The 225,745-nt window shown below is 44.5% G+C and overlaps 2 protein-coding genes across 9 annotated transcripts; one reads left to right on the top strand and one right to left on the bottom strand.

Annotated features, from left to right (window-relative positions):
• Positions 1-42,074: 42,074 nt before the first annotated feature.
• Positions 42,075-155,607, bottom strand: HOOK3 (hook microtubule tethering protein 3). Its single transcript, XM_008172652.3, is given in 23 exon segments — positions 42,075-43,049; positions 52,653-52,724; positions 52,994-53,098; positions 57,345-57,445; positions 60,151-60,233; positions 65,918-65,952; positions 70,314-70,401; positions 76,913-77,053; positions 84,177-84,246; positions 84,949-85,036; positions 87,353-87,463; positions 92,767-92,968; positions 94,168-94,308; positions 100,779-100,942; positions 101,787-101,870; positions 103,792-103,854; positions 110,177-110,244; positions 111,790-111,922; positions 115,500-115,550; positions 127,209-127,281; positions 137,320-137,405; positions 155,381-155,442; positions 155,445-155,607. Coding segments are annotated over 23 exon segments (2,310 nt in total). The 5' UTR covers positions 155,593-155,607; the 3' UTR covers positions 42,075-42,908.
• On the top strand, positions 155,304-203,250 carry RNF170 (ring finger protein 170). 8 transcript variants are annotated; one of them, XM_065549819.1, is made up of 9 exons: positions 155,608-155,678; positions 162,099-162,156; positions 175,653-175,796; positions 178,288-178,485; positions 184,207-184,282; positions 185,622-185,730; positions 194,639-194,712; positions 199,583-199,687; positions 201,627-203,250. In XM_065549819.1, the coding sequence occupies exons 6-9, from the start codon at positions 185,661-185,663 to the stop codon at positions 201,894-201,896; spliced, it is 519 nt and encodes a 172-aa protein (XP_065405891.1). In that variant the 5' UTR covers positions 155,608-155,678; positions 162,099-162,156; positions 175,653-175,796; positions 178,288-178,485; positions 184,207-184,282; positions 185,622-185,660; the 3' UTR covers positions 201,897-203,250. The 8 variants fall into 8 exon arrangements, with proteins under 8 accessions (XP_042715088.1, XP_065405890.1, XP_065405889.1 ...); XM_065549821.1 differs by lacking the exon at positions 178,288-178,485 and adding an exon at positions 181,666-181,714 and having other exon boundaries at positions 155,612-155,678; XM_065549816.1 differs by lacking the exon at positions 178,288-178,485 and adding an exon at positions 161,114-161,213 and having other exon boundaries at positions 155,615-155,678.
• Positions 203,251-225,745: the final 22,495 nt, after the last annotated feature.

Raw genomic sequence — 225,745 nt, 5'->3', positions numbered from 1 at the left:
AAGTCAGAGCATTGCCTTTTGGTCTGGCCATAGTTCCTGTTGTTTTTGCCAAGGCAAGGTGTCTCAGGCCCTACAGAGGAAGGACCAGTTTATCTATACGTATCTCAGCAACTGGGTAAATGGAGGAAACTGCTGACTTTGGATGAGGTTTGGTCCTTCTTGGAATCACATGGCTGGGTCGTAAACCAACCCAACGTTCATTCTCCTGCTCTTAGGAACTAATCAACGCAGTGATTTCTGCATCAAGACCATAATTTCTATCTCAGTCCCACCCCTTTCTGAGTTGTGCCTGAGCAGTAACTTTTCTATCACAGTAAGGATTTCTAAAGGTTTATTGAGCAGGCCAAATACGTATGGGTCCTGTCACAGTATGGTTGTAGCATGGGAGATATGGGTTGTAGACTCAGAAACAGTGAAGGGAGGAAGCCAGGAAAGAAGACAAGAGGGGCTTGTAAGTTTAAAAAAGACTCTAAATTTACAAGATACTGGAATAGTCACACATAGAATTACAGAGATTTGTTTATTGGGACACTGCAACTATCTACTCCAGTAGACACAGGCAGGACTGAAGGTTCTGCTAACCCCCAACAATATCCAAAACAACACTGAGAGAAGGATATAGCACCATCTATTGGTGAAGGTGCTCACTACTTGAATCATTACAACTTTTCTCCCCTCTAATTAAATTAGCATTTAAAACAGTAACTCCTAGGAACCCAGGCAGTCTGCCACCCACTTAGGTTTGTGTGTGCATCTGCCTGCCCAAGTCTATAGTCAGGCATGAACCCCATGCTCATAGTTGGATCCAGATTATCAGAGCACAGAAATCATGTCCTTAAGGTCAAGCTTCTGTGTTGCGGACAGACTGTCTGATGAAGACAGCAGTGTGTTGAGGTCCTGAGAACAACCTGGCAATTCCTCCTCTACAACTGGTCTCCCATGATGAAACACAAGTCCCTGGTGAGGTACCTCCCAATCGTCTTCTGCTGCATCCCTCAGGAATAGCTGTTGAGCATCCTCAGTGGCTGCCCTCCCCTTTCTTTCCATGAGTCTGTCCACCAATTCTTGATGCGCTGCAATGGGGCGAGCGCTTACCATTTGTAGCAACAAGGATACATTGTTTAATCGCTGAATGAGATCCCACCAAAAAGCAGTAAGTTTGGGATTTCCCCCTCCCCCCGCTTTTTCTCATCGCAGAGCCACACCAGCTCTCCTTTCTGGATTTCCTTTCTTCCTCCTCTGATTGCACAGGTGCATTCCGCTCTTGGGGTCCGTGTGCCCCATCAAAAACGTCTTGCCTCAGCAGCACCCATCCAGGTGGCTCACGCACCCTCCACTGTTGCATTACACTGCAGGTATAAAGGACAAAGCTGCCCTTGTACCCCCCCTTATTCCTTCTTACCACCCAGGCTGGCATTGGCACTACTTTGGCAATATGTCTCAGCCTTCGGATCAATAGTTTCGTGTCTCATTGTAATTATGAAGTTTCTAGTTTAAAAAAAAAATAAATCTGTTTTTCTGTTCCCCGTTTGGGGAGCTTGTGCCAGGGTCTGCCCCAGTCTCTGGGCTTCAAGTCCTCTGCATCTGCCACAAAACACAGGCCTGTCAGCAACCTGCAGGGCTCTTGTCTTAAGTGCCTGGGGGGGAGACACTTAAAGGACTGGTGCCAAGTTTGTTAGGACTTTAAGCCTAGAACAAAGGACAGGGGAGCTAGGCCGAAGTTCCTGCTCAGGGAAGTGGCACAGAGCCTACCCTAGGCAACAGCCCAGTCTGAGTCAATACCACAGGCTGCAGCTTCAGTCAGAAGCTCACCTCCGAGACTGTCTGAGTCCCAGCACTCGTCTCCTTCATCTGTGCCCAGGAAGTGGCATGAGGCTTCCAAAGGGGCACCAAGCCCAGGAAGATCTCCACCCCCCAAGCTGGCTAAGCAGGGAGGAAAGGAGCCGGGCAGAGGGCGTTCCGGTTTGAAGCATGGCGCCTTCTCCAAGTTTGTGGCACTAGCGGAAGTGTTGACTCCGGTGCTGCTACCGTCTCTGTCAAATCCAGAGCCAGAAACAGCATCCTCAACGGCAGCAGCACTGCGGCAAGCGGAGATGATCTCAGTGCCAACTACACCAGAGGTGTTTGCTGTGGTGAGAGACCTTCTAAGCCTGTTGGTACCGGTGTCTCCAGCGATACAGGAAATAGCTCTTCCGGTGCCATCAGATTGCCCAGCACTGACTCTGTTGGTGCAGCCTCCTGTCCTGTACCACTCTTACAAGTCAGCCTACTCATCAGTACCCTTGGGGGCTAGCAGGGAGCTAGCAACGATAGCATTTCTTCAGCCGTCAGGATCTCGGCACCAGTCTCTGGCACCGACAGGATCGGCCCCTCCATGGTCGGTGGAAGGAGAGGCCTCTTCAGTTTCTCAGGTGGGATCAGACATCTCCCAGCCTCAGAGCAAAACTCGTCCCGCCCTAGACCCTACCACCCTGGGTACCCTCAGGCCTCTGCCTCAGGGCTTGCGGTGGGAATGGGGCCAGGAGGCCCTTGGGGCCTGGTCCTTTATTGGTGGCCTTTTTGGAACCCCTGTGGATTCCCCTAACTGCCAGGTCATCCCCACATCCTTCTTACTCAGTCTCCTCATCCAGATGAGGTGAAAGGTAGCACTGAGTCAAACCTGCTTCTGTGGTGGGTACTGGGCCCAGTCCCGAGCCACTGGCAATGGTTCCCAAAGAGCCTGCGTAGCAGCCTGAGGAAGAGACATCCTGAGTTTTCATCCTCATCCTCTCCAGGTAAGACAGTGTCTTCTGGGATAACATCATCCCCAGCTGACGGCTATAAGGCATAGCAGGAGCTACTGAAGAGTGTGGCTTTGGACCTGGGCATTCAGGTTTGAGGAGGTGAGGGAGCCCTCTCACCTCATTAATATTTTACCTACAGCAGATTCATCTAGACAGGCTCTGCCAATCAATGAGGCGATTTTGGAGCCTATAACATCTCTTTGGCAGACCCCATCATTGTGGCCTCCCACCTCAAAGCTTGCAGAGCGCAAATATTATGCGCCCTCACAGGGGTTTGGCTACCCGTACTCCCATCCTCATCCAGCGTCACCAGTGCTTGCGGAGGCTAATGAGAGCTAGGGGGCCTCAAGCTACCACCCCGCGAATCCAAAGGTGAAAAGAAGCTGGCTTTATTTGGTAGAAACCTTTAGTTGACTGGACGGTTGCAACTTAGAATTGCCAACCAACAGGCCTTGTTGGGGTGCTATGGTTTTAACTGGTGGGTTTCTATGGGGAAAGTTGAAGATCTGATGCCTGAGAATGCGAGGCAGAAGTTCTCACTAGTGATTGAGGGCAGGTTAGCGGGGAGGACTTCAGGTGCAGGTGGGGCTAGCCGCTGCAGATGCACATTTAGTCTCTATGGGAAGGTGCTCTTGGCCACAGTCTTCTGGTTTACCCCATGAAGTCCAGCAAACTACTCTGGATTTGCCCTTTGAAGGTGCTTCGCTGCTCGCAGAGGAAACCGATACCAAACTCCATGGCCTCAAGGACTCAGGGGCAAACTTTGAAGTCTTTGGGCTTGTATCCCAGTATAAGGCTACAGCTCCTCATCAGGACCTGTCCGGAAAGAAGAGCAGGGGGTTTAGGAATCCGTCTGCCCCTCCTTCAACTTCTGCATCAGCTCCTGGCCCTTCTAGACACTCAGTAGCAGGCAGCGCTAAGCAGACATTTTGACGGCTCAGTTGAGGATGTCATGACGGTTTTCACACTTCCAGATCCCATTTCACCTATTTTTGCAAACTCTCTCCCCCACTTCCCCAGTGGGGAATTCCACTGGAATTACTTCAGACCAACGGGTCTTCAGCATTGTGGAAGCAGGCTACAGCCTCTGCTCCTACTTCCCACCCTCCCCATCCCTCTTCAGTGACCGTCTCATGAGAAGCTCCTCCTCAAGGAGGTTCAATCTCTCCTTCTGATGGGTGCCACTCAGGAGGTTCCACAAGGTCTCAGAGGGATGGGGGTTTTATTCCCAGTCCTGAAAATGAAGGGTGGGAGCAGGTCTCAGCCCACTCTTGGGATTGCATCTTCTCAACAAGCATTTAAAAAAGACAGTTTTGCATGGTCACCCTAGCTTCTATTATCCCCTCCCTTTATCCTGGAGACTGGTCAGCCAGTTTATAGGGGCAGTACTGGACTGGTCTCAAGCGAGAGCTTTCCTTCCAGACTTGAGGTTTCAGACAGTTTGTGCCATTATTACAGATCTCAAGTCTCACCCCATCACAAAACTGTTTGAGGCTGCTGGGGCATATGGTCTTGTGCACATAACATGGTCCAAATATGCCAAACTGTGCTTCAAAAGTCTTCAGAGTTGGCTAGCCGCAGTTTACTCACTGAGCCGTCATCTCAACTTGGTAATGAGGATGCCCTCTCGGGTCCTTGCCTCCCTCCAGACAGTGTGTGCAGGGGTGTCCCTGTTGACTGTCCTCAACTGACCCTCACGTTAGTGATGGATGCATCTGCTTTCAGCTGTGGGGGGCCAACTCAGTGCTCTTCCGACTCAGGGACGATGTTCTTCAGGAAACCTGTCTTTACGTATTGATGTCAGAGAACTGAAAGCTATCAGGCTAGCATGTCAGGTGTTTCTTCTGCAGGTTCAGGGGAAGAGCCTGTTCTCACAGTACAGTGGCAATGTTTTACCTCAACAGGCAGGGAGGAGCCCAATCTTCCCTGCTCTGCCAAATGGCAACTCAACTTTGGGAGTTCTGCATTGCCAGCTTGGTAGCCCTCAAGCATCTCGCCTCCTGGGGATGCAGAATGATCTTGCAGATCACCTCAGTAGGTAATTTATGAATCACCACAAGTGGTCTCTTTGCTCAGATGTGGCCAGACTCATCGTCCAAGGGTGGGGGTCTCCCCAAATTGACCTGTTTGGCACAAGAACCAACAAAAAATGTCAGCAATTCTGTTCCCTGCAAGGTTGCAGCCCAGAGTCCCTGACAGATGCAGTCTTGCTTCCCTGGTCGAACAGGCTCCTCTATGCTTTCCCAGCAATCCGACTTAGTCACAGAGTATTGCTGAAGATCAGGTGGAAACAGGATAGTCACATTCGTAGCCCAGTGTGGGCCCGCCAACACTGGTTCTCCAGTCTCCTAGCTTGGTTAATGAAACCTCCAATTTTGCTTCCATTGGACCCGGACCTAATTGCCCAAGACCATGGTCACCTGCATCACCCACAAGCTCTTCATTTAACTATACTTCATGGCTAGACAATAGAGACGAGTCTTGTTCGAAAGAGGTGCAGAATGTCCTGCTAAATGGTAGCAAGTCATGTACTAGAGCTACTCACCTTGCTCAGTGAAGAGATTTTTCTATCTGGTCGCTCCATTCTAGGGTTTTGCCATCCTGTTCCTTGATCCAACACGTTCTAGAATCACTCTTGCACGTGAAATGCCAAGGGTTGACCATGAGTCCAGTCGAGATGCACGGAGTGGCTATTTCTGCCTTTCACCCGAAGGTGGATGATTGGTCTGTTTTGCTAAGGTTTCTCAAAGGCCTGAACAAATTGTATCCTCAGGTGCATGATCCTTTTCCCTTGTGGGACCTGACCTCAGTGCTATCAAGCCCAGCCCACGCAGCTGTGACTGCCTTGTCATCCCGTGACCTGGGCTGGGCGAGGCCCTGGCTTGGATTAGGACGGCTTCCTCAGGCAGGTGCTGGGGAGCTGCCAAGTAGGCACTGCTCATTAGCTGACACACTGAGCCCCATTCCTGCCTCCCCGCAGTCCTTTCCTGCTGCAGCCTTTGCCCCCATCTCCCTCCAGCTTGCACCAGCTGCTCTGCTCTTGTGCAGAGGGTGAAGGAGCGCCGAGTGCCGGCCTGGCCCATTCCCCCAGCACGCCCACCCCTGCCAGCTGGGGGTGAGAATGAAGCGACCATGCCCCTCCCACCCCCCAAGCGTGTCTCCTCACTGGGAGAAGGGAGTGAAGGATCCTCCCTCTGCTCCCCCAGGAAGAGGTGAATGTGCCCCAGCTCCCTATAGCTCCCTGCCCCATTATCTGGAACAGGGCAGGGCAGACTTTGCCCCCATCCCTGTCCAGCTTGACCCCCCCCCCCCGTTTCCTAGGGGGAAAGGCAGCCTCAGCACCTCACCTCAGTACCTGAGGGGAGCGACCATCCCTCCAGGGCCCTCCTGACTCCATTCCCAACTCTCTGGGGACAATCACTCCCCTGCCCACTGCCTGGGACAAGGACGGGATGTTTCCCCTGCCCCACTTTATTTGTCTCCTAAGGTGAAGGCTAAAGACGGGGTCTCTCTCTGTTCCTTACAGCCCCAAAGGCACATCTTTGTCTTACACGTCAGGCTCGGGGGCAGTGCCATGTTAATTTTCTGTTGCTGCATCAGGACAGCCACCCCCCCCACCCCCAGTTTAGCTCAATGGCTTTGCTTACTGCTGAGGTAAACTGAGGTAACCCCACTTTCTTCTTCGAGTGATTGTTCACGTCCATTATACATTAGGTGTGTGCGCGCCGCGTGCACGGACGTTGGAAACTTTTTCTCTCAGCGGCTCCCGTCGGGCCGGCAGGGACCCCACCTCCCGCCAGAGCGGCGCCCCGCTCTAGCGTGTATATATATCCCTGCGGGCCCAACCCTCCCTCAGTTCCTTCTTACCGTCTGTGACGGCGTTGGAACAACTCTGTCTCTCGCTTGAGAGTGTCGCTTAGTGTTAGTGGTGTTACTCTTAGCAGTTATCAGTTCTCAGTAGCTAGTGTTAATCTTAGCAGTTATCAGTTCTTTTAGTAGTAGTTAAGCTCCTTTGTGTTAGGTGTTTGGTAGATCCCGACACCAGCCCTGGGTGGCGGGGCATGCCGCACGCCCAAGGCTTCAAGGCTTGTGCCACGTGCCGCAAGCCTATGCCGATAAGCGATCCCCACGACTCGTGTCTCCGTTGCCTGGGGGAAGCGCACCAAAAAGAGCGCTGCAAGCTCTGTAAGGCCTTCAAGCCCAGGACTAAGAAAGAGAGAGACTTTTGCCTTAAGCAGTTGCTCATGGAGGCTGCATTACAGCCCTCTTCTTTGGCACAGCAGGCCACGGCACCGTCAACTTCAGTGCAGAGTGCCCCGGCATTGGTTCGTGATCCGGCACCGGCGGGGCACCCTAAGCCTATGGCACCGACACAGCAGGACCGCCCCCCCGCACTGGTCATCTTCGCCAGCAAAATCGAAGGGCCAACCCAAGGCCCGAGGACGCTCCCCACATAAGAGGGCAGCGCCTGCGAAGACCTCGAGTGCGCCTAAGGGCGTGGCGACCCCAGGACAGATCCCGGTGCCAGTGGCTCCGGTGCCGAAAGGCCCGTCGAGCCCCGGGATAGGCACATCGAGTGAGGAGGAAGGACTGGAGGAGCTTTTGGAACAGCCCTCCACCCCGGACATGTTTGAGGCAGCAAAGGACCTCATCGTATTGTCCGCTGAGGGCCCCCTCCAAGCCAAGGACAATCCGCCGAGACTGCCATCCAGAGACAAGCCGGCAATGGTGCGCCCATCACGGTCACCATTTCGGCACCATTCACGGCGCCGATCCCGGTCGAGCTCCACCTCGGTGGACTCCCGGCTACCCTCGGCGCAGAGGGCCACACAGCTGTCGGGCCCGAATAAGCGCCCGGCACCGACCCAGCAGTCCTACTCAAGTAGGCACCGGGACGTGTCAGCCACGCGATCCCCGAGACCAACCACTCGCAGTCGTTCCCGGTCCCGAGGTCACCGGTACCGGTCTAGGTCCAGGTCGGCAAGACGCTACTCCCGGTCACGGAGGCACTACTCTCCGACCCCGGGCCGGTACTGTCCCACGGCACCACCGTGGCCATCCAGGTCACGGTCCGTGGTTTTGGACGCGGACTCGGGCCACTCCAGCAGATTTGCCCACAGGGCACCATCTGGTAGGGAACACAAAGCCACTTGGCACCCACAGTGGGGCCAGCTAGGACAATGGCCATTCTGGACCCCTTGGGCCTACCACCAGCAAGACCCCTCGCCCAGGACCTTGAGATCTGGCCCCTCGGGACACCGGTCCCACTCCCCGCAGGGGCGCCCCTCCTCGCGCAAGTAGGCCACTGTCTCCAGACCACCGGAGCAAGAAAGAAGCTACTCGGCACCGAGCCCGGCACCGTCTCAGATACGACAGACCCCAGAGGAGCGCCCAGTCGGTGAGGAGTTGCAGGAAGAGGAGGACGCTCAGAAGGCCCTAACCTCTTCCTCCTAACCAGATGAAGCTGTGGCAGGCACGATGGTGTCCGGCCCTCCTCCAATTGACCATCGGGTGCACCAGAAACTGCTCCGCCAAGTAGCCATCAATCTGGGATTGCAGGCGGAGGAGACGGTAGAGCAGGAGGACCCCATGGTTGATATCCTAAGCCTGGAAGGCCCCTCCAGGATCGCGCTCCCACTCATAAAAACTGTACAATCTAACTATAAGACAGTATGGCAAACACCGGCCTCCAGTGCACCAACCGCGAAAGGAGTAGAGAGGAAGTACTTCGCCCCCTCCAAAGGGTTCTACTTCCTCTTTTCGCACCCAACACCCTGTTCGCTGGTCATCTCGGCGGTCAACGAATGGCCAGCAAGCCCCAGGCCCCAAGGCCAAGGAGGCTAGGTGCTTGGACTTATTTGGTAGGAAGGTCTACTCGCCTGGGGGTCTCCAGTTGAGGATCGCTAACCAACAAGCGATTCTGAACAGACACAATTTCAATTCTTGGGCATCAGTCTCCAAGTTTAAGGACTCCCTGCCCCAGGGTTCACAACCCAAGTTCGCTGCCTTAGTGGATGTGGAAGCAGAGACGAAGGGAAGGCAGTAGCCAAGACCTCTCTGCAGGCCTCGCTTGACTCCGCGGACGCAGCTGCTAGGACAATCGCGTCAGGTGTGGTGATGAGGCACTCGGCATGGCTACAGGCTTCCGGCTTTCCCCCAGAGGTGCAAAACACCCTTTAAGACCTCCCGTTCGAAGGGTCAGGCTTGTTCTCAGACCAGACGGATGCCAGATTACATAGCCTCAAAGACTCTCGAGCAACCCTCAAGTAATTGGGTATGCACACCCCAGTGACTCAGAGGAAACCCTTTAAGCCCCAGCCACTGCAGAGGCAGTACCATCCTCGTCCTAGACAGGAACCGTACCGCAGAAGGGGCCGGGACAACAGGCGTAGACGGAACAACACGCCTAACCAGGGCCAAAGCCAAGGCCAAGGCAAGCCGCAGCTGGGAAATAAGCAAGGGTTTTGAAACTGCGATCGAGGACAACGTACCGACCCTTATACCGGATCCTCCCCTATGTTTCAGGGACCACTTGTCCCATTTCTACCGTGCTTGGTCCCATATAACATCGGACCGCTGGGTCCTTCGCACGGTGGAGGCGGGATACAACCTTCAGTTCTCCTCGCCCCCTCCCTCCCACCCCCCATCCCTCTTCAGGGACCCCTCTCATGAGCAACTCCTTATGCAGGAGGTGTTGGGCCCTCCTCGAAGTAGGAGCGGTGGAAGAGGTCCCTTTGGACCTAAGAGGGAAAGGGTTTTACTCCAGATATTTCCTTATTCCCAGAGCAAAAGGGGGCCTCCGTCCTATTTTGCACCTACACAAACGAAACAAATTTTTGGTCAAGGCACGTTTTTGTATGGTCTCCCTTGGCGCTATTATCCCATCCCTGGATCCGGGGGATTGGTACGCTGCCCTCAATATGAAAGATGCGTACTTTCACATCGCCATCCACCCGGCCCACCGGCAGTTCCTGCGTTTCACCATCAACCAACACCATTTCCAGTTCGCGGTCTTACCCTTCGGCCTAACAACGGCCTCGCGAGTGTTCACGAAATGCATGTCTGTGGTGGCAGCCTTTCTTCGAAAAAGGAAGATGCGGGTATACCCGTACTTGGACGACTGGCTCCTCGCAGGCAGGTCGGAGGACGAGGTCCGCTCCCATGTGGCGCTGGCATTACAGGTGTTCCGCAAGCTCGGCCTACTGCTCAATGTACCCAAGTCCTCACTGATCCCCACGCAGAGACTGGATTTCATAGGAGCAGTCCTGGACTCGGTGGTGGCACGGGCAAGTCTTCCAGTTTCCAGGTTCCTGGCCATTCAAAAGGTCGTAAGCTCCATCCAACAGTTTCCCACGACCACAGCCAGATGCTGTATGCAACTCTTGGGGCACATGGCGGCTTGCACACACGTAGTCAGACATGCCCCCCTGAGACTCAGACCCCGTTACAACTGTGGCTAGCCCAAACGTATCGCCCCAACAGAGACCCCTTGGACCCAGTAGTGACAATCCCAGCTCGGGTGTCGAACTCCCTCCGCTGGTGGCTCGATCAGCAGCAAGTTTGCGAAGGGGTCCCTTTCGCCACACCACAACCCACCCTGACGGTAGTGACAGATGCGTCAGACCTGGTCTGGGGGGCGCACCTAGGGGACCTGCGGACCCAGGGCTTATGGTCCAGGGAAGAAAGGTTACTCCACATCAATCTGAAGGAGGTAAGGGCAGTTCGCCTCGCCTGCCAGACCTTTCACGCTACCATAGAAGGACACAGCGTGTCAGCTCTGACGGACAACACTACCGCCATGTTCTACATAAACAAGCAGGGCGGGTCCCGGTCTTCTCTCCTCTGTCACGAGGCGCTCCTCCTATGGGACTTCTGTATAGCCCATTCAGTCCAACTACTGGCAGCGTATCTCCCAGGGGTCCAAAACGGGTTAGCAGACCACCTCAGCCGGTCGTACCACATGCACGAATGGATGCTGAGAGAGGATGTCCTGCATTCAGTCTTCCAGAGGTGGGGGTTTCCCCAGGTGGATCTCTTCACCACCAAGGACAACAGCCAATGCCCTCAGTTTTGTTCATTCCAGAACCTCAGCCCGGGCTCATTGGCAGATGCCTTCGCGATTCCGTGGGGCGGGAGCCTGAGGTATGCCTTCTCTCCATTCCCGCTCATCCACAGGGTCCTGCTCAAGTCCCGCAGGGACAAGGCGACAGTCATCCTCATCGCACCGGCGTGGCCACGCCAGCATTGGTTCACGACCCTGCTGGAACTGTCATTGACTGCTCTGATTACCCATAACAACACATCTCGAAGAACAACAGTTACAGAAGGTGACTGACAAGCTTACCATGGGAGGAGGGTAGGAGCCAAGGAACAATTGATTGAAGCACAGCCCTGCCGACCACTGCGTCCTCTCTGGTCTGGTGATGGATTGCGTAATGGGCTGTGAACGTATGTACCGATGACCAGGTGGCCGCTTTACAGATTTCCTGGAGTGGAACCTGCGCCAAGAAAGCCGCCGAGGATGCTTGGGCCCTAGTCGAGTGAGCCCGGATCTCCGGGGCTGGTACGTTGGCAAGCTCATAGCATGTTCCTTGATTCCTACCCTCTTCCAATGGTAAGCTTGTCAGTCACCTAATGTGTAATGGACGTGAACAATCACTCGAAGAAGAAAAAACGGTTACCTATGTTCTGTAACTGTTCTTCAAGATGTGTTGTTCACGTCCATTACTCTCCCCACCCTCCTTCCCCTCTGTCGGAGTCTCCAGCAAGAAGGAACTGAGGGAGGGTCGGGCCCGCAGGGATATATATACGCTAGAGCGGGGCGCTGCTCTGGCGGGAGGGGGGGTCCCTGCCGGCCCGACGGGAGCCACTGAGGGAGGGAAAAAGTTTCCGACATCCGTGCACACGGCGCGCGCACGCCTAATGTGTAATGGCCGTGAACAACACATCTCGAAGAACAACAGTTACAGAAGGTAGGTAACCGTTTTTTCCTTTGTCTAGGACACACTGGTTTATTACCTTTGCCTGGGCGTACAGAGGGAATTCAGACCTTTGCATATAATGCTAACGTGTATTTTACACTGATATTAATAACCAGCATGTTATTTAGCTTTCATATGGTACCTGATGGAGGTATCTTTTGAATAAACATTTTTGCAGTAGTGTATGAGGTGTGAATACAAGGGTGGCTAGGGTCACACCTCCTCCCATACAAAACTGCAGGATTAGCCACTGGCTAGTCAGAACCTTCCTTACTGCACAGGGCATTGGCCACAATATTTTCTTTCCCTTTAATATGTACAGTCACCATGTCCTGTTCTTGGAGTATGATGCTCAAGTGAAGCGGTTTAGAATTAGTACCCTTGGTTTTGTGTAACCGGACTTTAATAGAGAACATTGTTTGTAGTGGTGGTGTTGCCATGTGGGTCCTAGGATATTAGAGAGACAAGGTGGGTGAGGGGATTCTCTTATTGGACCCACTTTGGTTGGGGAAAGAGCTCGAAATCTTGTCTCTTTCCCCAACAGAAGTTGGGCCAATGAAGGATATTACCTCACCCACCTTGTCTCTCTAATGGAGAGGGGTCAGTCAGTAAAAAAAGATGGGGCCTCCGTTGCTTGATAGTCCAAGTTATAGCATAAAACTTACTATGGCCGAGTTATTCTGTGCAGTGGGTGTCAGGTTCTCGCTTAGGAACAGAACGGGGTGCTGCTTCTTGCATTCCCCTGCTTGCATCAATACTTGCTCCTAAGCCAGTGTCTGATGCATCAGAACAAAGTTCCGACATTTTGTTAAAGGTGGAGTAGGTAACTCACCACATCAGTGTGATACGTAGCTTGGTTGTATCTAGGGTGACCATCTGTCCTGTTTTTAAAGCCCTTTTGCAGGTGTCCAGCCTTTTTCTTCTGTATCTTCTTCCTCCCTCCCGATTAGTACTGGCGGGTCCCCGTGGAGGCTGGCTGGATCCCTGCTCGCCAGCTGCCGACCCACCAGCAGTGATCGGGGGGCCTGTGGCCAACAATGGGGTAGGTGCGCAAGGCTCATGGTGAGAAGGAAGCTGCAGCGTGCGGGGCCGTGTCGCTCCCCGGTCAGCGCAGCCCCAAGCGCATGCTGGCTCTCAGCTAGCAGGGCCCAGCCCCCTGTCCTGTTTGCGGCCAGCAGCTGGTGAGCTACCCCCTGTCCACACACAGCTTTTCGCTACCCCCTCCCTGCAGCCCGAGCTACCTCCTGTCTGCCCACAGAACCTGGCTACCCCCTCCCTGCACCCAGAGCTACATCCTGGCTGCACCCTGAGCTACCCCCTGCCCACACACAGCCTTTTGCTACCCCCTCCCTGCACCCCGAGCTACACCCTGAGCTACCTCCTGCCCACACACAGCCTTTCGCTACCCCCTCCCTGCACCCCGAGCTACCCTCTGCCTGCACACAGAACCTGGCTACCCCCTGCCTGCACCCAGAGCTACCCACTGCCCACACACAGAACCTAACCACTCCCTCCCTGCACCCAGAGCTGCACACAGCCCCTCCCTGCCCCGAGCTACCCCCTGCCAGCACGCCCCCAGCTACCCCCTGCCTGCACCCAGAGCTACCCACTGCCCACACACAGAACCTAACCACTCCCTCCCTGCACCCAGAGCTGCACACAGCCCCTCCCTGCTCCCTGAGCTACCCCCTGCCAGCACCCCCCCAGCTACCCCCTGCCTGCACACAGCCCAAAGCTAGCTCACATTGTTCGTAACTGTCTGCAAACAGCAGCTGACGGTCTTCTGATTGACTTGGAGTCCTTTGCGGTGAAAGTTTATAAATACTGTCACACTGACACCGTTTGTGTCGAAGAACGGAAAGACTTCTGCCGATTTGTTGACCTTGAGCATTTGAAATGGCCAGAGTGCAGCAGCAGCACACGATTCCTTTCTCTTGGGCCAGCGCTCAACAGACCGTTGTTGATTTTTGATGGGCTCAAGGCATATTTTCTCTCTCAAGACAAATGCTCAACACTGTTGAAGAAAGTCTTCAATGACCCTTGCACGAAACTGGGGCTTGCTTTTGCTAGTAAATAAACAGCCACCTTTCAGAAGACGGTAGACACAAAAGAGAAAAACGACTCATCGGTGACAGAATTTGTGCTGTATGTTTGTACCCTTCAAGGGAATTGAGCGGAAAGGCTCAGAGGAAGATTTGTCACGTCACACACAAAGCTCCTGTTGCAGGCTTTGGTTGAGGGTGGGGAAATGAAGGAACAGGAATTTTACAACGCAGTTGAGAATTTTTACTCAACATCTCTGAAGTAGTTGGAGCACTGGAAACCTGCCCGGAGAAGCTTGAGTGGGCCCTGTTGAGAAGCATGCCAGTGGGGAATAATATACCAAGCAGCCTTCCCACACGAGAATTCCCACCCAAAGTTTGATAGACGAAAATCATCTTTTTGATGAATGGGCAAATGCAAAACCAATGATATCCCGTCACATGTCTGACTGGAACACTCAGAAAGCCCCTGTTTCGGAAAGGCGGCGGAACGTTTTTCAAGAGATGGCCAATAAGGCGGGAGCATACTCAGATCTGGCATAGGCAGTTGAGTTCGTTTTGTGTTTGCCAGGCACCACAGCCCCTGTTGAACGGGTCTTTTCAGTAACCAACACAGTTTGGTCACCTGAAAAATCATGTCTGTGTTTCTACCACGAAGGCTAGTTTATTTATGCGAGTGAATTTTGACCTGGACTGAATTGCGTTCTGTGACAAGCTGCTGAAAAACAAGCGGCCCCTTCGAAAAATTGCTTCAAGCGACAAATAGTCCACAAGAAGCATTGCGCAGTGGAGGACAAGAAGATGAGGACAGGGCAGGCACTTCTAAAGAGCAGTAACCACTTAATTGTAAGCACGTACATATCATTTTTACTTATTATTAATGCTATAATAACCCAGTATTTCTTTTTAACGAGGGCTCAGTCAACTTGATGTTAATTTGAACGTTTGTACTACATAGTTCTGAGCAATTGCCATTGAACTCGCTTGAATATGAGTAGTTCAGCCTAGGGAAATATGGTCGCCCTATTTGTTTTGTTGTATAAAAGAGAAATCCGAGGCGGGACACCTTTGTCCAGCCGAGGAGCAGCAGAAAGTCCTGCTGCTAACTGAGCTGGGCCTTGCCCCGGGGCATGAATGTGTTCGTAGACCCGTAGCTCCTGTGGGATGCTGCTGTTGGCAGTTGGCTTGTGTGGGGATGCTTCAGTCTCGTTCGCTCCACTACAGCTGGTACTGGGTCTTGAGGGCAATAAACTTGGCCGAGTGCCTTTGCCACTGAACCGAGCCTCTGGTCTTTCTGGGTAGTGCTATCGAGGGCCGCTGCACCAGCCATCGGCGCAGGGCTGAGACAGCACACAGAGAGAACACACGTGCATGCTGACTGACCACGGCATTTTGTAAAGGCTAGGAATGGAGAACTCAAAAGGGGCGATGTAATGGAATGCTAAACTAGTATATTGTTCAGCCACTACATGGTGCTGTGGGTGACATACCTTACTCACGCTCACCAGAGCCGTGCCTGGCAGTGCATTCAGAGTCCCTGATGAAATCCAGGGGTCTCCTCACCTTTCTTCCATTCCCGTACAGGAGATCAAATGGGGCAAATTTGTGGATTCTTAGGGAAGCTTCCTATAAACAAACAATAGATAGGATAACATTTCACTCCGGCGACATGCCCTCTAGTTTGTATAAATTCCCAGCATAGATTTCAGTGCCCCATTGAACTTATCAACCAAAGTGGTTGTCTCTGAGTGATATGGGGCAGCCGTCAGCTGTTTTACATCCCACATCCTCTACAGGACCCTGAGTAACTAGGACAGGAAATGTGACCTATGATCTGACAGAAGCTTCTTAGGAAAACCTACTCAGCTGAAAATAGTGAAAAGGGCTTTTGACACTGTATCAGTTTCTCTGTTAGAGCAACTGCTTCTGGATAGCTAGTGGCATAATCCACCACCACTAAAATATAGGTCTTTCGCCTCTGGGTTGGCTGGGTCATAGTGCCCACACTAGTCATTGCCACCCTAATAAACACCTCCTTGATTGCAGGTAAGAGGCGTAGGGAAGCTTTGTGACACCCTACTGGCCTCTTCTGCGTCTGAGGAAGTCGCAATAGCTGCATTCTGACTATCTGGCCAATGAAGAGCCCTTTTTAATCTTTCCTAAGTCCTCTGCGTCCCCAGGTCACCTGCAAAAGGACAATCATGGGCTGACATCATTACAATGCTTACCAGGCACAACCAGCAGCTTGTAAGGCTGTCTAGGACTTTTATTTTTCCCCATAGGAGCTTCTCTTTTCATCCTTCTCCCCTCTTCAAAAACAAAAAACCTTCCCCCGTTTCCTCTCTCTGGTGTCCACCGAAGCTATGGCCCTTTATGCTTCCTAGGGTAGGGTGTGCTCTCTGTTCTTCTGCAAATTCCTGCCTGCTCTCAGCTCGGATAGTTGCTTCCTCCACTGAGTGTTGCCCCCTCCCCTTTCATCCCTGGAGAGGCACCGTCTCCCTCTAAGCACAGCCGGGGATGTCCCCTCCCCTCGGTCCTCACGATTCCCTCCTGGGACCACAGAGTACTATTCCCTTTGACTACGTCACATTCCGGGCTGCAATCCAGACCAGCGAGGGACTCTGTCACCATCTTCCCTGCAACCTTGGGAGCCTCACAATGACTTGGTGCTGTAGCTCCCAACCTGCCTGCCAGTGTGCAGGTTACACCCGGAGTGTCTGTATGCTGGGCAGCAGCTCTGACTCCACCAGCCTGACTACAGCCCCGCTCTGGCTTCCGCCAGCCTTGGTTACTATGTGCAGGGTGACGCCAGCACACTCCCAGTCCCTAAAACCATCTGCCCTCCAATGTCCAGCTCTCTCCAGGATAGTTCAGAGAAATAATGTGTTTTGTTTGTTCCTTTAAAGACACAAAAACACAACAAAGCCTAACTTAACTGGGGGCAAATACACCCTGCTCTTTAAACACAGCACAGAGTTGGTTTGTGGTAAAAATGAAACAAATGTATTAACAAAATAGATGTAGGATTAAAGGTGAGTTCAAGTATAAGGAATGAAGGAAATAGCTACAAGTAAAACAAAATATGCTTCTAAAAGTAAATCTAGCAAGATGTTCAAGATGGTTTTTCTCACCAGTTCTTCTTCTTCCCAGCCTGGCTGACTTTCCCTCAGTCAGCACCTTCCACAGAAGTACAAGGTGCTGGCTTCCCTTGTCGTCTTAGGTGGAAGATCTTTGCCGAAGAAGGTTTCTTACCCATAATTAGATTTCAGTCTCTGGTCTCAGGTGCATGGAGCGCATGTGCACCCCTCAGTGAAATTCTCATATAGCCCCGGGCTCAAAGAACTCCCAGTTTTGCACTGTCCAGGAAAGGGCTAGGCAGTGGATTTAGCATGGAGGTGACATTCTCAGGTGCAGACAATGTCAGGAGGAACAGAATAGGCTGCAGTACTTACTGTCGTCGTCGATCCCTCAAGGCCGAGGATGGTTTTCACAGGTTTTATTTTTCATGGGTCCTTTGGTGACTGAAGAGTCTGATCCTTGAGCCACAGGCTTGTTGGCAGACATTGCAGGTGGTGTTGGAAGACAGGGTTGGGCCGTGATTGCTGCGTGACCGTCGTCTTTCCTTTCTTTTCTGGTGTTTTTCTGCGACCAGGGCAAAGCGATTTTCCTCAGAAGTGGAGGTTCCCTCTGACAAGTCTTCTCCAGTTACCCCTATCCTGGGCTGCTGTCTTCCAGTGTGCGGTGTCATAGGATCATAGAATCATAGAAGATCAGGGTTGGAAGAGACCTCAGGAGGTCATTTAGTCCAATCCCGATGCCACATCTCTTGATGTTTATCTTGAGGGTGTCTTTAAAGTGTTTCTTTTGCCTCCTTGTTTCCTTTCTCCTTTGGTGAGTTGGGCAGACAGCAGTTGTTTTGGTAAGCTCACATCAGGTGTGCGCACACAATGCCCACTCCACCTCAGCTGGGGCTGATAATCAGGGCCTCAGCACTGAAGATGTTGAGGACACTGACATTAGTGCGATGATCCTCCCACTTTATGTTGATGATCTTCTGAAGGAAGTGCTGGTGCTGGAGTTCCAGGTTTTTCAGGTGTTTTCTGTAGATCACCCAAGTCTCACAGCCATAGAGGAGAGTGGGATTACCACCGCTTTGTAAACTAAAAGTTTAGTAGGTATTCTCATGTTGTGATTGTTGAACACCTGGCGAGACAGTCAGCCAAAGGCAAAACTAGCACAGCGAATTCTGTGCTGAATCTTGACGTCTATGTCTGCCCCCTGTAAGACATGGCTGCCAAGATACGCAAAGAATTCTACATTTTCCAGTTCTTCTTTGTCGATATAGATCATCCTTGCTGAGTCTGATGATTGACCAGGGACTGGCTGGTGGAGAACTTGTGTTTTGCCGATGTTCAGTGTTAGCCCTAGGCTTTTGTAAGCTTCAGAGAAACAATTAAGGGTTGTTTGAAGATCCTCCCTTGAATCATAGAATCATAGACTATCAGGGTTGGAAGGGACCTCAGGAGGTCATCTAGTCCAACCCCCTGCTCAAAGCAGGACCAATCCCCAACTAAATCAACCCAGCCAAGGCTTTGTCAAGCCTGACCTTAAAAACATCTAAGGAGGAGATTCCACCACCTCCCTAGGTAACCCATTCCAGTGCTTCACCACCCTCCCAGTGAAAATTTTTTCCTAATATCCAACCTAAACCTCCCACACTGCAACTTGAGACCATTATTCCTTGTTCTGTCATCTGCCACCACTGAGAACAGTCTAGCTTCATTCTCTTTGGAACCTCCTTTCAGGTAGTTGAAAGCAGCTATCAAATCCCCCCTCATTTGTCTCTTCTGCAGACTAAACAATCCCAGTTCCCTCAGCCTCTCCTCATAAGTCATGTGCCCCACCCCCTAATAATTTTTGTTGCCCTCCGCTGGACTCTTTCCAATTTTTCCACATCCTTCTTGTAGTGCAGGGCCCAAAACTGGACACAGTACTCCATATGAGGCCTCACCAATGCTGAATAGAGGGGAATGATCACGTCCCTTGATCTGCTGGCAATGCTCCTACTTATACAGCCCAAAATGCCATTAGCCTTCTTGGCAACAAGGGCACACTGTTGACTAATATCCAGCTTCTCGTCCACTGTAACCCCTAGGTCCTTTTCTGCAGAACTGCTGCCTAGCCATTCGGTCCCTAGTCTGTAGCAGTGAATGGGATTCTTCCGTCCTAAGTGCGGAACTCTGCCCTTGTCCTTGTTGAACCTCATCAGATTTCTTTTGACCCAATCCTCTTATTTGTCTTGATCCCTCTGTATCCTATCCCTACCCTCCAGCATATCTACCGCTCCTCCCAGTTTAGTGTAATCTGTAAACTTGCTGAGGGTGCAATCCACGCCATCCTCCAGATCATTAATGAAAATATTGAACAGAACCGGCCCCAGGACCGACCCTTGGGGCACTCCGCTTGATACCGGCTGCCAACTAGACATGGAGCCATTGATCACTACCCACTGAGCCTGACGAGCTAGCCAGCTTTCTATCCATCTTATTGTGTTGTAGATGGCTATTATCTTTGAAAACTCATGGTGATTCATCCAGCCCATACTTCTTTAACTTGCTGGCAAGAATATTGTGGGAACCGTATCAAAAGCTTTGCTAAAGTCAAGAAATAACACGTCCACTGCTTTCCCTTTATCCACAGAGCCAGTTATCTCATCATAGAAGGCAATTAGGTTAGTCAGGCATGACTTGCCCTTGGTGAATCCATGCTGACTGTTCCTGATCACTTTCCTCTCCTCTAAGTGCTTCAAAATTGATTCCTTGAGGACCTGCTCCATGATTTTTCCAGGGACTGAGGTGAGGCTGACTGGCCTGTAGTTCCGCAGATCCTCCTCCTTCCCTTTTTTTTAAAGATGGGCACTACATTAGCCTTTTTCCAGTCGTCTGGGACCTCCCCTGATCGCCATGAGTTTTCAAAGATAATGGCCAACTATAACACAATCATCTGCATACTGTCGTTCGGTTATTGTGCCGATATTACGTTAGTTCTGGCATGGAGTGCATGAGTGGGGTACTTACAGAATTCCATTCACGAACCTCTAGTGCCATTCGTGTGACTTCCGGAATGCATGTGTATTGGAGCTAGGCCCTGCAAGTCCCAAGCAACTTTATCGCCATTTAGGCCCCATTGTGAAACCCTGTTGCCAGTATAATTATGAATCAAGCAATGAATACCTCCCAAATGAATTCCAGGTGAGCTGCATTTATGCCTCTGGGCTAACGGGTGAGTCAGATGAACAGGCAAAGGTCTGGAAGAGTGACAGACAATAGAAGGACTTAAGGGCACATTTCTACCTTCGTGTAAGTGCTAATTTGCACTTGAAACATGTTTGATTGCAGCCAGCCCATTGACTGGTGGGAGCGGTGCTGCTCTGCATTGTATCGTGAGACACCCAGGTTCAAGTCTCCTTTGCGGTCCGTAGTTCTCTGAGCTGGAAGGAGCGGAGAGGGCCATGGAAGCAATGCAATCACCTTCAGGTACTGTTGGGTAGTTCTTAGTCTTAGGCTACGAGTGGGAGAAATGAATACCTCCCCCACTACTGGCAGCCACCCTGCGTCCCTCTGGTCCGTGGGATTTAGCTCCTCACACAACTCTTCCTGGTTACAAAATGGAAGTGTAGTGTTGTGTCTAACCTGGGCCAATAGCTACACAACAGCAATGCAACAGTACTAATACAGAGCACAGTATTCTTACCTCAGCCATGGGTAGCCGCAGCCCGAGGGAGGCTCGGATTGTCAGCACGGCGTACCCTTCTGGTGCCTTCAGCCTCACAGAGCCTCTCATCCCAGCCTGGCGCCTTCAAAACTCAACTGCAGCAGATGCAGCTGTTTCCGAGCGGCGATTCTGATGTGACTCAAGGCCAGTTCTGAGGTCATCGCATGACACAGCCTGTTGCTATAACAACCTCTCACACACACTTGCTAATGCTCACAGCACACAACTACTTACAGAAGTGCCTCCAGCTTGAAACTAACTTTCAATGGAGTATTTTCAAACTGTCACGCGTGTGCAATACATTTTGGGGGGGGGGGGAATATTTTTAGAAACTATTTTGGTGGAAAATAGTTGTCAACAAACACGTTTCAAAAAATTAAATGTATGAAAACACAGGGAAAATACTTTTAACTGGGAGAAATTTAGCTCCTTTAAAAATAATCTTCTTGCTGGAACATAATTCATATTTAGTATAAGCACATTTACTAAAGCCTCTTTGTAGCAAGCTTTGAAATGCTGTGAGCAGCTTTAGGGCTTTTTGAGGGCAGAGACTTGCTACCATTCATCTATTACACACATCCTGTGCTGTATAAATAATATATTTCTCGTGTGTGTGTCTTGTGGGACCCACCTGTTTCCAGGGATTCCTTTCACTGCAGCTTTCTTCCGCTTGGGGCGAGGCACGCCTGAGCGAGGCTTGTTTTGTGGTAGTGACTTGCACTTGATGGAGCTGGGGTGGGGCGGAAAGGGGTTTGAGGCTGGAGCACAAGGCATTGTGGGAAATGTAGCATTTTGCTGAAACAAGGCTTAGAGGGGGCCAGATTCAGGTCTCAGTTACCCCACTGTAAAACTGCAGTAAGTCCATTGACAGCAGTAGCGTTACTACTATTACAGCTGCACCAGTGCAGAACTTGGAACTAGAGCTTAAGACAGGATGTTCCCCAGAACTAGAGATGTGCTTTTCCCCTCGTGTTTGCTGATGGACAATGCACTGCGACAGCCAGGAGTGATCATGCTGTCACTTACCGTCTGATTTCATTGGTTTGTGAGTCGTTCTGTTCCTGAAAACTAGAGATTGGCTTAAGAGCCCTGAAGCATGAGGCTTAATATCCCTTCCACAACTTTATGGTTAATAATAATAGATATGCTTGTTATCCATATAACAGTCCAATTGCTTTTTTGTAACTTGCTAAGTTCTTGGGTTCAATGCACTCCTGTGGCAATGAGTTCCACAGTTTCATTACACACTATGTAAAACAATCCTTTTATTGGTTTTGAATTTCCCCATCTTGGAATTTCAGTGTTCTTGTGTTATGAGACAGGGAGCAAAGACATTCCCGATCTGTATTCTCTAGAGAGCACCCGGCACTACCGCATCTGAGCACCTCCCAGTCATTGACGGGGTTTAGCCTCACAACAATCTGGGACTATCCCCATGGTACAGACAGGTAATTTCAGCACCGAGTAGATTAAGCGACTTGCCCGAGGTCACACAGGATGTCTGTGGCTGAACCGAGTCTCAATCCTGTGCCCTACCATCTTTCCTCCCCTTAATGAAAAGGACCTAGGGGTTACAGTGGACGAGAAGCTGGATACAAGTCAGCAGTGTGCCCTTGTTGCCAAGAAGGCTAATGGCATATTAGGCTGCATTAGTAGGAGCATTGCCAGCAGATCGAGGGAAGTGATTATTCCCCTCTATTTGGCACTGGTGGGGCCACACCTGGAGTATTGAGTTCAGTTTTGGGTCCCCCACTACAGAAAGGATGTGGACAAATTGGAGAGAGTCCAGCGGAGGGCAACAAAAATGTTCAGGGGGCTGGGGGAACTGGGCTTATTTAGTCTGCAGAAGAGAAGAGTGAGGGGGGATTTGATAGCAGCCTTCAACTACCTGAAGGGGGGTTCCAAAGAGGATGGAGCTCGGCTGTTCTCAGTAGTGGCAGATGACAGAACAAGGAATAATGGTCTCAAGTTGCAGTGGGGGAGGTTTAGGTTAAATATTAGGAAACACTATTTCACTAGCAGGGTGGTGAAGCACTGGAATGGGTTCCCTAGGGAGGTGGTGGATTCGCCATCCTTAGAGGTTTTTAAGGCTCCGCTGGGATGATTTAGTTGGGGTTGGACTAGATCACCTCCTGAGGTCTCTTCCAACCCTAATCTTTATGATTCTATGAATTCAGAGGACTTCAATTGCTTGACTGGGCAGCTACCTAAAGCATTTGCAGATTTCAAGTGCATGCTTGCTGATGTGGTTAAAAAAAGATGTGGCCGCCCTTTATACCTGAAGCTCAACAGGAGGGTGAAAGTCCACCAGCTTGTGCATACGTGTTAGAATAGAGAGATTCAGGCCTGCCTGTAAAGGCCTATACTCTAAGAACTTAGGTGTATTTTTATCACTTGGCTAGTTACAGGGGTATAAGAACAAAGAATCAAAATCACAGTCTGCCTGTGTCTGGGCCTTGTCTCACTAGGAGAGTCTGAGGCCTTGTTCTTAGGCTAAGGCCTTTGGCGAGGCAGCCATAAACTGGGAAGCGACCGGTCACATCCTCACATCCCAAACCCGTCACACTGGAATAAGGTGGTGTCAGGCTGTTAGGAAGCCAATCCTGTCCTGATAGTGCCCATCACCAGCAGAGAAAGAAACAGATCTTAAGATGGTTGAAGAAAACGTAGTTTGATAGCATCTGTCTGGCAAGAAATCACTTATCAGTGGTTGTGAAACCCTCATTTCTGTATGTTTTATCTTTATGGCCCCCACTTTTCTAGTGTCCATCTGTCTGGTTCTCTAATTGTTTCTGTCTGCTGCATAATTAATTTTGCTAGGTGTAAGTTAATTAGGGTAGTGGGATATAATTGGTTAGATAATCATGTTACAATATGTTAGGATTGGTTAGTTAAATTTCTGTAAAATGATTGATTGGTTAAGGTATAGCTGAGACTATTACTATATAAACGGGGGTCAAACAGGAAGTGGGGGGCAGAGAAATTGGAATCATGCTTACTTTGGGGGGGTGAACGGGGACCAGGGACACGGAGTAAATGCTCTGTGGCATCAGAGCCGGGAAGGGGGACGCGGGGTAAACGCTCGGCGGCATCAGAGCCGGGAAGGGGGACGCGGGGTAAACGCTCTGTGGTGTCGGAGCTGGGAAGGGGGAACGCAGGGTAAATGCTCTGTGGCGTCAGAGCTGGGAAGGGGGAACGCAGGGTAAATGCTCGGCGGTGTCAGAGCCGGGAAGGGGGACACGGGGTAAACGCTCTGTGGTGTCGGAGCCGGGAAGGGAACAGATAAGCCCGACTGGAGTGAAGGGCTTCGGAATATGCTTGCTTGGAAACTAACCCCAATAAATATTGCATTGTTTGCGCTTCAGACTTTTGGTGCCTGTGTGACAAGAACCAGGGAAAGCCCTCTAACATCTTGGTGCCGTGACTCGGATGCATCACACTGGACAGGTAAGTAGCAGCCAGGTAGGGTGACCAGACAGCAAATGTGAAAAATCAGGATGGGTGTAGGGGGTAATAGGAGCCTATATAAGAAAAAGACCCAAAATCGGGACTGTCCCTACAACATCGGGACATCTGGTCACCCTACAGCCAGGTAAGTCCCCCTCCCCAACTGTCCACGCAGCTGCTTGGAGGGAGTATGGTAGTCTCTCATGATGGTAGTTGCGGGCCCTTGCAAGCTGGGGTAATGGGCATTTTGGATAAGTGCATACGGAAGAACCAGGGCCCATTCCAGGTACGGGGGTGCAGTGTTCGGGGACCCAGAGGGGTGGGGGCTGGCTGAGGAGCCCACCCTCCTTGGTAAATGGGTAGCGGAAGGAGATCTGTGCCCATAGGGACAGGATGCCTTCCAGGGCAGGAGGCACTCAAGTCCACTGGTAAGAGGTTTGAAGTAAAGGCAGCATTTTGGGAAGCTGCCAGTAATCTTTCAAGATTGGTGCTACTCCAGCGAAGGCTACCGGAGGATTGTAAATTAAAGTTAGGGGTGGTTAAAAATGATTTGGCACAACAGGGTTTGGAGTCAAAAGCAGAGTTAACAGACCAGCTTAAGAGACAGGAACTGGGACTTGGTCCTAGGGGAGTGGAGGGAAAAAAGTTTCAAAGTGTAAAACAGCAGGTTTGTGGGAGTGGGTACCAACCCCCACTTCTCCCAGAGCCAGAATACAACCTGGGGGGAAGGGTTCCCAACTGATTACACTTAGGGAGCCCTACCCTTTGCTCAGAGCTAACAATATCCTTTTTTCCTCCTCCTAACAGACTAACACGGCTACCCCTCGGAAAAGGGTCACTTCAGGGGATTTTTCAATGTACATTTGGGGATTGTTTTGAATATTCTTTTAACTTTACTGGGACATTTTCCCCCCGTCCCTCCCCGCCCATGTTATGGTTCTCAGATTTTTCCAAGCTACCTTCATCCTTTTGTTGGTGACACTTTCAAAAACAGATGCTAATCGGTGATAGTGTTAATGTTTTAATAGAAGGGAGGTGGTTGAAAGGTTAAAGTGACGGACTTGGTGGTCTTTGGATAGTTTGCATTTACAAATTAAGCTTCCGTAATGTAAATGGGTGTGACACATCTCACCGGATAATGGAGGTGTATGCTAGGAGGAGAATGCACCATAGAGCGCTGCAGGCCCTGAGTCTCTAGGAACAGGCTGATTTATGAAGATGTTTGTGCTGCAATTATTAATAGGAGACAAGAAACAGAAGCCTTGCAGTTCCACTTGTCTTGGTTTGATTGTTGTCACCTGAACTCTGAGGCGAATTGTTGGATCTTCACGCAAACCAGTAGGATGAACTTTCTAGGCTAGTTTGGTGATGGTGCTGGAATATTTTTCACCTTTAAGGGAAACTTTTAAGGAATATTTCTAGTTTTCTTTTTAATTTAAAAAAAATTGTTGGGCTACTGTAGACCACTGACAGTCCTTTCTCAATCTTGGGAACTTTCTTGGGTTGGTCACTTTTCAGATACATTTTGGACATTTCTGGTAGAATTTTACGACTGTTTCTAGATAACGGGATATTTTTGGAGGTGCTTCAGGGGACATTTTTTAGTTCTTTCTAAAATGCTTTGAAAAGGATCCCAAAACCAATCACCAAAGAAATGGCCAGAGAAGGTTCCAGTCCTGTTGGACCATTTCAGAATGTTCTTCCATTTTGCAGGAGCAATTTCAGTCATAAATCTGGAAATACACAGGACCCATACCAGGTCACAGTTAAGCACCCAAGTAACAAGCCATTCAATTAAATTAAATGATAACATTATCACAAGTGTTCGGAGGGGAGACTTAATATTTTTGGGACAAGGACCAGGTCGTCTTACATTCTCTGGGAAGGATTTAGCACATTTTCAGGTAATAATATTCAGATCTTTTCAAACACTTTGATTGGGGGGCATGTCAAGACTTTTTTTGGACACTACTGGGACTTCTCTCAGGGTTCGTTTGAGGCCAACATCCAGACCTTTTGGAACAACTCTGAGCTAGGGTTTCTTCTTGTGTCAGAGTCCATTTCTAAAGTAAGTTTGGATATTTGTGATTTTTGAGGACCTTTTTGGCCTTGTCTTGAGCACATAGGGAACATTCAGACATTTTTCATACATCGCTGCACAAATTTGGAACTATTTCCTGGCCTTTCTAGGACATCTTAACAGCCAAATTGACATTTCTGGAGTACACTAAGGACATTTTTAGAACTTTATTTTATGGGCCTTTGCTTGGAAATTTGTCACTTTGGAACTTTTTGTCCCTTCCCTGGAAACACTGGCTATTAGCCAATCTTCTTTGATTCTTCAGAGACATCAAAATACATCATTTCTTCCATTATATTGTTGCCCAGAATTTGTTTGTTACTCCAATCCCTGTTGCAGTCTAAATTTTGGTAATTTCTTCACTACCTCAACTTTCTCTTCTGGCCTCTTCCTCAACCATCCCAACCCCTCATCTCTCTCTCGAGCATCTGCACTGACATCTACTTTCCACGTTACATTCAAGCTCGTGTTCACTTTCAATTCATTCCATACATACTTAGACTTTTGACCTCATCTCCAGGCCTCTCCCTGCCTCCTTTAGCTCGCTCCTGACTTTGTGCTTTCTTCCATAAGCCCCATTTGGTTAAGCCATATTAATGTACACTAAGCCCCCTTTCTTTTCCTCCTAGCCAATATTTCTGAAAATCTACCTGTTGAGTGAAGCATTCGAACTATGACTAATGACCCTGACCTCACTGTTCTGTAATTTTACTGTGCAGTCTTTAGGGCGTGGACTTCTTACCCAAAGTTCACCTTTTGTACAGAACTCAGACACCCTGTGCAAATATGGTATGTGCTTCTGGAGGGTGGCAGGAAGGTCCCTGTGTGGTGGGATGTAGGGCCAGCTCTGAGACCCTGTAATGAGTAGGCCTTAAAGTTTTAATTGAATTGTATTTAATAATCTCAATCAAAAATATATGACACTACTAGCTTCTTGTTACAAAGGACAGTTGCAGACTTAACAAATCCACAATTTTAACAGAAACCTCACTCTGTGCACTTTCTCTAATACAGTAACAGACGAGAAAAACAAGATATTCCATTTTATATAAGCCTTTATTTACAACTTGTTTAACAACTGTACACTTTTTTGTAGCCTTGGAAGCATTATTGTATTTGACTGGGAAAAACATTATTAAAATGTTTGAATTCTTCTGACCATTATCTTGTATTTTTGTCTATATACAAATATGTATATTAATGCCACTACCATAACAATCTGGTAGTTACAGGATAAGAATTCATAGGTGAACTGAAAAGGAAAATTAATGCTTTGACACTCTAGAAATCCATTCTCTGACAGAAAATATATTATTGGCAATTTCACAAACAGTTATTTTGATAACTTGTCAACACAAATTAGGACAGTCAAACAAGCTGCCACTGAGAAAATAAAATAGTCTCTTATGCAGCACACATCAAGTTAGTACATTAGAAACATGCTTGGGATCACCCTCTGGAAGAGAGATGCTAGGATAACTTAGTTAAAAGAAAGACAGCACATTTACTTGAGGTTACTAGCTATCTGACATTTCTCTACTGCACTGAGTAGACTCAAACAGTTATGTCAAGCTAAAAACTTTTCAGGAAGATACAAATGCCTTGGCTTCAGAACAGCTTGAATAGTAAACTACTAATCTACACAGCCAGGCTGGGGGTGTGGAGAACAAATCCAATACACCCAGAGCCACCACTCCAGAAGTCTCAATGTCTAATCCCTCAACAGTCAAATGGCATTGCCAGCCCAAAACTACCAACTCTGGAGACATCGATATCCAGCATGGGTTGGGGAAGACATCACCAGCTGCACTACAGAGTTGGAAAACGCAGCTCAAAGCCACTCATCCAGTTCCCAACAAGGAGAGAAGGCATGTTTATACAGTACCTCCTAGCAAGGGATCGATGGTTATTAAGGCTGAAATGTCACATACCAGGCCCAAGGGGCTCTTCGCTGTGCATTGTTCAAAAATTGCCTGGCCCACCCCAATCAGATCCTAAGGCCTGAACATTCCTCTGTGTGGGACAACTGAGACACACTTCTGATGCCACCCACATCCTGAGCTCCCTTGGGTGGTGAAATCTGTAACTGCGCTGCCCCAGCAGGCTGGGGGGCTGTTAGCGATGAGCCCCCACCTCTCAGATGGCAGTGATGAGGGCCCTTCGTCGTAGAGGATTGGGATCCCATAAAGCTGAAGAACCTCCTGCACGGCCCTCAAGAGAGGGAACGTGGAGGGATGAGTCACCCTGCCCTGCCCTCCCGCAGAGAGAGAGAATAAGGAACACAGTTTGGGATTCCATCCCAGTCCTTATTTTCTCTCCTACCTCCTGCAGAAACCTCAGTCCTCATCTCCCTTTGACCCCTGCAGAAGATTCAGTGATTCAGAAAGAGGGACAGTGGCAGTGAGCTACATGTTCCCTCCAGATCAGGTACAGATTCCCTCCAGGCTGATCAAAGCCGGTGTGTATCTGACTGGGCGGGCTGCCTGGGACTTGCACATGACAATTAGGGGCAAGGTGAGAGCCCAGGCCCTGGTGCTGAACAGAATGCTCCTTCCAGGTGCTGAGGAGGCTAGTGGGCCCCAATACTCCTCCAGCCCTGCCCCGCCGATCCCTGTACACTGATGTGAAAGGAGGGTGCCCAGAGCAGGCCTCTTTACCAAGCAAGGGATGGGACGCTCCTACCCAGCCTCCCACGTCCTTTGCAGGCACAAAGACAGGGTCAATTTGCCCCTAAGGCCCTGGTGCTTAAGTTTGCTCATAAGTAAAGTTAAGGATATGTGTAAGTTTCTGCAGGATTGAGAGCTAGGTGAGGAAGCGTGGGGTTGCTCAAGAACTGGACTTCTAATCAACCGAACGATGTACAGTACTAATGATTTCAGACGCTCTTGAGGCTTTATAGCGAATACTACGGCTTACACGGTCTCACCTTTGCCCCACACGTTAAAACGACAGGATCTATACAATAAACACATGAACTTAGAATACTATAAAACAGCATTTCCTCACGGCTTGTATCTTGCCAGTGCTGTCTGGCCGAGTACAAAACGAAAATACAGTGATACAAATGTGTGGATATTTAAGAATTTAAAATTTTAAATAAGCAGCTTTTTAAATTAGTCAATATAGGCAGCACCAAAGCATTTTGCGTTATACCGTCTACATACCGCAAATCCTATAGCAATACTTCCGAATACAAAGTAACAGGCATGCTAGTGCAATTGGAAATGAAATAACTAAACCGGGGATCAGAAAAAGACAACTAAAATAGTACAAGTAAAATATAAACAACCCAAATAAGCTGCATAATACTGTAAGTCAGCAAGTGTAGACTGCTTTATACTAGTTCTCTCCATTCATGTTCCTGTCTAGAATGGTTTAACATTTGTACACAGATAGGAAAAAAAACGTTACTGAAAGAAACTGACGACACAGCTAAATGTAACAGTCACAAACTGTGTATATACATATTAAAGTATGCAATGTTTGTAAATAAAATATTCCATGTTAGTTTGCCCAGGCTTGGAGCTTAGCAGATATACCTTGCTTATTTTTTAAGGAACATGGGTGGGTCAAACAACCATTCATAATCGGTTTTTCCTGCAAGAAAACTTTCCTGGCTTTACTTTAAATATTAAAAACCTGATTAAAGCAGAGCCTTTAAAGGGGGCAGGAGCTTTAACATATGAATGATCAGAAAGATACATTTATGACCTCATTAAGACTAGCTATTATCTAGCTTAGTAAATGGAAATGTAGCAGAAGGTTGTGTGTTAATAATCAGAATGAAGTAGTCAAAGGGGATAGACAAAGTAAAACGGAGTGCAGAAAGGGAACTGTGTCAATTCACCAAATACCCTCTCAGGAATTCTGAATACTGGCTTTTCCCCTGCCCCAGTCTCCTGGGGAGACTTTATTTTGCAGGGGAGGGAAAAGGTGCAAGAGGGAGATGGTAAAGCCACTCCCCAAGATGGCAAGCTTCTTTGCGAGTGGATCTCTCTCTTTGCAATCAGATGCCATGAGTCTTAAGTGGCAGAACTGGTTAAGTTTTGGGTTATGCAGTCTGGACAGAAAAGTCATGCACTGAACAGTCCCTGTTTGATAAATAATGCTGCAGGTCATGCAATCACATCACTGCAAATAAAACAAAAATAAAGAAGAAAGTTAAAAAGAAGCCAACATTTCATTACTGTTAAAAATGAAAACAGAACATGTATTTTCTCAGCAGTTTAGTAAAGCTGGGTCAAGTTATAGTTCAGCGAGGTCAAGGGGCTGCAACTGTTATTTTGTTAAGGTGACTAAAAGCATTCACAATATGTTTAATGTGCTCACAGCTGAATGGAGGAACAAAAGCTAGTCTTGGTTTAGACCAGCGCTATCCCCTGGGGTGGGGGGACTAGGAGGGAGGGGGGGTTGTCCCCAGCCTCCCCCAAGCTTTTTGCATTTGGTCAAAAATCCACAGGCTAGGGATGGCTGTGGCCTGGTCACTTTTCAGCAGCGGTCCTACGCTAGAACAGTCCGACTGCTGCCAGAGAGGTCCAGAGCATCACTCCAACTTTGTGGTGACAGCGCCATTGAAATGTGAGCAGGCGGCGACTGGGCCAAATGGTGCTGTGCCTGGCCCCTGGGGTGAGAGTTCCTTTACGGCGGAGCTCAGGGGAGTCTGTTGAGAAAGCCAGGCCTGGCAGCATAGGCTTATGCATGGTGTGGGTAAGAGAGAGGGGATACTCCGCAGCTGAAGAAGACCTGGGGTGGAGTGGGGTGGGGGGAAGAGACAAGCAGTGACAGGAACAGGGTCACTGCTGGGGCGGGGGGGAGGGAGCTGGAATTGCAACCCCCCCCCCCAAATATCGGAATTAGGCACCATTGGTTTAAAAGGGAGTCTTGTACAACTCCTAGTAACAGAGCAAGGCCCAGATCCTCAAAGGCATTTAGGCACCTAATTCAAATCAATAGAAGTGGAGCACCTAAATACCTTTGGGGATCTGCACCCAAGTGGCTCTACCCAACACCTTAGTGCAGAAAGCCTCGGCAGACACACGCCAAGCTCAAGGAATAGTTATGAAATTGGCCTCCACAAGTTTCACTCATTCTTGCTGCCTGTCAGCACAATCAGTAAAAAAAAAATTTTTTTTCCAGAAGTAGAAAAGTGCCTCTCTCACATCATATGTTTTAACCATTGAAAAAGGCAATGGAGTTATAATTTCCATTCTCATCTGTGGGAAATTCCACATAGTGTTACAAGATAAAAACACTGATGATTAAGCATTAGTTTTTGATTAGCTGCACCAAAGCAAGCCTGTGTTTGATGCCTAGCCAACACATCCCGTGTCACGTTCGTTTTACATTAACAAGCTTTAGCCATTTGATGTAAAATAAGTTTTTGATCAAAAGCAAATTTTAGACATTACTGCAGATATATGCAGAATAGGAGAGAGACTTGTTTCTAGTGTCCGCTCATTCTGATTTTCAATAATTCCAGCACAATGTAAACGGCAAATGCTCTCATCTGATAGAAGACATGCTCTGTGAATTTGTTTTTTTCCCTCTAAGAATTGCCCTGATCAGTAGCTGATTCTAATAATGCTTTTTGTGGCAGGAAAATCTGGACTGAATTTATTAGAGAAAATATTTTTATGACTAAACGTTAAGACATTTCTTTCAAAAGTTATAACTACAGCACAAGTCCTGTAGCTGATGATTTAATTCTGCGGAAACCAAAAGAATACAGTAACTCAGGTTTGCTGCACATAATACAAGTGTACTCGTTCAAATTTCTGTAACAAAATGACCTTACTGTGAGCCTCCCTTCTCACCTGTTTCCTCCTAACCAGAATACTTTTTATTTAGGAAAGTGAACACAACAGAGAGAACAGACTGTAACAAATCAAGTGAAATAAAATCAAGAATGCGTTAAATTAACACATTCAAAGCAGAATCCTGATAAAGTGTGTTTTGAATAACACATCCCTTGGATGAGGTGCATTGTTATCCACTCAAGCACTGCACACTGGGGTATGGATGATTGGAAATAATAAAATGAACAAATAATTTTAGTAATGCCATAAAAAGTTAAAATGTTAAAGCTGAGATCAGAGTTTGCTTCTTTAAATGGAAAATCCTGTTTTTTACTCTCATCAGAATGTGAGAATGCCAATCTGCTTGTACAACAGGACTAAGTGAAATATAAAGGTACACAGCTAATGGACATTAACAGAATGGAGACAACAATGTACTCTTCAAGGCGTTAGTGGGAGTCCTTCGGGAAAAAAGGGGTAAAGTCTGGCCAAGGACGCTACAGAATACACTATGGTCCTAGTGCCCTTCCGGCTAGAACAGTGCAGGTTTTATTACTAGACAAGGATCTGCTAACAACTTCTTCGAGGAAACATTTCAACAGCAGGGAATTTTTCAATCATTTTAACAGCAGTTTGGTTTTGCAGCATTGTTTTATAAGACCGGAGAAATCCAAAGATATAAGGGCAGATAATTAGGTGCTAGAATATGTCCTTGTTTCAGCTAGGAAGGAGCTATGATGATTTCCAGAAGTTGAGGACGAAGAGGTTACATACCTGTAACTGGAGGTTACGTCCAATGGGGTTGGGAAAGTTCTCATCAGGCCTTTCCAGAATCAAGTGGTTAGCGAGTGTGCAAAAACAGAGTTGCCCTCCATAAGGGGATGTGACACACTAACAGTCGCCAAGTGGACTTGCATGGAACTGAGGGACAGGCCCGATGTCTTTAAAAATAGGCTATAGTCTAGGATGAGTGGAATACCCATAGTTTTTGGTAGAATGCGGTGTCCAGGATGAGAAGCATTTCCAGTAGATTGGTAACATTTCCTAGTTGAGTTTTCTTTTATAAGAGAGAATGTCTCGCATGGCCGAGGAGCACACCCATTCTAGGGCTGACGACCATCCAAATACCATGCCCTGAGGTGAATTGTTAGTGGATTGGAGCGTCTGATCCTGACATTGCACTGACCCAAGAGCACAGGGAATATTGGGAGAGTAATGGGGGAGGGCGTGAGCGACAGGTGCAGGAGGTTGGGGAACCAAACTGCCTGGGCCAGAAAGGGGCGATCAGGATAACTGTTGCCCTGTCCTGTCGGTTCTTGAGTAACACTCGTGGCAGAAGTGGTAGCAGGAGGAAGGCATAGTTGAACTGGTATGACCAGGAAAGGAGAGCGTCACCCTGAGGGTTCCTCTGGAACAATATGTGGCACACTTCTTGTTGGCCTGGGAAGTGAACAGATTCCCCACTGCGTGAAAATGTTGTGAAGCACAGTGTCGTGAAGTTCCCACTCATGGTCGATTGTGAAGTGTCTGCTGAGGGAGTCTGTGAGCACATTTTGCATCCCCGAAAGGTAGGCTGCAGATAGGGTGATCTGATTCTTGATGCACCAGTTCCAGAGCTTGATTGCTTCTGTACACCGGGAGGCAGATCTCGCTCCCCCTTGTTGCTGATGTAGAAGACCACTGTAGTTTTGTCTGACATTATGAAGACATGGTGAAAGGGGATGAAAGGAAAAAGGGACTTGCACACCTTCTGTGCTGCCCGTAGTTCCAGGACATTGATGTGCATTCTGGACTCTCGAGATGTCCACATTCCCTGTGCTATGTAGAGATGCATCCGTAATGATCGTCTTGTCTGGTGGTGAGGGGAGAAAGGGGACCCCTACACATATGTGATGAGGATTTGTCCATCACAGGAGGGAAGACAGCACCTTGGTGGGAACGGTCAGCGTGAGGTTCATGGAACGGTGGCTTGGGGATCAAACCGACTGTAGCCATTCCTGAAGGCAATGAAGGCACAGTCTTGCAAATGGAGTGACATAGGCAGGGCCGGTGCTACTATTTAGGCAAACTAGGCGGTTACCTAGGGCGCCAAGATTTGGGGGCGCCAAAAAGCGGTGCCCCCAATTTTTTTTTACAGCGTTCCTACGCCCCCTCCCCAAGCACGCGGTCGCCGCTCCACTTCTCCCGCCTCCCAGGCTTGCGGCGTCAATCAGCTGTTTGGCGCCGCAAGCCTGGGAGGGGAGGAGAATTAGAGCGGGGGCGGCGTGCTCGGGGAGGAGGTGGAGCAGAGGCGAGCTGGGGTGGGGACCTGCCACATGGCTCCCCGGGGGGGGAGCTGCCGAGGGCGGGGGCACCTCAGGGCGGGGAGCTGCCACAGGTCTGGAGGGTGGGGAAGAAGAGGTGCAAGGTGGAAGTTTCATCTAGGGCGCTAAACTTCCTTGCACCGGCTCTGGACATAGGTGCACGAGGCCACGTGGCCAAGGAGGGACTGACATGTTTTGACCTTTACCCTAGGGTTGCTCGTGACATGAACTATGATATCATTCATGGTCTGGAACCTGTTTGTGGGCAACTACGCCTTTGTAGTGAGAATTCAAGGTTGCCCTGATGAAATTCAAAGATTGCATAGGGTAAGAAGAGATTTTTCGATATTCATGCTGACCCCGAGTGAGAGAAGGAGATTGACATAAAGGCTTCATGGCAAGATTTGACAGTGAAGCATCAGTCATCAACATAAGGGAAGACAAGGAGGCCATAACATCTGACGTGAGCTACTACCATGGACAAAACCTTGGTAAAGACTCTGGGGGTCGTGGCTATTCCAAAGGGTAGAACTCTGTATTGGAAATGGTCAGAGACCACCGAAAATCTGAGAAATCCTCTGTGCGCCGGATGGACTATTTACGGCTAAAATAATGTTATTTTTCAGAATGATGTCAGAGCTGAGGACAGTAAAGGTTGCAGTGTCAACCAGGAAGAATTGATGGCATACTCTCCCTTTTGGCTTCTGTGTCCCGTTGCAATTTCTCATCCATCACCCCTACACTACGCCTTTCCCAAGTATTTGCATGCAGCGAGTATGTGCTTTGGATATACACCTCTACCTCGATATAACGCTGTCCTCGGGAGCCAGAAAATCTTACCATGTTATAGGTGAAACCGCATTATATTGAACTTACTTTGATCCACCAGAGTGCGCAGCCCCGCCCCCCTGGAGCACTATTTACCGCGTTATATCTGAATTCGTGTTATATCAGGTGGCGTTATATCGAGGTAACGGTGTATTTTCTCCAGAATTATTAGGTTGCATGTTTCCATGTTGAATCCCATTTCATTATCTTCCTCGTTCCTACTTCTAATGGTGTTTCCTTCCTCACTGGTGTTTCCAACACTTCCCCACATGTGGTTCTCTACAAATGTATTAATAATACTTTGCATTTATATAGCTACTTCACTCTAAGGATCTTGAGATACTTGATCACTTTATTAATATTCTGCCTCACCACGTTCTTTACTTCCCATCCCAGATTCTCAAAGTTGATAAATAAAAGCAGGCACAACCCCAATCCCATTAAAACTCCACTGGACAGCCCCGGCCCTCATCCAGAAATACACTGATCCACTTCTCTTTGCTTACTAGCCCCTCAGTTTTAGGCTTAAAAAGTCAGTGCTCATACACAAGCCAATTAGAATTGTTTAGTTAAGAGTTCATGAACATCTATATAAAATGTTTTATTAAAGTCTAGTTAAACTAAATTGAAATTGTGTTGCTTTCCTTGCATCTAATAATATTGTAATTCCATAAATACATTATCTGATTTCTTTGTGATGATATCTTTTAAACCATGCTTGCTTATTGATCACGGAGCTACTATGATCTCAGCGCTTTGTTCTCTTAAAATTTATGCCATTAGGGGCATTCAAGTTACACTTGCAGGATAGCAATTGTCAGGCAAGAGCTTGCTTTCTTTTGTAAGATGAGTGCCACATTTAGTTTACTCATCTTTTCTATTACTATCTCCCTGTGTAATTATTTCTGTCACAGCAATTCAGATCTTTGGCATTTTTGTTCCCATGCCGTTTTAGAACAGTGACAGTGTAGGACAGGCTTTTAATAATGCTGATAAATTAGCAAGACATGGAAGCATAATGGCTGAATAATAAGCAGTTTCTGAACTGTGGGCAGCACGGATTCCTCCAGGGAGAGGTCACCTGAGCAGCTGTGCTGTTAAGGTTGGAAGTCGCTGCAATCTGTAAGTGCGTTTTCAATGGTGGCCCTAAAACTGGCACCACAAAAGCAAAGTTCATTGTCATGAGGATCCACAACTGGAAGTAAAGGCTGAAACTTTCACTTTTTTGAAGATGAAAACAGCCATTTCTCCCTAACTGTAACCTTCAAGCTTCTGTTCAAAAATTGTTCCCATGCCTAGCTGCAAAACATGCCAGCACCTAGCAGTAAATAAGGCTGCCACCAAATACAAATGATTTCCCGGTTGTCCCATCTCGTCCCCTATAAATAACACTTTCATTTTGTCTGGACAGTGCTTCAAGCAGCTGTCTCAAATCCACTTTGAAATCTGTGGCAACAGAACAGCACACAGAGAGAATTCCTGTTATCCCATGAGATGGGGGGTTACTTTAAATTGTGCTATCAATATATAGTACTTCAGGGTATGCCTCCTTTGTCAGGTCTCCAAGTGGCTTCACGTACACAATGAACAGCAGCAGAGAAAATTTCTAATTCTCCATTAGCACCTACCAATGCTCAGAACCACTTTAGAGCAACCCCATTCTCTCAGCTAGTCTCTTCAAATGGGTGGCACTGAGATCAGTGGCAAAATGCCCATACATTTCAAAAGGGTCAGCCTCTCACCCAGACTGTAGGGCATTTGTCATGAACTGTTTCTGATCCATCAGCTGTTTTTCATATCAAACAATTAGATTGCCTTGAATCCACTGTTAGGTGTTAATTTGATGTCCCGTAGGATCGTGCAGTTTGGGAAAAAATACATATTGCTTTTAGCAGAGTTTTCGAGGGCTTTCTAGTCTACTTTTATTTGTTAAAAGTCACCATCTGTCCAAATGAATGACTGGATAATTTTAAAAATGACTCTCATGTCTCAATCTCCAATGAAAACATTAAAGTCAAGAATGGAAAAACAAGAGAAACATTCAAATTCTCCACATTCAAATTCTCCACGTATGGTGCTGGTTGCAGAGTGACTCTCCAGAGATCTATTGTGTCAAATGGGAAAGATCTGAGGTTGGCATGGCTGAAAAAGACAATCTTACTCTCCTGGGAAAAAAGCCCTTTTCTAGAGTTTCTTGTTTAGTCACCTGTAACTCAAAACAAACTTATATCAGTGCCAGGAGTCCAGGTGTTCAGTATTCTACTTCATACGGTGCACAAATTGCAGTGAAAATCTTACAAAGAAAAACACACTGCTCCTTGGAGTTCTATACCTTGGAACAGATGCTTGTATCTTCCTTCTTTTTTCAGCTGAGGAAAAAAGTCCTCTTATTTTCACTTAGTATTGGCTGCAGAGTCACTAACAAGCTTCAATTGCCTTCCTGAGTTCCATACAGGGAAGAAATGTCAACTGCTCATGCTTGAGGAGTTCCACTGCCGAGGACCCACAAGATCCAACTAGGATCTGAAAGAAAACTGCTGAGAAGTCTTCCAATTCCCTGAAAGTGGCAGCCAGTGGCCTATATATTCCAACACTCGTTGCTTGTTTTAGGGGCTTAGTGTCATTAGTAGACATGAGGTCGAGGTGTTTCTGATTCAGTGAGGATTTGCCCCTTGAGATGTGATGGGCTCACATATCCAGGCACACCAGATTGTGCCAAACTGTATCTATTTTTAATGAGAAAAGACAGGTAGGCAGGAGAAGTGATTTGATTCCCAACAGTGAAGTGTGCTGGCAGAACTGTGCAGGGAAGTGGGCAAGAGTAAACTAGGATCGACTTGGCTCAAGCCATCATTAATCTAATTCCTCAGTCGAGTGACCATTAGATTCACCTTTTCAGTTTAAAGTGAAAAATCACATGCAAGATTCAGCCAGTGCAATAATTTTAAGGAAGGGTTGTTTTGCTATCAAGTGCAAGTGAGCTCATTTTAGATCTTGCTGAGAAGAGGCTTCACCAAGAGTAGTCTAGTTCTCTGAAACACTGTAGATCACGGCTCTCACCCTTTTTCCTTGTGATGCCCCCCATACATGCTATGAAAACTCCATGGCCCACCTGTGTCACAGTAACTGTTTTTCTGCATATAAAAGCCAGGTTTGGAATTAGGGGGCGAGCAGGGCAATTGCTTGGGGCCCCATGCCACAGGGTCTCCCACGAAACTACATTGCTCAGGCTTCAGCCCTGGGTGGCAGGGCTCAGGGCCCTGGTCTTAGGGGAGCAGGACTTTCTACCCTGGGCCCCAGTGAGTCTAATGCTGGCCCTGCTTGGGGGCCCAAGGGACCCCGGACCCCTGGTTGAGAACCACTGCTGTAGATGACACCATAGGTATGTGACTGCCTAAGTCCTCATATATAATAATTTTGGGGATACCTAATTATTTTAATGACAGACTTATTGTAAAACATAAAGGGCCAAATTCAATTCAATTTACACCCATGCAAACCTACTTGAAGTCAGATTTAAGTATTTGGCCCTATGAGTGCAAAAAGATTTTCCTCCCAATCCTCTCCAAGAGTAAAAGTAAAGAGAAAAATGCTCAATCAAAGGCATCAGATCCAGATGATGTTTTAAGTAGGTTTCACGGAAAGTGAAAAATTGGAAAGACACATTCAGGTTAGTCTTCCTCAGAGTCACCGTCTAAAGGGAGTGGTGAGAGAAAGTATCATCGAACTACTACAGCTATGCCAAAGCATCAAAGCCATTAAAAAAGAACCATTACAAATCAAGCAGGAAGCTGCCAAGTGGACAATCTGATGTAGAGTAATATGGGAAATGCGGAAATCATTTGAATGCATCTTAGCCGCTTGCACACACCACTCCATGTTAAGGAGATACTAGAAAGGGCAGGCAGAGTAGTTCTAAACAGGATTTTAAAAATTCACCTTTTGATACACTAATGAATGTGAAGTTGCTAATGGAACCCGTTGGAACAGAAAACCACTAGCAATTTTTGTTGAAGTGAATGTAGAAATAACTTTAGTCATCTGCTGGTGACACTAAAATTGCAAAGGATTCTCAATTGCTTAATATCAAGAAGGATACAGTGAAAAAATAATTGGCAATTTCCTATTTGTATTATTTTCATTTTAAAATGTTTATAAATGTGTATTTCTATCTGAGACTTCTCTTTTGTGCTACACTTTGGCTAAAAGTTAACTTTACAATCAGTTTCTTACTGTTTATACAGCACTTTGAAAAATGTAAAGCATTACTCAAGTGCTAAGTATTATTAGGAAAAAATTGGATTGTTAATATTCTTCTTCATTATGTATCTAGTATCACACGCATGGCACTTTACAAGGTTGAATCCATCGTGTCCTTGAATATAAAAGAAGTTAAGATCCAACCGCTTGACAGCACTGTAAAGTAGCAGTCTCAGTCTGGAATCTTGTGGACTTGCTTGTGCATTAGACCGTTTGCTTTTATTTTATTTAACACAAAGCTGACAGAAAGAAGGTGCCTGCCTGACATTGCCACAGTTGTTAGGAAGCCCTGAAAGGGCTCGTATGGACTGCTCAGCTCTTCTGCCATTATCAGTTAAAAATGCTGCTGCCAAGAAGGGCTGTTTACCTCTTGCAGGAATGCAAATTAGTTCTCCCATCAGGGAAGTAACGTTTTTAGGCAAGCAGGGCAGTACTGTATGTATACTTTATTTAGTACTAATTTATGGTATTAGAACAGGGGTTCTCAAACCGGGGGTCAGGACCCCTCAGGGGGTCATGAGGTTATTCCGGGGGGGGTGGGGTAACAAGCTGTTAGCCTCCACCCCAAACCCCACTTTGCCTCCAGCATTTATAATAGTGTTAAATATATAAAAAAGTGTTTTTAATGTATAAGGGGGAAGGGGGGGTCACACTCAGAGGTTTGCTATGTGAAAGGGGTTACCAGTACAAAAAGTTTGAGAGCCCCTGGATTAGAAATAGTGATGGCAGTTTTCATAGAAACTTGTAATTATCCACAACAGCAGCAAAATATAGGCTCAGTGTTAGTCTCTGCTGTTCCTATCTACACAGTGTCCTCTGTAAAAGCAGCATACAACTTAACAGGGAGGCACCTCAGATAGTGTCTGATCTTGTGGGGAAAGGAAGAGAAAGGCCAAAATAAAAAGAGAGCGGGCTCCAAAAAAAAAAAAAAAAAAAAAAAGGAGACCTAAGGAACGCGAGACAAAAACCCAATGGCAACAAAGAGGGGGAGAAGGAGCCAGAAAAAAGAGAGAAAAACAAAAAACAAAAGCAAGTTGTTTAATTTTAGGATGGAAATTGCATCTGAGTTTCTTCCGGATACACATCTAATTAACAGTAATCTTAAACTGACTTAGTAGCTTGGAGATGTAGCCTCCCCATTACAATTCTGGAATCCCCTTCATTCACAAGTGGATTTTTGGCAGATGGTGGTGCAAAGGAAGAGGCTGACAGACAAAAATAAAAATAAAGCCTTAAATATTCTTGGGTTCCTTCCTAGGGGCTGAAAAATGCTGCACATACTTATTCAAGGAGACTGACTAACTCTTGCTCCCTTACACACACAGTACACACAAGAAAGGTTCCTAACGTGACCTGTCTGAACTCCACAAAAGACATGTGTCTGAATAATCATATTGCTAGACGGTGCTTATGAAACTTGTCACTTTCTCAACAAAATACAGGAAGGCAAACATCGGTTTATGCCTGAACTACCTTTACATTGTTAGCTTTACACATACTACAGGAGATATTTTTCTTACCTAACCTAATTTTAGGCACAGTACAGTGGGCAGACAACAGCTATGCAGTCTTTTTAATCACTACTCTACATATATTTCTATGTCTTTGGAATAAAAGACAAATGCATTTTGCTCATGGACTTCAAAAGATGTTCTTTGTATTGCTGGGAAAATCAGGGTCAAGATAAATGCTTTCAACATATTTAATGGCCATTTTTAACATGGATTAGGTATGAACAGTTGGATGTGCTCTGGAATAAAACAGCACTTACAAATGTCACTGTCTTTGAATCCATGTGTACTGATCCTTCAGGATCCTTTGACCATTTTAAACCAAAAGGTTAGATTAAAATATACCTTGGGATGCTTAAAAAAGCCAACGTGAGCTACTTTTGAAGGGATTTATAGGAAGGAAAGTCCTGCATTGGGCAAGAGATTAAAATAATTTTACAAAATTTAAACTTAGAAACTAGATTGTATGCACACTATATTAGGAGCAAGATTTATGTTGAAGGTGATGTCACAAAACACACACACACACAGCTCCCCTACTAGTAAATCCGTAAAGGCTGATCCTATGAGATGCTAGGTGTTGAGCATCTTCAACTCTTCAAGAAGTTATTGGGAGTTTAGGGCATTCAGAACGCTCAGAAATACTCAGCACTTTGTTGGAGGATCTGTCCTAAATTAATATCAGAAGTGAGAACCACTCACTTGTCTTACCAGTCAAAGTGAAGATGCAGCGAAGATGCTACTTATAAATGGACAGGTATGTGTTAAAAGAATTAGTCTACAAACAGCCAGTTCTCAATAAAGTAAGCAACAAACTTGCCTAAGGGCATGGCTACCATTATACCTATGGAGATATACCTATCTATCTCACAGAACTGGAAGGGACCCTGAAGGGTCATAGAGTCCAGCCCCCTGCCTTCACTAGCAGGACCAAGTACTGATTTTTGCCCCAGATCCCTAAGTGGCCCCCTCAAGGATTGAACTCACAACCCTGGGTTTAGCAGGCCAATGCTCAAACCACTGAGCTATCCCTCCTCCCGCCCCCTCTGCCATTAGTAAGGCAATTGATATAATCATCCTCCTAATTAACATATTAAAAATAAGACTTTCAGTGGTTGATGACCATTTGAATACATTAACCTCAACAATATTCAGCTGGGCCTTGATCCTTGATGTATGGTTAGTCCATCATTACAAAGCTTTAAAATAAATGCCTTCTTTTAAACCAACGATGCTGTAAGCACATTAAAGCATTCCAAATAGTTCTTGATTTTTCTTTTTGGATATACTCAACCAACCAGAGTGGGGAGAACAATCTGAAACATTTCACCGGTGGCCGCAAACAATAGACGATACCAGTGGAGAAATAAAAGCAGATCTGAAGCCTTTTAAGAGAAAAAGAATGAAAGAATGGTCTCCAAATCATCCTACTTCCCTATTAAATGCCAAATGCCAAGAACAGGAGCAACCTCTACACATGAAAGGAGAAACTCATTTTTGTTCTGTAAACATTCCACAGCAGGTGTCACAGGATGTAGCTAGGTTAGCACCTATACTAATGTCTACGGTGGCGGTGTTCCCCCCCCCCCCCCCAGGAAATATGTTTTATAACAATTTTATGCAGCAATTTTGCATTTCCTATAAAGGATTTTCAGCAATTTTAAACACTGATTACTACATAGTAAAAAGGAGACTAATTCCCTTTCAATGAAGAGAGTTATAAAGGATAGTAACACGTAGGTACATGTATAGCATTTGTGACAGAAAATTTGTGTGTGCTACATACCTAATGTCTGACATAGGCTAAGAGATGATAACTTCATACAAATTTAAAAAACTCCATTATAATACAGCGCTCCTCTGGATGTTTTCAAAATTTTGGCACATTTAAAGAGAAAGAAAGATGACGACTCCAAAAAAAATAAGAATGAAGGGCATTAAAACAATGAGAAATCATAATAAAACCCCTTCCTGAAATGAGAAATAACAGTGGTAACAAGGAATAAAGATAGAGAAAGGATGCTAGTTGCATTTCCTGAAACGTCACGTGGAACAAAGTATGCCTGGATCACAGGGCTGATTCCTTTCTAAAGGCCAGGCTTCTCTACCTTGCTGTAGCTGGTTGGACATGCCCAGGGTAAGATCTCCTTGTGCTGGTGGCTTGCCTTTGTCTAGCCAGGAAGGACTGTCCGGAGCCTGTACTAGCCAGTCTATCTTCTGCAGCTTTTTTATGCAGAGTCATTCCCTATGAATAAAGACAAACTCATTAGTGAATATTAGTGCATACTACTCAACATGGTGTCCATTTACCACTTGTCTTTCCTTTGCGTTATCAGCACCATCTAACCTGTTTGGGTCTGACATTTTGCCAGAGAATTGTGTGAAAAATGTCTATTTTTGCAAGCGTAAAAAGGCTGCTTTACTTTCAAAGTTTGTAGTAACCACACAAAACGGTTTCAAGGAGAGTAAGTTATGCCCTCCCATACTTGAGCATGCTTTTCTGCATGCAGCCATACATTGCCTGGGCACTCTCTCTTTTTTTTTTTTAAGTTATTTTCAAATAAAATTAAAGTGCATCTCTCAACTTTTAGAAATGCATTTCTCCCACATGGAAATATCAGCAAATGATAAACGGCAGGAATTTGTTCTGAGAGAAAACACAGATATGTTTGCTGTTGATGGTTGCAGCAGGAGCTAATTGGCCATGCTGTCTCCTGACTGCTCATTGGCTGGGAGAGACGAAAAATGAAAATTCCTGACAGCAGGAGCTCAGACAGGCCGAACTGAGAGAAGCAGAAGACAGAGACACTGTCCCGGGCAGTGGAGAAGAACAGAGGCCTAACCTGGAAGGAAGAAGCAGCTGAAGCTATAGCCACCCGTCTGGACCTGCAGAATAACCAGCCAGCTGAACTAGCAGCATTCCCACTTGGGCCTTGTCTGTCCCAGCAAACCATCCCCGGGCAGACTCAGCTTAGACCAGCCGAAGAGTTCTTTTGCCAGTATGCTTTATGACAGTCCCTAAACAAAATAAACCATATCAGCAAAAGCACTTTTTTGCTGGTCTAACTGCATCTCCACTAGGTCTTCTGCTAGCATAGTTATGCTGGTTAGGAATCGGACTTTTTCACCCTCCCAACAGGCATAGCTATGCCAGCGAAACTTTAAAGTGTAGACAAGGCCTGAGAAACAAGGAGGCCTAAAGGGACCCGGTCATTTCAGAGAAAAAAGAGCAACAGAAACTTGTGAGTGGAACAGGAAAAAGAGCAATGTTATTTCCATGCTGCTGTGACTATATACAGCCCTTCAAAAATTCGTGACACACAAAATCTCTGGCACATGGAATTTACAAACCAACATATATGATATAACAGGCAACACTTTGAACACAAATGGGGAGGGGAGGTCTAGCAGTTTAAGTACAGGATTTGGAATCAGGGATTCCCGGGTTCTTCTTCGAGTGCTTGCTCATATCCATTCCATTAGGTGTGTGCGCGCCGCGTGCACGATCGTCGGAAGATTTTTACCCTAGCAACACCGGCGGGTCGGCTGTGGAGCCCCCTAGAGTGGCGCCTTCATGGCGCTGAATATATACCCCAGCCGACCCGGCGCCCCCTCAGTTCCTTCTTACCGCCCCTGACGGTCGTTGGAACTGTGGAGCGCTGCTTAGCTGTTCTCCACTCTCCCTAGCTTAGTTCGTTATTCGCAGTTATAGTTATAGTTATAGTCCTAGTGTTTATAGTTAAATAGTTCAGTAGTTTTAAGAGTTGTCTAGTTGTTATAATAGTTCAGGGGATTAAGGGGGTCGTCTCCCCCTTTCTCCCCCGGCCGCGGGGCCGGGCTCATGCCCAACGCTCCCGGCTTCAAGCTGTGCGCCTCCTGCGCTAAGCCTATGCCCACGAGCGACCCGCACGATTCCTGTCTGAAGTGCCTGGGAGAGTCCCATCAAACAGATAAGTGCAAGATCTGTAAGGCCTTCAGACCAAGGACCAAGAAGGAGCGGGACTTTCGGCTCCGGCAACTCCTGATGGAGGCGGCACTTAGTCCGGACGCTCCATCTACAAGTCAGGCCCCGGCACCTAGCGCCTCGGTGCGCAGTGCCCTGGCGGCACCGGCCATGACGACCACGCGAGTGGCGTCAGATGAGCCTTCCCGGCACCGGACCTCGTCGGCACCGCAAGCACAGCAAGTGCCTCGGCGCCGGTCATTATCCCCAGGGCATAAGAAAGCCCATAAGACGGGGACCTCCGTGCCGAAGACGCTGGCTCCCCCAGTGCCGGGGGTAGAGCCGCGTACGCCGGTGGAGCACCGGAAACAGGTGCCTCCAGCACCGTCGACTCCGGCGCCGAGGCCGTTGAGTCCGGTGCAGACGGCGTCTCCACCGAGGCCGGCGGTGATACAGTGCCTCCCGTCGACGCCAGAGACCTTCGCGGCGGCGAGAGACTTAATAGCTCTCACGGAGCCGGCACCGCCTCAACCACCGGCACCGACGGCACCGTTGCCTCGCCCGGTCCAGTCGAAGGGGAAACCTGCCTTGATGCGCCCTCCATCACAAGGGCTGGAACCTCGGCACCGATCCAGGTCCCGAAGCAGGTCCCCACGCCGCTCGCAGTCCCGGCACCGAATATCACCTCGGCACCGGTCGTACTCGCGGCCAAGATCTTCTTCGCGGCACCGCTCTACGTCTCGGCACCGCTATGATCGTCGGCACCGATCAACGTCGAGACGTAGTTCTCGGCACCGCTACGGTCGCCGCTCGACGTCGAGAGGCCGCTCCCGGTACTGGGCATACTCCAGGTCCTCGTCGAGGTCCAGATCCGACTCCCGGCACCGACGAGGTCATCGGCACCGGTCGCGGTCCCGGCACTGATCGCCGGCACCGCGTGGAGATAGATCATCTCCAGACCGGCACCGTGCGGCACCGCAGCCCACGGGAATCGTCTCGACGCTCTCGGCACCGCCATGGCCATCGAGATCGGGGTCTCGCTCCTCGGAGGACCTCTCGAGATCTGCATACCCCCCTCAGGGGCAAGCCGAGGAACAGGACTTGGGCCATTGGCAGAACATAACAGAGGACCATTCTCATGGCCCATCTCACTGGTCGTTTTGGACCCCGTGGGCGTACCATCGGGCGCAAGGGGCTCCAGTTGCTTCGACCTCTCGCTCCGGTCACTCTGTTAGAAGGGCCCCGGAGTCCACCATCTCTCGGCCTCCGCCAGGGGGCATGGAGGCTTCCGTGTCCGCACCACCTGACGCCCTGGACTCAAGCGCAGGTGATGCTCCGGCCCAGGAGCAGGGAGACCAGGACCCTCCCTTGGATCCTGTTCCACCGGAGGCATCTTCCTCTTCCTCTCCGGATGAGGCAGTGGCGGGCACATCGTGCACAGGTCCACCTCCAATAGATCTTCGGGCTCACCAAGATCTTCTGCGTCGGATGGCCCGTAATATGGACCTGCAGGCGGAGGAGATAGTGGAGGTGCACGACCCCATCGTGAATATCCTCGGAGCGGATGCCCCATCGAGGGTGGCGTTACCCCTGATCCGCACGATACAAGCCAATGTATCTACGATATGGCAGACTCCTGCCTCTATCCCACCCACAGCGAGAGGGGTGGAAAGGAAATACCTTGTCCCGTCTAAAGACTACGGGTACTTGTATACCCACCCCCAGCCGTGTTCACTGGTGGTGGCATCAGTGAACGCAAGGGAGCGCCACGGTCAGCAGGCCGCAGCGCCCAAATCGAAGGAGGCTAAGCGCCTCGATTTATTCGGCCGTAAAGTTTACTCAGCCGGAGGGCTGCAACTTAGAGCGGCTAATCAACAGGCGCTCTTGAGCCGCTATAGCTTTAACTCCTGGAACTCTATGGGGAAGTTCAAGGAGTTGGTTCCCCAAGAGTCCAGGGAGGAGTTTGGAGCCCTGGTGGAGGAGGGTAAGAAGGTGGCTCGGACCTCCTTACAGGCCTCCTTAGACATAGCGGACTCTGCTGCGAGAACCCTGGCCTCAGGTATCGCTATGCGGAGGATCTCCTGGCTCCAGGTTTCGGGTCTGCCTCAGGAACTGCAGCAAACCCTGCAGGATCTGCCCTTTGAAGGACAAGGGCTGTTTTCAGAAAAGACGGACTCTCGCCTGCAGAGCCTCAAGGACTCCAGGACGATCATGCGTTCCTTGGGGATGCATGTTGTGGGCCCTCAGCGTAGGCCATTTAGACCGCAGCCTCAGCGCTTCTACCCCCCCCCCCCCCCCGCCTCGTCAGAGACAGGACTCGACCCGGAGGCGAGGGCGAGGTGGTAGAAGAAGGTGGACCGGACCCCAACCTGGTCAGAACCAGGGGCCACCTAGACCACCTTCAGGCCCCAGGCAGAACTTTTGAAGGTGCGGTCGAGGACGGCGCCCCAGTCATCCCACAGGATCCAGCCCCATCCTTTCGGGATCGCCTTTCCCATTTCCACCGTGCCTGGTCCCTTATAACTTCGGACCGTTGGGTCCTTCGCATGGTGGACAGGGGATATGCTATCCAGTTTTCTTCAATCCCCCCCTCCTCCCCCCCTTCCCCGTCCCTCTTCAGGGACCCTTCTCACGAGCAACTTCTTATACAGGAAGTTTCCACGCTCCTTGCTATGGGGGCCATAGAGGAGGTTCCAGTGGAGTTAAGGGGCAGGGGATTCTATTCCCGTTACTTCCTCATTCCCAAGTCCAAAGGAGGTCTGCGACCCATCTTGGACTTGCGCGGACTCAACAAATTCGTAGTAAAGTTGAAGTTCCGCATGGTCTCTTTGGGGACCATTATCCCTTCCCTCGATCCTGGAGACTGGTTCGCCGCCCTCGACATGAAAGATGCATACTTTCACATCGCAATTTACCCGCCTCACAGACGCTTCCTGCGGTTCGTGGTAAGCAAGGTGCACTACCAATTTGCAGTCCTTCCCTTCGGCCTATCCTCGGCCCCAAGGGTCTTCACGAAATGTATGGCTGTCGTGGCAGCGTACCTTCGTCGGCAAGGGATACAGGTGTTCCCGTACCTAGACGACTGGCTGGTACGCGGTCGCACCAAAGAGCAAGTTCGAGCTCACGTCCACATAATAGTGCACACATTCAACAAGTTGGGCATCCTACTCAACAAGGACAAATCCACTCTAGAACCTACCCAGAGAATAGAATTCATCGGCGCAGTTCTAGACTCCAGGCGTGCACAAGCCATCCTGCCAGACAACCGCTTTTGCACCATCACGAGCCTCATTCAAGGGCTCAAGGCCTTCCCAACTACCACGGTGAGGTCGTGCCTTACCCTGCTGGGTCACATGGCTTCTTGCACGTACGTAACCAGGCATGCCAGACTTCGGCTTCGCCCACTCCAGACCTGGGTGTCATCAATATACCGCCCACATCGGGACAGCCTGAACATGGTGGTCACGGTCCCGAACTCGGTCCTGACCTCCCTCACCTGGTGGCTAGATCGCAATGTGGTTTGCGAGGGGATGCCGTTTCACGCCCCACAACCCTCTCTGCACCTGGTCACAGACGCTTCATCTCTGGGTTGGGGCGCCCATCTCAACGAACACCATACCCAGGGCCTGTGGACTGCACCTCAGCTAGCCCTGCACATCAATGTTCGGGAACTGATGGCGGTGCGCCTGGCGTGCCAGGCATTTCTCAACCTCCTACGTGGCCGCTGTGTGCTAGTTCTCATCGACAACACCACGGCCATGTTTTACATCAACAAGCAAGGAGGAGCACGTTCGTCAATTCTATGCCAAGAGGCCATGCGCCTGTGGGACTTCTGCATCGCCCACTCAATCCATCTCATGGCATCGTTCCTCCCTGGAGTCCAGAACACTCTGGCGGACCGACTCAGCAGGTCCTTTCAAACACACGAGTGGTCTATCCGTCCGGACATCATACATTCCGTTTTCCAGAAGTGGGGGTTTCCCCAGATAGACCTGTTTGCATCTCGAGACAACAGGAAGTGCCACGTGTTCTGCTCCCTGCAAGGTCGAGCTCCGGGCTCCCTCTCGGATGCGTTTCTCCTTCCCTGGAAAGACCACCTGTTTTACGCCTTCCCTCCGTTTCCTCTGGTTCACAAGGTACTGCTCAAATTGCGCAGAGACCAGGCACAGGTGATTCTGATCGCCCCAGCGTGGCCGAGACAACATTGGTACACCACGCTGTTGGAGCTCTCGGTTCGGACACCGATCCCGCTTCCATTATGCCCGGATCTCATCTCTCAGGACCACGGCCGCCTGCGTCACCCCGACCTGCAATCACTCCACCTCACGGCGTGGCTGCTCCATGGTTCACCCAGGCAGAGCAGCAGTGCTCGCACACTGTCCAACAGATTCTGCTGAGCAGTAGGAAGCCCTCAACACGGACCACATACTTGGCCAAGTGGAAGCGGTTCTCCTGGTGGTGCGAACAACGAGCCACGTCCCCGTTACAGGCACCTATTCCTCTCATATTGGAATATCTCCTCTCCCTAAAACAGCAAGGGTTGGCGATATCTTCCATTAGAGTTCACCTGGCCGCTATATCGGCCTTTCACCCAGGGGAACTCGCGTCTTCGGTATTCTCTAACCCGATGGTCGTTAGATTCCTCAAGGGCTTAGACCGGATGTACCCACAACAACGTCAGCCCGTTCCGACGTGGGACCTCAACCTGGTTCTCTCCAAGCTCACAGGTCCTCCATTCGAGCCACTGGCCACCTGTTCACTTCTGTACCTATCCTGGAAGACAGCCTTCCTCGTAGCCATCACCTCAGCAAGGCGCGTTTCTGAACTCAGGGCGCTTACATCCGAGCCCCCTTACACAGTTTTCCATAAGGATAAAGTGCAGCTCCGCCCACATCCTGCCTTTCTCCCTAAGGTGGTTTCTCCTTTTCATATCAACCAGGATATATTTCTCCCGGTCTTTCATCCTAAACCACATGCTACTCGCCAGGATCAACGTTTGCATTCTCTGGACGTACGCAGGGCCCTGGCCTTCTATATTGACTGCACAAGGCACTTTAGAAAGACGACGCAACTCTTCGTTGCAGTGGCCGACCGAATGAAAGGCTCACCGGTCTCCTCACAACGCCTATCCTCCTGGATTACGTCTTGCATCCGGACTTGCTACGACCTGGCAGGTGTCTCAGTACCACACCTCACCGCTCACTCCACGAGGGCCCAAGCTTCCTCGACGGCTTTCCTGGCGCAAGTTCCGATCCAGGACATTTGTAGAGCTGCGGTTTGGTCGTCAGTCCACACGTTTACAGAACACTATGCACTAGTGCAGCAGTCCAGGGACGATGCTGCCTTCGGATCAGCAGTTTTGCACACAGCAATGTCTCACTCCGACCCCACCACCTAAGTTGGGCTTGGGAGTCACCTAATGGAATGGATATGAGCAAGCACTCGAAGAAGAAAAGACGGTTACTCACCGTTGTAACTGTTGTTCATAGAATCATAGAATATCAGAGTTGGAAGGGACCTCAAGAGGTCATCTAGTCCAACCCCCTGTTCTTCGAGATGTGTTGCTCATATCCATTCCAAACCCGCCCCCCTTCCCCACTGTCGGAGTAGCCGGCAAGAAGGAACTGAGGGGGCGCCGGGTCGGCTGGGGTATATATTCAGCGCCATGAAGGCGCCACTCTAGGGGGCTCCACAGCCGACCCGCCGGTGTTGCTAGGGTAAAAATCTTCCGACGATCGTGCACGCGGCGCGCACACACCTAATGGAATGGATATGAGCAACACATCTCGAAGAACAACAGTTACAACGGTGAGTAACCATCTTTTCAACATCCAGCTGTCACTCACTTGCTGTGTGACTTGGGGCAAGTCAATATCTTTCTGTCTCCGACTCTAAAATGAGAATGGTAATTCCCTCCCTCAGAGGGGTTTTGTGAGGATTAATGGGATGATGTTTTTAAGAACATGAGAACGGCCATACTGGGTCACACCAAAGGTCCATCTACCCCAGCAACTTGTCTTCTGACAGTGACCAATGCCAGGTACCCCAGAGGGAATGAACAGAACAGGGAACCATCCAGTGATCCATCCCCTGTCATCCATTCCCAGCTTCTGGCAAACAGAGGCTAGGGACACCATCCCTGCCCATAGGGTGACCAGACAGCAAGTGTGAAAAATAGGGACAGAGGGTGGTGGGGGGTAATAGGAGCTTATATAAGAAAAAAAGACCAAAACATCAGGACTGTCCCTATAAAATCGGGACATCTGGTCACCCTCCCTGCCCATCCTGGCTCATAGTCATTGATGGACCTATCCTCCATGAACTTATCTAGTTCTTTTTTGAACCCTTTTATAGTCTTGGACGTCACAAATTGTAAATTGTTTTGAATGTGTGAAGTGCTATTCAAGTATGTTGTGAGAGGAGAACTCATTTGTTTATTCTTAACCATTGCTGCTGTATCTGAACTATTAACATCATACATATATAGGTAATTGTGAATGCTTGTATGACAGAGTTTTCAGGCTCATGTCACATAGAGGAGAAAATGCCTGTCACTACAACAGACTGAGCCTTCCCCCTCTAGTTTGTTGACTTTGATAATCTGAGGGCATTTGATGTACAGACCCTTTCACTGGTTTGCTGGTCAGCTGCACTGCTCTGGGGGGAGTTTATAGATTCATAGATTCTAGGACTGGAAGGGACCTTGAGAGGTCATCGAGTCCAGTTCACATGCACATTCTTCCCCAGGCCTGCAAATAGGGTATTGACAAGTCAGGGAACAAGGGAAGAGGCAGCAGGCAAGCATGGGCACAGAAAAGATGTGAAAGTGAGTGGGCTCGAGGATGTTTGGTGCTGTCACTCTCTACAAGAGCCTTCTGAATACTGCAGGCAAGCAGAAAAATCCTTAGAAGTATAAAGAGTGTTTACAAAACTATTTCAGACCACACTATTTAAAACGTGATCTGTTGGGGACTGGAAAAATACAAAATGATGCAATTTAAAAAAATTAAAGTGGTCATTGTCCCTTTAAATGTTAATTGGATGTTTAATCTCCAAGTGAGTAGGCATAACATTAGGAAATTGTGCAAAGTCATCTGAAATTGCTTTCCCATACCAAAGGTTCAAATGATCAAGCTAGGATGTGGTGGAGCACTGTTTCCTCTTTCCTATTAATGAACATAAGAGAGGGAGCATATTGGCCGTCAGGCATCTTAAGGGAAGGAACCTGGGAGGGATTCAAGCTCCATTTTGGGACACTGACATACCACAAGGGTCAGAAATTCCATCTGTCAGGAGGGTGGTTCTGAAGGGGCCATGGCCTCTATCATGGGTAACTCTGGTTCACTCAGGGTGCAAAGAGCTGGCAAACGCACGTGGCCCTACTTTATGCTGTACTTTGAGGATGTAAGTGGTGCATCAGCCTTGCGTTTTGTGCATGTTCCCTTGGATGTTCCTTTTATATACTTCGGGGACAGCTTCATGTATTGGAAGGAGGGAGTGTTGTTTTTACCTGTATAACCACCATTACTATACTCTGGTTAAATTCCCCCTTGGTTGTAAGCAACCAAGGAAGGAAACCCAGCTTGACTTTTATATTGTGAACTCATGTTTAACCTGATTTCTGTTATCAACATGATCTCTTTCAGCATTGTGTGTGTCTACTTTAAATTATGGCAAGCATAGCTAGAAGGTAAAGGTACATGGTTTATTTATTTATATTTTTTAGTGTTGACTTGTTTATAGATTACTGAGACAAATTCACCCATCTGTCTGTGCGCACACAGGGCAGTTTTTTTCCAAACAACTATATTGTAATTAAACGAAAAGGGCTCAGGATAAATGCCACACAAACAACACCAACAAAGACTGACAATTATAACCCTAATACAGTTTGGAGCATCTTACCATATTGTACCAGGCACTCACAATAAATTTCTCCTCCATCTCTCTTTGAGTCTTTGTTTTCTCATATTCTTTCTAGGAGGGGAGGGGGGGGGGGAACAAAAACAAATTTAAAGCTGTATGACAAGAATGGATAATATGTATTAGACAAACACTGTTTGAACCCCAAACGTCTGGATTCATAGATTCCAAGGCCAAAAGGGACCATTGTGATAATCTAGTCTGACCTCCTGTGTAACATAGGCCCGAGCACTTTCCCAAAACAATTCCTAGAGCATATCTAGCAAACATGGTAAAAATTTGGAAAACCTAGAACAACCAAGAGAAAATGTGCAGATGGTTACCTCTAATGAATGAAACATTCGGTCCCGTTCCTGCAGTTGATTTTTCAGAGCCTGAATCTCAGGAGCTGTGCCCTGGTTTTGTTTAGGATCTAAAGTACGGATAACCTGCAAGATGCAAACACAACAGTTCATTTAAGTGAATATCACAAAGCGATCTCACCAAATACATCTAGATAACATAAAAGGCACCAAGCGCCAAGGGATTATAACCATCCAGAATAGGTCTTAAGAAACATTAAAGTCCTTTAAAGTAGGTACTTGTGTTAAGTTTCTTAAAACCATCCCATACAGTTACCACACAATGTGAGAAGAACACACTATTCTAAGATGCAGTATCCTTTCATCCAATCACATCCACCCTGCTAGGTCAGTCAGTGGTGGTGAACATCCTGCCACTGCCTGACTTCACCATGTAGGGTGAGGTAAACTGAATCCCACTCAAGAGATGCCATAGCATCTGCTCTCTGCTGCTTCTTAAGGGACTCCATCAAAACAAAAATCTGCTGGTGGGAGAGAGAAAGCGCGAAGGCTTGATGTCTTGGACTCAAGAATATAGAGTCAGAGAGAACTAGTTCTTCTCCAGCTTCCAGTGTCAAAGAGTGAGGGTGAAGGTTATCCCTCCCTGAAGCCATTCTCCTCAGTGCTAAGGGATACATGCAGGAAACATTTCCCTCAACTTTCCACCCTGCACTCAAAGACTCCCTCTTACTGGAAAGAAATGGGGTAAGGTGACCATGACTCAGGGACTTGGAGCACCACTGTCAGTTTCTCCTGGTAGCTCTGCTGCAGCCGTTAGCAGAAATCCCAGGGGAGTGCCGGGGAGATGAAGAATCCCCATTAAGTTTGATGGGGAGATATCTATCTAGGTTCGTATGCGGCACCTACCACAGTAGCATTTGAACACCTATAAAAATTGAACTAAAGCAAGAGAGAGTCCAGCAAGTGGCCTAGATTTCTAATTCCATCCAAGAAAGTTGCTGGAAACTTTTTAACAGTAAACGTGTGTGGGTGTGTGCTCGTATGTACACAGCCACTTCACTTCCTCTTCCTATCTTCTACCTACTTCAGAACTCTGCACAGGTAATGAGGATGAAGTGATGTCGGACGCTGAAATGTCAACTAGAATATGCTGGAACAAAATCATCATTTAAGTTTTAATAAACCTCCTTTAATAGATGATATTGACGCAAGAGTCCTGAAGGAAATTAATAATGAAGTGGCTGAGCTACTAAGAGACTGTGTACTCAGTCATTAAATCTAGCCACTACTCCGGGTATAATCACTGTATCCATTTTTTAAAAAGGCTCTAGGGAAGGCTCATGGAAATATCAGTAAGCCACAAAAAAGCATAAATTAGCTGAAAAATAATTAAAGCTAGTGTTATATAAAACTCTGATTAACATGCTATGAACAGGACAAATCAGCACAGTTTATGCAAAGCGAAAAGCTTGCCTCTCTGACTTGTTAGAATGCTTTGAGAGAGTCAGTAACATAATGGACAAAGGAGAAGTGAAAAATATCATTTATTTGGACTTTCAAAAAGCCTTTGAAATCCTTCACAAGAGACTATTAAGTCACAAAAGAGGAGAGGTAAACTTCTGTCATGGACTAGAAACTCACTGATGGGTCCTAAATTAATTCTTCTCACTTAGGAGAAAGACCTAGGCATCATCACAAACAGCTCAATGAAAACATCTATCAGGGCATGCAAAAACACCAACAAGAGTTAGGGTGTATTCAGAATAGAAAAGAGAATAATAGTGAAAATACCATACTGCCATTATAACATAAGAACAGCCGTACCGGGTCAGACCAAAGGTCCAGCTAGCCCAGTATCCTGTCTACCGACAGTGGCCAATGCCAGGTGCCCCAGAGGGAGTGAACCTAACAGGCAATGATCAAGTGATCTCTCTCCTGCCATCCATCTCCATCCTCTGACAGACAGAGGCTAGGGACACCATTCCTTACCCGTCCTGGCTAATAGCCATTAATGGACTTAACCAACATGAATTTATCCAGTTCTCTTTTAAATGCTGTTATAGTCCTAGCCTTCACAACCTCCTCAGGTAAGGAGTTCCACAAGTTGACTGTGCGCTGCGTGAAGAACAACTTCCTTGTATTTGTTTTAAACCTGCTGCCTATTAATTTCATTTGGTGACCCCTTGTTCTTGTATTATGGGAATAAGTAAATAACTTTTCCTTATCCACTTTCTCCACATCACTCATGATTTTATATACCTCTATCATATCCCCCCTTAGTCTCCTCTTTTCCAAGCTGAAGAGTCCTAGCCTCTTTAATCTCTCCTCATATGGGACCCGTTCCAAACCCCTAATCATTTTAGTTGCCCTTTTCTGAACCTTTTCTAGTGTCAGTATATCTTTTTTTAGATGAGACCACATCTGTACGCAGTATTCGAGATGTGGGCGTACCATCAATTTATATAAGGGCAATAATATATTCTCTATCCCCTTTTTTATGATCCCTAACATCCTGTTTGCTTTTTTGACCGCCTCTGCACACCGCGCTGACATCTTCAGAGAACTATCCACGATGGCTCCAAGATCTTTTTCCTGACTTGCTGTAGCTAAATTAGCCCCCATCATATTGTATGTATAGTTGGGGTTATTTTTTCCAATGTGCATTACTTTACATTTATCCACATTAAATTTCATTTGCCCAATCACTTAGTTTTGTGAGATCTTTTTGAAGTTCTTCACAGTCTGCTTTGGTCTTAACTATCTTGAGCAGTTTAGTATCATCTGCAAACTTTGCCACCTCACTGTTTACCCCTTTCTCCAGATCATTTATAAATAAGTTGAATAGGATTGGTCTGAGCACTGACCCTTGGGGAACACCACTAGTTACTCCTCTCCATTCTGAGAATTTACCATTAATTCCTACCCTTTGTTCCCGGTCTTTTAACCAGTTCTCAATCCATGAAAGGACCTTCCCTTTTATCCCATGACAACTTAATTTACGTAAGAGCCTTTGGTGAGGGACCTTGTCAAAGGCTTTCTGGAAATCTAAGTACACTATGTCCACTGGATCCCCCTTGTCCACATGTTTGTTGACCCCTTCAAAGAACTCTAATAGATTAGTAAGACACGATTTCCCTTTACAGAAACCATGTTGACTATTGCTCAAGAGTTTATGTTTTTCTATGTGTCTGACAATTTTATTCTTAACTATTATAATATAATATAAAACTGATGGCATACCCACACCTTAACAAGGGGTGATGGCCGAGCGACTAAAGTGCTCAATTCCAAAACCAAAGGTTGTGGGCCCGAGTTTCGCTTGATCTCATTCTGAAGGGCTGCCTCCAGTTCACCCAGGTGCAAAATGGGTACCTGATCTATAGGATTAGGGAAGTAAAAGGCCACAGCAGTCCCTTGTGTACCGTTGGCTATGGAAACTGACATGTCTATAAAACTGTATCAGCCTGATGAGCCATCTGTGGCTTGAGGAAGACACTGATTTTTTTATATCAGTTTTGGACACCCCATCTTGAAAAGGATATAGCAAAATAGAAAAGGGGTAGAGAAGGGAAAAGAAGTGATTAGAAGCATGGGACAGCTTGCATATGAGGCTGTACTAAAAATCCTTCGTTTGGAGAAGAGAGAAATAAAAGGTGACACAATAAAGGGGGATATAAAGGAATCAATGGCATAGAGAATGCAGTTGGGTGCTCCTATTTACCCTCTCAAATCAAGAAGAAGGGGAGACCAAAGAAATTAAAATTGATACATTATTTTTTGACACTGTGCATATATAATTAACCCATAGAACTCACTGAGGCAAAGAGCTTAATAGAATAAGCTATTTCTATGAATAGTAAGAAAATCATCTCAATTATAACTGTCATAATAAACATTAAAAAGGGAAATTAACCCTTGTGCTTCAGACATAAACCAACTCACTGACTAGAGTTGGAAGGAACTATCCCCATGAGGCAGGTTATCACATAACTGTTATCTTACTAGGTGCCTCTTGGTGCTGGTCACTGTCAAGGGCAGAATACTGGTCTGGGTGAACCACTGGTGTAAATGAATATGGTGCTTCCAATGGGGGGTGGGGGGGTTGGTTGGTGTTTGTATAAAAGACAGATAGGTGAAGAGGGGCAGGGGGAAGTTGGTTTGTACAAACATGAATTTGAGGTAGAGGCTTCTGCAGGAAGAGAAACTTAATACTATGTAGCATATTGATATCAAACTGAAAACTACAACAAAACCCATTAATTACCTTCCTCTCCTGTGGTGATTAACATTGTTAGATCTGTTTTATTTATTTTCATTACCACGGAGAGTGGGTAAGCAACATAAACCTCAGCTCAGAGCACCCTGCACTTACACTCTTGGCCTTTTCCAAGTACTTTTTGTATCGTTCCTCCATTTGCTTCATTTCTTCCTCTTTTTTCCGTAAAGCTTCTTGCAATTCTTCAATTTTGAGTGCTTCATGTAGGGAGAAACACATTTAAAAAAAGTCATATTAAAAATAAACACTTTAATATTGTTTGTTTAAATATAAATTAAACCCATAGCTAGTACTTATTTTTTAGTGAAGGAGAACATAAGTCAGGATAGCAAAATGTTCTACTAATTCAGCAGACACAGTGGTTAAGTATTCAACAACTCAAACACATGAAGGGGGAGACACCGTGTATTCTACTCCACTGTATACACCAGTTAAATAATTACCCTGTAGACAACATTACTGTCTGAGCATATGGAAAATTAAAGGGATAACTAGTGCCCTACATTAATGCCACTATTGGCCAACTCATTGTTAATTCATAAAAGTGAGGGTTAGCAATGCAGTACACGTTCCAAAACATTGTGGCAGCATAATTCACCTAAGCCAAATATATGTTAAAGAAATCTACGGGAGAAAAAACCCCTGTACATGTTTCCCCAAAGGTAACACTGAAGAATTTCACCAAAAATGTGACAAAAGTAAACAAATAATTATTTTTAACATTTTATAAATAAGTTTTATTGACCAGCAGGACAGTTTCATTGTACAGATACCTGAATGGGTTGATTTATGGGTATAGCTAGCCAACAGTATCTGTATAGATTATCGTTCGTCCAAGGACTTGTCTGAAGAGACTGATTTTGTCATCCCTGATCAAATGGTGCACGACATCAGTGTTTGGTTCTTGGAGAATCCCAGATCAGACAACTCCTGATCATCTGTTTTGCAATAGCACTTTGTTGTGGCACTCACTCCCATTTATCTTACTGGCAATGTCCTCTCCAAGTACTGGCCTAATATTGAGCATGCGACCGGACAAAGTAAGATCTACTTTATTGATAATTACTAGAGGCAGAAAGGGATACTCAGAAATGTTATATCTATTTTAAAAGTTTTGCTTCTTACTCTACCCAACAATCCTAGATATTTTCAGGTGTTTCCACTCATGCCTGTTAAAAGAACCCAAAGAATTTAATTACAGCCACAGTTTTTATTGTGACGCTTCAGAGTAGGATAACTCTCAAAGTACAAAAACTTGAGAAGGTTTCATAAATGGCATTTAGGCCTATACAAATAAAAGCTTAGGCTAAGATTTTCAAAAGCTGCTAGTGATTCTGGGTGCTCAACTTGAGACATCTTTATGAAAAAAATTCCAAGTACCTGCCCTCTAAAAATCAGGCCCCTTTAAGGTGTCAGATACTTTAATATTGAGATTCAGGGAGTGGGGAGTTGCTGAATCCCCATATTCTTCATTTCCAGACTTTTAATCATTTTTTAAGGTGTGGAATTTTTATAAAGTGTAATATTATTTTGCGGGCTGAAAAACATTTTCTACTTTAACTCTTTTTGAACTAAGTTTTTCTCTTGTATGAATATTCTAAATTTGTAATATTGAACAACTCCCAGATTGGCTTTTACTCTAGAAAAATCAGAGAAAACTGTTGCTGAAATGGCAGCTTGACTTTTCTCGGCGTGTGTGCATGATGGAGAGGGAGGGAAGAGGAACCAGTTTAAAAATGTCACTTCCTCCTTCAACTCTTTACTGTCATCTGCCACTCACTCCTACTGCCCATTTTTCCTCCCATTCCCACAGATGCATAAGTGTGCCCTTTCCCTACCAATGTATCCCCCCTCAAACCCAGTGGGCATAAGGATTATGTAGGCTGACAGTTTACAAAGGCCTGACTAGTCAATTCCACATCTTTGAATTATCAGAGTCCCCCAGCTATATGCTTTATATTATAGAAGATAAAAAAAAAATAAGGAACATGTCCCACTCAAACTAATACAGAACAAAACAGTGTGTAGATCTTACAGGACTCTTTCATGAATAAAGCCTGTCTGGTACCTTCAGATAGATGCTGGCGTTGTTGTTTGAAAGATGATGGGGCACTTTTTTTTTCCAACCTACTCAATGTAATGGCGGTACACATTTGCCTTTTTTAAAAAAGCAATATACCATTTAGAGTCCTTTACAATTGGGCCTTGGTGTGTGGCTGTGAAATCCCAAACTGGCTCACTTGTCCAAAGCCACATTCTCATTGACCAACTCTAATGATTTTTCTGATCCTCCGTCATCACCATTTCAGTCTACAATCTGAACACATGTTGAGGCAACATGCAGTACGTATCAGCATATTGCAGGAGAGCTAATAAGCATGGAGGGATTTTTAACATAACAGATACCAGGGACATGATCCTATTGCAGATAACAGTAGGGTGACCAGAGAGCAAGTGTGAAAAATCGGGACAGAGGGTGGGGGGTAATAGGAGCCTATATAAGAAAAAGACCCAAAAATCGGGACTGTCCCTATAAAATCGGGACATCTGGTCACCCTAGATAACAGCAACAGATAACTGAGGTTAAGATGACCAATCAAGAACTGTATTAACTTGACATTCCTCTGGGCATCAAGATTTTAGTAAACTGGCCTCTGCTTCCTTTCTATAAACATTAGCAGTATCTTTTGGGTCAGTAAATCTTGATGTTCTCCTCTGCAAGAATTAATATCGGCTTACCATTGTCAGACTTCCCTATAATTTTGTATTAATAAAACATTTAAAATTTTACAATTCATTTTTTTAAAACGTTTTACAGTTTTCTCTGTTAATTATTAAAGACCCTCTGTACATATAAGCTTTTTTATGTAAAGACTGTGTTTTCTAATGGAAGAAAACTCACAACTGCTGTTATATCTTGGTTCCAAATCTTCAATAATAGCTCGTTTCCTCTGTATTTCATTGTTAGCCTCATGCAGCTTCTCCCTGTTACAAATTGTGAAAAGATACATTATTGTTCCAACACTCTTCTCCATCTCAAATGAAAATTAAGCAATAAAAAAAGTCCATGTTCTACAATTCTGGGAAATTATAACAAAGCTGACTTTTGGCTGTGAGGCAGTAGGGCATGTTGAGTGATATCAATGAACAAAGAATGGAACTGTTTAAAAAACAGAAGAAAAAACATTACTGTATATGCACAGTTGTAACATCAGAAAGCTCCATTCTCAGTCCAAAATTCTACAATTATTTTATAATTTACAATAAGCTGTACAAAGCCTGCTTGAAATACATAATTTTGACAGCTACGATATTATTAAAGACTGGCTAACCCCCCACAACACCCCAAATAGAGGCTATACACTTCTTGTAAGCCAGTAGGTCATCATATGAGGAGGTTATTTACCTGTAACTGGAGGTTCTTCAAGAAGCGTGGTCCCTATTTGTAGTCCATACGTGGGTGGCATGTGCACCATGCACCTGAGTCCGCACGTATTTCTAGCAGTGTCCCTGACCCGCATGTGTTTGCAGCCGAGGGTATAATAGGTTGTGCGGGTCGACGCCTTTCCAGTATCCCCTCTTACCTCTGTGCAGGCCGGTCTGCAGCAGAGGGGATGGTGGGCGGGCACTGGAATACAAATAGGGACCACTTCCTCCTCTTCTTCGAGTGATGGTCCCTACACATATTCCATATGTGGGTGAGTAGGAAGCAGTGATCAGTGTGGAGGCGGGTGAGAGGATGCGATGGGAAGTGCAGTCTGCAGTATGGCTTGGCCCACAGCAGTGTTCATAGCCACTGCTTGTGCAATGGTGTAGTGGGACGTGAACGAGTGGACAGAGCACCAGGTTGCTGCACAACAGATGTCTTGCCACGAGATGTCCGTGTGGCAGGCCAGTGTGGCTGCTTGTGCTCGTGTACAGTGGCTGTGACTACATCTGGTGGTGGCATGTTGGATCATACTTAGGATTCGTGGATGCACCTAAAGACCCATTTGGAGATTCATTGGGAGGAGAGGGCTTGGCCCTTGGATCGGTCGGCAATGGCCACAAATAGTTTTGGCGAGGAGTGAAAGGAGCGAGTCCTGTGGAGGTAGACTGGCACTTACACGGCAGATGTCGAGGGAGTGCAGGACCCTGTCCGAGTGGGAGGCATGTGGTTTGGGGCAGAAAACAGGTAGGTGGATGCACTGATTTAGGTGGAACTCTGAAACTACTTTTGGAAGGAATTTAGGGTGTAGCCACAAGGAAACTTTATCCTAGTGGAATACGGTGTGTGTGTGGGGGGGGGGGGGGGGGAGAGGTGTGCGTGTCTGAAATCACAGTCACCAGTTCACTGACCTGTCTAGCTGAGGTAATGGCTACTAAGAATGTCGCCTTCATGGAAAGGTGGGAGAGGGAGCATGTTGCCAGAGGCTTGAAGGGTGCTTTGTGAGGGCGGAGAGAATGAGATTAAGGTCCCACGGTGGTGGGGGGTCTTCAGTACTGGCAGGAAGGTTTTGAGTAGACACTTCATGAAATGGACAGCGGTAAGGTGTGAAACACGGAGGCGTCATCCACGGGGGGCAGGGGGAGGAGAGGAAGAGGAGAAAGACATTGAGCGCTGCCAGGTGGACTTATAAACAGCTGAGGGCAAGACCTGATGTTTTGAGATCGAGAAGGTGGTTGAGGATGATAGGTATAGATATCGCACTGTTGGGTGGTGATGACAGTGAGCCCATAAGGTGAAGCGTTGTCATTTAGCTTGGAAGCAGGCCCAAGTGGATGCCCTCCCTACTTTGGTTAAGAATGTGTCGCACTGGTGTGCTCTGTCTACAGTTGAGCCCCATCCAAAAACCAGGCCATAAGGCAAAGAGGGCCCGGATTGGGGTGCCGGCACTGATCTTGTATGAGGAGATCCAGGAGTGTTTGGAGGCAGAGTGGTGTGTGGGTGGAGGGTCTGAGGAGATCTGTGAACCAAAACTGACGGGGCCAGAATGAGGCTATGAGTATTATGGTAGCTCGGTGCCGGTGGATCTTGCGTAACACTTGTGGGAGGAGGGGAATGGGGGGAAAGACGTAGTGGAGGTCGCTTGTCCAGGGGAGGAGAAGAGCGTTGCCCTGCGAGTCCTCTCCCATGGCCCCTTTGGAACAATAAAGGGGCAGCTTTAAGTTCTCATGAGTAGCAAAGAGGTCCCATCACCAGATGTCCCATTTGTGGAAGAAGTATCGGACTGTGGCCTTATGTAACTCCCATTTGTGGTTGAGAGAGAATCCTGTGTGAAGGAACAGGGGTTCTGACTCAGGCCACGCGGCGGTAAGAGGGAACTGAAGAGCCATCGGCCCACACGCCTTATTATATCCTTGGCTGTGAACACAAGGGGACGCACTACGTACGTGCGGGTCAACGGATACTGCTAGAAACACTTCTGGATTCAGGCACATAGTTTGCATGCGCATATACGTATGGAATACATATAGGGACCACCACTTGAAGAAGAACTTTAGGTAACAACTGCAGTTCAGAAAAGTGTAAAATTAAGACAAGTGCGTAAATGGTAAAACAAAATGATCACATTTATTAAGATGTTATCTTTTATTCTGTTTGTCGTGTTGTAACCCTGTTGGTCCCAGGCGATGGGAGAGACAAGGTAGGGGAGGGTAATATCTTTTATTGGACCAAGTTGCGTTTGTGGTAGGTACAAGCTTTTGAGCTACACAGAGCTCTTCTGCTCTGGAGAAGGAAGCACAGTATCTGAGCTAAATAGAAGTTGAGATAGACTGTTAAAGCAGATGGGGTAATGACTTTTGGAGGTGGTCACTTGAAATGAAGTAGGCAACTGGGAGTTAGATTGGTTATGCATGAAGGGTAGTAGGCAGTGTGCTATGTTACAGTTTGTTGTAATGAGCCATAAAATCACTGTCCCTGTTAAGTTCATGGTTTTTGGTGTTCAGCAGAGTTCTGATTTTAAGTTCCCAGGCTCACCTTTTGAAGGTGTTGTGCAGGTTTTCTTTGAGGACAAGGATTGAAAGATCAGATATGAAGTGATCACTTTGTGAAAAGTGTACGCCCACAGATGATAGGTTTTTTTAACATTTTCCTGTGAGAGTCCACTGAAGAGAGTAGTCAACATCTGGTTTCACCCACATACTTATTGGGTATTCGATGCACTGGATGAGGTACACCATCTGTTCTGATAAGCATGCATAGGATCCATGAATCTTGAAAGCTATGTTATGGGGGGTAGGATATCTCCCCTGCTGTGTGTCTGCAGGTTTTGCATCTGTTTTTCTGGCAGGGTCTGGTGCCGCTGTTACTTGGTGCGTCCTGGTCTGTGGGGAGCTGCTTCTGATGATCAACTTCACAAGGCTGGGGGTAGTTTGAAGGCCAGAAGAAGGGGTTCAGGAAACATTTCTTTCAGGATGTAGTCCCTATCAAATATGGGTTGTAACTGTTTGAAGATACCCCGTATGGGTTCCAGTATGGTGGTAGGTGACAACTAGGGATGTGCAGTCAGTGTGGTTTTTTCTGGACTAAAGCAGGTTCTCTTGGGATATTTGGGAGGCTCATTCCATTATGTGATCTACTTCTCTGGTGGAATGTATTTGTTTAGAGAAAGCAGATTATAGTGTGTTTAGTTGTATAGCCCAGACTCTTTCTTCCGAGCAAAGTCAGTGGTATATGAGTGCCTGGCTGCAGATAACAGATTTTTTGTTATGTCTGGGTGGTTGCTGGATCTGTGGAGGTAAGTGTGGTGATCAATGAATTTCTTGTATATGGTCATTTGTAGGATTCCATTGTTTGAACTCATTGTGGTGTCCAGAAAGTCAAGAGAGTGTTCTAGAGATAGTTTGATGGTTGGGTGGTGGTGGTTGAAGTTGTGGTGGAAATCTATGAGGAAGTTTAGGACTTCTGTCTAGATGATGGAAATATCATCTATGTATCGCAGTTATATCATTGGTTTCATGGTGCATTTTTCCAGAAAATTTTCCTCGAAGTGGCCAATGAAGAGGGTGGCGTATTGGGAAGCCAATTCTAGTACCCATGGCTGTTCCCATGGTTTGGCCAAAGTGTTCATTGTCAAATGTGGAATTGATGTGGGTGAAGATGACACGGATGTGTTTTGGGTGGATTTCCAAGCATTGTCCTTTATCTTGTTTGTATTTGAGGTAGGCAGCGATGCTGTCATGGTGAGGGATGTTGGTGTATAGGGAGGTGACATCCATGTATTCAGGGGGAGGTTGTTAACGTGGAGTTTCTGGAGGCTAGAGTTCCCTGTAAGCTGCGCGGTCATGGAGCAGCCTATTAAGCGCCGTGTTGATGCTCAGGGCCGCAGCGGGGAGGGATGCCTCTCCCCAGCCCCAGACCTGCCACGGCCGGGAGAGAGGCATCCCTCTCCTGGCACCAACCCAGTCTGGACCTGCCGCAGCTGGGGAAGAGGTACCCCTCCCTTTTCCCCTCCCCCAGCCTAGCCCCAGACCTGCTGCGGCCGGGGGAAAGGCGCCTATCCCGTGGCCCCAGTGCCGGAGCTGCTGCAGTGTGGAAAGGCACCTCTCCCTCCCAGCCCAGGTGCTGCTGTGGCGAGAGAGCGCTGTGGGGAGTTCTGTCCCCCCGCCATAGCCCCGGGGCAGCCTGCACACCAAATCCCTCATCCCTGGCCCTGCCCCAGAGCCCACAACCCTCACTCCCCTGCCCCGAACCCCTCATCCTACTTCATTTAAAGTGACCGCTTCCAAATGCATTACCCCTTCTGCTGAACAATCTGTCCCAGCTTGTATTGAGCCCAGACACTCTTCTTCCTGCCCCACACATAAAGAAGAGAACTGTGCTTGAAAGCTTCTACCTTCCACCAACACAAGCTGGTACAATAAAAGCTATTACCTCACCTACCTTCTCTTTTGTTATATAATGCCGTGGCTCTCAACCTTTCCAGAGTACTGTGCCCCTTGCAGGAGTCTGATTTGTCTGGTGTACCCGCAAGTTTCACCTCACTTAAAAACTACTACAAAATCAGACATAAAAATACAAAAGTGTCACAGCACACCGTTACTGAAACATGGCTGACTTTCCCATTTTTACCATAGAATTATAAAATAAATCAACTGGAATATAAATATTGTACTTACACTTCAGTGTATAGTATATAGAGCAGTATAAACAAGTCATCATCTGTATGAAATCTTAGTTTGTACTGACATCACTAGTGCTTTTTATGTTTCCTGTTGTAAAACTAGGGAAATATCTAGATGAGTTGAAGTACCACCTGGAAGACCTCTGCATTCCCCCAGGGGTACATATGCCCCTGGTTGAGAACCACTGTTATAATGTATAATTCAGAGTGGACAAGTAAATATGGTTTATATTCAAGTGCTTTCTTCAGGGCAACATGAACTATTCCTCTTGATTTAAGCTTTACAACATTTTTAATCAAAATTTTCTACCACCACAAAATCATTATTCTTCCTTAATTATTTTTCTTCGGCAAAGACTTTCTCTACAAGATGTAAATAATACTTGAATAATGGCTTCCTTAGGTATATTTAGCTGTCTACACTTCTGTTGCTTACATATCTTCCAAATCATTAATGAGTGACTACCTTCCCGCTACTGGCTAAGCATTCTCCAGTGTACAGAAAGTCAGTATTTTTATTTCATTATTACAAAAAAAATGCTGGAAAGTTTTATTACTTACAGATGTTCTTCAAGCTTCTTTTTCAGAAGAACTGACTAAAATAGAAAGTTAAGTGTGTTAATTATTTTAAAACGTGGAACTTGAGATTATATCAGTTACGGTGAAATACATAATTTTACATTTATACCAAAGCTGCCATATTTTCATTGCATTCTGTTTATACCAAACATTTACAGCAGTTCTCTATGGTACTGTAGTAATTATCCTTCCCTTGACAGTTATATGATCATACTGAAGTTAGGATGCTTTACAAACATTTCTCTGAAATTGGATCAATACTGAATAGATCAATTTATTAGAAAAACAATTCTATTTCATTTGTTTTCTTTTCTCCATGCTCTGGTATGCTTGCAGGTTAATCCAAACTTCTTTATCTGAAACTAAAAGAGAATGCAGCAAGCTTTCCTGAAGAGCTGCTCTACTAAAGCATTAAAGAAACATCAGATTAAGTCTAAAACCCTGGCCCCACCAAAACTGTGGAAATTTCACCACTGATTTCAGTAGGGCCAGGAATTCAGCCTCAATGGTTTTTCTCCCTGTTCTTTGTTCTCATGTCTTTATTGTTTGACTACAGATGCACAAATATCTTACACCTGTCGTGCCCTGAGCTATACCTCGTGGTTAAGTCACAGCTGGATAAACATTTTTTTTTAAAGCTTCAAAATAAGTTTTCATTTGTGACAAAATGTCACTTTACATATTTAAGCATCTCATTTTTTATCAATGCCTAAACCATGATAGTGTTAAGGAAACAGAAAGCCATACTCACAATAGCCTTGAGCAGAAACCCATGCCAAGAGACAGAGAGAACATATTAGTATGAAGCAAAAACAGCAGCCAAGAGAAGAAACTATTTAACTCATGAACAGAAAAAGTTAAAACTATTCATTGGGGGAAAGGGGAGGGAGGGGGAAATATATGCACATTTTCCCTTCCTCTCTGTACTTAGTCGTTTCATTATCCTGTCTCATTTTCTGGGGACTTTTAGAAAGCTAGCACAACTTATCCATACTGCATTCAACTGTGTGGGTATGTCTACACTGCAGTCTGACACCCGGGGCTGACCCGTTCCAGCTGCAGCCTGTGTCTGGAAGTCTACACTGCAACGAAACAGCCCCACAGCCCGGGCGCTGCGAGCCTGAGTCAGCTGTCACAGGCCTGCTAGGGTTTTTATTGGCAGTCTAGACGTACCTGATGAATGCTTTTCTGCCTCCACACTACAAACAAACAATATAAAAGTAGTAAAGAAGCAAATACGTGAACCAGCATACCCAAACTAGAATGTCATAGGAGAGTAGTTGCTGTTTTTAAGAGTCATTTTGAAGGTGTGCCCATGATGTGACAAAACAAGACTGAGTCTGTTGGATGGGCCTGTGGGCCATGATGTAGAAAAATATTTATTTTGGGGAGGGTGACTGAGCAGAGCATCTCACGTCAAATTAATCTGCATTTCTATTTTCAGTTCACACTGATTATCATTCTATACAAGCCAAACAATGTAAGCTCTTTGGGGAAGAGACCACCTTTTTGTTCTGCTTGTACAGCGCCTGGCACAATGGGGTCCTAGTCCTTGATTGGGGCTACCAGGCACTACTGCAATTCAAATAATAATAACCAGCAAAGGTACAATGATGAAGTCACTGCTCTACTTCCAAATTCCCCTCAACAGGGGATTAACTACACAGCCAAATATGGACCATTTAAGTGCAGTCCAAGAAAAACTCTCAGCTGGGCTAAGCATTTTAAAATACTGTTTTTACACTCACTCTCTTCCTTGTCTCTGAGGATAGGCTCTGATTATTTCAGAGTAGGACTTTCTTGATATACTTCCTATTCTGGCAAAAGGTTGTGTGGGCCAGCTGTTCAAGTGATACAAATTGGTGAAAATCCAACTTCAATGGCGTTACAACAATTTACACCAACTAAGGATCCAACCCTGTGTGGTTTTTGGTTCCTTCATCCTTGGAATTTTTCCTTTTACTTTCGCAGTCTCTGTACCAACTGTAATGGAAGACAGGCATATGGCTCCTTTAAACAACTGTTACAAACTGTTGTATATATCACCTGGGAAAGGAGATATGGTATAGTCACAAGGTATTTTATCCCTGGACACTTAGGACTCAATTATTCCCATTGATTTCAAAGAGGAAGGATCAAGCCATTAGTAGTGTCTAGTCTCCTTCAGGTCTTGGGAGTAGAAGACTAAACCAAGATTCAAATCTGGGTGTCCCACTTAGTGCTCTGATCAGTTATGTAGAGACCACAAGTGGCCGTTTGACTGAGTTGATTTTGCCTGCATGCACTTGCTTTTATTTTTATTACTTGCGCAACACCAAAGATGTGAATTGTGCTTTAGAAACACAATTAAGATAGGTTTCTACTGTAAAGGACATGTAATCTCATTTGGATAGATACAATATAAACAATAACAAGAAGAGGCACAAAGGTGAGAACTGAGTTATACTTTATCAGTGATGGAAGATTAGGCAAAAGGATGCATTATGCATCCTATGCTTGAGTTCTGTATTGCACTGTAGTGAAGCTGATATTTATATGGCACATTTTACCCATTCTAGATTGCTGCATAAACCTACAGCACCATATAAAGTTTTCAGGGACAGTAACAAATATATTTGAATTAAATAACTAAGTAAAGAAGTGATGTGCTGCAAAAATGTATAGCAAACCCTTTTAAAGGGCATTGCCAAGTTGAAAAACACATTTCTGTCTCAAAATGTTGTACCTATTGTTGTTACAAGTAACCCTTAGGATTACTATACTGAATAGGAGGAAAAATTCATTTTCTCCTTTTAAAAATAATTGACATTGACATCGTCCTCTTCATTTTTTGAAAGTTTCACAATTGTTTGCCATTAGCCCTGCTCAAAACCTTCATCCACAATAACAGAAATTTCCCTACAGCAGCTAGCAAACTCCCACCAGCTGTTTTGCCTTTTTCTCCCAGGTGGGAAACAGTTTATTCATTTATGATAAATACTCAAAGGTAATTAGATAATTAGAAGTCAGTTTTATCCTACTGTCATTACACAAAAAGCATTTGTAGTCTGAAACACCTGTACACAATTATCATAAAAAAACATTGGCAAAAATATTCAGGAGGTGGATTTAAAAAAAAACAAAACATTTAATAACTAATTTATCTCTATCTCAAAAAAATATTAGGGAAAGAAAACTGCTTTGCCGGTGATTTCTTACCTGGCTTGTCTCCACTTGTCTCCACTTACAGTGGTTGTCTCCACTTACAGTGGATTGACGCTACGGCGATCAATCCACTGGGGGTCAATTTAGCAGGTCTAGTGAAGACCTGCTAAATTGACCACCAATTGCTCTCCCGTTGACTCCAGTACTCCACCGGAACGAGAAGCATAAGATAAGTCGATGGGAGAGTTTCTCCCGTCGACCCAGAGCAGTGTAGACGCTGCAATAAGTCGTCTTAAGGTACATATCTGGAGTTGCATAACTTAGGTCTACTTAGCCCCGTGGTGTAGACCTGCCCTAAGTCTGCTTTAAAACAACAGTGAAGAAGAAAGCAACAGCTTGAAGACTTGTGACTATGGGTTAGAAAGTAATATACATTTGGATATGCAAGAGAGCATACACACAACCCCAAAGGTTACTGCTTTCTAGAGAGCTCTGGCGCTTGTGGCTTTTAAAGCATGCGCTCTCAAAAGTGGGGATCTCCAAAAAGAATTCTCAATGGAGAATTTTAAGCTATGGCGCCACAGCAACTGTACCTTTTCCCCACACTGCATTAAAAAGGCAGTCAGGTTTATCAAGGCATGCATGGAGGGACAATACTGCATTAGTAAGAGGGCTGATCATTTGAATTTCTTGGCTCTGGCATGTGTAAAATCTCAACCCTAATTTGCACTATGCAGGTACATTTATAACAGCAATTCCTGGGTTTTCTTTGGTAAGGAAGGACTTTGCTTCAGGAAAATAACACAAAACAAACAAAAACCACGGTATATTTTACTAAATGGTACTGAGAGTGGTGAATTCACATAGTATGGCCTTGATTTTCTAAATCTCACTAATCTACAGAGTACAAACAGAACTGTAATCAATGTTGAATTTACCAAAGGAACAGGGACACTAAAGATGACAAGACAGGGAATGCACTTCACTTCTTTTCTACACGTGATAATTGGTTTACATTTATTTGTTTTAGACAAGAGTCTCACTTTACAAGAAGTAGGCATAGTTTAATTTTAGGCCACGTTGCTGAAATCTAAACTTGGGAGAATGAAAAACTGCCAGAAATCCGTATCTGGACTATTTCCTCATGATATAATATGTAGCTGGTATCACATAAAGGGTAAGTTAGGATAACTGTGGGTACTTGAATATAGGTATGATGTACACTTCTACTTACATCTTCAGCTTTTGAACCTTGATCCTGCAAAGATTTCTGCAATTCTTCAACCTGTGACTGCACCTCCAGAAGTCTCTGATTTACCAGCCTAGAAAACAAGGTACAAATTTTACTTTTCAAAGGGAGTGAATAATTATGTCTATGATTTTTGTCTCTCTTTTAGAGCTTATTTTTCAGAGAGTTTATTTAATTTTAAATATACTGACACTTCAATTCATTCCAAAGACTGAGAGACACATTTTGTGCCCACCAGTATTGGCCCACTTACATCAGAGATGCAAAGCCACATTCATTTATTCAAAGTCTACAACAGCCTTTAGAGAGATTTTGGCCGTACTCGTCTGCTGTTTCCTACAGCAGTGGTTCTCAACCTTTCCAGACTACTGTACCCCTTTAAGGGAGTCTAATTTGTCCTGCGTACCCCAAGTTTCACCTCACTTAAAAAAGCTACTTGTTTACAAAAATCAGACAAACATACAAAAGTGTCACAGCACACTATTACTGAAAAATTGCTTGCTTTTACATTTTTACCATATAATTATAAAATACATCAGTTGGTGTGATACTTGAGCCTCTTTTTCTCTTGTGAACCTTATTTGAAGCCCGAGTCCCACTGCCTGGGGCTGAAGCATTTAACTTAGCTTCATGGGGCCCCCAGTTATGTGGGGTTCCAGGCAACTGTCTTGCTTGCCACCCCCTAACGCCGGAGGTGACCATCCTAAACCCATCCGGCAACCCCCAGCTTGAGAAACTCTGATCTAGATGAGTTGAGTACTCCCTGGAAGACCTCTGCGTAACCCCAGGGGTACGTGTATCCCTGGTTGAGAACCACTGTCCTAGAGCATCTCTGTCCATGAACACTTCAGGTATGGATATGCCTCAGATGAGTTTCTTTCCAGTTAGACATCATGGGAAGCTGTAACACTCATTATTAGTGGGTCAAAGATGCCAGCTTTTTCTCTTATGAACCCACATAGTGATGACTTGCCTCCTCTTTCCTATTCCCCCCCAAAAGAATAAATTTAAAAAATATGTCATTTTAAGCTTATGTCTTTTTCTCTCTTTTTCCCCCCCCCTTTTTTTTTTTTTAAAAAGGAGAAAATGACCTAGAAGATTAAAATAGTTCTACCATTTAACAATTATGCAGTATATTTGGTAACTTCAAGTTAACTCATGATTATGAGTAATAGTTTAAAAAAAAAATCAGAGTAACTAAAACAGTTATTTTTTCTGTAAAATACTGTGAAGCCTTGTGGATGAGCCATGACTGCATAACTTATATGCCAAAAAATGTCTTATCTTTTGGACAAAAAGGACAGTTACCTGTTCCGTAACTGGCGTTCTTCAAAATGTGTTGCTCCTGTGTATTCCACAGTAGGTGTGCGTGCTCGCCACGTGCACCAGTGCCGGAAGTTTTTCCCTTAGCAGTACCCGTACTGGGGGAGCACCGCTGCGACCCTTAGAGTGGCGCCTGTATATCGCACTATAAGGGGAGCTACGGGCTCCCTGCACCCTCGGTTCCTTCTTGCTGGACAACTCCGACAGAGGGGAAGGAGGGCGGGGTGTGGAATAGACAGGAGCAACACATCTCAAAGAACACCAGTTACGGAACAAGTAACTGTCCTTTCTGTTTCGAGTGATTGCTCCCGTGTATTCCACAGTAGGTGATTCCAAGCAATATCTGTTGGAGGTGGGTAGGAGTTCACGATGGTTCAGGATGAAGTACCGCCCTGCCGAACCCGGCGTCATCCCTAGACTGGGAGACGATCGCATAATGCGAAGTAAATGTGTGAACAGAGGCCCACATGGCCGCCCTACAAATGTCCTGGATGGGGACATGGGTGAGGTAGGCAGCTGATGAGGCCTGAGCCTTCGTAAAGTGTGCCCTTACAATTGGTGGCAGGGGAATCCCTGCCAAATCATAACACGTGCGTATGCACGAGGTAATCCAGTGGGAAAGCCGCTGGGTGGAGATGGGTTGCCCCTTTGCCCGCTTGGCCGAGGCAATAAGGAGTTGAGCGGATTTCCGGAACGGCTTAGTCCGATCCAGATAAACAGCCAACGCCCTACGCACATCGAGCGTGTGGAGGTGGCGTTCCTCGCTAGAGGGGTGGGGCTTGGGACAGAGCACGGGGAGGAAGATGCTCTGCTCCACATGAAAGGCGGAGACCACCTTTGGGAGGAATGTCAGGTGTGGGCGGAGCTGGACTTTATCCCTATGGAAAACCGTATAGGGGGGTTCTGAGGAGGGCGGGAGGAGCCCGTAGCTCCCCTTATAGCATGATATACAGGCGCCACTCCAGGGGTCGCAGCGGTGCTCCCCCAGTACAGGTACTGCTAAGGGAAAAACTTCTGGCACCGGTGCACGTGGCGAGCACGCACACCTACTGTGGAATACACAGGAGTAATCACTTGAAGGGAATCACCATTCCCCGTATCCTACCAACTCTTTGTAGCTTATGGGGATGAAACCTTAGATAGAGCATTTTCTACACAGAGACTCTTCAATTGGAACTAGCTCTGCTAGGATCAGACTGGAGTTCCAGTTCCTGAAGGTCTACGGACATGTTCCACATGGTGCATGGCTGCTTCTGCTGGCTTGGTCCGAGATGCATCTATAGATGAGATCTGCCAGGCTGTGCAGGGGAAATCAATCCATAGAATCACAGACTATTAGGGTTGGAAGAGACTGCAGGAGGTCATCTAGTCCAACCACCTGGTCAAAATCAACTAAATCATCCCAGCCAGGGCTTTGTCAAGCCAGGTCTTAAAAACCTCTAAGGATGAAGATTCCACCACCTCCCTAGGTAACCCATTCCAGTGCTTCATCACCCTCCTAGTGAAATAGTTTTCCCTAAAAGCCAGCCTAGACCTCCCCCACTGCAACTTGAGACCATTGCTCCTTATTCTGTCATCTGGTACCACTGAGAACAGCCGAGCTCCATCCTCTTTGGAACACCCCCTTTCAGGTAGTTGAAGGCTGCTATCAAATCCCCCCCCCCCCCACACACACACTCTTCTCTTCTACAGACTAAATATGCCCAGTTCCCTCAGCCTCTCCTCATAAATCATATGCCCCATCCCCCTAATCATTTTCATTGCCCTCTGCTGGACTCTCTCCAATTTGTCCACATCCTTTCTGTAGTGGGGGGCCCAAAACTGGATGCAATACTCCAGATGTGGCCTCACCTGTGTTGAACAGAGGGGCATAACCACTCCCTCAATCTGCTGGCAATGCTCCTACTAATGCAGCCCAATATGCCGTTAGCCTTCTCGGCAACAAGGGCACACTGTTGGACTCATCTGGTTTCTTGTCCGCTGTAATCCCCACGACCTTTTCTGCAGACCTGCTGCTTAGCCAGTCAGTCCCCAGCCTGTAGCAGTGCATGGGATTCTTCCATCCTAAGTGCAGGACTCTGCACTTGTCTTTGTTGAACCTCAGATTTCTTTTGGCCCAATCCATTTGTCTAGGTCACTTTGGACCCTATCCCTACCCTCCAGTGTATCTACCTCTCCCGCCAGCTTAGTGTCAGCCGCAAACTTGCTGAGGGTGCAATTCATCCCATCATCCAGATCATTAATGAAGATGTTGAACAAAATCGGCCCCAGAACTGACCCGTGGGGCACTCCGCTTGATACCGGCTACCTGCTAGACATCGAGCTGTTGATCACTACCTGTTGAGCCTGAAGATCTAGCCAGCTTTCTTTTTACCTTCTAGTCCATTCATCCAATCCATACTTCTTTAACTTGCTGGCAAGAATACTGTGGGAGATGTATCAAAGCTTTGCTAATGTCACGGTATAGTTTACACATTTATAAAGCACCACCTTCTCAATTCTAGGACTTGATCAGATGCCTGTTCGAAAGGGCAGTTAGTTCTACAGTCTTTACTCAAAATGACTCCTAAGGCCTCCTGCTGGAGTGTAATACTACCTGCTAATCAATACTACCTTCTGCCAGCCGTGGAGATCTGCAGAGGTAGTTCATTAAGGAGAAATTTTAGTTACCTGTAAATGGACCTCTCTAACTGTACTATTACCTCTGCAGACCCATACTGATCCCTCTTCTTCAGAGTCCTTGATAGGACTGTAGTGGGGCAGCTGCCCGACTCCAGTAAAGAGGAGTTAAAAGCAGTCCTGGAGAGGGCTGCAGCTGGGAAAAGCTAGGCTGATGGGGGAAGCAGCCACAGCTGGGGCCACGCCCCAATCAGGCCACAGCTGGCCCTACAAAAGGGCTGTGAGCCAGAAGCTGGAGGACTCTCTCTCCAGTCTTGGAGGGAGAAGGACCGGGCTGCCTGGGAGCTCAGGGTACAGGGAACAGAGCAGGGCTGGGGAAAGGCACGAGGAGCTGGGGAGCTCCAGCCTGGTAAATCCCCAGGCTGTGGGCCTTGCTAAAAGGGCCAAAACAGGTACTGGGGTTGCAGAGGCAGCAGCCCAGAGATAGGCAGAGGCAGCTGGTCCAACCTCCTTGTCAATGATGAGTGGCCATGACAGACGGCAGTTTGCCCCAGTGAGCGGGGGCTAGATGATGACTGGCAGTAGCCACTGAGGCAAGGTCGGTGAGAGGGTTGGGGGTTCCCCTGGGAGACCCAGAGTAGGGGTACTGCGGAGGGCAGAACCCCAGGGTAAGGGGCACCAGGAGGGACATGGGGGCCTGAGGCAAGTGAGACATCGGCCTGCAGAGTGCGCTCCGTGCTGGTATTGAGCTAGTTCCCAGGACAACCAGCAGGAGGTGCCGTGCCGGTGAATCTTGCTTCGCTACACGGACACACTGAGGCAGAGAAGAACTGAGAATGCGTTAGGGAGCAGGACCATATAGCTTTGGTCAAGGAATACTGAGAGGCCGAGGCAGGGAAGCAACCAAGTGACTTTAATGCTAGCATCAATACCATGGTGCTCGTTGTGTAAATCCAAGATTACTCATGAAAAATGAGTATGTCCAAATATAAGTAAAGAAAGATACTGCTGCAAAATGTCATAACCTACATAGAAAACTTCAGTCTTTAGGATTCTCCTAACTTGGAATCTGAGCCAACTGTGTGGAGCAGATATCTATTTGGTCAAAGGTTTCTTGGCACAACTTTTGAACCACCTGCCTAATCTAGACTCAGGCCTGGCCTAGCAACTCCACTTTGATGTCCATTTCACTGAATGCCTGTTTTGAAAAAGGAAAATTTATGACCTCTCAGTTTGGGATTTGAGGCATAACTCACAAAATGCAATACATGCCTCATTATTTAAAGCAGGCCTGACTGACCAGATATAAGCAAATCCAAAGACTCCAGGAACTGCCAGAGTTGCCAAGCTGCAACCTTCTCAATGACCCTTCCTAAAAAAGGCAGATGTCCTATTGGTCAATCATTAGCATGTAGTCATAATCAAAACGGGTTTCTTGAGCACAGACCTCTACCAACAATGGACCCAGTCCAGTTCCCCTCCACTCAGATTGGAACCCAGTGATTTTATCCTCAAAGTAACATGAAAATTCTCCACAGTGAGAAAAACATGACAGTTTTGCTGACTGGAGGTCACTAGCATTTATCAAGCTATCAACAGCTCAGAATAGTTCCACTGTCAGAGACTGAACAGCCCCTCTTTACCTCCTATATAATAATAGCATACAGTCTTAAAAATCGGTATGTCAGGATCAGTTTGACTCCACATCAGACTCCAACCCACAGCACTCTAGCCATCTCCCTTCTTGCTTCATCAATGAACCATGGTGATCACCGAGGACAAAACTGGGACAGAGAGCGTTAGAAGCCTCTGTACTGATAGTTGAGGACAAGAGATTATTATGAAGTCCTATGTCCTACTAAACTATCGAGAGCATGGTCAGTTGGTAGAACAGTATTTGCTCACAAAGTTACCAGGAAACTCACTGTGTTCCATCAACCTTTAAGGTCGGACCACCAAAAGAGGTCCCACATCTAACCTACACTTTTAAGACAGGTGCACAACCTCACGGTAGGGTGGAAAAGGCGCGTCCCTGATACTGGTATATATTGCAATGTTTGAGCTGCAACTATGGCAGGATAATGTCCAAATTCTAATAATTTCCCTGGAATTATTTAAAAACTCATGAAAACATTTCTATTGCTCTAAACTTATGTAAAATCTTCATTTTACAAAACCTAAATCAACTTGACAATCTCTAACAACTGGCAACAATATTTATCGGTCTTTCCTTTTGGAGATACTTGTAATGTCTTCAAAAAGACAAATGGAAGGAGGAGATGGAAGAATGGGTGGGAAATGAAGAGGGGAAAAGAAGGGTAGTAGAGAGGATGCAGGATCATCTTTTGTTGTAGCAGTACTGGAGAAGGGGATTCTGAAGCAATACAGACTGCCCGTTCTGACCTTGCATGTGTCAATATCCTGAATGCTCTACCAAGCTACACCTATAATAGAAAAGTGATAGAGGCTCCAAATTCTGGAAAGGTTTAGGTATGCTCGTGTGTGGACTGAGATGCTTTTTGATACAAAATGACTAGATTCTTTGACCTGGGTAATGTAATGCTGACAACAGACTTCACAAGACAAAGGTGTACGAATATTTAGAAAAACAGTTATTAGAACAAAGGAATGTATTTTCCTACCTGTTCTCTGTCTCCAGTTCATTCTTTCGTAGATTTGCATCATCTAGCAGGCTCTGCAACAAGGCAATCTTTTCATTGTCGGAACCTTCTTGGTTAAGCTTCAGCATCTTGTTCTCATGCTGAAGACGAATGAGTTTCTCCCTGGAGAAACAAAATAAAAACTGCTATAAAAATCTTATAGATCGCTACAAGAAGCAAATCACAGGAAGTGTGAATATAATTTTCTCTTTACCAGTTTTAGAGATGATTAGAGATGAAGTAACAGTTACTTCACTTGAACCACCAAAATAGTAACATGTAATAGGATTACTGATTCTGTTTGGAACCTGAAGTTTTAGATGGAGATTAGGTCATTTTCAGAAAATAACTGCTTGGGATTTTATTCAGTATTCGTCAGCCTATATATAATCACTAATATATCTTAAAGACAAATATAATACACACAAAAGAAAATTACTCACCCATAGCTGGCATTCCTTGAGTACCTTGTTACACAGATCCATGCTCACCGAACGTGTCTATATATTGCACCAACACCTGCATCAGTGGGGAATGAGTGGGCTTTGTCTTGAGATATGAAATATTCCAGGCAAAGCTTTATAAAGAGATGTGCATCCCCTATGTACCTTCATTTGCTTCTACTTCATTGGAATCCAACAGACTTAAAAGAAGTGGGGATAGAAAATGGGGGTGTGGATCTGTACTCCATCTACTGAGGTATAGTTGAACAACTTGCCTTCTTTCTTTCTTTTTCTTTTTTTGCACTGTTAGTACACATACCCACACTTGGAAGACTGACAAGTGGTAAACCCAAGAGAAGTGATTTGAGGAGAAGACTAAATGACAGCAGGACTCCCTTCTCAAACTGGATTTTGAGAGTAATGAGGTGAATAATGCTGTGTAAAAGGTACAGGCTGAGCTCCAGATAGAAGTGCCAATGAGTCTTTATCAGGGACAAGAATATCCATCGATTCAACCTTTCAAAACAGGTTTTAACCCATTTTGACACAGGAAATTGCTTCTTGTTTAACCCACAAATAGTCTGGAGGATTTAAGGATGTATTTTGTACTGTTAAGATAGCGAACAAGGGTCATCTTAGGATCTAAAGTATGCAGCATACCCTTCCTTGGCAGTGAACATTGCTTGGTGAAGAAGTCAGGCAAATTTGGTGACCTCATTCAGATGAAAATCAGTGGCCACTTTAGGGATAAATGTGGGGCAAAGATGCTGCTGCACATCCTCCTTTCAAAACACAAGAGTGAACGGGTCAGCCACTGAAACCTGGAGCTCACCATTTCTGCTGGACGATATAAGGGGCACAAGAAGCGTAGGGGTCAATCATAAGACCCATTCTGGCATGAAAATGGGTCAGAAAGCTGATGGTCCTGCCCAGCTAGGGATGCCCCTTGTGAAGAACAAGTCAGGGATGGTGTAGGCACATTAGCTTCTACACTATCCCCTGGAGACCCCCAATGGCAAAGGGGGGATACACCAGAGAAGGAGTGTGTACTCTGGCAACACATGGCTGGAAGTTGAGGACTGCCCTTGCATTCGGTCAGTCTTGGATTTCTGATTGCTAAAATAAGATTACTTTTTACAACAGTCCAATGAAAGAAGGAGCTGAGAGGAGCTATGATATCTAAAAGGCGGTGTTTTTCCTGGAAGTTCATTGTTAAAGGAACAGTTTACCTAGAATCCCTTCCTTCTTCTAACAACCTACCTCGGTAGCTGATGGCTCTTTGCTGTCAATCCCTGCTGGAACCACTATCCCTACATCTAACAGAGGAGGAGTGGTTCTCTAGGGAGTGATGGTGCTGCTTTTTCTCATGATCTCGTAATACCAAAGAAGAAACTTTCAGTACCAAATCTGAAGTTACTCTTCAAAACATTCCAGTCCCTCGCAGAGTTGAACTTTGATTTGCCTCAAGGATGGGGCTTGAAAGAAAGGCCCAGAGATGGCTCAGACTCTGCCCTGGAAGTTATATCTTTTTCCATCAGCATCAAGTAATTAAGGAAATCATCTGCAAACACTTGGAAGGTGGTAAGGTGATAGGGAACAGCCAGCATGGATTTGTGAAGAACAAATCATGTCAAACCAATCTGATAGCTTTCTTTGATAGAATAACGAGCCTTGTGGATAAGGGTGAAGCGGTGGATGTGGTATACCTAGACTTTAGTAAGGCATTTGATACGGTCTCGCATGATATTCTTATCGATAAACTAGGCAAATACAAATTAGATGGGGCTACTATAAGGTGGGTGCATAACTGGCTGGATAACCGTACTCAGAGAGTTGTTATTAATGGTTCCCAATCCTGCTGGAAAGGCGTAACGAGTGGGGTTCCGCAGGGGTCTGTTTTGGGACCGGCTCTGTTCAATATCTTCATCAACGACTTAGATATTGGCATAGAAAGTACGCTTATTAAGTTTGCGGATGATACCAAACTGGGAGGGATTGCAACTACTTTGGAGGACAGGGTCATAATTCAAAATGATCTGGACAAATTGGAGAAATGGTCTGAGTTAAACAGGATGAAGTTTAACAAAGACAAATGCAAAGTGCTCCACTTAGGAAGGAAAAATCAATTTCACACATACAGAATGGGAAAAGACTGTCTAGGAAGGAGTACGGCAGAAAGGGATCTAGGGGTTATAGTGGACCACAAGCTAAATATGAGTCAACAGTGTGATGCTGTTGCAAAAAAAGCAAACATGATTCTGGGATGCATTAGCAGGTGTGTTGTGAGCAAGACACGAGAAGTCATTCTTCCACTCTACTCTGCTCTGGTTAGGCCTCAGCTGGAGTATTGTGTCCAGTTCTGGGCGCCGCATTTTAAAAAAGATGTGGAGAAATTGGAAAGGGTCCAAAGAAGAGCAACAAGAATGATTAAAGGTCTTGAGAACATGACCTATGAAGGAAGGCTGAAAGAACTGGGTTTGTTTAGTTTGGAGAAGAGAAGACTGAGAGGGGACATGATAGCAGTTTTCAGGTATCTAAAAGGGTGTCATGAGGAGGAGGGAGAGAACTTGTTCACCTTAGCCTCTAAGGATAGAACCAGAAACAATGGGTTTAAACTGCAGCAAGGGAGGTCTAGGTTGGACATTAGGAAAAAGTTCCTAACTGTCAGGGTGGTTAAACACTGGAACAAATTGCCTAGGGAGGTTGTGGAATCTCCGTCTCTGGAGATATTTAAGAGTAGGTTAGATAAATGTCTATCAGGGATGGTCTAGACAGTATTTGGTCCTGCCATGCGGGCAGGGGACTGGACTCGATGACCTCTCGAGGTCCCTTCCAGTCCTATAATCTATGATTCTATGATCAACCAGAGTAGAGACCCAGGAAGTTATGGGCCCAAGTAATAAACTGCAAGCACCCCTCACTAAAGCACTGAGGATCAAGGTCTGTTATTATGTGTCTATACAGCCCACGACAGTGAGTCTCCCAGCCTGGGTCGACAGATTTGGTCTTGCGCTACCACGCTAAAAGTAGTTGCGTAGACATTGCAGCTTGGGCTGTAGGTTGGGCTCTGAAGCCTAGGGATGGGGGTGGGCATCAGAGCCCAAGCTCCAGCCTGAGCTGCATCTTCAAAGCACTGTCTACACAGCTAGTGTTAGTATGGCACCATGAGGCCAAGTCTGTCAATCCGGGCTGGGAGGCTTGCTGGCACAGGGCTGTGTGGACATACCATTATAGATTTCCTGCCTCTACAGCAAGGTTATGTCTTAAAGCTCATCTTTCTTCCTGGCTCTGCCACCATGGCAGAATGACTATCACACTGAGGATAGGAGAGATTACCATAAAACTGAAACAACTTAATCCCTAAATACTTGTAAACAGAAAAACTAACTCTACCTATTACTATGCTTAGTTGACTGTTTACAATAAAAACTAATTCTTGACCAAGGAGAAATAACAAAGGAAAATGACCAAAGGACTGAAAGTCAAGGATTTCTAATTTGCTGCCTTGGAGACTGGAAGGAACAGAAGGCATGGCTCCTTCTAAAGCCCCACCTCAAACTTTTCATAGCTCAAGGTGAAGTCTGCATGGCCCCCAAAGAACAAAGCTTTCCGGAGGGTTCTGGGAATAGTATGGAACATGCAGGTACATCACAAGAGTGTGTATCGCTGACAATATTAGAAGGGAAAGGTCTTTTAAAAAACTTAGCTTGGAACTGACAGCATGGTTTTATCAAAGGGTACGTCTACACTACCTACTGGATCGGTGGGTAGTGATCAATCTATCGGGGATTGATTTATCGCGTCTAGTGTAGACGCGATAAATCGATCCCTGATCGCTCTGCCCTCGACTCCTGTATTCCACTGTGGCGAGAGGCGGAAGCAAAGTCGACGGGGGGACGGCGGCAGTCGCCCCTGCGCCATGAGGATGCGAGATAAGTCAACCTAAGATACATCAACTTCAGCTACGCTATTCTCGTAGCTGAAGTTGCGTATCTTAGGTCGATCCCCCCCCCCCCGAGTGTAGACCGGGCCAAAGTTATAGTTGATGAACTCTCACTGTATCATAATAATGTGCAGACTGTGTAATATACTGATTTGAGTGTATGCTTACCATTGCCTACCACTGCTAAATGGCACTTTCCCCAAGACCTTTTCTGTCTTGTTTTAAAACATGGTAGCTGCCTATTTACCATAGGTAGCCTATACCAAAGGTATTTTGTACCGCTTTTCCAAAGCCTCTATATGAAAATCTCCTTTTTATTCAGAGTTCTGAATCAATAAAGAAATAAGTGATTCAGAACTGAGGGCACTTAAGGGCCTAGCCCTGCAACTGCTTGCTTGAAAAGCACTTACTGTTGCATGTAGTTTCCTACACATCACAAGCACTATTTACCATAGTAAGCACTATACCTGGCAGTAAGCATCTGCAGAATTAGAGTCCAGGGGTTTGAACGACAGTGCACACCAAAATGCTGTGCTGTAACTGCCCCCATGTGAATGCTTTGGGTACAAACTAAATGACTCCTACTTTGCGTTAATATAGTCCTCTTCAAACAGGACTACTTGAATGTACAATAAGAGTATAGCAGTAGGAATATACTACCAACCACCTGACCAGGGTGGTGAAGGTCACTGTAAAATGCTCAGGGAGATTAGAGAACCTACAAACCCAGAAAATCCCTTCCAGGTGGCAATGAAGGACCTGTATACTTATCATACTGCAACATTACAGGGCAAATTAGATGAGAGAGGAGGGGCACTTTTACCTGGAAGCCAATTTTTGACATTGCTATTAATTATTAAATCATGTTTATTATGGTAATGACTGAGGGCCAACCAAGAATTCTGACACAACAAATCCTGCATCTTGGCAGAGGGTTAGACTAAATGACTCTTGTTGTCCCTTGTAACCCTATGATTCTGATTCTATAATGGGGCCCCATTGTGCTAAGCGCTGTCCATCCCCAAAAGAGCTTGCAATCTACTGGTTTCTTATGAATGTAGTCAGCATTCATTCAACTATCCCGACCTGCCTTTAAAGATGACCTGCAACGGATTTTTTAAAAAAGGACTTATATGCCCCCGTTTGCCTCATCATGACATATAAAGAAGGCCTGAAATGTTTTTTTGTTTTTTATTTTAAAAAGAGGTTCTCCTCCTGCCCTCCGCTTGCTTGTCTACCTTAGAAAGTGACAGGAATGTCAACTCTGCTCTTCCTGCATTTTCCTGGAGGATTTGCAGGAGGATCTCACAGGGAGTATATTGTTCTGACATCTTAACTGAAGGGGTGAAGGTGCTGAATCTTTAAGATATTCTTCTCTAAAATCTTAAAGATGGTGTTTTAAAAAAACACTGAACAGTATGACTGAAAATTCCTTCCTCACTCAATGGCTCAACTTTCACCCTTCTTGTCTCTTGTGATGTACTATTACACTAGCTTTCCTGGCACCAAAAGCCTCATCTAGACTAGGAAACTTGTTTTTTAAATATTGGCTAATATGATTTTATGCATCACTGCGCCATAGTCTACATGAGGTGGTAGGTGATGTTTAAAGTCATTTTAACTAACATGCTTAAAAAAATGTTCTTTTTTCCTAGTCTAGACAAGACTAGTGTCTTTCAAGCTAGAAGGTATCTGATTTTCAAGTTTAACACTAAATAAAAACCTGTTTCCTCCAGGGAAAAACTACTTTCAGACCTTCTCTATTAATAATAAAGAATCAAGCTCGCACAGGTCACAATGAAGGAATGTTCCCTGTGGCGTCCAGATTAGTTGTAAATGTTGAAGGCTGTGTGGCCCGGTGGATAGGGCATTGGAACGGGAGTCAGGAGACCTAGGTTCTATTCTCAGCTGTCACTGAGCTGCTGGGTATCCTTGGGCAAGGCATTTCACCACTCTGTGCATGTTTCCCCTCCCACCCTTTGCCTAGGTACGACAGGGCCCAGAGCTCCATTGAGAATGCTGAGGTTTGTTTTCTCTCCTTTGTAAGTCACCTTTAAGGCTCTTGTGATAAATGCCTCTTTGAAAACACTGCTTCAGAAAGCATTAATTCCCTCTTCACTGCATTTTAACTAACCCGGAACCAACTCATGTCACAGCAATGTACAGTAAAATAGACAGAAGGAATCCTTTTTTGTTAGTTGCCATCCAGTACCACCATTAGTACCACCTTCACCAATCCAGAGAAGAGTTCTCAAGCTCATATGCATCTGCCCAATCACTGAAAACAGATGTACTGACATCTCAAGAGGAAAGAGTAATTCCAAGGGAGTTGCATTGTATTTCTTAGAGATGGGGGTCCCCTAATTACTCCAGTTTCAAGCTGTAGTGATACTAGACTATCTGGACAATATTAAATACACCCTAGATGATCTTAAACCATAATGATTTTCAATTCTGACTTTATTCTCCTGATTCTCCCTGTTTTCTGATAATTGCATGTCTTCCTCACTTGATAATACAAATGATTTTTAAATCCAGTTTCTAGTTTGATATTTTAATTGTTTTCTCTTCAAAAACATGAAGTCCCATTGCTACACATCTTTTTCTTTTTTAACATGCCTAAAAATAGTAATATCATGAACTCTTTTTAAAAAAACAAAACAAAACAGTATGATATAGGCTGAGGGCAGGTCAAATAAACTTAATTGCAAGTGTAAGAGGAACGGCTTTGTAGAAATTCAAAGGAGGAGAAAAGAACTAGTGTGAATCTTAGTGATCAACTTAAAAACTCTGAAAAAGAACTAATTGTGTGTATAGACATCCTAAGCTCTATGGAGACAATAAGCATGATTTCACTTACTTGATTTCAGGAGTAACAATTTCTGCTGCTAGACTGTCTGAAGACTCCTGGCTTCCCAGTGGCATCAATCCTGTTTCAGACATAAACAAAGAAAAGGATGAACAGAAAGTATAATAAAAAATTATTTCAGAAGGCTATGGATAAATATTGTTCAACAGGATTAAATTTTAAGAGAACATTAAAAACAGTATGCTCCTTGTGAATATGTGAGAAATAATACAGAGTCATGCTATAATAGGAAGGAAAGATGAACATAACTCCATTTTTGAACAGGTTTTCTGTTCCCATTTTCCTCCATTTTAGACAAAGGGTTTTTTGTTTGTTTTGTTATTTTTTTAAATAAGTTATGGTTTATTCCTTGGCTTATGTAACAATATAAATATTTGCATGATGTGATATATGCAATGATTTATATTCCATATGTACCATATGCACAACATAAGTTTAGGAAAACTATGTTACGACATTAATGCTAATTTTTTGGAGATAAGTGAGTTGGTTTCTTACTGCCATTACTTAGAAATCAAACTCCTAAAACTTTTTTAAAATATTACATTTCAGGAGAGACCAAGCATGGAAAATTTCAGCCAAAGGTTCGAAGTTCTGAACATCTAAAAATGTGATTATAGCAGAAGTTGTTTTGCAATCTCAAGTTAGTGGATGTTACATTGGTCAACTATAAAACAACGGTAAACCTGTCTACCCTGCACCTATGAAGCCTCTGTGCATGTTCTTTAGAAAAAGGTAACTTCGGTTTCTCCTTCTCCATTACCTGAAGTGGTGAGCTGCCCTTCTTGTGCTTGTACACATCGAAGCTCTTCGATAGTTTCTTTTAGGGAATCTCTTTCCGTTCTTAACCTCTGAGTGATTGGAAGGACAATAAATATTAATCTCAGCTCTACAAATCCATCTTTAACTCTAGGCAAGTTGCCACTATGCACATCGTTGTCAGCACTTTATCAAAGAGTTTCTCATCTTAATGTGCACTGCTAGAAATGCCTTTCATAGCAAGGAATCCCAATTCATTCCTCGGGCAGAATTTTTTTTTTTTTTTTTTTAAAGGAGCCACTACTCACCAATAACAGTGGTTCTTTGAGAGTCCTGTGTCTGAATATCTACACTTGTGGGGTCAAGACACCTGCACCATGAACTTCCAGAAATTTAAGGAGAGCAGTATCCCCATCAGGGCCACTCACACTGTCCTTCCTCTCCTCTTGTGCAGGGTTCCTAGCTAGCCAATAGAAGTGGGCCAACAGACTTTCAGTTCCTTCCCCTAATATGGGAATTCTTAACCCTGCTCAGAAATAGTCAGGAAGGCAGGTGGGGAATGGGATATGCAGAAGCAAAACACTTGAGGAACTATGGTTACTGGTGAGGAACTATGGTTACTGGTAAGTAACTTCTCTTTCTTCTTCAAGGGCCTCTGCATACGTCCAGTGGTGGTAGATTAGTGAGCAGCATAACCCCTAAGAAAATCAATGGCCTTGACCTTTAGTTGAGCATTCGGTTGAGACTGGGACATGGATGAAAACTAGCTGCTTGCGGCTCAATCCAGGCAAGATTGAGGTAATGTTGGTTGGAAAATAAAATCATAAAACATGGCAAGGATAATATCTGTCCCTCTGAGTGTTTCTCATCTGTTAATATTTGCAACATTCAGGAGACTAACATTTAGATTCCCAGCTTCTTGATCAGGGAGCAGCAACTCCCAGGATGACATTTTATTTAACAGTGGCTTAGAACTGATCAGTCACCAAACATGTTTTTAAAAATTATTAAGCCCTGTCTCTTCCAGGTGATAGGTGGTATTTAAAAACATTAGACTTAATTGTGTCAGTGAACATATTTTAAAAACACTAATCATTTTTTTGTCAAGACACTGCACAAGATCCTCCAGCCTAATGCTTTTTCTCATTGGCCAGTGTAATTACCTAACAGCTCAGGTTTGTATGAGTTTAAAAATACTCATGTCCTTCTCAGGAACCTGATATAGATTGTCTGCACCTCCATGTGGGAAGAAATTAAAGTTGGGGTTATTGAGGCCCTCTCAAATGCCAGGCCCAAATGGTCAATTAGATCACAGGAAGGTTCAGTACAAAGGATGGGAGCTATTCGGTGTCTCTGGCATCAACAGGTCTCACTACAACCAGAAATGGCGTTGATGGTACTGGCTATCCCAGACTCCAGGACCATGGGAACTGTGGACTCTGACACTGACAGCCCTGGATAGCTGCCCACTCCATACCAGAGTTACATGACAACTAGATCTGCAGGTGGAGTAGAGGATGGTCTAGGGTAAAAATCCAAGTGCAGTCTGCCTCAGAAGAACTAGGATGTGAGTTAAGTGACCAAGAACTCCAGTACAGTCTTCAACCTCCATCCAGGTACAAAGCTAACGTTGGTGAGCAACTCTTCGCAGCTGATCTTCATGAATGCTCTCCACCATGCCTTATCGACCCAGGTGCATCTGGGGGTCTCGGGCGCTTTGGCAAGCAGTTCTCTGCTGCACCTTTGGTGGTCAGAAGCTATGGAAGGGCAGTTAAGGCTTCTTCTCTTTTTCTGCCCTCTGAGCCCTGGATGACAGGAGGGGTGAGTGGACCCAATTGAGACTGCCCTCCAGAAGATTCCAAAAGTTAGCAGCACATGCACTTTGATCCCACAAATGGGACTATGTAGAGGCTACACTGAAGATTTTTTTACTTTAAAAGAAAACTTCTGAGTTAACTCCAGAGGAATATTCTGAATGTTTCAAACCCAGTTTAAAATGAAATACACTTTACAATTACATTTGAGATTTCTGAGTCTTCCCCTGCTGAATGCTCAAAGCAAAAACTTGTTACACTGTTCACATGAGGAATCTATGTAGGAGGTTAGATAAACACAGCATGGGGAGGGACAGGAGAAAAGGATATTGAGAAGAAAAGACAAAAATGTGTCTTCTTGGCTCTTCATTTTTAAAATCTATTGCACACATTTTCGTAGTTACCTTGAAACCAGATGATTGGTTTATCAAACTCCATAGTTATTACATGTATATAATATTTTATCCAGACAACAGACAATTGGAAGTGAACTAAGAAATATAACAGGTAATTTTGATTGGCAGGTCCAGAGTAATAAGGATACAAATTTGTTTCCACCACCACAAAAAAAAAAAGCAACATCTAAACACTTACATCTTTTTCTTTTTGGAGGCTGTCTACTTTTTCTTTCAGCAGTTTGTATTCAAATTCTAATTTATCTGCTTTCTTTGATTCTTCAGATAATCTGTTTTGTAGTTCAACTACCTGTGAGACAAAGAAGGAATTGTTTGTCAGTGTTAAACATAATACGCATGAAATAAAGTTATTAATTACAATGCAATGTGAGATCAGTGTTATAAAAAATGGAATATTCATCTCTAGCACAGGCAAAATGGTTTGTTCACCTATCTATTGTTTCAATCATCAAGATCATTGAAGGGATCAGAATAGTACCACTTCAATGCAAGTCAAATCTGAGACGACAAAGCTGTGAAGAAGATACAAACTGTTCTCAGATTGCCGAACTATCCAGCTAATTATACTTGAAATTTAAATTTGAATAAAATCTCTAGATAACCAACGAATCACCATAACTATACAATTGAATGGATCAGAGAGATGAGGAAATTGATAATCGCCCTTCTCCTTCCTCAAAAGTGTGGGGAAAATAAATCAGTGAAAAAAAAAAATCAGATGCATTCTCTATTTTTCCTCTCTCTGTTAAGCCTCACTTTGAGAAGTCAAGCCCAATCTTATGTGAAGAGGGAACTTTTTGCTCATTTGTAAATTTGTTTTCTCATGGTTTTTGAATCCACTAATCTGGAGCTTCACCTCCAAGGAATGATGGCCAAATCCCAAAATCCAAAGGAACAGAGGCACTTTTGATTATTTAACAAGAGGAAGTAATGAGCTATCAAGGTCCAGTCAAAGTTCCCATGGATACTACCATGTAGAAGATCAATGAACAGCTATTTACAACTAGAAGAGGAGAAAACGGAATAAAGCTTTCAGAGTGGGCACACAAGTCATGAAAAACAAATCAGCAAAAAGTTGACCATTCAAAGCTATATACCTCTATTAACAAAGGTTCAGTTCTAGGAATGGGCAACAGAGGGTCCTGTGGCACCTTTAAGACTAACAGAAGTATTGGGAGCATAAGCTTTCATGGGTAAGAACCTCACTTCTTCAGATGCAAGTCAGATCTTGCATCTGAAGAAGTGAGGTTCTTACCCACGAAAGCTTATGCTCCCAATACTTCTGTTAGTCTTAAAGGTGCCACAGGACTCTCTGTTGCTTTTTACAGATTCAGACTAACACAGCTACCCCTCTGACACTTGACAATTCTAGGAATGGAATTAGTAGCATGTAACAGAAAGAGCTTGGATAGAACTGCACTGAAGAAAGATCAGCATGCAAACTCTATAGCTGAATGGAAACTCTGATGAAGATACATCCACTTGAAGCTTCTTGTGAAGCAATTTATAAGGAACCAATGTCTGCTTTGTTTTAGAGTTAGAGAAAGAGATGTGTGTAAATAAAAATGTTTTAAATAGGTTTGTTGATTAACTGCAGTTAGCTCACGCGATTACCTCAAATAAAGTAATCGTGATTACTTGCAGTTTTAATCGTATTGTTGAATAGAATACCAATTGAAATTTATTAAATATTTTGAATGTTTTTCTACATTTTCAAATTTATTGATTTCAATTACAACACAGAATACGAAGTGTACAGTGCTCACTTTATATTATTATTTTGATTATAAATATTTGCACTGTAAAAATAATAAAATTGTGTTTTTCAATTCACCTCATACAAGTACTGTAGTGTAATCTCTTTATCGTGAAAGTGCAACTTACAAATGTAGATTTGTGTGTGTTACATAACTGTACTCAAAAACAAAACAATGCAAAATTTTAGAGCCTACAAGTCCACCCAATCCTACTTCTTACTAAGACAAGCAAGTTTGTTTACATTTGTGGGAGATAATGCTGCCCACTTTTTATTTACAATGTCACCTGAAAGTGAGAACAGGCGTTTGCATGGCACTGTTGTAGCCAGCATCACAAAGTATTTACGTGTCAGGTATGCTAACCATTCATATGCCCCTTCATGCTTCGGCCACTGTTCCAGAAGACATGCTTCCATACTGATCATGCTTGTTAAAAAAATAAAACATTTAAATTTGTGACTGAACTCCTGGGAGGAGAATTGTATGTCTCCTGCTCTGTTTTACCCGCATTCTGCCATATATTTCATGTTATAGGAGTCTCGGATGATGACCCAGCAAATGTTCGTTTTAAGAACACTTTCATTGCAGATTTGACAAAACACAAAGAAGGTACCAATGCGAGATTTCTAAAGATAGCTACAGCACTTGATCCAAGGTTTAAGAATCTTAAGTGCCTTCCAAAATCTGAGAGGAACGAGGTGTGGAGCAGGCTTTCAGAGGTCTTAAAAGAGCAACACTCGGATGTGGAAACTACAGAACCCAAACTACCAAAAAAGAAAAATCAACCTCCTGCCGGTGGCATCTGACTCAAATGATGAAAATGAACATGTGTCGATCCGCACTGCTTTGGATCGTTATCGAGCAGAACCCATCATCATCAGCACGGACACTTGTCCTTTGGAATGGTGATCGAAGCATAAAGGGACATATGAATCTTTAGCGCATCTGGCATGTAAATATCTTGTGCCATGCAAGCTGACATTTGTCAGGTGACATTGTAAACAAGAAGCGGGCAGCATTATCTCCTACAAATATAAACAAACTTGTCTGTCCGAGCAATTGGCTGAACAAGAAGTAGGACTGAGTGGACTTGTAGGCGCTGAAGTTTTACATTTTTTTAATGCAGTTTTATTTTGTACATAAGCTTGTACTTACTTTACATTTGTAAGTTCAACTTTCATGATAAAGTGATTGTACTACAGTACTTGTATTAGGTGAATTGAAATACTATTTTTGTTTTTTACAGTGCAAATATTTGTAATCAAAAATAAATATAAAGTGAGCAATGTACACTTTGTATACTCTGTTGTAACTGAAATCAATATATTTGAAAATGTAGAAAACATCCAAAAATATTTAAATAAATGGTATTCTATTATTAACAGCACAATTAATGGCGATTAATTTTTTTAATCACTTGATAGCCCTAGTTTTAAAATTCTAGTGTGAACAGTAGCAATGCCTAAAGTTAAGGTTGCGTAACGCTTCCTATGTAATCTTTTGTTTCCAATTATTTGTATCTTTGGCATAAAGAATGAAGTACCCCTGTGGTCAGTTGGCTTGTTTGTGTGTGTTCTTTCCGTGTGCTTGGCACAGACAGCTGGTTCAGCCAATCTCAACAGTACTACCCAGTGTGGTTAAGTGTTGAAGGCTGGAATGTTGTTGCCTCAGTAATGCTGTCGAGGCTGCTCAGTGCTTCTGTCCTTGGAGCTCCAAATGTTATCACTAGTAGCAGCAGATAAAACCTGCTCATTCAACAGATATTGATGTTACTCAAAGAAAAATCACAGGCACGTTTCGGTGGCAAAGGTCTTTGGCCAGGTTTATTGTCAATGAAGCATGATACTGGCTCCCTGGATCAATATCTAGTGTTACATTAAAACATGTTTGCTCATTACAATGGACTCAATTCAGTCAGTGGTCGGACTTGCTGCTGCCCCCTAGGCTGGAAAAAAAGTTAAGGCGAAGTAGCCTAACATTTATAGATGAGACAAACAACAGTCTATAAGGAACCTAAGTACCACCATGCTTATTTCCTGACCTATGTTTGTTACCTCTCCTTGTTCCTAATATCTTGGATGAAACATCCCTATTCATTATTTTGTCAAACCATCTTGTCTTGTACTAGATTGGGATGTATCTGTACAAGCTAGAATATATTTACATAAATATCTAGTGCCCAGTACACTAGCAGCAACTTTGCCAAGTTCATCTACTGGACAGTGAACTCATAAGCATCTGCTTTAATATATGGCCTGACTTTGGTTCACAGCCTCTGGTTCAGGCCTCAGCCCAGACCCAGAGCTCCAGGCTCTCTCTCTCTCTCTCTCTCTCTCGCTACTACACCCCTTTCCGTTGCCCAAGGCTCATCCCAGGTTAATGGGGGAACAGGTATGATCAGGTGCAGACACCAGTGCTAGTGTGCATGAGGTCCTGGCAAATCAATATAGAGTAGAAGCACAAGCTGCCTCGGGGAGGTATGCACCTTCCTTCCATCCTTCTTGGAATAAAGTACTTCACTTCACCTCTGGTAAACTGGAGAATGTACATGCTCTTCATTTCAGAGGGTGCTGGTAACAAGAGGGGTACTTACCCCTTCCATGGCATATAGGATGAGAAATACATATCCTCTCAACTCGAGGTAAACCTGCCAGGGCTGGCCCTTAGGGGAAGTGAAAAACATCCCCAAGAGTCCAAACCAGGCAGACGCAGAGCAAACACTGCACTGGGGCTGAGAACAACCTCTCACAAGCTAATGGGAGACTACCTATCACAAACCGAGTTTGCCAAAGTGTAAACCAGCTCCATGGGATGATCAGAGACTAATAGCTGGAAAAGGGTCACCAGGCAGGGGAAGAATCTCAACAAATCTCCTCTTACCTTCTCTCTTCTTCCTTGCAGGAGAAGGAACAAAGACGGAAACTGCAGACAGTGCAGAGAGCTGACCTGCTTGCTCCATGGAGCAACAGGACACTGAAGACTGAGGGGAAAAGAGGTGGAGCCTGTGCAGAGCACGAACTGGTGCAACTGCTACTGGAATACTGTGTCCAGCTCTGATGTTGTTGAACAATTGGAGGTTTCAGAAAGCCATGAGAAGGATTAAAGGATTGGGAAATGTGCCTTATAGTGAGAGATTGAGCTCCTTTAATCTATTTACCTTATCAAAGATAAGATTAAAGGGTGACTTGACCACAGTCTATGAATACCTACATGGGGGACAAATGTAATATGGGCTATTCAATCTAGTGGACAAAAGTATAACAAGATTTAATAGCTGGAAGCTGAAAGACAAATTCAGACTAGAAATAACGTGCACATTTTAAAGTGAGAGTAATTAACCATTGGACCAATTTACCGAGGGTTATGATGGATTCTCCAACACTGGAAATTTTTTAACCAAGACTAGATATTTATTCTAAAAAATTTGCTCTAGTTTAACCTCAGCTATTGGACTTGAAGCAGGAATTAATTCAAGTGAGTTCTATGCTTTGCATTACGCAGGCGGTCAGACTAGAAGATCACAGTGGTCCCTTCTGACCTTAAAAATCTGTAATTTTATACATTTTGTCTAGCCACGAGAGACCGATCTTGTTGACTTTTTTCCTACTTGGTAGTGGAGTTACACCAGCTCTATATGAGCTATACGAGCTAGGGGGAGAGGGATATTTACAATAAAGTAGTTCCTTTACATAGAACATGAATGAGCTCTTTAATGAACTCATGAATGAGTTCTGGAGGTATTACCCAAATTAATAACAATTATTATTATTATTAACAACAACAGAAAAGGCTAAGAAATCAACAAATCAATTGCAATCACTATTTCTGTTCTCACCTGTCTCTTGTAAGTTTCCAGCTGGCTACGCGCTGCATTGGCTTTCCTTAGTTCTTCCTCCAAGCTTACAGTGTTTTGCATATACATAGTGTTTTTCTCCTCTAAGAGTTTCACTTGCCGCCGCAGATCACCAAGATCTTCCAGCTTCTTTTTGTATGACTCTACCTGGCTTTCTAACTTAGCCACTTTATCAGAGGAATGCCTGGATGAGAACCGAGAAGGAGAAGCTGCATCAAATCTGTTCAGATTGTAAACTTTGGGGCATGGACCATCTTTTTGATCTTTGTTTGTACAGTGCCTGGCCCATCGCTAGGACTCCTAGGCACTACAGTAATACAAATAATATAGACTAATAGTCAGCATGCTAACATCATAAGTGCTCTGAAGTCTCCTCAGTATTAAACTCAATACCGAAATGGTTCCCAAAAACCAGGAGGAGCATAAGAAAGCAAACAACTTATCCTCACTGCTATGTTTCTTGGCTTTCTCTTTGCCAGCCTCGCTGCTTCTCCCCTCACCAACCTATCCAAAATGCTGTAGTTTCCAACAATATCACTCTTCCTGCTTGAATTCATTTATTGTATTCTTGTCTGTTTCCATATCAAGTTCTATTTTCATGCCATCCTCTCTCTCAAGCAATCTCCATCTCAGACTCCTAATCCATCCTCAAATCTCACTTCTTTCAGGCAGCTTTTCAATACTATCCCTACATCTGCTCTTGTTTTCATGCCTACCAACAGATTGATTTGTTTTTAAAACAAACAAATAGATTTGAACTACTTGAGCATCTTTACTGTCAGTGAAGGAAAACAGAGTGGAACACACAAAGAGCTGTTATACCCATTTACAGGGGAGCTTGTGCCCTCTCCGCACAATAGCAGTTCAGTAGATTAGAATAAGAATTTTAGGAACATGGATACAGGAGGGGGCTCAGTTTATAATGCTCACATTCGAATAAACAGTTCTCACTGCTGAATACCACAATTTAGAAACATGACCAAAGAGATTTTTACCAAAATTTTCAAAGAAATTCACCATTTGGTTAAGAACAAGCAAAAGACATTTCAGCCCAAAGGACAATTTTTTACAAAAAGTTGTAAATGCCTTAAAACAGGGGCTTATAATGAGGAAGGGCCACTGCAACCATAACACGGATAGTGTTGCAATACCACTCATACAGTGCTTAATGATGTGAGATCAGGTTGCTTGACTGGCAGAAAATTCGCAACCTCATAATTTTGATGGTAACTGGATGCACTTTGGTGCTTGTTGATAAACTACTTTAATGTATGCAAAATTCTGAAACTATATGAATGCTAATGGAGATGAATTGATAGAACAAACTTTGTTTTAGGAATAAAAAGAAACATACACCCTAGTGGTTAGAGTAATATAGTTTACCTAAGTACATCCATCTCATCCTTCAAAGACTGAGCCTCTTCTGCTAAAGTGGTTAGCTCTTCATTCTGCTGTCGCAATTCTGCAATTTCTTTTTCCAGCTCTTCACAACGTATTCGATAATCATCTTTGGCAGCCTCTAGCCTACAGAATTGAAATAAAACAGTAGGAAAGAAAGGGTATGTTCTAACCACAGGCCAGTGTTACCTTCTTCCTTCATAGCAACTTTTTGGGACACTAGAAAAAAAAAAAGCCAATGAACATCATGATGTTGCCAGTTTCTCTTACATTTTCAAGGAGGTGGAGGGAGCTCCAGCTTTATGGGTATACATGCTTCCAGGTCAATGTCATCAACAACTCTGCTTGCAGTGCAACAAGGAGATGTATACTTCCCATCATCGTTGTATTTGAAAGAAAGAGAAATCCTAAGGCTTTCACTGTGCTACTGAAAATCTTTGCTAAAACACTCCTCTCAAAATGCCTGGGGCACAAAAATATAGTCTTTTCTGGTGCACAAAAAGGATTACCTTTACTCTTTTTTTTAACCCCAGCATAAGCAGGATTCTGTACAATGGTCAACATTTTCCAAATGCAGGTACCTTAAACAACATACTCTATCCATATTTGGGCAGCTAGATAATTGGCCGTTTTTTAATGGAAGCTGTGGATGTTCAGCACCTCCGAGAGATCCCATTTTGGCCAACATAAAAAACATGCTGAACAAACAACAGAGCTTCTGCCCTAAGAAATTATACCATAAATGCGTAAGAGAATATAATAGGATACAACAGAAGTGGGGTGTGCTCTTCAATAGATGGAACACAATGTAAAATATGGTAGTTCAGGTTTTTGAAGGAGAGAGATTGCATGGTGTAGGATAAATATGAAATGAAAGAATTAAAGTTGCTTAAGTTTGGTTAAGAAAAATGTGCTGTAAAGAAAGGCCCAGACTAGGAAGTAGAAGGAAGGTCTTGACAATAAATTATAAGGTCAGAAGGAATAAAGCAGAGAGGATGTCTGGTTCAAAGAATAACTAATGAGATAAAAGGAAGTTTCTAAAAAGAAGACCTCTGGTTAATAGGGGTGACTGCATATGGTTTTAAATAAAACAAAGAGAGTCTGTCTTAAAATGAGACAACAAGACCCTTCCCCAACCCACACACCAGTGGTAAAGCCCGTGTGAACCCAAGTGCAATGGGCAAACCGTTGGACAGCAGTTAGGGGAGGAAAGGGCTTGGGAAGAAAGGTTGTAAATCTTATCTGGATTAAGACTGGAAGTAAGGGTGAACTGTCTCAAATTGGTTGTTACCTGAAGTCAGTAATTGGCAATGATATCACTTGATTGTTAAAGGGTATAAAAAGTAAACTCTTACAGGATTCATTGCTTATACCTGCCTGAACACATTGGAGCTGACCAATGTGGCCTAAGCACCTCTGGCTTTAGCCTGTTTGTAAGTATCTTGATCAAATGCTTATAAATGTTTTGTTACTGTTTGGATGTAATAAATTGTTTATTATTTAGGCTTTTTAGGCATGTTTAGAGCAATTGTATAAATACCATTTGGACTTTGGCTTTAATAAAGGAATTTATGATTAAATTAGTATTTGGTGGTTTACTGTATTAATATTAATTCAAATATTATTAATAATTCCAACACATGGACAATAGTAACGGGAGTGATACAAAGCCAAGAGGGCGATGTGAAAGAAGGGATGAAACTGCGAAGGGATGCCGGGAATAATCAAGAGTAATTTTGGTGAAGCATCCTGTTTGGGGGGAGAAGGAGACAACATAGGCAAGGCAAAGCTGTGCAGAGCCTTGGAAGTGAGAAACGAGCATGAATTTGATACAAAAAGAGAATGAAAGCCGGCAAAGGGAGCTAAGAAGGGGATGGGTCAGGAAAGATAGAGCAGCAGTTAATTTAATGAGACCAATGAGAAAGGGGTTATGAGATCTGAGACAAGACATGGTCAGTGGGAGGGGCAAGAGAAAGAAGACAATCAAAAATGACACAAAGTGTCCAGGACTGACAGACCAAGAAGGCTGATGATGTCATGGACAGAGGAGAGAGGAGAGGAGAGGTTTTGGGTGGGAAGAGAACAGGTTTAGACATGATGCCCTGAATTCAGCCCAGGTGCACTGGGTACTAATGAGGCTTTAGCACTAGGTACTAATGAGTGGGTACCCACTTTAAATCTGATCTACTGGAGTTTGCAGTAGTAATATGTCACACAGGCTTGAGAATTAAACTTGGAAGATATAATGTAGAGAGTGCAGAAAAGAGGACACTGAGGGCATAGTCCTGGAGGATAGATGGAGAGGTGGCAAAGGAACAGGCCCCAGGGAAAAAACTCTTTAAGGACAGGTCAATATGCTAAAAGGAGAATTAGCAGGGGCAGACCTGAGCAGAAGTGTGCGGAGGAGAATGAATTGATCAACAGAGTGAAAGAAAGTGCAGAAATTGAAAGAGAAAAGAAGAAGCTGATCAACATAACTAGGAAGTGGTCATTAGTGAATGTGGTACGTACAATTTCAGCAGAATGAAGGCAGTGATGTCAAGACTTAAGAGAGTCAAAGCATTAATTAGCAGGAATATGTGTACACTACTCATACAGTGAATTTTTTTAGGATAGTGGAAAATGAGAGCATGTTTGAACACAGAGGGGAAGGAGCCAAGACAGAGGGACAACAGCTAAGACAGACGAAGCAGTGGGAAAAGACTGGATCAAAGCCACTGGTGCTGAGGTAAGAAAAGGATAGAAAAAAGACTTCAGAATCAGAGATGGGGCAAAGGAGGAGAGGGTGGGAGTGGCTCGAGAGAATAAGAGAGGGGGTTGTGGATTTTGCCCTTATTGAAAGTGGCATGATCTTGAGCAGAAACAGAGGAAGGGGACAGGATAGGAGGCTTATGTAGTTAAATTTGATGAAAAGTTGTCAGGTGTTAGATGCACAGAACTAGAAGAGGGAAGAAAAAGAATTATTTGGAAAAGAACAAAGCAGAGTTGAGGCAGGATTCTCTAGGTTTTAGTCAGGAGGAGAGGATGGAAGAGGATAAAGGAAGGGCCAGATCACACGAGAAACATTCACATAAAAAAGAATCTGACACATCAGAAAAGGGCAGACAAATAAACAGTGACAAGTTTTTAAAGTTCTTGTACACAAATGCTAGAAGTCTAAATAATAAGATGGGTGAACTAGAGTGCCTCGTGTTAAAGGAGGATATTGATATAATAGGCATCACAGAAACCTGGTGGAGTGAGGACAATCAATGGGACACAATCATTCCAGGGTACAAAATATATCGGAAGGACAGAACAGGTCGTGCGGGAGGCACTATATGTGAAAGAAAACGTAGAATCAAATGAAAAAAATCTTAAATGAATCCACATGTTCCACAGAATCTCTATGGATAGTAACTCCATGCTCTAAGAAGAATACAACAGTAGGGATCTATTATTGACCACCCGATCAGGACAGTGATAGTGACGATTAAATGCTAAGGGAGATTAGAGAGGCTATCAAAATAAAGAACTCAATAATAGTGCGGGATTTTAATTATCCCCATATTGACTGGGTACATGTCACCTCAGGATGAAATGCAGAGACAAAATTTCTCGATACTTTAAATGACTGCTTCTTGGAGCAGCTGGTACGGGAACCCACAAGGGGAGAGGCAATTCTTGATTTAGTTGTGAGTGGAGCGCAGGATCTGGTCCAAGAGATAACTGTAACAGGACTGCTTGGAAATAGTGACCATAATATAACAACATTTAACACTCCTGTGGTGGGAGGAACACCTCAGCAGCCCAATACTGTGGCATTTAATTTCAGAAAGGGGAACTATACAAAAATGAGGAGGTTAGTTAAACAAAAATTAAAAGGGACAGTGACTAGAGTGAAATCCCTGCAAGCTGCCTGGACACTTTTCAAAGACACCATAATAGAGGCCCAACTTAAATGTATACCCCAAATTAAAAAACACAGTAAAAGAACTAAAAAAGAGCCACTGTGGCTTAACGACCATGTAAAAGAAGCAGTGAGAGATAAAAAGGCATCTTTTAAAAGTGGAAGTCAAATCCTAGTGAGATAAATAGAAAAAAGCATAAACACTGCCAAATTAAGTGTAAAAATGTAATAAAAGACAAAAAGGAGTTTGAAGAACAGCTAGCCAAAAACTCAAAAGGTAATAAAATATTTTTTAAGTACATCAGAAGCAGGAAGCCTGCTAAACAACCAGTGAGACCCCTGGACGATCGAGATAAAAAAGGAGCACTTAAAGACGATAAAATCATTGCGGAGAAACTAAATGAATTCTTTGCTTCAGTCTTCACGGCTGAGGATGTTAGGGAGATTCCCAAACCTGAGCCGTCCTTCAAATCTGAGGAATTATCACAGATTGAAGTGTCATTAGAGGAGGTTTTGGAATTAATTGATAAACTTAACAGTAATAAGTCACCGGGACCAGATGGCATTCATCTAAGAGTTCTGAAGGAACTCAAATGTGAAATTGTGGAACTATTAACTAGGGTATTGTAACCTTTAAATTATCTTCTGTACCCAACGACTGGAAGATAGCTAATGTAACACCAATATTTAAAAAGGGCTCTAGAGTTGATCCCGGCAATTACAGACCATTAAGTCTAACGTCAGTATCGGGCAAATTAGTTGAAACAATAGTAAAGAATAAAATTGTCAGACACACAGAAGAACATAAATTGTTGGGCAAAAGTCAACATGGTTTCTGTAAAGGGCAATAATGTCTTACTAATCTATTAGAGTTCTTCAAAGGGGTCAACAAACATGTGGACAAGGGGGATCCAGTGGACATAGTATATTTAGATTTCCAGAAAGCCTTTGACAAGGTCCCTCACCAAAGGCTCTTATGTAAATTAAGTTGTCATGGGATAAGAGGGAAGATCCTTTCATGGACCAAGAACTGGTTAAAAGACAGGGAACAAAGGGTAGGAATAAATGGTAAATTTTCAGAATGGAGAGGGGTAACTAGTGGTGTTCCCCAAGGGTCAGTCCTAGGACTAATCCTATTCAACTTATTCATAAATGATCTGGAGAAAGGGGTAAGCAGTGAGGTGGCAAAGTTTGCAGATGATACTAAACTGCTCAAGATAGTTAAGACCAAAGCAGACTGTGAAGAACTTCAAAAAGATCTCACAAAACTAAGTGATTGGGCAACAAAATGGCAAATGAAATTTAATGTGGATAAATGTAAAGTAATGCACATTGGAAAAAATAACCCCAACTATACATACAATATGATGGGGGCTAATTAGCTACAGCTAATCAGGAAAGAGATCTTGGAGTCATCGTGGATAGTTATCTGAAGACGTCCACGCAGCGTGCAGCGGCAGTCAAAAAAGCAAACAGGATGTTAGGAATCATTAAAAAAGGGACAGAGAATAAGACGGAGACTATCTTATTCCCTTTATATAAATCCATGGTATGCCCACATCTTGAATACTGCATACAGATGTGGTGATCTCATCTCAAAAAATATATACTGGCATTAGAAAAGGTTCAGAGAAGGACAACTAAAATGATTAGGGGTTTGGAACGGGTCCCATATGAGGAGAGATTAAAGAGGCTAGGACTTTTCAGCTTGGAAAAAAGGAGACTAAGGGGGGGGGGATATGATAGAGGTATATAAAATCATGAGTGGTGTGGAGAAAGTGAATAAGGAAAACTTATTTACTTGTTCCCATAATATAAGAACTAGGGGCCACCAAATGAAATTAATGGGCAGCAGGTTTAAAACAAAAAAAAGGAAGTTCTGCACACAGCGCACAGTCAACCTGTGGAACTCCTTGCCTGAGAAGGTTGTGAAGGCTAGGATTGTAACAGGGTTTAAAAGAGAACCAGATAAATTCATGGAGGTTAAATCCATTAATGGCTATTAGCCAGGATGGGTAAGGAATGGTGTCCCTAGGCTCTGTTTGTCAGAGGGTGGAGATGGATGGCAGGATTACCTGTTAGGTTCACTCCCTCTGGGACATCTAGCATTGGCCACTGTCGGCAGACAGGATACTGGGCTGGATGGACATTTGGTCTGACCCAGTATGGCCATTCTTATGTTCTTATGAAAGAACAAAGTGGTAGTGGAGGAAATATGAATGGGAGTGGAGCTCTCTCAAGCACTGTTTTTATCTTCGAGAAAATCACAAAAAAATTGTTTTTTCAAGGGGAAACATTATTATTAAGGACACTATCCATACCAACCTTTCAACTGGGAATTTCTTGTCCCAGAACTATGGTTAGAAGTAAGTATATATATTTTATCCTCACTGAGCTAAAAAAATGTTTGCAGGGATTATGTACACATTTTGTAAACTACTACTCTGGGCAGAGAGCAAGCATGGAAAATTTCAGCCTAAAAAGCAAATGTTTATATAATCTAAGCTTATAAAAAGATGGGTCATAATGGCAACTTATCTGTAAATTTAACTACTGTGGTCATTATGGGCACCCACCATAATAATTCAACATAACTGTCAATAGGAACAAAATGTTTACTAGTTAAAACGAAATATCTGCTTTCTGGAATATTTCATAAGGTGTCTGTTAGTTCGAAATGAAATTTACCGACTCTGTATCTCTTTACCTAAATGTTTCCTCCTGGAGCTGTTCTAACTGTGTCTGCAGTTGCAGGTGCCTACGCCCTGCAGGGCTGTTGGGATCTTCTATAGAATCAGATTGGTTCAAACGTTCCATCAGGATCTGGTTCTCAGCTAGTAAACTACTTTTCTCCTCTTGAAGTGCTGCAACCTGTTACAACAAAAGTGCAAAACTGGAACAATGGAATTGTCAGCTTAAAGAGCAAAACTTGTGTGCAAGTGATGGAGCTAGTATGACCCATAACTGGCGACAGATGGACTCCTAATAAACTTATATGAGAGCAATGCATCCTAGCCTTAATATTTGTGATGTACCCAAGATATTATAACAATGGGGGCATAACACCATTAATTTTTTAAAACGTAGATTAAATTATATTTATTAGAGACATCTAAAACCAAACACAATTTAGCCAGTTATCCCCCAAACAAAAAACTTTAATACATTAAAGTCTTAGTCTACCTTCAAAACCAAAATGCTAGTATCCTGTAATAAAATCTTAGTAAAGCGCACTTTTAGTCTGAAAACTAATTTTGATAAAACAGCGTTTCTGAGCTCCAGATTTATTCTCTTCATGTCTTCCAGATCAAGTTTGCTCAATTTACTCAAAAAAGATGACCTAAGATGTGTTCTGCACACAATTTTTGTATTGGTGTAACTATTTTGGTAAGGGGAACAACTTCCCCCACCCCAAATAGTTATATCTAATACAACTCCTAATGCTAGAATACCAGTATAGCATATTCCCTTCCTGTATGAGAATAGCTAAACTAGTATAAAGCACCTTTATACTGCAACCACACTCAGGAGGACTGTATTTCTTTAATTCAAGTGGCATAGTTAAAGAAGTACAACTTCGGAGTATACTTTTAAAAAGACCGGTCTCCGAACTGCTTCCCTTCTTCAGCAGCCTTAGAATCGCCATGCCCCTTCTTTCTCAATCTAACGCCACAATTTCCATAAATGTATTGTGCACATATAATAAACTACCTACCTGCATATCTAATTCATGGCACCTCTGAGCAATTTCTTCTTTTGTTGCTAAAGCTTCATTTAATTCTTCTGTTGTTTTCTTCAACTATTTAAAATTAATATAAACATTTTTATTTTCACAATAACATTACTATAATACATGTAATTCTCTGTAACCATAAAGAATGTTGAATGATATCATCACTGTAAAGTCTGTTTTTATGATCATATTAATTTATTTTGAAAAAAGTTATTGACTATTCTACTTTTATAAGAAGACAAAGGGCACCTATTATCATTCAAGAGCTCAGATCATTCATATGTGAGAGATGAACATAGAATCATAGAATAAAATCATAGAATATCAGGGTTTGAAGGGACCTCAGGAGGTCATGTAGTACAACCCCCTGCTTAAAGCAGGACCAATCCCCAGACAGATATTTGCCCCAGATCCCTAAATGGCCCCCTCAAGGATCGAACTCACAAACCTGGATTTAGCAGGCCAATGCTCAAACCACTGAGCTATCCCTCCCCCCAATTCTTTGTTCTGAAGGCAATTCTTTGTTCCAAAACAAAGTATTAAGGCAAGCATTTTCATTCTACATGTTGCGCTCAAGAACCCCCACAACCTGAATGTTGGAAAATATACTACTTCTGTACATTTAAAAAATCGTCAACACCACTTTTCTTTACAAGAGTGAATAGTTTCAGTTTTCACTATGTTTGCAAATACACAAGGGACTGGGAGATGGATTACAAGGAATAGACAATTAAGGTAAAACCTGTCTAGCCACTGGGTACACTACTTTTGCTGCACAAAGGGGAAACAACTGCTGTGGTAGAGGAAAAGTCTAAATCTGAATGACATCATTTAATATATACGTTTGCATTTATTCAGTTATGTCTCTAAAGGATTTTATAATAATGGGAAGATTTATGGCTTCCAAGTTTCTCTAGGATTGTAAAATTAAGTACATGGAAAGAAAATCAGTCTGAGAAGCAAACACAAAGACACTATGTATTTTTGGAATAAATGTGAAGAATTCTTAGAAGCCTTACAAGGGCCTCCTACTTCTCTCGACGATCTAATCTATTGTAGAGAATGGCATCCTTTTAGGTGACAGCTGATGCATAAAAATTAACTCCATCTCTTAGACAGTATGTACAGCCACACAGATAATTTATGATATAACGATTCAGTAAAAACAGTACCATTCTCCAAGTGATACATCTACCATTTTAGGGACTGTGGTTGAGGCTGTAGAAACAACGTAAATGACATAATGTGCTCTCAAAATGCGCACACAATAGCTGACGTACATTTGGTCCACCTTTTTCACAAATACTTCAGCCACTGAGGAATTTTCCCAACATTTCTCAAAGTAGGAAATTCACAACAGTTCCCAGGACTATTGCAAGGATATCTGAGCCTGATCTAGCCCACTAAAGCCAAGTGGGATGTCTTTCTATTGACTTAAAAGAGAGTTGGCTAGAGCAAAAAAGTTTTGTCTACAGCTAATAAATGTTACTAATTCTATTTAGTTTCTTCCTGATTATCCTTTGACTTGTAAGGTCTTCACTTTTTGCTATGTCAGAAATAATGCCAGTTTTGAGCATAACAACTACAAACTACTCATAATGCTTATAATGAATTTTATTTTCCAAAGAAATATTTTTGTTCTGCACATGCATTGTGAACAATCGTATTCAGAATTATATATATCTTTTATGTACTTATTTGTTTAAATGTAGCACATACTACTGATGGACATAAGCCACAGATAAATATATGTAATTGAAACTTTTGATTAACTGACTTTCTTTTAAAAAATTGTACTTTAACAAAGAAAAAATATTACATTGAAAACTTTGAATGTGTGTTCCTTTGTTTGAATTTTCCCAAAAGATTTTCAAAAAAAGAGAAGAAGAAGAAGATGAGGCAGCCTGCTTACAACATACCATATACCAGACTGACTACACACGGATTTCCTATGATTAAAGAAAAAGAAACATCTGGTCTTAGGTACCTGACGATCAAGGTCAACGTAAGCATCATTTCCAACAGAGACTGGAGATTCTTTACTCATCAACTGCAATTAGATTACACTGGATTAGAAAAAGCAAAAGATTTATTTGTATATTAAAAGCTAAGTTTTCATTTATAAAAAACCCAGATCAATCTTAAATTTAAGAAAGATTTGTTCTGAAGATAAGGCCTTAAGTTTTCACGTCACATTTTTATGTATGGTATATACAGAGAGAATTATAAATCTGTAGGACAAACACTATAAAGGAATATGAAAAAAAAAATCTTATCTGGTACATTTCCCTCTGTAAAAGCATGCCTACCTATCATCCATCATGAAAAGCTCGGGATGCTTTTTGCAGAATATTGGCAGCAATCCATATGGTAGTAAAGATTTACTCTGGAATTTTCACTCTAACACTGGTTCTAACCCTTTTTCATACTTTGACCCCATGTAACACCAAAACAAAAAATCTGGGGTTCCTGCTCCTCCCATTTAATTACATATAAAAAAAGAGGGGCTGATTATGACTCCCCCTCCTGACTTGTTTGCAATTCCAAGGTTAAGAGCCCATGCTCCGGAATGAATATTTTCAAAACTGAAACACTGCAACTTGCATGATATATGAACTGAACTTTATTATTTGGAGAAACATAACCTGTGGATTTTTTTAGGGTTGGTGGAGAGAGCAAATTAGATCTTTTTTAGTTATAGCTTTCTAGGGAGGTTCCAGATTGGCTGACATGCTTCTCCAGAGGAAAAAATTAGCAGATAAGAAAATAAATCCTCTTTCTGGACACACATCCAATCTGTTACAATATCAAAATGGCTAGAGGGGAGTTCAAACATAAAAAAAATGCAAAAGGACTCCAGACTGAGGGGAAAAAAAAAAAAAAACTATGTTAAGACAGAAGTTAAAATTGAGATACATACTAGTAACATAAAGGTAAAAATAATTAGTTATGTTGTAATTAACTCAAAACCAAGTACTACAGGTTTGTACTGCTTGTTTTGGGGATTATTAGAATATATTCATTTTTGGTTTGTTTTTTCTATTACATGAATAATAGAAATTAGAAATGAAAAAGACTAATCAATCTAACCATACATCTAATCAATCCTGATTCCAATGCAACACTGTTCCCTTCAGTGTAATTCCTCATGCTTCACCCAGCCTGGGGTTAAAAATCTTTCCGCAGCCCACTTCCACTACATTCTGTGGATGCCCACTCTGTAGTCATACAACTCACTGTCATAATTTCTTCGGCTATTTAGCACTCGGTTTTCTTTTGCTTAAATGCCATCCCATTACTTCTGATTACATTACAATGTACAGTAACAAATTGCTCCCCATCCTCAACATTCATGCCACTCACATATCTGTACACTTTTGCACCCCACTCTCTAGCTGTCATTTAGCCAACCTATAAATATTTAGACATAGTCAATCTTATCTCCAAAGTTCCTCCAGCCCGCGACCATTTTTGTTGCTCTTCACTAAATTCTTTCCAGTTGATCTACAAATTTCTGGTGACAAGCCGCTCAGAAACGAAATATTCCATCTACAGAGCCCAAATTCTTATAAGGAGGGATTATAAAGTCCCTGTTCTGTGATTTAGTGTTTCTGAAAAGCCAAGTTAATGGCCTTTTTCATTGCCACAAACCATAGTGTTGTGAACTTGTATCTAATTTATCGCCTTAGTTTTCTAAGATGAATATCATTTTGTAGTGCCCTGCCAATAATTTCTAACCTTGCTAGGCCCCTTAGTATTATGTCTTTTTCCTCCACCTTCCAATCACCTGATTTTGTTAGTGGCTGTTTATACCCTCTTCCAGATAATTAATGACGATGTTAAGACTGAACCCAACACTGACCCCTGTGGTGCCCACTTAAGCCATCTCCCCTGCCCAGATGCCATCTAGCATAACCTTTTAACAGACCAGCCATTAGCATCTCTAACCAAGCCAATTTGATTTTTATAAGACTTCACAAGAAGCTATATAAAATGCTTTACTAAGAATTACAGGATTAGAACTTTAATTTCAACCCACCATTCATGATTCAGCCTAGAGAAATCTCTAATATTTTCCTCCAATTAATCTATTCTTTGGTAAATGAGAGGTAACATATCCCTGATCTTAAAAGCACAGGTGAAACAATCTGGACTACAAGTTAATTTAATCAGTTTATATTTTAATATTTTTATAGAAAATATCTGTCATTCCTTTTATTATCGTAATTACACCTTTTTCATGCCCACAGCTATGACAAGCAGCATTATAAAAATAAATATATATAACCATGCTAGGTGTTATTAAAACCTTTATCCAATTTTAACTGGTTTGCTCATGAGGGCTGAGTTATTAGTGTTGTCATGGATACAAGGTTGGCAACTAAGATTATCAGATCTGTGTGCATGAATGCCCTAGAAACATGCACTCGATTCTTCTGGTTTATCATACACATGACTTACTCTCGCTCTATTCTATAAACATAGTTTGCAGCTTATTTTCTGTCATAACATGAAGATGTTTGATACTCTGTTGCATTATATATAAGGTGCATGATAACTTCATTTCCCTTTGTCAAACTAAGATCTCTGTTTTCTGGAGATTTTTTTATTTTCAAGAGACCCAGTGGTATATCTAACATCTTCTACAACTTCTAGTATGGTATGACTTTTGACTTTTTCCACCATCACTGATTATTCCATAAAGCAGCCTCTACAAAGAATAATTTTTACTGAAGACAAAATGAACCTTGAAAATAATTAGGCTGAAACACAGGAAAATTGATATTTGCTATCTCTGTGAAAACAACATTTTTGGGACCCATCTAAGGAGCAAGTCCTTCTTGCTATGCAACCTCAGACAGGTTTGAAACTGCCTCAAATGCTCTGCAGTAAAGGGCATAACCCTGTTTTGATGGTCTGGTGGACATGCTTACTGAAGGGGAAAAGGAACTTGTTATAAAGTCTCTAAGTTTAGTTATTAGGAAATGAAGGTGTTTTCCTATTTATTGGTAAAGAACTCTCAACCTTCCAAATGACTATTTATATCTGACACTTGGGAAAAGAACAGCATAATTCGCCAGATGCATTATGAAGCAATTGCAAAGCCGTATTGTCACAGAAATAGATTTCATGGGAAATGTTAAATTTTTGTTTGCCATGAAAAATCAATCTGTGTAAAATGTGAAATTGAAAAACTTTATACTAGATTTTTTATTGCTTTGAAATCCATACACTTAGGCCCTCATCCTGCAAACTTATGAGTTCAACGGAACTACTTATGTGCACGAATATTTGCAGGGGCCTTAGAATCTCAATGCTGGAAACACATGAATTCAGTTCCATTGAAATGAACAGACTATCAAGGCACTGTTTGGTTTACATGGTGTTTGAAATGTTTCAGAATCTACCTGAAGAAAAAGATTTTCCATTTATTTTTTAGCTTGGGGTTTTACTTGAAAAATTCTGATAATCAAAGAATACAGTTGTTCAAAAGCACAGGAAATTCAAATAAAATAAAGGTTCTTTTAAATTCATTTTCTTGTACAAAACTTCACATGTGAAATTACCATTTTGCAATGTGAAAAATGGCATTTTTTTTCAGTGAAAAAAATACCACGTTAGGTATAGGATATTACAAGTGATAAATGGGCCAGTTCTGCTGGGGTGTGAAACATGTTTCCACGAGCAGTATTACTTATTATGTATAAATTAATAAAGTATCATCTATAAGCATTTGTATATATTTAACTGAAGTATAAAAATAAACTATGCAATACAGTAGAAAGATTTATTTAACAGGTCTTTTTATGTAACTAATACTTAAGACAGTCTAAGTGCATGGAAAGTGTTTTGCAATGCTTGGATGATGTAGGTATGCAATACCTACACTTCTCACCTGTCTACATTGCTGTCATATCAGCACTTCATTTTGTGACTCCTCCACATACCTGAGTCACTCAAATCCCTCTGCAGAGGTCTGCTCCAAGCAGTCCACCAGACCATGAAAAAGTTCTGAATGTCCTGGATCCAAGAAGGCCCTAAACCTTTTGCACTTTCTAGGACCCATAGAGGCTACCTGCTTTGAGGCACAATAAGAACATAATTATTTGGCACTAACTCTTTAACTGACTTTAGAAGTCGGTTGCCCATCCAGCTCTGCATGGAAACTTTCAAGGAGCTATGTTTGTCTCCAAAGATAGAGATTGCAGCTCTGAAGATTTCCCTGGGATCTGGACTCTTGACTCTGAGAAGGATCTGATGATTTTTGAATAAGCATCTCAGAACTCTCCATTTGGTTCTGAATTTCTTAGTCTTCTAAAGTCTTTGAATGGTAGAGTCAAGCCACTTCGATCTGGAGTATTACTTGGAAAGGAGCTCTTTTGATCAACTGAGTTTCAAAGACTCCTCCAAAGGAGAGCCCTCAGACTGTGGTGTCACTTTTTTCTGGCACAGGTCACAAATACTGAACGAACTCCAGAGCCACTGGACAAATGCTTCATTAAGTCATGGACATGGTTATTAATATGCATATCTTATTAGATTAGGAAACATCTCCTGAATATGAATTTATTTTTTGTCCACTGTAGCAGAGTGGAAAGTGCTACTAAAAACTAGGGACCAATAAAAGACAGCTATCAAAAAGCCTATCAAAACAAATGGGGGAAGGGAACAGAGAAAAGAAGACACACATGCACAAAAACTGCCCCAAAAAACCATGGTCTGGAAACCAGGAACTGACTCCCTGGCAGCACTGGCTTAGGGAAGGACAGGGAATGAAAGATAATTTAAGGGGATGGGGTTTTTTTTACCCTCATTTCCAGAATGCTAAATCTGAGAAGCAAGTGTGCTTGCCCCCTACCAGTTTTGGTACTCTAAATGGTTCCATGGTGATCAAACAGTGCATATGACTCCTAAACTGTGGATTGCAGAGACAAGTCATGATGAAAAACTGAGCAACCTTTGGCTCTGTATCATTTATTTCCCTTTATAGGGAACTGTAGGAAAAACACATTTTATATACGGGGTAGACAAATCTGAATTTATCACACTCAAGTCAGCATAGGGTTCAATTGCTGATTTATCAAGATCTAAGTGGAATTAGATGCTTAAACATGGTGATTTTTGCTCACATGCACGCAGTTAAACTGATCATCAGTTATGGATTGGGAACAAAAGACATTGGCAAAGACCTTAGTGAACTTTTGCCTTCTTAGGGAGCATGTGCCAAGAAACCATTTGCTTTCGAGGTCAGCAAAATCTCTGCTTTTAGATTTCCTGTCCTTCTCACATTAATTTGTTCTGAGTTACAAACCGTCCATGAAATCTGTTTCTGGCCACACAAAAGGCCACTCAGCTGCTTCAATGGCAGTGAAGTTGAGCTACTAAAGTGGTTTGAAGGGAAGTTGCTCCACCTGAATTCGAAAAGTGATTTATTTTGTTGGGCCTCAGCTAACGCCCCATAGGCAAGACCCAGAACTAAGGCACTAAAGTCCGACTGAGCTAAGTATCCCTGTATTAGGCAGGCGCCCGTTTCAACAGCGAAAACTTGGAAGAAGTAATGGCAGACATTAACAGATTTCACTTCCTTTCTGCTCTGCTTCCATCTAGTGTCTCAGCATGACTCATCCGTTACAGCAAGATTGTGAAATCATTCCTTGCTTTTAAAAAAAGTGCATATAGTCAACTTGCTAATCTAAACTAAACATTGCTAAGCTTACCAAGAAAGGTGGCCTTTCCCCACTTCTCATCACTTTAGGTACAAAGGCTCTAGTGAGGTCTCATGTTACTAAAATGATGTTATTTTTACAAAATATACTACAGTCCATTTATTGACTACTATGAAGTGTTATCAGGAATAATTAAAGCTAAAAGCTAGACTACAGCTAACAAAATAGAAAGTGTATTTTGCAATGCGTTTTCCTCTTTTTACTGTATTTGTTCACTTACTTGCCTGTTTACAAAATTTTGTAATTCAGTGAGTTTTCCCGTTACTAGGTGCAAATGAATGACATCCTACAGTACTTGTTTTGCTACTTACACAACAAAGTATAGTGTGTTTTTAGGAGCCGTAGGAAAGGAAAGGTAAAGGAAGGCGAGCCCAGTATCAATATCTAGAAGTTTAATCTTCTAGATTTAAAGAAAAGTGGAAATTTGCCTGAATTCTATTACATAAATAAGGCTTGATTAGCAAAACTCTGTTTTCCCTAATCAAAAGAGGAAAACATTCCTTATTCTAACTTTATAAATGTTATATTCCATGCCCATTCTATTAATTACTTTTTTCTACTGAAGTTAACAAAACTGAGAAAAAGTATATTCCGGTACTGAATTGAAAAGCTGAATTGTTACATATTATGGACACTTCAGCATACCTCCTGAATAGCTGTCATGACAACATGTTGAACAGACTCCTCCATCATCATGATGGTCTGGATGTACTCTGAAAACAAGAATATTCTCGCATGTCATTATTTACACTTAAACTTAAGACAGTCAAACAGAACGAAGGGGTAAATAGCCACCTCTCTCCTGCAAATTGTGCAGGTCCCATTCCTGGGACTTGTGCTCAGTCAGTATCCAGACCCCACCCCAATAAACCCAGGAGCACAGTAACAGAAAGCCATACTTCCAAGTGATGATGCAAGGCTCAGTAAGACATTTCTGAAGGTCCATGCGTGTGTACATATGGTGGCAAGCCAAGTGAATGATGGAGACATTTTCAAAAACTCTTGTCATTTCAAGATCGAGCAGTATATATTCTAATATTGATATTTAAGAAAATCATCACGATGTGCAAAGTACTCAGTTGTAATACAAACAAGCTTGTAGGCCAATTGCAATATCAAAAACTGAAAATTATGTACAAGAACAGGGATAATACAGTTATCCCTGGTGCAAGGGCATCTTGTCTGGATACACATTTTCCTTTCTATGCTCTTGCCAAGGGGTGGAGTAGCTGTGGAAAGCTTGTAAGCTAAGGGGGCAATCCATTAACTACTATTGTCCTGACTGATATTGGCAATAGGCAGCTGTAATGAAACGACTAACAGTTGGGTCAAAGTAATCATTTTTATTTGTCTTTAAATGCACACTAAATAATTCCCACTGGAACTGTCTGTCCTCCAATTGCAGCTCCATTTTTTTTCTGAACTATTCAGACAGAAAGACAAGGGCAAGATACAAGAAAAAGGTCCTGCCCTTCCAAGATTTTCAGGATTCTCATCCTACCTTTCAATAGTGACTCATTTTGTGTACCTTGTGCATCTGGTCCGAGACCCTACTCTTGTCTTTGTGTATTTTCATGAATATATGCCCTCTGTTTTTCCTCTTCCTGGATCTCATATTTGTAAATTCCAATATCAGCTGATGTTACAGTAAAGAGCTGCATACCTGCTAAGGACTCATTTGTTGATGGATATGAGGTGTGAGACCAGTATGCTGGGAAACCACTGAGTGGGTAGCAAATTCTCAAGAGTAGACAAGGCTAGAGAGTTTTAAGTCATGGGCCCAAGGTGGGAGCAAGTGTCAGAGTAGGGAACAGAATCCAGATCCTATAGCATATGGCTCCCAAACCTAGATCATAACCATTCTTTTTGTGTGCAATGTGAATCTTGTCTATGAATTTGCAATTACCCAGATAAGAATCTGCAACTGAGCCTTCCCACAATAATTAATAACTAAAAGCTGGGTTCAGTAATTTTCATCTGTGGAGCCATTTTTCATTTCTATTCATGGAACCAAAAGGAAATATATACATCAGAAGCATACATAACCAGCTCCACAGCTCCAGCTTGCAAACTCAGTGAAGCTTGTAATGTGATGCCAACTATCATCAATAAGACAAAATAAAGTCATGACCCACAGGAAAATAAATCGTGCCTCTGACAACAATCCCAGACACACCATTTTCCCCACATCATTTATGCAGCAAGTTGGACTTCCATTAACTACACAGAGAGCATACTGTATATTCAAAATTGATTACCTTGCTTCTGCTCACAATTCACAGCACATCCCAAAATGAGCTGAAGCATTCTTCCAAGCTCTGCAACATCTGAGTGCTCTCCAATCAGGTTAACATCAGGAAGGGTAAAGTCATTAATCTGCTGCCCTAAAATCTGCACAAAGACACAATATATATATATAAAAAAGAAGCCAGTAGAAAGAGCTCACCTTCCATCTTTGGCACAGTTTTCAAACCCAACTTCGAGTCTCAAGTGAAATAAATAGGATAACCTCAGCCCACTTACCTTTGGACAAGGTTCCACAACACAAATTCCATCCACATAATTTGATACAACCAGCATTTCAGAGAATCCAGAGAAGGCTGTCTCAACTAATATCAATAATGAACAACTACTCTCACCACCACATATCTGTTCTTCCAGGTTGAGAAAGGCCAGCAAAGAATCCAGTAACATGAAGTTCAAAAGACAGCTGACCAACAGTACCTGTCTGATGGACTTTTAAAAAATGAAGGTGTTTTCTACAATTCAAATAAAGAATTCTTCAGAAATAAAAAATATGTCATCAGACAGAATAATTTAATTGCATCTGGGAAATACGCTGTAAATCACAGAAGTGGAAAGCTAGAATTCCAAATATTCCAATGATATAAAATGTGTGTCTAACCCTGATGGGTAACAAAAGTCTGTAAAACTGTCACTAATCCCTTGGTCTAGTAGTTTTACAGGTCTGGTCTAAAGATATTTAGCAAGTCCCAGATGTAAGACAACTAACTGTCAGTCTATGGAAAGGGTCTGAAATAGTGGTACAAGACAAACTGAATAGCAGAAAGGGGTCATAAAAGGAAAAAAATGCTTGACATAGAAGCAGGGAAAAAGAATGGAAAGAAGCGGAAAGAGAAGAGAATCATACCTGACATACAATTATTGTAAGCCAATTTACAATCTAGAAGGATTTACACATTAATGAGCATTAGTTGGGAGAATTAAGCAGTTCTGCTAGATCAGAAAAAAAGCTTTGTACGAGTTGAAAATATTACTATGAAAAGTGGGATGAGTCAAACTTTTAGCACATAAATTGCAGATAGAAAAAAACAGTCAATTTAACAGATCAAAAATGCAAACAAAGAAAAAAAGACTGACTATGAAAGGAATGTGTAATTTATTTGCTGATTTTTTTAAGCCAAAAAACCGCTTTGGAGAAGATATTTACACAATAGCAAATGTATGTACAGAATAGTACATGACTCTCCTGCAAATCAAGTTGTTTTAAAAGGACAACAATAGAGATTTGCTGCCTTAGAAGTCTTGCCCAAAGAATGGGCATTAATATGACTAAAGCCCCTGTGTACTATGTGGCAAACTGGACCTAAATTCTTCAACAAGGCTCCCTCATTTTTCTGTCACTCCAATGAGCTAGAATGTGAATTCTGGAGCAGACCCAGGTAAATTGAAAAACGAATAATTTTATTAAATAAAATAGAAAATGAGTAATATAATCAATACAGTATTTCTTGAATGGTTATTTTGATATCCAGTTTTTACATTGCCCCAACCTTTAAAATGTGATGTAGATTTTTATATTGCTTTGTAGAAGCTGTTAGGGAAGCTGGGTAGGAGATATGTCATTTGGCACTATGAGGACATGGGTTTGGGATTGTGAAACAAACGTGTTAGCTGGATATTTCTGGTAAAATATATGTTATGTTAAAATTAGGCTCCAGTGTCAATACCCCACTGGGATGAAAAAGGAACGAGTCATAGCTATTTTAGGATTTAGCAGCCTCAGGAAACAACCGCCATATTGGTTTGGACTCTGACAGCTGAAAAGTCTTCTTTGCACAAATACTAGAAACTTCAAGGAAAACAGCGGAAGCTTAGATTTTAGAGCAGAATTCTGTGGGAAGAGGAACAGTCTACGGCAACTTCTATGGAGACCATAAAGTACACAGGGTCCTGGACAGGATCTTCAACTTGTTCTCCTGCGAGGCTGTAATAGTGCAGGATGCTATATTACAGCCATTAGAATGCCCTTGGATACGCCATAAACTATGGAGTTACTGTAAAATGAAACAAAAAAAGTGCCCTAATTCTCCCAGGCTTTTGTCTATGCTAGGTAAAAGCCTAATCTTTTCACATCTAGCTTGTGCAGAAGGACTTTGCCAGGATGGGCTCTCAGATGAGAAAAATGTAGGCAGGACAACTGACAAATTTAAGTGGATCTCCATCACTTTTGGAAGCAATCTGGGATGTTTCACAGATGCATCTTATCTTTGAAGAATTTCGTATTTAATGAATCAGTCACTGAAGCGTGAAGCTCAGTCATTTTCTGAAATCAAGTCACTGACTTTCTAAAATAATAAATTTACCATGTCAGAAACTTAAACTTACACAGTTAGTGGCTTAAAAAGGAGCTGACATCATTTTGCAATGACAACGTTGGTCTTCTAGGATATAAAGAACTTTTATAATGCATCAAGCTCTCACAAACCCAGAGGCTGTAGACTAACTGCTCTTCCTTTAACATGGCCATGAAAGAAATATCTGCCGAATGAAGTGTAAGAGAAGATTTTTTTAAACCCAGTTTGACAAGTGAAAGTAGCAAGCAGGGTGTGTGCAGGATGTGGGAAAGGATCCATATGGGGTCTTTACATAGCAGATAAACAATTCCCAAGAAAAAAGTATGTACGTCTTTCTGATAGATTCATTCTGAGCAGCTAACAGGACTTGACATGTTTGCTCAGAAACACCAGAGTTCTCAATTCCCACCCTCCTGAGACTTTAACGTGAGCTAACTTTAATGTGATACTCAGAACTTTTGAAAATCAGTCAATTTATTAAGTTTGGATTTGGGTGACTAACTTTAGGCACCGATTTTTGAAAATGTTGCCCCCCAAAGAGTCTTAGTAAATGGATTATCTTCCTCCTCTCCAGAATATTTATACTGTTCAGACAGAAAACAAGTGCTTGGAGTATGGAGTCTCTCTATGTGAGTATCCCATACTGTGTCTGTTTCACTGCATTCTTAACGCACCAGCTACCTCAGCACATAGCAGGGAACAAATATATCTCGTTTTCCTTCCCATGGAGTGCAGTCTTGGAGACAAGCAGCACAAGAGCTTCTCCATAGAACACACAGGCCACAATAGGAGCTCTCTAACAGTCCGAAATTAAAACTTTTAATAAACTCTTTTCTCCCCACCTCAACTGAGTATTTTCCCCACAGAAAAAATGAAAGAGATAGTCTTTACTACGGGCAGAGGAGAAAGTCAGACAGACCAGCTTTATTTTTTATGCATTCAACTCCACTATGGAGTCACCCAGGGCATCTACTATTTTCATGTCAAGATGCTTAAGACTATTAGGGGTTTTAGTTTCAAGCTGGGTTTGTTCCTTAGTGGAATATTCGATGAAACACACAATAAAGCTTTGGAGAGGTCTAGTACTCAAGGATAGTCCATGATGAGTTGATTACTTTTGGTAGGGCAGGTTTAAGAGTATGAAGAGCGGATAAGATACAGAATGGCTATTTAGAAAAAATGAACAATTTCATTTCATGATGGATGGGTCAGATTTTTTTGAAAGAGCTCGGCTACAATGGGAGCTGCTGGGTGCTGAGCGCTTGTGATATATCTGGACCGAATGCTAAACAAATCCATAATCTGTAACATGTTCAACAAGCATAATGAATAGATTCAGCAAAAGGAAAGCACTGAGAAATAGTTCTTACCTCATGATTGTAATCCAATATTCCTTTTAAAATTTTCTTCAGATTGCTTATCTGTTTGATGGAAGAGAGAGAAATTAAAATATATAAAGCCACTGAATTTAAGATACAGTAGAACCTCTAATTTTACAAACTAATTGGGGACTGAAGTTTATAAAATTGAAATGTTCAAAAAATTGTACATCTCAAAATTACAGTAGCTATGGTGCATAAATTGCAGTATGGTGCACTGCATCGTCGTCGTCTTGTTCTTTACAGCACTGTAAAAGATACTTCCGATCCACTGAAGAAACTTGAATGTGAAGAGATATCAACTTGTTCATTGACTTTCATTATGTGATTTCCCCCACCCCCTTTCTGGGGAAATGATTTAGGTAACTGGCCATTTGTATGGCTGGTTTTAGTAAAATCGAAGTTCTACTGTATTTATATAAATATATAAATACAATTGTGTGGGTATACAACAGGCTAAGAAAATCACAAGTAATACTGTAAGCAGAATCACATACACAATTGTAAGTCTATTTGAATTTCTAGTGAAAAGTATCTTGTCTGAATCAATAATTCATTATGATCAAAAATATTATATATGATCGTCCCATGATGTGGACCTGATCCAAAGTCCACGCCAGTCAATGGAGCACAATGAAGCGAATGACAAAAATTCCTACTGACTGGAATGGGCTTTGACTCAGCCCATGGTGAAAAATTTTAAGGGTAGCATTGTTAAAGCCAGTGTCATGAAAGTGATGGGTAAGCTGGGGCTCCAAAATGAGAGGGTGAACTATTTCCTGATCTCGGTGAATGGGGGGGGAGGGTGGGGAAAGGGGAAGGCTCTAGGCTAGTTGGAGGGAAAAGGTGCGGCCCAGACAGGGAAGAAAAGGAGTAGATTTCCGCTAAAGGTAGTGCTGACCTCTGGGGTACTGTCAGTACTGAGAATTTAGACATCAGAGTTAGTGCCAACAGTAAGGTCCTCAGTACAGAGGACAATACCAGAGAAGCAGTGACTTCCAACAATAGTTGGTCTGCCGGATCCATTAGGGCTTTGATTGCCCAGTGCCAAGGTATTGGTAGTAGGTACAAGGGTTGTTTTGGTACTGGGCCAGGAATCGATACCATGTCACTTGCCCTGTATTATGAAAGGACTTTCTGCCAAATTCCCAGGCGGAGACTGAAGGCAAATGCTCTTTTCTTAGGCCTCTGAGCTTTTCCCTTTTTACAGGAGGTAAAAGCACCGGTGCTAGGAACCATGGCCCGTTTGGTGTTCTGGTCTACCTTGGTTCCAAGTGAAGGATACATCACAGGCTTTTGGTGCTGGAGCACCCATCGGCGATAAGCTGACTTGGACAGTCATGGACGGCCAATCAATACAGTGTCAGCTGTCTTACTGGAATTTGCTTTAGGAGTCGCAACACAGCTCACAAGGGCTCTAACTAACTGGACTTGGAGGTACAAGGTCTCGTCTTGCAGCCTGATGCCTATTCTTCTGGGTCCAAAGTGCCCCTCGCAGACTGCTCCAACAGAAATAGTTTTAGCCCAGTGTCTCCAGATTTTCTCATTTTTGATGAGAAAGACTGGCAGACAGTGCAATGGTCAGTCATACGGCTTTCACTTAAGCAGAACAGACCATGGTTACCTCCATCTGTGAGGAGAATGTGTCATTTGTGAGATGGACAGGGTTTGAAGTCACCAAGATAGTGGTTGTGGTGAAGAGTACTGAATAATAAATAATTTTTGGGGGTGTCAAGGAAGAAGATTTGCAAGAAAATTAAAAGAATTTCCTGAAGAGAATTAACCCTAGTGTCCTACCTAGAGTATTTCCTCTCTTTACTTGTTATTAGCTAAAGGGTAGCAGGCATATAGAGCCTGGTTCTCTCTTGCTGCCACAGGCAGTAAGAGAGAACTGAGGGATGGTTCTGGCCACTCTGCTGACCTTTATGCCCTTATGGGGGAGTGGGGATGAGGACCGGTGGGGGTGCAGGCATGGCCCAATGGACACTGCTGTTCAAAGATTCTGATCTCACATCCTTGAGGGGCATGCACATATAGAGTGGGCTCCACACTGACACATACTCGAAGAACAAGACATTTTATGTCCTACGAAGTGGAGTAAATAGGAGAGAGAGAAAGCCTGGCTGTGGATTTAACACATACTGGAGCTCTAAGGTACATGTTTTGGTTACATCTCTAACTATACCAAACTTAAACTGTGTCCCTTCCTTTTTACATTTGTGGTAGCAGATGATCTCAACCCTGGAAGGGCCTTCAGCCCTGCCACAAAAAGACCTATCATCACTCCCAACTTGATTTTACTAACTATGAGGGGCCTGGCTCTCACTCAAATATAGAAGCTCCCTTAGTACCTCAGAAAGTTAGACTGGCCAAAACTACACGCAAAGAAGATTTTGCATCTGCCCCCTAAAAGGAGTTAATCTTGTCTCAATTCTATTTGTCCATTATGTAGATAGAAAACTATTCATGAGAAACTGAGTGTAGGGAGCTAGGATTCACCAACCTACGCACCAGTCAATAACCACTCACAGATGTCATGGCTTTGTAGACACTATGGGGAGGGAAAGAGGAATAACTCTTCACGTCCTTCAGAGTGATGGGAGAAGATTCTAAACACACTATGTGTAACCCAGTGAGGAGCACTCTAAGCAGTGCCACAAGTCGTCTGTATTCCAACAAGACCTAAGAAGATAATTCAGAGAAAATTTTGGAACCACTGTACTGATATTAAAGGGCACACTACGATGACCTACTTGACCAACAACAGAGTTAGCCAACACAGAGAGCTCTGAAAGCCATTTAGCTCAATCACTCTCCATTGGCTAAACAATGAAACAGACCCTCCATCCCAAAAAGTACAAATGTGAGCTAAAAACACCTGGGCTAGGCTTATGGGTGTCACGATGACCATGAAATCTCAAATCAGTCTAGAAAAGATGTCGTCTACTTGGATGTTTGAAACCATGATCAGCCTAAGATGAGAAACTGGAGATACTGCAGAGCAAACTGCACACTGCAGCTATTCCAAGCTCTCTAATGATGTGAGACTGAACAAAAAATTGTCATTAATTCCGCAATCCTAAACCACCTCCCACACCTTCTCTGGTGTCAAAAGTTCCAACAGTCTCCTATCCAACTGCCAAGGCATCCAGCCCCCACCACCTCTGGAAAAAAAAAGTTCACAGCAGTTATGCATTATCATTACAAAAATCTGCAGCAAATTTAACATTTATGGGAAAGGTAAATTACTTGATTTTAATATCAAATCAAACACTATAAGCAATGCTGTACTGATTGCATTATTCATTTTCATATCTGATTAATTAAAAACCTCCAATTTTGAATTTACCTGAGGCTGCCGCAGAATTTCCAGCCTGTTGCACCAAAGTGCCATAGAAACCAAGGACCATGCTGCAGAATTAAGTCCAGTTTACCGCAGAGTACATGGAGACCTTGAATATTTCCCAAAAGTGACAAAGAAATAAAATGAAAAATACTACCTTTCCCCCCCATGCAATCCCCGTGTGAATCAAGATCCCCTAATCAAAAAGAAAGTGATCACCTTCCTTCCATACATGGCCGGCTCCAGCATTTCTGCCGCCCCAAGCAAAAAAAAAGCCGCGATTGCCGGCGGCAATTGGGGGAAAAAAAAAAAGAAAAAGAAAGCTGCGATCGGCGGCAGCAGTTCAGCGACAGGTCCTTCACTCCTAGAGGGAGTGAGGGACCTGCCGCCCCCGAATTGCCGCAGGTGCCGCCCCTCTCCCTTGGCGGCCCCAAGCACCTGCTTGTTAAGTTGGTGCCTGGAGCCAGCCCTGCTTCCATACAACTCCAAGCCCAGACTTCACCCCTTTTGGAGTAGGATATTGCAGCTCAAGACTAGGGTGGTTAGAGAGCACTTAAGGGAGAGGCGACTGAAAAGACACCCAACATCTGATCTCCATGACCCAATCTTTCTATCTCCACAATAATCAATACCTTGACACATCCTTTTCAAGTGTTTGCTGCAACACTACTGTATAAAACACAACCAGACAATCATAAGACCCACCATAATACAAGTAACTCCAACTTAGACTGGTCTAACATCTAACACTAATCATGAGTCCAGCAGGGAAGGGACATTTTAGTTACAGCACATATGCTGGAATATAGCTGCTGCCAGGGGGCAATCAGCATAGGAAATTAGTGCAACTGTTTTCTATTTGAAATTCGACTCAGTAGCAATACTAGCATCACCTTCCAGTCACAGCACAAATTTTTAAGGAGAAATTCAAATGCAGCAACATGAACATGAAAAACATTTATATCACAATAGAGAAGCAAAGAAAGTACTAAGAGCAACTGATTAATTTGTAAAAGTTAAATACCAGGACTGAGGGGAGAATATAATTATATTGTTTAAGAGCTTTAGAAAACAAAGAGGCATTCAGTCAAGCAATGACAGAAGTAGAAGTAATTCCAAATACAAACTACATGTAGCATACTGCTCTCTGCTGGACAGATTAAACGTGCTCAAGTGTTTGCACTAGAGTTCCTGACCTAAAGGGGGGATACAAGTCCTACTATTACATCTTTGATTCCCACCCATCAGCTCAGCAGCGACAATGAGGCTGACTGAAGTCTTTCTACCACTTTGTCTTGTACCAGCTTCACGTCTCTGTTCATCTTTAAAATTTTTTGTTCTGTGTCATTCTTTACCGTGTCTATCCAATGCACACTCGCTCTTCCTCTATTTCTAGTTTCTTACCCTCTGATATGAATTGCCATGTCCGGTATCCTCCCGAGGTGCATCACTGGCACATGTCCAAAACACTGCAGTTTTTCTTGAATCTTCTGTAACAGCGTTACTTCTTGCCCTGTTTTCTTATCACTTCGTTTATTATTTTCTGCAGTCTTGAAATTCTCAGTATTCCCCTCAGCCAGTTCATTTCTGCAGTCAGTGTCTTTCATTTAGCAACCTTCCTCATACTCCAACATTCTGACGTATATAGCAGGATTGGCACAACCACCACCTCATATATGCTAATTTTCATTTTTACCTAAATCACTTTAGCCTTAAAGGTCTAGCAAAATTTTTTGAATGCCATTGTGGCTAGCCTGATACCTCTTTTTATGTCATCTTCACAATTCCCATTCCTTGATACTAGTCCTTCAAGATACAGAGATTTTTCCATTTCTTCTAATTCTTTGTCTCTGACTTTGATCTTTACCTCTTCCTCTTGACTTTCAGTTGCCATTCAGTCTGAATTTTCTGCTTTCTGGATCTACCTTCTCAGTTATTCTTTGTAAATCCTCCTCAGTCATTGCTATGAGGTCAATATCATCTTTGAATCTAAGCCTATTGACCGTCCTCGCACATGACGCGAGTTCTCTCGTTTTATCTCTCCATGCTACAGCCATTACTGCTTCCAGAACCAAGATGAACAACTCTGGCAATAGCATGCATCGTTATCTCACTCCTACAGTCATCCTGAACCTTTCCGTCAGCTTCTTGTGTACTCGCACTGCACTCATAGACTTGCTGTAGACGTTTTCTATTTGCTTGATTAATTTCTCAGGGATGCCACACACCCTTAAGACTTGCCATAACCGTTTCTGCCCAATGCTATCAAAAGCCTGTTTGAGGTCTATAAAGTTGCTGTAACGGGTTTCGGTTGCGTTCTATGTATTTCTTCAATTTCTTTCTCCTCACAAACAGCCCTACTACTTCTGACAACCAATAGAAACAGCTCAAGTGGTAACAATCTATTTTTGTAAAAAGCAACAGAGGGTACTGTGGCACCTTTAAGACTAACAGTTAGTCTTAAAGGTGCCACGGGACCCTCTGTTGCTTTTTACAGATTCAGACTAACACGGCTACCCCTCTGATACTTAATCTATTTTTGGAAGTTCCCGTATTCTATTAAAGATCATATGGGCCCACTGCAAACATCAGTGGCACTCACATGATTGCACTGACACTTTGGCTTTGCTCATTTTCCGAGCTTAACTCACCATCTGCCTGTTTGGAGAAGATAGGTGCCTTCCTAGCATCTCAGTGGTGGGGGATATGATTTACTTCACTTAATAATCAAGGCTCAGAGTAAGAGAGACCTTCCCAGGACATGCTCAATTGAGACATAATGACATTAACTTGGTGTACAACAGAATGTCATAAGAAGAGAATGGAATGGATTTTATTAACACTACTGAGTTGTTTGTGACGATTTGGGGATACATATTGGTGATTCTATGAATGTCACTCTAACCAGCAATGAAAGTCGCTAGATTTGTCACTGGTCACGTTGACATTTATTTCCTTGCTAAGGAAACTAAAAAGTCGCTAAATCTAGTGACAAAGTAGCTAAGTTGGCAACACTTTGGAAACATGTCTGGAATCAGATGCATGGCATGTGTGGAATACACGATAGGAACCATCACTCAAAGAAGCAGCACTGGTTCAGAAGCTGGGGCTTAGTGGAAACTAAGATAATTGTGTTAATCACTGATCACTTCTTGCCATGAAGATAAGTGTCTGTGCTGGCTCTTTCAGACCAATTGACAGCCTTTCATATGGATGATCACAAGATTCTGCAGTCTTACCTGCCAATCCTAGCAGGAGGTTCTGTTCCTATCTGTCTGAGACAGGGGCAGGCAAACTTTTTGGCCTGAGGGCCACATTGGGTTTCTGAAATTGTATGGAGGGCTGGTTAGGGGAGGCTGTGCCTCCCCAAATAGTCAGGCATGGCCTGGCCCCCCACCCCCTATCCAACTCTGCCTGTTTCTCGCCCTGATGGACCCCCCCGGGACTCCTGCCCCATCCAACCCCCCGTTCCCCGTCCCCCAGGACCCCTGACCCATCCACCCCTTCCTGACCCCATACCGCCTCCGGAACCCCTGCCCCTGACTGCCCCCGCGCCGCACAATGCAACCCCCCCTCTCCTTCCTGACTGCCCCCCTGGAACCTCTGACCACCTTGCCCCCTATTCACACCCCTGACCACCTTCCCAAACTCCCCTGCCCTCTATCCAACCCCCCCTGCTCCCTGCCCCCTTACCATGCTGCCTGGAGCACTGGTGGCGCGGCCAGAGCACCAGTACAGGCAGCCACACTGCCTGGCTGGAGCCAGCCATGCCACTGCGCAGCACAGAGCACCGGGTCAGGCTGCGGCTTTGCAGCCTCGTCGCCCAGAGCATTGTGCCAGCGGCGCAGTGAGCTGAGGCGGCAGGAGAGGGGGAACAGCAGGGGAGGGGCCTGGGGCTAGCCTCCCAGGACAGGAGCCCAGGGGCCGAGCAGGAGGGTCCTGCAGGCCTGATGTGGCCCGCGGGCTGTAGTTTGCCCACCTCTGGTCTGAGAGAACTGAAAGGGTAATGGATAAGCAATCACTCCTCCCCCAAAGGACTCTCTTATGTGGGATGATAGTAGACCCTGGAAAGGACTATAATGAATGGTGATGGTACCCAGTTCTGTGCTTGTTACAGCCAACCCAGCTGGGGCAGTGGAACAAAGAACTCAATGTCTACGTGATCTTAGAGCTTGGAAGACAGCTCCAATTTATTCCATGTAAGACAGAGTGCTGGTGGGATGGGACACACCTAACTGAGGTCCAGCAGTCACCATTTTTTTAAAACCAAACTTTATTAGTGCTGCTGCACAAACAGAATTAAATAATCAAAGTAACACAAAGTGGTATAAAACTACACTATAACAAGAATCAAAAAATAGTTTTCAAGAGTCCAGGCTTGGTTAGTTGGATTATAGTACTAAACAGTTTATATCATAATTTAATAGATTATTCCATTTTGCCTAAACTGTATCAAACTGAGAGCCATTCATCTTCGATTTGCACAAGACATCCAATGATCTGTTCTAGTGGTAGAAAATCTAACAGAAACGATCATTATAAGGTTGGACAATGTTACCCAATATCTCAGCACACCGTCTGCTAGTACTAATGGAAATAAACTACATTTTTTAACAAAAGCTGCAGTGTGATTACCCAGGCAAATATCTAGGACAAAAAGCTTGGGATCAAACAGTAGATAACTGGGAACATATTGTTCAACCTTTCCCCAAAATTTATGAATTTCTGAACACTGCCATAGTGAATGAGAAAAAGAGGACATTATCCAATTTGCTGTTCCCATCCCCCACACATTCAATAATATTCTGCACAATAATAAAATGTGATGAAATACAACACCTATGGATATTTGAATCTGTCTCAAGTCATTATGCACAGTAATGTTATCAACCGCTTTTCAAAGTACATGACCAGTCCTCCTCAGTTAATGGTACTCCTATATCTTTTGACCAGGGAAATATTGTTGAAGTTTGTGGTTTAGGGAAGTTCATAATTGCAAGGCCTTGGTAACAGAAAAATATTTTTTGTGCTGTTTCCCAGTTACAATGATTGGCATTTTGTTTCCAAAATGTGTTTTCAATAGAAAAATCTCTGTTCTGTATGCAATTTAAAATATAATTATGCAAAGTGGATTTCTTTTGCACTAAGCAAGGCAAGAGATAATTATCTTTTCATTTTTAGAGATTTTTACAAAAAAATATTATTTCTTAAACCAAAATTGATAAACTGGGTGTTCATTACCAATAGAAAAGATGGATTACCAATGACTGTGGTTATCCAAAATTTTGTACATGAAATTTGGCATCTTTCCTTAATTCTATTACATAGAAGTATAAAGACATAAACAGTGGCATTTAATATAATATTTAAAGAAATTTGGTCCATTTTAAGATACAGCGCATTAGCTAGTTGAATGCATTCTGGTATATACTACTCTGCCTGTACCCACTGTTATAATGTAACCCCGATGGTTTTTTCCTACCCTTTTTCTCTGTCTCTGAAGCTAAAAAGTATGCTCTGCAACTGGGAATGTTAAATTAACCTGCCTGTGCAATTTATGTTCCTTTAGAATTTGAGATGAATCCTTAGTATTCAATCATACAGATAAGTTTGCCACTGGTATAGTAAGAGGAAACTACATTTTTAATAGGACAACTCTGTCCTTCATAGTTATTGGTAAATTTGCCCAGTGATTCAAATCACTTTAAAACTGATTGAGTGAGAAGGATAATAATTCAATATTTGGATTTCAGACCAATTCAAAGAGATTATGATGATCAAATACTTAAGCCCAGTGTGCGCTAACGTAGCAGTGAGTCATGCATTTTTGCACAGCTCCAATGTACAATAAAAACTCTTATATGGTTATAAATTGAACCTTAAATCATGTATTGAATTCCTCAATGACAATGGCACCAGGATTAGGAGGATGTCGGTGTGGGGGGTGCATCAGGAAAACAAGATCAGCTGCATAGTATTCCACCTCGTCATCTATTCCCCATACTTGGATCCCTTCACTGATTTGTACTTCTAGTGCATGTATTTGATTACTACATCATGCAACACTGGAGACAGGGAACAGAGCTCTGTCTCGTGCTTGACAAACAGTCAGGATATTCTTCTATTCACTATAACAGAGCCTTGTGGGATAGTACACAAAATGCTAATCCAATAATCAATGTTTTCACTCTGATCATTAAAAAACATCAGGGAAACACTATTAAGGATATTCACAGAAACATGCTACTGACATCTTAAATCTGGATTTAAGCAATCCAAGTATACATATTGAAGATGTCCCCCTCACCACGTTTCAAATGACCAATATATAGAGAGCTGAAGACAAACTACTGTAACTGTGCTACTTGTCAGATAGTCATACGCCTTATATCAAGGATCCCTGCAAGTGGCCAGGCTACAAAGGAAGAATTAAATATTTTGTTTGTGCCCTTTCCTGTTTTTGATGAAGGTCTCAAAGGCTGCATTGTTGTTGGAGTTTTGTTTGTTTGTTTCCTTTAGTACACTCCTTGCATGAAAAGTATTAGCTCTTAACATTCTTATTTATAAAGAGGAGGACTGAAAAATTACTAAGATACTGACATCAACAGACAAACCTCAGCTGCTGCTTCTCCCTCTCTTCATTTAGAAGGGGAAGAGTTTAATATGGCTGCTTTAAACTTTTTGGGGGGAGACAAGGGAGGAATGAGGGGAGTGTTCATGTCAATTCAAACTCCTCACAAACTGGGAGGAGAAAGTTCCCTTCCCCCAATTTCAACTGACAGCTGCAAAAGCTGCAGCTGAACTTTCAGCCTATTGTGATGTTATGGACGGTGGTTCTCCAGTCGATCAAGAAAAACAGCAGTCGAGGCTTGTTATTTCTAGGAGGAAAAACAAGCAAACAACCTTTTTATGGAAAAAGGTGAAGAGCAATGAAGAGGCACAAACAACTTTTTTGTAGCAGTTTACCTTTCACCTGTGGTTCTACCCTGAAAAGGGATTACAAAGATGGCATGGTAGGATTGCACATCTGATTACATCTCAATGATCTTCAGATCAAATTTGTTCAAATTTACAACTGAAGATATTTTTCCTCAAACCCACACTGGGATCTCAACATCCAGCTGTGTTCTTTCTGGTTTGTGGCGGTCGAAAAGCACCCTCCATTACACCTGTGACTTGAGGATTTATTAGGGTTACCATATTTTGTGCCTCCTAACGGAGGACACTCCCGGGGGCCCCGGCCCCGCCCCCAGCCCCGCCCCCCCCGCCCCAACCCCGCCCCCTCCCAAAGTCTCCGCTCCCTCCCCTGCTTCCCGCGAACATTTAATTCGCGGGAAGCCTGAAGCAGGTAAGGGGGGGGGGGGGGAGGCGCGGCCCCGGCTGACCACTCCCGGCTCCCAGCCCTGCGGGCCCGGCCTGGCTCCCTGAGCCCGGCTCCCCAGCCCCGGCCCGGCTCCCCGACCCCGGCCCCGCACAAAGAGGCCCCGGCCGAGCCTCCCGATTTTCCCGGACATGCCCGGCTTTTGGGGATTTCCCCCCGGACGGGGATTTGAGCCCCCAAAAGCCGGACATGTCCGGGAAAATCCGGACATATGGTAACCCTAGATTTATAAAAGTGTAATTGAAGCTATTATTACAAGGTGACTGAGTTGCACAAGTGGCTGTGGAACTAGAAATTAGGTAACAAATCTGATGATTATGCACAATCCAAGTATCAGGGGGTAGCCGTGTTAGTCTGTATCTACAAAAATAACAAGGAGTCTGGTGGCACCTTAAAGACTAACAGATCTGGTGCCACCAGACTCCTTGTTGTTTATGCACAATCCAAACCAGCATAGTTTGCTCTTCCACAGCTGAGCTGACACTGTAGTAAAGAGTAGCATAATTTTACCTCTTTATCATAGATATGACTAAATATACCTAAGAAACAGAGTAATGAGATGTCATTTTTCCAGTCATTGTTGAACTGCACTTAAGATTTTTAGGGTAATTTAGTTGGGCATTTCGATACTTAGCAATTAAAAAAAAAAAAGATACCTTCATTCACATTTCCTACCTGTTAAAATGTTCTTTAAAAAAAAAATTAAAAGTTCGTTTAATGTTTATTTTTCTGATAAGTTTTCTCATAAATTACTGAAATAGATTTACACCATTAACTTGGGTTTTGACACTGAATTAAACTCTACAAGAGCCAACAACTTTAGAAAATAAGAAATCCTTAATTACATTTATTATAGTTAGTTAGATATCTTCTACTGTAAGCTAATATTTTAATTTAGGAATAAGTTAATACTGAAAAAATATTTTATTAAGAACTAAAATACTGACTGTACAAAAGCAAAGCACGAAGAAAATACCTTTAGCCTCCAATTGTCTCCTACTTCTGTTTTGATTCTGCTTAACCAGTTATCATCAAAGTATGCTGGATCTCTGAAAATAAAATAAATAAAATTAGCATATCTATTAAAAACACCAATTTCTAGTACTAACAAGCTAGAGATGCCAGATGAATCCTATACTGATATTCATTTAAATGCATATACGCATATAGATATTAATATAGTCTATATAAATATTTATATCACACATCATAGTGTTATCCAAATACCTTCAATACTTACCTAGTACTTTTGAGGTGACTGTAATACTCTTAAAATGACCCCACCGCACCTAAGCCATGGGGGCCGTTGTCTGGTTTATTGTAAAAGGTGTGTACCCCTTTGAGTGGTAGAGAGACAGTGAGTGATTTTTTGCTGTAACGACAAACTAGGTCAGCATGAGGACGCTGACCCATCCCTCCACCAGTGACCGGAATAGAGGGGGGATTATATAGGTCCATGCCGGTGCAGGAAAAGCCCTCTTTTACCTGGACCAGACAGAGCAGCAGCCACACTCAGACCCACAGAAGTTTTATTAGGATCTGCTGTGAGCATCGCTCTAATCGCTCCTTTCTCAGGGGGCGGAGAAGGATTTTTTCCCTCACCACATTGGCCAAGGTCAAGTGGGGTTTTTTTCACCTTCCCCACAGCAGGATTGGAGGGGCTTAGTTAGGGTGAACATGAAATGGGAGATAGGCTATGATGTCACAACTCTTTATGTAAACATGGGGTGGATGTCCAAGTGTAGGTATGCCGTAGGGAAGAGATACAGTGATCAGAAAAAAAAGGACTGGGAACAGATTTAAGGGAGGCTTCATTAAAGAGCAGAACTGGAGGGGAGGGGATGGTTCGGGGCTCATATGACTGGTATGGCAGGGAGCCAACCCCCTCCCTCTTTATAACCCAACAAAGGGGGTTATAAAGTGTGCGCCCCCAAGGGAGAGGGATGGTGAAGTCCCAGAAGTGGGTTGGCTGGGGATGAGGATGGGTAAAGGGGAGGGCCCCTCATGTATATATTAAAATGATAAACTGCATTGCACACTTATATCTGTCAGGTACGCCCAGACATTTAAGAATAAAGTTGCGGCCTAATTAAATCACATCCAACCTTTCCTGTCCTTCTTTCAGCATAGCCGGACAAAGCACCTAGCCAATTTGTACCATGTTCTGCAAATGGAAAATTTTCTTTCCAATTCTCACAATCAATCACCTGATGCCTGGAATCATGAAATTTGAATTCTCTTACAATAACCATATTTAGCTTGCATACTTGCATGTGTTATTATTGATACAATTAATAGACTTTTTAAATCCAGCCACAGGTACGTCTTATGAATACTTGGAGCAGTGAGTTCCCACATGCTAACTTTAAATATTCCTTTTAAAATGTAATCCCTTCAATATCAACCATAAATAAATAAATAAACCCAGTCTCATACAGTGAAAAAAGTTGAAAAGGAGCACTTAGTTTATATTTACCTCTGAGCATCTGCTTAATTGTCTTCCCTTCTATCCTAAAAAAATCCCAGCATTTTAAAAGTATTTTCCTTGTAAGCCCCGTCAAACCTTTAATTTTTTTACAGTCACCCTTCTTTCAAGTTTTTTTCCAACTTTGGCTCCAGAGGTGAGGCAACCAAGATAGAAAACAGTACTCGATGAGGGCACACTATTGTTTCTGCCATTATATTTTCTATACACCTCTGTTTTCTATCCCTCTGGCAGACGTCTTTCCTGAGCAACTGCTAGGGCTTTCTCCTCAAGGTTCAGAAACTAGCTAAGAAGAGAGAATGTTTCTTGTTGGTAACTGTTTATTCAAAATTACATTTTCCATTCTCCAACATAGAATTTTGACAGTGTTATGTTCCCAACTACAAAGAGGCCAGGAACTAAAAGTAACGGTCAGTTCCAGTAAAAAGTCTCCAAGATCATGCTTTTTTTTTTTTTTAAACCAGCTTCTAGACACCAAAAAAAGAGAGAAAAGCTTCTGTGCTCACGTTCCCTCTCTCTCTCTCTCTCACACACACACACACACACACACACACACACAGTCCATCCTTCAGAATGAAGCAGAAAGCAAACAGCCAAACAGAATGAAGAAGAGACAAAGAGAATAACAATTAAAAAAAATATTTAGTAGGTGACACTTCCACATCTTAATCAGTATTAAAGCAATGCCCCCCAGCATAGTATCACGGAGCACTTTGCTATAGGGGACCCCATATTTTTTATGACAAATAAAATCAAAATTTGACCACCAGTTGTCAGAAAACTGATGGCACTTTTTGAATGAGTAAGGCTATTAGGATCTACTTCTCTAGTGAGTCTGCAAAATGGGTAAACATCCAGGCAGTTTCAAGAAGAAAAAGTATTCTTAGATTGCTGACTTAAAAAGTTGTGCTGCCATTGTGCACTGTTATTGCTTTGTTCTATCCAATGGCGTTGAAGTGGAAAATGTATGGAAAAAGTATATCGGTTATTAAGGCTAAGCCATGTTGAGATCTTTTGGGAGGATTCGTTTATTTAAAATCGATCAAATCCACTAATGTGCCTTGTGATCCAAATGAAGCCCGAAACTCGGATACAGCTGGCCAACCAATAGATTAGTGCTTTGATGGCTAGACCATACACATTTTTGTTGTCTTTTTCCTCTGGTACACTAGCTCCCACATATCCCCTTTCTCTACAATGTCCTCAGAGTTAACAAATGGTCTGTGATAGATTACATGGCAAAGGAGACAGAAGATCACAATGGTGAAAGTGTCTCAACTCAACAGATTCCAGGTGCTATTTTACACATTCCTCTACGGAGACTATGATGAAGGCTAAGGCATATTTTTTTTTCTCTGACACAGCATCTACAAACACGTAGCTGGAAGAATGATTTTAAGTACTAGGCAATCGTATGACTCCAGATTGCTCCCATTCAGATCCATAGCTCAGATCCATGACTACAGACACAAGAGTACAAAAGCACGAAACAGCAAATGCAAAATACACGGTACAGTTTCATCTGGTTCTGCTGATAGAGCTCACTAGGTGTGTGAAATAGACTTTGTCCAATTAGCTGTGAAATGAACCCTTATCCCTCATGAACAGATAAATCCAGCAAGAAAAGCTTGGTTCCACTATTGACAAAGATGGTTAATGACTACATGAAAGCATCATGCCAGCCTTTTTTAAAGTAAGTGGTGTTTAACATCTTGCACAAGAAGCCATCCTTTGTTTTACTCTGTTTTCCATTCACTCTCTAATCTCCCCATTCTGGAGATTAGTGAGAAAATATCAGCTGGACAACTGTAGCACTGTATGGACTCCAGTTACATGAGGGCTGGATAAACCTAAAAAAACTACACTAGTATCTTTGGTTGATCTCGGCTATGAACAAAAGTCGGGTGTCCAAGTTGATCTTCTTGTATCTTTCAGCAGACTTACTGACCATGCTGCATTGGTTCATATGAGTGACTTATCAAGAGGGCTGTGAATGATCACCTTTGCCTTGCTTTCAAGGAAGCCCTACAGTACTCTCCTGTGTTCTGCCACAAGGTTTTCCTCCTACCACCCCAGTCATTTAATGGCTATGGAAAACCACTTAATGGACATCTTCAATCATTTCAGGCTGCAGTGCCATCCTTATGCTGATACCTAGTTTTACATTTTCCTTTGAGACAGCTGGTTTGAAACTTAAGCAAGACAAGAATGAGGCCATGCTCATGAGAAGGGGGAAATGATTTTGAGGAGCTTGCTGAATGACAGTCATGAAAATTATTACAGAAGTATGACAGCCACTAGTGAAAAGGTACAAAATCTGGGTGTTAACCTCAGTTCTGCTCAGCCCAGAGGACCATATTCTGATAGTCAAGAGTAGCTATCATCTATGGCTTCCTCAGATACCACAGCAATGAGTGTGGTATGAGTACCAAACAGACAACTGACTTCACTGTCTTCTTGGGAGGGGACAAAAACACAGGATACCCATACCTGATATTTGCCCATCTCTGCATCTGCATTTTAGTCTTAAATGTATCATATTTCATTTTGGGGGGAGAATCCATAAATGAGTGAGTCTTCTTCCACAGCTCCCATTTGTACTTGCCCAGGAATGACACTTCACTCCCAGTGATGGTTCCAATCACTGTAGGCTGTGAGACAAAGTTCTGTTCTTGACTCCGTGGGTCCTGCGTTTCCTGACGGATTTTGCTAACCTCAGAGGCTCACTGTGACCCTCCACATAGCCCTCCTCTCTAGAGGCAAGGCTCACAGTCTACTGAGCCATTTTCATCATAAGCCAGCAAGGGAGGTGAGGAGAAACAACCCTCCCTCGCACAGTCTCTGTGGTCTCCCAGTATCAGTGATTAAATAGGGAGGGGAGGGGGGAGCCCGGGCCCACCCTCTACTCCGGGCTCCAGCCCAGGGACCTAAAATTAGCATCTATGGAAGCTGACTTTTTGGAAACAGGACATGTACAATTCCCTGGGCTACTTCCCCACAGCAGCCCCCACTCTATATCTTCTTCACAATTACCTCAGGGCCTCCTTCCTTGCACCTGATATGGATTCGTACTGCTTCATTCCTCCAACAGCACAGCTCCCTCCTATAGCTCCTGACACCCACCCCACACTGACTAACTGAGAGGCTTTTAACTAGTTCCAGCCAGTCCTTGATTGGCTTCAGGTGTCCCAATCAATCTAGCTATCTCCACTGGCTTCTAGAAGGATCTTAATTGGTCCCAGGTGTCTTGATTAACCTGGAGCAACTGCCATTTGGTTACCATGGTACCAGGGATTTGTTTAGCCTGGGGCTAACATACCTGTTCCTCACTACTTTACTGTAGCCATCTGGCCTTGCCCCATCACAGCTGGTAAACGCTCCATTCAAAACGTACCCTAGAATCTCTGATGGTCATGGAATGCCAACCAGGAGTTTGGCTAGAGCAGCCTCCAGTAAAAGCCTACTGTGGCAGGAATAGCCAGCACTGTCCCAATACAGAAAATATTGACTTGATTTTGCCTCTCTAATTCTACTGTAATCTGCCCCGATGAACACTTGGTGAGTCCCTTCCATCAAAGCAGAGGTTGATAAACTGACAGGGAAACAGATACTATTGTGTTCAGAACTTTCAACATCATGAGCTTCAGTGACAAGACGTGCCAGCCTTATCCACATACGGAGACGGGCCCAGATCACTAGAGTGATGCAGGAAACTAGCATGTCCACATCTTCAGATTTCTATCCAACACTGTCTGATCCAATTAACTGTGTTCTTGCTGGCTGTATTTCGGTTACTCATGGAAAACTGACACCCTGTCAGGAGTCTAATAGCACCCTAAGTGGAAATCTTCTCTGGCGACAGTCTGCTTTCTTGATGCTCTTTTACAAAATGGACTGATTTCTCTTGATGAAACTCTTGATGCCATCTAGAAATGGATCTAATTCTCAAGAAATTCAGGCAGGGATAATACAGTTTACCTTTCTCAAAGGGACTGATATGATGCAATAGTCTGTGTCACCTGATTGACTTCACCTTTCCATTCTAATAAGGTGCACTTGTTGAGAGATTTTCACATCAAACTCTCACAACCCTTCAAGTCTTCTGGGGGATTACTGAAGTTAACTAGAGTAAGCACCAGACAGCACATCTGTGGTACTGGCTCTATAGCACCGATTCGCAGTAAGTGATCTACTGGCTTCTGAAATGAGTTTGCTCTTCACTGAATTCAAGGATGTTGCTGGAGTGCTCAAATCTTTGTTTTAACTTTACCCAACAACTCTTCTGAATAACTTCTAGCACCCACCTGTCTCCTGTCATGCATTTCTACTCCTGCGACAGTTTTTCCCCAATTAGTTGGTTGTCTTGGGACAGGAGTGGGAGTCATGCTGCTGATCTAGAAGGAATGGTGGACTGGAGAAGTCAGCCCTGGACTCCCCCTCCTTTGCTTGAACAGTCCCGCCTGCCTCTGGACTAAGAGTCCTTTCTGTGGTACCTGTTTGAATTGAAGGAGCAAAAGTAAAACTTTACTGGCTGTTTCAAATTGTGTATATATATATTTTTTAAATAGCTGATGGGAGCCAATGTTTTTCCTCTGTATTTTCTAAAATGGTTTTGCCTGATGGTTCCCAATCACCTAACCAGCTGAGTACTTAGAGGTACTCATAATGTGTTAGACTTATGGGCAAGCTTTCTGAGACATAGGTGATCACCGGCTACTGTGTTTTCGGCCATAGATATCTGAAAACCTAAAAGAATCCATCGAGGCATCCACACTACAAAAGAAGCAGCAATTGTAATTTTCTTTTTAAATGGTTTAATACCTGATGACTACTCTGAAAAAATTCAAAATCAGCTGTCATTATGACTCTTTTGCTCCAAAACGTTTCTCAGCAGTAAGACATTCAAAATTACTGTGAACCCTATCTGTAACTAGAAATCTGGCATCTAGCATGCCTGTGCAATGAAGTTCAATTAACAGGAGCTTTGAAAGCCACAAAGTCTATTTAGACGGGCCCAAATTATTGGACAGGGATTATCACCTGAACTTACAAATTGCTTAGTTGACCTTCATTACAAACCACTGGTTGCATGGGGAAAGTGAACTGAAGTTAGCATTCACTGAAGCAAGGGGGGGAAAAGTGATAACAAAAGCAATCACTAAAGTATCAGAGACTCATAGACTTTAAGGTCAGAAAGGACCATTATGATCATCTAGTCTGACCTCCTGCACAACGCAGGCCACAGAATCTCACCCACCCACTCCTGTAACAAATCCCTAACCTATGCCTGAGTTATTGAAGTCCTCAAACACTGGTTTAAAGACCTCAAGGTGCAGAGAATCCTCCAGCAAGTGACCCGTGCCCCACGCTGCAGAGGAAGGCGAAAAACCTCCAGGGCCTCTGCCAATCTGCCCTGGAGGAAAATTCCTTCCCAACCCCAAATATGGCGATCAGTTAAACCCTGAGCATGTGGGCAAGACTCACCAGCCAGCACCCAGGAAAGAATTCTCTGTAGTAACTCAGATGCCACCCCATCTAACATTCCATCACAGACCATTGTTAGATGGGGTATCATTCCATTTCAAATGCTGCTATGGAAACACAAATTTTATACTGTACACATTTCACCTATTATGACCACACACCATAAATAAATATCCTCTGTGCAGCTGGAAACAGTAAGTCAGGGTTGATTTTCTTGGGATACTGCCCCTGGAAGTGTGCAAGATACAACGCCCAACAAAAGGTTAAAAATATGATCAATAAAGACTACTGAGCTTTCCCTTCCCATGTCACTCAAGAGTTTTATTTTTGGTATATACAAGACAAGGGGTGAAGGATAGCTCAGTGGTTTGAGCATTGGCCTGCTCAACCCAGGTTTGTGAGTTCGATCCTTGAGGGGGCCATTTAGGGATTGGGGCAAAAATCTGTCTGGGGATTGGTCCTGCTTTGAGTAGGGGGTTGGACTAGATGACCTCCTGAGGTCCCTTCCAAACCCTGATATTCTATGATTCTATGACATAATTCCTAGAGACCCTTATTTTGAACTGTACACACCAATCAGCCAAATGTGTTGGCCAACAGGTGGATACAGAAAATAATCCTATCAACTGCTGATTAGTGATGAAGTTATGGTACATACACAGTATGAAGCAGATGCATCACTTCATGATTAATGACTACCCAAACTATACAATGTACCACTATGATCTTTCATGTGCATAACTTTATGATTAACAAATATTCAAAGTAGATAATGTAACAATATGGTCTCATTTTCATGAATGTTCTGAAACATGATTCAAGAACAGTTAAGCTAAAATCTCAACTTCTTACAACATTTACTAACAAAATCTCTTATCCCAAGTGCTCACCTTCCCTCAGTATATTCTGTCATGTTCTGTCCTGCTTCAGATGATGAGAGTCCCTTTTTAGATTAATTTTGTTACAGTACCTGATTTATGTTGGGGGTTTCCCGTTTTTTAGGCCTAAAACACTGACTTATTCATCTTTCACGATACACAGAACAGTAATGATGGTGCTAGTTTAAAATTGGGCATATTATACATGTTTTCTTTTTTGTATCCTCTTTAATGTCCCCTAAGCAACAACATTTGAATATTAGAAAGTTTTTAATCACACTTAGGAGCAGCTAGGACTGTTGACGTATTGTTTGAACATACCAGGATTCCTTTCTGACAAAGCATGTACAGGGTAGCGTAGATTTCATAACTGATGCCTCTGTGTAGGAAGACTTCAACTTATCTGTGGGATATGCGCCAAAGATGTTGCCCTTTGCGGGTTTATTTGTTACTTCAGTAAAACAGCCATGTCTGGAAAATCTCCATGAAATCTGCTTTTTTGCATTACTTTTCTGTTGGGCTTATTTGCATTTCCTACATTATATTATACATTTCCTCCAGAGCAGAATGAAACTATACAGCATAGGACCTTCTTAAAAGTTCCAGGGAGGAGGGGAATATTTTCTGCATTTTTAAATCAGGATTATCCTCTTCAGTTCCTAATTTATCTTCCCACATATTAAGTCCTCTTACAAACCGTTTTAAGCATTGCCTCAAAATATTAGGCAAATTCTGAGTTTCCTTCCACTTTCTCCTGTGTACTGCAGGCAGACTGCTACTCCTTCCCTCTCTGGAACAAGGGACTGCTGATGAAAAACTAATACCTATTTTTATTCTTTTTGATTTCCTAATCTTCCTTTTGGAGGATTTGTGCAGAAAACTACTTTTAGATTTGTTTATTTGTTTTTGTCAAGCAATTATTTTGGTTGTGTTCTGTACCTCCTCCATATTAAGGAATAAAATTGGTCCCTTGACTCTTTATAAGAATGTAGGAATTGTCATATTGAATCATGCCTATTGTCCATATTTACTAGATCCCAAGGCCAGAGGGGGTGGGTAGGGCCAGACTCAGCAGCCATCTCCCCCATTTTTGGGAGGATAGGGTTGACCTGCTGGCCCAGGGACTAAGTTGCCAACCAGCTTGGCCCATTGCACGCCAGGGTTCATCTTCGGGCCAGATTTTTTCACCCCAAATGTACCCCAGGGGGTATCAGGCTCCCTGGAAGGAAAAGCCAGAGAGGAAGGCCCTCTTTGGCTGCTGTAAAGTGGGGGACAAGCACCTGACATATCAGATGCTTATTCCTAGTCTCAAAACAGAAGCAGAAATCTCTCTATAAACGATAGGTAAGTATGATACACTTGAAAATAAGCATTGAAAATAAACCTCATTTACCAACAAACTACAGTGATACATTCTGAATCAGCGTATACGGTATCTTAATCCATAATTGGCTCCATCAATGGCCTATTACAAAAAATCATGACAACCCCAAGTACAGAGAGGTTTTTTCCCCCCACTTAATCTTTTAGGAATTGAATGTCTTTGAATGGTGCTAGATTGGCAGTATTAGAAATAGACCCTCTCTGTTTAACGCAAACCTTGTATTACATGAGCATCAAGTTTCCTTACACTGCCTTGCCGGTTTGACTCAACCATTACCTGAAGGGATTAACTCCAGCAGAAGAAATAATAATAAGTTACCCATGTCTGTTCAATATGGAACTCCCCACTGACACTACTAAAAAGGATGGCAATATGGTGAGTTATTAAAACTTTTTGACAGTTATAGCAGCCTCAAGATTTATCACCAAAACATATTGTAATTTATGACATAGTATGTATTTAGTACTTTTCATAAATTGTCCTCAACTAATAAGCTATTTTGCATTATTACTCAAACTGAAACCAAACTTTTTAATAGAGGTGTAAAAAGTATTGTTCTTAAGTTTAACCATCTTATTTCTCAATAAAGTTGAAACTTCGTACACAAACTTTTTGACCAGGTACTTCTTTTGCCTTAAATGAGCTGTACTTTTCACATGTTTTTCTCCATTTTCAAATAACAGTTAGTTATGCTTTAGGTGAAACCACAAACTGAGTTTAGCAGGCTGAGTCCTTCCTGGATACTGGACAACTTTTAAGATGAAAACATACTTACATTTAGATAATTGGGCACATTTACAAATGATCTATTCTGCATGCAAAAAAATCCACAAATCATTGAACAATTTATTCTTACATCTTTTGAAGCACCTGGGCCATCACAACCCCATTCGTTAAATCTTCCACAGTCTGGCATGGTGCTTCAACATTAAATGTCTGGATCTGAAGGGGGAAGAAAACATTTTTTTATTAGCCTGCCTTAACTCTCTCTTACTAACACATCAAAGAGTTTTCAAAAGTAACACAATGGTATTGTTACTACCAAACAGCAGCAAATGGCAGAGAGAAAAACAAAACAAAACACAAAGGTGCACAAGTTTAATTCTATCAGGGGAGAAATACTGCAAGTGCTAGATTTCATTTAGTGAACCACAACACTGAGGTTTGTCTTGTTGTAGAGCCATGGACATAGCTTCACAGATATGGTTGCAACCAAAATTCTATTACAAGCTCTGACCAGGATATTCAAAACATGAGTTACCAGAGTTACATTCCTAAGGGAGGGATATTCAAAAGCATCTAATAACTCAGGAACACAAATCCCACTGAATGTTAGTGGAACTTGTGCTTTTAAATCACTCAAGCACCATCCTAAATCCCTATTTAGGCACATACGTAAGACCCCTGATTATTAAAAATGCTGATCACCTAGACCGTCCACCATCCCATGGTTACATAATTATATACACACACGCGTGTGCGCTCTGAACAATTAACTCCTCCCTAGTGTGCGATGAGAGTGAAATCATGCTAGTACTAGCTGGTTTGTACTGGCCAGTGTTAGTTTGCTATTAGTTGTAAGGCGTTCAATTACTACAATAGATGTGGCAAAAAAAACTAGACAGAGAAAAGTCTCTGGTATAAATATAGAGGTTAAGATGCAAGATGTTGGTCTCTGACTTAGAACTGAAGGATGGAATGTGGCTGATTCCATAGTGCCATATGTGGGGGTGAGTGGTGGTTTCCAGTCCATAACAGAAATATACCCCTGAGGTAGGGTGGATGGGTGACAGTCATTTTGGTCAACATGCTGTGCCTAGAGACACATACTGGGGTAGGGTTTCATTTTTGAATGTGCAGTATAATAATATACATTTGAATATTTGTGTAAGAGATTGCAAGAACTTCAGGATCAAAGGAGACTTCCCTGGAACTATGTGCTGAGCTTGCCCCGACACAGCAGTACCAGACGACGAAAGATCTCCTTCACTATGGAAAAGTGAGCAGCCATAACACTGCAGAAGTTGACTAACCTAGTTTTCTACTGTCCAGATGAAAACCCAGTTGGGAAGTCCATTGTGAATGCTGTTGTGCTGGTGGTTTGCACTGTAACAAATACTGTGTGTGTTACGGGGACAAGTAATCAAGACTGCTAACATGCCAGAGACCAAATAATTTAAGTGGCTGGGCTCCCCAAACTGGCAGAGCCATTAATGGAATCCGCATGCCCATTCCGTGTCTGAGCACAAGCAGCCGAGAAATACATAACAGGAAGGAAACTGTTTCCATGACGATGCAGTCCATAGTGTATCTCCCTGGGAAGCCCTGGGCATGGCCATACAGTAGCCTGGAAAAGTGCGTGAAGCCAGGACTTGAAACAAATCACACATGCCCACCACCAAACACTGGACTTCTCAAAAACAGGAAAAGTGAAAAACTATTCCCACTGAACAATATTGACATTATGGGTGTTTCCATCCCCACTGTGCTCCCAGGTGATCTTGTCTACCCAGTACTGCCGTGGCTCATTAAAACTTCCCCAACTACATAAACAAAGGTAGAAGATTCCACTACACACTGAGCCAATGCAGGATGGTGGTGAAGAGTGCTTCTGGGATACTGAAAGCAAGACGTCGATTGTCTGTTGACTGTTCCATGACTAATGCTGCCATGATCATATCTGCTTGTTGCATTTTACATAGCATAAGCGAAAACAAAGGAGAGGTGGTCAGTAAAGACTAGAGTGGCTCAGACGGCCTGCCCTCTACTTTTTCACAGCTAGAAAATCATGTAGATGCAGCTGAACGATGACAACACTACTTCTGGTGAGCATGTGCTACAGATCTGAAACAGAGGGCACCAAGGACTAATGCTTTGTTTCTTTTTATGACTACTTGAAAATACCTTTTTTATACAGTGAAGAATGAAGGACTAGATAGCACAACACTGTTGTTAACCTAGCACATTTATGCTATGTATATTTTTTATTGATTTGTTATAATGGAGACAGTAGCACCTTATATTAAGTATCAACAACATTAAAAAACAATGCCTTTTTTCCAAAAACAAAACTGTGTTTTAATAAGGGAGACCAGCTGCAGAAACAATCTTCTTTCCCTGTGTCAAAAATAGGGGTTGAATGTCTGGAGAATGGCTGGGAGAGAGCCAAAGAGGTAGGTCCCAATCCAAAAAGTTGTATTCTCTTGCTTTCGGGAGGGCGTGGTATCGGGCAGCACATGGCAGTGCAGGAGCAGACTCTAGTTGTGGGGACAGAGCAGCAGGCAGTTTCTTGTGTGTCTTTAATAGTCATTCGATAATGGCTGCTGAAACTCTGCCTCCCTGTGCATTCTGCTGTCTATATTTTTGCATGAGTTCTGTCCTCCTGCTGGAACTGTTCCTGCCTTCCCGGTGTGTTCAGGGCTGCCTCGTCTTTCACTCCTCAAAGTGGTAAATTCATACTAATTCTCTGTTCACATTCCTTTGCGCTTTGATGAATTGGTCCTTTCAACTTTTCAACTGTGCCACCAACATGGAGTCTGGACAATATGCACAGCTGGACAGCAAGCCCTGACAGAGAAAACAAGATATGATCGAATTAACACCCACTGCAATCCCTCACACATCCCATGAAATGTCAACAAATGAGACAAAAGAAACTTCCTCTTCTCTTTTTTAAATTCCAGTAACTAATCCAGAGCCATTCAACACAGAATGTTAAGGACATATGTTCCCAATTCTCACACAACACTTAAAACTATGGAGAGGTGTGGTACTATTTTAGATCGGGGAAGGGAGATATGTAGTGCATAATGCCAAAATGGTATAAAAAAATTACTTATTACAGAAAAGTAGGATCTTGGAAAATGAGGGTTTTTGGTTTTTTGCAGATGATATCCAATGAGAAGCTCCATGATTGGTGAGGCTTGGTTAGCTACCTTGGAGAAATGCATTAAAAAAAAAAATCTTTATATTAACTTTGGAGAAGTTGCCATACAAACAGTTCATTAGAAAGACAAATGCTAATGTGATTGCAGATAGCCAAGTTGTGCATGCTGTATAGAAATGGCTGGGTGCCATATGGGCCAGTCAATACAATGTAAGGTAAATGCTTTGGCAAGCGTCCGCTAATTAACTTATTACAGCAACTTACAGGTCCAGCTGTTTTTATTTTTCCATTGGTGTTTCATGTGACATTTAAAAAAAAAATCCCCATTTTTGTATGTGGCTACATGGTATAGCACAGCCAGCTGCCGTAAGTGCCAAGTCAAGCACTTCCTGTCTTACCATAATTGGCAGGTCATGAAGCTGAAAAGGGTACCACAAGTGAGAGGAATGGAAGGGTGGCTCCAAGAAAGACCAGTTATGGGGGAATAACTGTTTTGAGTGGGCTGCTGTGGGGCTGTTACTTGTACTATGGCAGAGAAGATGAAGGGGGGAGTGGTTGAGGGAGTGGGGACTGGCAGAGCAGGAAGAAGGTGAGGTGGACACTTCCATCTTCACATAAGACTATATCTGCCCATTCACAAATATTAAGGATGCATTCATAAGAAGCCAGAAAAATTTCTCTCAGCCCCAGAATCTGAAAAAAAATCAGTCCCCATCAGTACTTTATACAATAGTAAGCTGCATACCTGATAAAGCTTTGCTCATCTCCAGATTCCACTTCCTCATGAGGAACCAGCTCCCTCATCTCAGGATCTGGGCCTCCATCCTACAAATGGATCTTGTGATCTGGGCAACTCCTGGTCAGGCTCCCTCACCCTCGCTCCTCCTATTTGGTAATGGTGTTCTCGTCTCCCCTGAATAATCATGCTACAAAGTATTTTTTCATTATGTTTGGGAGCATCTCAGGCTGAGCAGAGGAGTGAGTCTTCAGGCTCCTCGCCAGACCGTTGTATAAATGAAAAATTCTATGCCAGGACTTGAGTCTTCTGATGTCATCATTAACTTCAGGCTGTACTTTAGGTTTTTGATTTTATCCCAGCATGGCTTATAAGCCCAGGTTATACCAAGCACGCAGATGACTGGTTCTATGTATGTAAGAGCATTTAACACCACTGGCCAGCTGCTTCTGGATTTTCTCATCCCATAAGATGATTTGGGCCCAAATATCTGAGCCAGGCAGCAACACAGTCAATAAAGGTTCTCCTTTAAGACATCCTGGTAACACTTGCAATGTTCACAATCAAAGAAGCTTGCAATTGTGAAAGAAGTTGTTTGCAATGCAAGCTGTCTGCACTGAGCTCTATGGTTTGTGTCATGCTATTATACAGGTCGATGGCTTCTAGTCAAGCAGACTCCTGTGCAGTAGGGTGCACAAAGTAGACCAGACAAACAACCTCAGTACTGACTGGAGCACGGCGGGACTTGGGTGGAAGGACAATATGAATTAGTTTACTACTACACTGGCTCCATACTGCCACTAAATTGCTGCAGCTTGAACCAATATGTAGATCTGCAGAACACAAGTCCAATCCAAATGATATTTGGAATACATTTAACTGTATGGAGAATGTGTATGTAAGATGCTTGACAAGTGTGCTGGGAGACCACAAATGTTTCTTAGAATAGTATATTTCTCTAGTGCAGACAAGGCCCTTAAAGAGACAGAAAACCAAAACAACATGCAAGCAGAGTGATCAAGGCATGCATCTTATTAGTTCAACTTTTCTCCTTTTTAATAATTAGCTTATAAATGTCCAATGCCTGTTCTAATATTCCAATTCTAAACTTTTCCCTATTATATTATTTGCCTTTGCCTACTCCTTTTTGTTTTTTGACCATTCTCTATTTATTATTTTTCATAAAGTTTCAATTAATTCTTCTGGAGTGTTGCCTGTGCATATTCACATGCAGCCACACATCAACCCCCTTCTCCAAGTGCCAGCGAGCTTCAGGATCTTTCTAGAAAAGGAGTGCCTATTAGGACCATGTAAGTGCCTTCTCATGGCACAAAATGTTCAGATCAGAGGTATTCAGTGAACCACCTGAGTTTCTTCTGCTGAACCTTAAGATCCTTAAAGTGACAACTCTGGGCAAGAAGAGATGATCAGGCTATGTGAAAATACGGAGTAAACATTCCTGAAGAACTAGTTACTACTAGGTAATCTCTCTCTCCTTCTACAAGGCAGCCTGCTTCTGTATACTCTCAGTTATGGAAGTCCAGTTAACAGGACAACCCAACAAAGGTGAGCTGAGACATTTTAATTAAACAAGGATTATAGAACAGTTCTCCAAAGCAAATATCAGATCTAGATGATAAACCAAGAGAGCAGTGTTCAGTAAACCTTTGAATAGAACCCCAGCTAGGCAGCCCTGTAGATTGTAATGTTTCCATCACAACAGAGAACCCACTGGAAAACTGAGTAACCCTGCAATGTGGGCCCCAAGATCTCAAGGGCTTACATGACAGATAAAGCATACATGCCAGTGCATAATCTAGACAGTCACTCAGCATTCCCCGTATACTGATCCACTAAGGCTACAAAAAAATCTAGGCAATTTCCAAAATACCTTTGTCTTCTCTACACAGGACAAAACTTGATGCACTTAACTTCTAGGACACGGAACGTAGGGTTTGGTTAAAAAAAACCCTAGAAGACTAATGCCTGTGTTCAGGTAGAACTCAAGCATTATTTTAAAGAAAAAAAAAAATGGATGAGCTTGCCTGACAGCTCTGTCATTAGGGAATGCAGTAATGGAAGGATCAATCATTAAAGGCGGCAATGCACTCATTCCTCTCTTGCAGATGTAACTGTGATGAAAATGCTGCCTTTAGTGATAGGTGAAATAAAGAGCACCCTTCCAAAGGTTCAGAAGGTGAATTTGAGATGTCGCATCAGTGAAGTTGTCTGCCCATATAAGGACAACCATCAATCCTTCAAAGAAGCCCATGACACTAAGAAGGCTTTTCAGTTTCAACTAGAAGCTAGTATTCAAAAATAGCAGACAGATATATTTTGATCAATGACAAGGACAGGATGAGAAACTTAAGTATACTAAATACTCCAAAATGGACGACATGGGTGCAAGGGTATAGGGTCAGGTTATTAGATGCCTATACTGAAACCCTTGTCCATTTCCATTTCGGGAAGTTACATTGCAGGGTGAACAGCTTCTTGAATTGCAGCAAGATGCTGCTTCATGCTTCACCAGAAGTAGTCCAAGTCCCATGAGTCAAACAATGAAGTAAAGTGTCTCTGGGTTTGGATGCAGAAGGAAATGTGTTCTTGGGATATCCATATAACAGTACTGCCTGATCCAAGCTGGAGTGATCAGGATGATCCTTGACCCTAGACTTGTTCTATTTTCCTGATCAGCAGAAGCAATGGAATCAGTGGAAAAGCATAGTCTTTGCTCCAATCCAACCGGACCACATCTTATTGAGTTTCTGTCCACTCCTGTCCTGAAATAAAACTGTGGACCATTTCTATTGCTAGTTGTGACACAAAGATCTAGGAAATGATAACTCCACCTCCTGAACAACAGCTCTACCATCAACTGTTTCAGAGACCACTTTCTCTGGTCTTCGCTTCTATGATTTTTCTTATCTGACAACACATTTTCTTTGCCAACCAGCTGGAGGTACATCATGTAAATTCGATGAGCCAGATACTAGTCACAGAGACAAGCACCTTCCTGCTTGTTAAAGTAGAACTTTGTTGTCTTGTCTTGCACATGCAGCCATGGAGAACAGACAAAAGACTGAAAAGTCCATCTGATATACGGAATCTACTTTCCCACATCTTCCAGTCACCATGAAGGTCAAGCAAATTTTCCTGGTATAGACACACATGTATACACTGATGCCTGAAGTACGCTATTATCTAACCCAGCGGTTCTCAAACTGTGGGTCGGGACCCCAAATGGGGTCGCCAGGGCTGGCTTAGACTTGCTGGGGCCCAGGGCGGAAGCCAAAGGCCCACCGCCCGGGACTGAAGCCCGAGGACTTCAGCCCTGGGAAGCGGGGCTCAGGTTACAGCACCCCCCCGCCCCGCCCCGGGGCTGATGCCCTTGAGCTTCGGCTTTGCCCCCCTCCACCCGGGGTGGGGGGGGCTCGGGCAGGCTCAGGCTTCTGTCCCTGCTCCTGGGGTCGTGTAGTAATTTTTGTTGTCAGGTGGTGCAATGAAGTTTGAGAACCCCTGATCTAACCAGATATTTAATGAACACCACTCTATAGAAGCCAGATCCAAGAATGCTATATCGGTCACAACTGTTTCTATACAAAAGCATAATTACTTTCAGGCCAGTTTGAAAGCTACATGAAAATATGTATCTTCTACGTTGAGAGCCCCAAACCAGTCTTACAGGGATATAGGTAGGAATAACAGAAGGACAGGGATAATAGGTAAAATCAGCATGTAAACTCTGAACTCTAATGTAACCATTTAACTTTCTCAAGTCCATGATGAAATGAAGGCAATTTTTTGTATTTTGTTTTTTTTAAATGAGAACATAAGAATGGCTATACTGGGTCAGACCGATGGTCCATGTAGCCTGTCTTCCAACAGTAGCCAGTGCCAGATGTTTCAGGGAGAATGAACAGAAATGACAATCATTAAGAGATCCAAGCCATCGTCTGCTCCCAGCTGTTGGCAGTCATAGGCTAGGGAGACCCAATCGTGGCCCATCTTGGCAAATAGCCATGGATGGACCTATCCTCCATAAACTTATCTAATTGTTTTTTGAACCAAGTTATACTTTTGGATTTCACAATATCCCCTGGCAACAAGTTCCACAGGTGAACTGTACATTGTGTGAAGAAGTATTTCCTTTGGTTTGTTTTAAACATGCTGCCTATTAATTTCATTGAGTGGCCCCTGGTTTTTGTGTTATGGGAAGGAGTAAACAACCTTTATTCACTTTCTCCACACCATTCATGATTGTATAGACCCCCAACATATTTCCCCCCCGCCCCCTTAGTCATCTCTTCTCCAAGATGAACAGTCCCAGTCTTTTAAATCTCTCCTCAGAACTGCACACAGTATTCAAGGTGTGGGTGTACCATGGATTTATATAGTGGCATTATTATATTTACTGTATATTACTATATTTACTACCTATCTCTTTCCTAATGGTTCCTAACATTGTTAGCTTTTTTACCTGCTGCTGCACGTTGAGTGGATGTTTTCAGAGAACCATTCACAATAACTCGTTCTTGAGTTATAACAGCTAATTTAGATCCCATCATTTTGTCCGTATAATTGGAATTATGTTTTCTAATGTGCATTACTTTGCATTAATCAACACTGAATTTCATCTGCCATTTTGTTGCCCAGTCACTCAGTTTTGTGAGATCCATTTGTAACTCTTGGCAGTCTACTTTGGACTTAAATATCTTGAATAGTTTTATATCCTGTTTATCCCCTTTTCCAGATCGTGTATGAATATTTTGAACAGCACTGGTCTCAGTACAGATCCCTAGGGGACCCTGCTACTCACTTCTCCCCACGGACCTTGTCAAAGGCTTTCTGAAAGTCCAAGTACACTATATCCACTAGATCACCCTTGTTCACATGTTTGTTAAACCCCTCAAAAAATGGCTATGGGGGGCATAATTTCCCTTTACAAAACTGCTGTTAACTCTTCCCTAATAAATCGTGATCATCTAGGTGTCTGATCATTCTGTTCTTTACTATAATTTAAACCAATTTGCCTGGTACCGAAGTTAGGCTTATTAGCCTGCAACTGCCAGGATTGTCTCTGGAGCCTTTTTAAAAAAATTGGTGTCACATTAGGTATCCTCCAGTGTTCTGGTACATGTATGCTGAACACAAGGAAATTCAATACCCTGAAACATCAGGACTCTGTCTGCTGTGCTATGAGTGAGATAGGAAATGGCTCACTGAGAAACCAGTGGCTGATTCTTCTGCCTTTACAGTTTATCATGAGTAAAAGAAAGATAGAGAACACTAAGTCGCCCATGCACAGTGGGAGCGTGAATATCTTTGTACTTAAAATGGAGGTAAGCCCCAATGCCCCATATGTTTGCAAGTCATGACAATGACAAATGAATATCACTTGAAAAATCACCACAGCACCAATCACAAAGCAAATAATGAAATACATGCAGGGATAAGCCACTGTGGCTTATCTAAAAGGCAAAGTTTTAAAGCAGCAGAGTTGTTTTGCTAGAGTAACCCCAGTACAAACTTTGGGTGTTACTGCATCATATCTTGCCACTCTTGAGATGGCATGGGCTAGAAAGCCACTGCATGAGAGTGAAAGAGTGAAAGAATGTGCAGTGCAAATGGGAAAGGCGTTTGGTGATGACAAAATGGCAAAAAAAAGAAATTTAAAACAGTATCGCTATGGACAGTTTCGTGAAGAGTTTCACATATCCATGAACACGTAGAAGGAAAGTTAAAGAAAATCATGCCTGATTGTTTCTTCTTTGGCATTAGACGACAGTTCAGCTGTGTCAAATGTAAGTCAGCTATGATATACATATGGACAACTGATAGTAATTTTAACATGCATGTCATGAAGAACTCATGAAATTAGCCTCATTACACAAAACAAAGGGTCCAGATATTTTTGGTGTGCTTCAGGAAGCTGTTGCAGGTTTTGGAGATTGTAAAAAGTTGTTGGTGGTTGTAACAGATGGAGCACCTGCTATGCATGACTCAAGGGCTGGGTTTCCAGGTTTATTGAAGCACTGCCCAACTCTGCCCTGCACTATTCATCAAGAGTCGCTGTGTGGAAAATCGCTGTATTTTAATCACATCATAAATGTGGTCATGAAAGTTACAAACGTGATACGAGGTGCAAACAGATCACTCAGCCATCACTAATTAGTAGCTTTTCTTGATGAAGTGGATGCATAGTAGGACAATTTGGAGCTATACAGAGAAGTGTGATGGATAAGCCATGGAAAATGCCTAGTGAGATTCTTTCCAACAAAAAACACAGAGTGTCACCTTTCTGAAAGGCAGAGTTCTGATACTACGAAGTTTCAGGAAAAACTGGAAGATTCAGTTTTTCTGTGTTATACAGCATTTTTGAGAGACATAACCTGAATTGTTTGAATCTGCAACTGCAAGACATCGATTAGATTGCATCAGACCTCGTTGCTCATGTGGATGGGTTCTGAAGCAAGCTCGCACTTATTAACACTCACCCGTTACATTTGAATTTGCCCACTTTACAACATGTGATGCACATACATCAGAACTGCAAGAGTGCGAATCAGAGTTTAGCAGGAACAATACTAACAGTGAAATGCTGTTGCTCAATTTCAATGAACATTTTAAGCATTTTGAAAGTTTTCAACCTCATCTGATGCTTTTTAATGATCCCCTTGCAGCTGTTGTCAATGACCAGCCTTCTGAACTGCAACTACAACTGTACGAACTGCAGAACCTTTCTTTGTTGCAGAGAAGAATAAAAGGGACACTCAGTTTTGGAAACTGCTTACTGAGTCCCATTTCCCAAATCTGAGAAAGTAGGTGTTGAAATTGTGCTCTCTCTTTGGGATTTGTGAAAGTGACTTCTCCAGACTGATTCATATGAAATCAAAGGAAAGGAACCAACTGACAAATGAAACACTTCCATCTTATGCAGCTTGGATGCAATAAAATTGATACACATATGCACCTCAGTGTGCATACAGGCTCACTCTAAGTTTCGCACTGACTGACAAGATACTGTCACAATGATAAGCAGCAGAGAAAAAATGTTAAGATGGGTTTGTTTTTTTGTTATTTTCATTTACCAAACCCTGGCTCTTCTGCACAGTGAATAAAAGGTTAGTGAAAAATGTGTTTAAACTGTTGTAGGGTTTTATTGTTTATTTTCTAATTATTGTATAAAGGTTGTGCTATATGAGACTTTTATATTTAAGACCACTTCAGTTTTATATTGGTAATACACCGTTAACTGTATGCTAACATGCTGTAGTGTAGCAAACATTTCTGAGTTATGCAATATGTATCCTCTAAAACAGGGGTGGGCAAACTTTTTGGCCCGAGGGCCACATCTGGGTATGGAAATTGTATGGCGGGCCATGAATGCTCACGAAATTGGGGCTGGGGTGCGGGAGGGGGTGAGGGCACTGGCTGGGGATACGGGCTCTAGGGTGGGGCCAGAAATGAGGAGTTCAGGGTGTGGGAGGGGGTTCTGGGCTGGGGCAGAGGTTGAGGTGCGGGGAGAACTCCGGCTGGGAGTGTGGGCTCTGGGGTGGGGCTGGGGATAAGGTATTGGGGGTGCAGGAGGTTGCTCCGGGATGGGACGGAGGGGTTCAGAGGGCAGGAGGGGGATCAGGGCTGGGGCAGGGGGTTAGGGTGTGGGAGGGGGTCGGGGTGCAGGCTCTGGGCGGCGCTTACCTCAAGCAGCTCCCAAAAGCAGCGGCATGTCCCCACTCCAGTTCCTATATGGAGGTGCAGCCAGGTGGCTCTGCACATTGCCCTATCCACCGGCACCGCCCCTGCAGCTCTCATTGGCCGCAGTTCCCAGCCAATAGGAGCTGTGGAGGCAGCATACAGAGCCCCCGGCTGCTCCTACGTGTAGGAGCCGAAGGGGGGATATGCTGCTGCTTCTGGGAGCCACATGGAGTGGGGCAAATCCCCGATCCCGCTCTCCGGCTGGAGCACTGGAGCGGGGCAAGCCCTGGACCCTGCTCCCCAGCAGAAGCTCAAGGGCCAGATTAAAATGTCTGGAAGGCCGGATGCGGCCCCTGGGCTGTAGTTTGCCCACCCCTGCTCTAAAAAAAAAAATGTTTGGCCCAGCAAAGGATTTTAGGGGATTTTGTGGCCCTCTACTACCTTAAAGTTACCCATCTCTGCACTACAGAACCAGGATACAGGTATAGGAATAGCTGCTTGGGGCCTGGTTCACACTATCTGCCTCTTTAGTGACAGCAGACACAGATGCTGGAATCCACCAAATACCTTGACCAGTGTTCAACAAACTTTAACTGACAGTCGAGGTCACTTTTCCTTTTCCCTTAAACTACAATTTATCAAAAGATAAGTCTTTTCTTGGCTGTTGTACCCAGCTCTAAAGAGTCACTCAACCAAACCAGCAACTCCCTGAAAGTTGTTGTCATCAGGAGGTGAGAGATGCAGATTATCAGGAGAAAGAGAAAACACTGCAACTTTGTGGTCAAAGGACAGATTCATATCAGCTATTGGCAAGTCATTGTGGATGCTGGCCAGCAATAACTGAAGTTCCAAAATGGGAGATAACATGGATGGTGGTAGTTGCATCTTAGCCCTGTTACAAGGGGCAGAGAAGTGAGTATAAAGAAGCCGGTTCTCAGCTGGCCTCTTCTGGTATGTCTACACTGCAGCTGGAATCATACCTTCCGGCCTGGGTAGACAGACACGCGGTCCTCTGCCAGAGCGAGCATGCTAAAAATAGCAGTGTGGATGCTGTGACGTGGATTAGCTGTCGGAGAACAAGACTGCCCAACCCCCTGGATCCGTACTCAGACAGACGGACCGTGCTGCCGCCTGTGCCACAATGTCTACGCCAGTAATGTGTCTGTCTACCCAGGATGGAAGGCTCAGTCCCAGCTGTCGTGTAGACATACCATTACAGTCCTCCGATGCCAAGGATGTTGAAAGAGGTCCTTACCAATCTAAGTTAAATGGGGGGAAACATACAGATCAAGTAGGGCTGCATAAAAAGCAAGGAGTTAATGAAGTGCTTGGGAGGGGAAAGCAGTTTCACCAGTCAGCTCTAGCAGCTTTGACCGCCTTCGGAAAGGGAGCCTACAAAAAATTACACGAAGCAGCCTGAACAACTAGCTTCTAGTGGAACCCAAGTGAACAACATGGAGGAACCAAAGTCCCTATCTCTCAGGAGCTGCGCAGATGAACTTCCAAGCTCATCCCATACGGCCCCAAGACTGACCTGGACAGCCCTGGAACTGAGGCTGAATGAAGAAACCCAGGTGTATGGTCTAGATCCATAAAGAAACACTAACATACCTCTCTTTTGAGGAATGGGCACCACGTGGAAGACAGAGGGCATCTGCACTGGGGGAACTACACCATCCACGAAAGAGGAAGAGCCAAACTGGATACTAGGAATTGAGACCAGAAAAATGGCCAGAGGCACCCTCAAAATAGAGGAAGGGAGTACAGAGATCTTGGATCTGTAGTAATGCTTACAGAATGTACATATCACAGAAAAGTGTAATGCCACCACTGAGGTTATAAACACGCAACTCCTCTAACCACTCCTTAAGGTCCTCTCTACCTACTGAAACACTATTTGTATCTGAGCTACACAGCAGAGTGAAGGAAAGACGGTAAAGTACGTCTCTGTCATGACGTCTCCACACAGACTCCACAGAAGACTAACTAGCACTGACCTTTCTGAGGACTCCTGCTGCTTAAACAGTGACTGCAGCAAGGCCTTCCCAAAACCAGCATCTGTTGTTGATACCATGTCGAGAAAATGGTGATTTATGAAATTGAGCTTTAAATATGTAGCAGCCTTTAAAAATTTCAGATAAAGGACACTCTGGACATATTTCAGAGTAGAAGCCGTGTTAGTCTGTATCCGCAAAAAGAACAGGAGTACTTGTGGCACCTTAGAGACTAACAAATTTATTAGAGCATAAGCTTTCGTGGACTACAGCCCACTTCTTCGGATGCATATAGAATGGAACATATATTGAGGAGATATATATACACACATACAGAGAGCATGAACAGGTGGGAGTTGTCTTACCAACTCTGAGAGGCCAATTAAGTAAGAGTAAAAAAAAAACTTTTGAAGTGATAATCAAGCTAGCCCAGTACAGACAGGTTGATAAGAAGTGTGAGAATACTATTGAATTGAATTGAATCCAGCCCCCTGCCTTCACTAGCAGGACCAAGTACTGATTTTGCCCCCAAATCCCAAAGTGGCCCCCTCAAGGATTGAAGTCAGAACCCTGGGTTTAGCAGGCCAATGCTCAAACCACTGAGCTATCCCTCCCCCCTATATATCTCCTCAATATATGTTCCATTCTATATGCATCTGAAGAAGTGGGCTGTAGTCCACGAAAGCTTATGCTCTAATAAATTTGTTAGTCTCTAAGGTGCCACAAGTACTCCTGTTCTTTTTTCTGGACATATGTTACACTGAGACTGCAACTTACATGGGGTAGAGAGCACCCCCAGGTATTGAGTCAAAATTTAATATTATTAATTATATTTATTATGGTAATTCCCAGAGGCCAACCAAGAATGGGGTCCCATTGTGCTAGGTGCTGTATAAACACAGATGGCTTCTGCCCCAATCTAAATAGACAAGACAGATACAGGGTGGGGGAAGGGGTATAATACACAACTCTCAATGAGAACATTTGACAATGCTCTCCAATGGAGATAAACAAGAATTTGAGAACAAGGCCCCAGCTTAGAACAGACCCCCGAAGTCTGATGGCAGGTGAGGCTGTGATAGGGAACCCCACGGGAATTTTCAAAGCAGCAAAATTACAAATAAATAACTTTAAAGATTCCACAACTGAGACCCCTGTTTCTGTGGTAAGTAAAAGGCTCAAGGGATATCTCACTATGAAACAGAATAGAGACATGGTGGGTTAGCAGTGGGAGGAGCAGTTTTGGGTTGCTTGCATCCACATTAGCAGACTTATCAGTTTAGTTTGAACAGGTTCTCAAATATGCTGAAATCCAAGTCTTCTCCAACTGCTTCTCAGAACACCAGAAAACCAGTTGAAGCACTTGTGTATGAATGTGACATGTTTCACAAGCACTGTAGGAGGTAAAACAAGTTCTTAGAACAGTCAACTTCTCTAGCATAAAACACCTTAGTCTTCTCTAAGAAGTAGCTAATAGCTCTTTTGACAAAGAGGATGAGCAACTTCACCTCCCAAGAATAGCTATGGGGCTTTGGAAAAAAGTCAGGCAATGACAGCAACTGACTCAAAGACTTCTAAAAAATTGTTTCACCAGGGGATCAACAATGGTCTGCTTTGAAAACCCATACACCCTTACACAAAATTCTGTTTTTTAAACCAGCTCAACTAAACATATTTTAAAACCAGTTGGGGCCATAATGTAGGTGAGGTACTCTAAATCCTGAGTCAGTTTCAAAACCCCCTTGATACAAAAATATTAAAACTGATAAACAGCATAGAAAACTGCACATCCAACTAAGAATTACAAATATAAACAAAATGTTGTAACTACCATGCTATTTAACCGCTATTTGCAAATAGTTCTGCTAACAAAACAAACTTTTTTCCCCCCTTTCTTGGTTGTGTGACTGCTCCAGCAGGGATATTTATATACTTGGTCCATGAAACGTTTGGCTTGTGGAATACTGTGTTCTCCCTCGACGTGGCCCCCTCATACAATGGGGGTTAAAGGTCCACCTGCATGGTTGGAGTTGTAGGATCTAGGATTATGACTGTGGACTGTTGCTCAAAAACAGTTGTCAATAGTCAGGTCACTGTTAGCTGGGGAAACCATGATATCAGACAACTTCCTCTTAGGAAAGAGGAGAGTCATAGCAAGAGTTCTCAGTGGTTTGCTTGTCTCCAAACGCCATTGCTCTTTATAGTTCAATGGCCCTATGCTAGTAGGCATCAATGCTTGAAATGCTCCTCTGTGGCACTGCTGTTTTAGCTCCACCATGCACTATGGTAGCACTGCCAGGGCAGCTGAAGTAGGAGCACAGGGGAGTCCTGAAAGTACAGAAACACTCCGAGACTGGTCTCCATCCACCACCCCATCTCAGGCCCTCCCTTTTTCATAGCACTGGTCTTCTTAACATGGTTCCCACCCCCGCACACCACCTTTCTTTCCCCAAGCTCATGCACATACCTGCTTCCCCCCCAACATTCCAACTAGCTCCTCCTGAATCCCTGCACCCCCTCAGGTCCCCCCAACCACAGAAAACAGCACTGTAGAGAGCCAAAGGGAGAAAAAATGGCCATGTGCACTAGCAGAGATCTGAAGAGGTCAATGAAGAAAGATTGCCTGGGCTATCCAATCCAGATTCCTGCCAAGTGTATACCCCTGGTTTTCCAAAAACACAACACTACACTTAACTGTCCTACACCACAGCCCCTGGCCTCCCCCCACTACCATGCCACTAAATCCCTCTGCTCCCTATATATCCCTGCTTATCCACTTTAACTTCATGGGAGAACTCTTTTGTGCCATTTCCCCACATCCCCAGTAATCCCCTCTCCTATTTTACACCCCCTTGCTGCCCAGTCTGACTCCAGAGTTTCACAACCAACATTTTTAAGAAATGAATAATATCTTCCTTTTCAGCTATGACAGTTTCATATGCTGGAAGTTTACCTTGTAGTTTTGCCTATATATGTGTAAAAAATTAAAATGACAAAATACAAACCAAACAATTAGCCTATAACTCCAGATAACTAAACCAATAAGTCACCTGCAAATTAAAGGTCAGATTCACCAGTGCACTCCTGCTACTTTGCGCTGTTCTGGTTATGCAAAGCACCTGTAAACTCATCTTAAATGAGTGCTACCTGCTTTATGAGGCTCCAGAGCAACACAATAATCAGAACATACTGGTGAATCAGATCACAGAAGTTAAAATAAAAATGTAAGTTTAAGGTTGATACTCAACTCACTGGAGATATCACATGGTAGCATGTGTTTTTGAGTTACAAAAACACTATTTCCAGATAAAAATTATGTTTAATTGCAGTTAAGATTGAGAGTATGTACCCATAACTAAGGGTAAAACACACATTAAAGGAATATCACAGGTTTCAGAGTAGCAGCCGTGTTAGTCTGTATCCACACAAAGAACAGTACCTTAGAGACTAACAAATTTATTTGAGCATAAGCTTTCGTGAGCTACAGCCCACTTCATCAGATGCATAGAATGGAACACCCAGACAGAAGATATTTATACATACAGAGAACATGAAAAGGTGGAAATAGCTACACCAAAAACAAGCATTACAAACCCAGGAAATCGAGAAATCCAAACACAGAAATGCATAATTAAAACACTGAAACAACCTTAACTTGAACCTTTTAGTATGTGCTGTGCCAGATTAAATTAAAGTGATTTTTAAATTATACTAGGGGGTATTCTTTGTTTTTCCTCATGGTGTCAATACAGGACACAGTTAAGGTTGGTTAGCTCCATTTCCATATGTTGATAGGATTGGATTTCTTAGCACAGACAGTGAAAACAGACAGAGAGGCGGGGGTGGGGGGTGAGTGTTAGTGTTATATTAGAGGGTGTGAGGTCCTGGCACCAATGTGATGCCCCGGTGGGTGGGTGGGGGGAGCACGCACATCAAAATACATCATGGGGGGGTATGACCAAATGGAGAAGAGACACTTCTGTCTGGACAGTGATGGGGGTGGGGGGGAAGAAGTCAGAAGGGAGGACTGGGGGGAAGGAGGGGGAATTAAGAGGCAAGGGTAATGTTGGCTCAAAAATACCTTCTAGGCACAACTGGGAGGGAAGACCTAAGGAAGACACTGAGGTCCCAGGCCCGACAACTAAACGGAGGCCCAGACACTGCCACCCCACTGGGGGTGGGAGAATCTGGGGAGGAAGACGGGGCACTGACACCCCACTGGGGGATGGGGTGGGAATCTGGAGAGGAGATCCAGGCACTGACACCCCACTGGGGGATGGGGTGGGAATCTGAAGAGGAGGCCCAGACACTGACACCCCACTAAGGGGCATGGGGGAATCTGAGGCCCGGACACTGAAACCCCACAGGGATGGAGGGAACATGAAGGGGGGGCCCGGACACAGAGGCTAACACCCCCCGGGGCGGCGGTGGGAGGGGGCCGGACACGGAGGCTGACACCCCCCGGTGTGTGGGGGGGCTGCACACGGAGGCTGCCCCCGGCCCGTGGCGCGGAGCCGGGACACTGGCAGTGCCTGGAGGGCGGTGCCGCAGGCCGCGGGGGCTCGGGGCTCGCCGGGCCGGGCCGGGCTCGCCGGGGACTCACCCAGGTGAGCAGACTCTCCCCGAGCTCGGCGCGCTCCAGGCTCTCCACGTTGAACATGTTGCGGGCGGGCGCAGCAGGGCACGGCCGCCGGACACCGCTGCCGGGGCCGAGTCGCTGGCGCCGCCGCTTCCCCGGGCCGGGCTGTGGCGCAGACACGTCACCGGGGCCGCCGGGAGCCGCCCGCTCCCCCCGCCGCCGCCGCCGCCGCGCATGCGCCAGGGCGCCTCACGCACACGGGGCGGGCGGGGGCCGGAGTCCGGCCGCGGGGAGGCCTCGGCTGAGTCAGGAGCGGAGAGAGGTACCGACCCCTGCCCCGGGGCGAGCCCGGCCTCCCTGGCCACACCCCCCCGGGGCGTCTGGCGAGCCCGGCCACCCCCCCCGCAAACACCCCCCCCCCGGGGCGCCTGGCGAGCCCGGCCACCCCGCCCCCACCAAACACACACACACCCCCGGGGCACCCGGCCACCCCTCCCCCACCAAACACACCCCCCCCCGCGGCGCCCGGCGAGCCCGGCCACCCCTCCCCCACCAAACACACCTCCCCCCCGGCGAGCCCGGCCACCCCTCCCCCGCCAAACACACACACACCCCGGGGCGCCCGGCCACCCCTCCCCCACCAAACACCCCCCCCCGGGCGCCTGGCGAGCCCGGCCACCCCTCCCCCACCAAACACACACCCCCCGGGGCGCCTGGCGAGCCCGGCCACCCCTCCCCCACCAAACACACACCCCCATCCCGGGGCGCCTGGCGAGCCCGGCCCCCCCCAAACACACCCCCCCCGGGGCGCCCGGACACCCCTCCCCCGCCAATCCCCCCCCCGGGGCGCCTGGCGAGCCCGGCCACCCCTCCCCCACCAAACACCCCCCCCGGGCGCCTGGCGAGCCCGGCCACCCCTCCCCCACCAAACACACACACAACCCGGGGCGCCCGGCGAGCCCGGCCACCCCTCCCCCCCCAAACACACACCCCCATCCCGGGGCGCCTGGCGAGCCCGGCCCCCCCCCAAACACACACCCCCCCCGGGGCGCCCGGACACCCCTCCCCCGCCAAACACCGCCCCGGGGCGCCCGGACACCCCTCCCCCGCCAAACACACACCCCCAGGGCGCCTGGCCACCCCTCCCGCACCAAACACACACCCCCATCCCGGGGCGCCCGGCGAGCCCGGCCACCCCTCCCCCACCAAACACCCCCCCGGGGCGCCCGGCAACCCCTCCCCCGCCAAACACCCCCCCGGGGCGCCCGGCAACCCCTCCCCCGCCAAACACCCCCCCGGGGCGCCCAGCAACCCCTCCCCCGCCAAACACCCCCCCCCGGGGCGCCCGGCAACCCCTCCCCCACCAAACACACACACCCCCGGGGCGCCCGGACACCCCTCCCCCACCAAACACCGCCCCGGGGCGCCCGGCCACCCCTCCCCCGCCAAACACCCCCCCCCATCCCGGGGCGCCCGGCGACCCCGGCCACCCCTCCCCCACCAAACACACCACCCCCCCGGGGCGCCCGGCCACCCCTCCCCCGCCAAACACACACCCCCCCGGGGTGCCCGGCCACCCCTCCCCCACCAAACACACACACCCCCGGGGCGCCCGGACACCCCTCCCCCGCCAAACACCACCCCGGGGCGCCCGGCCACCCCTCCCGCACCAAACACACACCCCCATCCCGGGGCGCCCGGCGAGCCCGGCCACCCCTCCCCCGCCAAACACCCCCCCGGGGCGCCCGGACACCCCTCCCCCGCCAAACACCCCCCCGGGGCGCCCGGACACCCCTCCCCCGCCAAACACCCCCCCGGGGCGCCCGGACACCCCTCCCCCGCCAAACACACACACCCCCGGGGCGCCCGGACACCCCTCCCCCGCCAAACACACACACCCCCGGGGCGCCCGGACACCCCTCCCCCGCCAAACACACACACCCCCGGGGCGCCCGGACACCCCTCCCCCGCCAAACACACACACCCCCGGGGCGCCCGGACACCCCTCCCCCGCCAAACACACACACCCCCGGGGCGCCCGGACACCCCTCCCCCGCCAAACACACACACCCCCGGGGCGCCCGGCCACCCCTCCCCCGCCAAACACACACACCCCCGGGGCGCCCGGCCACCCCTCCCCCGCCAAACACACACACCCCCGGGGCGCCCGGACACCCCTCCCCCGCCAAACACACACACCCCCGGGGCGCCCGGACACCCCTCCCCCGCCAAACACACACACCCCCGGGGCGCCCGGACACCCCTCCCCCGCCAAACACACACACCCCCGGGGCGCCCGGACACCCCTCCCCCGCCAAACACACACACCCCCGGGGCGCCCGGACACCCCTCCCCCGCCAAACACACACACCCCCGGGGCGCCCGGACACCCCTCCCCCACCAAACACACACCCCCATCCCGGGGCGCCCGGCGAGCCCGGCCACCCCTCCCCCGCCAAACACACACACCCCCGGGGCGCCCGGACACCCCTCCCCCGCCAAACACCACCCCGGGGCGCCCGGCCACCCCTCCCCCACCAAACACACACCCCCATCCCGGGGCGCCCGGCGAGCCCGGCCACCCCTCCCCCGCCAAACACCCCCCCGGGGCGCCCGGCCACCCCTCCCCCACCAAACACACACCCCCATCCCGGGACGCCCGGCGAGCCCGGCCACTCCTCCCCCACCAAACACCACCCCCCCCCCCGGCGAGCCCGGCCACCCCTCCCCCACCAAACACACACACCCCCGGGGCGCCTGGCAACCCCTCCCCCACCAAACACACCCCCCCTGGCGAGCCCGGCCACCCCTCCCCCACCAAACACACACACCCCCGGCGAGCCCGGCCACCCCTCCCCCCTCAACTCCCCCCCCCCCCCCGGGGCGCCTGGCGAGCCTGGCCACCCCTCCCCCACCAAACACACACACACACACCCCGGGGCGCCCGGCCACCCCTCCCCCACCAAACACACACACACCCCCGGGGCGCCCGGCCACCCCTCCCCCACCAAACACACACCCCCATCCCGGGGCGCCTGGCGAGCCCGGCCACCCCTCCCCCACCAAACACCCCCCGGGGCGCCTGGCGAGCCCGGCCACCCCTCCCCCACCAAACACACACACACCCCCGGGGCGCCCGGCCACCCCTCCCCCACCAAACACCCCCCCCCATCCCGGGGCGCCTGGCGAGCCCGGCCACCCCTCCCCCACCAAACACCCCCCGGGGCGCCTGGCGAGCCCGGCCACCCCTCCCCCACCAAACACCCCCCGGGGCGCCTGGCGAGCCCGGCCACCCCTCCCCCACCAAACACCCCCCGGGGCGCCTGGCGAGCCCGGCCACCCCTCCCCCACCAAACACCCCCCGGGGCGCCTGGCGAGCCCGGCCACCCCTCCCCCACCAAACACCCCCCGGGGCGCCTGGCGAGCCCGGCCACCCCTCCCCCACCAAACACACACACACACACGGGGCGCCTGGCGAGCCCGGCCACCCCTCCCCCACCAAACACACACACACACCCGGGGCGCCTGGCGAGCCCGGCCACCCCTCCCCCACCAAACACCCCTCCCCCCCCGGGGCGCCTGGCGGGCCCGGCCACCCCTCCCCCACCAAACACCCCTCCCCCCCCAGGGCGCCCGGCCACCCCTCCCCCACCAAACACCCCCCCCCCAGGGCGCCCGGCCACCCCTCCCCCACCAAACACACACCCCCATCCCGGGGCGCCCGGCCACCCCTCCCCCACCAAACACACACCCCCATCCCGGGGCGCCTGGCGAGCCCGGCCACCCCTCCCCCACCAAACACCCCCCGGGGCGCCTGGCGAGCCCGGCCACCCCTCCCCCACCAAACACCCCCCCGGGGCGCCAGGCGAGCCCGGCCACCCCTCCCCCACCAAACACACACACACACCCGGGGCGCCTGGCGAGCCCGGCCACCCCTCCCCCACCAAACACCCCTCCCCCCCCGGGGCGCCTGGCGAGCCCGGCCACCCCTCCCCCACCAAACACCCCTCCCCCCCCAGGGCGCCCGGCCACCTCTCCCCCACCAAACACCCCCATCCCGGGGCGCCCGCCCACCCCTCCCCCACCAAACACACCCCCCCATCCCGGGGCGCCTGGCGAGCCCGGCCACCCCTCCCCCACCAAACACCCCCCCCCACCAAACACCCCCCCCCCCGGGGCGCCTGGCGAGCCCGGCCACCCCTCCCCCACCAAGCGCGCACACACCCACACACACACACACACCGGGGCGCCTGGCGAGCCCGGCTACCCCCCCCCCCAACACCCCCCCCCCCCCCGGGGCGCCTGGCGAGCCCGGCCACCCCTCCCCCACCAAGCGCGCGCGCGCACACACACACACCGGGGCGCCTGGCGAGCGCGGCCACCCCTCCCCAACCAAACACACCCCCCCCCCCCGGGGCGCCTGGCTCCTCCACTAAACACATTCCCTACGGGCCCCTAGCCCCGGGACGAGCCCAGCCACCCCTCCCCCACCAAACACCCCCCCACTTGGGTGTCTAGCCCCCGTGGCGAGCCCCACCACACATACCCCCCTCGGGCGCCTGGCCCCTGGATGAGCTTAGCTATCTCTCCCCCGCAAGACACACATTCCTTGGGCGCCTGGTCTCTGGTGCAGCCCCGCCACCAAACACACCCACCTCGGGTGCCTGGCCCTGGGGTGGGCCCTGCCCCACACACACCTCTGTGGCCCTCGTGGGCCCCTGCATTCTAGTGCGAACCCAGGCACTCCCCACCTGCTTTGGGCCCCCAGGTCCTGGTATGAGCCTGGTCTTTATCACCAATGCATTTACTTGGCCACCCTGCCACCTATTCTGCTCATTTCTCTCCCCCACATACACTGTATTGTTCTGCTCCCTTCTTGCCTCTTTTCCCTGTTTATGAATGAAATTTGGATCCAAACACACAAGTGGTTGGTTTGTTTTTTTGAAAAAAGAAAATGTGGTCTGTGGGGTTATTTGTTTTGATCTCTCAGTCTAGTCAATAAACATTAATTAGAGAATGTTGATGCCTAAAATGGTACAGCTCAGAACTCCAGCTTGGTTGATTTGGTATGTCAGCTGTTCTGAGAAACTAGGTTCCCAGCCAGTGGAGCTCAAAGAGCCAAGGTCCTTGCTCACACTCAACTTTTGACTTTGACAGAGCATGCCCCTTATAACCACTACTGGCTCTTGGCCTTATTAGCCTGTGTATTTCTATTGAGTTCCGCAGAACTACCGTTAATAGTAGTGCTGAACACTATATTGGTAGTGTTGCAGAACTACCGTTAATAGTAGTGCTGAACACTATATTGGTAGTGTTGGCAGGTTTTGACCCATAGCTTGTCAAATCAAAGAGATGCTTGACATTTATATAGTCTTTGTATTGCTCGTTTCAATAAAGAAATGTTTTCAAAAATGTGGAAGAAATATTTTTACATAAATAGTGGAAATGACCAGTTAAGATAATTTAAGTGCTTGAGGGTAGATTCTTGTTTCAGGGAGGCTGAGTTATTGTTCTGTGATAAATGAAAGGGGAGGGAGGGGTAGCTCCCTTTTATGGACATCCAGCCAACCACTTAGCTATAAAATCCCTCTTAGTAGTTGTTCTCTACTTGCTTTACCTGTAAAGGGTTAAAAAGTCACCCTGCATAGGTAAAAGGAAGGGAGTGGGCACCTGACCAAAAGAGCCAATGGGAAGGCTAGACTTTTTAAAATTGGGGAAAAACTTCCCCTTTGTCTGTCTATTGTTCTCCGGGAGAAGCAGAGACAGGGCTGGAACTATGCTGTAAGAAGCTTGGGGCCAAGTATGAAAAATCATCTGAATCTTACCTAGAAACTACTCCCTTGAAACCCCCAGATATGTAAGTAAATCAGGAAATGTCTATGAAGACGCGATTAGGGTTATTTCTTTTTATTTCTTTATGGCTTGTGGACTCCTCTGTGCTAACCCCAAATGCTTTTGTTTTGCTTGTAACCTTTAAGCTGGACCTCAAAAAGGTTATTCTTGATGCTTCATTTTTGTAAGTGGTTTTTTTTAAACCTAGCAATAGCCTGAGTTTTCAAATGTATTTTCTTCCTTTTTGTTTTTAATAACATCTACCTTTTTAAAGACAGGATTGGATTTTGTATCCTAACATGTATCCATGTTTGTGCACATGCTTTTTAAAGGAGGAATTTGTCAGATATTTTTCTCATTCTTAAAATTGCTTTATATCTTCTTGATAAAGTCTTGTTTATCCACATTGAATTCCTGTTTACCCACAGAATAGGTAATATACAGGCAGTGACTGAGTTCTTCCCCACCCTGTCTACCCAACATACTTCAACTCTGCACTGGGTAGGGCATGGGGGCAGAATGTAGAGGGGTGAGTGGGAAGTTCAGTCTCAGTAACCAGGCAATTCTTGGCCTGTCTGCTGAGGTAGCCAACAAGGATGTCAGTTACGATGGCTTATGCGATGTGGATGCCCTGTTAGCTAGGAATTGGACTGAAACTGGTTTTGTCTGACTGCTGCAAGCTATCTGTGGAGTTTCACCCATACAGTGAGAGAGGTGTCTTTCTGTTCTAACAAAATGTTTTAGTTCTGTAGTATCTTCCCTCAGAGATTCAGTTTGAATCCCTGAGAGGTAAGTGCCTTTGAAACTCTTCTTGGAGAGGAAGGGGTGTTTTACCCTGCAACATTTTCACCCTCTGAAGTATCTCTCCCCCAGCAGGAGAGTAATACCTACTTTCTTCTTTCTCCTTTAGGAAAATATGTTTTCCAGAAACTACTGACCCCAGCCTTCCCAAAGACCTGCTTCAGCAGGTAAGTATATGGAATTGTCAGTCCTAAGAGTTTTTACATGGAAGCAAAGGACACTTTCCCAGTAAAACTGCTCTTGCAGAGCTGAAGAACCTCAGCTTTTCGGGAAAATTTCCACTTTACTGGAAAAGCTACCGAGACTGTAAAGGTCTCTTTCACAAGTACACTGAGTTCAGGGGTCAGTGGGGATCTGAGACTGGTGGAGGCTCTAAGAACAGTTGCTCATCCCTTGAGTGAGTGTTTCACATGGATCGTGGTGATAGCATGGCTGTCAGTGACACCAAAAGTGCTGGGTATAGATTTGATTGCACCAGCTGAGATGACTTATTTAATACTGTAATGTCAGAAGTATTGTAGCTTGAAGTGATAATCAAGCTAGCCCAGTACAGACAGTTTGATAAGAAGAGTGAGAATACTTACTTGAATGGCCAGACAGGTTAAAGTGTTCTCCCACTGGTTTTTGATTATTATGATTCCTGATGTCAGATTTGTGTCCATTAATTCTTTTGCGTAGAGACTGTCCGGTTTGGCCAATGTACATGGCAGAGGGGCACTGCTGGCACATAATGGCATATATCACATTGGTAGATGTGCAGGTGAACAAGCCCCTGATGGTATGGCTGATGTGATTAGGTCCTATTATGATGTCACTTGAATAGATATGTGGACAGAGTTGGCATCGGGCTTTGTTACAAGGCTAGGTTCCTGGGTCAGTGTTTTTGTTCAGTGATGTGTGGTTGCTGGTGAGTATTTGCTTTAGGTTGGGGGGTTGTCTGTAAGTGAGGACAGGTCTGTCTCCCAAGATCTGTGAGAGTAAAGGATCATCTTTCAGGATAGGTTGTAGATCTCTGATTATGCGCTGGTGAGGTTTTAGTTGGGGGCTGAAGGTGACAGCTAGTGGTGTTCTGTTATTTTCTTTGTTGGGCCTGTCTTATAGGAGGTGACTTCTGGGTACTCTTCTGGCTCTGTCAATCTGTTTTTTCACTTCAGCAGGTGGGTATTGTAGTTTTAAGAATGCTTGATAGAGATCTTGTAGGTGCTTGTCTCTATCTGAGGGATTGGAGCAAATGCGGTTATATCTTAGAGCTTGGCTGTAGACAATGGATCGTGTGGTGTGTCCTGGATGGAAGCTGGAGGCATGTAGGTAAGTAGGTTTCCGGTATAGGGTGGTATTTATGTGACCATCGCTTATTAGCACGGTAGTGTCCAGGAAATAGACCGCTTGTGTGGATTGACCTAGGCTGAGGTTGATGGTGGGGTGGAAATTATTGAAATCATGGTGGAATTCCTCAAGGGCTTCTTTTCCATGGGTCCAGATGATGAAGATGTCATCAATGTAGCGCAAGTAGAGTAGGGGCATTAGGGGACAAGAGCTAAGGAAGCGTTGTTCTAAGTCAGCCATAAAAATGTTGGCATACTGTGGGGCCACGCGAGTACCCATAGCAGTGCCGCTGACTTGAAGGTATATATTGTCCCCAAATGTGAAATAGTTGTGGGTGAGGACAAAGACACAAAGTTCAGCCACCAGGTTAGCTGTGACATTATCGGGGATACTGTTCCTGATAGCTTGTAGTCCATCTTTGTGTGGAATATTGGTGTAGAGGGCTTCTACGTCCATAGTGGCCAGGATGGTGTTTTCTGGAAGATCACTGATGGATTGTAGTTTCCTCAGGAAGTCAGTGGTGTCTCGGAGATAGCTGGGAGTGCTGGTAGCATAGGGTCTGAGGAGAGAGTCCACATAACCAGACAAGCCTGATGTTAGGGTGCCAATGCCTGAGATGATGGGGCGTCCAGGATTTCCAGGTTTATGGATCTTGGGTAGCAAATAGAATACCCCTGGTCGGGGTTCTAGGCATGTGTCTGTACAGATTTGTTCCTGTGCTTTGTCAGGGAGTTTTTTTAGCAGATGGTGTAGTTTCTTTAGGTAATTCATTTAGGTATGCCATTATGTGCCAGCAATGCCCCTCTGCCATGTACATTGGCCAAACCGGACAGTCTCTACGCAAAAGAATTAATGGACACAAATCTGACATCAGGAATCATAATACTCAAAAACCAGTGGGAGAACACTTTAACCTGTCTGGCCATTCAATGACAGACCTGCGGGTGGCTATCTTACAACAGAAAAACTTCAAAAACAGACTCCAGAGAGACTGCTGAGCTGGAATTGATATGCAAACTAGATACAATCAACTCAGGATTGAATAAGGACTGGGAATGGCTGAGCCATTACAAACATTGAATCTATCTCCCCTTGTAAGTATTCTCACTCTTCTTATCAAACTGTCTGTACTGGGCTAGCTTGATTATCACTTCAAAAAAATTTCTCTCTTACTTAATTGGCCTCTCAGAGTTGGTAAGACAACTCCCGCCTGTTCATGCTCTCTGTATGTGTGTATATATATATATCTCCTCAATATATGTTCCACTCTATATGCATCCGAAGAAGTGGGCAGTAGCCCAGGAAAGCTTATGCTCTAATAAATTTGTTAGTCTCTAAGGTGCCACAAGTACTCCTGTTCTTTTTGCGGATACAGACTAACACGGCTGCTACTCCAAAAATACATCAGTTGTAGGTCACATCTTTAATTATATCATGCAAGTCCATATGTGCATATTCTTATTTTGGAAAAAGTGCCCTACTGTCCATAAAAATTGACTTAAATTATGTATAAATAGAAAATAAAAGTATCCATGCACACACTTGCACTGATAAGTAATTATAGTTGTGACTTGAACCTTATTTTCGTTCCATTTACCGTTTAGATAAACCCTGTGGGATTATATTCCTTCCAAAACTCTTGTTTATTTTTTAATCTTATTATGAGGACAACAAGAGTTAATGTCCAGTTCTTTTTTGGATTAGTCAATCTTTCCATTATCCTGGTGCATTTTTCTTTGGGATGTATTTTTTAGTCATGATAAATCATTTTGCATTGGCTTATCCTGGGAGCTTCATCTCCTTTGAAACCAAAGACACTGACTCCACTTTTAGAGGACAGTATTTATACCAGCAGGAGTTGGCATGCAATAGCCAGTAGGGGCCTGGGCTTGTGCCATGCCCTGCTACTGCTGCCCTCACTTACGTAAATTGTTTAAGAGCCAAGGGTATTCCACCAGTCTTACACTAAGAAGCAAAAGCCCAGGAGCAAGAATCCTGTCAGAATATTGTCTTCTGAGAAACAGAATTTCAGGTGAATAATTTCCCCTTATTCACCCTCAACAAATCCTTCAAAGGACACTCTCAATTCAAATCCATCTTTAAGTAAGGGATTTGAGCAAACTGATGAGCCTTGTACTATGCCCTGAAAGTCCACAGATGTATGTGACCTCCTAATTTCTTGGTTACTCGTTTTTCATGCCATCTCAATTTGTCATTTCTAGACCACCTAGAGCCATAATAAGGTCCTTCATTTTTCCTATACCTATGTGACCCTTGTGTCTAAGATCTTTGTAATCTCTCTTGGGAGTATAATAGCAGATAAGACATCCCCAGCAGATAAGTAAGAGGCATTCAAATATATGGAAAATGTAGAAAATCATGAATATTCTGGTCTGGCTAGCCAGCAATAATTATTTCATATACTATGGCAAGCACTGGTTCATTTTTAGTGTCCTTCTAAATGATGGTATGTGGGATTGTTCTAACTGTGCCATATGAAACAGAATCTTGATAGTATTTCTGTTGTTAGCTGGCAGTTCAGAAGCATGATGAGGTAATACATCTGCATTAACATGCCCCTTTGTGCCCTTAAATTTCAATGTCCTCTGTGTGCGCTTCCAAGAATAAAAGCCACTGTTGTAATTTAAGATGCTGTTATTTGTGATATTCCTTTATTGGGAAAGAAGCAATGGAGATTAAGTAGATAACTTGTGACCAATGTGAATTTTTAACCTGACAGTAATTAAATCAGCCTTGAAAAATTCTACTTGCCTACGGCAAATAATTCTTTGTTGACAAGAGAGTAAATTATCATTAGTTTTACTATCATCAATCTGAGTCACCATGATAAAGAGCAGGCAAGAATTTGTGCCTGAGGTGATAACTTGAAATGACAATTTTGCCCAGATAAATTACATTTCTTTATACCTTCTACCACCCCCAGTCCCTACCAATCTGTCTGTGTATAGTTCCATTCCTTAGTCATTGAGACTCCAGATGCAAATACATCTGGTATCTGCTTCTCTGCTATTTAACCAAGTCTTGATAAAACCAACTGTGACATAGTTGGGTCACAGTGCAAAAGATAAGGTAATTCTTTCTTTTCTTTTTCACACTGAAGAGCCCTGATATTTTGTATTAGAAACACGAGGAGATTAAAGAGGACTGGCTATTAAAAATCTGATTAGTGTCCTTTTTGCTTCTTTTTTGATGTTTAAAGAGGGACTGACATTTTTTGCTATTTTAAAAAAAATTGCTCGTTTTTGTTTTCGTTTTTTTTTTTGTCTTTCATAAGTTGATTTTGCTGGAGGATTGTGAGCTTTCTCATTTCTTAACTGAAAGGCAGTGTGGGAATGAATCTTTGTTAAAGAGAGAGCCTCCCAACTGATTATTCAGTTGGATGGATGTCAAGAAAAAACAAGTTCTTAAAAGTCTGAGTAAAAGTTACCTCTCCTCTGAATTATTATTTCACTTTCTTATAAATAATTTTACCAGTCATCCATAGTCTTCCATGAAAACTAGCATAAAGAAGAACTGAATTTGCAGTATAAAAGAGAAAGAACAAATTAAAAAACTCTTTCTATCCTCCTTTATACATCGTAAAGCAACATTTTTAACACAGAGAAGGAAGCATGTCTTTTAAATGGATTATTTGGCATCTGAAAAACACATGGTCTTGTAGTTAGATTGATTCAACTAAAATTGTTAAGCTGAAAAGGTTAGGTAAATATAATTTAAAAAAAATAATAATTTGCATAAATAATGGAGCATGACAAGAATTTCATAAAGTAGTTGAATACAAACCTTATTTACTTATGTCAACTCATTGCTGATTCTCTAGGAGAGTCCTGAGACACTTCAGTAAAAATAAATAAGTAGGGAGACAGAAATCCAAATTTAATTCAGTCTCCTACATACCCCTAATCCTTACCCACATCTATCTCCCATAACATACATACCTCACCTCCAAACAACATGTCAGTTTTAACTTGGGCCATGTGGAGTTTAGGAATGGATGTTTCTCGGTTCCCTTTGTGTCAGCAAGTCTTCACAATGGGCAAACCCCTTCTGTATGGCAACTGGAGGCAACCAAGATCTTTGCTCTGAGCTTGGCTTTAGGGATGCCCCTCCAGAAGATCTCCTCAGAATTTTTTGCCCTCCAAGCAGTACATACAGCAGAATTCAAGTCTCCCTTTGCAGCAGAGCTTTCACAAGATCGTTGAAGTGTTCTTAACTAAACATCACTGTTTCTTCAGTGGCTTCAAGACTTTGAGGCTCAAAACTGCTGAACTTAGAAAACCTTTTGGCTTTCAGAAGAGGGTCTGAAGGACGTAATCTCTCCTCCCCTCTGAGAAATGGCAGATGGACAGCAGGCCACAGAAACCGAACTCCACAGCAAGACCGTTGAGCACGGCTCAGTGAAGCTTCCTTCCCTGACACCTGCCAGAATCAATGGCATGGAACTAAGGGTTAAGATTTTCAAAGCCTCCCTGCTGCTTCCCCTGAATCCCACAGCGTGTAGAGCAAGCAGGAAAGTTTCACTGGAGTCTCCTGAATCTTGGGAGAAGGAATGATTTCCCCTGTAGCAACCAGGACGAAGAAAAGCCTGCTCCCGGCCAACATGTAGGCAAGGTCCATGCTGAAGTTGTTGAGAAGGCTGTAAAACAAGCCCATCCCTCAAGCTGTTTTACTTGCAAGGCCACAGCTGCCATGAAAGATGCCAGCTACTGCCACCTTTCTGATTCCAGGTAGCCACTAGTGGCTGCAGCTAAACCCTCGTTCTGTGCAATTGGTCCCTGCTCAGCCCAGACACAGCAGCAGGGAGCATGGAGTGAAATAATTCAGATCCTTTTCCTTGTGAGATGGACTTACCTCCTCTCTTCTTCCAGCTTCTCGGGGTCCCACAGCAGGTCACAGAATGGCTACTGTTTTCCTTAAGGACGTATGCAGGATACAAGGATACATGTCTGCAGACTGTCCTTTTTGCTTGGGTCCTTTCACATACACCCTAATTTTTCTCTCTGGGTTTTGGCCCAGGGACTGGTGTTAGAGATAGCAGAAAGTTTTAAAACTTCTCATGAGTGAATCTCCTCTCTAGATTCCCAAAAGAGAAGGAGAAATATCTAAAGCTGGGCCTTTGAGCCAGATACCTCATGTTCTCAACTAAGTTTCCAAGAATTATGCACAAATAGGGGCTCTGATTTCTCAGGTGCTTATGTTTCCAGAAAATTAACAACCAAAACCTTGCAAAATTGAACAGCTGTGTAATTCTTCTCACCTGGTTTATGAAGGGGTGATTAAGATAGAGTGGGGATTCCCCATTAAGAGACACTTGTATATAAGGACTAAAAGATCTTCATTACTCTGCCTAAGGTTAAGCTTGCTGTAGCCTCCTTAGTAAAGGGCATAGTCATACCATCTAAGAGAGTGTTCCTGACAAACCCATAGACAAAAGAATAAGTTAATTGCTCAGACTAAACTTGGATACAGCCACCTTAGCCCTGTGAGTATTGGCTGCAGTCTTATCGGGTGCAGCTCTGCTCGACTGAAAGGCCATTGCAAGCATACAGACATACACAAAAAAGGCAAAGTAAATCCTACATAAAACTACTTTAAACTTGATTTCCTTAGCAACATTTTCAGGGCTGCTGTTCCTCCTGACTCTGATTTCCTGTATGTTCAAAACTTCCAAAGACATGGCCCAAAGCACCTATGACACCACTTGAAGAAATTGGAATGGCAGGTTAACTAACATCTGATATCCTTCCAAATATCTTGCTGATAAGCTCTTTGGGAAGCATAGAGACAAAGCAGTCACTGAGGCTTTACACAAGGGGAATAAGTTTCTCCATTCTTCCAATGAAGCGTCTCTATTCAAACCACCTTATTTTAGCAGGTGTTCCCTTTGTAGTCACTGCTCTTCCAGCTTCCAGCATAGATATTACACATTAGGCAGAGGCCGTTGCTGCCTTTCCTCAGAGTTGGAAGATCAAGGCTGGGATTCTCTGGGAAATCATCCAACCCACAACATTTCCCTTGATTTTTGGTTTCCCAAGTCTGGGCATATCCCAGCCCTTCTACCGGAGTGGAGGGGGCCTCATCCAGGAGTGAGTCATCTCAAAAAATGGGTGCTTGAGAAAATCAGGGGTGGACATATAATAGAACTCACTCATTATCACAGGGATAAGTTTATCCTTTCCCCAAAGTAAATTAAAATAAACCAGTGCTATCAACAAGACCCTCCGTCACATCAGAAGATGAAATATGAATTAGCCCATCTCTTACGTATTAGAACAATAGAACCAGTTCCATGGAGGGGAAGAAAGAGAGATTTTGAAAAGGTCACAAGAATCTTTGTGGTACAAAGAAACAATAGCATACATCCTATTTCAGATCTTGTCTCTCTTATTCACTCCATAAGGAAATCAATATTATAGGGAGAAATACTGAAATCCTTCATTACAGAGTTATCTTCCCAAAGCTTAGAATATGAAAATAAAATTCCTGAAGGTCTACTGAAGATGTGTTTGGGGAGAATTATCCAGACATGCTTCTGCTCTAAGAAGCAGCATTTTATATAGCGTACTCCCTTTTGGACTCATAACTTTTTCATGAGTGTTCACAACTGACTCCTTTCAAGTATCATCCCTTCTTTCAAGTGAAAGGGGTACATGTCTGCCCTGTCAGGTTTACTTCATCATGTTACACTGGGTCCACAAGCCATTTCTAAAAGCCTTCAGAAACATGGCTTGGGCAAACAAGTGAACAGACCAATTACAACCGACACAAAACTTCAGCATCTTAAGTTATCATCAAAGAGAATCTTTATTTCAGAAGAGAGATGGAAAAAGGTAGTGTCAGACATTCCAAAGATTAGCACACCCCATCCAAAGATAAAATCTCTGACTTGGCTTCTTGGGTAGGTGGTCTCATTTGAGGAATTTAAGGAGCGTCTAGCAAAAGACTCAAAAACTAACAGCAACAAATTTAAGTACATCAGAAGCAGGAAGCCTGCCAAACCACTAGTGGAGCCACTGGACTAAAGGAGCACTCAAGGAAGACAAGGGCATTGCGGAGAATCTAAATTCGTTCTTTGCATTGGTCTTCATTGCAGAGGATGTGAGGGACATTCCCACACCTGAACCATTTTTAGGTGACAAATCTGAGGATCTGTCCCAGCCTAGGATGTCAGTAAAGGAGGTTCTGGAACAAACTGATAAACTAAACAGTAGTAAGTCAGCAGGACCAGATGGTATTCCCCCAAGAGTTCTCAAGAAACTTAAACATGAAGTTGCAGAACTACTAAGTGCAGTGTGTAACCTATCACTTAAATCAACATCTGTACCAGATGACTGGAGGATGGCTAATGTGACACCAGTTTTTAGCTAATGTGACACCAGTTTTTAAGAGGCTCCAGAGGTGATTCTGGTAGTTACAGTCTGGTAAGACTAACTTATAGTAAAGAACAGAATTATCAGACACATAGATTATCATGATTTGTTGGGGAAGAGTTAACACAGCTTTTATAAAGGGAAATTATGCCTCCCTAATCTATTAGAATTCTTTGAGGGGGTCAACAAACATGTGGACAAGGGTGATCTAATAAAAAGACAGGAAACAAAGGGTAGGAATAAATAGTTAATTTTCAGAAGGGAGAGGTAAATAGGGTCCCCCAGAGATCTATACTGGGACCAGTGCTGTTCAACATATTCATAAATGATCTGGAAAAGGGGGTAAACAGTGAGGTGGAAAAGTTTGCAGAGGATACAAAATTATTCAAGATAGTTAAGTCCAAAGCAGATTGCCAAGAGTTACAAAAGGATCTCACAAAACTGAGTGACTGGGCAGCAAAATGGCAGATGAAATTCAAAGTTGATAAATGCAAAGTAATGCACATTGGAAAACATAATTCCAACTATACTATGCTTCAAATGATTCATTCCCTTTGAAGCATCTAGCATTGACCAGTGTAGGAAGACAGGATATTGGGCTAAATGGATCATTGGTCTGGCCCATTATGGCCATTCTTATGATACCCAGTATAATTCTTGCTTCACTTCCAGTCAGCAATTGCAACAAATCAGTATAGAAAGATCTTGGTCCAGATCCAGTACTAGAATCTCCTGGTGAATTTGTTCTTAATATTATTTAACAGCTACATGGTATCCCATCCAGAGAAGCTGATCATCCGTACAAGTACCATATTCTGTGTAGGGGGAGGGATAGCTCAGTGGTTTGAGCATTGGCCTGCAGTAAGTCAGGGTTGATTTTCTTGGGATACTGCCCCTGGAAGTGTGCAAGATACAACGCCCAACAAAAGGTTAAAAATATGATCAATAAGACTACTGAGCTTTCCCTTCCCATGTCACTCAAGAGTTTTATTTTTGGTATATACAAGACAAGGGGTGAAGGATAGCTCAGTGGTTTGAGCATTGGCCTGCTCAACCCAGGTTTGTGAGTTCGATCCTTGAGGGGGCCATTTAGGGATTGGGGCAAAAATCTGTCTGGGGATTGGTCCTGCTTTGAGCAGGGGGTTGGACTAGATGACCTCCTGAGGTCCCTTCCAACCCTGATATTCTATGATTCTATAAACGCATCTGAACTCCTTTATGACTTGGGGAGAGGAAGGGAAATATGACCCAAGGAGGAGACATTGAGTATAACCTGTCCCATGCTATGGACCATCAAGTTCACCCCTCCATTCCCAGCAGATGATTTTTCAGAAACACAGTGTGTGTATAACTGCTAAGAAGACAGATAGCAGAGAGGGGAGCCCAGTCCCTCAGCCCCAAGGCATTGGTGCTTGAAAGACTTTCTTAGCACTGCAGCCTCAGAGTTTGTCTACACAGGAAGTTATACAGATAAAATTACACCAGTATAGTTATATCACTGTACTTTATTCTGGTATAACTCCCCATGTGGACATTCTTATTTTGGTGTAAGAGTGCCTTTTTCTGATATAATTTATGTTGCTTTGAAAGAGTTAAGTTAAACTAAAAAAAGGCACTCATACTGGAATAAGTGTCTCCACACAGGGCATTATACTGGTATAACTATAGAGTTTTAAATTCACACCCTACCTTATACTAGTATAACTTCCCACATATTCCCTTGACCAGTACTGTCCCTCTTTATCATTCCTGTCCTAAAATCATTATCAAATGGTGGTTGGGGCTACAAGAGAATTAAGCCTAAGGCACCATAGTCTGCTGAAAGTATTAAAGTGGGGTAGGACACAGGACCTGGACCCGTCTGTAAAGAAAGACCTGAGGTTTTTTTATATATTAATATATGTGAAGTCTATTGTGTGAATTCTAACTTTACTTTAGGTGTGATTCTCAGGAGTCCTGGTTTGGTACCATTGGAAAAGATGTTCTGTAAAAATTTAAACAGACTGTGGCACAGTTGTTTGGGAAAAACAATGATGAGTGCAAATTATAGAATCATAGAAATATAGGGGTAGAAGGACTTCAAAGGGTCATCTTATCCATTCCCCCTGCACTGAGGCAGGATCAAGTATATTTAGACCATCCCTGACAGGTGTTTGTCTAACCTGTTCTTAAAACCTCCAATGATAGCGATTCCACAACCTCCTTTGGAAGCCTAGTCCAGTGCTTACCTGTACTTATTATTAGAAAGTTTTTCCTAATATTTCACGTAAATTTCTGTCAGTGCAGAGATTGCAACTCTTGTCCTATCTTCTTGCAACTTCTTGTCCGATCTTCAGTGAACATGGAGAACAATTGATTGCCATTCTCTTTACAGCAGCCCATAACATATTTGAAGACACTTATCAGGTCCCCTTAGTCTACTTTTCTCAAGACTAAACATGCCCAGTTTTTTTAACCTTTCCTCATAGGTCTGATTTTCTAAATCTTTTATCATGTTTGTTGCTCTCCTCTGGAGTCTTTCCAATTTGTCCACAACTTTCTTGAAGTGTGCTGTTCAGAACTGGTTACACTCCTCCAGCTGAGGCCTCACCAGTGCCAAGTAGAGCTGGGGGACTGTTACAACCATAGTTACAGAAGTAGTGGTCTCTGTTCAGGTTGAGGCATATTTTAGGACTCCTAAGAGCTTGTTTTCACGAAGGGGAGATCGACATTGCTGAAGACCCACTAAATCAATGGCAGAGCGCTCTCCAGTTGACCCTGGTACTCCAGCTCTCCGAGAAGAGTAAGGGAAGTTGACTGGAGAGTGTCTTCCATCGACGCAGCACGGTGAAGACACTGTAGTAAGTTGACCTAAGCTACGTTGACTCCAGCTACGTTATTCACGTAGCTGGAGTAGCATAACTTAGGTCGACTTACCCCGGTCATTTCACTTACTTCATGTATGCTTTGTTCCATTTGGTTTTTCACTATGGAAGGCCAGTATATAGGAACATTGAAAGGAATCGACCCTTCGTTCTGGGTAAGTTTTTCCCCATTCTTACAGTCCTTAAAAATATCATCACTCATCCACTTACTGGGATGGCAGAATGCATTGGCTTGTCTTTCTTCACTGCTGCGCAGAAACTGAAGTAGGTAGCTCCCACAAATATAATGGAGGCTAGCTTGTAAATTCCCCACACTGATGGAAGACCAGACCTTCATGGTCCACGTTGAGTTTTGGTGAAAAGATGTTTTTTGAGACTATCAATAGTAGACTGGTGGAAATTTTGCCAGAATAATGGGTATGCTTTCCTCTAAGTGAAATCATATCATTACTGGTGTACACTAATCTCCATGACTTTGGTGTTCTTTCTTTCCATTTAATGTGTATTTAGGGCTAATTAATAACTTCCTCACTGGCATTTTTCAAACATTAAGGGCCAAATTCTGAAATGATTTATTGTATAAGAAGGTATCAGGGAGTCCTAAAATGGTGGTGTGTGTACTGAGAGGAGGTGGAGAGAGAGGTAGAAGATTATATAAATTATACAAGTTTAGATTAGTCTCAGGTTTTGTCTCCAAGAGTCCATATTTATCATCAAGGAAAAATATTTTTAAAACTTTAATTGTGATGGAACACAGCTCCAGCATGATATTTTGTAAACATGTCACTCCTTTCCCAAACCAGCTTCATTTTCTCTGGTTGGTTTCATAATGTTCACAGCTGTGGTTCAGAGCCCTTCTTGATTGCCACAGGAGCGGTTTAACAGCTGGTTGCAGCCAATTTTATTTCGTTTACCTCTCCCGCTGTAGTTTAGCCAACGTTATCTCTAGAAGACAAGTCACTCTGATCTTTGCCAATATGAAGTTAACACAAAAACAAATGTTATGTTAAGGGTTAGAACAGGGGTAGGCAGCCTATGGCATGCGTGCTGATTTTCAGTGGCACTCACACTGCCCGGGTCCTGGCCATTGGTCCAGGGGGCTCTGCATTTTAATTTAATTTTAAATGAAACTTCTTAAACATTTTAAAAACCTTATTTACTTTACATACAACAATAGTTTAGTTGTTAGCAAGAGACCTTCTAAAAACATTGAAATGTATTACTGGCACGCAAAACCTTAAATCAGAGTGAATAAATGAGGATTCGGCACACCACTTCTGAAAAGTTGCCGACCCCTGGGTTAGAACAAGAAGTAATCTGAAAATGAGCTCTTCCTTCAAGGCTTAGCCCAGAGACTTCCAAACTGCTCTGAGGAGCACTTGCTGTTTGTGTGAGGAAAGTGGCTGGGTGTGCTATGCTTAATCTCCATGTTTCTAGCAGATGGAAATAGAACATGTAGGAAGGGCAGATACAGTGAAGAGCAAGAGTAGGAGGCATGATTACCTCCTCCCCCATTAATACTTCTTAAATATTCTTTTGTGTAAGTAAATGCTATAGGGTGGCTTTCTCAAAAACTCCCATTGACTTCAATAGTAGCAACATTAGGCTAACATGTATCGCTTATGAAAATCCCACCTGTAGTTGCCATAGATAGGGGATGGTCCAAAAGACTGTTCCAATGTGGTCTACACTATGAAAAAGTTTGAGAACCCCTGGCACTCCAGACCGTGGATGCATACTCGATGTAGATAGGCTGTATTTGGAACGTGTGTCAAATCAAGCAGTCTTTCCTATCGAGGATCCCCAGGTAGTATATCTGGCAGATTAAAAAAAAAATCTTGTTTAATTGTAACACTTCAGGCAGCAGCCAATCATTTAAAACTTTTGCTGGTATTATAATGGTATTAGTTCAAACCACTACAACAAGCTGTGTATATATGGTCAAATTCAACTTCTTTTTCCCACTTCGCTTTTTTTGGTATATATTCCAAGCAATAAATTATATATAGCTTCAAGAATTGTGTGTGTGTGTGTATATATGTGCATACATATATTTATATATATGTTCTTTTTACGTTTTAGACCTGGAATGGCCAGTCAACAAGCAGAAGTTCAGAGTTTGAAACTAGATAACGATTCGATTATAGAAGGAATAAGTGACCAGGTACTGGTGGCTGTTGTGCTCAGTTTCACTTTCATTGCTGCTCTGGTGTATATGCTCTTAAGGTGAGACAATGTTGATAGGAATTGATCAATACATGCATTCCAACATTACTGTGAAGTTTTAACTTTTTCTATTAAATTGAGTAGTTGCATTAAGGTGCAAAGTAATTATGGTTCCATGCTGTTGAAATAAATTGTTGACATCCCAGTCTAGATATCTTGTTATTTAATTGAAGATTGCTTGACACACTTCGATGTTTAGTCCATAACCATAATGAAATGACAAGTTTTCCAGGGATGATGCCAAACTCTTTTCCGGATCTTCAGCTGGTCAAACTGAATATGGTCCAGCATTCCCTGAGAACAGAAATTACTAAATTCATGGCCTGCATAGCTAATATCACAATCACTTGCTATTATGGAGATGTTAATAGTGACTGTAGTTAAGGTTGCAGTTACACTTCTGTTATAAATCCTAGTTTTAATTACCTTAAACTTTTGAATGGATTGACTGATTTGTTTGTAAGTAGTTGGTTTATAAATATGTTTCAAATACTATAGGATAGGAGGAGATTTTTTTGAAAAAAAGTATCTATAGATTTAGGATTAAAGAATTTTATGTGCTGGGTAATCAAAATGTATCTGGATTTTCAAAATTGCTCTATTCAACGTAATGAAGTTGTTATTGATTCTTCAGCAAATTAATTGTCTACGCTTCAGATTGCATGCCATTATGCAGGCTTGTAGACATTTGAACATAGCAGATATTTCACAGCCAGGGAAATGTAGGAGAAGAATTTTAAATAAACTTCATCGTGCACTGGATTTCCATCATTGAATTCTGCATGAAAATATGTGCATGCTGGCAAGGGAAGCTGTCCGAGGGGCCGAGCTAGAGGTAGGGACACCTATGGAGCATGCCTTAGAGGAACCTGGAAGAACTAAGGGAGTAGACTAAATGGTGGGGCTTAGAAGCAGTTCTGCAGTTCAGAAGTAGCACATAGGGCAGAACAGGCACTCTACAGTCTCCTGTATCAAAGGAATTCTAGAAGATGGGTGCATTTTAGCTCTGTGTCCCTCCTGCAAAGGTTAGCTCTTGCTCCTCAGACCCCTGAAAGACTCTTGTCTTCATCCTATGTCTCCTCAGTTTCCTTTTTCCCAGTCCCTCTGGCCTCTTCTGTGACTTGCCCTATTTAAGTTTTTATTTTTATAAATTAAATGTATAAACCTATAAATACGGCTTCTGTTTGGGGAATTTTTTTTATTTCATTTTTCAGGGTTTATTTTTAGCAATTTTTGAGTTTTATGTAGATGTCCCAAATTGGGAGGGGAGGGGGGTTTTCTGGGATTTGTCTTTATGTATACTGTAATGAGTAATGTATATTGCAGTATATACATTACTCATTGCAGTAGTATATACTGTAATTAGTATTATTTTTGTAATATTCCTTAGTGCGCTTTCACATAGTACTGTTTCAAACAGCACTACTTTAAAGCGCACTAGGGAATATTTAGTGTGTACCAGCAGGGTCTACATGGACCAATTCATGTGCGGCTCATTCGTGTGATTTAAAAGTCTCACCCCCGTGGTCCTCATTACTGCTTCATTGGGGATAAGCCCTTAGAGACAAGTATCTATTTCCTGTATTTACTGGATAAACACCATTTTTATTTATTTTTTGTGTGTTTACTGGGTGTTTTTTCAGTGTTTATTAGTTAAAACCTAAAATCAGAAGTCCTACATATAAACAGATATTTAAATGTTTAACACCTAAAAGGTTTATATTTAATAAATTAAACATTTTGATAAGTTTAATTTGGAATTTTTAACTTTAAAAAGGAAGGTAATAGAAGTATGGAGGAGGAAAGAAGAACGGAAGCATAAGGAGGCATGCATAGAATAAGGGGTTTTGATGAGCAATATTGGAGCAGGCAGAGTTTGCTTGGGGTTGGAGCTTCAGGGATACATGGCTACGATGAGGGTTGCTGATGGCCTGGGTAAGGGAGCTAGTCAGCTTGATACCTTGTACAGAGCAAAGGGCTACGTGCAGAACGCACACACTGGATCTCCCTTCATGTCCTAAATGGTTATTTGCTGGAGAAGCAAACTGGATTGAAACATAGAGCAATTCAGTGCTTCTGTGCTTAAGGTTGTCTTTAAGACAGCATAACGCTTTAAAGGGTGAATCATAGAACTGGAAGGGACTCCTGGCAAGACTAAGTATTATCTAGACCATCCCAGACAGGTGTTTATCCAACCTGCTCTTAAAAATCTCCGATGATCGAGATTCCACAACCTCCCTAGGCAATTTATTCCAGTGCTTAACCACCCTGACAGTTAGGAAGTTTTTCCTAATGTCCAGCCTAAACCTTCCTTCCTGCAATTTAAGCCCATTGTTTCTTGTCCTATCTTCAGAGATTATATAAGAAAAACAATTTGTCTCCCTCCTCCTTGTAACAACCTTTTATGTATTTGAAAACAGTTATCCTGTCCCCTCTCAGTCTTCTCTTTTCCAGACTAAACAAACCCAATTTTTTCAATCTTCCCTCATAGGTCATGTTTTCCAGACCTTTAATCATTTTTGTTGCTCTTCTCTGGACTTTCTCCAATTTGTCTACATCTTTTCTGAAATGTGGCACCCAGAACTGGACACGATACTCCAGTTGAGGCCTAATCAGCGTGGAGTAGAGTGGAAGAATTACTTCTCGTGTCTTGCTTACAATACTCCTGCTAATACATCCCAGAATGATGGTGGGTTTTTTTGTTTTTTTTTTTTGGTTTTTTTGCAACAGCATTACACCGTTGACTTATATTTAGCTTGTGGTCCACTCTGACCCCCAGATCCCTTTCCGCAGTACTCCTTCCTAGGCAGTCTTTTCCCATTTTGTATATGTGCAACTGGTTGTTCCTTCCTAAGTGGAGTACTTTGCATTTGTCCTTATTGAATTTCCTCCTATTTACTTCAGACCATTTCTCCAGTTTGTCCAGATCATTTTGAATTTTAATCCTATCCTCCAAAGCACTTGCAACCCCTCCCAGGTTGGTATTGTCCGCAAACTTTGTAAGTGTACTCTGTATGCCATTATCTAAATCATTGATGAAGATATTGAACAGAACTGGACCCAGAACTGATCCCTGCAGGATCCCACTCATTATGCCATTCCAGCATGACTGTGAACCACTGATAACTACTCTCTGGGAACGGTTTTCCAACCAGTTATGCACCCACCTCATAGTAGCTCCATCTAGGTTGCATTTCCCTAGTTTGTTTATGAGAAGGTCATGTGAGACAGTATCAAAAGCCTTACTAAAGTTAAGTTATACCATGTCTGCCGCTTCCCCCCGCATCCACAAGGCTTGTTACCCTGTCAAAGAAAGCTAAAAGGTTGATTTGACACGATTTGTTCTTCACAAATCCATGCTGATTATTACTTATCTTATTATTTTCTAGATGTTTGCAAACTGATGGCTTCATTATTTGCTCCATTATCTTTCCGGATACAGAAGTTAAGCTTATTTCCTTATTGTCCTTATTTCCTTTTTTATAGATAGGCACTATATTTCCCCGTTTCTGGAATCTCTCCCGTCTTCCATGACTTTTCAAAGAGAATCGCTAATGGCTCAAATATCTCCTCAGTCTGCTCCTTGAGGATTCTAGGATGCATTTCATTCAGCAGCATCCTTGGCTTACTCAGCTCCTGAGCTTGAAGGATAGTAGGCACCCTGACTCCCTTACCCAGACTCCAGCATTGTCCCCACCTAAATCTGTAACCTCTTGGGTCCCACTCTCCTTATCCACCAAACACTGGAAGGGAGGAGGAGCATGAGCCTCATATTCTTTCACGCGTGTCTCAACACCATACCCCTCCATGTTGCCATACCCTGCATCTGTTCCCCTCCCCACAGTCTCCTTCTCATCCCTACCTCTGTCTCATGCACCTATCCAGTTTTAGAGATTTTATTTTAAAATATTTAAAACTGGGTATGGGCATGTGGCAAGTATAGAATGGGAAAGAGGAGATGGGGAAGCTTGGAGTGGGGTTTATGACTGTTAAAGAGGGGTGCCAGGGAAGAACAGCAGACACTAGGAAGCAGTACAGGATGGGGAGCAACAGTGTGTTTGAGTGGGGCCTTGAGAGCAGAAGTGGAACGTGAAGTGGAATATGAAGGGGAGGGTCTATTGAACTTAAGGGACGTGGTGATTTTCCCCTTTTTATTAAAGAAAAACAAATCACAGTTCAGAATCAGTACATGAATTCAAAGTCTGAGCTGTTGAAGAAGAAGCTATTAACAGTAAAAGATAAAAAAATTAAAATCTTCCAAGAGTTGCAGCTATTTAATTCCATCATTATAATGACACTTTTGTTAAGTCAGTTTGCCTTTATAAGTAACTAAATCTTGACAAATTAGTCAGCTTGCAGGCATCCTCTCTAAAAGCTGAGAGTTAGTTGTCACAATAGACAGAGCTGAGATGGTGAAATCTTAGCTCATCTAACAAGTTAAAAGGAGCCGAACAATCTAGAATATTATATCAGGAACTACCTAATTGTCCCTCATGGCTTATCTACCCTGCTTTCCAGTATCTTCATTATCTAGTCATTGCGTACATCAGTGTTTCCAAAAGAGGTGAAACCTACAAGGAGACTTACTTTTTAACAGGGGAGATTACAGTGTTACCATATAGGTAAATTAGATTCCATATGAGCATTGTCTCATTTTCATTGGAGGAAGTGCATGTTGAATGAAGCCGGAGCTCTTACCTCATTTAGATCCACACTTCATTTTGTGAGTCATGACATTTGATGGTGGCTACTGAATCATTCCAGGTTATGGGGACTTTTTTTAAACGAATAAAATAAGGTTAAAGCTGTTGTGTGGTGAAGCACTCAGAATTCAAGAAATTTCAAAGTAAAGATTGCACATCTAATCTTCACTCTGCTTCCTTGTATGCATACATTATAACAGGCTTTAATTACATAGTCACATATAATTTCTTGTCTATTCCAATATAATAGACGTGATTTTTCCTGTCCTCTTATAAGGCATGCTGTGAACAAAGCAGGCTCCTCGGGAGCTCTTGATGTATTTTCTGTGGACATTGCACAGTGAATGTCCTTTTTCTCATTCCCTGAGAACCTTGTGTAAAAGGGACAATAGGCTATGTATGTATATCTAATGTTGTAAAACAGTACATTATTGTGTATTGCCAAGCATGCAAGTACTCTGCAAGCCATTTTCATTTATTTCTGAAAGAATACATAAGCTGTTAAATGCTAAAAACTACACTAATAAGATGCTAAAATTGCAAAGTCGGGTATGCAAAATTGCAAAAGTTCATAGAGCCGTTGGGGAAATGTCCCCTTTAAAGAAATATAAATAAAAATTAGAGTTCCAGAATGAGTATTTCCTGGAAAAAAATTTGGGTGTATAATTATGTTGTAAACAATTAATAGATTTCAAGCCCAGAAGGCACCATTGTGATCGTCTAGTCTGATCTCCTGTGTAACACAGGCCATAGAACTTCCTCAAAATAATTCCTACAGCATATATTTAGGAAAAACAGCCAATCTTGATTTAAAAATGGTCAATGATGGAGAATCCACCACAACCCTTAATAAATTGATTTAATGGTTAATTACCCCCGCTGTTAAAAATGTATCCCTTATTTCCAGTCTGAATTTGACTAGCTTCAACTTCCAGCTATTGGTTCTCTGTTGGATTGAAGAGTCCATTATTAAATATTTGTTCCCCATGTAGATATTTATAGATTGTAATCATGTCACCCTCAACCTTATCTTTGTTAACTTAATAAGACAGTGCTCTTTGAGTCTATCACAATAAGGCAGGTTCTCTAATCCTTTAATCATTCTCTTGGCTCTTCTGTGAATCTTCTCCAATTTATCAACATCCTTCTTGAATTGTTGGCATCAGAACTGGACACAGTATTACAGCAGCAGTCACACCAGTAACAAATATAGAGGTAAAGTAATCTCTACTCCCACTTAAGGTTGCCCTGTTTATATGTCCCAGAACATGTTAGCTCTTTTGTCAAGAGTCACACTGGGAGCTCCTATTTAGCTACATAATCATGCCAGATTCAGTTATTTTGATAATTTATTTCAAAATACCTGTCAGCAAGTATGTCTGTAACAATACAGAGACGCACACAAATTCCCCCAGGAGCAGAGAGTTAAAGAAACCTCTCTGACAACCCAGTTCCTGTTTCTCTTTCCCTTCCCCCCGTCCCCTCCAGAGCCCAGCCGGGGAGCCAGACACCCAGAAAACCTCTTTCCCAGAGCCCAACCGCAGGGGCTCCCCAGCCCAGATACCTGCATCCCATCCTCCCCCAGAGCCCAGCCGGGGGACCAGACACCCACAACCCCTCCTCCCCGGAGCCCAGCTATGGGACACCCCTTTGCCCAGATACCTGCTCCGTCCCTGCCAGAGCCCAGGGATCCAGAGGGAGAAACAGCCTGATGCTTGGTCCCAGGCTTGCAGGAAGTTTCCAGCGCCGCCCTCTCCTTCCCTCAAGGTACGCTGGGAACTGCAGCTGCCGGGAACCCTCCAGCTCCCCTTCCTCTCACCGACAGTGTCTTCTACATGCAAGTTAGGTTCTGCTGAGTCCAGTGGCCCCTAGTGGCAGCTAGCAGCTAACCCCATTTCTGAGGGGGAAAGGTAATTCTGCACATACAATGTTAATTTCTGCAAGATTCTGCATTGTGCAGTGGTGCAGCATTCCCCAGGAGTATCATAGGACAATAGTCCTGTCCCTTCCAGCCCATTGTGCGGGGAGAACAGCAGTTCTGCCAGGCCCCTCGGCAGGGTGACGGTGCACTAAGGTGTCAGAGATGGAGTAGTTCTTTGTTAGGCTCAGCTAAAAATCTTAGCAGATTCCCATGTAGCATGCTCACTAGCAATATTTCAGTTGCTTAGATTTTAGTTTGCTTTAATTTTTCATCTTTTTCCAAAACCAAGCAAAGGCACTACTAAAATGGGAAATGTGTGTTGTTTTTCAACATGGCCAAACTTTAAAAAAAAATAAAATAAAAAAAAACACACACACACACACACACAGAATTTTGCTCAAACTTTCAAAAAAAAAAAACACCACACACATACACACACACACACACACAAAATTTTGCTCAAACTTTCACAAAAAAAAAATCACCTTTGAGTAAACACCAAACACTGCAGTTTCATCCCAAAAGGTAAATGTTTTAGAAAATACAGAGCAAATGAAAACGGACTCATAATGGAACTTCTTTGCAACTTCAACAATACTCAATATAATACTGAAAATTCTGTTATCTCTTGTAGAAGATTTTTAGCTGAGCTTAATGACACCACATTGATACAGAAAGATTTCCATGTGGCCTGCTGAAGTCTGGGGAAAAGTGATGAATGTTTATCTCCTCCCATTTCTCATCAGTCCTCAGTGCAGCCCTTTCTTCTGATTCGCCTTTTAAGTACTTTACATACTCAAGCATAAGCTGGTTCGTGTTTAAGCCGACCCTTCCAAGATGGATAAGTAAAAATGGAAAATTTGTATAACCCGTTCATAAGCCGACCCTATAATACAGAGGTCAGCAAACTTTGGCTCCCGGGCCATCAGTATAAGCCGCCAGTGGGCCGAGATGGTTTGTTTACCTCGAGCGTCCGCAGGCATGGAGGTAAACCTAAGTAAAGTGTCCTGGCGCGCCAGCTGCTTACCCTGACAGGCCGAGACAGCAACTGGTGGGGAAATTTTTTGTGGGGGAGAAGCTGGGAGTCAGGGGAGTAACCCCTGTGACCACCCCCCACATGACCCCACCACTAGCCCGGGACCCCCACATTCTCCCCATCCCATCCCTTCCCACCTTATCTGGGGAGGGGCAGGGGAGGATGTCTCTGGCTGGCTGGAGCTGCTCCAGCAGGCTGGGCAGCGCGGCCTCAGCCTGCTCCGATGGGCTGACCTGGTGGCGTGGCCACAGCATGTTCCAGTGGGCCGGGTCGGGCGGCGCAGCCACAACCTGCTCTGGGGGATGGGGCCAAGCGAAGGAAAAAACAATTGTCATAATTGTTTCCAGCAACAAAGGACTTACCAATGGAAAGAAAAAAATATTATAACTCTTATTTCTGAGTTAACTAACATATATTTACAAGTAACTTGATTTCTAACACAATAATGATTTTGTTTTCATTTATTAAAACTGATAATTTTCAGCCAAAGCTGTTCTTGATGATTGGTCATAAGAAGGGTGTTTTCCTTTGATGAAAGGTCACAGTGCCACATGGCTTAGAATATCAGTGAAACCTTTTGAAACATATCGATCATGCAGTTTCCTTAATTACGCTGGAATTTTCTTAAAAATCCATTACACTGAGGGTGAATGATTTTTTCCCCCTCAGTTTCAAGTTTTATTTTTTAAATCACTTTGTTTTTCTGTGTTCTGACAGTCATTGTTCTTTCACTTTTTTCCCCTCTCACAGAAATGAGCACCAGAACATTCATCCAGACAACCAAGAGCTAGTGAGGGCACTTCGGCAGCAGCTTCAAACAGACCAGGTACCGTACTAGATGTTGGAAATGTCCATCCGTGTAATAATGTGTGGTGTAGATCTGTTGCTCCTTTACTGCTAAAGTTTAAAAAAATTCTGAAACGGGTCATTCTAGAAAAAGAAAATGTGTTCATGTCCATTGCATAAACTCCATTCGCTGCAGATAGACTTATCAAAACTAACTTCAGCTATTGGTGAAGTGACAAATTTCTTGTATGGATATCATGCTAACCCCTTACAATTTTAGGTCATAGATAAATTTGAAAGGGCCTGTCAGATCTGTCCCCCTGTTTCTCAAACTGGAATCCATAATCTCTTTCAGAAGAGCCTTAAAGAAGCACAGGCAGGACCGGCTCTAGGCACCAGCAAAGCAAGCACGTGCTTAGGGCGGCACAATTCCAGGGGCAGCTTTCTGGCCATTCTTTTTTTGCTTGCTTGCTTGGGCAGTTACGCTCTCGGAGCTTGGGGCGACAAAAAACCTAGAGCCGGCCCTGAGAACAGGACAGTTCCAAGTTTCCCCACAAGGGAACGTAAGTTAGATTACAGTGCATGCTCCCTGCACAGTAACATAGAGCCTGGAAGTAGGGGGTCAGGAAGTCAAATGTGGCATCCAATTTGCAGCTATGGAGCAGGGACCAGAAGCATTTAGACTAACAAGCTAAGCTTCCTAGAAAACAGCACAGCAGCCAAGGCCCAGTGAGCTGCGGTGATGAGCCACTCAGGCCAGCTAAGGGCATTGGCCCCTTCTCTGGCACATATGGGAACAGGAGATTCTAGACTGGGATGCCTGTGACAGAACCATGGAAGGAATCCAAGGATTAGCCAATTCCAACATGCTGGAATTGTTAAACTTCAAAGTTAACTATCCACCGTCTGAGCTTGTCATGAAGAGGTACATAGGCTGCTTCTACAATAGGGCCCAGGCCAAAATTTCTTCTTATAGCTAATGCTGATGCATTGCCTCTTGCCTAGTATAGACAGGCTTTTGTGAGTAGTGAATTGGAAGCTAGTTTTTTTGAGCATCACTCCCACTTCAGTGCACCTAAACTAAAGGGTTCTGTTTGTTAAATATAGGATCACAAGGTTTTATTTTCATTGTCCTTAATTAGATTGAAGTGTATGCTATATAGAACAGATGGAAGAAAATAACGTGCTTGTTACACAAGCACCTGCTTACTGAATTAATTTTTCTATTTAAATATTATTCTATTCCTGCTCTTATTTAGTTTTAAGTTTGAGTCAGCTGTGTCTGACTTCTAGCAAGTAGAGAATATATTCTGGGTTTGTTAAAACTCTAAATTGAAGTTAATTCCTGAACAATTTGTCTCTCTTTTTTGTCCCAACAGGATGCATCTGCTGGTGATAGACATCGTTTCTATACTGATATGTCCTGTCCAGTCTGTTTACAGCAGGCTACGTTTCCCATTGAAACAAACTGTGGACATCTTTTCTGTGGTAAGTAGAAATGATCAGCAGAGAAAATTAAAAATTCTGACATTTAAACTATCATTATCACCACTAGTTTATTGAGTTAACATCCCATTGAGATGATCAGGGCAGATCACACCTCTCTGAGGACAGAACCTCCCCTTCCTTCCTCATTTCAAAGCTCCTGACCCGGAGGTGCTGCCCCTGCAGTTCCTGTTGGCCACGGTTCCCAGCCAGTGGGAGCTGCGGAGCCAGTGCGCAGGGAGGGGGAGAGTGCGGAGCCCCCGTGGCTGCCCCTGCACCTAGGAGCTGGAGGAACATGTTGCAGCTTCCCTGGAGCTGGGTAGGGAGCCTGCCAACTGGACTTTTAACAGGGGCCCTTTTCAATTGGGTGTTCTGGTCAAAAACTGGACATCTTGCAACCCTATGTGAAATTTTTCACAGCCCTGAGCAACGTATCAAGTTCAACCTAAGTTTTAAGTGTAGACCAGCCCTTAGTCCACAGCAAGCTGGGGAGTTAATTTCCCCTCATTAGTGTGTCACATACTGTCCGTCTGGTCACTACTGCCATGCCCTAACAGTTCCCTAGTCTAATGCACACTGATCTACCCCTGTTTCAAAGCAGGGTAGATCAGAAACGCTAGGCAATTGTTAGTGCGCAGCTGCAGCGGCCAGACAGGTACTTAGTGTGCAGCACACTAGTACAGGGTAGATTTACACTTCAGCTTGCTGCAGACTTAGTGTCCATGTAGACAAGCCCTAAGGCTTGGTTTTGAGTAGAAGTAGTTGAGTGTAAGTACATTATTCCAGCTGTGCTCTTATCAGAGCCACGTAGGGCTTGGCTACACCTAAAACGTAGGTCGATCTAGCTACCTTGTTCATGGCTGTGAAAAATGTCATGCTCTGTGCAATGTAGTGAGGTCGGCCTCCCTCCATGATAGATGCAACCTGGCAGTCAACCTAGCTACCGCCTCTCGAAGAGATGGATTCATTGCAGTGACAGCCCCTTCCGTTGCTGTCGTGTCTATGCTACAGCAGCACAGCTTGTAGACATACCCATAGAGAGGGGCTACTGCCATCCTCCTGTGTACCTTGAGGCCTTTGCGTACATATACGTATATAGCACAGACATATTACACTTTTCCTCCTTAGCACGTTGCAAACTCGTGCCTGATTTGTCAGGGGTCTTGTTTAGTTATGGAGAGGCAGAAGGAAAGAGGCAGTGGGGAAGGGTAACCCAAATGAACATACTCATACGTGATGCTCCAACAGTTAATGAAAATTACTCTCCCGATGACTTATTTCTGAAGAATATTTGTAAACTGAGGTTCTTGGGTAACAGTGTAGTGCATGAAGTTGTCTTGTTTACCTTAGTTTATTAAAAACCTTCTACAAAGAGATTGTGATTGAGATTTTATTTGACATGCTTTAGAAGTAAAAGTTTGTCACTCACCATCTCTTCTAAATAGCCTCAGAACCTATGGATTCTTCTTCAAGTAGCGTCCCTATGGGTGCTCTGCCGTAGGTGTGCTAGCGTCCCCCTGAGCCTTTGATCAGAGATTTCTCATAGCTGTGTCTATTCGGCCTGTGCATGCGTGCTAGTCACCTTGTGCCTTGTTATATAGCACTGCACAGGCGAACTGCCCTCAGTTCCTTCTCAACCGCCTCAGTCTAAGACGGAGCTCTGGCAGTTGTCCCCGTTGAGGTTCCTCAACTTTGTCTTCATTTCTTATTCTAGTAGCTATTTGTAGTAGTTCTTAGCGATAGTGTAATTAGTTAGTAAGTAGTAGTAGCTTTAGCTTCCTAGTCAAAAAAATATATTCTTATATATATTTAGATAGATATTGGTTAGTAGATAAGGTAGTTCTTGTGCACTGGGAGCGTATGCCTGGTTCTCCCGCTTTCAGACATGGTCTGTTGTGCCGGGAGGCAATCCCAGTAAGCAACGGGCACGACTGCTGCATCTGTTGCCTAGTGGAATTACTCATCACCCAGAAGTGGAAGTTCTGTCTGGCACTGAAATTCAGAGCCAGAAAAAACAAAGAGAGAAAACTTCGTCTCCTCATGACGGAGAGCTCTCTATGCCCAACTTCTGACCCAGGCCCAGGGGACCCCCAGTCCGCCAGTCTCCCAGCAATTCTATTGCCTCCTCTCTGTCTGAGCCACACTCCTCCAGGGCATCTCAGAGGAAGACGCAAGACCCATCTCATAAGTCCTCCAAGGACCATGCCTGAGGCTCACCAGGTAAAAAGCTGAGGTTGTTGGTGTCTTCAGCCACTTCACCACCATCTGCTCTCCAGTCACGTACCCACGAGGCTTCTGGTTCCTCAGGGCACCACTAGACAAAAAGACAGAAAAGCCTTGGGCCCGGAGAAATCATAGGTACCATTAGCATACCGAGGTGGCAAGAAGAGCTCTTCCTCTGCTTCATTGGAACCGAAGAAGCCCATTCGGGCTCCAACCACACTTCTCTCGGAGTGCCTGAGGCCCATGGTACTGTCAGCGGTCTCTGCCACCATCACCTCAGTGCAGATTACAGGCTTGGTACCGACAGCATGCTTGGTGCTGCAGGGCTTCCATTTTCCCCAAAACCTGGCTGCATCTGAGATGCCTGATTCTCTGTTGCTCGGCTCCTATGTTCTTTTGGTACCGAGGACATCGAGATTGTCTGAAGTTCGCCCGATACTGTCCGTTTCACCTCAGATTTCTTCAGGCACTCCACCATTCCAGAGTGGGTTTGAGGATGAGGATTCTGATGAAGACCTTGCCTTGGTGTCCCAAATATCAGTTCAGGGCTCTCTCCTCGCTTTTGTAGAGGCCCCTTTCCAGAGGTCTCTGATGAGCCTATAACCACTTGTGGCACAAGATTGCAAGCACCATCTTTCTGGTATGAGCACCCCTGGGTGCCTTCTATGCCTTATGCACCACCTCCTTGGCCACATTGGGACCCTTGGGCAGCCTATCGTCAACAATATTCCAAGACATCAAGCACCACCCGTTGCAGAGAGGCAACCTGCATCGCCCGCTCCCTCGTGGAGACCTGATCCTCAAGAAGAAGCCTTTGAGGAGCAGGAAGCTAGAGCCGATGATGAAGTCTCTCCTATGGCCAATTTCTCCTCTTCATGTCCAGATGAAGCGCTCATTCGTCGTCCTCCTTCCTTGGCGGATAATTTTAAGCAGTTCCAGGATCTGGTCAAGAGAATTGCTGACTCCTTGCAATTAATTCGAGGAAGTTAAAGAACCTCATCATACGCTGCTTGTTCTCCTTCGTTCGCCCTCATCTGCCCACATAGCTTTGCCTGACAACGAAGCCCTTCTGTATCAGGTGCTCCTTTTCAGCTTGTCATCTGCCCCAACTTCTGAGGTTATAGATCTCTTCAAGTTGGGCCTGCAACTGAACGTTCAAAAATCCATTTTGACCATTGTGCAAAACTGAGAATTCATAGGAGCTTATCTTGATTCAGTAGCAGCAAGAGCCTACATTCCTCTGGATAGGTTTGTGGCCCTTTCCAAAAAAGCCAGTACAGTTCAACTAAGCCCCCATACTGATCAAGCCCCCTGATCAGAAACTGTTTTCAGTTGTTAGGGCACATGGCAGCCAGTACAGTAACTCCCCACTTAATGTCCTCTTGCTTAACGTTGTTTCGATCTTACGTCCCTGCTCAGTTACAGAACATGCTCCGTTTAAAGTTGTGCAATGCTTCGCTATAACGTCGTTTGGCTGCCAGCTTTGTCCACAGCTGGCAGCCCCCCATCAGCTCCCCTACGCGTCCTGTCCCCCCCCAGCGCCCACCGGCAGACCCCGCGGATCAGCGCCCTCCTCCTCCTGCCCGCAGCAATCAGCTGGCTTGCGGCGTTCAGGAGGCAGGGGAGAGAGGGGGAGCCTGCGCCCCGTGTCCTCGCTCCTCCCTCCCTCCCCCCTGAACGCTGCAAGCCAGCTGATTGCCGTGGGCAGGAGGCAAGGGAGGGAGGGGGGAGGAGCGAGGATGTGGTGTGCGGAGTAAAGGGGGAGGAGGGGGCGAAGAAGAGGCAGTTACAGGTGGAGGCTCGGGGGAAGGGGTGGCGTGGGCGGGCCGAGGGTTAAGCCCCCCGCCCCTGGTGCTTCCACAGTAGGGGAAGCTGCTGCTGCGCAACGTGCTTCTAGCCTACAGCACCTTCAGTCTCCTTGCCTGCCTCATTGTCTGCAGTGCCAGTGGGCTGGGCCTGTGTGGGGTAAGGCGGGGACACCTCCGAACTATAGTACTGTACTGAATGGCAAAAAAAAAATTCCCTGGAACCTAACCGCCCCATTTACATTCATTCTTATGGGGAAATTGGACTCACCTAACATCGTTTCACTTAAAGTCGCATTTTTCAGGAACATAACTACAACGTTAAGTGAGGAGTTACTGTATCTTTGTCAGAGACCACGCAAAATTCCGAATGCATTGCCATCGGGTGGCTGAGGACTGTTTATTCACCAAACTGACACAGTTTAAACCTGCATCTTTCCATGCCCACCTCCATAAAACAATCCCTCAACTTTGGTGGAAAGACCATCACAACATGTGTGCAGAAGTCCAATTTGCACATTCTCCCCCAGCGGTTGTCATAAAGACGGACACCTCTTTGCTGTGGTGGGGAGCACATCTAGATCCAGGCCAAGTAGACGTCGCAAGTCAACACGTCAACATCCTGGAACTCAGAGCGGTTAGATACTCCTGTCTCCAGGTTTTGCCACTAATCACATAATCACCGCAAGGATGCAGGATTTGTTTGGACTACATATCACGCATATTTTATATCGTCAAGGAGGCACAAGATCCCACTGCATCAAGGCTGTCAAGCTTTGGAATTGGTGCATACACAACCAGGTCTTCATCGCAGACCAAGGATTCAGCATGTGACCCTGGATGTATTCAGCAGACACTTCTTCCAAGACAACAAGTGGGAAATAGGCTACAGCATATTATACCACATATTCTGTCAGTGGGGCACCTCTCCGATAGACTTTTTTCGCCACAGTTTTGTGCTCAGTTTTGCTCAAGAGGCAAACTGGGTCACAGATCTCTGGAGGTATTTTTCACCTTCATTGATTGTTGAATCTCTTGTACGCATTCTCACCAATTCCGCTAGTTCTCCTCAAAGTAAAAAAAAAAAAAAGACAAAACCAGAATCACCCTAATAGGTCCGACCTGTCCCAGACGAACACGTTTTCCTTGCCTGATACAGCTGGCCATTTGATCTCCGATCACTCTCCATGCTGTTCCTCATCTCCTGTCCCAGGAAGGCAGGATGATCCTTTACCCCAATCTTGCAGTCCTTCATCTCAAAGCGTGGTTGGCCGATGGCTCATGGGACTAGAGACAACCTGCTCAGAGGAAGTAAAAAGAATTCTATAACACAGCAGGAAACAGTCTACCTGCTACACATACTTTCAAAAATGGACAAGATTTCTTTCTTGGTGTGACCATAGACATATTCCACCAATGACCTCATCGCTGCCAGATTTATTGGACTACATCCTAACACTAAAAAGTTTGGGACTATCGCTGAGCTCCATTAGAGCCCATCTGATGGCCATCATGGCTTTCCACTCTCCAGTACAGGGTTATTCCATTTTTCCCCATCCCATGACAGCGAGGTTCATCCGGGGACTAGGAAATCTCTATCTGCCAGTCAAACACCCTACTCCTGTTTGGGATCTCCACCTGGTCCTTAAATGCCTCTAAAGACCACTGTTTGAACTAATGGCTACCTGCTCACAGCTCCATTTATCAAGGAAAGCAGTATTCCTGAAAGCCATCACATCAGCGCAACGGGTTTGGGAAATAGGGGTCCTTATGGCATCCCCCCCCTTTCACAGTATTTTTTAAGGACAAGGTCATGCTGTGACCTCATCCAAAATTTTTACCTAAAGTTTCTTCCAAGTTCCATATTAACCAATCCATTCACCTGCCAGTTTTCCACCCTGAATCTCACCTAGATAATCAAGAAGCATTGTTGCACACCCTTGATGTCAGGCCTTCTGTCTGGCTAGGACTAAACCCTTCAGAAAGACCCTCAAATTGTTTGTCTCACTTGCAGATAGATCAAAACAGTCTGCAGTTTGTAGTCAAAGACTTTCTAAGTAGCTATCTGGCTGCAGTAATTCTTGCTACAAATCTTGTAATCATAGAATCATAATATCAGGGTTGGAAGGGACCTCAGGAGGTCATCTAATCCAACCCCCTGCTCAAAGCAGGACCAATCCCCAACTAAATCATCCCAGCCAGGGCTTTGTCAAGCCTGACCTTAAAAACCTCTAAGGAACACTTTGAACATAGGTACTCACTCAAGGTCCATTTCCATCTCTGCAGCATTCCTCAAAAACGTGCCCATTATTGAAATATGTAATGCTGCTACTTGGGTGTCTATACGTATATTTGCCGAACACTACACAGTAACTTACAACTCTGCTTCTAATACTGTTTGGCTCAGCTATACTTTCTTCTGTGCTAAATTTGACTCTGAAGCCCCCCGCCCAACACTGCCTTAGAGGGAACTGCTTGGTAGTCACCTAGAGTGGAGCACCCGTAAGGACACCATTGGAAGAAGAAAAAATGATTATTCTCAGTGTGCAGTAACTGAGGTTCTTCAAGATTTGTATCCTACAAGTGCTCCAGTACCAGCCCTCCTTCCCCTCTACTTTGGAGTTCTCTGCTGTTGAGCTTGGTGGTAGAGAAGGAACTGAGGGCAGTTCACCCACCCAGTGCTAAATAATAATGGCACGGGGCTGAGTAGCACACATGCGCAGGCCAAACAGACACTGCTATGAGAAATCTCTGATCAAAGGCACAGGGGGCGCTAGTGCACCTCCAGTGGACCACCATAGGGGGACACGCCTCGAAGAACCACAGTTACTATACTGGTTGAGTAACCAATTCTAAAGTATCCTTAACTTGAGCTGAACAGAGAAACTTTTTTTTTTTTTTTTTTTAGAATAACACTATTAAAAACCAATAACTTTATGTATAACTTCTTGAGAAAGTGTCTGGTAATAGGTTTCAGAGCAGTAGCCGTGTTAGTCTGTATCAGCAAAAACGACGACAATCAGTGTCTAAAATTACATTCTAAAGTATTTTTTTCTGTGCTACCAGGTTTGAAATCAAAATTTCCACTCATCTGCAAATATATTTGACTCTGTATCCTTAAAGTTTCTAAACTTGGGAAAAACAGAATTAACTGAAAATATTTTTTAAAATAAAATTGGAGGAGCTGAGGTGCCAGTTTTGTAAACACTTGTAAAAAAAAAAAATAGCAAAACTCTGGTTGGTGTCCTCATCAAGGACAACATGTTTACACTGAAAAATTGAAATCTTGAAGAACTGTGCTAAAACTTGCAATGTTCACATCCTTGGCTTACTTTAGGAATCTGTAGGGGTAAAAGTATGTAATTTTGTTTTGTTACATTATGTTTATCATTTTGATTTCCCCTCCTTCAGATTCCCAACATTTGAGATTCTCAAACAGGGATTCTTTATCTGACTTCATCTAGTATCCATGTGGCTATCGTAACTTATACATTATCTGTTCATTGAGAAAAGTTAGTTGGAGCAGACTTGGAAAAGATTAAAAGGATTCGAATTTTTTCAGATATCTGAAAACTTATGCAATTTCAGAGCTTGAAACATTAGGGTGTTTTTACAAACTGAAATTTTATTTCTTGTAGTTTTCCCAGCTAAACTTTACCTTGGTAAAGGCTTTTAAAACTAATCATTTTCCAATTACAATGATGCAGAAGCGTTTTGACTTCTCAATTAATATATATGGGATGGATTGATTTAAGTCAATGCAATTTAAATCACCCAGTTTAATCAGAATTCGAACCAGTAAGCTGAAAACCTTTATTTAAATAATCTATACTAATTGTGTTCTGCATTTGTACTTTTTAGTTATTTTCCTAAAGAAAAGTTGATTTTTATTAGTTGTTAGCTATTAAAACTTGTGAGGTAACTCCCTTCTCTTCATGTGTTAGTATAACAATGCCTGCATCTGTAATTTTCATTCCATGCATCTGAAGAAGCGGGTTTTTTACCCATGAAAGCTTATGCCCAAATAAATCTGTTAGTCTTTAAGGTGCCACTGGACTCCTTGTTGTTTTTGTGGATACAGACTAACACGGCTACCCCCAATATTAAAACATGTTGATTTTCAGTTAACCATAGCCTTTACACTAAGGCCTTGTCTGCACTGCCACTTTACAGCGGTGAAACTTTCTCGCTCAGGGGTGTGAAAAAACATCACCCTGAGCGATGCAAGTTTTAGCGCTGTAAAGTGGCAGTGTAGATAGTGCACCAGCACTGGGAGCTACTCCCCTCGTGGAGGTGGTTTTTTTACAGTGCCGTGAGCAGCGCGACTACACAGCCGTGTTAAAGCACTGTCATGGCTTCCGGGAGCTTCTGGTCCCCAGCCCTGCTCCCCGGCTGGAGCACTGGAGCGGAGCTCAAGGGCTGGCGGGCCGGCAGTTCGCCCACCCTGGCTTAGCCGTGACTTCCACAGTTCTGTGGTTTTACTTTCTTCAAAAAGTGGCAGCAAACATGTACTGCTTAATATTATTTTTATGTTTATTTTAAATGATTTTTAAAAGTTTGGAGTTATAAATTTCAAATTTAATTTTAAACAGGTTTATTTTTAAAATATAAACTCGGTTTTTTTATTTGTTTGTCCACCCTGCTATCGAAGTTAATGTTGAAATTGAATTGGATCCAGAATTTATTAATTGAATTTGGATAAATTTGGTTTTAGTATCTGAAGTTAATATTCTATAAAAACAGCCAGTTATGCCTAAAGTACTTGAGCCTAATGTTTTAATATAATATTACTGTTTTTCTTGCTGAAATAATTGTTTTAAATCAAAAACGTCTAACAACCTAAAATTTAAATCATTACAGCTTTTGCTATTTACCTCCATTAGGTGCCTGCATTATTGCATACTGGAGATATGGCTCGTGGCTGGGTGCCATCCGTTGCCCAATCTGCAGACAAACGGTAACACTTTGTATCATCAAAGACCCAATAGTTCTGATTCCAAATATAGGCCTGGAAACACGCACTCTCATGCTTACCTCTAAAAATAAGTAAGGGATGGCAGAGAGGGAAAGTATGAATGGTAAGCCTCTATAAAGGGAAGGGGAGGGATATAGGCAGGCAAGTGAGGGACAGAAGAACTGGTAGTGGGGAGTGTGGAGGGAGAATGTGAGTGGGACAAAAGTCTTAGTGGGGAAGTGATGGCAGACCAGGAGGAAGAGAAAGAGAGAGACAGACTAGCTATAAGGGGAACGGAGGAGAGACAGACAGGATAGCAGTAAGGTGGGGGGGAAGTGAAAGTATGATTTTAAATGGTTAGGGTTATATTGCATACTTAATGTTAGGCATATAAAGTGTTTAAAAGTTCAGGGCCTTTCATTGTTATAGACATGATGCTGTGGTATTTTTTAACATCCTGAGTTTGAGATGGCTGCACTACTCACGAGCTACGAGTGAGTTGTATGGGTCATCCCAAACCAGTGCCAGTAAAATCTTTACAGCATTTCACTATGTATTCCGTTTAGGGTGCATATTTTTCACAAAAATTGTCAGAAATATTTTAGAGAAGTTTTAAAGTATTATTTTGAGTATTTGTTGTATTCCTTCACCTGTAAAGCCAAAATGCCTCCATTACCATGAGTCCAATTACTTACCTTATTAGTGTTTCAGTGCTTCCCAAATACTCAGGTATTTATCCTCACCCCGTGTTTGGGAAGTGATGAGATCCTCACTTCACATGTGGGGCGCTAAAGCACAGACAGGCTTGCTGAAGGTCACATAGGAGGTCTGTGGCAGGGCGGGAATTGAATCCCCAAGTTTCCTGAGTATGAGGCCAGCCAGGACTGGAAGATTTTAACAGATTTGTTTTAAAAAACCTCTAACAGTGCCCTAAAAATGATTTCCCATTTGACTGTTTTAAGATACAGTATCCTGAGCCCTTCCAGGGCTAGTAGCAAGTATTACGTTACATCAGAAAACATGGGAATCTCCTTATCTTAGAGCAGCCCCACCTAGAGTACCTGCCCCCCATGCAAGCCCTGACATGTGTGCCCTGCCTCAGTTTCCCCTCTCGGGTAACCAAGTAACTTCACTTCTCAGACTCTTCTCTCCCAATAACACCCCTCCTTGGGATTGATTTATTATTAAACCATGTGCAAAATAAAATCCATTCATTATTCCCAGTGCAAATAATCATTATGATCACCCGACATCTCATCTCATGATGCCCCATGTACAACACCACGGCACCTTCAGCCATATCCGGACACTGTCCTGTTTTGTCTCTGGACAGCCACTCCAGCCCTTGCAGCTGGAGTGCAACCCTGCCCTTCCCAGTGGGAACCCTCACAGCCTGACTGCTGAGAGATGGTCTTTACCAGGAGAGCATCCCTCACTCCTGCTGGCCATCTCACACTTCCTGTGGGTCCAGTTCTCCGCCCCTGGAGATGAAAGTAGATAAGCTCCTCTGGTGCTCCCCTGCCATCAGCCCTCTCTGGCCCTTGGTTATGGCTTTCTGGCTTAGAGGCAACTCCTTCTGCTGTTCCCTGGCCTTCAGGTCCCTCTAGCCCTGGCTCTGACTTGGGTCACCAGCCAGCTAACCCCTCTTGCTGCTCTTCAGCCTTCTCCCAGAACCATAATCAGTCTCCTGGCTGTGGCCCTTCATCTCAGGAAGGTCAGCTGGCCAGTCTTCCCGGGTCTCCCCCCTTTTCAGCCTCCTGGCATTGGCTAACCCCTCCACTCAGCTCCCTGATAATTCCTCCCTTGTTCCAGGGAGGGCTGCAGAGAGCTCTCTCACCAGATCTCTTTCTTCCCCAGGCATCCTCTTTTATAGCTCAAAGGGCCAGTGTTATCTTGTACACTCCTCTTTCCAGTGGACTAAAGCACCCATATCTAGCCATGGAAAGTGACGAGCTATTTCATCTTAAGCAGGGGTCTGAAACTCACGGCCTGTGGGCCATTTGTGGCCCGCAAACCTCCCCAATGTGGCCCGCGGGGCTCCAGCAGTTTTGGGGCTGGGTCTCTCCCGTGGCCCCACCTGCCACCTCCGGGTGCTCCCCCCCCACCCCAGGCGATTTAAAATGGCCTGGGGCCCTGGCAGTGCAGCAGAGCAACACACGGAGGCCCCCCGTCCCGTCCAGCCTTGGAGCCCCAGGTAAGCGCCGCACCCCCCGACCCCCTCCCAGAGCCTACAGCCCCCCTCCTACCCCCAAACTCCCTCCCAGAGCCTGCGCACCCCCTTCCCCCATACCCCCCCACCCCCAAACTCCCTCCCAGAGCCTGCACCCCAATCCCCTACCCCATAAGAACATAAGAATGGCCATACTGGGTCAGACCAAAGGTCCATTCAGCCCAGTATCCTATCTTATCGACAGTGGCCAATGCCAGGTGCCCCAGAGGGACTCAACCACATCAGCCACACCATCAAGGGCTCATTCACCTGCACGTCTACTAATGTGATATATGCCATCATGTGCCAGCAATGCCCCTCTGCTGTGTACATTGGCCAAACCGGACTGTCCCTACAAAAAAGAATAAATGGACACAGATCGGACATCAGGAATGGTAACGTACAAAAGCCAGTAGGAGAGCACTTTGATCTTCCTGGACATTCTATAACAGATTTAAAAGTAGCCATACTTGAACAAAAAAACCTTCAGAAACAGACTTCAAAAGAGAAACAGCAGAACTCAAATTCATTTGCAAATTTAACACCATTAATTTGGGCTTGAATAGGGAATGGGAGTGGCTGGCTCATTACAGAAGCAGCTTTGCCTCTCCTGGAATTGACACCTCCTCATCTGTTATTGGGAGTGGACTACATCCACCCTGATTGAATTGGCCCTGTCAACATTGGTTCTCCACTTGCGAAGTAACTCCCTTCTCTTCATGTGTCATTATATAATGCCTGCATCTGTAATTTTCACTCCATGCATCTGAAGAAGTGGGCTTTTTACCCACGAAAGCTTATGCCCAAATAAATCTGTTAGTCTTTTTAAGGTGCCACCGGACTCCTTGTTGTTTTCCTAACATCCTGTTTGCTTTTTTGACTGCTGCTGCAAAATGCATGGATGTCTTCAGAGAACTATCCACGATGACTCCAAGATCTTTTTCCTTATTAGTTGTAGCTAAATTAGCCCCCGTCATATTGTATATATAGTTGGGGTTATTTTTTCCAATGTATATTACTTTACATTTATCCACATTAAATTTCATTTGCCATTTTGTTGCCCAATCACTTAGTTCTGTGAGATCTTTTTGAAGTTCTTCAGTCTGCTTTGGTCTTAACTATCTTGAGCAGTTTAGTATCATCTGCAAACTTTGCCACCTCACTGTTTACCCCTTTCTCCAGATTATTTATGAATAAGTTGAATAGGATTGGTCCTAGGACTGACCCTTGGTGAACACCACTAGTTACCCCCTCCATTCTGAAAATTTACCATTTATTTCTACCCTTTGTTCCCTGTCTTTTAACCAGTTCTCAAACCAGACCTCCTCCCCCACCCAAACTCCCTCCCAGAGCCTTAGGCAGGTGGGGGGTGGAGTTTTGGGAGGGCAGAGTTTTGGGGGCTGGGTTCTGGGTGGCATGAGTGATATTATTGGCCCGCTGGGAGGATTTGAGGACTGGCACTGGCCCTAAGGTAAATTGAGTTTGAGATCCCTGATCTTAAGCCTGTCATTGATCTGCGACTGTGTTACTCAGCCTATGCAGTGGAAGGGGGATTTCATATTTGGGGGGAGGGGGAGCAAACTTTGGCAAATTGCTGTTTAAAAAGGGCGGGGTAGGTGTTTGCAACTGCTCGATGGATTAGTGGCAGAGTATAAGGTAAGGTTTCAAAGATGAAAAATTGCAAAGCAATGTGATACGCTTTATCATAAGGTTCTGCAGTTTATCACATGAATATCATCACCACGTGTAAAGTTACAATAGTTTTCTGTATATAGATAAAATGTACACATGCGTATGTATGTCATTGTGTAGTTTTAGATATTTGTAGTAGAATTAATTCCCCAAACTATATTTTTCTTTAGGAGGAGAATCCTCCATTCATTACTTTTGCAAAAGCCAAGACTATCCTTTTTTCTTGTCCTGCCCCCTTTTTCTCCAATTTAATCACCTTATCCTCAAAACTTCCCATTGTTGCCACCAGCTTTCCAGTCAAGGGGAACCTTAATGGGGTAGGTCCTGGAGACTCACTCTGAGCCTCACCGTGATAGCCATGATCACGAAGCAGGTTGCAGCGGACTCCCCCTAGGCTGGTGCACTTTGGAGGAACAGTGTTGGTGAAGGGCCCTCAGCCACTGTGCTACACAATGAGCTCAAACTTCGCTGCTTTTATGCTTCAATGCAAGAGCATCAGTAATGATGACAGAAGCATTTGTCTGATTTTGGGATAAAAATTTCAAAACCCCCGAGCATCTAAATCACCTCTGAAAATGGGACTTGAGTTCCTAAGTCACTTATGCAATTTTGAAAACTTTACCCTTGGTCTACTTCAAAGACTGGATTCTTGTACTTTGTCCTTAGTAAATATTCTTGAAAATAGCTTTGTATATATCCTTTTTATAGTATCTTAAAATGTTAATTCTTTAAGACTTGGGAGCTGTATCTAAGTAAATACAGTGCAGGTATTAAACCCTCGTTGTTTTTAGGTTAATATTTAGAAACAAGGCCACATATATCTAAAGTTGTACCAAGTTTGCTCTACAGTAATGAATTATACTTAAAGAATGAGGTTTTAGCACTGAATTACTATTGTTTCATCTATGAATTTGCAATTTCGTATGCGTAAGAACTGTCAGGCATGAAGGGACTTCTTGCTGTTGTGCACAGGTAACATTGTTTTTACCACTCTTTGGTGAAGATCAGCAGGATGCAGCACAAGTGCTTCAAGATGTTAACGATTACAACCGGAGATTCTCAGGACAGCCCAGATCTGTAAGTAAGATTTGGGGGGGGGGTGAGGGGGGAGGATCAATAAACTGGTGAAAGACTAACACTGTTTTATAACGTGTGATTTTTCTTGTAGATGTTTATTTTCTGTTCATAATTGATGGGAACTACACAGGTTTTGTTTAGTAAATACAAGTCCCTGCAGCTTAAGCGTAAAAACATTTATTTTTAACTACTCCTTTAACCTTGCATTTCTGTTGTAATGACTGATTAAAGCCCTGATTCAGAAGAGCATCCTTTATTCAGGAAGGGTGGTTAAACGTGTACTTAAACGCTTTCCTGATTCAGGGCCTAAATTATTCATAATTAACAAGTAAAGAAATACGTGGCTTGTAAAGAAAAATATTTCCCTTTTTGCTCCCAGAACTGATCAGGAGAATTTAGCGTTGCTTTTTTCTGTGTTGATATAGCTCCCTTTCTTTTGTAAATGTATTTTGAGTTCTATGCTCCCTCGATTTCCTAATGATTTTTGTTTGCCTTCTCTATTTTGTTCTCTAAACTTTTCTCTCTGAGAGTGTTATTTCTATAACTGAATGTCGTAATTCGAGTTGTAAGAACTTTAGAATGTACACCTTGCAAGCTACTGTTGTCACATTTGCTAGGCACAGTTCGTAAACGCAGATCCTGTTCCTACAAATGAGATGTGTCCAGGCAGATCCCAATGATTTCAGTGGGGTCCTTCCTGCACATATCTCATTTTTTTCTTACTAGGGACCCTACCCCAAAGAGTTTACAATCTAAATAGATGACCCTGACAATATGAGAGAAAGGAAGTATTATCCCCATTTTACAGGTACAGAGACTGAAAGCCTGGTCCAAAGGCCATTGAAATTAAGAGACTCCCATTAACTTCAGTGGGCTTTGGGTTGGGCCCTCAGCGACTTGCCCAAGGTCACACAGGAAGTCCGTGGCGGACCCAGGAGTTGAACCTAGACATCCTGCCTGTGGATGTTGAACACAGTCCATTGCCTTAATCACAAGACTACCCTTACTCTCTAAAGTATTTTTTTACGCTCAGTCCATGTCTCCATTTAGTCTTCTATTCTGTGGCTCTGTCTGTTTTGGGAAAGGAGCCATTATTGAAACAGTGCTAAAATTAAAAAATGGCTCCCACTGAACCATGGCTAATTAGTGTGGATGACGCCACAGAATAAAAAATAAGGAGGAGCTATGGCTGGGTTTATTTTGTTTTCTAATCGTAAAGCTTGAACAGTGCCTTGAAAAGCCACATTTAGCCACAGCTGGGATATTGCATTATTCTTTTTCAGAGGAAATGTCATCTGTTGCAACTTGATTATGGTGTCTCATAGGAATTCCCAGCTTTCTTCCATATTCTTCGATTTTCCATACTTTCTCCCACTGCACCCTACTCACTCGATTAACATTTTGCTTTCCTGAAATCTGTTTTTGTTGATTTACCTTTTCGTAAATATAGACCGCTGCATTCTGTGAACCTTCTCCTTGTTATAATGAGTTCAAGTCCCTTTCTTTATTGTACGGAACTAATCTAACTTGTGAGCATTGAGTCCAAACTTCTCTACTATTGTTATATCCTCAGTCAGTTACTACTTATCTGTAAGAAATGGATCCAGAATAGTTTCTCCACTGCTTACTACTTGGTGAATCATAAGTTGTCTTCTGTGTCAATTAAGAACCTCTTTGATGCTAGTTTTGCTGTGTTTCTTACCCAATAGGTGTCTTGGCAGTTAAAATCTTTCATGAATTCATTATACTGTGGTTTCAAGTACCAGGTCTATAAACATTGTCTTGTGACCTAATGGATTCTAAAACTGGTGAATGTGATAGTATCAATGTTGTGCTTTAAAAAAAAAAAAAAAAAAGAAATCCCATTTAGGAAGTATTTATGTTGGCATTTTGTATGATGTTGCAAAAGATTAATTATTTCTGTTTTGTTTGTTCGTAGATTATGGAAAGAATTATGGATTTACCCACTTTACTGCGGCATGCTTTCAGGGAGATGTTTACTGTAGGGGGCCTTTTCTGGATGTTCCGTATCAGAATATTCCTCTGCCTGCTAGGAGCTCTGCTCTATCTGGCTTCACCTCTGGATTTTCTTCCTGAAGCCCTCTTCGGAATTCTGGGATTTTTAGATGATTTCTTTGTCATCTTTCTGTTGCTAATATACATCTCTATCATGTACCGAGAAGTGATAACGCAGAGACTGAATAGATGAGTGGAAACAATCATGACACAGATGTTTGTGTGGAAAGCTGAACAAAGGGACCCATGACACAGTATGACGTAGTAAAGCACCTATATAAACTTTCAGTTTTTGCAATTAAATAGCTTGTAGTCAATTATTTTATGCAAATGTGAGGGGTTAAAATGTGGTGATGCTTAACTGGAATCTTTAATTTGTGTGTTACATACGCTTAAATATTGAAGAGGTTAGATTTATGATGTAATAAATTACCTACATCTGCTTACACCCAATGAGCAATTGTATGTAATGCAAGATAATGCTAGTTATAAAACACCTCTTCGTGTGTAGTTTGTGAAAGGGAAGTTCTATTTAAGTGATGTCAGGACTTCAAACAAAAAAGAATTCAGATTAGCTTGACGCATTAAGACACTTCAATATTTAGTTTATCAAATTGCATAATTCTCACTGTGGTGGGTCAAAGTATTTTTAAATAACAATCGTTTTTCATATCCGTCTATGCAAGAAGAAACCCCCAAAGACAGCATTACAGTTGACATAATGAATTTGACTGCTGGACACAGTTCATATTGCACAAATAGAGGAAAAAACACTTCAGTATTGCTTTAACTGCACTATGTATAATGATATGTATTTCCAATGATTTTACTTTTCAGTTTTGGGGAAAAAAGGCTTTCTATTAGGGTCAAGATGAAGAAACCAGGAATAGTCAACACTTTGGTGACCGGCACTGAGTAATATTTTTTTACATAGGTTTTGTGTACATTAGCAGTATTTGAATGTCGGGTAAGTTGCACTGTTGTAAGCCCTACTTTATATACCCGTGCAACACATTTAAATGGGGGGTTTGCATCAGGGCAGCTACATCAAAGTAATTTACCACTGCAAAAAAACCTTAGGTTTTTAGTAGCAATTTGTTTAAAAGTGGGAATCCAAAGTGTATGTCATAACTGGATAATTTTTACACTTAACATTTTACCTGACTATGGATGATAATTAAAGTATTTAGATAAAACCAGTAACTATTCTTTCTCACAGGTTTGTACCAATAAGTTTAAAACAAAACAAAACAGTAACATGGGGCCATAGAAATCTGCTAGAAAATTAAAAATCGGTAAGATTTTTTTTTTTACCCCAAATGTTTGGAATTTGTGGGTATTTTTAACACCAGATATCACAAGCTACAAGGTGAATGATTTGAAAATATTTTCATTTTATGAAATCAGTGCTGCTAGAAAACTCAAAATCCTCAAGCCATTCTGTGGGAATTCAGTACTGTCTAACTGGAGGAAAGAAATACTTTTGAAGCAAAATAGCAAACATTCTAACTTTCTGAATACTTGAAAATAAAATTAATAGAATAAGCGATCCTTCGTATGTTTACATAATGTGGGTGGGACATATTTTGAAATGGCCTCCATTAATATAGTCTCCATTTTCTGATCATGCAAATATATGTGCATACAGTTTTGAGTGCTTATACATGTGTAGGAAGAGGATGGGATTTTTTCATTGAATGCTTTTGGTTAATGGGTTTTGCAGAGTCTGTCAGTTTTGTGGTGTTGTATCAGTGCTTAAAGTGCACATCACTGGTTTTGCCTTTATAAATATAAGATGGGGTGTTTGCTGTTGTTTTCTTAAATTTGCCCTTGAAAATCCAAAGTCATGTTATGATTTAACTGGATTGTTGAACCTTTCTTCGGACATATTTTTTATTTGAGATGGGTGAAAAGAGAAAATGGAGGTGATAAAAACAAAAAAATTAAAAAAGAAAAAGACATGGTAATAAGTGTATGCTACTGGCTTTGGCTGCCTTTAGTGTTTTTTAGCACCTCATCTTTTCCCTTCATTTTGTCATCACTAATATACGATGACAACTTGCTGGCTACCTCAGTTAAATGTCAACATACCGATACTACAGTATGTGAATCTTGCTCGATATTCAAGGAACTTAAATCCTGCCTGTTATATGCACATTTAAGATGACAAAGCAAGATATTATGGAGAGTCAGGTGCACAGATCTGCACATTGTTGCTGTTGGCAAAGCTCTCCAAGAGGTCCCACCTGCTCCTTTTAGCTGGTGGCAATATTGAAAAGATGATTGTAGGACTGATAAAGTTATCCTCGTACATCGTTTGGGGCTTGGCCATCATGAGTCCTGTGGTCACAAATAACTTCCTCTTTATTTCTCAAGAGAACTGTACAGATTAGTCATTCTGGTAAGGGGAGTCCTTTCCTAACCTTGCTATCCCATTTCTTTGTTCTCCCACAGATGTCTTCACATTTTTGCCCGTGCCACTCTTTACAGCTGGAATGCCCTCCCTCCTCTGATCCACAAGACACTCCCTGAATCTCCTCATTCAAAGCCCTCCTTAGACCCACTTCTGCCATGATGCCTATGCAAAATTAGCCAACTAAGGAGTCTGTTCATAAACACTCTCTTTAGTACGTGAGCTAAGCTGTCACTGAGTAAGTGCATAATCTTACTGATGTTACTCTGTTTCCTCCCCTGCCCCTTCCTTTCTGTCTTGCCAGGCCATGCCTAATTTTAAGCTCTCTGGGGCCAAGGATCCTGTCATCTTTCTGAGTGGGAGGCACTCAGCTCACCTTTGGGTGCCAATAGAAATAATACAGGCTTCGGTTCAGCAAAGCTCTTAAGGATGTGTGTGTAAGTGCTTGGCTGAATTGGGGCTGTCTATCCTACCTGTAAAAACTAGGCCAGTTGATGATATGCTAAACTCATCATGTATTTGTAGTATGGACATTTTAAGTATGTAGTTTGACTGACAGTTTTCAGCGCTCTGTATGGTTAAGGAGGCGAGTGCTGTGCTCAGCTCCGTTATACAGGAGCAGAGGATGCGGCCAGTATGCTGAATTTGCTCATTTACTTTGCATCCATTCGTTCCTGCATAGATATCTTCCTTGTCAAGGAGAAAATTCTTCACCAAACCACTGATTATCAGTATTTATGGAAAGAATGACTGGATCACGCTGCCCTTATTTCAGATGATTCTGTTGTTGTGTGGCAATGTGCGTATATAGAAGCATATGTATTTTTCATGCACTCAACGCTGTGGTATCTGAGCACCTGTATGGATGCTTCTGTAATTCTTCACAGTAAATGTAAATTGCACTTACAAAGCAATGCTCAACAATCCTCCTCCTTTGACTAGATGCAGACCTGTGTTCCACTTAGGTGTGTGCATGCCCAGTGCACAGGAACCAGAGACTTTTGCCTAGCAGTCCCGGTAGAGGGGTGGCTCCTCCTCTGGCGATATAAGATGGTGTCAATCTGAGACCCCTCAGTTCCTTCTCACTGCCAGTTGCTGGAGTCTTTGCTCCACTCCCTCTGTCTCCCTGTCCCTTTGGGTGTTGGCTGGTCCACTTTTACAATGCTTGGGACTCAATTACCTCCGACAGCTGAGTCTTAGATACTATCAGATCGGGCAACACAATCCAGTTCCTCTCCATGCCCTGTTCCCACCTCTCTTTCCCCGTCCCGCCTCAGGGACCCGTCTCACAAGACACTGCTCACCAAGATGGTCAGCTCTCTCTTGAAGTTGGGAGCGGTGGAGAAAGTTCCACAAGAACACTGAGGCGACAGCTTTGACTCCTGGTACTTCCTGATTCCTAAATCCCAGGGCAGGATGAGACCCTTTCTTGACCTTTGTGGCCTCAACAAATTCATCAAGTACATGAGATTCCGCATTGTCACTCTATCGGCAATCCTCCCCACGCTGTCTCAGAATAACTGGTTTGCTGCTCTGGACCTTCAGGGCGCTTACTTTCAGGTGGTGATTCTGCTGGGCCACAGGAAGATTCTGCATTTTGTGGTAGGAGAACACCACTTTCAGTATATGGTTCTCCCATTCGGCCTCTCTTCTGCCCACTGATCTTCACCAAATGCATGGCGATGGTCTTGGCATATTTCAGGAAGAAGGGAATCCACATCTTCCTTTACCTCAACTGGTTGCTGAAGGGTGTCTCTGGAGAGGAGGTTCTCTACCACATGGACACAGTGTTGCGTTTGCTCGACCGTCTGGGACTCATTTTAAATACTGCAAAGTCAACGTTGTCTCCCGCTCTGAAAATCAAATCCATTGGGGCCCTGTTAGATTCCATGAGGTCGAGGGCGTTCCCGACGACCGATGGCTTCGAGGCAGCTCCACAGATGTTCCTCAGTCTGCAATCTCAGCCCTCCATGACAGTCCGCGTGTGTCTGAGCCTGTTGAGCCACATGTCCGCTTGCACGCAGGTGGTCCACTTCGCCAGGTTGCGCCTTCTCACTCTTCTAATGTGGTTCAGAACAGCATACCGCCTTGAATTCTCTGGACAGGGTGGTTCACCTTTCTTCACCAGTCCTAGATGCCTTGTGCTAATGGGAGTCCCCACACAGTGTGTGCCAAGGAATCCCCTTCGCTCAGCCCTCTCGGACCAAGTCAGTGGTTACTGACACTTCCCTTCTGGGTTGGAGGGCACATCTGGACTTGTTGAGGGTGCAGAGCCTGTGGTTGGAACAGGAAGCCTCACTCTATATCAATGAGTTGGAACTTCAGGCCATCCACAATGCATGTCATGCCTTCCAAGACTGCATCCAGACAGTCAGTGTTTCACATACTCACCGGCAATACCACCACAGTGTACTCTGTGAACAAGCCAGGAGGAGCACATTCTAGGTTACTCTTCCTGGAGGTGATCAACCTATGTTAATTTTGCATCAAAGACGACATCACCCCCGTAGCAGTCCATTTACTGGGTATGCAAAATCGTCTCATGGACCAGCTCAGCAGAGTTTTCTCCCAGAGCCACAAGTGGTCCCTGAAGGGGAGTGTTCTCTGGGTCATCTTTGCAACATGGGGCATCCCTGCAATTAACCTGTTTGCAATGAGGGAGAACAGGAAATGTCAACTATTCTGCTCTTGAGAGGGCCTTAGCCTGAGATCCCTCTCCAGCACCTTCCACTGCACCTGGCAGTTGACTCTTCTGTATTCCGGTCATTCCACGAGTCATCCTCAAGCTCAAAGTGGATCGAGCCAAGTGCATCCTCGTTGCTCCTGCGAGACACTGCTGGTTCTCAGATCTCCTTGCTCTGTCAATTCAACCTCTCCATCCCGACCTGCCCATGCAGAGCCACAGCCCAACCTTCCATCCTGCAATCAGTTCCCCGCACCTCACCGCATGGCTGCTGCATGGCTGAATGACGAGGAAGAGTGGTGCTCAGAGGCTGTCCAACAAGTCGTACTCAGCAGTCAGAAGTTCTCCACTAGGACGATCTACTTAGCAAAATGGAAGAGGTTCGATCTGGTCCATGGCCCGCGGGACCCAACCAACAGAGGCTTCCATCCAGGACATCTTGGAGTTACCTGCAACATCTTCAGAAATCGGGCCTTGTGCTCAGTTCACTGAGAGCGCATTTGGCAGCGATATCAGGTTCCATCCCCTGATTCGAGGGAAGGTCATTTTTCCCACTGCCACGGTGATGAGATTTCTGAAGGGGCATCTCCCCTTACATCCTCCAGTCTGAGAACCGGTTCCCTGGTGGGACCTGAACTCGGTTGTGACAGCTCTGATGGGCCCTCCGTTTGAGCCCCGTGCGTCCTGTCTGCTGCCTCTCCTGTCTCGGAAAACAGCGTGCTTGATAGCCATCGCTTCAGCAAGAAGGATGTGAGAGTTGCAGGCCCTAATGGCTGAGCTGTCTTACGCTCAGTTCTCCAAAGACGAGGTAACGCTGTGACCACACACACCGTTTTTATTCAAGGGGGTCTCTCTGGTTTATCTAAATCAGGCAGTGTATTTTCCTGTTTTTTTCCCCTCAACTGCTCTTCCCTGGAAGAACACTGCATCTACACTCTGGCTGTCTGGCGATGTCTAGCCTTTTTCTAGACAGGACTAAACCGTTACATGCTTCACGTCGCCTGTTCAGGTCATATGGGCTGCATGAAGGGGCAGTCGTCTCTGCAAAGACCATCTCTAGAGGGGCAATACCCCGTGTCAAGACTGCGTATGAGAGAGCTTCGGTTACACAAACACACACACACACACACCCAGCGGATACGGGCTCACTCCATGAGAGTGCAAGTGACTTCAGAAGTGTTCCTCGGGGACATTTCCATACTGGATATTTGCAGGGCTGCCACGTGGTCATCCATACCTATGTTTAGGGACCACTATGCTATTATCGCCCCTTCCAGAGCAGATGCAGGCCTTGGAAAGATGGTCCTGCAGTCCCTATTGCAATAGACTCTAGCCCCACCTCCGGATTGGGGTACTGCTTGCGAGTCACCGAAGTGGAATATACACGGCTGCATCTACTCGAAGAAGAAACGGTTACTGACTGTAACTGTGGTTCCTCGACATGTGATGCAGACATGTATTCCACAGCCCACCCTCCCTCAGCATCACAGTCTCCTCTCAGGGGCTTCCAGACCAAAGGAACTGAGGGGGTCAAGGTGCCACCACCTCATATAGCCAGGGGAGGGGCCACCGCCATGAACCACAAGTACTGCCCCTCTACAGGCAATGATAGACAAGTCTCTGATTCCGGTGCACCGGGCACGCACCCCTAGTGGAATATATGTCTGCATCTCAATTTGAAGAGACACCATTACAGGTTTTTTTTTTTTTTCCAGAACAACCACCAGTAGCCCATCAGTAGAGGGGAGTCTTTCTGTGAAGGACACCAGCATGAACAGAGCCCTCACCCCCAAAGAAAGGGATGCACTGTTAACATTATTCATAGGGATTTTTCTCCCAAAAAGTCCTGGGCCCACGTAGTCTAGATAAAAATCTGAAAGACCGACAGCAGCAAAGCGCCAATGGAAAAAATGACACGCCCTGAAAGATTTTCATAGCTTTCCAATCAGCCATGAACATTAACAAGGGAACAGCCAAAACAGTATGTCCTAGCTCCCATAAAATATCCTGCAGCATCCCCAGGCCTCACAATGACCCTTATCACAAGGACTGTATGGAATTGCCTGTTGCTGAGTTGGTTGTGACTTGCAGGATTGATGTCATTGGTAACAAGGGACGGGACTAGAAGTTGGGATAAGATTATTGCCAAAGGTCTCCCAACAGCTGTTGGTGGCTAGGGTCTGCATGCTGCACTAGATAAAGCCTCTAAAGCAAAAACAATTCTAAGCTGTCTGTTTTTTACTGATAATAAATCACTGTTAAAACAAGAGTCTCCTTGCTGATTTTTTTACTGGTTTACTGGACTCTGTTCTGTTCTCTCCCCTCAAACTTGGTTACAGACCCTTTTCTTTAAAAATACAGTTTTCCAGAGTTGTTCTTACTGAGTGTTCGCTCCTTAGGGCAAGACAGCTGGAGCTCGCTCTTATGGGTGGTTTTGTTGTTTTTTAACGTTGGAGAGCAGTAGCAATAGGGTGAAATGTGGACCAGGTCACCCTCACTGAGCATAAACACTGCCCTCTGCGTGTTCCAGCCAGTTCCTTCAGTCACACAGGAAGCAAAGCTCCCAGAATAAGCCAATACAGATGGTCAATTCCCCCCCTCTCGCCCCCCCAAAAATGCCCAAAGTAAAATAGGAAAAAGATGTTAGCACTACACACCTTAAAAGAAGAAAATCTCCAAACTTAGCAGGCAGGCAGGTGACTGAGAATCCTGTTGAGTGACTCAGACAAATTGAAGAAGGTACTGTCATAGTTTTTGTAGGGAGTCAAGCAGAGGAGACCCCATGGGTGTGATTGTACCACACTGCAGCCCATTTCCACTTGGACTTGTAAGTCATGCTGAGATTTGAGGAGGACATAAACCACCTGCTGAGAGATACCAGGCCTATGACTGCACCCTGTCAGGAGCTCCTAGGCTGGGACAGAGTCAGGTGCCCTGGTTACAGCACCCATACAGGAGGCGGGAGATAGCCCAGTGGATTTGAACCTATGTGATGTTCTGAGGTGGGACTCTCAGTCTTTCCTGTTGAAGCTGTGTGGATGCCCACCGGCAAACGTTTAGCCACCTAAGGAACTTTAAGAGTAGAAACATTGGCACCGAGGGGCTTTAAGCACCTCCAGTGTTAGGTGGCAGTTGGGGTTTTGAGTATCTATATTTTGGGTGCAGGCATCGTGATTCCTGTGTGAATCTAACCCATAGTTTACAAGAGCAGACATCGAGGGAATGAAAAAGAGGCAGCTCTTCCCAGAGCTTTGTAGATCAGCATAAAGAGCGTGAACTTGACAGAAGGAGGCAGGAGGCCGCTGGAGGGATTTGAGCAGTGGTCTGATGGACAGATCCATCGTCCCCTTTTATCAAGGCTAATGAGTTACAAATTTGGTCCTGCCAAAATGCACTTGACTAATACTGACTAATGCAACCATTGTTTCATTCTGTTACTTGGCATATGAACCAATTAGCCAGTGAAGCTCATTGCCACGAGATATTACTGAGGCCAAGAGCTCAGCAGGATTCGGAAAAGGACTGAATATTTACATGGAGAACAAAAAATAATCGGAGTATAATAGTAGGTGGTAAAATGTAATGAGGTTGTGTAGAGGTATAAATCCTCAAGCTTCAGGTATAAGCCAACCTCTGGCTATTGGGGGAGTGGAAAGAAACTTCCCCTGAAGCCGATTCTCTCTTAGCTGCTACTCCAGGGTTTTTTACACCTTCCTCCAAAGCAACTAGTGCTGGCTATTGTCGGAGACGTAATACTGGGCGAATGGGCCTGGTCTGATCCAGTCTCTAATGTCCTATATTTCTAATCCATGTTAATGTTATGCACCAGTCAATATTACTGACTTGCTTCCCTCTCCCCAGCATTTTTAATAGATAGCTAAACTGAAAAAAAACCCACCACTAACTTTTTCAGGGCATCTTACTGATTATTTACAATGTTCCATTTTATTACAAAATCTCAATGTTTGTCCCTTGTTTTCCAAGAAGAGGATTTGTTTCTCATGATTAACAGATGCTTAATTGGTGGGAGGAAAGAGAGTAGCAAGTGCTAATATGAAGCCAATTGCTCATTGCTGGCAGGTGACTAATGAGGAGCAGTGGGTATATCAGGTGTTACTAATCGTTTGGCTAGAATACGTGGTGCAGAAAGCTGTTCAGCTTCACACTGACATATGTTGTGCTTCATATTCAAAATCTTATCTCCCCCCTCCCCCCTTCTGGAAATTTACTTGCTCCATTTGCAATAGACGGAGCTAGGAGGGGCTTCCATTTCAACTTGTACATTGTCACATTTTATACGGGAAAGTAACAACCCCTTATTGCAAGCCCTCTTGAGTAAACCGCTTTTGGCTGCCGAAGTAGCGTACCCCGAGGATATGTTCCTAGATGTGGTCGTTCAAAATCGTGGCTCCAGCTTGGGCCCTCGGAATTAGGACACTTGGTCAAAATCTGTTGCATTTGTTCCCCGAGTCATATAGAAAATTTGTGAGATTTTAATGTAGATTTACTCCAAATACATATGAAAAACACCCAATAAACTCTTTAGCAAAGTCTCAGAGGGGTAGCCGTGTTAGTCTGTATCAGCAAAAAGAACAGGAGTACTTGTGGCACCTTAGAGACTAACAAATGTATTTAGGCATAAGCGTTCGTGGGCTAAAACCCAAATCAATTTGTTAGTCTCTACGGTGCCACAAGTACTCCTCGTTCTTTTAGCAAAGTATGTGTCACCAATGAGCTGCTTTAAATCAAGTGGATGGTTATTTTTTTATATAACTTTTTTTTTTAAACATTCTCCTCAACCAACCTGAAATCTTTCAGTTCCCTGCTTTGATGTTTTCTCCAGGGATCTTCCTATTCTGCTCTTTCCCTCACCCCTTCCCGGCCTGACGACAATGCTGAGGACCAAAAGAAAAATGAATAAAAATCACAACTTTGATAGGATAGTTGAAGGTTTACATCTTTCTGAAATTTGCACCCTGATTTCAAGGGAATGTCTTTTCCAGTCAATCCAATTGTCCTGGATAAATACATGAGCCGGAAGTGCCTGTAAAGAGAATCTGCAGTTGCCAGCTAAATTATCAAGTCCCGGAGTTGTTAACCCCCGATGGTAGTTCCTATGCACAGCAAACTGGAAAAACCCTTCAGTGGCTTTGTTCCTCTCCTTCCCCTGGTCCTGTATCCCACGGGGATGGGGGCAAACAGTGCTTTGGTGTAGGGTATTGGCTTCCTTGAAGCTAGTGTCTTTGGGTTTGATAATTGTTTATATAGATCAGTGAGAATACCGGGCGTGGAATTCAAGTGGCCCAGCCTGATGCACTGGGCTACAAAAGCCATGGTTATATTCACACCAGATTGTATTCACATCATAGTCTATTTACATGAAGCTGGAGCCACACCTGGAGAAGCTGGGCTGGTCAGGGTCACCAGGAGTGCCAGCCACAAGCACCATCTCAAAAACCCTGGGACTTTTAAAATCATCGCTTTGGGTTCTTTTTCATTTGGCTCCTCGCTTTTTGAGCCTTTCAGGTTCATGTTCTCAAGCTTTCCTGCACGAACCTGAGGGCTAGGAACATCCTTTTAAAAAAATGAAATCTGAGATCCTTACATGAGTCCAGGAGCCAGGGATTCAAAACCACCACCAAGTATCATGAGACCTGCAATAAAACCACCAGAGTTGGCAATACTCAGACGTGGACAATCCCCGTCAGATAGCCTTCCGATTCTGGCAACCCTGCTCTGGCCTGAAATCTCTCCGGATGACTCACTTCATCCTCAGTACTCACAGGAAGCAAGTGAGTCAATAATAATGACACTTTCCATGTCAGCAGCTAGAAGGGCACACACACAAAGTGAGTAACCTCCTGGGTTTATTTCTGTACCCCATGTCCTGCCTGACCTCATGCTCCCCTGCTGTTTAACTCCTGCTCCTTTAGCGGGTGAGCAGTGTGGGGTGTGGACGGTGTCTCTCTTTTTGTACTGCAAGAACCTGATTTTCAAAAGAGCTTGGTCTTTGTCCTCAATAGGAGGTGCTGGATGCTGAGCTATTCTAAAAATCTGGCACTTCTGCTTCTGAGTGCTGTACAAGCCATTGCTAATAGTAACGGGGGATGAGTTCCTGGAGGATCGGTCCCTCAATGGCTATTAGCCAACATGGTCAGGGATGCAACCCCATGCTCTGGGTGTCCTTAAACGTCCGACAGCCAGAAGCTGGGACTGGACAACAGGGGATGGATCACTTGATGATTTCCCTGTTCTGTTCATTTCCTCTGAGGCACCTGGCATTGGCCACTGTCGGAAGACAGGATACTGGGCTGGATGGACCATTGGTCTGACCCCATATGGCTGTTCTTATGAATATGAGGCAGAGGTGAGTAAGAGGGGAGCTGTGTTGGAACAAAGGAGCCAAAACTCAAATTAACACTTGTGACAGACCCAGACCAGTGGGGTACAGGAGTCTGGTAGTGGGCAAATATACTGGTCACTGGATGAGTAGTTTTCTGTTCCCTGAGTGACCAGAGCAGGGGCTGCACTAGAGTAATCAGGAACCTGCTAGAACCAGTTAAGGCAGGCAGGCTAATTAGGACACCTGGAGCCAATTAAGAAGAAGCTTCTAGAATCAATTAAGGCAGGCTAATCAGGGCACCTGGATTTTAAAAGGAGCTCACTTCAGTTTGTGGGGGGAGTGTGAGGAGCTGGGAGCAAGAAGTGCAAGGAGCTGAGAGTGAGTGCTGCTGCTGGAGGACTGAGGAGCACAAGCGTTATCAGACACCAGGAGGAAGGTCCTGTGGTGAGAATAAGGAAGGTGTTTGGAGGAGGCCATGGGGAAGTAGCCCAGGGAGTTGTAGCTGTCATGCAGCTGTTACAGGAGGCACTATAGACAGCTGCAGTCCACAGGGCCCTGGGCTGGAACCTGGAGTAGAGGGCGGGTCCGGGTTCCCCCCAAACCTCCCAATTGACCTGGACTGTGGGTTCTCCCAGAGGGGAAGGTCTCTGGGCTGTTCCCCCAACCCACATGGTGAATCTCTGAGGCAAGAAAATCCGCCAATAAGCGCAGGACCCACGAAGATAGGGGAGGAACTTTGTCACACACTACAGATCCTTAAATGTCTTGCCTTACTCCAGGTCAGACTCTGCGCTGAGACCCACCAGTGTAAATCTGGAATAAATCTATTGATTTTAGACCTGTTACTCCTGAGTGACACTGGTGTACCTCAGAACAGAATTTGTACAGAATAAGTACTGGAGTAATAAGAAATTAACTGAAATTTCTTTGATAATGTCTGTTGCATTCCTGGTAGTTTATCAACAATTCTGAGTAATCTATGAACAACGGCCTCTCTGTAATGAATAATAACTTATAGCGAGAGCTGGTCAATTGAGAGCATTGTCTGATGAAGGTTTTTAGTTGGAAAATAGGATTGAGTTGAAAATGAATATTTTGGTGGGAAAATAGTTTTTGACTAACTGCCATTTCCCAGAGCTTTTTGAAAACAAATTTGGGGGGGAATAACCATTTTTTTCTAAATGTAAACATTTGTGGGGGAGCCTGAAAATGTTCAGAATCTTTGAAAATTTTAATTTCAAATCTGTGTGCTTCCCTCCCACTAGCTGACCGTTTCTCAACTGGCAAAAGGTGGATAATTGGGAGAAAGTGTGGGCAAATTGACTTTTTCCAATTTCCTGACTTTTTTTTTTTCCAGTTGGGAAACAGGAACAAAGTATTGATAGTATACCTTTCGGGGAGAAAATAACATTAATACTTTAAAGTTACATTTAACAGTGACACATGGTGGGGGGGGGGAACCCACTTTCCCACAGCTTTGAAATTTCCCATGGGAAAATTGGCATTTTCCAACAGTAAAAATTCAAAGGGGGATTTTTCCCATGAAAATTAAAATGGGGAAAAACCCCAGTTTTTCAGCCAGTTCTATGTATCATTAGAAAAAGAAAAGTGCCATATTGAACCCAAACAGGGCAGTGCTACCTCTCCAGTGCTGCTGCAGCTTTGACACTGAATGAGAATGCCACGGTGCTCAGCTGAACCTCTTCCTCTTAGGCAATTGGATTGCTCGGAGAGTGAAACTGTTGAAAGTGGGAAATGGCCATCTCCTATGGGCAGGAGAGAAGTTCTCTAGCAATGGGAGAAGAAAGAGAGGTCATGGGAGTCCAGCCCAGGTCAGGAAAGGCCTGAATAACTAGTCCTGAGTTAAGGAGTCCCGGGACTGGGACAGGCAGTAAGAGAGGGCCCGGGAGAAGGAGCCTGAAAGGGAGCGCACCAAGGAAGTCTCTGGGGAATCCTGCTAAGGGCCAGAGGTGGCTAATGAGCTGGGACAAGGCTTGAGCTCAGGATCGCTTGGGGAGTCCAAGCTGTGAAGTGCAGCCTGGGGAATGGGTTCCGACCTAGAGAGAGATCCAATTGCCAACAGCCTGAGAGGAGGGAGTTGGAATGACAAGGACCACAGTGGAGAGGTGGCTGCCTGACCAGACAAGACCTGGGGGCTTTGGACTCCCACGTGGCATCACCACAGGATGGGAAAGCAGGCAGGTCCCGGAATCACTGCTCGGTGAGAGCAGTGGTGAGGAGGTGCAGGATTAGCTCTGCTAGTTGCATGAGAGGTACTTAAGTGAATTATCCCACATTCTCACCTGCCAGCAAGGTTGTCCAGAATTTGAGGGAAGGACCTTCTCAGGCTGAGAGCCTTGCCTCTGAGCGCCATTCTCCAGGGGCCCCACTGAGAGCTGGACACCCGCCACGTTTGCCTACAGGATTTTGGTGCAGGTGCCCCATCTACCCCCTTTCCCACATTTCTGTGCTGTCTGGGCCCAAGCCTATCTTGGCCAAGAGGGAGCTGGTAGCTCCTTGTACTGCTAGTGATGTTGGGAATCAGGTTGATGAAGTTCCTCTCAGACTGCCAGGCTTTCTGGATCACTCTATACTACTGGGTTCTCCTTGGCAGAATCATTCCTGGGTGTGAAGATTTTTGACATCACAACCTCCTTGTGGACATTTACTTTGCCCTACGATCCACCGCCACTGCTGGAAGCTTCATAAAATGAACCCAGTGTACGATCCAACAAGGAAGGTTACCTCACCAGTCTGCAGCACATAACGTACCTACTGTAGGTTATTTTCCTTCTTATTCAGACATTACCTATCATTTCTTTTGCATTTTCTGCTTTCTTTTATGCATTATGTTTGTGTGAGTTTCGTCTGTCTATGGTCATAACAAAATCATTTGTCTTTGAGAGCAATGATAATGCAAATCTGACTATCAAGATAAAAAATAATTCCTTCATTTGTGTTCTATTGCCCTCTGCCTTGGGCAATAGACCAGAACCTCAGGAATTGTTTTCACATTTGAGCAATATTTTTGGCACCACCTTAAAGCCAGCCAATGTATATACAATATATTATATGCCCAGCACATAGTCTGCAAATGGTTAACCTGAATTAAATACTAAAATCTGGTGAAAATAAAGTGCTCCGAATGGGAAAGGTGAATCAATTCGGGATTAGTCACCGCTGAGTAGGCTTTACAGAGGAGTAAAACCAATGTGAAAATGTAAACTAGCTTTCCATCCACCCACCATGCCATCAGTAAAGAGAGATGTTTGCTTGCTAGAAACATAAAGCAATAACCAATAGGCAAATCACCAGATTTACTGCAGAGAAGGCCAACAGGTTAGATTTGTCTAATTAACGTGAATATGGATTCTCAGCCTTCACATCATACCACTGTGAGCTGGGAAAGACTTATTAAAGACCCAGTCTTTCACTGGTCCACCAACCACTATGTTATATAATGTTTGGTCCAGTGTAATGTTAAATATCACAAGGGATAGGGTGTATGCACATTCCCTTGGGCGATTATTCCACAGTCTAACAGCTCACGGTCAAAAATACTTTCCTGATATTCAGCCTAAAAATATACCCTTCATTTCATCCCTGTATTCCTGTGCAGACATTCTTGCACCTCTGTAACTATTCCATCTATTATTATTCATATTTGTATTACAGCAACACCCGAATTCTCCAGTCAGGAGCAGGACCCCCCCCCCCGGTGCTAGGCACTGTACATACACATAAGAAGCATAATGTATTTATCAATACATTAGAAGCAAGAGGAAGACCAAAGACAGGGTAGGCCCACTGCTTAGTGAAGAGGGAGAAACAGTAACAGGAAACTTGGAAATGGCAGAGATGCTTAATGACTTCTTTGTTTCGGTCTTCACCGAGAAGTCTGAAGGAATGCCTAACATAGTGAATGCTAATGGGAAGGGGGTAGGTTTAGCGGATAAAATAAAAAAAGAACAAGTTAAAAATCACTTAGAAAAGTTAGATGCCTGCAAGTCACCCGGGCCTGATGAAATGCATCCTAGAATACTCAAGGAGCTAATAGAGGAGGTATCTGAGCCTCTAGCTATTATCTTTGGAAAGTCATGGGAGACGGGAGAGATTCCAGAAGACTGGAAAAGGGCAAATATAGTGCCCATCTATAAAAAGGGAAATAAAAACAACCCAGGTAACTACAGACCAGTTAGTTTAACTTCTGTGCCAGGGAAGATAATGGAGCAAGTAATTAAGGAAATCATCTGCAAACACTTGGAAGGTGGTAAGGTGATAGGGAACAGCCAGCATGGATTTGTGAAGAACAAATCATGTCAAACCAATCTGATAGCTTTCTTTGATAGAATAACGAGCCTTGTGGATAAGGGTGAAGCGGTGGATGTGGTATACCTAGACTTTAGTAAGGCATTTGATACGGTCTCGCATGATATTCTTATCGATAAACTAGGCAAATACAAATTAGATGGGGCTACTATAAGGTGGGTGCATAACTGGCTGGATAACCGTACTCAGAGAGTTGTTATTAATGGTTCCCAATCCTGCTGGAAAGGCGTAACGAGTGGGGTTCCGCAGGGGTCTGTTTTGGGACCGGCTCTGTTCAATATCTTCATCAACGACTTAGATATTGGCATAGAAAGTACGCTTATTAAGTTTGCGGATGATACCAAACTGGGAGGGATTGCAACTACTTTGGAGGACAGGGTCATAATTCAAAATGATCTGGACAAATTGGAGAAATGGTCTGAGTTAAACAGGATGAAGTTTAACAAAGACAAATGCAAAGTGCTCCACTTAGGAAGGAAAAATCAATTTCACACATACAGAATGGGAAAAGACTGTCTAGGAAGGAGTACGGCAGAAAGGGATCTAGGGGTTATAGTGGACCACAAGCTAAATATGAGTCAACAGTGTGATGCTGTTGCAAAAAAAGCAAACATGATTCTGGGATGCATTAGCAGGTGTGTTGTGAGCAAGACACGAGAAGTCATTCTTCCGCTCTACTCTGCTCTGGTTAGGCCTCAGCTGGAGTATTGTGTCCAGTTCTGGGCGCCGCATTTTAAAAAAGATGTGGAGAAATTGGAAAGGGTCCAAAGAAGAGCAACAAGAATGATTAAAGGTCTTGAGAACATGACCTATGAAGGAAGGCTGAAAGAACTGGGTTTGTTTAGTTTGGAGAAGAGAAGACTGAGAGGGGACATGATAGCAGTTTTCAGGTATCTAAAAGGGTGTCATGAGGAGGAGGGAGAGAACTTGTTCACCTTAGCCTCTAAGGATAGAACCAGAAGCAATGGGTTTAAACTGCAGCAAGGGAGGTCTAGGTTGGACATTAGGAAAAAGTTCCTAACTGTCAGGGTGGTTAAACACTGGAACAAATTGCCTAGGGAGGTTGTGGAATCTCCGTCTCTGGAGATATTTAAGAGTAGGTTAGATAAATGTCTATCAGGGATGGTCTAGACAGTATTTGGTCCTGCCATGCGGGCAGGGGACTGGACTCGATGACCTCTCGAGGTCCCTTCCAGTCCTATAATCTATGATTCTATGATAAGGTATGTCTGCACTGCAGAGTTAACTCAGGAGTCTACTCAGGTGTTATCCCCAATCCCTCCTCACATCCACACACAAAAAGCTCATACCCAAGTTTGGCAGAGTTTTCAGCCCAGACTAGCTGACCCAGCTGGGGGGCTTGGGTTAGAGCCCAGTTGCTGCTCTAACTTTCCCCCTGCAGTTAGGATGCAGCTAAATCACTCAAGTGCGGAGCGTCCTTCAATACCTTCTCACAAGTCCTCATGTGCCCAGAAGAACGGACAGATCCTCTGAGAGGGAATGACAGGATGTCAGGTTATTGCAGCAAAAAGGATGTTGGGATGTGCCCCCAGAAGTCCTAGCGACACACATGGGGGAGCGCAGCGCCAGGAAGGAGACAGCGACGTGGGCAGGGCTTTGCAGCGTGGCTGCTCCCCAATTACCTGGGTTAGCTCCGCAGTGAAGATGTACCTGTAGTGAGAGAGAGTCCCTGACCAGAAGAGCTTTCCCTTTAAATGAACAAGATGAAGGGAAATCCTAGGCACGGAGGTGAAAAGTCCTGCCCTGGGTCTCTCAGATGGTCAGTGGCAGAGATGGGAGACTCAGGTCTCCTGAATTCCAGCCCAGTGCCTTGTACATTGGGGCCTCGCTGCCTCTCTTCCATCCTGTTCATGCCTTCAGGAAGCCTGGCTGTTTAGAAGAAGGAGCTTTTGGTACTGCAGCCCAAGTGGGAAGGGGAAAGCCATGTCAGAAACGGACTGGTTTGGAGGGCTTTTTTAATTAATCTGTAAATTCTGCACCCTTAGGAGCTGGCCCTAAAACCTGGGCCATCCCAGAGAAACACAAATCAACGTTCTCCAAGGTGAGACACTTTCTGGGGCTTTATTTTCCTCCTCAGTTTGTTTAATTTCCTACTTTAATTCCACCCGTTTGCTGTCTACTGTCATATTCTCTTCCTCTGTCTTGCCCTGGCGGCGTGTTAGCCTCCCTTCTCCAGGTTCTCCCTGCATTCCTTTGAATCCCAGCCTTGTCTTTTCCCCTCCCTGGCTCTTCATTCCCCTACTCTCTCTCTCTCTCTCTCCCACCCCGACTGGGGCTTTCCTGACCATGCAAACTCTGTCCTTTCAACCCCAGCTTCTTTCTCCTCCTTCCAATATCTTCTCCTGTCTCTCTCTGCTTGGGGCTTCCCATCCTCTCTAACCCAGATGTGGCCTTGTCTCCATTACAGGGATGATGCCCATAGTTTCCCTCACTCAGTTGAAAAACATCTTGCATCTCTGCCCAAAGGTGCTTCTGTTGACGGTTGAGAGGGGCAGCAATTGTCCCAATATCCCCCACCACTGAATAGAGTAAGGACAGGGCTAACCTGAACCAGTTCAGGTTCAGTAGATGGTGCACTAGAGTGGATGCAGTGCAGTGACACAGCTGGTGCACTGTCACCCTGGACAGTGGTCAGACCTGACAGCTTCCTTGGCTCAGAACATTCTTAATTCACTAACTGGAAGTCCCTTCTCACTTACTCCCCGACCATGCCACCCCTACACCCCAGCTCTGGTCCCCACCCTCAACATCTTCATCCAGGAGTGCACAGGCCTTGCATTTCTCCTCTGCACAAGGGCAACTTTTGCCTTTAGCTGTTTGTGCCTCTGTGACGGGTTGGACCCCCTCCACCCGGGATGCCACCAGATGTCCTGGGGTCCCACTGGTTCTTCCCGTTCCACCAGCCTGGGTTTCCTCACCCTGTTATGCTGTGCCAGGCCCTCAAGCTTTCTCCAGCACACACATACACACACAAGTAGAGAGACACCCAACTGCAAATGGACACAGAGACGTGGAGATCAGCTCTGTGTGGGAGGAATCAACTCAGGGATTCACCCAGCACTCACATGCACACCCCCTTTGGGGAGTAAACCCAAAATAATATTGTGCTTTATAGAAAGATCTGCACAGCGCAAGCTCATAGAAATTCGCCCTCTCCCTCAATGTGGAGAGAAATATGCACAGCTTTTTGCGCCCCCCCCTCCCCCGATATGAATTGCATAAACTGGGTTTGAAATAAACAAGAAATAAGTTTAACAACTACAAAAGGTAAATTTTCAGTGATTATAAGGGATAACAAACAGAACAAAGCAGATTACTGAGCAAATAAAACAAAACATTCAAGCTAAGCTTAATACACTCAAGAAACAGGTTACAAAATGTAATTTCTCACCCTCAATGTTGTTTTAGGCAAGCTGCAGAGTTTCTGTAGCTCAGAGTTCCAGTTATTTCTCTTTACAGACTGGACTCCTGTCTCAGCCTGGACTCAACCCTGCCTTTCCCTTCAGGTGTTTTTAGCAGTCTTCCTTCCTGGGCAGGCAATGGAGGAAAGTCCTGACTGCCTTCCTTCCCAGCCTTAAATAGAAAGTACATAAGGCGGGAAGCCTTTGTTTCCAGTGGAAAAGTACCAGCAGTGTCCAAGGTGGCATTTTGTACCAGGTGACATTATCACATGACCTTGCAGTGTCAGGGCAGCCAGGAGACAAGGTTTATTTGCAAGATCCACAGGAAGGAACTGGGAAGATGGGGGATCCACATCTTCGAAGACTCGCTGTCTTTTCCTATTGGCCCATTAAGGCTGATTGCTTACTGTCGGGTGGGCATTTCCCAAGCACGTACCCACACAGTTGTAATTGTTACATAGACAATATTCCTAACTTCAGATACAGAAATGATACATGCATACAAACTGGATAAACACATTCAGTAAATCATAACCTTTTCAATGATACCTCACATGACCCATCTTGCATAAAACATATCCCAGTTATGCCATATTCATAACATATTTCTATGAAGAATATGGAGTGTAACATCACAGCCTCTTCTTCATGCCCTTATTGTTCAAATATCTCTAGCTTTCTTGAAGAGGACGGACTGAAGAAGGGTCTTGAGCCATCATTAATTTCATCCCCTTCCCTTTATGAAAGGACCTAAATTTCTTTTTAGTACATCAGCCTTGTGATTTTATTGCAAATCTCCCAATATCTGATTTCTTGGGTGAAATCCCAGCACCTGGAGTCATGTGATGATCTAAGAATCTCAGTTTTTATTTAAAATAGTGGCTATGGGAAAAAGCTTGACACTGTGACATCAGTGTGACTGAAAGGCTCAGAAAGCAGAAGGAGAAGAAAAAGAAACCAACATTTATTATTATTTGTTAAGCCTTATGGTTTTAAGCCAGACTCATGATATGTGGGACCTGACTCACAATTGTTGAAGATTTGATGTTGCCAGTACTAGCTCATTTCTCTCCCTCCCTCCCTCCCCTTCTGATATATATGCCCTTTCGCTAGCAGCACATAATTTTGCTTTAGTGTTGCCTGTGCTTGTATTTTCCTGTGAGCCTTACCTGAGTTTTGGGGCCCCCACTACAGAAAGGATGTGGACAAATTGGAGAGAGTCCAGCAGAGGGCAACAAAAATTATTAGGGGGCTGGGGCACATGACCCTAACCCTCAGCAAGTTTGCAGGTGACACTAAGCTGGGGGGAGCGGTAGATATGCTGGAGGGTAGGGATAGGGCCCAGAGTGACCTAGACAAATGGGAGGACTGGGCCAAAAGAAATCTGATGAGGTTCAACAAGGACAAGTGCAGAGTCCTGCATTTAGGATGGAAGAATCCCATGCACTGCTACAGACTAGGGACCGAATGGCTAGGCAGCAGTTCTGCAGAAAAGGACCTGGAGATTACAGTGAATGAGAAGCTGGATATGAGTCAACAGTGTGCCCTTGTTGCCAAGAAGGCTAACTGCGTACTGGCCTGCATTAGTAGGAGCATTGCCAGCAAATCAAGGGAAGTGATTATTCCCCTCTGTTCGGCACTGGTGAGGCCGCATCTGGAATATTGTGTCCAATTTTGCCCCCCCCCCCCCCACCCGACTACAGAAAGGATGTGGACAAATTGGAGACAGTCCAGCGGAGGGCAACGAAAATGATTAGGGGGCTGGGGCACATGACTTATGAGTAGAGGCTGAAGGAACTGGGCTTGTTTAGTCTGCAGAAGAGAAGAGTGAGGGGGGATTTGATAGCAGCCTTCAACTACCTGAAGGGGGGTTCCAAAGAGGATGGATCTAGATTGTTCTCAGTGGTAGCAGATGACAGAACAAGGAGTAATGGTCTCAAGTTGCAGTGAGGGAGGTCTAGGTTGGATATTAGGAAAAACTATTTCATTAGGAAAAAGAAGAACAGGAGGACTTGTGGCACCTTAGAGACTAACAAATTTATTAGAGCATAAGCTTTCGTGGACTACAGCCCACTTCTTCGGATGCATATAGAATGGAACATATATTGAGGAGATATATATACACACAGACTGTGTGTATATATATCTCCTCAATATATGTTCCATTCTATATGCATCCGAAGAAGTGGGCTGTAGTCCACGAAAGCTTATGCTCTAATAAATTTGTTAGTCTCTAAGGTGCCACAAGTCCTCCTGTTCTTCTTTTTGCGGATACAGACTAACACGGCTGCTACTCTGAAATATTTCATTAGGAGGGCACTGAAGCACTGGAATGGGTTACCTAGGGAGGTGGTGGAATCTCCTTCCTTAGAGGTGTTTATGGCCCAGCTTGACAAAGCCCTGGCTGGGATGATTTAGTTGGGGTTGGTCCTGCTTTGATTGGGGGGGTTGGACTAGATGATCTCCTGAGGTCTCTTCCAACCATAATTGTCTATGATTCTATGAAATGGGGAGGGCGCCATGGAGAGGATAGAGAGTCCCTCCCTGCAGGTAACATGGGGTGTGGAGAGCATTGTGGCCTTGAGCTGGGTGTGGGGGGGGAGTGTCACTGGGCAGGGGAGATGTGGGATGGTCATGTGTCTTCCCCTTTAGATTGTGCCCCCCCTCCCAGTATGGGGAGGTACCAGTTGTCTAGCCCAGGACTGTTGAGCTGAGGATCCCTGGCCTGGAACCTGGAGTAGAGGGTGGACCTGTTCTCCCCTCCTGGCCACTGAGGGAGTAGCACTGGGGCAGGGAATGGGCAGACTGCCTAGGACTGTTGGCAGAAGGAACACTGACTGTCCTAGCTGGAAGGCGAAGTCGCAAAGAGGACGCTGCAGTCCTGGAGTGAGAGGGGCTGCAGACTAGAGTCAGAGCACCAGCGTGTGCACTGCAGGCAGGGGTGTTGGCCTCAAGAGCTACTCCCCAGAGTGACCAGGAGGAGGCACCAGCACAGCGGTGAGTCGTGCGCCCTGAGGCAGAGTATTTTTGTTTGATTGCCAAAATTCTGTTCTCTTCAGTCCTTACTCAGGCAGCCTTTCCCCTGAAGAGTGAGAGTGTGTTTATGTGTGTGTAAAGACATCAGCATTTGGTCCCACAAGAGTATAACTGTGGGCCCAGGAAAAGAATGTTAAAGTCTGGATATCTTCTTGTTTTTATTTTAAAAAAGTAATTATGCCGAGCCATCTGTGACTAATGTAAAAAAAGATGTAAATAGATGATGCATAGTGTGCAGTATGTCACATGAGCCCTCCATCTGCCATGGGGAATGTCACCATTCTTTAGCAGCAGCGCTGGAGTCTGAGGAGTAATCTATGGTCTAGAGCAGCATGCCCAAGACTCTTGGTAATGTAACCAGTCGTGCCTCCCTTTGGTGCCCCCTGTACCCTCCCTCCCCCACCCTGTGTTGTTAAGGAGCTGCCCCAAATGAGTGGCCACGCAGAATCAGTGGTGTAGATTTCCACATGATGATGCTTCCTCTCTTTTCTGACCTGCTTTGAAGAGCAGGGAAATAGTTAACAGTGTTGGTACTTAGCCCCCATTGAGATGCACAGGGGCAATTCAAGTCTCAGCTCTTGTTTCAGGCTCTCTTCAAAGTCAGGCAGACATGGCTGAAGTGGTTACACGCAAGTCATGTTTTCAAGTTTTTCTTTGCAAACCTATCAGCTACAAGTTTCCTTTTTTTAATTTGCTGAAAGCTGAGACTCTGGGGAACAATTGAGAGGCCTGTCTGCTTTATCCTCCTTCGTCCTCCATATACCCTGTTTAGAGACACTGGTATAGACTGAAGGACGCATCTGAGTGTGGTATTATAGAGACACCCAAGTGTCCCTCTGGACCCGTCAGAAGCCCATGTCCCAAATCATAAAATACGATGTTCTGCTCCATTTAGGAAATGGCTGGTGGGGAGCCCCAACTCCACATGCCCCTGGAGGTAGCCCTACCCCTGCAAGCCCTGATTCATTAGGGTTGGGACAGAAAGGGGAGCGGTCCCCAGAAGCCAGGGAGGATATCCCACCCTGGCTACCCGCTGCCAGCCTGCTTTCCATTGGAGGAAGGGACTGTCACTCCAGAGGACACCTGTTGTTGCTGCTGCTGTGAGAAGCAGCTCGAAATGCAGCGCAGACTTGGGGCTCAGGAAGGCCAGGGAGCAGGCCGGGGCATGGGCAGGTTACCACCAGGCCCTGGAGATGCAGCAGAGTGGGATTCACCACTCCAAGCTCACACCCCACCCAGCCACCACCGCTCAATGCAAAGGGGGAGCTTTGGGACTCAGGGCTGGGGGGCTGTATGGGCTCTTGGTCAGGTCACTCTGTACACGTGAGTGGTGGGGACTCGGACAGTTGTACTGTAGGGGCCCCAGAATCATCTCTGGCACTATCTGAGGTTTTGTGTCTGTTCATGTGAAATCGCTGGTGCTATACCGGACTGTGTTGATTTCTGGGTTTAAGTCTGGCCTCCCCACACGTTGTGGAAGGGAACCAAGGGGTTTGGGCCACGTGGGAGGCAAGCGGGGCTCTCCACTGCCTGGGCATGAGAATTACAATTTGGGGACTACACCACCAGCTGTGGAGAAGGCACCATGGCTTGAACATAATGTTGGGATGGGTCATGACCGTGCTACTTTAACAAGCCACGGTAGGGTGCCAATCGTAGGCTACTAATGTGCCTCTTCTCTCCGGTGACAGTTGCCCCATAAAGGCCTCAGGAGCCCGTGTTGTCGGCCTGGCCTGGCTCGGTGCCTGCCATTGCCCGGCCTGGCCTGGGGTCTAAATATGGACTTTCACAGTAGAAGGATGAGATGCTACATTGT

The sequence above is a fragment of the Chrysemys picta genome, chromosome 6, assembly GCF_011386835.1.
Source record: "Chrysemys picta bellii isolate R12L10 chromosome 6, ASM1138683v2, whole genome shotgun sequence".
Lineage (NCBI taxonomy): Eukaryota > Metazoa > Chordata > Testudines > Emydidae > Chrysemys > Chrysemys picta.
This window is presented reverse-complemented; position numbering and strand designations above follow the sequence as displayed.

Bases quoted from the DNA above. Each gene is read 5' to 3' on its own strand.
- RNF170 (XM_065549818.1), top strand. From the start codon at position 155,591: ATGCGCCAGGGCGCCTCACGCACACGGGGCGGGCGGGGGCCGGAGTCC. The intron at 155,679-162,098 runs GTACCGACCCCT...TTTCTCCTTTAG, and splicing joins TGAGTCAGGAGCGGAGAGAG to GAAAATATGTTTTCCAGAAA. The intron at 175,797-184,206 runs GTGAGACAATGT...CCCCTCTCACAG, and splicing joins CTGGTGTATATGCTCTTAAG to AAATGAGCACCAGAACATTC.